The sequence below is a fragment of the Gopherus evgoodei genome, unplaced genomic scaffold (assembly GCF_007399415.2).
Source record: "Gopherus evgoodei ecotype Sinaloan lineage unplaced genomic scaffold, rGopEvg1_v1.p scaffold_48_arrow_ctg1, whole genome shotgun sequence".
NCBI lineage: Eukaryota > Metazoa > Chordata > Testudines > Testudinidae > Gopherus > Gopherus evgoodei.
Window position 1 is genome coordinate 1,059,209 of NW_022060069.1, and position 240,380 is coordinate 1,299,588.

The 240,380-nt window shown below is 62.3% G+C and overlaps 11 protein-coding genes across 19 annotated transcripts in view; 8 read left to right on the forward strand and 3 right to left on the reverse strand.

Moving 5' to 3' along the window:
* Positions 1 to 31,323, reverse strand: part of SPTBN4 (spectrin beta, non-erythrocytic 4) — a 40,282-nt gene extending 8,959 nt beyond the window's left edge. The window contains exons 1-16 of the mRNA XM_030546655.1: positions 31,261 to 31,323; positions 22,122 to 22,284; positions 21,644 to 21,795; positions 20,916 to 21,089; positions 20,253 to 20,344; positions 18,391 to 18,471; positions 17,427 to 17,542; positions 16,756 to 16,868; positions 13,843 to 14,030; positions 12,328 to 12,445; positions 11,653 to 11,811; positions 7,563 to 7,865; positions 6,146 to 6,296; positions 4,237 to 5,107; positions 3,685 to 3,822; positions 361 to 1,117 (exon numbers count right to left, since the gene is read on the reverse strand). Of these exons, the coding sequence (XP_030402515.1) occupies positions 361 to 1,117; positions 3,685 to 3,822; positions 4,237 to 5,107; positions 6,146 to 6,296; positions 7,563 to 7,865; positions 11,653 to 11,811; positions 12,328 to 12,445; positions 13,843 to 14,030; positions 16,756 to 16,868; positions 17,427 to 17,542; positions 18,391 to 18,471; positions 20,253 to 20,344; positions 20,916 to 21,089; positions 21,644 to 21,795; positions 22,122 to 22,269 (3,561 nt within the window). The 5' untranslated portion in view covers positions 22,270 to 22,284; positions 31,261 to 31,323. The remainder of the gene's footprint in view (positions 1 to 360; positions 1,118 to 3,684; positions 3,823 to 4,236; positions 5,108 to 6,145; positions 6,297 to 7,562; positions 7,866 to 11,652; positions 11,812 to 12,327; positions 12,446 to 13,842; positions 14,031 to 16,755; positions 16,869 to 17,426; positions 17,543 to 18,390; positions 18,472 to 20,252; positions 20,345 to 20,915; positions 21,090 to 21,643; positions 21,796 to 22,121; positions 22,285 to 31,260) is intronic.
* Positions 31,324 to 35,451: 4,128 nt separating this feature from the next.
* Positions 35,452 to 42,055, forward strand: BLVRB (biliverdin reductase B). Its single transcript, XM_030546682.1, has 5 exons — positions 35,452 to 35,584; positions 39,323 to 39,484; positions 39,786 to 39,875; positions 41,042 to 41,173; positions 41,444 to 42,055. Exons 1-5 carry the CDS (start codon positions 35,503 to 35,505, stop codon positions 41,605 to 41,607), a joined length of 630 nt encoding a protein of 209 aa, XP_030402542.1. The 5' UTR covers positions 35,452 to 35,502; the 3' UTR covers positions 41,608 to 42,055.
* Positions 42,056 to 57,899: 15,844 nt separating this feature from the next.
* Positions 57,900 to 63,308, forward strand: SERTAD1 (SERTA domain containing 1). Its single transcript, XM_030546731.1, has 2 exons — positions 57,900 to 58,031; positions 61,879 to 63,308. The coding sequence occupies exon 2, from the start codon at positions 61,883 to 61,885 to the stop codon at positions 62,624 to 62,626; it is 744 nt and encodes a 247-aa protein (XP_030402591.1). The 5' UTR covers positions 57,900 to 58,031; positions 61,879 to 61,882; the 3' UTR covers positions 62,627 to 63,308.
* A 15,026-nt stretch (positions 63,309 to 78,334) lies between these two features.
* Positions 78,335 to 103,511, forward strand: PRX (periaxin). Of its 3 annotated transcripts, none has more exons than XM_030546701.1 (7): positions 78,335 to 78,390; positions 90,693 to 90,748; positions 91,586 to 91,684; positions 92,676 to 92,804; positions 93,463 to 93,649; positions 94,859 to 95,052; positions 96,957 to 103,511. In XM_030546701.1, the coding sequence occupies exons 4-7, from the start codon at positions 92,778 to 92,780 to the stop codon at positions 103,194 to 103,196; spliced, it is 6,648 nt and encodes a 2,215-aa protein (XP_030402561.1). In that variant the 5' UTR covers positions 78,335 to 78,390; positions 90,693 to 90,748; positions 91,586 to 91,684; positions 92,676 to 92,777; the 3' UTR covers positions 103,197 to 103,511. The 3 variants fall into 3 exon arrangements, with proteins under 3 accessions (XP_030402561.1, XP_030402564.1, XP_030402562.1); XM_030546704.1 differs by having other exon boundaries at positions 93,490 to 93,649; XM_030546702.1 differs by having other exon boundaries at positions 91,590 to 91,684.
* A 93-nt stretch (positions 103,512 to 103,604) lies between these two features.
* HIPK4 (homeodomain interacting protein kinase 4) lies at positions 103,605 to 114,909 on the forward strand. Its single transcript, XM_030546705.1, has 3 exons — positions 103,605 to 108,727; positions 108,982 to 111,987; positions 114,376 to 114,909. The coding sequence occupies exons 2-3, from the start codon at positions 110,308 to 110,310 to the stop codon at positions 114,550 to 114,552; spliced, it is 1,857 nt and encodes a 618-aa protein (XP_030402565.1). The 5' UTR covers positions 103,605 to 108,727; positions 108,982 to 110,307; the 3' UTR covers positions 114,553 to 114,909.
* A 5,380-nt stretch (positions 114,910 to 120,289) lies between these two features.
* On the reverse strand, positions 120,290 to 136,314 carry PLD3 (phospholipase D family member 3). 3 transcript variants are annotated; one of them, XM_030546691.1, is made up of 12 exons: positions 136,234 to 136,314; positions 131,068 to 131,154; positions 129,330 to 129,395; positions 128,319 to 128,467; positions 127,790 to 127,973; positions 126,787 to 126,907; positions 125,897 to 126,024; positions 124,852 to 125,052; positions 124,462 to 124,601; positions 123,747 to 123,912; positions 122,967 to 123,066; positions 120,290 to 121,895 (listed from the first exon to the last, which is right to left on the reverse strand). In XM_030546691.1, the coding sequence occupies exons 2-12, from the start codon at positions 131,092 to 131,094 to the stop codon at positions 121,696 to 121,698; spliced, it is 1,482 nt and encodes a 493-aa protein (XP_030402551.1). In that variant the 5' UTR covers positions 131,095 to 131,154; positions 136,234 to 136,314; the 3' UTR covers positions 120,290 to 121,695. The 3 variants fall into 3 exon arrangements, with proteins under 3 accessions (XP_030402551.1, XP_030402552.1, XP_030402553.1); XM_030546692.1 differs by lacking the exon at positions 136,234 to 136,314 and adding an exon at positions 132,108 to 133,818; XM_030546693.1 differs by lacking the exon at positions 136,234 to 136,314 and adding an exon at positions 131,895 to 132,088.
* Positions 136,315 to 138,777: 2,463 nt separating this feature from the next.
* Positions 138,778 to 152,667, forward strand: CUNH19orf47 (chromosome unknown C19orf47 homolog). 3 transcript variants are annotated; one of them, XM_030546730.1, is made up of 10 exons: positions 138,778 to 138,880; positions 140,103 to 140,177; positions 141,453 to 141,540; positions 142,651 to 142,765; positions 143,819 to 143,900; positions 144,517 to 144,651; positions 146,720 to 146,875; positions 148,043 to 148,113; positions 149,315 to 149,719; positions 150,358 to 152,667. In XM_030546730.1, exons 2-10 carry the CDS (start codon positions 140,159 to 140,161, stop codon positions 150,373 to 150,375), a joined length of 1,089 nt encoding a protein of 362 aa, XP_030402590.1. In that variant the 5' UTR covers positions 138,778 to 138,880; positions 140,103 to 140,158; the 3' UTR covers positions 150,376 to 152,667. The 3 variants fall into 3 exon arrangements, with proteins under 3 accessions (XP_030402590.1, XP_030402588.1, XP_030402589.1); XM_030546728.1 differs by having other exon boundaries at positions 149,315 to 152,667; XM_030546729.1 differs by having other exon boundaries at positions 146,720 to 146,866; positions 149,315 to 152,667.
* Positions 152,668 to 154,616: 1,949 nt separating this feature from the next.
* Positions 154,617 to 187,400, forward strand: AKT2 (AKT serine/threonine kinase 2). Of its 3 annotated transcripts, none has more exons than XM_030546727.1 (14): positions 154,617 to 154,708; positions 169,470 to 169,610; positions 171,733 to 171,861; positions 172,471 to 172,582; positions 174,023 to 174,176; positions 174,852 to 174,983; positions 175,646 to 175,711; positions 177,957 to 178,025; positions 178,771 to 178,893; positions 179,502 to 179,630; positions 180,471 to 180,685; positions 181,762 to 181,849; positions 182,790 to 182,892; positions 183,521 to 187,400. In XM_030546727.1, exons 2-14 carry the CDS (start codon positions 169,565 to 169,567, stop codon positions 183,598 to 183,600), a joined length of 1,446 nt encoding a protein of 481 aa, XP_030402587.1. In that variant the 5' UTR covers positions 154,617 to 154,708; positions 169,470 to 169,564; the 3' UTR covers positions 183,601 to 187,400. The 3 variants fall into 3 exon arrangements, with proteins under 3 accessions (XP_030402587.1, XP_030402584.1, XP_030402585.1); XM_030546724.1 differs by lacking the exon at positions 154,617 to 154,708 and adding an exon at positions 162,390 to 162,442; XM_030546725.1 differs by lacking the exon at positions 154,617 to 154,708 and adding an exon at positions 164,444 to 164,713.
* CNTD2 (cyclin N-terminal domain containing 2) lies at positions 187,196 to 197,606 on the forward strand. The gene is made up of 10 exons (XM_030546657.1): positions 187,196 to 187,249; positions 187,468 to 187,554; positions 192,661 to 192,768; positions 193,607 to 193,700; positions 193,986 to 194,119; positions 194,587 to 194,685; positions 194,851 to 195,006; positions 195,861 to 196,019; positions 196,250 to 196,428; positions 196,841 to 197,606. The coding sequence occupies exons 1-10, from the start codon at positions 187,196 to 187,198 to the stop codon at positions 197,016 to 197,018; spliced, it is 1,248 nt and encodes a 415-aa protein (XP_030402517.1). The 3' UTR covers positions 197,019 to 197,606.
* A 639-nt stretch (positions 197,607 to 198,245) lies between these two features.
* TTC9B (tetratricopeptide repeat domain 9B) lies at positions 198,246 to 201,421 on the forward strand. The gene is made up of 3 exons (XM_030546712.1): positions 198,246 to 198,634; positions 200,619 to 200,801; positions 201,295 to 201,421. Exons 1-3 carry the CDS (start codon positions 198,325 to 198,327, stop codon positions 201,381 to 201,383), a joined length of 582 nt encoding a protein of 193 aa, XP_030402572.1. The 5' UTR covers positions 198,246 to 198,324; the 3' UTR covers positions 201,384 to 201,421.
* Positions 201,422 to 205,097: 3,676 nt separating this feature from the next.
* MAP3K10 (mitogen-activated protein kinase kinase kinase 10) lies at positions 205,098 to 216,536 on the reverse strand. The gene is made up of 10 exons (XM_030546711.1): positions 215,069 to 216,536; positions 213,751 to 213,931; positions 213,424 to 213,572; positions 213,146 to 213,321; positions 212,670 to 212,910; positions 208,785 to 208,907; positions 208,127 to 208,265; positions 207,370 to 207,482; positions 206,566 to 207,093; positions 205,098 to 205,791 (listed from the first exon to the last, which is right to left on the reverse strand). The coding sequence occupies exons 1-10, from the start codon at positions 215,772 to 215,774 to the stop codon at positions 205,421 to 205,423; spliced, it is 2,727 nt and encodes a 908-aa protein (XP_030402571.1). The 5' UTR covers positions 215,775 to 216,536; the 3' UTR covers positions 205,098 to 205,420.
* Between the last annotated feature and the right edge of the window lie 23,844 nt (positions 216,537 to 240,380).

Here is a 240,380-nt window from a genome sequence, read left to right on the forward strand (position 1 = left end):
TAACTGATACTAATAGCAAAGGCAATAGATGAGCAACTGACATAGTAATAACTAGCCAATCAGTGAATAATTAGCAAATACTCAATAAAGAACTTGGCTAACGGCAATAAGTGCAAATTAATTCTCAGCCAATGGCAATTTGTATGTAGCAAATCACTACCAAATATTAATAACCTTGCAGGATTAGCAGTAATTGGCCAATGATCTCAGTTAATAACAAGCCACTGATACTTAACGAATACCGTTAATCGTTCACAGATGTAATAGAAGTTCCCACTTGCCACTAGCAAGGAATTACCCACAATCCCGCAGTGCCCCGGCCAAGCCGGCCGCGTGCGAGGCGCGACCCTGGCCCGTTACCTGGTTGTAGAGACACGTCTCAGCCTGCTGCACGTCCCTCAGGAAAAGGTGGAAGATATGCGCCTGCACCAGCGCCTCCCGCCGGCTCTCCCACATCTGCAGCAGCTTGGTCCAGCCCACGTCCAGCTTCTGCAGCCACTGCTGGAGCGAGAGGCAGGGGACGTCGGCCTCCTCCGGGGCCAGCAGGTCGCTGGCCGCCTGGATCTTGGTGTAGTCCTCCTCGTAGCGGTCGATTTCCTCCTTGAGGGCCGCGTGCTGGCTCAGCAGCCGCTCGGCCCCCGCCAGGTTGCTGGGAAGCTCTTCCGAGGCCACGGCCGCCTGGGTCTTCACCAGCCAGGTCAGGAAGTTGTCCAGGTCCTGGATGAACTGCTGCAGCCGGCTGGCCACGGAGAGCGAGTCCTCGCAGCCCTGCAGGGTCCTCTTCAAGGCCTCCCACTCCTCACTGATCTCCTCGAAGTGCAGCAGGACGGTCAGTGCCTGGGCCGGGTGGGCGGTGGCCAAGGCCTCCCCCTCCTGCTGCAGCTCAAGGAGCTTGGGCTCCAGCACCACCAGGACAGCTTCCATGGCGGAGAGTTTGCGCTGCAAGGCCAGGACACCCCCCAGGTCGCCGCTGCTGTACTGGCTGGACTCCACAGCGCGGCGCTTCTCCCGGATCTGCGCCTTGATCTCGGTGCACTCCAGCAGGTAGTTCTGGATCCTCAGGACGGAGCTGAGATGCTCCTTCCTCTGCTCCACCAGCTCCACCACCCGGTTCCACCTGGGCTCGCCAGACAGAGAGAAGCCCATGAGCGGCTTGGGCTTTCCGAAAGCCAGGGACGCTCGGCTTCCAAACAAACCCCCCAGAGCCCAGGCCGGTTCTACCCCGGCCACTGTGGAGAAAAGCTGGGAAAGGCTAAAGACACCAGGTGGCAAACAAAACCCAACAGGAATTCACCTAAAAACGCCACATCCCATGAGCCGCAGGCCAGTCTGCTGACTTTTTCGAGCCTGACCCACTAGCTTTGCTTGCTGGGGGCTGGCAGGGTGACCAAAGCCCCTCGGAGAAGGCGCAGCCGGCTGGGGAAGGGGGCGAGGGCACTCGCCTGTGACCTGAGAGACCCGGGGGCAAGGCCCAAATGCTCAGAGGAGCTGGGCTGATGGGAGAGCGGAGCTAACCCGCCTCCCTAAGTGAGGAGCTGCGTCGTGGCAGCTACACGGTGCTGGCCAGCCCGGGGCTCGGGTCGGCAGAAGGCCCTGGCTCGGGGGCGAGTGAGTGGAAGTGTGCAGTGCAGCCCTGGCCTCTGTCATGCTGTGCCAGGGTGACAGCACCGCCGGCCTCCCCTGATGTCCAGGCTGGGCAGGTCGCAGGCAGGAAGCTGGTACATGCAGGTCATTGTCAAATGCCCAGGAACAGTGACCAGGACGGAGGCAGGTAACAGATGCTGATAAAAACGGGCAAAATTCCACTGCTCTGGTGATCGGCCAAGACCATTTCTCATTGAAACAGACAATTCTGGAGAAAACAACGGGTTGGTTGGTTTGTTTTTTAAACCCAGTTTGGGAACGAGGAATGTTTGTCCAGCTCTGCTCTGTGGCTTCATCTAGGTTTCCTGGACAGGGGGTGTGGGGGGCGGTGGATGGGGGGGGCAAGTGTGGGGGGGGGTGAGGGGGGTAGGGTTGTGGGGGGGGTTTCCATGGCTCTGTCTCCATCGAGGGCTGTGTCCCGGGCGAGGTTTACCAGTCACCTCTGCGGTACCAGAGCGGGGCCATTAGCCCAGCCAGAGAGGCTCCGGCGTTGAGGCCCAGAGCGGAGCCGGGGCTGTGGGCACCGTTCCACGTGCCTCAGACAAACGGCACGAGACGCAGCTCTGCGTTTTCCAGTGACCTCAACTTCTGCAGCCTCCGCGTCCAGCGCCAGCACTAGGGGCCGCGGGCTGACGTGCCAGGGATTCTGGGTACCCAGGGCACCATTCTCAGCGCCCAGCAATCTCTGCCAGGCATCCCCCTGAGGAGCCCAAAGCCACCGAGGAGCGATGGTCTCAAGTTGCAGGGGGGGAGGGTCTAGGTTGGATATTAGGAAACACTATTTCCCTAGGAGGGTGGTGAAGCACTGGAATGGGTTCCCTAGGGAGGTGGTGGAATCTCCTTCCTTAGAGGTTTTTAAGGTCAGGCTTGATTTAGTTGGGACTGGTCCTGCTTTGAGCAGGGGGCTGGACTAGAACCTCCCGACGTCCCTTCCAGCCCTAAGATTCTGTGGCTCTATGATTCTGTGGCACGCTCGGGTCCCACCCTGCTGCCCTCTGCACCAGCTTCCTTTAATCCCATTGGGCATCTCCACTCACTGCAGTGCCTGGGACCCCGAGCGACCCCCGCTGGGGATCTGCCCCGCAGGCGCCGACGGACAGCCGCATGCTGGCAGGGCCCCTGGCATGGAGGTATGGCTTGGGCGTGGACACTCCGGCAGGTGACTGCGTGGGGGGAGCATCGGGGATCCCTTCCTGCCAGCCAAGGGGCTGGGCCTTGCATGTCACAGCCTCCGGCTCTGGAACGGCAGCTTGTTCTGGAGGGGCGGCCGCGCGGCTCTTGGACAACTGGGCTCTGGAGAGTCCTGGACACACAAGGTTGAGGTGCCTGGGTGCAGCACGAGACGTTGGCAGGTTCTCAGCACCCCAGACTCGGAGCCAGGGGTGGGCAGGGGTTGCAGTGAGATGGAGCAGCAGCAGCTCGGCACATTCCAAAGCTGAATTTGCCATCTGCAGACCCCGTGCTCGCAGCTGTTCTGCCACCTCGTGCTGCTGGCATGAACCCCAAAGCAGGCCCCACTTCTGGGGGGGACGGTTCCCGATGCTGCTGGGACCCAGCCGCACGGCCCCGGTGAGTCCCATGGAGCAGGAGCCATGCCGGCCGGAGGCAGCCGTGCACCAGGGAGGGCGGCTGGAGGCATTCAATCCACCCGCAAAGCAGCACTGGCCCCAGCAGACAGACAGACCCCTGCTCAGCTGCCTGGGCATGGCGGGGGATGTGGAGCTCCCCTGCGGACGGGTGCCCACGTCTGTGTGCTGCACATGGGCCCTAGGCCTGCCCTGGCTCCTACCCACTGAGCCCTTGATCTCTGGGCCAGGGAACTGGGCACTGGGTTACCCAGCGAACAGAGTGGACGAGCCAAGAGCCCATCTATCTCCAAGCACAGACGGGGCCATTATCTGTGTGTTACCGACGCGGCCCTGACGCACGCAGGGACCTGGACAGCCGGGAATCGAACCCAGCCCCGCCTCTGATCCCGAGGGCCCCCCTTCTGAAGCCTCCCCCAGCCCCAGCCCCAGCCCCAGCCCCACGGGGAGGTACCTGCCGTTCAGGTGGTCCCGACAGGACTGCACCTCGGATGCGCTGGGGTGGTCCCCCTCCACCAGCTGCTGCACGGTCTCGTTCACGTCCAGGATGCGCCCCATGACGCTGTTCATCTCCTGGTCCAGGCTCTCAAACCTGCCCAAGGCACACAGGGGCTCGTGGATAGAACAGAATCGTACGGGGCGTTCACAACCCAGGTGTCCTGGCTCCCTGCCCTTCCCCCCAGAGCTGGGAATGGAACCCAGGTATCCTGGCTCCCAGCCCTTCCCTCTAGAGCTGGGAATGGAACCCAGGCATCCTGGCTCCCAGCCCTTCCCTCTAGAGCTGGGAATGGAACCCAGGCGTCCTGGCTCCCCGCCCTTCCCCTCAGAGCTGGGAATGAAACCCAGGAGTCCTGGCTCCCAGCCGTTCCCCCCAGAGCTGGGAATGAAACCCAGGAGTCCTGGCTCCCTGCCCTTCCCCCCAGAGCTGGGAATGGAACCCAGGCGTCCTGGCTCCCAGCCCCCCGGCTCTGGGTCCCAGCCAGGAACAGAACCGTGGGCGCCAGACCTGTGCTGCACCACTTCCACGTCCTCCAGCTCCTGTGGCACGTGCATCCCGGAGAGCCACTGCTCCTTCTCGTCCAGCCAGCCCTCGCAGGCACGGACCTCGCCGAACATGCGGTACACGGCCAGGGCGTCCTGCAGCCACTGGTGCCGCAGCACGGCCACCTCGGCCACCTCCCCGTAGAGCTGCTCCACCTCCACGATGCGGATCTGCACGTCCAGCACCTGGTGGTGCTGGGGGGCCAGCCGGGCCAGCTGGGCGCGCAGGGCCAGCACGGGCGCCCGGTGCCGCTCCAGCTCCTGCGCCATGGCCGCGTGCTTGCGGAGCAGCGCCTGGCTGGAGTACTCGTCGTGCCCGAAGTCGTCGCTGGAGGCCAGGCGGTAGGTGTCCTGCAGCCAGGCCAGCAGGTCGTCCGTCTCCGCGCTGAACTGGTAGAAGCTCAGAGCCTCCTGCAGCTTCTGCTGGTGCGTTCCCGTCACCTCCTCCAGCTTCTTCCAGCGCTGCCGCACCTCCCGCAGCTTCTCCTGCAGCTGGGCCGCGCCGGGGCGCTGGGTGGCCAGCAGCTGCTCCCCCTTCTTCACGGCCTGGTGCAGCAGGGCCCGGCGCCCGCCCAGCTCCCCCAGCATCAGCTTGTGCTGCCCGCTCAGCTGCAGCACGCTGCTCAGGTCCTTGCCGCACGGCTTGGAGGCCAGGATCTGCTCCTTCTCCCGCACCCAGGCCTCCGCCTCCTCCAGCTCCTGGAAGCAGGCCCACAGCTGGCGGGAGGCCTCCAGCTCCGTGCGCCGCTGGGCCGCCCGCTGGCACAGCTCCTCCAGGCACGTCTGCACGTGGGTCACACGGTTGCAGATGATCTGGGGGTCGCAGGGCTGGTAACCTGGGGCAGGGGATCAGGAGAGACACCGGGGCCATCTCTTAGCTGCTGATTGCTCCAGGGGGAAAGACCTGCACTGCCAGGGTCCTGGCTCCAGGCCCCCGATCTAACCACTAGCCCTCATTCCTCCCCCAGAGCTGGGAGAGAACCCAGGGGTCCTGGCTCCCAGCCCTCTGCTCTAACCACTAGACCCCACTCCTCCTCCAGAGCTGGGAGAGAACCCAGGGGTCCTGGCTCCAGCCCTCTGCTCTAACCACTAGACCCCACTCCTCCTCCAGAGCTGGGAGAGAAACCAGGGGTCCTGGCTCACAGCCCCCCCTGCTGTAACCACCAGCCCCCACTCCCCTCCCAGAGCCGGGGAGAGAACCCAGGAGTCCTGGCTCCCAGCCCACCTGCTCTAACCAGTAGCCCCCACTCCCCTCCCCAGTACAGCCCGCGTCTGTTCTGAAAATTGTCTGCTTGCCCCCAGACCTTGTTGGGAGCCGGGTGCCCATGGCTTTGCACAGGAATCTCTCCCATGGTGCCTTGTGCACTCAGTCCCTGGCCTGGCCTGTTGGCTACAGACCTGGAGAACCCAGGAGTCCTGGCTCCCAGCCCCCCTACAGCCCACCTGGGCCTGCACGTTCTCTGCAGAGGGCGTCTGTCCACAGATGTCTCACCTGGCTACAGGAGCCAAAGTCTGGGCACCACTGGTCAGGGGCGGCTCTAGGCATTTTGCCGCCCCAAGCACGACAGGCAGGCTGCCTTCGGCGCAGGAGGTCCCTCGTCCCGCGGATTCGGCGGCAGCCTGCGGGAGGTCTGACGAAGCCACGGGATCAGCGGACCCTCCACAGGCTGCGACCGGCAGAGCGCCCCCCGCGGCTTGCCGCCCCAGGCACATGCTTGGCGTGCTGGTGCCTGGAGCTGCCCCTGCCGCTGGCGATGGGACCAGTGGCTGGGATGAGCTGCCATCACTCAGACCCGGGCAAAGCGCAGCCCAGCCCCACCGATGCTCAGCCCCCACCGCAGGGGTCGGGAGACCCTGCCCCAGCCCGCACTTACCCTCCAGCTCGCAGAACTTCAGGGCGGCCTGGTTGAGCGCCTGCACCCGCTCGTTCTGGGCAGCCACGTCGGCCTCCAGCAGGGCGTGTTTCTGCAGCAGGTCCTCCACCTCCAGCAGGTGCTTCCCCACCTCCCTCGACAGCAGTGGGGCCTGGCGGGATGAAAGGCGGGCGAAGCCGTCACCATTGGGCTGGGATCCAGCTGCGAGCGACCCCAGGCAGGGGCTGCCTCTCTGTTACGTACAGCGCCTGGCACCACGGGGCCCCGCTCCTTGGCTCAGCCTCCGAGGCCCCTATCATAACCCTGCAGGAAGTTACCGGCCTGGCACAATTCTCCTCTCCCAAGGGCCTGATGGGGTGACTCTGGCTGGCAGCAACCAGGGGCAACTGGGGTTGGCTTGGCAGCCAGGGCATCAGGCCTGTGCTCAGGCTGGTGGCCAGGGGTTTGAGCCGGGAGTTAGGCCAGCCAGTGGCCTGGGACTAGGGGCAGACGGGGGCGGGCCAAGGCTGGGTCTCGGGGCAGTGGGGCTGGGCATGCTGGGGAGGTTCAGCCTGGACTCCTCTGGCCATGGGGGGCTTGGGGCTCCAGTGGGCAGGGCGGTTAGGGTTGCCAGGTGCCCAGTTTTCACTCAAACGCCTGGTTGAAAAGGGTTCCTGGTGGTTCCCGTCGGCACCGCTGCTAATAGTCCGGCCGGTGGCTCCAGGGCTAAGGCAGGTTCCCTGCCTGCTCTGGTTCCATGCGATGCCCGGCTGAGATCAGGGCGCCACTGGGCCGGGCGCTGCTCAGACCCCGACCGAGATCAGGGCCCTGTCGAGCCGGGCATTGCCCAGACCCCAGCCAAGACCAGGGCCCCATCGCGCAAGGCGCCGCCCAGACCCTGACCAAGATCAGGGCCCCGTTGCGCCAGGCACTGCACAGACACAGGGTGAGACAGCCCCTGCCTCCAGAAACTCACCGTCTGAGCAGACAGTGGGAGGAAACTGAGGCCCAGCAAGGGTGAGGGACGAGCCCAAGGTCCCCCCACAGGCAGCAGCAGTTCCCAGCCCAGTGCCCCAGCGCCGGCCCCCACTGCATTTCTGCCCACAGCAGCCTCTCCCCACCTCTCTGGACCAGGCCCCCGTGTCACGACAGAGCGAAGCCCCAGGGCCCCCTGGCCCAAGCTGAGACCTGCCAAGTGGGTGTCCATGGAGCAGACGGCACTAAACCCAGGCACAGCCAGGGAGACCAGCTGCGGATTGCAGCCGTCCTGCTGTGGCACTGGGACAGGCGCCAGCCCAAACCCGTCCCTCCCCCTTCCCCCAGGCCTCAGGCACCAGTTCACACCGGAGCCTTCGCTCCCCCAGGTTGTGGGCACTGGTTTAAACTGGGCCCAGCCTCCCCAGGCCGCAAGCAGGCTACCCACCCCCTCCCCGCCCACCTGCATCTCCTCCATCCAGTCGATCATGTAAACCATCTCCTGGAAGATGGTCTGCAGGGCCAGGCTCTGCTCCAGGCGGGCTCTCCGGGCAGCCACCAGCTCGGTCAGCAGCCCCCACTGGCGCAGGATGCTGCCCTTCTGGGCGCTGACGCGCCGCACGTCGTAGTAACCCTCGGCTTCCAGGGCCAGCGCCAGCTCCACCACCACCTGGATGCGCTCCTCGTAGGACGAGACGTCCGCCTCAATGGCCTCGTGCTTCTTCATGGCCGCCTCCACCGCCGGCAGGTCGTAGCCAAAGTTATCCTGGGGGCGGCGGGAGCGTGAAAGAGAACACAAGAGCGGCCAGACCGAGTCAGACCAAAGGTCCATCCAGCCCAGTGTCCTGTCCGCCGAGAGTGGCCAGTGCCAGGTGCCCCAGAGGGAATGAACAGAGCAGGGGATCAGCAAGCGACCCATCCCGTCGCCCATTCCCAGCTTCCAGCAAATAGAGGCTGGGGACACCGTCACTGCCAGCCTGACTAGTAGCCACTGAGGGGCCTGTCCTCCAGGAATCTATCTAGCTCCCCTCTGAACCCTGTCATGGTCTTGGCCTTCACAGCATCCCCTAGCAGGGAGTTCCACAGGCTGACTGTGCGCGGGGGGAAGAAATACTGCCTTTTGTATGTGTTATGCCTGCTGCCTGTTAACGTCATTGGGTGACCCCTAGTTCTTGTGTTACGAGGAGTAAATAACACTTCCTGATTTACTTTCTCTATGTCACGATTTTATAGCCCTCTATTCCATCCCCCCTTAGCCATCTCTTTTCCACACTGAACAGCCCGTCTGATTAATCTCTCCTCATATGGAAACTGTTCTATGCCCCTAATCATTTCTGTTGCCCTTTTCTGAACCTTTTCCAATTTCAGTAGATCTTTCTGAGATGGGGCGACCACATCTGCCCGTAGTATCAAGCTGTGGATGTACCACGGATTCATACAGAGGTAACATGATATTTTCTGTCCTATTATCTCTCCCTCTCTTAATGATTCCCAGCGTTGTGTTCGCTCCTTTGACGTCGCTGCACCTCGAGTGGCTGTTTGCAGAGACCTCTCCCCAGGGACTCCAAGATCTCTCCTGAGTGGGAACAGCTCACTCAGCCCCCATCATTGTATATGTAGGGTTGGGATTAGGGTTTCCAATGTGCATCACTTTGCACTTCCCCACACGGAATTTCCTCGGCCATTTTGTGGCCCAGTCACCCAGTCCTGTGAGATGCGTTTGTAGCTCTTCGCAGTCTGCCTGGGACTTAACTACCTTGAGCAGTTTTGTATCATCTGCAAATTTTGCCACCTCACTGTTTCCCCCTTGTGACAAAGTGGGGGGTTTTCTTGTTTTCTGTGTTTCCCAGTGGGTTGCGTGCCGAGGGGGTGGGACTCGGTGTCCCCGGGTGCTACTGGTTTAACGAGGGGAGGGGAGGGGAGTTTGTTGGGACATAGGACTAGGGAGGGAACTGGGGAGCCCGGCCGATGGCCTGGAGGATGGAGACCCCAGCGACCGGTGACCCACAGGCCCAGCTCAGGACTCACAGCCGGTTCTGGCCAGTGGGAGGACAATGGGCTGTGGGGAGAGACCCCAGTGACCTGACCAGCCGGCTCCAGCCAGAGGGGCCAGAGGGGGGCTGAGAGGGGAGGAGACCCAGGCCTGCCTGTTTACGACCCTGTTTCCCTGGAGAGAAGCCAATGGACAGGAGGGCTTGGGGCCGGGGATATCGGAGGCCCAGCTGGGAAGCAGGGGGGCTCGGGGCTGGAGAGGGGGAGCAGGAAGAGCCCCTCTGGATGCAGGAGGACTGGGATATGCTGGGCTGGGGGAGGCCAGGCCTGAGGCCGGAAAGTTTCCTGTGCTGGGTTCAGCTCTCAATAACCCCTCCTGTGTTACGCTGGCGAAGAGTCACTCTGGGCTAGAGAACAGGGGAGTGGAGACCCCGGGGGGGTCCAGAGCGAGGGGACTCCCTGGGGGGGGCCCACGGCAGAGACAGACGTGCTGAGGCTCACAAAGGTGCAGCTCCAGGAGGTGGAGGGGCCTGACCCCGAGAGAGAGTGGCCCCCCGAGAAGGGCTGTTGCACTGAAGGGGCACCCCCCACCATGGACCGCACGGGGCCATGATCTGAGTCCGTGACACCCCTTTTTCCAGATCACTTATGATTACGTTGAATAGGACTGGGCCCAGTACAGACCCCTAGGGGACACCACTATTTACCTCTCTCCATTCTGAAAACTGACCATTTATTCCTACCCTCTGTTTCCTGTCTTTTAACCAGTTACTGATCCATGAGAGGATCCTCTTATCCCATGAGGGGCCAGCGGAGGCATGAGAGGCATACCCGGGCTGCTGGATATGTGTGTGCATGAGAGAGGCCAACCACCAGCCCCACTCCCCTCCCAGAGCCAGGGAGAGAACCCAGGAGTCCTGGCTCCCAACTCCCTGCTCTAACCACCAGTCCCCACTCCCCTCCCAGAGCCATGACAGAACCCAAGAGTCCTGGCTCTCAACCCCCCTGTGCTCTAACTACTAGACCCCACTCCTGCTCCACCCAGGCCTAGCACTGCCCGAGGGGCAGTAAGGTCAGGGCTGCTTTGTGTCCTGTTTGTCTCCGGTGCCATTGGATTCAGCTGGACGGACGAGGTTCTGATGAGTTCAGCAAGAGTCCTGAGTCAGAGTCCTGCACTTAGGACGGAAGAATCCCAGGCACTGCTACAGTTAAGTCGATTGTTTTCTCGGGCCGAAAGGCTGCTGGAAATGTATAAAAACCCTGGGCCACGATCCTGCCTCATCTCAGATCTGCTTTGGGTTTCAAGAGGGGGAAACCTTAAGCCACAAGGATTGAGATCCCCAGTCACTGACTGGAGCCACCCTGAATAAGGACATTGGACTGTAACCTCTGGACGGTTTCTAAAAGGACTTTTGGCAACTACAAGCTCCTCTCTGCTGTGTCTGAACCTCAAGAATTGAATTCACGTCTGTCTGTTCATTGATCTTTTAACCAACTCTCTCTCTTTTCTTTTGTAATACATTTTAGCTTAGTTAATAAGAACTGGCTCTAAGCGTGTATTGTGGGTAAGATCTAAGTTATAATTGGATCTGGGTGAGTGGCTGATCCTTTGGGGTTGGAAGAACCTTTTCTTTTATATGATGAGATAAGATTTTCAGTAACCATCATCATATCTGACGTGTGTGTCTGGGCAGAGGCCTGAGGCTGGGCACTGGCAGGGAACTGCGGGGTTTGGATTCTGAGGAACCAGGGAAGTGCTACAGAAGCTGTTATGCGCTGGCTGGTAAATCTCAGTACTGGAAGATCCACCAGCGTTTGGGGTTTGTCTGCCCCGTTTTGTTTGCAGTTCACACTAATTGAGTGACCTCAGAGGGCTCCCACAGGCAGCACCGTCACAAAGGCTAATGGCGATTTGGGCTGTATAAGTAGGGGCATTGCCAGCAGATCGAGGGACGTGATCATTCCCCTCTATTCGGCACTGGTGAGGCCTCACCTGGAGTACTGTGTCCAGTTTTGGGTCCCATACTACAAGAAGGATGTGGAAAAATTGGAAAGAGTCCAGTGGAGGGCAACGAAAATGATTTGGGGGCTGGAGCCCATGACTTCTGAGGAGGGGCTGAGGGAACTGGGATTGTTTCGTTTTCAGAAGAGAAGAGTGAGGGGGGATTTGATAGCTGCTTTCAACTACCTGAAAGGGGGTTCCAAAGAGGATGGATCTAGACTGTTCTCAGTGGTAGCAGATGACAGAACAAGGAGCAATGGTCTCAAGTTACAGTGGGGGAGAGTTAGATTGGATATTAGGAAAAACTTTTTCCCTAGGAGGGTGGTGAAGCACTGGAATGGGTTCCCTAGGGAGGTGGTGGAATCTCCTTCCTTAGAGGTTTTTAAGGCCCAGCTTGACAAAGCCCTGGCTGGGATGATTTAGTTGGGCTTGGTCCTGCTTTGAGCAGGGGATTGGACTAGAACCTCCTGAGGTCCCTTCCACCCCGGAGATTCTAGGATCGCCCGCGGGCCCCAGGGGGCTGGGTGGGAGGCTGGGGAGAAGCCGGGTGGAACCTCACCTGCGCCACCAGCCGCTGGTTCTCGCCGAGCCAGGCCTCCCGCATGCCGGCCTTGTGGTCGAAGCGCTGGGCCAGCAGCTCCAGCTTCTCCTGCCGGATGAGCTCATTGTGCAGCGACACCTCCTGCTCGTGCTCCACCTTCTCCAGCCGGGTCCAGGCCTGGGGGCAGTGTGGGGCTCAGAGGGGCTGGGGCAGCGCTCCCTCGGGGGGCTGGGGGAAGTCCCTGGGTCCTGGGGGGCAGCCAGGGCCGGGTTCTCCACGCTCCGGGGGCCTGGACTGGCCTGGAGGCAGCTTGTGGGCACCATCCTGCCCAGACCTCACGAGGGGCCTCGCTCCCAGGCCCCGAAGTCCCAGTGGATGCAGACAAGCCTGGTGCAGGGCACCAGTGGGGCAGAGACCGCAGGGGGGTGGGTCTGTTTGAACCCCCTGACCCCTCTGCATGGCTCCATCCCCCCCAGCTCCCCTGTCTCCCCATGGCTCCTCACTCCCCATGGCTCCCCCATCCCCCCATGGCTCCTCACCCCCCATTCCCCCCCACATCTCCCCTGTCCCCCCATGGCTCCTCACCCCCCATTGCCCCCCCACATCTCCCCTGTCCCCCCACGGCTCCCGCACACCCCCTCAGCTCCCCTGCACAGCCCCATCCCCCCAGAGCTCCCTCCCCCACGGCTGCACCTTGTTGATGTCCGCGATGCCCCGGCCCTCGCTGGGCACGTAGAGTTTGCGGCCCTGGGCACGCAGCCTGCTCTGGACGCTGAACAGCAGGACCTCCAGGTTCCCCTTCTCCTGGAACCTGCCAAGGGAGCTGGGCTAAGCGTCACGCCCCCGGCCATCCCCTCCCACCCGCCATCGCTCCCCCCCCATGGTCACCTCCCGCCATCGCTACCCCCCGCCATCGCTCCCCCCCATGGTCACCCCCCAGCCATCCCCTCCCACTCACCATCGCTCCCACCCGCCATCGCTCCCCCCCGCCATTGGTCCCCCCCCATGGTCACCCCCCGGCCATCCCCTCCCACCCGCCATCGCTCCCCCCGCCATCGCTCCGCCCCCATGGTCACCCCCCGGCCATCCCCTCCCACCCGCCATCGCTCCCCCCCATGGTCACCCCCCACCATCGCTCCCCCCCGCCATCGCTCCCCCCCATGGTCACCCCCCGGCAATCCCCTCCCACCCGCCATCACTCCCCCCGCCATCACCTCCCACCCGCCATCGCTCCCCCCCCATGGTCACCCCCCACCATCGCTCCGCCCCCATGGTCACCCCCCGGCCATCCCCTCCCACTCGCCATCGCTCCCTCCCGCCATCACTCCCCCCCATGGTCACCCCCCACCATAGCTCCCCCCCATGGTCACCCCCCGGCCATCCCCTCCCACTCACCATCGCTCCCACCAGCCATCGCTCCCCCCCCATGGTCACCCCCCACCATTGCTCCCCCCCCATGGTCACCCCCCACCATCACCTCCCACCCGCCATTGCTTCCCCCCCGCCATCACCTCCCACCCATCGCTCCCCCCCATGGTCACCCCCCACCATCGCTCCCCCCGCCATCGCTCCCCCCCCCATGGTCACCCCCCGCCATCACCTCCCACCCGCCATCGCTCCCCCCCATGGTCACGCCCCGCCATCGCTCCCCCCCGCCATCACCTCCCACCCGCCATCGCTTCCCCCCCATGGTCACCCCTCGCCATCGCTCCCCCCCCACCATCACCTCCCACCCGCCATCGCTCCCCCCTCAGCCATGGTCACACACCCCCGGCCATCGCCAGAGCATCCCCTGGGGTCTCCGTGACACCCCCTCCGCCATTGCGCCCCTCCCAGCCATGGTCCCCCCCGCCATTGCTCCCCCCGCCCACAGCTTGTCATAGCCAGGCCCCCACCACCCTGGCCCTGACTGCACCCTTCCCCACCCCCCCAAGGGCACCAAGTGGGACAGGCTCTTCCCGGGGCCCGCTCTGCTCTGGGGGATTCCTGAGGGGGCCAAGGGGCAACTCGTGCCCAGACATCCCAGGAAACTCTCAGCCCAAGGACTCCTGCAGCCAGCTGGGTATAGAGACCCCACTTCCAAAGCCACGTCCCACCACAGCTCCAGACTGCCTGCACCCGCTGGAATCGGGGGGGAACACCCCCTGCGCAGCGCCCCCCTGCCCGGCTCCCACGCCATCGCCCCGCGCGTCGCAGGCAGCTGCTCACTTGACCGGCTTCTGCAGGGTGCAGAAGGTGGTGAAGGCCTGGAGCTGCTGCTGCACCCCGGCCAGGGAGTTGGCGAATTTCTGGTTGCTGATGATGCCGACGGTGTGCTCAATCCACGCCAGCAGCTCGGCCGCCAGCAGCTCGTACCGCTCCATGAGCTTCTCCATCTCCACCGCCTGGTCCAGCACCTGTGGGGAGGGCGTGGCGAGGTCATGGCAGGAGTAAACGGGCCCAGCAGCGGGCACCGGGGCGCCCCGTCTGCAGGGAACGCCGGCTCTGCATCCTGGTGCGGCCAGGCGAGTCAGGGTGGGACGGTCCCTCGGCTCTCCTGGGTTAACGGTGCTTTAGAACAGTGCAAGGGAAGGACTAGCCATGTCCCACTGCACCCGCAGAGCCCAAGGGGTGATCTAGTCTAGTCTCAGTCGGTTCTCCCACCCCCTTTGCCGGAGCAGCCAGGCCCTGGCACTGCCTCTGCGTGCGGGGGGTAACTCTGTGCAGTGCCTGGCATAGCGGGACCCTGGGCTATGGCTGGGGTGCAACGGCAACACGAATTAACAAAGCAAACGCATTTCTAGAACCCTCATGAGCACTGCCCAGACCCCGGCCGCCCGATCGGGTGGGACATGGACCCTGGCCGAGATCGGGGCCCCGTCACACCAGGCGCTATACAGACACAGAGTGCCCCAACAAACTCACACACCAGACAGGCAGAGTGGGGGGGGCGTATTTCCCAATGTTCATGGTTCCACTTTCTCTTCCCTTGTGCGTGGCTGAAGCTCCCTGTAAAAACCCACCAGGCCGCTCCACCCTCCTTGGAATCTCTCCATTCTTCGCCCCCAGCTGCAGGGCCTATGAAACAGGATGACGTGCCTGAGTCTGCAGAGAGCCTGTTGCTGGGAGCCCCCTCTTGAATCTGACCCCCCCTCCATCTGCCCTGAGTGTGAGTGACGCAGCGACGCTGCCTGGGTCTGCAGAGAGCCTGAGCCCGTCGCTGGGTGGGGGGAGCTGCCCCAAGTGTGAGTGACGCTGCCTGGGTCTGCAGAGAGCCTGAGCCCGTCGCTGGGTGGGGGGAGCTGCCCCGAGTGTGAGTGACGCTGCCTGGGTCTGCAGAGAGCCTGAGCCTGTCGCTGGGTGGGGAGAGCTGCCCCGAGTGTGAGTGACGCTGCCTGGGTCTGCAGAGAGCCTGAGCCCGTCGCTGGGTGGGGAGAGCTGCCCCGAGTGTGAGTGACGCTGCCTGGGTCTGCAGGGAGCCTGAGCCTGTCGCTGGGTGGGGGGAGCTGCCCCGAGTGTGAGTGACGCTGCCTGGGTCTGCAGGGAGCCTGAGCCTGTCGCTGGGTGGGGAGAGCTGCCCCGAGTGTGAGTGACGCTGCCTGGGTCTGCAGGGAGCCTGAGCCCATCGCTGGGTGGGGGGAGCTGCCCTGAGTGTGAGTGACACAGTGACGCTGCCTGCGTCTGCAGGGAGCCTGAGCCCATCGCTGGGTGGGGGGAGCTGCCCCGAGTGTGAGTGACGCTGCCTAGGTCTGCAGAGAGCCTGAGCCCATCGCTGGGTGGGGAGAGCTGCCCTGACCGTGGCTGGCAGATCTGGGGACAGGCCCAGTCTCCTGCGGCACAGCCCGTTGGCCATCCTGCTGCTCTGGGAGTGGCCGCTGTATGGAGGGATCCGCTGGCCATCCGGGACTAGAGGCACCAGGCGCTGGCTTCTCCTGGCCCCCCTGCTCCCTTGGCAGCTCAGACAGCCCGGGCACGGTGTGGTGCCCCCGCCAGCATCTCTCTGCAGCCTTGCGGCCCTTTGCCGTGGCAGCCCTGTGCAGGGGCAACTCGAGCCTGGGGCTGATGCCGATGCTGCAGAGGGACGGCTCAGATGGGCGTAGAAAAGCAGCTGGCAGGACCCAGCTGTCAGCAGCGATCTCATCAGCAAGGCGCCTGAGGGGAGTGGGGGAGACACGCGAGTGCTGCTCCCAGGCACCCGGCCACAGAGCAGCTGGCGTCTTCCCTGGGCACCACCCCGAGAGCGCCCCCCGCTGCCCACCACGAACCGAAGGCAAACGTTGCTCCTCAGGGGCTGTGCCTGCCTGGCTCACCCCTCAGCGTCGCTGGGCCAGCCACCAGAGCTCTTCCAGGGTCAGCTCGGACCCCCCGTTATACCCTCGCCAGGTACAACGCAGCCCCACCTTGGGACCCTGCCCCCTCCATGGTCATTGGCACTAGTGCCACATGCAGGGGGGGCCTCTCAGACTCATTTCACACTAGCTTTGCACTAGTGTGAATAGCCGCACGAGGGGAGCTGGGCCCATTATGGGCACCAGCAGCTCCTGGGTACGCTTGGGGTCAAGCCAAAGTAACTCAGCGGAAGGGAGCGTGGGGGCAGATAGAGGCCCAGGAAACTGAAACCCGCGTCTACAGACTCCAGTCCAATCAAAAATACGACCTCACCCACCTTGTCTCTTTTAAAAACCAGCAGGTTTCCAGCTCACAGTCGGGAAGAAAAGCTCAAAACATGACCCAAGTGTGAGCAACACAGCGACACTGCCAGAGTCTGCTGGGAGCCTGAGCCCATCGCTCTGGGGAGTGCAAACTGTCCCCTCCATCGCAACGTGCTGTTAACTCCCAGCCCCACTGCCCCGGGACACAGCAGGGCCCCGATCTCGGCTCTGCGCAGTGCCCGGCACAGGAGGGGGGTACCAGTCTCAGCTGTCTCTACACTCTGCCACGGTGCACCAGGCCCCGCACACGGCCGTACCCCTGTGCCAAACCGAGGGCGTTATTGCAGATTAGGGACTGGCCCTTGTTAACATCTGACAAGGAATCGTGGTCCCCCTGCATATGGGTCGGCGCCCTCTGTGGTTGCCCAGCAGGACCCATAAGTAACCGGCGAGCCCAGCGCCCCCTGGCAGCCACCCCCAAGGCACCCACCTTCCCAATCCTCTTCCCCTCCACTGCGAGGGCCTTCATTTTGGAGAAGTAGTGGTAGAAAGAGACCACATAGGTGATGATGGACTTCTCGTCTGGGCTCTCCATGTTCACGTCTGCCGGGGGAGGGACAGCACCGCTCAGCAGAGATGTCAGATCCGCCGGCCAAGCACCCGATATCAGCGCGAGGGACTTAGCTGGCACCTGTTCCCACAGCTCCGAGCACCTTGCCACCTGGACCATATTTACCCCCCAGGGAGGCCAGGCCAGGCCAATCTCCCTGGGTCACAGGTGGGGAACCAAGGCCCCAGGAGGCCACGTTACTATTATTATTAGGTGTATTATGGGCATGCCCAGATGTCCCAGCCATGAACTCGCTCCCCAGCGTGCTAGGTGCTGTACAACATACTCCCTTCACCCAGCGAGCCCCCAGTCTAGGTGTAAGACAAGTGACAACAGGCCAACAGGGGAGCACAGGGCACGACCCAGTGATATCGGCCAGCATGGAGAGTGGGGCTCTCAGCCTCCCGGCACCGGCTGCTGTACGGCTCAGAGTGTGCCCAGACCCAGGGCACAGGGGAAGGGAGTTGGCCACAGGCCTCCGCCGGTCAGGGGTCTCCGAGCCCCATGGCTGTTCCACCCAGAGGTAGCTGCACCAGGAGACGTGGAGTTACCTTCCGGGTCCAGCAGCTTGGTCACGCCCAGCTGCTGCTCGGCCACGTTGAAGGCCTGCTGCAGGTTGTAAGTAGCGTTGGATTTGCTGAGTTTGCTGAAGTCGATGATCTCTGGCCTGGGAATTCAACACAACACGAGAGAGACTTTCGGTGGGACGTGCGGGGCAGCCGGACGGACCCCCGGCTTAGAGCCATTTCTCCTGATCCCCCTCCCCTCCCAGAGCTGGGGATAGAACCCAGGAGTCCTGGCTCCTCCCCCCACCCCAGCTCTAACCACCAGACCTCCCTCTCCCTCCCAGAGCTGGGGATAGAACCCAGGAGTCCTGGCTCCCAGCCCCCCCAGCTCTAACCACCAGACCTCCATCTCCCTCCCAGAGCTGGGGATAGAACCCAGGAGTCCTGGCTCCCAGCCCCCCCAGCTCTAACCACCAGACCCCCCCTTCCCTCCCAGCTCTAACCACCAGACCCCCCCTCCCCTCCCAGAGGTGGGGATAGAACCCAGGAGTCCTGGCTCCTCCCCCCCACCCCAGCTCTAACCACCAGACCTCCATCTCCCTCCCAGAGCTGGGGAGAGAACCCAGGAGTCCTGGCTCCTCCCCCCACCCCAGCTCTAACCACCAGACCTCCATCTCCCTCTCAGAGCTGGGGATAGAACCCAGGAGTCCTGGCTCCCAGCCCCCCCAGCTCTAACCACCAGACCCCCCCTTCCCTCCCAGAGCCGGGGATAGAACCCAGGAGTCCTGTGTCCCAGACCCCCCACTCTAACCACTAGACCCCCCTGCCCTCCCAGAGCCAGGAACTCTTCAGTCCATTGCCCTGATGTATTCCAGAAAATCAGACCCGGGCTGGGAAGCTGCCAGCACATCAGAAACAACCCAAAAGACCTTGGAATCCGGACCCCACGCGGGGGGACCGGGGAGCGCCCAGCCCCCCACCGCCCAGCAGGAGGCAGCCGCCCGCACACCTGTGCCGGTGAATCAGGGCGTTGAAGGCCAGCCCGTCTCTCCAGCTGGTGGTGAAGTTCTGGATATTCACTTCCGGGTACCTGGAGAGGGGTCCGAAAGGAGGGGCAGGGAACGAGTCAATACAACCAGGCGCAGACCAACCATCCGACCGCTCCGTTCCACCTCGGCTCTGCTCGGGGACCAGACTCGCAGCAACCTTGGGACAGCCTCCATGTAGCCCAGATCCTGGCACCAGCTGCACCGGGGGATTCGGCCCGGGATCCCGGAACCAGCTGCACTGGGGGGATACGGCCCGGGATCCCGGCACCAGCTGCTCCGGGAGGATATGGCCCGGGATCCCGCACCAGCTGCACCGGGGGGATATGGCCCGGGATCCCGGCATCAGCTGCACCGGGGGAATACAGTGCAGGATCCCGGCATTAGCTGCACCAGGAGAATACGGCCTGAGATCCTGGCACCAGCTGCACCAGGGGAATACGGCCTGGGATCCCGGCACCAGCTGCACCGGGGGGATACAGCCCGGGATCCCGGCACCAGCTGCACCGGGGGGATACAGCCCGGGATCCCGGCACCAGCTGCACTGGGGGGATACAGCCTGGGATTCTGGCACCAGCTGCACCGCCCATCTGGTCCCTACGCCCGTCTGGTCCCTACGCCTGTCCAGTCCCTATGCTCACCTGGTCCCTACACCTGCCCGGTCCCCACACCCAGTCCCTACACCCACCTGGTCCCTATGTATGACAAAGTGGAAAAGTGCTGGCTGTGTTCTCTGAATGCTGAGTGGGGAGTACTGACCTGGGAAGGTGGCAGGGGGTTGTGCTGGGACGCCGGGACTGCCTTGGGGAAGGGAGGATACATGAGCAGGTAACCTGAGACCCCAGGAGGGGGGTTGGAGGCCAGGTGACACCTCTGCCAGGGACACTGGACAAAGGACACAAAGGCTGGGGGTGGAGCCAGGGGAGGCTGGGGGGAGTTTTCAGTTTGGAGCGGGCTGGGAAATGGAGAGGGGCCCCAATGGGTCTTGGGCTTCCCAACGGGGCTGTGGCCACCCTGGGGCCCCCAGATGGACCGAACTAAAGGGGGTCCTGTTGTCTGCACCGACAAGCTCTGGTCTGGACCGTGTTCCTGTCGTCTAAATAAACCTTCTGTGTTACTGGCTGGCTGAGAGTCACGTCTGACTGCGAAGTGGGGGGCAGGACACTGTGGCTTCCCCAGGACCCCGCTGGGGCGGGCTCGCTGTGGGAAGCGTCCGGAGGGGCAGAGGATGCTGAATGCTCCAAGGAGAGACCCAGGAGGTGAAGCCGTGGGAGCTTCTTGCCCTGAACAAGTCTGCTCCAAGGGAGAGGAGGCTCCCCAAAGTCCTGACTGGCTTGGTGGGGAGCAGCTCCAGAGCATCGCCCAGGGACTCTGTCACACTATGCCCGCCTGGTCCCTATGCCTGCCTGGTCCCTACACCCTCTCGGTCCCTATGCCTGCCCGGTCCCTACACCCTCCCAGTCCCTACGCCCGCCCGGTCCCTATGCCACTGTCCCTAAGCCCGCCCAGTCCCTACACCCTCCCGGTCCCTACACCAGGTTCCTCTGCCTGCCCCGTCCCTACGCCCATCCAGTCCCTATTCCTGCCCAGAGAACACCCGGTCCCTACGCCCACCCAGTCCCTACGCATGCTGATCTAGGGACCAGCAGGCAGAACCCACCCTGCCAGGGAGCAAAGCGAGGCCCAAGGCACAGCTCAGGACCGCGCCAGGAGGGAAGTGAGGAGTCACAGCCCAGGGCCTGTCAGGTGCCCCAGGAGGGAAGCCCCCTGAGAAGGCCAGCTGGGAGCCATGGGGGCACCTAGGCAGCTCCAGAGCCCCCCTCACCCTGCTGTCTTCATCTGGCACCAGAGCAGCAGCGCATCCTTGGCCGAGCGGGTCTCCCTGTTGTCTTCCGTCTCGATTTTAATCACCTGGATCTGGGCGAGGGGGGAGGATGATTGACACGTGCCATGGAAACGCTCAGCCCTTCCCCGCCGGACACCTGGGTTCCACTGGCCGCTCCCCTTCCCCTGCTGGGGAATCCCCCTAAGACAGCACCTTGGGAGAACAGAGTGAGCTGCAGCTCCTCTGCTCCAGCGCCCGGCCCGGGGGGGAGCTCTGCGTGGGGTTAGCGGGTGTAGCTGGCCCTATGCCACCCGCCTGGCTGGGCGGGTGTGGTGCTTTGTGATCGATATGGAGATCACTTCGCCGTTGGGATGCAGCCACCTCTGGGGGGGACAGCAGCAGCTGTGTAACAGGCAGGGAGAGGCAGAGCGGAGTCGCCTGCCTTGGGGCTGGGCCGTCCCAGGGATCTGTCACTACGGCACCCGGCACCGCCCTTATGCTCCTGGGCTGCAGCTCCCAGCACCGCTGGCAGGGCAGAGCGCCCCCGTTGACCCCCACGCCGCTCCCTGCAGAACAGCGTCCCCTAGCGCCACCCCCACTCCCCAGAGCACCTGATTTCCCCCGAGCACCCGCCCAGGCGCTGGCCTCGCCAGCCCCTCGCACCTGGAACCGCAGGATGATGGTCCAGATGAGCCCCAGCGTCAGGCGGTGGTTCCCATCCACGATGTCGTGCGAGCCGACGTTCTCCAGGTGCACCCGCTGCTCCTTCAGGAACTGCAGGGCTTTGTCCACGTTCTCCAGCGAGTGGATCCGCATACGCCCGCGCGTCGGCTTGGGCTGGGGGCGAAGGGCAGGGGCCTGAGCACTGCGCCTCCTGCTGCCCCTCGCCCCGGGGCCACGCAGGCTCCCCGCCCGCCCAGGAGAGCTCTCAGCTAATGCCCCATCCTCGCCCTGGGCCAGGCAAAGGGCCCTGAGACACCAGCCAGGCCTGGCCCACCCGTGCTCGGCACAGTCAGAGCTGGGCACGGGGACAGCCCGGTAATGGGGCAGGACAACCGCCCCAGGCAGAAGAGAGGGACCGGAAGGAGCTCCGGCAGACAGACAGACGGGGGGCTATCTATGGGGACGGACGGACGGACAGACAGGAGCCATGTCCATCCCAGATCCCCTTCGCAGAACCACCCCCCAACCCCACCCTCTGCTGCTGACTCCCGGAGGCTGTTTCTCTGTCCACGCCGGCTTGGGACACCGTGCCTGCGTCCTGCCACCCCAGCTGTGCCCTGCATCCCACCGTGGCACCCCAGCGCAGACTCTGACGGGGCAGCCCCCAGGGGCCCCCGGAGCTGGACGGAAAGGGCCCCGTAGCGCCGGGCTGGCCCAGGCGTTCTCACCAGTTGCTCCCCAGACAGCACCTCCAGCAGCTTGGTCAGCATGTAGCCGTCGCGGAGGTCGGCGTAGAGGTCGCTGATGCGGCAGGACACCTGGGCCAGGTGCGAGTTCACCCACTTGGTGAAGGTTTTCTTCTGCACGGCCTCGCGCTCATCTGCCGTGGTCAAAAGCAGCGTGGTCACTGCCCTGCCCACGCCCAGCCTGTGGAGATGGCTACAAGCCACACGTGCAGGGCCTCCCACAGCACGCCCTGCTCTAACCAACACAGTGCACTGCCCTGCCAGTGCCAGGAACAGAACCCAGGAGTCCTGGCTCCACCCCTGGCTCTAACCACTAGACCCCACTCCCCTCCCAGAGCCAGGGAGAGAACCCAGGAATCCTGGCTCCCAGCCCCCCCTGCTCTAACCACTAGATCCCCCTCCCCTCTCAGAGCTGGGGAGAGAACCCAGGCGCTCTGGCCCCCAGACTCCTGCAACGTACCAGCGAGTGCTTTGATGCGGGAGCACTCAAACAGCTTGGCGGTGGCCGTGGTGTCATCCCAGGCCTGGTTGTCCATGTTCTCCCAGCGGGTGTTGTTGTTCTGCAGCTGCACCTCCATGTTATCCAGCTCGGCTGCTCCGTTGGCCATTGGGGAGTTTAATGTCTACCAGAAATGACAGCAAGTGACAGGCTCTGGGCCAGGGTTGGCGGAGACCCTACTCCAGCCAGCAGCCCCAGGAACCTCCAGCTGGATTGGGGCCTGGCAGCCAGCCTGGCTGCTCTTTTCTAAGCAGTGTGAACAGTGCCAAGCACTTTCCAGCAACCAGAGCACGACAGTTACTGGTGCACGTACAATGCTACACGCTCAACGTTCCTGCATGCCTGCCCCTCCCCCCGCCCAGGAAGGGGTCTCACACGCCATCCCATCACTCATCGTGCAACTGACAATGCACCAAGTGTGTGCACGAGGGATCAGCATGGGGGAAAGCTGCACGCACGATTCACTGCCAACGTGCAGTCTGTGTATGCCATGCCTGGGCATGCCAGGGACAGAACCGGCACCTGCTGCACCCCAGGTTCATGCACTTGGGTTCTGCCCACATACCTGCCATCCCGTGTGTCTAAACATCAGACAAGCGATTGCAACGCGCAAAGCGGCGCCCTCAGTCGCCCGTGTGACAGTGCTGCTGCTCACACTCGTGTGTTCACACGCACGGAGCCCTGGGGGGGAAGCAGGCTCTGTGCTGCACACGCACGGCCCAGCATGCACAGGCCCCTGCTAGCTTGCCAAGGCTTTGCACATGTGCGAGTCACCCAGACGACGCGGCCCATGCTGAGCAGTGAATTCTCAGGGAAGGGACTGTCTGTCCACTGGGCCTGGCCAGCCCCCGGCACAAGGGATTCCTGAGCCCACCGGGGCTTTGGGGACTGCCATGGCCCTAACAGGTGAGCAAAACCCCGAGGAACCAACGATCTCCCAGCAAGAAGCTAAAATGCCGCAAGCAGAGGCCAAAAGCCCGGAGGAGACTTCAAGGGCAGCTAAATCCAGACGCCTAACAGCAACCAATGGCAATACCCGCCCGTCGCACCACAGAGCTCCCAGCAGGCTTTGCAAACAGGCCTTACGGCCTCCTCAGGCTAACAGATTTTCAGCCTAGAAGTTGCCTTTATGATCTAAGTTGCCCTCCGACATCAGAGAGTCGCCCAGAAATCCTGCACCCAGCCCAGCACGCGGGAACGGAGAGATTCCACCGACGTGTCTAGCCTGGCTCGCCCGGTTTGCCTCCTGCTCTCTAGCCCGCTCGGAGCTACGAGCGGACGAGGGACGGGACCCATTGTGACGTTGCACTCCATATGCTTTATGCAAATATGCTTGGAGTGTGAATACGACGTAACTAGAATACGCTTCATGCAAAAGGTCTCTTTTAAGGGATCATTACAAAGCTTATCATCTCCCGATTGTGGGCAGCCAGTTTGTATGAATGTACCAGTCTTGTATCTAAAACTAGGACTATGAAGTTAACTCTAAGGTCCTATTGTAATTGTGCAAAGTGTGGGCCATTAATGGTGGTTTAGAATCTTGAGGGCACCCACTGACTAGGACAATTGGTTGTAGATGGTTTATTCACCCACAAGCCTTCTTGTGGACATGGGGGCCAGCCTGTGGGTAATGAAGAATGAGGTCTTACAGTGACATGTGACCATGTCACCTAATACTGGAATTCACCTTAAACCTGGTGCTTTTCCATTTAGGAGAAGGAGTGGGAACCCAGAGAGACAAAGGTTTCACACCTTGGGCCAAAGCTATAAAAGGGGGCCAGTCATGAGAAATCCCCTAATTACCACCTGAGCTGTACCAGGGGAAAAGATTAGGCCCAGACTAGGAAGGAGTCTAGTCTGTGAAAGAAGCTTATTGGAACATCTCTGAGGGTGAGATTTACCTGTATTCAGTTTCTTAAATATATTGGGCTTAGACTTGCGTGTTTTTGCTTTATTTTGCTTAGTAACTTACTTTGTTCGGTCTGTTATTACTTGGAACCACTTGAATCCTACTGTTTATACTTCATAAAATCATTTTGGTTTATTGATAAACCCAGAATAAGTGATTAATACCTGGGGGAGCAAACATATCTCTCTACCGGTGTTACAGAAGGCGGACAGTTTATGAGTTTACCCTATATAAGCTTTATATAGAGTAAACCAGATTTATTTGAGGTTTGGATTCCATTGGGAGCTGGAGATAGGAAACGTGCTGAGCAATTTTGGTTAAAGTCTGCAGCTTTGGCCATGTGGTTCACACATGGGTCTGGGTTGCAGCAGGCTGGCGTGTCTGTCTCAACCAGGCAGGGTTCTGGAGTCCCAAGCTGGCAGGGAAAACAGGCTCAGAGGTAATTCCAGCACATCAGGTGATAGCCCTAAGTGGGGGGTCTCTGTGACTGAACCCGTCACACCCATCACACTGCATGTCAAGTTCCCCTGCCAACCTGCCCCCTGCCACCGATCAGGGCCCCTCCAGTTTGGAAGCCAGCGGAGGAGCTACCACTGCATCGTCCGCACAGTAACTATTCTGGCCCCCAGGGGCTCGCAGTGCAGCCAGGCCATGCGGGGCGCTACCTGGGCATGGCTACGGTGCTCAATTTCCACACGACAAGGCCTGAAAATAGCAATGGGGGGTCAGACTCCTGTCGCTTGCCCCCTCCACCTGGAAACCGGAGCCACCGACTCCCGCTGCGACGAGGGGCCGGAGGGTCAGGTATGAGGTTGGGAACATCTGCAGTGATACGCAGAGATGAGCAAATAACCGAACTTTCCGTTTGGTGGCTGAGATGGAAAATCTAGACAGAAAAATCGTTCATGGCCAACTCGAAACAACGATTATTGGTTTTATATTTGGAGAAATGAGAAAACCCCAAATATTTCAATGTGGGTCAAACGAAACATTTCGTTTTCTGGGGTTTTCTTCTCTCTTCTTTGATTTTGCAGGTCAGCTCCCTTGCCCCGGGAAAAGTCAAAGTGTGTCCTCTGGCCACCCCAGGATTCGCTGCATTTGCCCTGAATTAGCGCCTAGTTCAACCAAGAAATGCAGATTGTGGCAAATGAAGAGTTCCCCCGGCCCCTCTCCCCGCTGCAGGGCTGAGGTTCGCAGAGTGGCGCTGGAAAGCTGTGAGCTGTGCACATGCCAGGTTTGAACGACTCCCTCACCGGACGTTGCTCACTAGGAACACCCCGTGTGGGTGTCTGGGCGCCTGGCAAGCTGGACACAAACCATCGCACACACAGACACGTGCCCCCAGCCCTGGTCGGCAGCAAGGCGTGGGCTCTTCTCCATCACACAATCACACACACAGGGGAGCGAGAACCCCTGTGATCGGCAAAGGACTGGGGGGGTGTAATATTACAGCTTTGCAGCCGCAGATCTCACTTTCCCCAGGAGGCGGGCGCTTTCCTCCGCCAAGCAAAGGGGGGTTTCCTGGGCCCTGAAGGAGACGAACCAGGAGTTCTGAGAGGGCTTTGCCGACCCCTACAAAGGGGGCAGTAGAGACAGCAAAGGCTGCAGCTATTGTGTATAATTATCTCGGTTACAGCAGCACATGCAGGTTTCACCTGAGAACAGCGGCCCGTCGTGCCAGGCGCTGCGCAGACCCCGACCGAGATGGCATGGTGCCAGAAGTGATGGATAGATCAACAGAGCACCAGGTAGTGCTCCCCCCCCCATGGGGCCTGCAGGGACTTGGCACTTTGCTAACTGCCAGGATTGTTACCCCCACTGGACAGGCAGGGGAAACTGAGGCACAGTGACGGGATGGGACTTGTGCATGAACCTGGGCTCCCAGCCTTCCCACCGGCTCTAACCCACTAGGCCCTACTCTCCTCCCTAAGTCAGAAATAGAACCCAGGAGTCCTGGCTCCCAGCCCCCCTGCCCCCAACCACTAAAGCCCCACAGAGCTGGGGACAGAACTCGCTCTTGGAGCAGATCTGTTAGAACAGCCCCTCCGGATTTTGCCAGTGCTGGCAAATCGCCCCCGCCCCTGGAATTGTTCCCCTGGTTATTTGACGTCTCATTTCCAGCCTGGATGTGTCCAGCTTCAGCGTCCAGCCAGCGGCTCGCCCGATCTCCCTCTGCGAGCCTGACAAGCCTGCCAGGAAACGTGTGTTCCCCTGTGGGCAGCGCCAGGCTGGGACCCGGGCACCCCTGAACCGTCTCTGTGCTCATCTAGGCAGCTGGAGCTTCCGCTGTCTGTTGCCCCCAGGAGCTTTCAAACCCGTCGGTCGTTCTCCTGGCCGCCTCAATCAACCAGCGGGCCCCAGAACCGGCCCCAGGCTCCCAGCAGCGTTGCACCAGGGCCAAACACAGGGGGAATCACCTGCTCCTGCGGGAGAGTCCCCTGTTCCAGGGCCTCGTGCTGGGCGTTTCTGGGGGGCAGAGCTCCCCCCACCCCGATGCCCCAGCTCCCTCCATGGAGTTTGGGGGAGCCGCAAACTGAGGGGGGGTGCGGGGGCAGCTGTGCCAGGGAGACGTGTGAGGGGCTCTCCTCTGCTTCTAGCTGTGCACCCCCCTTTGCTCTGGCCCCCCCACTCCCCAGCGAGTAACAGACCAGCCTCAAGGAGCAACAGAGCCACTTGCCCTTGCTGATGGCTTCCCCCCCCCCCCGGGAAGGGGCACCCGGGCTCTGGCACAAGGACAGGCTGAACCCCCGCCAGGGCCTCAGCCAGCAGAATGAAAGCGCAGTGTCCCCGCCCTCAAGGGAGCTCTCCGGGCCAGGCCAGAGGTCAGCTCGGGGCCCCCACCCCAGGGGCTAAGGGGGGTCTGACAGAGCCCTGTGTGGTTAAGAGGAGGGGGCTCCCCGGTGGGCTGGGGGAAGGGTCCTGGATCCCACCCTTCGGCCGTGCAGACCCGGGCGCTCTCAGCAGGGCAGGATTGGTCCCGCTGTGCAGATCGGCAGTGACAGGCGCTCAGCTGGGGTCTGGGCAGCGCCCGGCCAGATGGGGCCCTGATCTCGGCTGGGGTCTGGGCGATACCTGGCCTGACGGGGCCCCAATCTCGGCCGGGGTCCAGGCAGAGCCCAGGGCTGCTTAAGGTATTTTGGCCACTTTCTGTCACCTTTACTCCCAGGGGACAGATGCTGGTTTCCCAAGCGCCTGTTCTCCACTCCCCAGTCTATTCTGTCTCCCCTGCCCGGCAGCTCTTTGGGGACAGGTTTGATACTTTCCTCCTTGGTGCCCCGGTAAAGGCCCTGGTGAGATGAGTGTGATGGGTTTGGTCACAGAGACCCCCTCGGGACTGTCACGTGAATTACCTCTGAGTCCGTTTTCCCGGCCAGCCTGGGACTCCAGAACCCTGCCTGGCTGAGCCAGACACGCCAGCCTGCTGCAACACAGACCCAGGGTCTGGCCTACGCCCCCAAAGCTGCAGACTTAACTGAAAACAGCGTAAGAAGTGCTCCTGTCTCCAGCACCCAGACACCCAGCTCCCAACGGGATCCAAACCCCAAAGGAATCCGTTGTACTCAGTATAAAGCTCATACAGGGTAAACTCATAAACTGTCCGCCCTCTATACCACTGGTAGAGAGATACGCACAGCTGTTTGCTCCCCCAGGAATTAATCACTTACTCTGGGTTAATTAATAAACAAAAGTGATTTTATGAAGTATAAGCAGTAGGATTCAAGTGGTTCCAAGTAATAACAGACAGAACAAAGTAAGTTACCAGCAAAATAAAACAAAACACGCAAGTCTCAGCCTAATACAGTAAGAAACTGAATCCAGGTAAATCTCCCCCTCAGAGATGCTCCAGTCAGCGTCTTTCACAGCCCAGCCTCCTCCCTAACCTGGCCCGATCCTTTCCCCGGTACAGCCCGTGTTAGCCCAGCTCAGGTGGTGCCTAGGGGGGTTCTCATGACTGCAGCCCCCATTGTCCTGCTCCACCCCCCCCATATACCTTTTGCCCAAGGAGGGAATCCTCTGTCTCTCTGGGTCCCCCTCCTCATCTCAATGGAAAAGCCCCAGGTTTAAGATGGATTCCAGCGCCAGGTGACACGTATCAGGGGGTGTTAGTCGGTATTCACAAAAACAACAAGGAGTCCGGTGACACCTTAAGGAGTAACAGATTTATTTGGGCAGAAGCTTTCCCAAGTAAAAAGCATCTGCCCAAATAAATGTGTTAGTCTTTAAGGTGCCACTGTACCAGGTGACATGATCACATGTCCCCGGCCTCCATTCTTCTGGCCTGACTCCCAGGTAAACAGAGCCATTTACACCCAATTGTCCCAGTCAATGGGAGCCGACAAGCTTCCAAGCCACCATTAATGTCCCGCACTTCGCATAATTACAGTAGGACTCGGAGTTAACTTCATATTCCTAGATACAAGACTGGTACATTCACACAAACAGGCTGCCCACACTCGGGAGATGATAAGCTTCGTAATACCACCTTACAAGAGACCTTTTGCATGAAGCATATTCCAGTTACATCATACTCACCCTCATCAGCACATTTCCATAAAACATTCTGCAGTGCAATGTCACAGCGAGACGAGCCTGAGAGCCAGGGCCAAACCCGCCAGGCTCAAACCCACCAGGCTCGCAGCGATCTCCGTGAGAGGCCACGCCAGGAGGAAAGTGGGGGCGGAACCACTGCTGGGGGCTCTTTGAGCAAGGACCCAGCTGGGCCAGCGCGTGGCAGGGAGCCAGGTAAACGGGCTCATCCTCGTGTTCCCAGCCGGGCAGGGATTGCGATCGCCTTGGCTGGAGGGGCCTCGTGCCTAGCGCAAGCTGGAGCCCCTCACCCCGGCGCCCGGCCTGCAGCCCAGAACTTCAGCTGTGCTGGAGCAGAGCCTGGGGAAGGAGATGCCCAGCCCCTCGCCGACAGCTCTGCACGTCATTTCTAGCCTGAGCTCGTCTTGCTCGAGTGTCTAGCTGCTGCCTTCGCCGGCTCCAAGCCCGGAGTTCGCACCCAAGCTGGGCCCGTTCTCCGTCCACTGCCCTGCAGTGTCCGAAGGCAAGGAGCACTGCCCCGAACCGGCTTGCTCAGCGCCGGGCCCAGACAGCGGGGCTCTCTCGCCTCACAGGTGCTCCCGTACCCAGAGCCGGAGGAGCTGAGGCCTGGTGAGGTGGCTGTGCGGCTGGCACCGTTAGCCACAGGGGCTGGTCACGCTGAGTCTCTGGCAGAGGGCGGGACGGGGTCCCCGCTGGAAAGGAGCCTGCCTGGCCTGAGAGCAGCACGTGAACCTGCCCAAGGTCCTGGCAGCATCATGGGTCTTTCCGTCTCCCTCGGAAGGGTCAGGATGCAGCAGAGCAAGGAGGTGGATGGCCTGATCCTCACCCTCACCCCCCCACCCCGCTCCGGTGCTGGGGCACAGCCCAACAGGGCAGGATCCTGGCACCATTTCGGAACTGAACGATTCCCTCTCATCCTGGGCAAAACAGGAGGCCTGGCGCCTGGATTCCCCTCGAGGGACCAACGCCAGCCAGGCAGAGCCTGCCGCAGACGCTCTGAGCTGGGCGATGCAGGAGTCCACCTGGCCCCTTCTGGCCTAGAAATGCCTGGAAAGAACGCACGGCCAGCCAGGCCCGCTGGGGTCTGCCAGCCAGCCAGGAGCAGCAAATCGACCATGTCTGGCCGGGCACCTGACCCAACCCAAGCCCCGGTGCAGCCGGAGGCCACAGGCAGGTAGGGAGCCGAGTCGCTCTGTCCCTCGCCTGCCCGCGCTCACACATACGTCCCCAGGCGCTCGTCCAGCTGGCGGCCTGGAAAACGCCAGCAAGCTGGGCAACTGCAATGGATGGCGGAGGACGCAGTCAGGGGGGGAGATGGAATCGCGTTGGGGGACAGAGAGAGGACACAGCTGGGGACAGATGGACAGAGGGGGACACACAGACAGGCTGCCAGGGGGTAGATACAGAGACGCACAGGTGGGACCCAGCCTCCGGCCCCACGCTCTCCCTATGCCACCGGCTTTGTTTTAGCCACAACCTCCAACCCGACCGGGAAAGCAACCCCCCCTGCCCCCCAGGGGCTGGAGGAATAAATTAAAACCCGGGCAAGGCTGGGATGGGACCTTCCCCGGCTGGCCGCAGTGTCTGCCCCCAGCCGGAGCTGTGCGAGCCAGCTGGCTCCTGGCCAGGCCCCAGGGTACAACAGCGGCTGGGGGGGCCACGCTCAGCTCACGGCAAGGAGCGTCTCTGCCCTGCCATTCACCTTCAGCAGCCACGGTGCGGGAGAGGGACAGATGCTGCTTGGGGCAGGGATGCAGGGGGGCCACAGGCTCTCCTCGTCCCATGGGCACCGACCAGGGCCACAAGGCAGAGAATAAATAACAGCCTCTGCCTGGGTCTGGCCAGGGCCGCCCCCTGCCTGGGCCCGGAGAGCCGGCGCGACACTCTTGGCAAAAGCCAGCCCGGCCAAAATCCCAACCTGCCCCCCAGGCACCAGCTCCCCCGGGGCCCAGAGACGCAGGGCAGCTCGGGGCTCAGCTGGCTGGGGGCAAAGGGACAAGTGCCCCCCCTTGGCACACACCCAGCTCCAGCTGGCGACCCCGACGGGCTGTGAGCACCCAGAGCCAGTGCTCGGCTGGCACCCTGGGGTGGTGCCCTCCACCCTCCCGCGAGGGGGGCTCCCCCCCATGCCCATGCCTCCCCTTCCCCCGCCACCTGCCCACGACCCCCCCATGCCCATACCTCCCCTTCCCCCGCCACCTGCCCACGCCTCCCTTTTTTCTGGCGGTCACCTGCCCACTCCTCCCCCATCCCTGCGCCCCCCCTTCCCCCGTCACCTGCCTGCGTCTCCCCTTCCCCCGCCACCTGCCCACGACCCCCCCATGCCCATACCTCCCCTTCCCCCGCCACCTGCCCACGCCTCCCTTTTTTCTGGCGGTCACCTGCCCACTCCTCCCCCATCCCTGCGCCCCCCCTTCCCCCGTCACCTGTCTGCGTCTCCCCTTCCCCCGCCACCTGCCCACGACCCCCCCGCGAGGTCTCCCCCCATGCCCGCGCCCCCCCCCGCGAGGGTTCCCTCCATCTCCCTCATCCCCCCATGCCTGCGCCCCCCCTTCCCCCGCCACCTGCCCACGCCCGCGCACCCCCACGCGAGTGGGGCTCCCCCCATCCCCGCGCCCCCCATGGCCGCGGCGCAGGACTCACCCCGGCGCCGGATCCCGCAGCATCCGGGCCCGGTGCGCGCCGCAGAGCGCCCGGCCAGGCAGCCCCGCCGTCACCGCCGCCCCCCGCGCCCGGCCAATCCCGCTCGGCGGCGCAGCCTCCCCCGTCCCCGCCCGGCTGCCGCGGCTTGGCCGGCCCGGAGCGCGGAGCGAGGCGCGGGGCTGGGGCGCGCCGGGGCAGAGGGGCGGGACGCGCTCGGGATGCAGCTGCAGGGCGCCTGGGTCCTATTCCTGCCGCAAGCCGCGAGCAACCCCCCTCCACTGGGGGCGAGTGTCACTGGGCTCTGCCAAGCGGGGTCTGGCCCTTGGGGGTCCGGGCAGCGCCCAGCCCGATGGGGCAGTGATCTCGGCTGGGGTCTGGGCAGCGCCAGGCCTGACGGGGCCCTGATCTCGGCTGGGGTCTGGGCAGTGCCCGGCCGGATGGGGCCCTGATCTCAGCCAGGGTCTGGGCAGCGCCAGCCCGATGGGGCCCTGATCTCAGCCAGGGTCTGGGCAGCGCCAGGCCTGACGGGGCCCTGATCTCAGCCAGGGTCTGGGCAACGCCCAGCCCGATGGGGCAGTGATCTCGGCTGGGGTCTGGGCAGTGCCCGGCCGGATGAGGCCCTGATCTCAGCCAGGGTCTGGGCAGCGCCAGCCCGATGGGGCCCTGATCTCGGCCGGGGTCTGGGCGGCGCCAGGCCCGAGGGGTCCCTGATCTCGGCCGGGGTCTGGGCAGCGCCAGGCCGGATGGGGCCCTGATCTCAGCCAGGGTCTGGGCAGTGCCAGGCCTGACGGGGCCCTGATCTCAGCCAGGGTCTGGGCAGCGCCCGGCCGGATGGGGCCCTGATCTCAGCCAGGGTCTGGGCAGTGCCCGGCCGGATGGGGCCCTGATCTCAGCCAGGGTCCAGGCAGCGCCCAGCCCGATGGGGCAGTGATCTCAGCCAGGGTCTGGGCAGCGCCAGGCCTGATGGGGCCCTGATCTCAGCCAGGGTCTGGGCAGCGCCAGGCCTGATGGGGCCCTGATCTCAGCCAGGGTCTGGGCAGTGCCAGGCCTGACGGGGCCCTGATCTCAGCCAGGGTCTGGGCAGCGCCCGGCCGGATGGGGCCCTGATCTCAGCCAGGGTCTGGGCAGTGCCCGGCCGGATGGGGCCCTGATCTCAGCCAGGGTCCGGGCAGCGCCCAGCCCGATGGGGCAGTGATCTCAGCCAGGGTCTGGGCAGCGCCCAGCCCGATGGGGCCCTGATCTCAGCCAGGGTCTGGGCAGCGCCAGGCCTGACGGGGCCCTGATCTCAGCCAGGGTCTGGGCAGCGCCCAGCCCGATGGGGCAGTGATCTCGGCTGGGGTCTGGGCAGCGCCCGGCCGGTTGTGGCCCTGATCTTGGCTGGGGTCTGGGCAGCGCCAGCCCAATGGGGCAGTGATCTCGGCTGGGGTCTGGGCAGCGCCAGGCCTGACGGGGCCCTGATCTCGGCTGGGGTCTGGGCAGTGCCCGGCGCGATGGGGCCCTGATCTCAGCTGGGGTCTGGGCAGCGCCCGGCCCGATGGGGCAGTGATCTCGGCCGGGGTCTGGGCAGCGCCCGGCCGGTTGGGGCCCTGATCTTGGCTGGGGTCTGGGCAGCGCCCGGCCGGTTGGGGCCCTGATCTCAGCTGGGGTCTGGGCAGCGCCCAGCCCAGTGCAGGACTTGATCTCAGTTGGGGCCTCCAAATTTGGATTTTTTACTTACAATTTTTTTAATAAAGAATTTTACCAGCCTGGTCTCCGTGGACTAAAGTCTCAGCAGGATAGGGGAGTTTGCCCCTTGTAGGTTTATGGGGCTGTTAAAATTGCTGCCCCGGGAACCTAGCTGAAGCCAGGAGCTGCAGGGAGCAGCGCCGGTGACTCTGGCCTTTTGACCTGTGCCTGGGTTTGGATTGTTTCCTTGGGTTCCCACTGGTTACCGTGAGCCAGCTGCAGGATCAGGGACATGGGGCTGAATGAAGATAATTGGGGTCACAAGGTCCATCCTACTGGGCCTCTCCGATCCTGTAGCCCTGTCTGGCCGTGGCCTCTGTCAGAGTTTTGAGAGCCGGAGCAGATCACCCCTCTTCCAGCTACTGTTGCAGGCTCTCTGCAGACTCAGGAAGGCACAGTGCACCTTGGTTGTGCGCCTAGCATAGGGGGTCTCAGACTGTCCTGTGGCCCCTTTCACACAGCAAGCCCCTGAGTGCCACCCCCCTTCCACATTACAAACCCTTGTTTATCTATGTAACACCATTAGAAATGCTGGAGGCAAAGCGGGGTTTGGGGTGGAGGCTGACAGCTCGTGACCCCCCACCTAGTAACCTGGTGAGCCCCTGAGGGGTCCCGACCCCCAGTTTGAGACCCCCTAATCCCGCCCAGGTGATGTGGGAGGCTGGACAGGATTGAGGGCAAAGAAAAGGACAGGGGCTCTGATTCCCCACCTCCCCTGGGGCCCCGGCCCAGAGAAGGGAGGCTGGGAGGCTGTGGGGAACGGCGTGCCAAGCGGGGGAGGAGGGATCGGTTTGCTCCCTGGAAATGCCTCCAGGGGAACCGCTCTAGCTCCAGACGAACTAGGCCGCAGCCCAGGGCCGCTGGGCCAGCCCTGAGCCCGCGGTGACGCAGGAGGCCAGGTGGCACCGACACTCCGGTTTGGCCTGGCCACACATGGCCTGGCTGGAGGGGCAGCCCTGCGGGCTCCCCGCACGCCCTGGGGAGGAACCTCGGTTCTAGGCGGCAGGAGGGGCTGCCACGGGAGGCAGAGCTGAGCAGCCTCTGGGGAGCGCGGCCGGAGCTAACGGGCAGCGTTGGCATCAGAAGAAATGGGGGGAGCCCGGCCAGGAGGCAGCACAGCTTGGAGGGGGGAGATGGTTTCCAATCTCAGGAGGAGGGAGGTTCATCCGCATAGGGGACAGGGCAGAAAACAGCCCGGCAGATTTGAAGATGGAGTTTGGTGAGTTTGAGTTATTGTGGCTGGTTCTCCGGAAACACCCAGGAGGTCAATGATCCGACCCACAGGCCGGATTCGGTGAATTCTGGTCATGTGCCACCCGAGGCATGAAGTGCATCTGCTAAGAAGTGGGCAGCCGTGGCCAGGAACACCACCAGTGCTGGGAACCAGGAGGGAAGGGAGAGAGAATACGACAGAAAATATCATGTTGCCTCTATATCAGTCCATGGGATGTCCACAGCTGCAATACTGCAGGCAGATGTGCTCGCCCCATCTCCAGCAGAGGTATTGGACTTGGAAAAGGTTCAGAAATGCTGAGGGCTCTGGAACAGCTGCTGTGTGTGGAGGGACCAATCAGGCTGGGGCTGTTCAGCGTGGAAAAGAGACGGCTAAGGGGGGATGGGATAGAGGGTGTGGAGGAAGTGACTAGGGACGTGTTATTTGCTCCTCATAAGGACAAGAACCAGGGGTCACCCAATGACATTAACAGGCAGCAGGTTTAAAACAAACGAGAGGAAGTATTTCTTCACCCAATGCACAATTAACCTGTGGAACTCCCTGCCAGGGGATGTTGTGAAGGCCAAAAGTATAACTGGGTTCAAAACAGAGTGAGATGAACTCCTGGAGCTGGGTCCATCAGTGGCCATTAGCCAGGATGCTGAGGGACACAGCCGTGCCCCGGGTGTCCCTAGATCTGTGATAGCCAGAACCTGGGACTGGATGCCAGGGGACGGATCACTGATAACCGCCCTCTTCTGCTCATTCCCTTGGGGCACCCGGCCCCGGCTGCTGTCAGAGACGGGCACTGGCCTGGAGGGGCCGTTGCTCTGACCGCTCCCCTGAACATGACAGGACACCGTGGCTAGTGCCGGACTCGATGCCCCAGGTGGGCTCCGGTCCTGAGTTCCGTTTGTGCCCCCGACACTTGGCACCAGCTCTGAACGGCCACGGGGCCCCCCTTTGCGCGGGGGCCTCTGAGCCCGGGGCTGGGCGGCCGCAGGCAGGTGGCATTCGGCGGGCGGCCGGCCTGGCAGGAGTCTCGGGTCTCAGCCGCGGGCACCGGGCAGTGCAGGACAAGGCCCTGGGGGCAGGGAGACGAAGCCTGTGGCTGTGGTGCGGGCAGACGGGCAGAGCCCCCAGAGACAGGCGGGGGACCCGGAGCTCGGCCATGGGGGCGGGCGGGGGAGCCCGGGGCAGCGGGCTGGCTCGCGCTGTGCCCGGCCCCCGGGGGTGGAGCTGCGAGGGGAGGGCTCTCCCCGCACGGGGAGTCGGGAGCCGGAGCCGGAGCGGAGCCGCCCAGCATGGCAGCCTGCAGGAACATTGTCATTTTCGGGGCCACCGGCATGACCGGCCTGGCCACCCTGGCGCAAGCCCTGCAGGCGGGTAAGCGGGGCGCGGGGCCCCCGGGGGGCCCGGGCACAGACAGGGGCTGCACGCGGGTGGCGGAGCCCGAGGGAGGCACCTGCCGCCGGTCCCAGTCCTGCCTCCGTCACTCGCTCCCTCTCGGGATCTCTGCTGGGGACCCACTTTCCCCTCCTCGAACATCGGGCAACGGATCCTCCCCGTGTCTGCTGCGACCGGGGGCGCTTCGGGAAAGGGGCTGCGTCTTGCTGTGTCTGTGCAGCGCCTGGCGCCACGGGGCCTGATCTCGGCTGGGGTCTGGGCAGCGCCCGGCCCGACGGGGCCCTGATCTTGGCTGGGGTCTGGTTGGTGCCTGGCCCGACGGGGCCCTGATCTCAGCCGGGGTCTGGGTGGTGCCCAGCCCGACGGGGCCCTGATCTCGGCCAGGGTCTGGGCAGCGCCCAGGCTCTACGTGACTTCTGGGTCTCTGGGTGGGGAAGGCACATGTGAGCTGGAGAGATAAGATGGGGGCGTTGGTATCAGGGCTGCCAGGGGCCAGAAACAGCTGAACAGAGCCAGCATAGAGGGGTGGGGTGTTTTTAGCCTGCGTTGCATTGAGCTGGCGCTAGCGTAGACTGTCCTGGTGCTGCGGGCACTCGAAAGGCTCACAGGGTGAGGGCCTTGGTGTCTGTGGGTCCTAGGCTCAGCTCTGCCACTGACTCTGCAGAAATGGGGCACAGCCTGGCACTGCGTGACTCAGTTTCCCCAGCTGCGGGATGGGGAGGGTGGAGCACTTTGCGGCCCCTCTGATGAAAGGGGCTACAAACCGGTGCCTGGGCTTTCTCTGCTCCAGCCCTGTTCGCTCTGGGAGGTCAAACGCTACCAGTGGCCCGACTTGGTGGCAGATTTCGTGGAGGGCCACCAGTCCCCAGCACAGATCTAGGCGTGGGAAGGGGACGCTTCCCTCACTCCCAGAGGCAGCACTTGCCTCCGTCCCCATCTCGGCACCACACGAGCCTGGTGCATTGAGCGATCGGCCCTGGTGTGGCCGCCGCACAAGGCACCCGAATGCTGTGCCCTGGGTCCCCGAGCCCCACCCCGAGCGGTGCAGGATCAGCGCTGGGTGAACCACGAGCAAGGTCTGTCCCAAGGAGCCAGCGGGTAGGCGCTCGGCTGCAGGACCCTCAGAGCGAGCAGCTGGGGCCAGGAACCCGGTACTCCCCTGGGAAACGCAGCTGCCATGAAGGTTGAGAGGGGCTGGATCGGGCTCACTGGGCACCAGAGACTCCAGGAGACAAAGGCAGAGCGGTTAGGTGTATTACGGCAGCACTAGGGAGCCACAGTCCTGGAGCCGGACCCTGCGGTGCCAGGTGCTGCATGGCCCACAACAGCCGGGCCCTGCCCCGCTAAGTGAGGAACGAGACCCAGCGGCTGGACGCTGCAGCGAGTAAATTCAGGCAGGTTGGTACCCAGGCGCTGGAGCAAACAACCTGGCAGACGGGGAACCCCAGCAGCCAGCGCCTGCAGATCCAGCCCGAGCGTCTCTTTCAACAGCCCCCCTCCAGCACGGCCACCAGCTCAGGCTGGGTGCGACCCTCCACCCTGTGTTACCACAATGGCAGATTGGGTGGGGTCCCTTGTGGCCTAAGGCTCCCTGAGGCTGCAATCGCTGGGGCCAGGGGCCAGGCCGAAGGAGAGCCCGGCCCTGCAGCACTGGCTCTGCCCGTGGGAGGCCCCGGCTTTGCCCCCATCCACCAGGACTGTGTGTGAAATGCCACCTAGCCGGGGAGGGCCAGTCCAGATGCCTGGGTTCTCTTCCCCGCTCCACCGGTGACCAGCTCGTGACTTGGGCAGGTCCCCCCGAGTCTCACTTCCTCAGTGAGGAGCATCCGGCAGCTTCTGTAGAGTTGTCAGCTAATGGGAAGTGCTGTGCTGGACCTGGAGTAGGATTAACCCAACAAAACCATTTATACTGCAGGAGCTGCCCAAGGCCTCTCATGCCGGGCGCCGCCCAGACCTCGGCCGAGAACAGGACCCTGTCGCACCGGGCACCACCCAGACCCTGGCTGAGATCGGGGCCCCGTCGTGCCGGGCGCCACCCAGACCCCGGCTGAGATTGGGGCCCCGTCGTGCCGGGCGCCGCCCAGACCCCAGCTGAGATTGGGGCCCCGTCGTGCCGGGCACCGCCCAGACCCTGGCTGAGATCGGGGCCCCATCACGCCGGGTGCCGCCCAGATCCCAGCTGAGATCGGGGCCCCATTGTGCCGGGCACCGCCCAGACCCTGGCTGAGATCGGGGCCCCGTCGTGCCGGGCGCCGCCCAGACCCCGGCTGAGATCGGGGCCCCGTGGTGCCGGGCACCGCCCAGACCTCGGCTGAGATTGGGGCCCCATCACGCCGGGTGCCGCCCAAGTGCCAGCCAAGATCAGGGCCCCTTTGGACCGGGCGCCACCCAGACCCCGGCCAAGCACCAGGCAGCATCTCACACCTAGTGTGCTCTGGTGTCAAATGCATTTCACAGCCGGTGTGCACTGGCATCTCACGTGCCAAGCGCCGGGCAGCATCTCACACCTGGTGTGCGCTGGTGTCATACAGGCCCAGAGAGACTCAACCTCTGTGTCAGAGCTGCCAGCGAGGGAGGGTCCGTCTGGTCCCGCAGCTCAGATGCCCCAACAAGGCAGAGCTCCCTGATCCTGCTGAGTCACAGGTTCCCCCCGCCCCCTGGTGCTCTCTTACCACCCCGTGGCGGGGAGCATAGGGGAGGGGAGAACAGCCTGCTCCTGCTGGCCCCAGGCCTGGGTCTCTGGTCCTCCGTGGGGGCCAGGGATGTGGGGTTAAAGCCGCTTTGCTGCCCCGTATCCTGGGCCCTGCCTGGCTTTGGAGTCGGTACAGCAGCCTCAGGGCTGCTCTAACTCCCACTCCGCCCCCATGGGCCCCGGGGGGCAGGGAATAGCCACAGCGCAGTGCACCCCGATCAGCGGAGTGGGGCACAGAGACCCTGGTGACAGGGACTCTCAGTAGGACCGGGGGGTTCTCCATGTACCGACCTCCTTGCAGCCCCAACCCACCCAGCCTAGTCACACTCCCCCCACCCCCAGGGCGGCCCCACGCCCCAGGATTGCTCTGGGGGAGACGCAGGGGGCTTGAGCTCCCCCTCTACTGGCTCAGAGCAGGTGCTGCAGGTGCGAGGTGTGCCCTGCGCAGTGCAGCGTGACCTTTGGGCATGGGACCGGGGGGCTGCTGGGTCTCTGGCCGAAGCTCCCACACCAGAGGGGTCCCACTACCCAGCCAGAGACTGACAGTAACTCCTGGCGCTTTGCAAACTGCCAAGAGATTGGTGTCAAAGGTGTTGTCCCCTGTGAATAGCCAGGGGAAACTGAGGCACAGGGACGTGGCAAGGCTGAGGCCACACAGTGAGTATCAGAGCCAGAAAGGGAACCCAGGAGTCCGGGCCCCAAAAACCCTCTCACCGCACTCTACCTACTAGCCCTCACTTCCCTCCCAGAGCCAGGGACAGAACCCAGGAGTCCTGGCTCCCCCCTACCCCCGGTCTAACCACCAGACCCCCCTCCCTTCCCAGAGCCAGGGATAGAACCCAGGCGTCCTGGCTCCCCCCTTCCCCCGGTCTAACCACCAGACCCCACTCCCCTCTCAGACCCGGGTATAGAACCCAGGCGTCCTGGCTCCCAGCCCCCTACTCTCACCACTAGACCCCACTCCCTCTGGCACCACCCAAGGCTCCCCCCTGCGCACACCCACTCGCTGTCTCTCCCACTGGCAGGGTACCAGGTGACGGTGCTGGTGCGGGACCCAGCACGGCTGCCCCCGGAGCACCGGCCGGCGCGGGTCGTGGTGGGCGACGTGCTGAACCCGGCGGACGTGGACAAGGCGATTGAGGGGCAGGACGCTGTCATCATCATCCTGGGCACCCGCAACGACCTCAGTACTACGCACCCCCCCAGGGACTGGGGCCCCTCCCTTGGCCCCTGCGCTGCTCTCTCCTCCTGCCCCCCGGGCCCCTCCCTCGGCCTCTGCGCTCCCCACTCCTCCCCCCTGGGGCCCCTCCTCCAGCCCCCGTGCTCCCTGCTCCTCCTGCCCAGCCCTGCACCCTCTGTCCCACCCCCTGCACCCCCCAAGCTCCCCCTGCCCCATCCCACACAGCCCCCATGCCCAACGAATCCCCCTACCTTTGGCACTGCCCCCCAATCCCTGGAGCCCCCTGACCCATCTGCTCTCCCATCCAGGCCCCACCACCATGATGTCTGAGGGCACCAGGAACATCGTGGCTGCCATGAAGGCCCACGGGATCCGGAAGGTGGTCGTGTGCCTGTCGGGTGAGTCCAGTGGCCCCCGCCCTGAGCTGTGGGGCACCAGCTGGGTGCATGCCCCTGCCAGCGGCTCCCTGGGCTCGTGGCCGGCCAGCGTGGGCCATGCGGGGGCCGGATTCCGGCTATGTCCTTCCACGAGCTGTGCAGCCCTTGGGCCCAGCTGCTCTCTGAGCACGGGGGGACCCTGCCCTGCACCCAGGCTATGGAGGAGGTTTCTTGTTCAGCCCCTCCCCGCGTTAGCGGCTCCGGTTTGCCAGGTTCTGGTGCCAGCTCTGGGATCAGCAGAACGATGGGGCAGATGGGAGCCCTGGGGGCCGGCCGGCCGCAAACTCGTAGGAGAAACCCCATGGAATTGGTTCAGCGGGCGCCGTTCCAAGCCCTCCGGCCTAGTGCTGGGGGGAGAGACCACAGAGGGAGCTGAGCAGCCGCATCCGGCAGAGCACCCTGGGGTGGGGGGTTATCGGCGTCTCCCTCGTCGCATGGTCCTGGACTGGCCCCGCCATGCAGCGATGCCTCGTGGGTCTTTGGGAGGGTTCCCCTCCTGGTCGTTCCTCCCCTGCCAGGGAGGGGCCTGCTCCCGCGGGCTCCTAAGCCCTTTGCCTCGGGTTCAGTAGCACGTCCGCCCCTTCGCTCCCCCTGGTGTCCTGGGGGCTGTGGGGCTGCCCCAAGCTGGGAGAAACGAGCCCCTTGCGGTAACCTGGCCGCAGGGTCGCCCGGCAGCTTCCTCACGTGCAACACTCCAGGGTTACCCGCTACTGTCTGACGGGCCTTGCAGGCGCCTCACGTCCCTGCCTTACCGGATACCCCCGTCTCCCTCCGTGGGCAGAGCACAGTCACCAGTGGCTTTATCCTCGCATCTCCCGGGGTAAGCCCCACCTCTCAGCTGGGGGACAAAAGGACTTGCCCAAGTCACACAGAAAATCAGTGGGAGAGAACCCAGGAGTCCTGGCTCCCACCCTCCTGTTCTAGCCACTAGAGCCCACTCCCCTCCCAGAGCTGGGGAGAGAACCCAGGAGTCCTGGCTCCCAGTCCCCCTGCTCTGACCACTAGCCCCTCCTCCCCTCCCCTCCCCTCCCCTCCCAGAGCTGAGGAGAGAACCCAGGAGTCCGGGCTTTGCCGCCACTGCCCTTCCTCCCCTGTTCTGACTCTCCCTTCATGCCCCTCCCCTGTAGCTTTCCTGATGTGGGACCTGAAGAAGGTGCCACCCAAGCTCCTGCCCGTGACGGAGGATCACATCCGCATGCACCAAATCCTGCTGGAGTCGGGGCTGGACTGCGTCTCCGTCATGCCGCCCCACATCGCCGGTGGGTAGGGGGCTCTGGCTGGGACCAGCTGGAGAGGGGGGCCGGGTGGGCTCCCCCCTGGGTCACGGAGGGCAATGTGGGGGCAGGATACCCCCTCCCAGTTGGAGGGCTGGGTGGGTGGGTGACTTGGAGCGGGGCCCCACGTCACGCACACACACATACACCCCCCAGACGGGCTCGCTGGCCGAGCAGGGGGCTGGCATGGGAAGAAGGGGCCGGTGACCCTCCGTGCCGGCTCTGTCCCAAGCTGTCCCTCCCTCTGCCCACCAGACGACCAGCCGCTGACCGGGGACTATACAGTGACGGTGAACACGTCCGGCGGCGCCCGGGTCATCTCCAAGCACGACCTCGGCCACTTCTTCCTGAAATGCCTCACCACCTCAGAGTACGACGGGCAGAGCGTCTACCTCTCCAGGAACTACCCCAAGGTGTGAGGGCGCCGTGCTGCCCCTGCCGCTTGGATCCAGCCGCCAGCTGCCACTTACCTGCAACCTCGCTGCCTGCTCCGGATCCGGGGGGCTCGGCCCAGCTCCTAGCCACTACCGCAGCGCAAGTGGGGCTGGCTGGGCCCCTGGATCGGGGGCCAAATGAGCTAATCTGAGTTCAGGTCTGTCCTGTCCTCCACGGCCCGTGACAGGAGAGAAAATTCAGCCTCCAGCTCCCCAGCGTCTTTCCGCAGGTCAGTTCGCGAAGCTCCTTCGGGGCCAGCGCTCCACCCCGGCTGGAGCTGCCCTGCTCACCCCATGGCGACCCCTTGCTGCCGAGCCCAGGCCTCGGGCTGCCTTTGCTATTCAGCTGTGGTTTGCTTCTCGCAGGCGGCAGGAGCCTCTGCCCACCTGCCACGCAGGGACGAGTAAAGATTTCCTATTTTCTCAGACTGCATCTCGCGAGTCTCTGTCATCTCTGAGCAGCCAGCTCCCCAGCGTGCGTGGGGGTCATTGCGGGATTAGCCTGTGCAACTCCTTGCCACTGGATTGCAATGGAGCGTTAAACAAGGCTCCGATGAGCAGGAATAGCCAGTGCTCCGGATGCAGGGATTAAAACTACAGTGGAGAATTTGGGACAGTGGGCACCCCCGGCTGCAGGGCAGCATCGTCATGTCACGCTCCAAGCACCTTTCCGCCCTGGATCTCAAAGCACTTCACACAGACGGGGCAGGACCATTATCCTCATGTTACAGCTGGGGAAATCAAGGCACAGAGCGGGAAAGTGACTTGCCCTAGCTGGGAACAGGCCCTAAGTGTCCCGTCTGCCCGGGCACCATTCTAACCCTCCAGCTAAGAGAGTTCACGTCTCCCTGGGGACGGCACTGCGGGGTCTCTGGAGCAGCTGCTGCTGGCCCATTGCAGACAGGATACCGGGCCAGATGGGCTCTGGTGTGATCCGAGGGGTGGGGTGGGGCGATTCCTCAGCCCCCAAACAGCTGTGCAGATATTAGCCAATTAGCCCCTGGTGCCCTGCGTGGCAGGCAGGAATCCCACGTGCCAGAGGGGCACCCAGCTGCTGAAGAGGGAAGGGCTAGTCCACTGAGGATCGCACTGGCCCCTGAGAACAATGGGCTCTGCTGGGGGCTGAGGGGCACCATGGCCTAGTGGTTAGACCACCGGCCTGGGGCACGTGGGAGACCTGGACCAATAACCATGTTTCTGAATCCTGTACAAGGTGCCAGGCCGAGCCACAGAGCCACAGTGTCCTCTGATGGGCTCTGCACCCCAGGGAGCACCTCAGCAGGGCTGCAGACTGTTTAAAGGGATAGCACCCAGGTCCCATTTGGGGAAACCGAGGCACGGAGCAATGCAGCGACTTGCCCAAGGCCATAGAAGGAGGCACTGGTAGAGCCAGGCATTGAAGCTATGTCCACAGTGGGAGAACAAGGTGCTGAATCCAGCTGAGCCGCTGTACCCAGCTTCCTGGAGATTAGGCAGGAAGGAAACCCTGGGGTCCTCTGGTCTGACCTGCTTAGCCCTGGCTTGAGGCTGGAGCACATCTCCCCGAGGGGCAGCCCGGGTGCGAGCCACGAAGGGCCGTAGGGTTTAGGTGCCACCGCGGGGCACCAGCCTGCAGCTCAGCCCATGGCATGCACAAGGCCACTTGGGTCCTGGCCTCTGGGCACCCGTCTCCCGCCGGAGCCCCCGAGCAATGCCCACGCCGGGGGAGACAGGGACTTCGCCTCAGGTCTCACGTCGGCGCCTGACCTGGACAGGGGCTTGGATGCTGCCTCTGGGATCGGGCCACCGGGCGCGTTCACAAAACACCAGCTGGGTTGGGGGGAGAAAGCTCTCCCTTGTGAGCTGTGCATGGGGCACCCCCCAGCAGGTGGGGGACACTTGGCTCCAGCCCCCCCTTGGGAAAATGAGGGGGAGGGAACAGGGATCTGGCAGCTCTCAGGTGAGAGCCCTTGTTCCATTGCTAGTCAAAGCTTCTCAGGGGAGGAAGGAAAATGGCAAGATTCTGGGCCTGGGGGCAGGACGATGCTTGGGAGACATGGTCTCATTCCCCAGACTCCCCACGCCCCCCCAGGGAACCACGCTGGAGGCTGACAGGGCGGGTGTCTTGTTCTGTGTCTGTGCAGCACCTAGCACTCTGGGCACCACGGCAACGCAAGTAATAAACCACCACCCAAGGGGGCAGATCCTGACCTGCCCCATCCCCTGCAGCTGGCAGCTCAGGAGCTGACCCCCCTGCAGCCCGGCAGAAACCAGCTGGTGCTGCACAAACAACCCACCAGTGCCGCAGGGCTTGTATCTGCAGCTTTCACTCACCCGTCAGTGGGCCAAGACTCCCTGGCTGCCCTGGGGTAACAGGGACGGGCAGCAACAGGCCACAGAGCCCAGGGGAGCTGCCACCAGCTCCCTGCCCCCACCCTGGGCATGCCAAGGCATTAACCATAGACTCCCTTGATCACAGAACTCCAGAGCCAGAGACAGAACCCAGGAGTCCTGGCTTTCCCCCTCCCCCCAGCCACCACTCCCCTCCCAGAGCTGGGGACAGAACCCAGGAGTCCTGGCCCCCAACCCCTCCCCTCCCTGAGCTGAGAAAGAACCCAGGAGTTCTGGCCCCCAGCCCCTCCCTGAGCTGAGCTGAGAAAGAACCCAGGAGTCCTGGCTCCCAGCCCCCCTGCTCTAACCCACCAGCCCCCACTCCCCTCCCAGAGCTGCGGATAGAACCCAGGAGTCCTGGCTCCCAGCCCCTCCCGCTCTGACCCACCAGACCCCACTCCCCTCTCACAGCCGGGGAGAGAACCCAGGAGTCCTGGCTCCCAGCCCCCCCTGCTCTAACCCACCAGCCCCCACTCCCCTCCCAGAGCCAGGGAGAGAACCCAGGAGTCCTGGCTCCCAGCCCCCCTGCTCTAACCCACCAGCCCCCACTCCCCTCCCAGAGCCGGGGAGAGAACCCAGGAGTCCTGGCTCCCAGCCCCCCTGCTCTGACCCACCAGCCCCCACTCCCCTCCCAGAGCCAGGGATAGAACCCAGGAGTCCTGGCTCCCAGCCCCCCTGCTCTAACCGCTAGACCCCACTCCCCTCCCAGAGCTGCGGATAGAACCCAGGAGTCCTGGCTCCCAGCCCTCAGGCAGTAACTTCCCTTGGACCCAGAAGTCGCGCTGCTCGCTCACCCCCGGGGCTGGACCTTTCAGTCCCGGGGCAGCGGGGTGCAGGACAGGAGGTGATCGCAGCCCCCCAAAGGGCGGGCCGGAGACACCTGGAGTGGCCAGGTGAGTCCCCGCCTGGCCAATCCCAGCCTCCCGAGGCACCCGAACCAGCCAATGGGGGCCGGGGTCTGCTGGGCCGGGAGGGGCCCGCGGGCGGCCCGTGCAGACCCCGGCCTAACTCCGGAGCAGCGGGCTGGGATGGGATTTTGCACTGGGGGCTGGACACCCCTCGGCACATCCCTTATCTGTGCCCCCCCCAGCAGCCCTGCAATAAGGGCTGCACCCACCCTGCTCACCCCTTACCTGTGCCCCCTGCGCCCCCCCAACAGCCCTGCAGTGAGGGCTGCACCCCTCCACTCACCCCTTACCTGTGCCCCCTGCAGCTCCCCCTAACAACCCTGCAATGGGGGCTGCACCCCCCGGTTCAGCCCTTACCTGTGCCCCCTGCACCCCCTCCAACAGCCCTGCAATGGGGGCTGCACCCTCCCGCTCACCCCTTATCTGTGCCCCCCGCACCTCTCCCCCGGCAGCCCTGCAATGGGTGCTGCACCCCCCCCTGCTCACCCCTTACCTGTGCCCCCTGCGCCCCCCCAACAGCCCTGCAGTGAGGGCTGCACCCCTCCACTCACCCCTTACCTGTGCCTCCTGCACCCCCTCCAACAGCCCTGCAATGGGGGCTGCACCCCTCCGCTCACCCCTTACCTGTGCCCCCTGCGGCTCCCCCTAACAACCCTGCAATGGGGGCTGCACCCCCCGGTTCAGCCCTTACCTGTGCCCCCTGCACCCCCTCCAACAGCCCTGCAATGGGGGCTGCACCCTTTCCGCTCACCTCTTATCTGTGCCCTCCTAACAGCCCTGAAATGGGGGCTGCACCCCCCAGTTCAGCCCTTACCTGTGCCCCCTGCACCCGCTCCAGCAGCCCTGCAATGGGGGCTGCACCCTCCCGCTCACCCCTTATCTGTGCCCCCCGCACCTCTCCCCCGGCAGCCCTGCAATCGGGGCTGCACCCCCAGCCAGGGCCGTCCTTAGGATTTATGGTGCCCTAGGTGGGATTATTAAACTGGTGCCCCTGTGCCTGTCTTGCTCTTAGCAACAGAAACATAAGCTTAGATATTGGAAAACTTGCCACATGCATGTTATTAAAACCAGTTTAAGGTAGTGAAGCCGCTGTAACGCTGATGGACTAGCACTAAGGAAGCAGCACTATAGAAAAAATTCTGATTTGACAGAATGATGCAAATAATATAATGGTTTTAATTTGTCAACATTTCATTGGAAATGTCTATGAAGAGGTATTGAAACAAGGATTAGTTTTTAATTAAAAGCAATCTTTCTGGCTTTCTGGGCTGCAAAATCAGTAATAACGTCACCGTATGACAAAGACAAAGTGATGTCTTGTTTGATTGCAAGAACAGCAAGACCAGTCAAGTGTTCCTGACTCCTTGTAGAGCGGAGATAGTTTTTAATGAGCTTTAGTTTTGAGAAAGTCCGTTCTCCTGATGCTGCTGTTACAGGAATTGTCAGTAGAATATGAGTGGCAATGTCCACACAGGATATGTCAACAAGTTTGCGGGTCTGAGTAAACTGTGCAATGTCCATCATTGATTTTGCACGTGGCACCAGAGGACAGTGTACTCAATTCTTCATACAGTTCAAGTCCATTTAAATCAACACGATCGCCGTGCTTCAGGAGGCTCTCTAGGTCAGGGATCCCCAATGCGGTGCCCGAGGGTGTCACGGCGCCCGCAGGGGCCTCTCGGTGCGCCTGCGCACTGGCTGGCAGAGGAGCATCTGCCAAAATGCCACTGAAATTTGGCAGCATTTCACCGGCGACACTTGATGACACTGCTTGCCGCCAACAAGTTTGTGTCATCCAGAGGCGTCGCCGCTGAAATGCTGCCGAATTTCAGCGGCATTTCGGCGGACGCTCGTCCACCGCCACGGTCCTTTGTCTGGCACCCGCCAGATGAAAAAGGTTGAGGACCACTGCTCTAGATTCTTGCACTTTGTCATTAGTTGCTCTTGTTTTCCTATTTCATTGAATTTAGTTCCACTCAGCCTGCTGCCAGCTGAGTGAATGGAACCCCAGGCCGACAGCGGGTTGAGTGGCTCAGCCGCCAGGTTGCTCAGCCTGCTGCCAGCCTGGGGTTCCTTGGGGGTCCCCAGGCCAGCAGTGGATGCTGAGTGGGGCCAGTGGCCAGGCCCCCGGGTGGCAGTGGGGCAGCAGTTGTTGGAGGGCTCTATTTAGCAGTAACAGGGCTATAGGAAAGTCAGTCAACATTTTTTGTTTCTCTGAAGAAAACTGGCCCACTCCCTTCCCCATACCAACCTTGTCACAAATAATTGTCAACAAATTAATTTTCTGGTTTTGGCTAAGATATTGGTTTAAAAAAATATTGAAATTGAAATTCAGGATTGTTAGCAAGCATTTTTCGCGAACGAATTTGTTAAATGACAATCTAAATGGCAACACAGTACTGCCTTCATACTTGGCTCACCCCCCAGCCTGCTGGTCCAACAGTTGCAGTAGAGGAGGAGATAGGTGGAAAACTGCAGGACCCCAAAAGCCACCTCTTGGGGTGCAGAGTGGCAACAGCAGCAGCAAACCCTCAGGTCTGATCACATGTCAATGGGCACCACCGCCAGCCCAACGGACCATGGTGAAGTTAGCACAGCATCTGATCTCAGGGACCAGGCACCCAGGGAGCCACAGCAGCTCATCCTGCCCTATGCAGCTCCCCGCGGATGAGATGGATCGCTGGCAGCCTGGGGGAGAGACGCGCTCCCCAGCTAGGGTGATAGATCCAGATGTCCTGATTTTATAGGGCCAGTCCCAATATTTGGGGCTTTGTCTTATATAGGCACCAATTACCCCCACCTAGGGTGACCAGACAGCAAGTGAAAAATCAGGAAGGGGGGTAGGGGGAGGAATAGGAGCCTATATAAGAAAAAGACCCCAAAATTGGGACTGTCCCTATAAAAGTGGGACATCTGCTCACCCTCCAGGTGAGTTCCTTCCCCCACCCCTTCCCAGAGACCCCAGCAGCCAACCCCCCCCCCCGACTGTGCTGCATTCGGCTCTCTAGGACCCAGCAGCCCTGCTCTCACATGCTCCATTGCTTCCCCTCTGGGGCTCGGTGCCCCCAGACCCAGTGGTGCCCCAGGCGGCTGCCTGTTCTGCCTATGGCTGACAGCCCTGCCCCCAGCTCACCCCTTATCTGTGCCCCCCCGCCCCGCTGCATCTCTCCTATCTCCCCCCACCATGAACTACATCTCCAGCAGCTGCATAACATTGAAGGAGGGGGTGGGGGCTGGGGAGGAGGGGCTCTGCCCAGCTGGGGGAGGGGGTGGGAGCTGGGCCCAGCTGGGAGAGGGAGGGGGTGGGAGCTGGGGGGGAGGGGGTGGGAGCTTGGCCTGGCTAGGAGAGGGAGGGGGAGGGGGCTGGAGAGGGGGTGGGCGCTGGGGGGGAGGGGCTCCGCCCAGCTGGGCCCAGCTGGGGGGGAGGGGCTCCGCCCAGCTCGGGGAGGGGGGTGGGAGCTGGGCCCGGCTGGGAGAGGGAGGGGGCGGGGGTGGGTGCTGGGGGGGAGGGGTTCTGCCCAGCTAGGGGAGGGGGTGGGAGCTGGGCCCGGCTGGGAGAGGGAGGGGGCGGGGGTGGGTGCTGGGGGGGAGGGGCTCCGCCCAGCTGGGGGAGGGGGTGGGAGCTTGGCCTGGCTGGGAGAGGGAGGGGGTGAGGGCTGGGGGGGAGGGGCTCCGCCCAGCTGGGGGAGGGGGTGGGAGCTTGGCCTGGCTGGGAGAGGGAGGGGGTGGGGGCTGGGGAGGAGGGGCTCCGCCCAGCTGGGGGAGGGGGTGGGAGCTTGGCCTGGCTAGGAGAGGGAGGGGGTGGAGGCTGGGGAGGAGGGGCTCTGCCCATCTGGGGGGAAGGGGAAGGAACAGCTTGGAGGAATGTGGGGGGTGGCAAAGGGGTGCATGGTGGTAGGTGTAAGGTGTTGGGGGAGGGTTTGGGGAGAGGCTGGGTTGTGGGGGGGGTCACCTGTCCTCTCTAGGAACTAGTGGAGAGAGGGGGCAATTGAGGGGGTGAGGGGAGCCTTGGAGGGGAGCTGGGAGTCAGGGTAGGGGGAGAGGCAGTGGGGTGCCATGCTGGTAGAAGGTTGTGGGGGTGGGGGAGCCTTGGAGGGGGCTGGGAATTGCAGTGGTGGGAGGGGTGGTGGGGTGCCATGTTGGTGGAAGGTTGCGGGGGTGGGGGGAGTCTTGGAGGGGGGCTGGGAGTCGGGGTGGGGGGAGGGGTGGGGGGTGAAGGTTGCAGGGGTGAGGGGAGCCTTGGAAGGGGCTGGGAGTCGGAGTGGGTGGAGGGGCAGTGGGGGGAGCCTTGGAGGGGGCTGAGAGTCGGGGGGGAGGGGCGGTGGGGTGGAAGGTTGCAGGGGTGGGGGGAGCCCTGGAGGGGGCTGGGAGTCGGGGTGAGGGGAGCCTTGGAGGGGGGTGAGAGTCGGGGGGGAGGGGCGGTGGGGTGGAAGGTTGCAGGCGTGGGGGGAGCCTTGGAGGGGGCTGGGAGTCAGGGTGGGGGAAGGGCCGGTGGGGGGAGCCTTGGAGGGGGCTGGGAGTCGGGGTGGGGGGAGCCTTGGAGGGGGCTGAGAGTCGGGGGGGAGGGCCGGTGGGGGGAGCCTTGGAGGGGGCTGAGAGTCGGGGGGAGGGGCGGTGGGGTGGAAGGTTGCAGGGGTGGGGGGAGCCTTGGAGGGGGCTGGGAGTCGGGGTGGGGGGAGGGCCGGTGGGGTGCCATGCTGGTGGAAGGTTGCAGGGTGGGGTATCAGGCGTGACTCAGGGTTTATAATGTCTGGGGCGGGGTGCTAGTTGCTGGGCTGGAGCCTGCATCCCACATGGGCCAGGAGATGAAGCAGCCGGCCGTCAGCCTGGGACCCCAGGGAAACGCCTCTTGGTCCAGCGTGTGGATCCTCGGCGGGGAGCGGGGGCACTGCCCAATAATGGGAACGTTTCTGGGCCAGGCCAGAAGCCGGGATTGCTGGCCCCGAATGGCTGGTGTCTCCCGTCGGCGCTTGCCAGGTTTGTCTGGAGCCGGAGCCGGAACCGGGAAAGAAGCGCTTAAATCCCCTGCGGATCAGGAGCGACCTCTGCCACCCTGGCCAGACTGGGCTTAATTCAGTGACGGGCGTTTGGACGCAAACAGCGTCTGCTGCTCCCCTTCCCAAGGCTGCCCCTCCCTGCCGGAGTCGCCCAGGCCGCTGGGAGGTCTGACTGAGCGGGTCACGTTCCAGGGCCAGGCCTGAGCTGAGCTGGGGCAGGTCCCCAGCTGCTTTCTCGGGGGCCCAGCTTGCGCCGCTCTCAGCACTACCCACCAGGCCCACACCTCCGTCTGAACTGCCTTCAGCCTTTGACAGCCATCGCCCCTCTGACCTGTCTCACATCAGCCTGCAGCTGCCAGGCCAGAGCCCCGGCTCGCCCCCCTCCACCACACCCTCGCCCCCAGGGCCTCGAAAGCATCTCTTTCACCCCCAGAACTCGGGCCAAGGAAAGGTCTCCCGTCTCTCCTCATCCCTCTAGTATCTCCAGAGCAGATGAGGCCCCCGGCTGCTCGCACCACTGTACGCCTAGGAGCACGCAGGCCCCATGGATGAGATGGGGAGGGACGGGGGGGCCAGAAGCACAGAGCAGCACAGAGACTTGCCCAGGCACCCGGGTTCGCCGGCAGACGCCGCAGCAAACCTGAGCCTGGGAACCGCCTTGGGGGAAGCGTGGCCGCAGGCTGAGCTGCTGCTGGCCAGCGCAGAGTTTGCTAAACCTGCCGATTCCTCCTTCGGAAGCTTTGAGATCCTGGACTCCGGCTATCTCAGCGACCTGGTCGGGGACGATCTGTTTTCCGACCTCGACACCTTGGGCTTCAAGAGCTTCGAGGCAGACGCGCCCAGCAGCTGGCAGCCCTCCCAGGCCAGCGGTGACCCGGCAGTGCCCTGCAACACGGCGGGGAGAGAGTGGCATTACCTCGAGCACCCGATGGAGATAGTCATGGGCTCCTAATGCCGTGCTTCTCCTGCCCGTCCTCCGCGTCCAGACACAGGCTGCTCAGGTTCCCTGCCGAAGCCGGGTCCTTGAACATCTCAGGCGATGAGGATAGTCGGTTACTTCTCTGGCGCTGCAGGATTGGGGCCTTCTGCTAGCACGAGTTGAAAACTCCTGTGTACCGCAGCCAATTGGCCTCTGACTTGCACCTGTTCCCACTCACTGCTGCCGAGCTACCTGTGCCATTGCCTCCTCCTCTCTCCGGATGGCGCGGAAGGCTCCTGCCGGAGGAGGTGGAAATTGGCATCGTGGCTTCCGTGAAGACAGATTTGGCTTGTGTTTTAATGCCGTAACGCTAGTGTCGAGAGAGAAAGCTACGAACCGGCCAGCTGCATCTCAGGTCATTGGCTGTTTTCCTCCATGAAGTGCCCGGCCAGCGTCTGTCTTGCTTCACGCCTAGAAAAATGGTTCTCGTCGGCCGGCCTGTAACTCGCGGACTCTGCACGTGGCAACTTGCCTCTTGCTTTACCGGCTGAGTCTACATCCAGGTACGGTGTCAGCTTCGGGAGCCAGCTTTGCTACTTCCAACCACAGGCTGGTCTCGCTGAAGTGGCCTTGGGGCGTATCTGATTGATGGAATTAATCCCTCTACCTCTGTGGGGCTGGGATTCTCTCTGGAGTCTCTCTGAGTAAGGGGCGTTAGCAGGATGTTGTCTTTTACCGACTCTCGACAGGGCTGCGGTGCGACCCCTCTCCTTCCACAAGGCTGCAGGAGCGCTGCACGGGATTAGTCCTGGGCAGACTCACGCTGTCAGAGTGACAGCAGCTGATCTCCGGAGAGCCCTCGCTGCTGGCCTGCAGCGTCCCCTCAGCCCGCAGGCACCTGTCTGAGGCCAGAAGGAGCCACGTTTGGCTGCCCCGAGACCACTGCTTGGTTTTTGCTCATGCATCCGGCTACCGGTCTTGCTGGGTTCAGGCAGCAAGCCAGCAAACAGCTGGGACTGGGGGGCTGTTCCCTGGATTCCTCTTCCGATGCTTCCCGTGCGATTTGTTGGCTGCAATACGTGATGCACGACATGTTGTTTTATGTGCACCCTAGTCAGTAAAAGTCTATCTCGTTGGGTCTGTTTCAAATAGCTTCCTGAGCGCCACAGAGCTCCGTGCTCTTTGCAGCAGGCTCTTGTCCGAAGTCTCGTCCGTGTTTCAGACCCAATCGTTGGCAGCGACGGGCCTGTTTTTTAAAATAGCGACGGACCTGTTTTCTCTCGCGGTGGGAGCCTCCGTGCTCTGCCCTCGGCCGATCCAGGCATGAACGCTGTCGCTGGAGAGCTGCAAAACTTCTTAAGAAGCCGTTGTGATTTTTAATGATTCCATCTTAGGCCTCTGAGCCTAGCAAGGCAGGCGCGATTCTTGTGTTCCGGGGCCAAGCCGAGACACCAGAGAGGGGAGACTCACCCAGTCTCTAATTAGATCCCTTTACAGGGTCTCAGGTTGGGCACACGCAAGTCACTGCTCCAAGTTGTGGTTTCAGTTCTCTTCTGGAAGCCTAGAATGTTTCCGTGGGTTGCTCTGGTCCTATACCCCTGAGATCTTTGCCTGGGTTGCACCAGGAAACCCATCCTGTGGTAACATGGCCCTACCTATTACAAGCTCCTCGGGGGTGTAAACTGGGGGCTGGCGGCTGGGAATGATTGAGAGGTCCAGCCTCCCTGAGTTTGGCCAGAGTCCTGTCTTCTCATCAGTCACAGCGTGGAAGATCACACCTGCCGTGCACAAGAGACTAGCCCTTGAGTCTGACTTTCAGACGTGCTCAGCCCCCTCCTGGTTTCAGCCATCGTCCCTGGGAGCTGCCAGGTGCTCAGGTGTTCGGCAGGTCTGGGCTGATCCTAGGGGTGCTGCACTCTTGGGCAGGGCTGCCGGGGGGGGGCAAGTGGGGCAATTTGCCCCAAGGCCTGGGGCCCTGTGAGCCCTGGCCTGGTGGCTGTCCAAGTCTTTGGTGGCGTTTCAGCGGTGGGGGGCCCTTCAGTGCTGCCGGAGATGCGGAGTGACTGAAGGGCCCCCCGCCGCCGAAATGCCGCCAAAGACCCAGACCACCGCCGGGTGAGTACAAGCACTGCAGCTCCCCTGCTCTGCCCCAGGGTCCTGCTCCTGGGAACCTGGCTTTAAGGGACCCAAAGACCTGGTGAGTGTTGACGTTTCATGAGAATACACAGAAATGTGAGATTTGTGCCAGGTGTACGTGCCTTGGAAGATAGAGCATTCCGGGGGGGGGTTGCCGTGTGTGTGAAGAGATGCCCATCTTGGTATGCTGCTCGGCCAGGGCTGGGGGGTCACGGTAGAACTGCACCTGTTCAGCGTTAGGATTATTATAAGCCACAGGCAGCGGACGCGCTCCATCCTGTTGGTGCCTGATGGTAACAGAACACAAAGCAGGCACCTTCTCCCAGAATACTTGGGCTGTACAGAGAGCAGCAGCCTGGCCATTGCAATCTCCAGCTGCGTTAGCAACGGCCCTGCAGGCTCTGGCCAAACTCCTGTTTCAGTCGCGTTCGGCCCAAGTGTGGAGCAGGGCTCGGTGTGGAGAAGTGGATGCACAAGGAGATCTAGCAGCTTTTCTTCTTAACCGAAATTACGTGACCTTTAACTAAATCCATGGTTAAGGAACGAGCTTAATTTATCTTACAGCCTTGTGTGCACGCATGTTTCAATCTGTAGTTTGCACCTTGCCAGTAATGGCAGGTTTTCATACCTGACAAGCTCAAATCCTGCTGTAATCTGGGTGTAAAGGATTCAGATATCAGTGTTAAATCACCCACGTGTGGCAAGTGCCCTGAATCTGCTGAGAAACTCTACAGCAAATGCTCCTTATGCAGATCTGCATCATTAAACTGTTCTGTAGCGTTGCTCTGCCTGAACTGTGAGTTTAAACTCAAGTCTCTTGCACGGATTGCACCTGTCTTGTTAAAGGTGATTGAATGAACTGTAGCTGGCTGCTCAGACACATGGGCACATGTTGACACAAGCTGCACTGGTGAAACTAGCGATGCCGGGTTACTTTACTTACTTCGCTTTGTGAGTAAAAGTATTGGCTCCAGGGATGAGGGAGCTTTCTTCCTTCCAGTGCGCCGATCCCCAGGAGTGTCTGCCAGGAGCTGCAGGGTGTCACCGGGGGTTAGGCTGGGGAGGATGGGGAAAAGGCTCCTTTTAATTCTCAGTGAAATCTCTAGGAAGGTTGATCTGGGGGCTGCAGGTAGGAATGGTTGGGCAGGATTCTCTGCTCGATATTCTGCAGATCAGACTTGGGCATACAAAACAAGTGACCTAGAAGTGAAAGACTATATCCCAGTGTAACCCCCAGTGCTCTCCACCCCCTTGACAGGCCTGGACTAACCGGGTCCTTTAAAAAAACAGCTGCCCTACGCTTTCTGGCCAGAGCAGAATTCCCTTCTTGCCTTTTGATCCCTGCTCTATCTCCTATTGGCCGAATCCCATGTAGGAAGCCAAGTGATAAGCGAATCCGTAGGCCTCCCATCCTCACATTTGCACACAAACTAGTGGCGCTGGCCACAGCCAGGACTTGTCCGTGAGATGTGGCGTGAAAAGACGAGGGAAGAAACTACCCGATTTGTGGGACTTCTTTCCAAATTCAGATTTTGCCCGTCTCGAAGCCGGTAGGAAACGGCTGGCTCCTAAGAACTGGTCTTTGCCTTTGCCGGCCCTGCGGCTGGTTTGCCGGCATCTGGAAGCTATCACTGGGCAGAGCGAGAAGTTCTCTCTGCTGCAGCTGGCCAGTGCAAACATCATAACTGCACGTCCAGCGAGCACCTGGGAACAGCCTGTCTGGGGCCAGAACATTCAGGCAGACGAGCTCCCGCTCAGCTAAAGTAAAGAGCGACTTGTGTGCCAGCCCTGCCTTGCCTCTGAGCCGGAGCTGGGCTGCCAGCACCCTTGGCACGGGGTCCAATACCCACGTCGCTGTTCATGCTAGACCAGCAGCTTGGTGAGTTAACCCTGAAGGTCCCTGGTCTGCTGGGAGCGGGGGGAGCTGGTGGGATCTGGCCTTGGGTCTGATCGTGTTTATAAAAGCCAGTGGAGATCGACTGGGGGGGAAGTGAGCTGTTTGGTGGGACCAGTGCGGGTGATGGAAGAGACGGGCGTTCCAGCTGCTGCAGCCCGCACGGAGGTGAAGGTAACAAGTGTCACTGCTCTGTCCATTGCTCACCAAGAGGGTTAGCACCTTGCAAGAAACCCCTTGAAATGAGGTGGGTAATTAACCCCTCTGCAGTCGCAGGCCAAGGGAGGGTTAGTAGGTTGCAGATGGTTTATAATGACCCATCAAAGCAGCGTCTGGCGAGACCATGGCTTTGAGTGTCCAGCAGAGATCTGAATTTAAGCTCCCAAGCTCACCTTTGGAGGGGGGCAGGTTTTCCCTGCGGGCTGAGCGATCGGACGTGGCGGGGTGGCTTGGGGTTGTGTCTCATCCTTTCTCTGCCAGAGCTCAGGTGAGCATGGGCTGACGGGGGCATTTGAAAAGGCGACAACGGCTGCCTGGGAATCTCTTCGGGTAGCAGGGGAGAGCTGGGCTCCCTGGAAGTGCATTTCTCCTTGCACCTGGGCTCAAGGCTCCCCTCAGTGTACCTGCTTCCACTCCCTGCCCCGGTGGCCTGGCCCTGCGGGCGAGCCTGCTGTCTGAGCGGCCTTTCCTTGCGGTGCCAGTTTCACCCGCCCAAAACACCTGGCCGCCCCTGCAGCTGCTCCCGGGTTCCAAACGCAGCAGGGCCAAGTGAATGGGGCCAATGGGCGGGGTACGGGGAAAGCGGGGTTCTAGGCACAGCGCCGGGTGCCTGGGCAAGTCTCTGTGCTGCTCTGTGCTTCTGGCCCCCCCGTCCCTCCCCATCTCATCCATGGGGCCTGCGTGCTCCTAGGCGTACAGTGGTGCGAGCAGCCGGGGGCCTCATCTGCTCTGGAGATACTAGAGGGATGAGGAGAGACGGGAGACCTTTCCTTGGCCCGAGTTCTGGGGGTGAAAGAGATGCTTTCGAGGCCCTGGGGGCGAGGGTGTGGTGGAGGGGGGCGAGCCGGGGCTCTGGCCTGGCAGCTGCAGGCTGATGTGAGACAGGTCAGAGGGGCGATGGCTGTCAAAGGCTGAAGGCAGTTCAGACGGAGGTGTGGGCCTGGTGGGTAGTGCTGAGAGCGGCGCAAGCTGGGCCCCCGAGAAAGCAGCTGGGGACCTGCCCCAGCTCAGCTCAGGCCTGGCCCTTGTGCAGTCGCAGGGCAACACCGGCCCTTTCGCTTTCACTTCTCAGCCTGACTGTTCTTTCACTTTTCTCTAAATCACATGAAGCCTGATGCTCTGCGGCTGCCCGGCCCCCCTGCCCCTGGCGTGCAGCATTCTGTGCGGCTTGACGGGGGCCACCCCTGCTGTGCTCTGCTAGGGGGGCTGCCCGGCCCCCCTGCCCCTGGTGTGCAGCATCCTGTGCGGCTTGACGGGGGCCACCCCTGCTGTGCTCTGCTAGGGGGGCTGCCCGGCCCCCCTGCCCCTGGCGTGCAGCACCCTGTGCAGCTCAATGGGGCCCACCCCCGCTGTGCTCTGCTGGGGGGGCTGCCTGGCCCCCCTGCCCCTGGCGTGCAGCACCCTGTGCAGCTCAATGGGGCCCACCCCCGCTGTGCTCTGCTGGGGGGGGCTGCCCGGCCCCCCTTCCCCTGGTGTGCAGCATCCTGTGCGGCTTGACGGGGGCCACCCCCGCTGTGGTCTGCTAGGGGGGCTGCCTGGCCCCCCTGCCCCTGGCGTGCAGCACCCTGTGCGGCTCAGCGGGGGCCCACCCCCGCTGTGCTCTGCTGGGGACAGGGTGTGACGAAGTGGGGCTGTTCTTAATGTTTCCTCTCAATACTGTGGGGAGGCCTCAGTTTCCCCTCTGTGTTTCTTAAGTCTCCAGTGTGCATAAATGGCCGACACTCTGTCTGCTGGCAACTAATGGCCGGGGCCCTTCCCCCTGCAAGGAGATGGCTAAAGGTGATGGAGACAGAGAGCTCAGGTGACCTCCTGGCCCGGGAGAGAGAGACAGCCCAGAGAGGAGGGGCTGGAGGGGGTGTCAGTCTGGAGCTGGCTGGGGACGAGGAGTGAAGTGCAGACGGGGGGGGGGGGGTCTGGCTCGGTCCGGTTCTCTGTATCTACAAGCTCTGTTTTAGACCCTGTTCCTGTCATAGAATAAACCTCTGTGTTACTGGCTGGCTGAGAGTCACGTCTGACTGCAAAGTGGGGGTGCAGGACCCGGTGGCTTCCCCAGGACCCCGCTGGGGTGGACTCGCTGTGGGAAGCGCATGGAGGGGCAGAGGATGCTGAATGCTCCAAGGAGAGACCCAGGAGGTGAAGCCATGGGAGCTTCTGGCCCTGAACAAGTCTGCTCCAAGGGAGAGGAGGCTCCCCAAAGTCCTGCCTGGCTTGGTGCGGAGCAGCTCCAGAGCATCGCCCGGGGACCCCGTGACAGGGGGAGCTGCCAGGCCGCCCTGCCCCTGCCGTGCAGCACCCTGCGCGGCTCGGCGGGGCCCACCCCCGCTGTGCTCTGCTGGGGGGAGGAGGGGCTGGAAGCGCCCTGCGTGGAACCCCAGCTCTGCTCTGGGGGCGGGAGGGTCCCGGGGTGGCTGGCTGGAGCAATGCTGGCTGCACTAAGGGGGCTGGGGAGTTCTAGGGGAGAGGAGGGGGCGGGGCATGCCCGGAGTCTCCTCCCTCTCCCCCCCCCCCCCCCGGGGCCCCCGGCTGCTGCGGGCTGAGCCCCGACAAACTCATCCCACCCCGCCCCCGGCGGGGCCTGCCACTCAAACCGCCCGCCCCGCCTCTCGCTTGAATCGCTCACGTCCGCTTTCTGTATGCAGATGAGCCGCTTGGTTCTGGCCAATCAGATGACAGTGGGGCCGGGCCTCTTGGTATTTCCTTTCACCCCGCCCCTCCCTCCAGCTGTGTTGATTCGGTCCCGTCCGCCCACTGTATGCAGATGAGGCGTGCGGCCGAGCCCCGCTATTGGCTGGCGCACTGCTCCTCCCTCCCCTGGACAATCGGAGGGGCGGGGCCTGGCGCGGCCGGGCAGATGTAGCAATTCCCGGTGGCCGAGTCGGTTTCGGAGCCGGAGGGGGGGAGATGCCGGCTGCTGATTGGCTGCGCGCCGCGTTCCAAACCCCGCTGATTGGGCCCTGAGGAGCCGGGTATGTAAATGAGGGTCTGGAGGGGTCCAGCGGCGGGGCTCGTGCTGCCCGGGACGGGACGGGACGGGACGGGGCGCGGGGGGAGCCGGGGGCCGGTGAGTCACCCGGGCCGGGCGGGGAAGGAGGCTCCGGCTGCTGCGTGACTCACCCGCCCCCGCCGCTGCTCCGCCCGCCGCGTGGGGCTGCCCCCCCCGAGCAACGGGGCCCCCCCGGGGCCAGGCAGGAGCAGGGGCGCCCCCCCCGCCATGCACCGAGCACTGGGGACCCCCGGCACGGGGCAGGCAGCAGGCGGCCCCCCAGTGCAGCGGGGCCGTGCCCGGGTTAGTGGGGTACCGGGGGTCCCTCTGGTGCGTGAGAGGGGTGCCGGGGGGCTCCAGCATGGGGGGTGTCTAGCGCCCATTCTGCCTGCGGGGCGGGGGAACAAGATCGCCCCGTTGGGAAACGAGCCTTTGGGCCCAGGAGGAAAGCCCAGGGGCTGGGAACAGAACCGGCCGTGGCCCCCCAGCCCAGCTCGGGACACAGTCCTGCTCCCCAGCAGCCTCCGGCCATGGAACGGGTTAAAACGCGCAGCGGGAGCTGGGGGCCGGCCCAGTCCAGCTTCCCAAGGGCGCCGAGACCAGGGGCAAATGGCTCTTCTGGCAGGCAACGGGCATAGGACCCTGCACTGGGACTCAGGGCGCCTGGCTTTGCTTTTGTGACCTTGGGCAAGTGACATTCCTGCCTGAGCCTCAGTTTCCCCATCTGTAGACATTGTGACGTCATGTGCAGGCTGCCCCTCTGAGTGCAAAGCCCTGAGTCGGAGCAAGGGCATTATAATGGGTAGGGTTCGTTCTCTCATCGGCTCTGGGACAGGACCAAGACATGCTGCCAGGGGGCTGGGTGTTGGGGAAGTGGGTCTTGCTGCTACTGCCTGGAGCTCTCAGTCTGGTGCCCTGGAACCACACATGCTTCAAACTTTCTGGGTCTGATTCTCTGTGTGCCTGGGTCACCTGCTTGCCCCCCTGCCAAGTGAGTGCCAGGTGCTGCTGGGTCAGTATGGCTGCAGCCATGGCCTGGAGGACAGAGCAGTTGTCTGGGACTTGGGTTCTAGCCCTGGCTCTCCCTGGCCTGCTGGGTGACCTTGGGCATGTTGTGGTGCTCTGTGCCTCAGTTTCCCCATCTCTACAATAGATTGGATATGATACTGGCCTCCTCTGTAAAGTGCTTTATGTAGCTGTAATTAGGTGTGTATGGCGGTAGCAGCCCCTAGGAAATCGTGGTCCTGTATCAGTTCATTGATTGTTAGTTCTTTGGGCATTTCTGGGCCTTGGAGAAGGGGGCACTGCTCTGAATACCGGTGGCTAACAACGATAATATGACATCCATGATTACTAATAATTTATATTAGGGTGACACCTGAGGGCTCCAAGCAGGCTGTGGGGCCCCCCTCACACCAGGTGCTGCACAGCCCCTGCCCAGGTAGGCAAGGCTGAGAGGGGAAAGTGAGGCCCAGAGCAGGGAGGGGGTGTGCTCAAGGCCACCTGGGGCAGAGCTGGGAGGGGAACCTGCTCACTGGTTTGAATGGTGCCTCGGGTCCCGGCTGGTGCCCAGCAGCTTGGTTCATATCAAGTCCTTAGGAGGCAGGTGCCTGGAAACCATGGGCTGTGATTCATCTGTACGACACTGTCGTGTTAGTCACGTTGTGTCATCTCTGTGACACACACGGGGGTGTCTCTGGCACAGCAGCTCTGCTGCATCCCATGGGCCTGGGGCAGGCGGCTGGGAGTGTCAGGAACCCCTTGTGTCCCTGGGGTAGGGGCTGGGGCAGTGTCATAGACTCATAGAAGATCAGGGTTGGAGGGGACCTCAGGAGGTATCTGGTCTAACCCCCTGCTCAAAGCAGGACCAATCCCCAGACAGATTTTTACCCCAGTTCCCTAAGTGGCCCCCTCAAGGATTGAACTCACAGCTTGGGGTTTAGCAGGCCACGGCTCAAACCACTGAGATATCCCTCCCCCAAGGGCTTTGGCCAGGGGGAGCCGGAAGTGCAGATCCTTGGCCCCGCTTGGGCTCTGTGCTCTGGAGGGTGTGGGCACCCCTCAGGGGAGGGGGACCCAGACTCCTTCCAGGAACCATATAGCCCAGTGCTAAAATCTGTACAGCCATGTCCCCTATGCAATGCCCACGCACAGGAACTGAACAAACACCCCCCCTTTAGGAAGGGCAGGCTCTATAGGTCAGAATAGACCCCCTCCCCCAGGCTGTAGTGTTCCGTATCGACTGATGCCCCCTCCCCCCCCGGCCAGCGGGGCCTGGTGTCTCTCTCCCCACGCCCCTCTCTGGAGCTTTCCAGGCTTGGCAGCTCCGGCAGGGGGAGGAACCGCGGGGAGGCCTCGGCTGGGGGCGGCTGAGCAGGATCCTGTCTACTCCCCCGCCGCCTGGGAAGAGAGCTCCAGAGGGAGGGTGTCGGTCTGCGGGAGAGGGGTGCCCCCCCTTTCTGCTGTAGGGAGCAGGTTTTTCCTGCCCGGAGGGGACTGGGGCTGTCAGACACAGGCCCCCTCTGGGAAGGGCTGCACCTCGCTGACAACAGCACAAGTGAGTCCCTTGGTGCTGCTGTCCTGGGGTGACGGGGGAAACTGAGGCACTGAAAGGGGGTGGGGCTTGTGCCCAAGGGCACACAGGGCAGCCATGGCAGAGCTGGGCTAGAAGCCAGGAGTTCTGACTCCCAGCCCCCCTGCATAGCATGGCATAAACGGAAATGGGGTCACCAGTCAGCCCTGGTTATGCTGGGGGTTAGCCGTGGGGCAGCGGCCAGGGCTTGGTGGACCTGAGTTCAGGTCCCCTGCTTTGCCACAGACTCTCTGCAGCCTTGGGCCAGCGTCTCTGGGCCTCAGCTCCCAGTCTACGCCGTGGGGCTCCCAGGGGGAAGACAGACCTGCGCGAGCCTGGTGCAGGCAGCCGTGCCCAGCCCACGGGGGGCGAGTGGCAGCAGGCGCCCGGATCTGCCGGGCGGGACGGAGAGCTGGTCTCAGAGGGGTGAGAGGAGTTAAACACCCTCCCCCAACTGGGGCTGCCCAATGGCTCCAGGGAGCTAATCCCCTGCTCATGGAGGTCCCCGCCACAGCTGCCTGGTCTTGTGTCCATTGGGACTGAATAACAACACTTGGGAGTAGGACCCAGGGGTCCTGGCTCCCTGCCCCTGCCCACCAGACCCCACTTCCTGCCAGAGCTGGGGAGAGATCCCAGGGGTCCTGGCTCTCAGCCTCCCTGCTCTAACCACTAGCCCCTACTCCTCTCCTAGAGCCGGGGAGAGAACCCAGGAGTCCTGGCTCCCAGCCCCCCCTGCTCTAACCACCAGACCCCACTCCCCTCCCAGAGCTGGGGAGAGAATCCAGGAGTCCTGGCTCCTAGCCCCTCCTGCTCTAACCACTAGACCCCCACTCCCCTCCCAGGGCTGGGGACAGAACCCAGGAGTCCTGGCTCCCAGCCCCCCCTGCTCTAACCACCAGACCCCACTCCCTTCCCAGAGCTGGGCAGAGAATCCAGGAGTCCTGGCTCCTAGCCCCTCCTGCTCTAACCACTAGACCCCCACTCCCCTCCCAGTGCTGGGGAGAGAACCCTGGAGTCCTGGCTCCCAGCCCCCCCTGCTCTAACCACTAGATGCAGCTCCACTCTCAGAGCTGGGGAGAGAACCCAGGAGTCCTGGCTCCGAGCCCCCCCCACTCTAACCACTGGACCCCATTCCCCTCCCAGTGCCAGGGAGAGAACCCAGGAGTCCTGTGCCCTGTGGTCAGACGGCTGTGCCTTGGGGCTGGCCGTGCTCGAGGCGGCGGGCCGGTGGGACTCATTGCTCCCGTCTCTGTTGCAGACCCATGCTGGCCAAAGGCGTGAAGCGCCCGCGCGGGGAGATGGAGGGCGGCGATCCGGAGCCCCGAGACCCCAGCGCCGCCCCGGCCAGCTCCTTGTTCAACATCTCCATGGTGAAGCTGCACCAGAGCCTGCGGCATGTGGAACCCAACCTGCGGCACTTGGTGCTGGTGGCCAACACCCTGCGCCGGATGCAGGACCAGATGCAGCGGGAGGCCGGAGGGCCGATGGCCCCGGACAGCCCTGAGGCCCCGTCCGTGGTGGATTCTCCTGCCCCTGTCTCAGACTCGAGGGACAGTGGCCTGGAGCCCTGCCGGCAGCCACCCTCCGACAGCCAGGGGGACGATCTCCTCCTCTCTGCCATGGACTCCTCCATCTCCACCATCCTGGAGGACCTGGGTCAGGTGGAGGTGCTGAGCCCCGCCCGGCCCGAAGAGGAGCAGCCGTTGGCCGGCGCGTCTGGAGCCAGGCAGGAGCCGGCTAGGACCTCAGCCCCTTGCTTGGGCCCCTTGGAGCTGCTCAGCTCGGCCAGCTACCTGCTGGAGGACAGCCTGGAGGACATCTTTGAGGACATCGACACCTCCATGTATGACTGCGACCTGTGGTCGCCCACCAGCCTCTCCGGCTTCAAGGCTTTCTCCGGTGCGGAGGACTCGGACAGCAAGGCGCTGGCCGGCGCCGAAGACCGGCTGGACATGAGTGACCTGGACTACCTGATGGATGTGCTCGTGGGGGGACATGCACTCTGAGGGGGGGGCAGACGGAGGGTGACAGTATTAAATACCCCTGCTCTAATTTATATGGGGCCTGATCCCCAGCTGTCAGTGGAGCCAGCTGATACCTGCTGCAGACCCAGCCCTCTGTGCCTTGGCCTGAATTCTCAGCCAGGCTCAGGACCCTCTGCCCTGCCCTGGGGTGGCGTTGGCCCCCGAGGATTCCCATGCCTAGAGGCCTACCTGGTCAGTGCGGAGCTAGTGTAATGGCCCTGCTCCCAGCCCCTGATGTGGGGGGTAGATCGGGGGTGTGGCTGGAGCACACTGTGCTGTGGCTTTTCTCAGCCCCCTGGGGCCCATAGGGGGAGAAGCATCAGTTAGAGCAGCCCTGAGGTTGCTCTCACTGACACCAGGGCTCAGAATATGGGGAGCGCAAAGGGGCCTTAAAGCCACCATAGCCCCCGGCCGAAGAGCAAGAGCTGAGAATGGCAACGTGTTCAGTGAGCCCCTCCCCACTGCTCTGCCCCCATCTCACCCCCAGCCCAGTTAGATGAGCCATGGAGAGGGAGGGTAAAAAGCCATTTCCGGGCCTGGGGAGGGTCCCAGGTTGGGCTCTGAACGGTTTGGAAGTAACTTATTGTCTGAGCGACGGGGAAAGTGTCAGACGCTCCCGAAAGCCGAACTGCTTTGAAAGGAAAATAAGAGCCCTGGCTCTGCACCCTGCTCCCGCTGCCGCCTTCCCCCGCAAGCCCTTCCAGCCGCGCCAGCCCCGAGTCCCAGCTGGCTGCATCTCACCCGCTCCTCTTACCTTGGGGCTGTTCCCTGGGTCGCTTGCCCGCGGGCTGCCCAGCATGCGCCCGGTGCCCCTGTTCGGGCCTGGACCGGAGCCCACGTGCCCGGCATGCGCCCCGTGCCCCTGCTCGGGCCTGGCCTGGAGCCCACATGCCTGGTGCAGCTGCTCGGGCCTGGACCAGAGCCCACGCGCCCAGTGCCCCCACTTGGGCCCGGCCTGGAGCCCACCCACCCAGCACGTGCCCTGTGCACCTGCTCAGGCCTGGACCGGAGCCCACCTGCCCGGCCCGGAGCCCAACCAACCGGCACGCACCCGGTGCCCCCGCTCGGGCTTGCCCTGGAGCCCACCTGCCCGGCCCAGAGCCCAACCAACTGGCACGCACCCGGTGAACCCACTCGCCCCCGGCCCGGAGCCCACTTGCCCGGCCTGGAGCCCACCCGCCTGGCACGCGCCCGGTGCTCCCGCTCGGGCTTGGCCTGGAGCCCACCTGCCCGGCCTGGAGCCCAACCAACTGGCAGGCGCCCGGTGAACCCACTCACCCCCGGCCCAGAGCCCACCCACCTGGCACGCGCCCGGTGCCCCTGCTCGGGCTTGGCCTGGAGCCCACCTGCCCGGCCTGGAGTCCAACCACCTGGCATGCACCCGGTGAACCCACTCGCCCCCGGCCCGGAGCCCACCTGCCCGGCCTGGAGCCCACCCGCCCGGCACGTGCCCGGTGCTCCCGCTCGGGCCTGGCCTGGAGCCCACCTGCCCGGCCCGGAGCCCAACCAACTGGCACGCACCCGGTGAACCCACTCGCCCCCGGCCCGGAGCCCACCTGCCCGGCCTGGAGCCCACCCGCCCGGCACGTGCCCGGTGCCCCCGCTCGGGCTTGGCCTGGAGCCCACCTGCCCGGCCCGGAGCCCAACCAACTGGCAGGCGCCCGGTGAACCCACTCACCCCCGGCCCAGAGCCCACCTGCCCGGCCTGGAGCCCACCCGCCCGGCACGTGCCCGGTGCTCCCGCTCGGGCCTGGCCTGGAGCCCACCGGCCCAGCCCGGAGCCCAACCAACTGGCACGCACCCGGTGAACCCACTCGCCCCCGGCCCGGAGCCCACCTGCCCGGCCTGGAGCCCACCCGCCCGGCACGTGCCCGGTGCCCCCGCTCGGGCTTGGCCTGGAGCCCACCTGCCCGGCCCGGAGCCCAACCAACTGGCAGGCGCCCGGTGAACCCACTCACCCCCGGCCCAGAGCCCACCCGCCTGGCACGCGCCCGGTGCCCCTGCTCGGGCTTGGCCTGGAGCCCACCTGCCCGGCCTGGAGCCCACCCGCCCGGCACGTGCCCGGTGCTCCTGCTCGGGCCTGGCCTGGAGCCCACCTGCCCAGCCTAGAGCCCAACCAACTGGCAGGCGCCCGGTGAACCCACTCACCCCCGGCCCGGAGCCCACCCACCTGGCACGCGCCTGGTGCCCCTGCTCACCCGTGTGAAGCTGGTTCTGGTTCCAGGGGAACCCTCAAGGCTTGTGGGGGAGGTTAGACGGCTGGGACCAGTCAAAACGGAGATAAAGAGCCTTGTTTGGAACCCATTCAATTGAGCCCATCAGTGCTTGACTGTAACAGCAGGACTCCTGGGTTCTATCCCTGGCTCTGGGAGGGGTGTGAGGTCCAGTGGTTAGAAGGTGGAGGGGGCTGGGAGCCAGGACTCCTGGGTTCTATCCCTGGCTCTGGGAGGGGAGTGAGGTCCAGTGGTTAGAGGGTGGGGGGGCTGGGAGCCAGGACTCCTGGGTTCTCTCCCTGGCTCTGAGAGGGGTGTGGGGGCTAGTGGTTAGAGCAGGGGGGGCTGGGAGCCAGGACTCCTGGGTTCTATCCCTGGCTCTGGGAGGGGAGTGAGGTCCAGTGGTTAGAGGGTGGGGGGGCTGGGAGCCAGGACTCCTGGGTTCTCTCCCTGGCTCTGAGAGGGGTGTGGGGGCTAGTGGTTAGAGCAGGGGGGGCTGGGAGCCAGGACTCCTGGGTTCTATCCCTGGCTCTGGGAGGGGAGTGGGGTCCAGTGGTTAGAGGGTGGGGGGGCTGGGAGCCAGGACTCCTGGGTTCTATCCCTGGCTCTGGGAGGGAAGTAGGGGCTGGTGGTTAGAGCGGGGGCGGGACTGGGAGCCCGAAGGCCTGGGTTCTCTTCCTGTCTCGGCCCCTGTCTCACTGTGTAACTGCCAGCAGTCACAGCCGCCTCTGGGCCCAGTGGGCGATGACTGTTCCCTTCCAGGGTGCTGGGACGTCTCCACTCTGGTCACACCCCTGCCCGGTGCCTCAAACCCAGGCGTCCTGCCTCCCACCCCTGCTGGCTGCACAGCCCTTTGGGGGCCTCAGAGGGAGGGGCTAGCTCAGAACGGGGGGGGTCTTGTCAGCACCCCTGGGCCCCCCGGACCCCCCTGCCCCCCATGGGGTAGCAGTTGCTTCATCTGGGCTCTGGCCGCAGCCCCTGGCAATGTGCAGTGGGCTGGGCTGGGGTCGGCGGGCGCCTGCACTCCGCAGCCCAGGGTCTGCCCCGGGCCCCTCCATGGGCTTCCCGGGCCTGGCGCACACCCAGGGCCGTGGCTCAGGCCACGGGCCCATCGCCGTTTGTATCCAGGGCCGCCGTGGCCTGAGCCAGGGTTAGAGTCTGGGCCCCCTCTGGCTGTGAACGGGGGCGGCTGCCGCTCCCCGGGGATGCCCACGTGCCCGCCTGCTCGGGGATTAGCAGCAGTGGGACTTTGCCGGTGGCCGGCAGCGAGGGAAGGAGGCTGGATCTGGCTGCCTGGCCCCAGCTGTAGGGCAGAGTTCACCCACGACTGCTGTTCCCGGGCAAAGCCGGGCAGATTTTGCCACCAGCCCTGAACTCTGCTCCCTGACGCTGAGCAGGTGGGGCCTGGCCTGCCGGCCCTCTGCACCAAGTGCAGTGCTTGGCCCCAGGGCCGTGGCCGCTCCGCTGTGTTTTGCCCTGGCGTTGAGCACAGGACAGTCCGAGGCACGAGTGTCTGGAGCCGGGGGCAGCTTTCCTGCCCTCCCCACTTCCCGGGGGTCCATCATTTGCCTGGGAGTTCAACTGCTGGGCCCCTGCCTAGATCCTTATTGTCTGTAGGACACTGACCCCCTCCCTGGAGCGAACCCCGCCCCAAAGTCCCATCTGGGCAGCTGCAGGCTCCACAGAGCCGCCCGCTTGGCCCCTCCTGGGTCCAGCTACTCGGTCAGGGTGAGGGGAGAGGAAACGTTCCCAGCGCCTGCTTCCTCCCGCTAGAGGGCAGGTTGTGCCCGGGCAGGGGGAGCCGTCTCAGACCAAGGGGGGTGGGGGGGCCATGGAGAAAGAAAATCACCAGAGACTTCTCCACATGGCAAACACGCCAGGTTTAGAAAGCTTTACCCATCATCGGGGAGCCCCGTCGTGCTGGGCACTACCCAGAACCCAGCTGAGATCGGGGCCCCGTCACGCCGGGCACCACCCAGACCCCAGCTGAGATCGGGGCCCCCTCGTGCCGGGCACCACCCAGACCCCAGCTGAGATCGGGGCCCCCTAGTGCCAGGCACCTCCCAGACCCCAGCTGAGATCGGGGCCCCATCACGCCGGGTACCACCCAGACCCCAGCTGAGATCGGGGCCCCATCACGCCGGGTACCACCCAGACCCCAGCTGAGATCGGGTCCCCGTCGTGCTGGGCACTACCCAGACCCCAGCTGAGATCGGGGCCCCCTCGTGCCAGGCACCTCCCAGTCCCCAGCCGAGATCGGGGCCCCGTCACGCCGGGCACCACCCAGACCCCAGCTGAGATCGGGGCCCCATCACGCCGGGTACCACCCAGACCCCAGCTGAGATCGGGGCCCCCTCATGCCGGGCACCACCCAGACCCCAGCTGAGATCAGGGCCCCATCACGCCAGGCACCACCCAGACCCCAGCTGAGATCGGGGCCCCATCACGCCGGGTATCACCCAGACCCCAGCTGAGATCGGGGCCCCCTCATGCCGGGCACCACCCAGACCCCAGCTGAGATCTGGGCCCTATCGCGCCGGGCACCACCCAGACCCCAGCTGAGATCGGGGCCCCCTCGCGCCGGGCACCACCCAGACCCCAGCTGAGATCGGGTCCCCGTCGCGCTGGGCACTACCCAGACCCCAGCTGAGATCGGGGCCCTATCGCACCGGGCACCACCCAGTCCCCAGCTGAGATCGGGGCCCCCTCATGCCGGGCACCACCCAGACCCCACCTGAGATCGGGGCCCCCTCGCGCCGGGCACCACCCAGACCCCAGCTGAGATCAGGGCCCCATCGCGCCAGGCACCACCCAGACCCCAGCTGAGATCTGGGCCCTATCGCGCCGGGCACCACCCAGACCCCAGCTGAGATCGGGGCCCCCTCGCGCCGGGCACCACCCAGACCCCAGCTGAGATCAGGGCCCCATTGCGCCAGGCACCACCCAGACCCCAGCTGAGATCTGGGCGCTGTCGCGCTGCCCAGACCCCGACCGAGCGCGTGTGACAGAGCCGGGGTCTGAGCCCAGCGCCCGGCTGTTTGATACACTCGAAGTGGCACCTTCCGTGACCAGGAAGCAGCAGCCCAGCAGGAAATGACAAACGCTCCAGAAATGATTGTCACCCATCCACTTCCCGGAGCGACCGACGGAGCCGGCTGCCTGGAGCTCCCTGAGCAGGGCCACGCCTGCTGCCCTTCCAGCAATAGCTCCAGGGGGCTGTGCCCTGGCAGCTCGGTCGGGAGCGGTTCCTTTCTGCAAAGTCGGGTGCCAGTTACCTCTGCCCTGCCCACACCCGTACTCCGAAGTTGGGTGTTTGCTGGATATGGGCGGGTGCTAGACCTGGGGCGCTGGAGACGGCTCTGTTCCCAGCTCCCTGGGTGACTGTGGCTGAGACGCTTTGGGGCAGTGTGGGCAGTGCTCAGCACCCACCGGGAGCCGGTCTCTATGGAAAATCAGCCCCTCCATTCGCTGGGCCTCAGTCCCCTCTGCCCTGGGGGTGACACCCGGCGCTCCCAGCACCCGCAGCCGTTGACCGTTTGCAAACAAAACTTCTGCCACGTACGTTCGCAGGGGAAAATAAACCATCATAATTCTATTGTGTGTGAGCTGGTCCCGCTCCCAAAGAGCTAACAGCGAGTGTGTGCAGCACCCGGCGCGACGGGCCCAATCTCGGCCGGGGTCTGGCCAGAGCCTGGCCTGACGGGTCCCTGATCTCAGCCGGGGTCTGGGCGGCGCCCGGCCCGACGGGTCCCTGATCTCGGCCGGGGTCTGGCCGGTGCCCGGCCCGACGGGTCCCTGATCTTGGCCGGGGTCTGGACGATGCCTGGCGCGACGGGTCCCTGATCTCGGCCGGGGTCTGGGCAGCGCCCGGCTCGACGGGGCCCTGATCTCGGCCGGGGTCTGGGCGGCGCCAGGCCCGACGGGTCCCTGATCTAGGCCGGGGTTTGGGCGGCGCCAGGCCCGACGGGTCCCTGATCTCAGCCGGGGTCTGGGCGGCGCCAGGCCCGACGGGTCCCTGATCTCGGCCGGGGTCTGGGCGGCGCCAGGCCCGACGGGTCCCTGATCTCGGCCGGGGTCTGGGCGGCGCCAGGCCCGACGGGTCCCTGATCTCGGCCGGGGTCTGGGTGGCGCCCGGCCCGACGGGTCCCTGATCTCGGCCGGGGTCTGGGCGGCGCCCGGCCAGATGGGTCCCTGATCTCGGCCGGGGTCTGGATGACGCCTGGCCCGACGGGTCCCTGATCTCGGCCGGGGTCTGGGCGGCGCCAGGCCCGACGGGTCCCTGATCTCGGCCGGGGTCTGGGCGGCGCCAGGCCCGACGGGTCCCTGATCTAGGCCGGGGTCTGGGCGGCGCCAGGCCCGACGGGTCCCTGATCTCGGCCGGGGTCTGGGCGGCGCCAGGCCCGACGGGTCCCTGATCTCGGCCGGGGTCTGGGCGGCGCCAGGCCCGACGGGTCCCTGATCTCGGCTGGGGTCTGGGCGGCGCCAGGCCCGACGGGTCCCTGATCTCAGCCGGAGTCTGGACGACGCCTGGCGCGACGGGTCCCTGATCTCGGCCGGGGTCTGGATGACGCCTGGCCCGACGGGTCCCTGATCTCGGCCGGGGTCTGGGCGGCGCCAGGCCCGACGGGTCCCTGATCTCGGCCGGGGTCTGGGCGGCGCCAGGCCCGACGGGTCCCTGATCTCGGCCGGGGTCTGGGCGGCGCCAGGCCCGACGGGTCCCTGATCTCGGCTGGGGTCTGGGCGGCGCCAGGCCCGACGGGTCCCTGATCTCGGCTGGGGTCTGGGCGGCGCCAGGCCCGACGGGTCCCTGATCTCAGCCGGAGTCTGGACGACGCCTGGCGCGACGGGTCCCTGATCTCGGCCGGGGTCTGGATGACGCCTGGCCCGACGGGTCCCTGATCTCGGCCGGGGTCTGGGCGGCGCCTGGCACAACAGGTCCCCCATCTCAGCGGGGGCCTGCAGACGCTACCCCATCCGCCTGGCCCCCGGGAGAAGGTGGGTCGCCCCCGGGGACGGGGGGGCAGGAGCGGCGCTGAGCGAAGGGTTAAAGGCTGCAGGGCAGCTGGCCAGGGGCCGGGCCGGGCTAACGAGGTGCTAATTTGGCTGGAGAAGGCGCCTGGCCGGCGGCGGGCGGGGCAGCAGGAAGCGGCTCCCCAAGGTAAGAGCGGCTTCCCCCGCCCCTGGGGAGGGGACCCCCCCCGGCGCTCCCCGCTGGGACCCGGCTCTGCTGGGGGGTGTCGCGCCGGGCACCGCGCGGACCGGGGGGCCCCGTCGTGCCAGGCGCTGCACGGACTCGGTCCCACAGCCTGTCCCTGCCCTGCAGAGCTCCCGGTCTGAGCAGCCCAAGGCTCATGCTCCCCACGTGACAGGAGGGGAAACTGAGGCCAAGGAGATGCCAGGACTCCCACAGGTGAGTGGCATGATTGGCCGTGTCTCCCGTGTCCCAGCCCGGAGCTTCGGCCGCAGGCCCCCCGCCCCCCGCAGGCTTTAGGGAAACCCCCCTTCTCTGTCCCTGGTCCTCGCCAGCCAGCCACCTCCCCCAGCCGTGAGCTCACATCCCCTGTGTCTCCTCGCGCTGCCTGCGCCCTAGTGCTGTGAGACCCCCGGAGCAATGTGCCAGTCTGACCAGGGGCTCCGCCTCTGCCGGCCTGGAGGGGCCTGGCGCGTAACCCAGCGAGGTGCCCATCCGGTGGGGCTCTGGTTCCTGCCGCGGGCAGCCAGACGTGTAACTCAGGGGCCTGGCACGTAACCCAGCGATGTGCCCATCCAGTGGGGCTCTGGTTCCTGCCACAGGCAGCCGGGCACGTAACCCAGCGAGGTGCCCATCCGGTGGGGCTCTGGTTCCTGCCACAGGCAGCTGGGCACGTAACCCAGCGAGGTGCCCATCCGGTGAGGCTCCGGTTCCTGCCGCGGGCAGCCAGACGTGTAACTCAGGGGCCTGGCACGTAACCCAGCGATGTGCCCATCCGGTGGGGCTCTGGTTCCTGCCACAGGCAGCCGGGCACGTAACCCAGCGAGGTGCCCATCCGGTGAGGCTCCAGTTCCTGCCGCGGGCAGCCAGACGTGTAACTCAGGGGCCTGGCACGTAACCCAGCGAGGTGCCCATCCGGTGGGGCTCTGGTTCCTGCCACAGGCAGCCGGGCACGTAACCCAGCGAGGTGCCTATCCGGTGAGGCTCCGGTTCCTGCCGCGGGCAGCCAGACGTGTAACTCAGGGGCCTGGCATGTAACCCAGCGAGGTGCCCGTCCAGTGGGGCTTTGGTTCCTGCCACGGGCAGCCGGGCGCATCTCTCTGGTGACTGCGAAGGGACTTTGCACAGGGGCACGGAAAGCGCCCGCTGCCCTTGGTGCATCAAAGCTGCCCTGGCTCGGTGGCTCCAGGGTTGGAGTGAGATGCTGTCTTAGGCCTTGCAGGAGGGGTGACGGTCACGGCCCTGGGCTCCTACCTGGCGCTGAGCCTGGCTTGGCCCCGGCATGCGCCTGTCTCCCAGCGCAGCGGGGCCGGCTGGGCGCAGCGGGTGGCATGACTGCGGCAGGCGCGCTGGCTTTGCCTCGGGGGCTGGCTGCAGTTGCTGTGCTGTGCCCACTCTCCCCATGCGTGCAAATTCCCCTGTGAACCCACACCATTCCTGGCCTGGCGGAGCTGAATGCCCCATTCTGTCTGCACCCAGCAGCTCTGGGCCTGCCCCCCAGGCTCATGTCTTAGAACCGTGGCTCTGGGCTCTGCCCGACAAGGCGCTTGGACTCGGCAGCTAACCCATGCGTCGGGGGCGCTTCTCCCGCAATCTGCGTGGCTGCAAAGCGGCAGAGCCCTGCAGGCCTGCCAGAGGCCTCCTCAGCCCCACCCAATCCCAGGCACTTAGTTGCTGCAGAGAGACCAGGGGTCCTGACTCCCAGCTCCGGGCTTCCTCTGCAGGGAGTCTGCTGGGCGCTAACCCCCCCTCTGCAGTGGGATGTTTGCCAGCTGCTCCCCCTTAGCTCTCCCCAGTCCCGGGGTGCGGCACGTGCTGTGATCCTGCCATGCTGGCCTGGGCCAACCAGCGCCAGGGTCTCAACAGCCTCCTGCCCGCCCCTGTGGCAAGACACCCGTCCCCTCGGACCGGCCTTGGCGGCAGGGCAGGGCAGGGCTCTGGGGGTGCCGGAAGGGGCTGAGGCTGCAGAGACCCTCACGAATGACTCCCTCCGCTGGGGGGGGGGGGGCTCTCGGTGCTGTGACGGGACACCTGGGCAGCTGCTCCACTGCCCTGGGCGGTGGCTTCCCGCAGACCGTGCCCAGTGGGAGCTGCAGTGTGTGGGGACAGGGCAGGGCCCTGTTTGGTTGTCAGGGTGCCCAGCCTAGTGGTGCTCGCGGGGGGTCTCTGCAGGGGCTGCCAGGCTGGCACGTGGCTGTAGCGTTAAACAGGGGGGTTGGGGCAGACCCAAGTGCCTGCTTCCTGTTTTCCCGTCTCTTGCTCATTACACACGCCTGGCGGGTGGGAACAGCTGCCCAGGGCGCATGGCGGCTTGGGGTTAGGGTTGGGGCCGGAGGGACTTACAAACTGGACCTGCACAAAGTGCTTCTCAAAGGAGTGAGGGAGGAGAGGTAGGGTCTCGGATGCCTGGGCTCCGTTCCCAGCTTGGCCGCTGTCCTGCGGGGGCATCGGGGGCAAGCTGCTTCCCCCCGCTGAGCCTCGCGGGTAAGGACCTGCCCTCTCTGCAAAGCACAAAGCCCAAGATGTGCCGCAGTCCGCTGCCTGGTGCTGGAGCGACATGGCACTTGCCTCTCGGCAGAAGGCCTGGCTCGAGGGCGTGGAGCACTAGGCATCACGTCCAGCGCTGAGCGGCACAGCTGGAACTGACCGTGCTGCGGGGAGCCTTCGGAAGAAGGACGGTGACTGAGTGTGTGCTGGGATCGCTGCCCATGGCAGGGGAAGGGCAGCAGAGTGTCTCTTCAGAGCAGGGCTGGCTTGCACGGCCCTGAGTGTGCTTGGTGTGTGGCACACAATGGTGCGAGATGTGTGTCCATTACTGGTGGTGGGACAGGTACCCGATGGACACCCGGGCTCCATGGAAATAGGTGCTGTACATAGATGGTGATCTGAATTGCGTTAAACTTAATTGAAACCCAGCGTAACAGCTGCCCTTCGTTACTGAGAAAGGTCAGAAATAAATAACTCCAAGTAGCTAAAACAATAGCAGCCTCTAGCCCAAGCACAGGCAAACCTGAGCAGAGGGGGTTTAGCAGCTGGTTATTTTTCCCGGCGGGGGGGCGGCGGTATCTGTGTGGGAGAAGCTGCGGCAAGCCCTTGAGAGCGCCTTTGGGCAGAGTGCTGGCTGGGAAGAGGCTTGAAGCTCTTTGCTCATGTCATCTCCTGGTGTTTTATTCTTGCTGTGTTAGGGAACAGGCGTTGCCAGAGCGTTGTTACCCGGCTCCTCCATCAGCTTCTCTTCTGAACCAAAATAACCTGCTCGCCCTTGAATGTGGGCGAACTGCCTGGGCTCGAACGGGGCACCAGTCCCGTACTGCCCTCGCCCGAAAAGCTTAGCACTGAAATAAAGACGACCCAGGGAGGCGCAACCCCGTGTTAGGGGGTGAACAGAGGCCCCAGGTGGGTACAGAGCCCGGACTATGAACCCAGATCTCAGGGCCGGAGGTTGGGTTCTGAGGCTGTGAAGAAGGGACGTTGCTGGAGCTGGGGAATTGAGGGAAGCGTCCGGTGCAGCTGGGCCCGGTCCTGGGGCTTTCCAGAGGCTGTCTCCTGGCGGAAGCCACTCCAGGAGGAGGATGTCCTGTGTTTACAATGGCTGGGCAGGGCCCCTCTCCCAGTGCTTGACCCGTTCCCAGAGAAAGGGCACAAACAACCTCTTACCTGCAGGGACCAGGGGTGGGGTGGGGTGGGCTGTGCTTCAAAGGGGGCTCCCCATCTAGCAGCCCTCGGAGCAGAACCGGGCACCGTCCGGGCACTATCTTGGGAAGTGCTGAGAACCCAGAGCCTGAGAACCTGCGTGGAGCAGCGTGGCCAGTCGAGGGCCAACAGCCCGGCCCTTGGGTGTAACTCAGCAGAGCCCAACCATCTCCCTTGTGAGCAGCCTGGTGCCTGGGGCAGGGCTGAGTCCCGGCTGGGGCGACCTGGGCACCTCGCACCTCCTCTCCAGAATCACTCGCCGCTTGGGAGAACTTTGGTCTTTAGTTCGTAGCTTCTCCCCTTTTGCAAACAGGGATCTCAGGCGGAGCCCCAGACCTGCTTTGCCTGCCGCTGCGGGGTCCCTTCCCCCTGTCTCAGTAGGATCGAAACCAGGTGCTCAGAGGAGGAGAGACCCTCCCGCCCCCAGGGGTTGCTGGCACCTGGGACTGCTGGCAGAGCTGGGAATGGAACCCAGGAGTCCTGATTCTCAGCGCACCCCCTCCCCCCAGCCTACATTCCCTCTCCGCCAGGGGTGCTGGGTTCAGGTCAAACTTCCTCTCTCAGCCCAATTCCAGTGCTAGTCACCGACAGTGCTGGGCCAACCCACCCAGTTCCTGCAGCCCGTGCGGGACCTTGTCTTCACGGTGACACTGGGTGCTGCTGGGAGACGAGGGGTGTTCTTCGCTCAGTGAGCCGAGGGACGTGGGCTTTGGGGGCCAGGGGCAGATCTCTAGTGGGGGCTGGGGGCCGATATCCACCAGGGGCCGGGGGGTCCCCACCAAGCCACACTCTGGTATCATGGGGCCAATCTCCACCAGGGGCCGGGGGGTCCCCACCAAGCCGCACTCTGGTATCGTGGGGCCAATCTCCAGCGAGGGCCAGGGGCTCCCCACCAAGCCGCACTCTGGTATCGTGGGGCCGATCTCCACCAGGGGCCGGGGGGTCCCCACCAAGCCGCACTCTGGTATCGTGGGGCCAATCTCCAGCGAGGGCCGGGGGGTCCCCACCAAGCCGCACTCTGGTATCGTGGGGCCAATCTCCAGCGAGGGCCAGGGGCTCCCCACCAAGCCGCACTCTGGTATCATGGGGCCAATCTCCAGCGAGGGCCAGGGGCTCCCCACCAAGCCGCACTCTGGTATCGTGGGGCCAATCTCCACCAGGGGCCGGGGGCTCCCCACCAAGCCGCACTCTGGTATCGTGGGGCCAATCTCCAGCGAGGGCCAGGGGCTCCCCACCAAGCCGCACTCTGGTATCGTGGGGCCAATCTCCAGCGAGGGCCAGGGGCTCCCCACCAAGCCGCACTCTGGTATCGTGGGGCCAATCTCCAGCGAGGGCCAGGGGCTCCCCACCAAGCCGCACTCTGGTATCATGGGGCCAATCTCCAGCGAGGGCCAGGGGCTCCCCACCAAGCCGCACTCTGGTATCATGGGGCCAATCTCCAGCGAGGGCCGGGGGGTCCCCACCAAGCCGCACTCTGGTATCGTGGGGCCGGGGCCAATCTCTAGTGGGGGCTGGGGGCTGATCTCTAGTCGGGGGCTAGGGGCCGGTCTCTTCCTTTCTGCTTCAGAATCAGACAAGTGGCCGCACAAGCCGTCCCCAGGCCCGATGCAGTGTCTCCGCCCTTCACGCCTCCTCCTGCCGCGGCGCAAAGCCTTCCCGCTGCAGGGCTGTTTGGTCCCCGATGGGCAGCTGCTGGGGCCTGGGCTCCCCTGCAGCTCCCGGGGTCCCTACACACCAGCACTGCTGCCACCCAGTCCTTCCGCCCGGCCGGGGAGCAGCCAATTGCACTTTAATTAACACCTTGCGAGACCTGCTGTTTGCATGGTGCTGACGAGGGTGCATAGATCAAGGTGCTGCTCGGACACGGCTCCGGGAGGCCATGCTGGGGCCAGCCGGGAAAAGCAGGACACCCCCCACACACACTCCCCCGAGACTGACCCTTGCTGCTGTCGGGGCGTATTGCACCAGAGGGGCAAAGAACGTCCTGTCCGGCTCCGCTGGCTTCTCCTTTGCACGTGGCCGGGGCTCTGCTGGTGCCCTGAGGTGGCCGAATGCTGCGCTTGCGTTGCCTAGTGGTTAGAGCTGGCTGGTTAGGGGGCGGGGGGTATTGCTGAGATGGGGAGCCAGGACTCCTGGGTTCTATTCTCAACAAAGCGAGTGCCTCCTCCAGCACCCGCCTGTAGCCCAGCTCAGCCTTCGGTGGCCTGGCGCTCGCCCTGCCTCCCTGTCCCCCCGCGCCACCCGGGCACCGAAGCCAGGGGCTTTAACTTGTCTCCCTCGTCAAATCCGCCCTGGGCAGGGAGGGGAGAACAATGGGCCGGTGCTGTGTGGAAGTGCTGACGGCGGGTTTGCGCTAATCTGCTGGGCCCGCGGCCCATTCACTGCTGCGTGCAGGGGGCTTTAGCCTCCGGGAGTTGGGTGCTGGGGAGAGGGGGCTGTGGCCAGGCTGGGGACAGAGCGGCGGGAAGATGTGCGACTGCTTCGGCAAGGCTCTCCGCACCGCCTGGGCCCTGGCTGCTCGGCGTGGTAAGCCAAGGCCTGGGGGGAGGGCAAGGACCTGGCCTGCAGCCATCTGGGGGCTCCTCCTGCCCCGCTGCCAGCAATGCTGAGCCCCAGGGCAGGGAAGGGGAGCCTGGCAGAGCTGGGAGTGCAGCCCCGAACTCCGGGTCCCAACCCTGCCTGGGGTTCAGCAGCTTCTGGCTCCTCACCTGGGAGCTTCCCCGAGGCTGCAGGTGTGGCTGGGGGTGGATTGCCTGGGACAGACCTTCTTTGTGCATTTACTGCCCCGCTCTGCTGCCGCTGGGGGGCCCAACACCTGCGGTCCCGGCCAAGGTGGCAGACCCCTCCTCCCTCTCCGTCTCTGCACCTGGGGCCCTCGGGCCCAGCGGTGCACAATGCTAACCAGTCGCCTCACTAGTGCTTTGCATGGGTGTGATGGAAATGGCACCGTCTTCCACCCCCCGTCACAGTAGGCAGGAGCGTGCTCCTGTGTCCTGACCCCTGCCTCAGTTTCCCCCACCCTGAGAACTGGGGAGTGGCGGGTTATAAAGCGCGTGGAGAGGCCCTGTGCTCGGACTGGTTCTGCCGGGCGGCTGAAGGCTTGACGTGGTGCTGCCAGCAGGGATCTCGGGAGCTGCCAAGCGAGGTTAGCCCAGTGCGGTGAGCAGCAGAAATTCCCTCGCACGGACGCTTGCCCCGGTGTGCAGCGCGGCTGGCCCGACTGGGTCGCACATTGCGCCATGGACACGGGGGCTGGGTAGGGGCAACCTGCAGCAGTGCAAACGAACTCCCTTGGCACTCAGCCAGAGGCTACTGTGCCCTGGAGCAGGGCCCTAAAAATACCAACCCCTGGCTGGGCTCGAGCCCAGGCGCCGTGGGTCATTGTCTCCCTGGCTGCAGGCTCTGGCTGGGCCCAGCTGCTGCCTCGCTGGAGGGGCTGCCCCCTGCCCATGTCGGATCTGGGGCAATGCTGGGCACGTCCTGGCTCCTAAAGGCAAACGTGGGGGGGGGTGAGGGGGGCCATCCGGGGCTACACCTGGTGAAAGAGACACCAAAGCTGGGAGCCAGGGAGGAGGTCTGGATGCTGGGAGAGCCCAGAGCAGATGGGGTTCAGCTGGCTTTGGGGTAACTGGGAATTTGGCGGGGGGCTTCTGTCAACTTTCTAATCACAAAACCAAACACCCTTGCCTGAGGCCCCGCCCCTGCTTGCTCCAGCCCCCCTCTCTTGCTCTCCCCCACCCTCACTCACTTTTGCTGGGCTGGGGCAGGGGATTGGGGTGCAGGGGGGTGAGGGCTCTGGGTGCATCTGGAGATGAGGGGTTTGGGGTACAGGGGTGGTGAGGGCTCTGGGTGGGGCTGGGGATGAGAGGTTTGGGGTGCAGGAGAGGGTTCAGGGCTGGGGATGGGGTTGGGGTGTGTGGGGGTGAGGGGGCTGGGATGAGGGGTATGGGGGGGCTCAGGGCTGGGGATAGGATTGATTGTGAGGGGGGTTGCAGGGTGTGGGCTCTGGGAGGGAGTTTGGGTATCAAAGGGGGCTCAGAGCTGGGGATGGAGTTGGAATGCGGGAGAGGACTCAGGGCTGGGGACAGGCTTGGGGTGCGGAAGGGGGTTCAGGGTGTGGGGTCCCGGCAGCCCTTACTGTGGCTGCCAGGTCCTTGCAGTCCCATGGTGCAGGGTGGCCAGGGGGTCTCCGTGCCCTGCCCTCATGCCTGCAGCTCAGCGGGGCTGGGCACTGGCATGGGGGAAGTTGCCCAGCCACCCCAAGCCCTGCCTCCCTGCAACCTGGCCGAGAAAGGAGCCTGCCTCTGGGCCAGAGCTGCCCCTGGCCCTTTAAGTGCAGAGCGTGGACAGTAAGTAATATCTGAATCCCGTAGGGGCTGTGAAAACACACACACACTCTCACACACACTCGCACAATCCCACGGACTCTGATGTCGGCCTGGCTGCAGCCAATGGCTGGGGAGCGCCTGCCCCTTTCTGCTCTGGGCTAGAACCTGGCTGTGTCTCCAGCCTCCTTTCCCCAGCCAGCTGCAGGGCTCGCTGGCCTGGGCCACTTCCCTCCGCTTGGCGGCGTTTGGCTCGGCGGGCTGGGGGTCCATCTCTCTGCCGGGGGGCGCAGAGAGCCGGGGCCAGGGGCTGCCAGCTCCCAGGTAAGGTGCTGCGTGGGGCTGCCCTGGCACTGCCCGTCTGTCGCCTCCGGCGAGTGGAAGAGCAGCAGCAAAACGTGCCAAGATCTCACAGGGGCTTCAAAACCCAGTTTCCTGCTACTGAATCCCAGCCCAGGGCGAACGAGCTCCCCACGCAGCGCTCCGGCCTTGGGGGTCAGTGCCGTGGGCAGGAGGGGACCCCGGTGCATTGCTGGTGGGATGGGCTGAGACCCGTCCGGCTCGTTTCATGCCAGGGTGGGGGGCTGTGAGCAGTGAGCTGTGCTTGCGGGCACCAGGGTCAGCTGGTGGCGAAGGCCCTGCACCGAGGGCGACATGCAGGGGTGCAGATGTGCCGCCTGCACCCCCGGGTGGCTCCGCAGGCCGGGTCGCTGCTGACGCTGATTGTTTGGGGAGCTGGGGCGAGCTCTGTGCCGTTGTGCGTTCTCGTGTTGGGAGGGGGGCTGGGCTGGGTTGGGGGGCTCTTTGTACTTGGCAGCTCAGGACTGGTGCTTGGCACGGGTGCGAGCGGCACCGAGCGAAGGGATGAGACCAGACCCCTGTGGCGGAGGTTAAGCCGTGTCACCTCAGGCCCGGCCAGCTCTGAGGTGCGCCAGTGAGGGGGGCAGGGGAGCCGAGGGGCAGCACTCTTGGGGGTGGTTTGAGTGATTGGCAGGGGGGTGCCCCGATCTCTGCTGGGGAATTGCCCTGGGAGAGGCTGACCCAGCCCGGTTGGATCTCTGGCACCGCCTGTTCCCTGGGAACTCGGGGTCTGTAGGAAGGAGGCTGGCGTGGGCAGGGATGTGGGGGTTGAGCTGGGTCTACATACACAGCGCCCGTGGCCGGGTCGGAGGGACTGTTCCATGGGGGGAGGGTGCACTCCCCAGCCTGGGAGGGGCCCGGTCTCAGGGTGGGGTTGGGGCCTGTGGGGCGGCCACCAGCAGGTTTCAAGGTTCAGCCACTGGCCAGCGGGGTTTGACCCCAGGGCTGCCTGGCCGCCCAGCTCGGTGTGGGTCATAGCAGGGCCCTGGTAGGCGTGAGGGGGATGAGCAGCCACCGCTCTGCAGTCTGGGCAGTTGCACCAGTGCAAGGCAGGCGTGCAAATGGTGACTGGCGCAAAGACCTGTTGGGGGCGGAGCAGCATGGGACTTGGGGGTGGGTGTTGTGTATGGCTGTACAGGGGGCCTGGTGGCGAATCCACCTGCCTCCGGCCCCGTGAGCTGAGCCTGCGGCTGGATTCTCTGCCCAGCCGCTCACTAGCACTGTGCCCCGTGGAGAGGGTCCCGGTGCCCCTGCTGGCTCCGCCAGTTCCAGGGGTGCAGGGTCAGGCTGGGCGGGAGCCAGTCCCGTGCGGTGCCGGTCTAGAGGGCAGGTCAGTCTGTGCTCCGATGCGCTGCCCCAGCACTGGAGTTGGAGCCTGGGCACCCTGGGGTGCACAGTCCCTGGCTGGTGTGGATGGGAGCCTGTGGAAATGCCCCAGCTCTGGGCTTGGTCCCTTGCAAAGAGCGAGTCCTTGTGCTGGGCCCCCCGAGCTCCCCTTGCTCTGTTACTCTAGGCAGTGACTCCCACTGCTCCCCCCACGCGTGGCCTGGCTGGCAGGGGCTGTTCTTGCCCAGCGCACGGTGCCCAGGGGCAGCCGGGGCTGGGCCGTTCCAAGCAAGGGATGGGTCTGCCCACTGCTGCACTCCTGCCCCAGCAGTGCCCAGGGCTCCAGCCTGAGCTCCTGGCCCTGCCGCGTTTGGAGCTGTGCAGATAGGGTTGGGAGCTGTATGGATAGTGGGACCAGGCTGCTGTAGCCAGGCTGGCGCGGGACGGGGCTCGTGGTTTACTCAGCTCAGCTGGGAAGAGATTTGAGTAAAGCAGCACGAGCTGCGGCTAGAGGGAAGTACCAGGGTCCGCTGGCCTGTGGTGGCCCCTGCCCGAGGACCCTGTGGGCTAGAGACCAGGGCCCTAGCTGGGTACATTGCACCTGCTACGTGCTCCTCAGGGGGACTGGATCAAACCGCGCCCTTGCCAGCAGGGCGGGTGCCCGCTCCCCTCCAGCGCGACAAGCCCTGGCGGTAGAAGTTCCCAGCCAGTGCTGGATTAAAGGGTCTGAGGGCGTTGTGGAAACTGGGGGAGGGGTGGCACGTTTGCTCATATTTGGCCCAGCCACCCCCACCCCCAGTCATGAAGGGGGCGGGGGGCTGGGCTCAGTCTGGGTGACATGCAACCTTCGATGCCACCCGTCCGAGTATGGTGGTCAGGGTCCCCCCTGCGCCGAGGGCTCCATGCGAGAGCACCCAATGCCTGCTGGTTACTCCAGGCCTTGGTGCGACCGTCTCTGAGCCAGCGCAGCCGTGCTGGCCGGGGATCACGCTGCCCGCCGGAGCTGGGCGGGCACGAGGTGGGAGCAGAGAGCTGGTTTCAGAGCCACCTCACGATGTCTCCTGGGACAGGAATGGTTACACTGGCCAGAGGGGGCAAGGCTTTGGCTGGCACAAAGTCACCCCAGAACCAGCACTGTCCTGCCAGGGCAAGCGGGCAGCCACTTCCCCTGCAAACTGGGCACGCTTGGTTGTTTGACCTGGGCTTCTCCCCCGGCCTCGCGGGGAGCCGGGCCTGGACCCGAGGGAACCAGGGGGTGGCTGCTCTGGGAACCCAGCCACTGCTGCCGCGTCAGTGGTTCTGCACTGGGAGCCAGGGGACCTTGGTGGGGCCGCGACCTGACCCCCTGCGGCCAGCGCCAGCCAGGCAGGATGCGTGCCGTGAGTCGCCACACAGGAAGCCACTTCTCAACCTCCTGCCGCTCAGATTCCCCAGCCCTGCTTCCTCCAGGAAGCCAATTGACAAGTTTGTTTTGCCTGCAGCCTCTTCTGCCATGAAGGAAACGCTCCCGGGGTGGGGAGGTGGGAGCTGGTGCTGAGCTGGGCGCCCGGCCTGGCGGAGCTGAGGTGCTGCTTGAGGGGGCTGAGAGCCGGGGATTTTAGGGCTGGATTTTCCGGTTCGGGGCAGCACCGTCTGACTGGTTGCAGCCAAGACCCCTGCCAAGGGCTGTCCGAGAAGCCGCCCCAAGCGAGCCCAAGGCCGGAGCGTTGGAAAACCAGGGTGGGAGAACAGCCCTAGACACGAGGCCGCGGCTTGAATTCAGTCGCTGGCTAATTAGATCCTCCGCGTAATCGGCTCAGACTCTTTGACCCCCCCTCATTTAATTCAAGCAGAATCGCTGGCACTAAACCGCCCCCGCTGGCTGGTGTCTCCTGCCACAGAGCTGCCGGGGCAAACGGGAACGTGCTGGGAAGTGGGGCCCTGGCGTGTGATGGGACCGGGCGGGATCGTCCTGGGCACTGGAGCCCAAGGCCGGGGCTGTGTCCCAGAACGAACTGCAGTGGGCAAGTGGGGGAAGGGGCAGCCTGAGCCTGGCGTGGGGGAGGAAGAGGGGGAGGAATGAACTTGAGGGGCCGGGCGGGCTGCCTGTCGGCTTGAGGCAGGGCTGGGCAGACGGGGGCCGGCCGCCGGGACAGAATTAGAAACGGGAAGCCGGAGCAGGGTGGAGCGCGGCCGAGGTGCTGGAGCCAGGGAACTGGAGCCTCTGGTGCCGCTCGGCCTCGGGCCAGATACCGTCCGAGAGCAGCCTGGGGCTGGCCAGCGAGTGCAGGGGGGGAAGAGGAGGCCTCGCCTGCCCCAGCTTGGAGCCATCCTCCCTTGTGGCTGCAGGTGGTTCTTCCGCGGACATCCCCTGGCCTGGCCTTGCTTCCAGCTCTCCTGTCTGCACCCCCATGCCCCCCTTTCCACCGCAGGGTTGATGTGCCCATTACTGCTGCCTCTGGGCCTGGGCCTTCATGCTGCCCCCACCCCAGCCCCTCGGGGGAGCTGGGCGCAGGGCAGGGGATGGGGATGGTCAGAACGGGCCCCAAGCTCAGCAGGGCCCCCCAAAGGGGAAGGGTCGGGGCCCCCTGGTTCTCTCACCAGGCCTGGCTGGGAGCCCGTGGTGCCCTGTCCCCCCACCCCGCTGGGGGATTGGCACTGCTGGGCAGGTGTGGGGCTGTGCCCGGAGAACATCACTGCCCCTCTGCATGAGCTTGGGGTACCCTGTCTCCCCACCCCGCTGGGGACTTGGCACTGCTGGGCAGGGGTGGGGCTGTGCCCGGAGAACGGCACTGCCCCTCCACGTGAGCTCAGGGTGCAGTGGACCAGGGCTGTGCCCGCTGGCTCAGGAGGGGGCCTGGCACCACTCCAGCATGGGGGGCCAGCTGCAGCTTGGGTCTGGGGCGGGTACAAACACACTGTATGGCCTCCAGGGCCCACATGCGCTGGTCAAACCGCTGCCCCTCCCCACCTGTGCAGTGGCTCACAGCCGTGTGCCCTCCTGTGTGTTTGTCCGCGCAGTGCACCAAGGCAGAGAGCCCCTGGGTTCTCTTCTCAGCTCTGCCATCGGCCCGGCCCCTCTCCATGCCGGGTTCCCCATCTGCCTGGTCTGGTCTGTGAGCTGTGTGGGGCAGGGCTGGGGCTCACTCCGCGGTTGTGCAGCGCCTAACGCAGAGCGGCTCCAGCCTAGATGTCACCACGCTGCAGTGGCGATGGCTCCTGACCAGGGCTGAGGCCGAGCTCACCAGGAAACATTTTTTTGTTCCCAGGAAAGATTTCAGCAGAAACAGAAGCTTTAGTGACATTTTTCTTTGTTGTTTTTATTTTTCCAGCTTTTCATCCCCAAAAAGAGAGATTTTGGGGGCTTGGCTGACATCAGGAATTTCTGCACTGCTGGGAAAAGTGGGTTTGTCCCAAAGCACGTTCCGAGGGAAACGCTTCTCCCCGCAAGCAGGGGGTTTGTTTGGCCTGCCAGCTCCGTGGGGCAGGGACCGTCCCGTTGGTCTGACTGCAGCGCCTAGCGCTGGGGGGCCCTGGGCCGGGGCTGCACACTCCAGCTCTGCGCCAGCTTTTGGGTGTCTGGGTTTGGTTTGCTTTGGGTTTTGTTGCTGGCAGAAAGAGCTAAAACTCGACACATTTTCATCCCTTTGCAGCACAGAAAGCTGGAGTCTCCTGAAATAGCCCCCGGGCCCCTCCTTTCCCACCCCCGGTTAATTTTTTTCTGCTGAGCCTATAAAATACTTGGCATTCCCCACTCCTTGCTCCCGCGGGGAGCAGCGGCAGAAGGAGCCGGAAAGGCGAACAAGCTGCCGGTTGTCCGGCTAGCGAGTGGGACGGATTCTCCGACTCTCGTTTGCTGACTTTCCCCAGGGGGCTTGGGCGCTTTAGGCAGGGAAAGCAGCGCAGGGGACGTGTCTCTGTGCGGCCCGGGGTGGGGGGCCTCTGCAGCCGGAAGGAATCTCGCCCTCTGCCCAGCATTTCTTCCCCCTGGGAGGAGGACTTGGGTTCGCCTCTCTTCCCACCTGCCCAGGGCTCATGGCTGGCTGCTGCTCCCATCTGCCCGGTTCCGTTCTGGGCGGCGTGGGGTTAACGGGAGCCCTGGTTTCCAGCCTCTGCAGAGCTGGGGAGACAGCGTCTCCCCAGGGTCACCCCTGAGGCCGGTCTCTGACCCCCAGGGTTGAGCTGTCCCCTGCTCCAGAGGAAAGGTGGCCTTGGAGTGGAGGCATCGGACAAGGCTATGGGAGGCTGCCCAGGCTCCTTGGGCAACATCATCTCTGGGCCTCAGTTTCCCCATGTGGATGGGAGACTGGGCGCTGGGTCAGGCTGTATGATGGGGCCACGTAGGCTGAAGGACAGGGAGTCAGGTCCTGGCTCTGTTACCTACTTATGGGCAAGTGACTTCCCCTCACTCTGCCGCGTCCCTGCTCCTGGGAGCTCCTGGCATCTCCCACGCGGGGTCTGGGCAGCGCCTGGCACCAGGGGGTCTCTGGGCACTATCCTGATGCATCTGGTAACAAGCGCCTCCGGCATGACACGCGGGATGGAGCTCAGTTCCCGACTGGCTTTTGACCCGGCTTGTCTCAGCGTCGCGTCAGGCGTGTGGGAGCTGGGGATCGTCTGCGCTCTCGTCCCCTGGTGCTCGGTCTCTGCCACAAGACCCGACTCCTGCAGCCCCTGGCGTTCGGCAGGGGACGTTTATCGCAAATACGCCTCTCCACTGCCGGGCTGTGCAGGCTGGTCGTGTAGACACTCCCCCCCGCAGCTCCTGCACCTCGACGAGAGCTGGCAGACCCCTTCCGCCCATCTCGCCGCATCTACCCCAGGGCTCGCTCAACACCCCTGGGCTAAACCAGGCCAGACCCGAGCTGCTCTGGTTTTAATCTCGGGGGTTAAACCAGGCTCAGGCTCGCTGGGGGCAGCGCACTCCTGATTTGTGAACATGGGGTAGGGGTGAAAGTCGAGTTGAGAGCGTGTGCCCGGGGGGGGTCGTGCCCTTTAACTGCACCACGTGAAATTCATGCCTGGAGTTAAGTCAGATGAACTCTCATAAGAGCGGCCAGACCAGGTCAGATGAAAGGTCCATCTGGGCCAGTGTCCTGTCCTGACAGTGTGTCACGGACTCGCAGTCGTGCCCACTCGTGGCCCTTGCAGTCCCTGGGGGATCCCCCTTCAGTGCGACAGCCCTTCTCGGGGGGCCACTCTCTCCGGGGGTAAGGCCCCTCCAGGAGTGGCACCAGGGTTTCTGGCCCCCTAGGCAGAATTCGGAGGTGGCATCTTGTGCGCTCCCCATGGGACGCGCAGGAGCTTCCGGTTCCACTCCCATCGCGCCGCCGAAGAAGGACCCTCCACCGAAATGCTGCAGGCGACAGCGGCCGTCATTGAGCTGCTCAATTGCCTGCTGCTGTTTTCCACGGCACGTCGGCAGAAGGTCCTTCTTCGGCGGCGCGACAGGAGCGGAACTGGAAGCTCCCTCGTGTCCTGTGGGAAGTGCACAAAATGCCGCCTCCGAATCCTGGCGCCCTAGGCGGTCGCCTAATGGAAGCGCCAGCCCTGGGCCCCTCCACCTCCTGGAGCCGCACCTCTCTGAGCCTCAGCACGTCTGTCTCTGCCGTGGGCCCCCACTCAGGGAGTCCACGTGCTCTGGGCCCCCGGGGCCTCCACCCCCAGAGGGAATAATGCCCCCACCCCTGTTCTCTAGCCCGGAGCGACTCTCAGCCAGCGTAACACAGGAGGGTTTACTGAGCATCCGAACCCAGCACAGGAAACTCTCAGGCCTGGCTCCCTCAGCCCAGCACATCCCAGTCCCCCTGCAGCCAGGGGGGGCTCTGCCTGCTCCCCCTCTCCAGCCCCGAGCCCCCCTCCCCAGCTGGGCCTCCGATATCCCCGGCCCCAAGCCCCCCCCCGTCCATTGGCTTCTCTCCAGGGAAACAGGGTCGTAAACTGGGTCCCCTGGGTCTCCTCTCCTCTCAGCCCCCCTCTGGCTGGAGCCGGCTGGTCAGGTCACCGGGGTCTCTCCCCACAGCCCATTGTCCTTCCACTGGCCAGAACCGGCTGTGAGTCCTGAGCTGGGCCTCCGGGTCACCAGGTCACCAGTCCCTGGGGTCTCCGTCCTCCAGGCCATCGTCTGGGCTCCCTAGTTCCCTCCCCGGTCCTGTGTCCCAACAAACTCCCTCTCCCCTCCCCTCGTTAAACCAGTAACACCTGGGGACACCGAGTCCCACCCCCTCTGCATGCAACCCCTGGGAAACCATGAAAAATTTTAAAAAATCCCCCACTTTGTCACACAGTGGCCAGTGCCAGGTGCCCCAGAGGGAATGAACAGGGGATCAGCAAGCGACCCATCCCCTGTCGTCCATTCCCAGCTTCTGGCAAACAGAGGCTGGGGACACCGTCCCTGCCAGCCTGGCTAGTAGCCACTGAGGGGCCTGTGCTCCAGGAATCTATCTACCTCCCCTTTGAACCCTGTTATGGTCTTGGCCTTCACAGCATCCCCTGGCAGGGAGTTCCACAGGCTGACTGTGCGCGGGGGGAAGAAATACTGCCTTTTGTATGTGTTATACCTGCTGCCTGTTAACGTCATTGGGTGACCCCTAGTTCTTGTGTTACGAGGAGTAAATAACACTTCCTGATTTACTTTCTCCACACCAGTCATGATTTTATAGCCCTCTATCCCATCCCCCCTTAGCCGTCTCTTTTCCACACTGAACAGCCCCAGCCTGATTGATCCCTCCTCCCACGGCAGCCGGTCTAACCCCCCTCAGCATTTCTGTTGCCCTTTTCTGAATTTTTTCCAAGTCCAGTAGATCTTCTGTGAGATGGGGCAACCCCATCTGCCCACGGGTTCAAGGTGTGGACGTCCCATGGATTTATACAGAGACAATTCAATATTTTCTGTCTTATTATCTCTCCCTTTCCTAATGATTCCCAGCGTTGTGTTCGCGCCTTTGACGTCGCTGCACCTCGAGTGGGTGTTTGCAGAGAACTAGCCACAGTGACGCCGAGATCTGTCTTGAGTGAGAACAGCTCGTTCAGCCCCCATCATGGTGCACGGCTAGTTGGGATGATGTTCTCCAACGTGCATCACTTTGTATTTATCAACACTGAATTTCATCTGCCCTGTTGTTGCCCAGACACCCAGTGTTGTGAGGTCCCTTTGTAGCGTGGTGAGTCCCTGGCCTGGAACCTGGGCCCGCGAGGGGGCAGGGGATATCTGGGCCTGTAGAGGTGTGTTTACAGTGGTCAAATGGCTCCTGTTTAACTAACCTGGGGCTGTTTGGGCAGGCCCCTGGGAATGGGGAATTACCACCACCCCTGGCCACGTGCCCTCTTCCACTCGAATTCTTGCAGCCAGATAAGCCAGCCGGCTCCTCCGTGGGGACCAGTCCCCAGGGCTGGGGGCACGTTGCGGGCAGCTTGCGCCCTGTGCTGGGGGGGAGCTGCCGAGTGTGTTACCTGCCAGGCTGAGTGGGGGGGCTGGAGAGGAAAGTGCTCACGGGCCCGAAGGCTGGGATGCTGGGCTTGTTGTGAGGTCTTTTACAGTAGCACTTACAGGCACACAGTGAGACGGGGGAGCACCTTACCCTTACCCCCCCCCCACTGAGAGCAGGGGGCCCCTTGGGGTTGGGCACTGCACAGACCCAGTAGATGGTTGCTGCCCCAAATTGTTCCCAGTCTGACCAGACAAAGGATGGACCTGGGTCCGCGACCTGCTGGGCCCCACTCCCCTCCCCAAGCTGGGACCAGCCCCCAGGGGTCACGGCTCCCCGACCCATTGGGCCCCCCTCCCCTCCCCTCCCCAAGCTGGGACCAGCCCCCAGGGGTCCCGGCTCCCCAACCTGCTGGGCCCCCCTCCCCTCCCCAAGCTGGGACCAGCCCCCAGGGGTCCCGGCTCCCCAACCTGCTGGGCCCCCCTCCCCTCCCCAAGCTGGGACCAGCCCCCAGGGGTCCCGGCTCCCCGACCCATTGGGCCCCCCTCCCCTCCCCAAGCTGGGACCAGCCCCCAGGGGTCCCGGCTCCCCGACCCATTGGGCCCCCCTCCCCTCCCCAAGCTGGGACCAGCCCCCAGGGGTCCCAGCTCCCCGACCCATTGGGCCCCCCTCCCCTCCCCAAGCTGGGACCAGCCCCCAGGGGTCCCGGCTCCCCGACCCATTGGGCCCCCCTCCCCTCCCCAAGCTGGGACCAGCCCCCAGGGGTCCCGGCTCCCCGACCCATTGGGCCCCCCTCCCCTCCCCTCCCTCCCCAAGCTGGGACCAGCCCCCAGGGGTCCCGGCTCCCCGACCCATTGGGCCCCCCTCCCCTCCCCTCCCCTCCCCAAGCTGGGACCAGCCCCCAGGGGTCCCGGCTCCCCGACCCATTGGGCCCCCTTCCCCTCCCCTCCCCGAGCTGGGCCCAGCCCCCAGGGATCCCGGCTCCCCAACCTGCTGGGCCCCCCTCCCCTCTCCGAGCTGGGACCAGCCCCCAGGGGTCCTGGCTCCCCAACCCACTGGGCCCCCCTCCCCTCCCCTCCCCAAGCTGGGACCAGACCCCAGGGGTCCCAGCTCCCCGACCTGTTGGGCCCCCCTCCCCTCCCCAAGCTGGGACCAGCCCCCAGGGGTCCTGGCTTCCCGACCCGCTGGGCCCCCTTCCCCTCCCCTCCCCTCCCCTCCCCAAGCTGGGCCCAGCCCCCAGGGATCCCGGCTCCCCAACCCGCTGGGCCCCCCTCCCCTCTCCGAGCTGGGACCAGCCCCCAGGGGTCCTGGCTCCCCAACCCACTGGGCCCCCCTCCCCTCTCCGAGCTGGGACCAGCCCCCATCTGAGAAAAAGAACCGGGTGGGGAGGGTGGCTGTGGAGCTGCTGCTGTTGCCTGCGGGTGGGAGGAGCCCGGGCTGTGCAGAGGCATTGTTTGGGGTCCCGGGAACTTTTGCCCAGAATTTCAGCTATGCCAGCGTGGCCCTGGGCAGGACGCAGGGACCCATTGTTTCCCGGGGGCTGGGAATGTGAGATGTCAGCCAGTGACCTTTCCAGGGACGGGCCCCGCTGGCACAGGCGTGGGAATGAAATGCCACCAGGCCCCGTGCAGAGATGGGCGCCCGATGCCAGTCTGCCCCCAGGCTGAGATGGGGGGGGCCCATGAGGGGTGCAGTGGGGAGAGGGGAGGTGCAGAAGGGAGAACCTCTTTGGGTCTGGGGCAAGGAGGCGTCAGGTGCAGGGAGCCTCAGGGAGAAGGGCACAGCCAGAGTCGCTGAGTAAGTCACTGTAGGGCTGGGAACCGGGAGCCAGGACTCCTGGGTTCTCTTCCTGGCTCTGGGGTGGATGTGGGGGTGACTGGCTTAGGGGAGCAGCCTATGAGGGGGCAGGGCATTGCCATTCAAAGCATTCTGCCCCCCCCACTGGTCTTGCCCCCCCAAGGCTGTCAGGGGAGTGAGATGAGCAGCATCTGTGCTGACCCCTGACCCCCATATGGATATTGCACAGTCTTGCCCATCCGTCTCCTCCCCACAGGAGCTAGTGCGTCTCGGTGAGGGGCAGGCTCTCTCCGTGGGGCACTAGTACTGGGATGCTCGAGCACGCGCCTGCAGCTCGTCAAACCTTCCCTTGGCTCCTGTGTTTATTGCTGTCGGGAACTCCACAGTCCACACAGCTCAGCTGCCGAGCTGCCCTTGGTGTATGTGCCTTGCACCCCCCGCCCCACACTTTGGGTGGTGGCTTCTATTCTTTCCAGCTATCATGCTCCACAAAAGGGTTAATTGCTGCTTCCATTTAGCCCAAAAGAAGGTCTGCAATCCACAGGCCAAAAGACCCATTTGTTGGCAGCAGTGAACGCCATCCTGCATACCAGCCGGACAAGGAAGTTGGCGGCTGAATGAAGTGGAACTGGGCTGGACGGGTTTGCTCTGAGGTGACACCTCGTGCTGTTCGGAGTATGGATTGTAAAGGGAGCGACACACTTGATACCCCGTTATGGAGCTGAGCGGGGGGCTGGCTCTCACACTACACCGAGGGCTGGGGTCCTGCCTGGGAAACTTGCCAGCCCTGCCCCAGCGAGATGAACGTGGCGGGTGGCTGAGTGAGCCCCTGTGACGGCCTGGGGATGGGTGCGTGGTCCAAGCCTCCCAACTCCCTGGGCAGACCTGCCTGCCTGGGGGCCCTGGGACCAGTGCACGGTGTAGCCCCCCCAAAGACAGCAGCAGGGGCGCTGGCCTGCGAGGGGCTGGAGGAGTGTTGAGGGCCAGGCTCCCCATCTGTGTTATCAGGTTGGGGGTTGGGCTGGTTTCCCTGCTGACCACTGGCTGGAATAAACAGGGCCCCGGGGACGCTGGTTCCTGACAGGGCCCTGGGGGGGCCATGTTTAGATCAGGTTCCTTTGACCTCGGGGGCTCTCCCCTCACCGCAGGGCCAAGTCCCAGCGGGGGAGGGAGAAAGTGGCCCCGTGCCGGGGCTTTCCCGGCAGTGACCCCGAGGTGCAGTTACGTGCCCTGGGGCACCTGGGGCTGGCCGGGAGCTCCCCCCGTCCTGCGCCGGCTGTGTTAAATTGCACTACGTTGTGTGGTGGTTTGGGGCACGGCTCGTGTGTGACGCCCAAACGCCCTTTGCTGTTCGGAGCCTGCCAGACGCGTCCACCCACTGCATGGCGAGGCTACGCATCCGGACAGGACGGGGCGATGGGAAACCAGGGAAACGGAGCCGTCTGGGATGCGAGATCCTCTGCTGGAATCTGGGACGCTGGACGGAAACCCCCCGGGGGCAGCAGCTCCCCTGAGATCAACGATCTCAGCAGCCTGTGGGCTGGGGTCACCGATGGGACCCCTCCTCCCCCCTGCATTGCCCTGGCCAGATCCCAGCAGTCCCTTGGCCTTCGGCCCCGAATCTGGTAGTGGAGCCGCAGCGTATTTCTAGGTAGGCTCCTGCGAGTGTTGTGTGACCCCCCTCGCGCCCTCTCCCCTTCAGGGCTCCTCAGCGGTGTTGTTTTCCCTGTCTGGCAGGCGTGGAGAGCGAGCGGCCGGGCGGCCATGCTGTCAGCGCAGGAAGCCAGTCTCCCGTAAGTAGCTGCACGGGGGGTTCACGCCGGCTCCCTGCTCCAATTCACAGGGAGTTGGGATCTGATCTGCAGGCCCAGGGCGAGGAAGGACCATGGACCAAGCTGCTCAGGGCAGCCTTGGATCAGACCCCCCAGCCCCTCCTGGATTTCCAGGCCACTGGGCACAAGCCTTGGCTCAGGGGTGCAGGCTGGTTACCGTGTGCAGCTGGGCACGCGGCCCTGCCCGAATGCGCTGCCAGGGAGACAGATGGACAGATGCTAGGCAAGAGCTGTGGAGAGGGATCTAAACCCTCCTGCTTTTACCGGCCAGGGCTCAGGAGCTGGGCCAGGGCTCTGGCAGACGGGAGACTGCACTAGATGGCCCCCAGTCTGATCCCATTCCCGATCCCTGCACCAAGCAGTGTGCGGTCCCCGAGTCGCCCCAGCCGGGACCCAGCCCAGCCTGTAGGGTGGGTTGCCCAGTTTTGTGGCTGTGTGGGGTCCTGGAGCGGCAGGGGCCTGCAGAGCAGGGATAGAGGTGGAGAAGAGGGTCCTGAACCTCGTCTGCTTCCTGCTGGGACCCTGTGGCTGGTGGGGCTCAGCTGCAGCTGACCTGCCGCCACCGAGCATTGGGGCCGTGGCTGGCCTGCAGCGAGGATAACAGCCTCCCACTGCTGCTGGCTGGGGGAGCGATTCCCATAGCTGACAAGGTAGGGTTTTGTGCTGCGGAGTGGCAGGCCCTAGGCCCCGCTGGTGCCTTGGGGGGCGGTCAGCACGTTAGCCTGGGTGTTTGTGGCTGAGAGGAGGTGGGAGTGGGATTGGCTCCAGGTGAGTCCTGTTTTCTCTCCCCTGCTCAAGACAGCAGAGGTAAAGGAGAAGTGGCCTGCACAGCCCCAGCCCTTGCCCGGGCCCCGGCCACGCCTGTCACCCGAGGAAGCCAACAACGCGCAACGAGCCGTAAGGCCGGATGGGGCAGGGGAAGGGCTAAGGGAGGCAGCAGGGAAAGTGGCTGGGATCGTGGCTCTGAAAGGCCTTTCTCTATTGCTGGGCTGGTCCACGAGTCAGCAGATCCCCGAGCTAATGGCTGGGAGGCAGCCTCTGAAAGCACACGAGTCCCAGGGATGTTTAGTGTAAATAGATAAGATGGGCACAGAGAGGGGGCTGGGACTTGCCCAGAGCCACAGAGCAGGTCAGTGGCAGAGCTGGGAGAGAACTCAGGAGTCCTGGCTCCCAGCCCCCTGCTCTAACCACTAGACCCCCCTCCCTTCCCCTCCCCTTCCAGAGCTGGGGATAGAACCCAGCCCCCCTGCTCTAATCACTAGACCCCATTCCCCTCCCAGGGCTGGGGGGAGAACCGAGGAGTCCGGGCTCCCAGCCCCTTCTGCTCTAACCACTAGCCCCCCTCCCCTCCCCTCCCAGAGCTGGGGATAGAACCCAGCCCCCCTGCTCTAATCACTAGACCCCATTCCCCTCCCAGGGCTGGGGGGAGAACCAAGGAGTCCGGGCTCCCAGCCCCCTCTGCTCTAACCACTAGCCCCCCTCCCCTCCCCTCCCCTCCCAGAGCTGGGGATAGAACCCAGCCCCCCTGCTCTAATCACTAGACCCCATTCCCCTCCCACAGCTGGGATAGAACCCAGGAGTCTGGGCTCCCAGCCCCTTCTGCTCTAACCACTAGCCCCCCTCCCCTCCCCTCCCAGAGCTGGGGATAGAACCCAGCCCCCCTGCTCTAACCACTAGACCCCATTCCCCTCCCACAGCTGGGATAGAACCCAGGAGTCTGGGCTCCCAGCCCCTTCTGCTCTAACCACTAGCCCCCCTCCCCTCCCCTCCCCTCCCAGAGCTGGGGATAGAACCCAGCCCCCCTGCTCTAACCACTAGACCCCCCTCCCCAAGCTCCCAACCCCTTTCCAAGGTCCCAGGGCTCACCCCACCTCTGCCCCCGTTGCAGGCCCAGAAGGAGAAGCTCCATGCAGAGCTGAAGTGGGTCTTGCAGCAGAAAGGCAAGAGCCAGCCCAGCGCCTCGGAGCCAGAGACACCCCCCGCCCCCGCCATGGAGACTCAGACCAGGATGATGGAGGTGAGGGATTAACTCTTCCTAGCCTGCCCACCTCTCTCCTTCACTCCCAGCACGGACCCTCCCTCCCCCCATTGAACACAACGCAGCGGCCCCAGGACTCACCGTCCAGCCCAGTGGCTTCCGGGTGCCGCCTGTCAGCCTAGGGCCTCCGGAGCCCAGCTGTGCCAGGCGCTGTGCAGCCCCCCACTGGAGAGATCCGCCCTGCCCCAGCCCCCGGGGCAACCCCCGTGGGTCTGTCACACGCGTGATCTCTTGGGGGATTTCTGCAGCCCACCAGTGCCGTGGCTCCAGGGCCAGCCGCTCCCTCTGGCCTCTGCCCTCACCCTCCCAGGGTGCAATCCCCAATGGGCCCTGGGCTGCTGCTTTCACGGACTCGCCCCGGCAGCCTGGGAGCAGCCACAGGCCCGTCTGTCCTGCCGTCCCTACGTGCCGGGCTGGCACTCGGTTATTCCCAGGGAACCGAGCCCAGCAGCAAATGGCTCCTGTCTTGTCCCGGATCCACCTTCTTCTCCCTGGGGCCGTTCAGCCTCACGGCACCCCGGTGAAGAGGCAGACCCAGTGGGGGGGTCATGGGTAGCCGGCACTGTGCCCGCCAGTCCTGTCTGAGCCCAGGGCCCAGCTCCTGGGAGCTCAGCTTAGTGCCAGCTTCCCCCTGCAGCTTCTCGCTGGGTCTCTCCCCCGCCAGGAGGCAGCGAAGATGTCGGAGCTGGTGGAGATCATCCTGGAGACAGAGGCCAGGGCCGGGGCCAGTGGGATCAGCGTGGCCGGTGGGGGAAAGGAGGGGCTCTTTGTCTCCCACGTGCTGAGGGAGTCCCCTGCGGCCAAGGCCCTGAGCCTGAAAGAAGGTGAGTGACACTCGGAGGGAGGGGAAGGTGAGTGGCCTCGTTCCTCAGGTGAGTGGTGAAGGAGTAAGCCAGGGACCCAGGTCTGCCACCAACTCCCTGTGGGACCCTGGGCACGGCCCTGGTGCTCTCTGGGCCCCAGCGCCCGGTCTGGGAACTGGGGAGAACCATCCTTCCCTGGTCTGTTGGCACTGGAAGTTTGTTGGGACGGGGGCTGAGCAGCGCTCGGCCTGATGGGAAGCACAAACCTGAGACAGGGTCTGTCTGTGCAGCGCCCGGCCCGACGGGGGGCCCCCGACCTTGGCAGGGATCTGTCTATGCAGCACCCAGTCGGCCGGGGGCCGAGCAGCGTAGCTGGGCTGAGGATCGCCCCAGCTTTGTTAAAGCTTGCTCTGTGGGTGATGGGAGGGGGGTGCCCCATAGCTGGCGGATCCCCAGTTCCACTCGCAAGGTAGCAGTGCTGGGCAGGTCCCCTGTCACTCAGAGTTCCCAGTGGGACGGGTGCCCCCTGCACAGCGGGCATGAAGTGGCCCCCTTGCTGACAGGCCCACGGCTAAAGGGGCACTCAGCTTCGTTGGTGCCTAGAGGGGCTGCCCAGGGTATCGCTTGCCCAGCTGGGTGGCCGAATTATAACCTCTGAGCAGCCAGAGTGAATATGCGATCGGTGTCTCTGGCTCCGGGCTTGGGGAGACATTAATGCCACAGAGTCGGCAGGAGGGAAGCGTCCGCAGCCGGCTGCTGCCAAGCAGCTGGCGTGGCCTTTGTCGCTGTTACGCCGCCAATGAGCGTAAACCCGTCCTGCCCATAGCAGTGTGGTAAGCTGGGAGCGGGGGCCGCAGGGGACGGCCCAGTGACTGCGGGGGGCTCTGCTTTTAAAATGCTGGGAGAGGAACGCTGGTCAATTTCCTGGCTTCTACATGGAGCAAGACTTTATCCAGGCACCTCCCACGGCCCCACTGCCAGAGCGTTTCGCGATCTCAGCAGGGAGCTGAACCCCAGCTGAGCTCCCGTGTCCCCGGCGCAGGCCCTAAACCACTTGTTTGGTTGGGGGGCTTCGAACCCTGGCCAACATCCCCGCATGGGTGACGTGCGCCTGCCGCGCTAGCCCTTGGCACTCCCAGCGATGGCTGCCCTGAGGGGAATCCAGCGCATGGCTTCTGTTTCTATTGCACTATTTGCTGCCCCTAAACTCCCCCCAACCCATCCCCGCAGGTGACCAGCTCCTGAGCGCCAGGGTTTACTTTGAGAATGTCCGATACGAAGACGCCCTCAGGATGCTGAAGTGCGCGGAGCCGTACAAGGTCTCCTTCTGCCTGAAACGCACCGTTCCCCGGTCAGACGTCCCCAGGAGCCCCACAGCTGGCGGCCTGGAAGTGAAGGGACCCCAGGCGAAGCTGGCCAAGCTGGTACGCAGTACCAGCCCCTCCTGCTGACCTGTAACTCAGACACGGGTTTGATTCAAATGACTCACAAAGGGAAATGGTAGTGATTGGGGGCGGGCTGGGGGGGTGTTTGTTCATTTATAACTGAGCTGACTTTGAGACTCAGCAACATCTCTTGGGCTGATTCTCAGTTACCCGCTTCCTGCAGGTGGGGGACTTCAAAGGCCCCTTTGTGTTCCCTGTATTCTGGGCCCCTGGTGTCAATGACTGCAGCCTCAGGGCGGCTCTAACTCATGCTTTAGCCCTTCTGGCCCTGGGGGGCAGGAATAGTCCCAGTGCAGTGCGCTCTGGCCACACACCCTGATCCGCCTCCTAAAATCAGAGGCTCGGAGCAGGGTCCTGCCAGCCACATGCTAGCCAGGGATGACCCTGCAGGGTGGCTGGGATTCCCTGATGGCTACTTTAGCCCCAGAAGGGCCTGGCATGACTGAGGATCAGGCCCCGGCGCTCTGAAACATAAGAGCTCCATGATGGGGACTGCTGGGCTGGGCCGGGCCCACTGGCAGGGACCCCATCTCGCTGGGGCAGGGGAAGGGACGGAGCAGAAGGTCTCTGATCCCAGCAGTATGGGATGGAAATGCCCCCTTACAGGGGCTCGCTCCGAATCAGCGCAGGACTGTCCTTGTTTGCTAGTGCCTCCCCTTGTCCCGTGTTGGACCCCCCCCCCCCCGCCACAGGACTCCAGTCCCCTTGTAGGACAGGAACTAACAGGCCCTTCGCCTCCGTACCCTGGCAGTGAGGAGCTATTTCCCTTCGTACTCACTGCTAGTCCCGTCCCCTGGTGCCATCCGCAATGATTCCTTTTCCTGTCGGTAACCTGCAGGAGGGGACACCAAGAGGGACGTCTAGGGGCCTAGGGCTCCATGGGCATGGGGTCTGGGGTGTTTGCATATTGCTCCATGGGTATGACAGTGAGGGAGCGGGTGTGACAGAGTTTTGGACTGGGGGCTCTCTCCCCAGCTCTGGGAGGGGAGTGGTGTCTAGTGGTTAGAGCAAGAGGGCTGGGAGCCAAGACTCCTGGGTTCTCTCCCCAGCTCTGGGAGGAGAATAGGGACTGGTGGGTTAGAGGCGGGGGGGCTGGTAGTCAGGCCTCCTGGGTTCTATCCCGGTTCTGGGAGCGGAGTGGGGGCTGGTTGGGGAGGAGGGGCTGGGAGTCAGAACTCCTGGGTTCTCTCTCTAGCTCTGCCACTGACTATTGTGACCCTCCCATCACATCACCTCTTGATGCCCGAGTTTCCAGGCCTGTTAGTGCAGGATCTAGGCCAGGTCTGCCCTGCAGGCTTACTTCAGTATAACTACATTGCTCTGGGGTATCCCCGCTCTGGGTGACCGTAATGCCCTGTGGAGACAGCGCTATGGACAGAGGTGGAGTTGAGCCGCCGGGACAGCTCTCTCCCCTTGGCTTAGAGCGGCTTCGCCAGAAGCACTCCAGCGGCACTGGCGCTGGTCTGGAGTGTAGACCTGCCCGAAGAAGTGGGAGTGGGCTGGCGTGTGGCTTGTCTAAGCCGTGGTTGTGAGGCAGGGAGAGCGCGTGGCTTGGTAGCTGCTATTATCCCGAATACATCCCAACATAAGTAAACACGCCATTAGCCTCGGAACATGGGCAGCCTCCTGGGAGCGACTGCTGAAGATGGGACAGGGACACGGAGAATGCTGTTCAGATGGCAGTCCAGGAATGTAGATTGCATGCCGCGAGCTGGGATCGCAGGGACAGAGCTGCAGTGTCAGTCCCAGGTTGCATGCTGCTAGTGCGGCGACAGAGGTGGAGGTAACGTTCCCACCCTGCACAGCCGCCAGGGGTGCTCGTTGGGGCGCAGAGGCTGGAACCTGATTGACAGGGCTGTGTTCTCCCTCTCCTCTCTCCCCAGAGCATAAAGAGCCTGGCGCCCACGAGAAAGCAGAAGGGGAAGGGCCTGGCAAAGGCCCCGGAGGAGGAGGTGGCCCTGACAGGCAGCGTGGAGCCGTCGGCAGGGAAGCTGGATGTGGCACCTGTGGACGTGGAATTCTCCTTGCCCAAGTTCGCCAAGCTAAGGAAGGCAAAGAGTGCGACCGAGGCGGGAGCAGCCGGGCCAAGCCCAGACATCTCTGTCGAGCTCTCCTCTTCGCACATCAAGGGGAGGAGGCTCAAATTTCCAAGGCTGAAGGTGAAGGAGGCGGCAGGCGCGCAGGTGCTGGCTGTGACGGGGACGCTGGAAGCAGCCCGGCCCAAGGGGAGCGTGGAAGGGGAGGCAGGTGTCCAGGGGAAGGCCCCCCAGTTTGCAGCCCCATGCCCCAAGGTGAAAAAGCCCAAGGAGGATGCTGGGCTTGTGGAGGTCGAACTCAAGGACCAAGTCAAGTTCAAGGCCCCCCAGGTTGAACTGGACATTCCCATCCCTGACCTCAAAGCCCCCAAAGTAGCGGCTGGCGTGGAGACTCCGGAGATCTCGGGCAGAGAGGAAGCTTTGCAGCTCAAGCTGCCGAAGTTCGGGGTGTCCGCTGGGCCTCCGGAGGGGGAAATGGAGGTAGAGCGGCTGGAGGGGAACCTGAAGGTGCCCAAAGTTGGGATTTTCCTGCCAATGGCAGACCGGGAAGCAGAAGGGCCAGAGGAAGAGCTCAGGGCTGGCATCAAACTCCCCTTGGTGGAAATAGCAGCCCCCAAAGTAGAGGTGGACTTGAGCCTTCCCAAAGTGGAAGGAGCCCTGGAACCACCAGACGTGAGCGCCAAAGGGGAAGGCTTGAAAATCGAAATGCCCAAGTTTGGCATCTCTGCAGGGGAAGTGGAAGGCACCCTGAAAACACCCGCCATCCCAGCCCCCAAGCTCGGCACTTCTCTGCCCAGCGACAAAGGGGATGCCGAGGGGGCAGCCGGGAGGTACAAAGCTGGCATGAAGCTCCCCTCCCTTAACATAGGGGTGCGGCAGGTGGATGTTGAGATCCCCCTTCCCAGGGGCAAGGCAGACACAGAATGGGAAGTGGAGCTCCCTGACGTGACTGTGAAGATCCCCAAGATCAGCCTGCCCCCGCATGGGGGCAGAGCCAAAGAGGAGGAGGTGGAGAGGGAGCTCAAGGTGCCCCAGGTGGAAGTGAAAGTGGGGAAGGCAGAGGGGGAGAGCCCTGAGTTAAAGGCAAAAGGTCCCAAGATTAAGATGCCAAGCTTTGGGATCTCCCTGCGGGAACACAAGCCCGATGCAGACACTAAAGCGAAAGAGCCTGCTGCCGAAGGGAAGATGAAATTCCCTGTCGTGAAGATGCCGTCCATCGACATCTCTGTCCCCAAAGCTGCCGACGTGCAACTGCCCAAAACGAAAATGGAACCAGCTGGGCTAGCCGGTGAGGGGAGGGTGAAAGCCCCTGATGGGGATGGTGCTGAGGGTCCCGAGTTCAAATTCAAAATGCCACAGGTGTCGCTTCCGAAATTCGACCTCTCTGGCATGGCCGGGAAAGCTGAGAGCAAGGCCCACGTGCCTTCACCCAAAGCCCCGCAGCTGGAGGCCGACACCGGGGGCCTGGAGATTGTGGCTGGGAAGATAAGTGTGCCCACACTGGGTATCTCTGTGCGGGGGATTAAGCCGGTCGATGTGGAGCTGTCGGAGGCCTCTATGCGAAAGCCCAAGCTTGAGATAGCTGTCGAGAAGCCGAAGATTGAGGTGAGGCTGCCTTCAGGAAAAGCTGATGGGAGGAGGCTGGAGTCTGAGGTGGAAACGGCCCAAGCCAGGCTGAGTTTCCCGTCAGTGAAGATGCCATCGCTGGACATCGACATGCCCAAGGTAGGCGTTGATCTGGATCTGCCAAAGGCAGAGCCTGGCTTCGAGGGAGAGCTGAGGGCAGTGGCAGACCTGAAGGAACGCAACCTCCAGCTGCAAAAGCCCCAGGAGCCTCTCCCAAATTTCGGGGCTGTCTGCAAAGACTTGGAGGTGGAGATCGATGTGCCAGTTCCCAAGGCCAAGGCTGACCGCCCCACACCACGAGCAGAGGTTGAGCTCCAGGGTGCAGCCTTTGAAGGCCCGGATCTAAGTGGGATGGTGGCGAAGATCCCCAAGGTGGATATTTCATTTGGGAAAGAGAAGCTGGAGGCTGAGGAACTGGACAGAGCAGGGCTGGAAGGGAAGGGCAAAGCGGATACGAAGTTCCCAAAGGTTGGCCTAGAACTGAAAAGCCCCGAAGTGAAGCCTGGGATCCTGGAGGCCACAGTGAAGCTGCCCTCCGTTGAAATTTCAACGCCTAAGCTCCCCGATGTGGCCATCGAGGTCCCGCTGGGGGGCACAGCTGCCGTTGACATCAGTGGAAAACTGCCGGAGACCGATACCAAGCTGAAATCGCCCAAATTCTCTTTCCCCAAATTTGGCATCTCTGGCCCAAAGGTTAAGAAAGGAGGCCTGGAGGCTGTGGCACTGCAAGCTGAGCTGGAGGCAGAAACCCTGGAAGCAAGTACCAAAGGGCCTAAGCTGAAGATGCCAAAATTTGGGCTCTCATTCTCCAGGTCGAAACAGGGGGCCGACTTGGATGGGCCCAGGCTCTCTGCGGAGGGAGAGGGGAAGGCTCCCAAGGCGAAGGTGGAGATCTCAGGGCCTCACGTCGATATGGACTCCCCCGAAGCCAAAATGAAGCTGCCTTCAGTGAAACTTCCCACAGTTGACATCTCCAGCCCCAGAGTGGATGTGGATATTGACTTGCCCAAGGGAAAGGGGGACGTCTCAGACCAAGGGGTCACACAGGCTGGGGAAATATCGCCTAACATCAGCATGGAGGTCCCAGACATTAAGCTGAAGATGCCAAAATTTTCACTGCCAAAATTTGGGGGCCAGGACAGGGAGAAGCAGCTGGAACTGGAGCAAGAGACACTCAAGGGAGAAGTGAAAGGGAGCGTCGAGGCCTTGTCCGGAGAGCTAGACGGGAAATCAAAGGGCAAGGAGGCCAAGATGAAGATGCCCAGGTTCAAAATGCCATCATTTGGCATTGCCAGGAAGGATGTAGAAGTGTCTGGGCCCAGTGTGACAGCTCCTGAGATTGATGTGAAAGGCAAGAAAGGGAAAGCAGCTGCCAAAGAGCCCGACGTGGCTGCTGGGAGCCCCAAGGAGAAGCTAAAAGGCCCCTTCATGAAGATGCCAAAACTGACGATCTCTTCTCCCAAGGCTGACCTAAAAGTAGAAGCCGACATGAGAGGCTCCAAAGATGAAAGTTACATCCAAGGCCCCGACATAGAAATTAAAATGCCCCAGGTTGAGCTGCCAAAGTTTGGAGCCAAAGAGGAGAGAGCCAACATGGAGATGTCTGAGAGACCGGAAAGCCCTGGCACCAAGTTAAAAGTGGGCACGGTTAAGATGCCATCACTAGACATCTCTGTACCTGACCAAGTTCCTTCATTGCAGATCTCCGTTCCCGGTGTAAGAGCGGAAGGCGAGCCATTGGTGAGAAAGCCGGTCATGGACGTCTCTGAGGCTGATATCAAGGGGTATGAAGGAAACTTGAAAATCCCCAAGGCGCCTTCCATTGACATCTCTGCACCAAAGCTAGACTTGGATATCAGCTTGCCAAAAGCCAGTGTGGAGATGCTGGGCCAGCATGAGCCTGGGCTGAAAATAGAGGGGGATGCCGCCTTTAAGAAAGCAGACACCAAAATTAAGATGCCCAAGGTGGAACTGCCCAAATATGGGCTGGAGGGTTTCTTGGGGAAAGACTTGGATAGAGAGATAAGTGGTGCCGAGGCAGAAATGCACCTCCTCAAAGGACAAAAGCTGAAAGGGCCTTCCATAAAGGACCAGAAAATAACCCTGGAGATGGAAGGGGGCAAATATGCAGCTGATGCTACCGAAGCCTCCCTGCTGGGTTCTAAGATCCGGGTACCCAAACTGGATATTTCCTTGCCCAAAGCCAGGCTGTCAGACGTAGAGGTACCTCTGACCGAGGGGGAGATCACCATCAAGGGACTGGAGGAAGCCGAGGGGAAATTTAAGCTGCCATCAGTTGGGCTACCTAAATTTTCTACCCCGAAGGTGAAAGCTCCAGAGGTGGGATTTGATGTTGGCTTAAGCAGAGATCAAGACTTTGCTCTGGACACGTCTGGGCTGCATGGGAAGGTGCCCAAAGTCGAAGTGAGTGGCCCAAAGATTAAGCTGCCTAAATCCGGGGGAGCTAGTTCTGATGACCAATGGGAGGCAGATATAAACTCATCCAAGACCCCCAAGGTGGAGCTTAAACCCCCTAAATTCCAGGGGAGCCTCGAGACCCCAGGCAGCGAAGTGGGGGTGAAAGAGGCTAAACTCAAAATGCCATCGGTTCCCATCGGCTTCACTGTGGGCAAGGGAGAGGGGGAGAGTTCCCCCAGGACAAAGGACTCTGAGACAGAGGGTTACGACAGCAAGTTCAAACTGAAGATGCCCTCGTTCGGGATTTCCAAAGTTGGCACAGAGGCCAAGGGGGACGAGTCCAGGATGGACACCCAGCCCCTCTGCCCCACAGCAGAGGGAACGGACTTCTTTAAAATGCCTCAGCTTGCCATTCCAGACGTGGGGTTCTCAGCAGGCCCAAGGGAAGCTCCAGCTTTGGAGGGGGGGAAAGCCGAGATGGGTGGAGACACCAGGGTCAGTGTTGAGAAACTGGCAGGTGCTGAAGATCTGGAGCAAGACGTGGGAGGGTTAGAGGTCAGGCTCAAGATGCCCAAAATCAAGATGTCACCATTCGGGATTTCAGGATCCAAAGGGGACGAGGGGAATATGACGGCATCTCTCCACAGCCACAAGGGTTCAGACAGTGAACAGAGGGGGGGGAAGAAATCCCTGCTCAAAATGCCAGACCTGGAGCTCTCTGCCCCAAGTATCAAGGCGCATGCAGAATATGAAGTTGAGGGGGCTCAGCTTCACCACAGTGGCTCCACAGAGCTGCCGAGAACTGGTGCCACTGGCATCCAAGGTGAGGATCGTAGTGTCAAGGCTCCAGGAGGGAAGGGGGACACTTCTGAAGCCGAGGCAGGGAAGAAGTATAAAATGAAACTGCCCAAGTTTGGGATCGTCCTGCCCAAAGCCATCCAGGAAGGAGGAGAAGGGCACCTTTCTAGGGGGGAAAGCAAGGCCCAGGAGGCTGAAACCAAGGTGAAAATGGCCAAGGTGAAGAAGGCGGTCTTTGTGCTGGTGAAGCCCAAGGGGAAGGGGGCAGAAGCAACCTCTGGGCTCTTGGAAGGAGATGGCGAAGCTACTGCTGGCTCCTTGGAAAGGGATGGGGATGGCAAGGCAAAGGTGCCCAAAATAAAGCTGAAGCCCAGCTTTGGGCTCTCCCTCTCCAAACCCAAAGCTGGAGTGGAAGTCAACGGGGAGCTAGAGCCCTCAGCCAAGGAGGAAGGGGATCTGGAGAAAGGCTCCAAGCTGAAGCTGCCCAAGCTGGGCTTCTCCAAGACCGAGGTCACGGACCTGGGCACCAGCGGGAAGGGATCAGCATCTCAGCTCAACGGGGAGGAGGGAGAACTTTCTCTGCAGAATGGCTCCCAGGACAGTAAGGCAAAGCTGGCCAAGATCAAGCTGCCCCAGGTTGAATTCTCCTCCCCGTATAAGGCAGCAGAGATGGACCCTGAAATGAACCTCAAGCTGGTGAGGGCGGAGGAGGCCAAGGATGAGGCTCACATCAGCACCTTCATGGCTCTCAAGGCGGCCAAGCTGAAGTCCCCCAAGATCACGTTCTCAGGTTTCAAGAAGAAAGAAGGGGAACACGCCGGGAATGTGGTCTCTTCGGCTGCCAGGACAGAGATGGCCTTGTTGGAAAAGGGGGAGAGGGATCAAGATGCCAAGCCAGAAACATCCAAGGTCTCACTGGGCTTCACCTCCAAGTCGAAGGGGGAATACAATGTGGAGAGAGGCGAGCTGGATGGCAGAGAGAAATCCCCTAAGTTCAAGTTCCCTAAGCTGGCCTTCAGCCCCAAAATCAGAGGAGTGCTAGAAGTCACTTCTGAGCAGCAGGAGAGAGGGGGCTCCTCCCAGGGGGAAGGAGAGAAGGGGCCGGGAGCACTGGAGGGATTCAAGATTCGGACGCCCAAGCTGGGTTTCTCCACTCAGCTGGAGGAGCAGATCCCAGAGGAGGGAGGGGGCCAAGTGAAGCCAATCAAGGGCGAGGTGATGGTGGGGAAATCGTCCCCCATATGAGGTTGGACTGGGGCAGGGAAAGCAGAGACTTGAACAGCCCCCAGCCCCTCGCGTTGGGAGCTCGGCAGGCTGGTATCTGTACAGTGCTGTGATAGATGCACTAACCACAAGACGAGCTTTCAAACCACAGCGTGGGACGGGGGTGGAAATGGGGGTGGGGGGAACCCAGCTGTTCTAATAACCAGCCCGTGTGGGCTCCCCCCTGCTCTGACTCCTCCCTGATGGGGGCCAAGTGAATCTTCTTGGGGCAAGACTTTTTTTTTTTTTCTTAATTTTTATTGAAAATAATGTGAATAAATAACCAAGCTACACTTAGTATTTTTTACAGTTTTACCAGTTTAATAAACAGCCCCTTGGACCTGGTGCCAGCCCGTTCCCCCAAGGTCCTGCCTTGCAGGGGGACATGGCGGCTCTGAATGCACTAAGGGGCTCTAAATGATTTTTTTTTTTAACTTAGGCTTAACTCTGTTTCTCGCGGGGTGGCTGTTCCATTTATACTTTTAAATTAAGATGCTTGCAAACTAACGGTCAGTAAGGGAATGGTAGGAGAATAAAGCAGTCGGTGCTTTCCACCCAGAGACCAGTGCCTTCTTACTAGCGTAACACGAAGCTTGGAGAAAGGAATCGATTGGAAGAAGGATAACATGAATTAGGGGATATTTAAAACGCAGCTTGCTCTGGACTGCGCAGCTTGTTCATATTCTAGTAACGGGTAAGGAATTTCCAAGAAAGGAGCAAGAAAATGGCAGGGGGTGACTGTTGCACTGCTCCAGCGGTAGGAAAGGGTCTTCGTGGAAAGTGGGCTCCTGCTTTTTAATGAGGGATTCTAGGTGTGGGGAAAGCAGGGGGTTGATCCCATGAGTTCTGAAAAGCCTGGCCCGGCCAGCTCCACTCTGTTTACCCTGAAATTCCTAACCTCTGGCTGCACTTTCCTCAACACAAATAGCAGCTGAGTCCAAAAGGTTCCTCCTTGGAAGGCGCTTTAAAAATAACTAGCGTGTTCTCTCCCAGCGTGGGACCAAAGAGGAGCCTTCTCAGGCAGAGCAGGGCTGGTGACTGCTGTCGGGCTGTGGATTTACCATCGCTCCCCTCACCCAGCGCCCCCGACCCCACGCTGGGGTTGTGTTAAAGCAAAGAGGAGTCATTTCCTTTAGGCTGGGGAAGGTCAGGATCACAACAGGGCCATAGTCCCAACCCCTTCCAGCCAGGAAAGAGACCAGGAACCTCAGCTGATGACTGGAAAGGCCTCCACAAGATGTGGTTAGAGCCAAAGGCCAATGAGCCATCACCCTCCTGTTGTCTGTAGTCCCCTCTTAGCCACTGCTGCATGTGTGACCTCCAGAGAGCCCCTGCCTGGCATTATTACTGGGGAGATCAGGACTGTCCCACCCTAAGGAGCTTGCAATTTACATGGATGAGAGAGGCTAATTATCCCCACTTCTGGCCCAGAGAGATGCAGTGACTTGCCCATGGTATCACAGGGAGTCAGTGGCACAGCTGTGAAATGAACCCAGGTGTCCTGAGTCCTAGAACAGTGCCTTACTCACACAAGTGTGCCCTTCCCCTACAGCACAATCCCACCCCAGTGCCTCAGTTAGCCCAGGAGAGCAAACTGGGAGATCACTAAACACCACCGTGCTTTGAATGTTCCTGAGTATTTACATTTTCCCCAAAAGAAAGGATGGAATATGCCCCCACTGATAGTTTGATTTCTAGCCATTGTCTTTGTGGGGGTGGGAGTCTGTCCAGAAATCCCTCTGCTTGCTTCTGGGGGTAAATGTGTACATAAAGTAGAACCTAAATGTTATGAACACCCCAGGAATGGAGGTTGTTCGTAATGCTAAACAAAACATGACAGTGGTTCTTTCAAAACTTTACAACTGAATGTTGCCTTAATACAGCTCTGAAACTTTACTATGCAGAAGAACAGAGGGTTAAAAGCAGCATTTAATTTAAATGGACCAAGCCCAGAAACAGTTTCCTTGTCAAATCTTTTTGTAAACTTTCCCTTTATTTGTTAGTAGTTTACATTTAGCACAGTACTGTACTGCACAGTATTTGCTGGTGTGCTGTCTCTGCTGCCTGACTCCATACGTCTGGTTCCCCCTGAGGTGTGTGGCTGACCAGTCAGTGTGTAACTCTGGAGTTTCTAATGCTGAGGTTCCACTGTAGATGCTATTGCTTAAGAAAGCCATAACCTAGCTGAGCCTCGGTGTTGGGAGCGATTGCACTCCATGGGTGTGTTAAGCACGCCAGACACCGTTGCCATGGACTGGAGGGCTAGCTTGGCTTTCCTTATGATAAAGGCAGGATAGAAGTAACAGGGCAGAGGAGAGGCCCTTGTTCGCAGTCACGTCGTATTTCCTGCCTTGTATCTAATGTGTAACTGTGTGATAAGGGGACTAAGGGGTGGGAGTTCGGGTGCCTTTCCATAGCTAGTAGTGTATTAGCGCATACACAGCATACCTGCCAAGAGATAAACCTGGATCTTACTTAATGAGCTGTGTTGCTTTGGCCACTTTTACTGACAATCTGTGTATTATTATTGGCATTTTGTTTTCAAGATTGTCCGATCTGATGACTGGAAAATATTGTTTTTAACAAAAGATTGATGACTCAGACCCCCCAGCCCACGCTTCTGTCGGGTTCCTGAGGGTGGGGACGGCTCGCTAAGCTAGCCCCAGGGGGAACCAGGACTGCAGAGCCAGCTCCCCACCCCTGTTGCCTGTGACAGCTGTGGGGCACTGGGAAATGTGGCCAGAAGTGTTGGCCTAGGAGGTCTTGAGCACTTTTGGATCCCGGCAGCCTGGACTCTGTAGTCTGACTGACTATACCCCCATAGGCTCCCTTGGGGCGAGATCCACCCTGCTGCCAAGAAGCCAGCACAAGGCCCGGGTACTACTTAACTCCCTCCTTTTCAGCCCAAAGGCTGAAAGCAGGATGTAAGTGGAACCTAGGCCTTGTGGGCATGGCATCTCACTCCACCCACGCCACTTTCAGTGATCTCTGCTGTGTCCAGACCAACACAGACACCAGAACCAGGCTCGAACTACCTTCCTCCCAAACACATGCTAGTGGGTTCCTTCCCCTTTCTCTCTGCCTGGGAGACACACAAGCAGCCCTGCTGGGACATTCATTGGGTCCGATTCTCTGCTGCCCTGGCTTCAAATGGATGTAAAACGCTATTCAGTGAAGCCAGTAACAATTCATTCCCACTTTGCATTGGTACAAATAACTGCAAGGGGCAGGGGTAATGGGGCCCACTCTCTTTAAACTTGTCCTCAGCAGCAAGTGGACAAGTAGGAGTTAGCAGGTGTGTGTGTGTCAGCTTCCCTTTGCAGGGGCTTTCTTTAGCCAAAACCATTGACATTTGGAGCAGACGGGATGGCGTTTGGAGCAGGGGCAGTACCTGCAGCTAAGCGAGGAAGCAGCTCTCTTTTCCCACTCTGGTTTGTCAGGGCTGTTTCAAAAGCATTGCCCTTAGATGCGGGGGGATTTTTTTATTCCCATTAACGCCAAATGCCTCTTTACCCAGAGTCCTGCAGAGCTGGGGAGGGTGCCTTGTTCTCCAAGCTTGCCTTGCCCAGAGCAATGCTCAGATCCAGTAACCCTGGGTTCACTTTGTTACCTTGTCTCAGAGTCACTGTGCTGCTGCTTTTTCTTTCTATTTTGGGTTTGTCTGAATAAAATTAATCTGTGAGCGAGTGGAGTCCTGGGTGGTGTCTTTCTTCGGACCTCTGGCAGATGAGATCTCGGACCGCAGGGCTCCGCGCTGTAGGTGGAAGTGAAACATAAGGGTCCTGGCTCCTGTCTGTAGCCCCTCCAGTCTCCCAGGCCATGTGTCAGCTCCCACTGGCCAGAGAACAGACACACGGTACTGCTGCTCTCCCTGCATGGCTCCATTCTGCTGGGTGCTGCACCCCACTCCTGCTGCTGGACAGCGGCTGCCCTGGGCAGCTCCCTCTCCCAAGATGCATTTCCGTGGTACAGGTGGGGAATTGGGCACTCCACCTCCTGGTCCCCCAGTGAGTCAGTGCCAGCGCCAGAACTGAACCCAGTTCTCCTGAGGCCCAGACAAGTCCATCCCTTCATCATAAAAATCTCCAGGCCTTCCAAAGGCAGCAGGCTAGGAAGCAGGCCCCCTTGAGGCCGGGTATCTACCCAGCTTCCTGCTGCAGGGAATGGGGCTTCCAAGGTGTGACGCAGTAGGGAGTGGGGCGGACTGACCTGGGAATGTCACGGTCTGCATGGGGGATGAGAGAGCAGGGGATGACTCCACTTCAATGAGGATACCTGAGCTGGGAGGGGGTTGGACCCAGGTGACACCTTTGCCCAGGAAACTGGTGGGGGGAGGAGCCGGGGGGGAGGAGGAGTGAGACTGCTGCAGTGGAGTTTCAGTCTTGTGCAGGCTGGGGAATCGTAGGCAACCCCAAGGTTGGGGTCTAAGCTAGGATAACCAGATGTCCCGATTTTATGGGGATAGTCCCGATTTTTGGGTCTTTTTCTCATATAGGCTCCTATTACCTCCACCCCCATCCCGATTTTTCACATTTGTTGTCTGGTCACCCCAGTCTAAGCTCCCTACCCCCCAGAAGAACCTGACTGAGGAGTCCTGTTTATGCCTACAAGCTCTGGTTTGGACTGTGTTCCTGTTGTCTAACAAACCTTCTGTTCTAGTGCCTGGCTGAGAGTCACAGTGAATCGCAGGAAGCCGGGAGGCACAGGGCCTTGTCTCCCCCACAACTCCATGACACAAGGTTATTAATTGATTTCAGGAAGAGCTTAATCTAGAATGGCACGGGGGCTCTGGAGTCACTCAGGCCTCTGATGCTGCAGCCATAACTTGTCAGCTGCTTAAAAATCTCCCTGGTTGGGGGACACCATTGGGGAGCCCCATTAGTACAGGAGCCCTCTCCCCCCTCTGCTGCACGCCTGCCAGATCTCAAGTGCAGTCAGGGCTGGGCTGGGGCACTTACCTGTCCTACCTCTTAGCCTTTTTCCCCAGTACGGCAGTTCAGGAGGGGGGTGAGAAGGGAGCCTGATGCTGAAATGTTGCAAGCAGGGGAAGAAGGATAGGAGCCCTGGAGTAGGCTAGGGCCAGCCCTAGATAACACAAAATAAACTGCCAGTGTCCAGGTTTCCATGCCACTTACCAATGCTCGGGGCACCCTCTGGTGGCCAAAAGGCAGGGACAGAGGGGTTTGAAACTTGACTCTCCTCCCCCGGCACCGGCTGCACTGCTCAGAGGGAGGCTCAGTGTGTGGAGAAGCAGGCCCCACATATGGCGAAGTGCAAGGGGCACGACAGGATGAGCCAGGGCCTACCTCAGCATCCACTGGGCACTGACGAAGAGGCCGTTTTGAGACCAGCTGAGACATTTGGAAACGTGGGGCCCACTCGTTGGAGCTGTAGCTTGGAAATCTGGCCCTGAGCTCCCGGGGGATCTCGTGCAGTCACTTACACCAGGGCCGCAGGAGCCAGACTGGGTGCAGGAAAGTCTGGCTCAGTAAGGCCTAGGCTAGGATGTGAAGGTATGACATGACCACGCTGGCTAACAACCGGTACCACCTCAGTGCCGCTAACACATCTTAACCTCACGCCCAAAAGCCTCAGCTAGCCCAGGTCTCAACCGCGCGGCTAAGCAGTGCTGGGCAGTGCAGAACCGGAGGCGGAGGAGCAGTATACACACAGCTCGAATGCCAGAGACATACATGCTGCTTAGGCAAGTGCAAGGGACTGGGGGATGAAAACCCCAAATGACAGTTTTTTAATGCCTGTTTTTCAGATGTAAAGGGCCAGCATCCACATGCAACCATTGTGTTTCTGCCTGCCTAGCAGGTCTGCGTAGCACCCAGAGCTGCAGGAGCAGAGCGGTGCCTGGGGTGGTGCAGCAGGGAGCTGGTCTGGAGGCTCTGCATGCTGAGGAGGTGGCTGGTAAGTGAGTACAGCTTTTCTCTTCATTCTTAGGGAGTCTCTGCTTCCCACGTCCCAGGCAGGTTGTGGGGGAGGGGAGAGGAGGAAGAAAGGGTAACTTGGGGGGATGGGATGAAGGCTTGGGGCATGGTGGGATGGACTCAGCATTCCAATGGAAAGTAAAACCCCAGATCCCAGCACCCTGGGGCACGGGGCATTCAGAACTGAGCAGTGGAGTTGGCACCCTGGCTGTATGGGTTAAACTGTGGGGCTGTGATACAAACTGAGCTAAGGGGCTGTCACAAATTTCTTGCTGCGAGGGTCAGCCCCACCCCAGGGGCTGCAGCACACTGGGTGTCTCATGGGTCTTTGCTGCTTCCCACCAAGGCAGCTGGCAGAAACAAGCTGCTGGACTCAGGCAATGTGAACTGGGGTAGCAGGAGGCAAGATGCCAGCAAGCTAACCCAGGTAGGGCAACTGTCTGCTCCGCAGTGAGACCTGAGCGCAGTGGTTCTGATCTAGTATTGCTGGGGTGGGACAAAGGAGTCACTGGACCAGTGGTTTTGAGCTGCTCTGTGGGAAATCCTCTGTTCCAGATACTATCGGAGAGCCTTTCACATATGACCTGAAAGGCCAGCCACGCTCACGCCCCAGTGCTGGCTTGCGTGGAAGGATTTGCCCACAGGTTGGGCTTTGCTCTTCTGTCCATGTTCATGGCACATGCAGCCTGGACCTACAATACAGCACAAGAGTTACTGGGTAATCAGGCTGAAAACCCCCATTCTAGGATGGCCCTTGGATGGAGAAACACAGGCCTCCTGATTTTCCCTATAAGGTAATTTACATCCACTTGCAAGGCTCCTTTGCACTGCCAGAGTGGTGCAAAGGGGACTCAGTGTAAATAAGTTTTTTCTGGGCAACGTGTGCCAGATTTCCCAGTGCACTACTCCAGTTTTACACTGGCATAATGGTGTTCTGCGGGTGTAAAACTAGAGTAACTTCTTCTCCCCCACAATAGAACTTTCTTGGCCTGGCAACTTTGGAATGATGGGCACTGTTGCATCAGCCCCAGTTCCGCAAAAAGGACAGCAGAGGATTCTCTTTGCTCCAAGGAGGTGGAACATTCTTTTGCAAGAGGCCAGTTGCCCCCGTGTTTCTGAGCTCGGCCCAACGGAAAGGGGGCAGTTAAGAACAGAACATGGTAACAATCGAGTCAGGCAGTGAATGTTTTGACGTCATAGAGATTTTGGGGAAAGGCACCTTCGGGGAAGTGGTGAAGAGCTGGCGGAGGACCACGGGGGAGATGGTGGCTGTCAAAATTCTGAAGAATGATGCCTATCGGCGCAGGATCATTAAAAATGAACTAAAGCTGCTGCAGACCATGGCAGGGGTGGACTCAGAGGAGTCACACATTATCCATTTCCACACGTTCTTCCATGATGAGATGAAGTTCTACTTGGTCTTTGAGCTCTTGGAACAAAATCTATTTGACTTTCAGAAGGAGAACAATTTCTCTCCTCTGCCAGTCAAGCACATCCGGACAGTGACCGCCCAGGTGCTCAAAGCCCTGGCCAAGCTGAAGGAGCTTTCCATCATCCACACAGATCTGAAACCTGAGAACATAATGCTGGTTGACCAAATGAGGTACCCTTTCCGAGTCAAAGTTATTGACTTTGGGTCAGCCAGCATCTTCAATGAGGTGCGCTACGTCAAGGAGCCATACATCCAATCCCGTTTCTACCGGGCACCAGAGATCTTGCTGGGGCTACCTTTCTGTGAGAAGGTGGACGTGTGGTCTCTGGGCTGCATTATGGCAGAGCTGCACTTAGGCTGGCCCCTTTACCCTGGGAACAATGAGTATGACCAGATCAGGTACATCTGCGAGACCCAAGGGATGCCTAAGCACAGCCTGCTCAATGTAGCCAGGAAAGCTCACCACTTCTTCAAGAGAAACCCGCATGCTGAACTGGTAACCGAGTGGCAGCTGAAATCCTCATCCGAGTACTTGGCAGAGACCAAGATGAAATCTGTGGAGAGGAGGAAGTATGTTCTCAAGTCCCTGGAACAGATGGAGTCGGTGAACATCCAAAAGATGATCTACCCAGACAATGAAGCCCTGGCTGAGAACTTCGACCTGAGAAGCATGGTGGAGTTGATCAAGAGGATGCTGACCTGGGACTCGCATGAGAGGATCACGCCAAGTGCAGCCCTGAAGCACCCTTTTATCTCCATGCAGCTGCTTAGACTGAGCTATGAGCTCACCCAATACTACCAGCTCTGCCTGCGGGGCTTCCAGGAGTCCATCAAGTGGGAGAGCAAGGACAAGCAGAAAACGGCCTTTTGCAGTGCCATGGAAGAGGACACCTTCTACCCGGCACAAGAGTATTTCAAGGAGAAGGAGGAGGAGCATGTGCATGGCATCTCTGGCCTCTCCAGCGTCCAGAGGACCATCGACCAGATGGACGATCTGAGCATCGCCGAGTCAGGCAGAGAGACTGCCATGAACTTGTTAGGGGAAGGTGCCAGGATGGGAGCGTCTGAGTCCTCCATTCCTGCTGAAGTGGCCGACATGACCCTGGGCCACATGGGAGTTCACAAAGCCACTTACCAGAACCCCCGGTTAAACCACGAGCAGCATCAGGAGCCAATCCAGGCCTATTACGGAAGCCGGCATGGTAGCTCCAAACACCGCAAGCACCCTCGTCACACCAAGTCTGACCCCACTTTTGGGAACTTGATCCTACTGGGACAGCAGTCTCCTGGGGATACCGTCACCTGGGAAAATGAGAGCAATGCCGGCATCTCCCCTGTTGCCTCCTCCCTCCCTGAGCCAAGCAGCCTGGATGATCAGAGACATCCACTTTCTCCCACCACTAAGGTACCAGGGACAGGTCCATTTTGGCTGGGCAGGAGCTGTGTTGTTTCATTATTAGGAATCACCTTTCTTGGGGTCAGCTGAGATAGGGTTTGCACCAGTGCTTTACAGATAAACCAGAGATCTACAAGAATATACCTGGACCTATAAGGAAGATCTACAAGGCAGATCCCTGAGCACAGTAGATACAGGAATCTACCTTGATATTCCCACAATGAAACAAGGGATGGGCCAAGACCCAGCTCCTCAAAGGTAGACACCTAACTCCCTTTGATTACATGGGAGTGAAGCGCCTAATACAGTACCTTTGAGGATCTGACCCTAAATGACCACAAGCTGTCCTTCCCCATTGTGGTGATTGATCTATCCAACCCCATATAAACCCCCTCTATCTATGTATCTATCCTCATCCACCCCCTCTATCTATCTATCTAACCCCAACCACCCCATCTATCTATCTAACCCCAACCACCTCATCTATCATCTATCTATCCCCACACACACTCTCTATCTAACCCCATACACCCCCTCTATGTATTCACATACATCCCTTCTATCTAATCTATCTAACCCCAACCACCCCCTCTATCTTATCTATCTATCCCCATACACCCCTTCTAGCTATCTAACTAACCCCATCCACCCCTTCCATTTATCTATCGATCTACACTGATCACCTAGCTGCCAGTAGATCTCTCATTCGTCTTATTCATCGTTTAGATACCATCCCAATTATTAATTATCATCATATAGTGCCAAGAAGTGTCAACAATGAAGCCCCATTGTGTTAGACATTGCACCTACTTGAAGAGGAAGGCAGATCTGCGCTACAAACAGCTGATGATCTGACAGGCCAACAGGCAGACAAACTCAACCTCAACCCAATTCTGTGTGCAACCAAAGATCAGACATTCACTGGAGGGTGGAGGGAAGCAGTTTCTCGGAAAGCTGGTTAGTTTTGATTGGAATTTTGGGGTGAAAGCATGTTCAGTGATTGCTCTGGGTCAGACTGAGGCCAGCAGATGGAGCAATCCGTTCTGGAGACATGGTGTACCTCTAAAGCATAGGAGTATTTAAGCCTTGGCTTCTGCCCTAAAACAGAAGTCTTATTATTTGTGATGTGCACTGTGGTAGTGTCTAGGGCCTCAGCCAAGTTCAGGACCCCATGATTGTTGATATTATTTATTCTACAGTGCCCACAAGTGGCATGCACTTAACACAGAAAAGACACTGAAGATAGGAACTTACAATCTAACGGCCCAGTTCTGCAAAGACTTGGGCACATGCTTAACTTCATGCTTCAGTGGAACCCCCCCCATACGTGAAGCGAAGCACAAGTGTCTTTGCAGGATCAGTGCCAAATAAAACCGGATCCTGGAATGGGATTAGCCTTGGCAGAGCTTGCATGGAGCCCCTCTGACTCAACTAGGTTGGTGTCAACCTGTTTGGACTTGGTGCAGGATCAGAATCTAAGGACTTGGTGCAGGATCAAACTCTGCCCCGAGACGGACTGTGATGGTAACTCATCAGCACGCCAGGGTCTGCGGCTAATGTATGATTATTTATTGATTGATGGATTGGCTGTTTGTGTACAAAACCAACTGCAGCCTCCCTGCCTGATCTTTGATGGTTATGACTGGTCCCATCAGCCAAAGATCTGCTTCCCTATCAAAAAAGTCAGTGGCCATGAGTCATGCTGTAGAAAACCCATCTTCAGTGCTGTGGTTACCTCTGCACTAGCACAGTGCCCCTGCAGTTTCTGATGTCAGTTGGGTTGTTCATTATTAGTATTTAAGGACAGCTGAACCATAGCCAGAGATGCGACAACAACAGGGAGGCTGGGAAAAGCTTCATTTAACACAAAATGTTATTTCAAAGCTTACCCTGCGGATGAGACGCTCTTGAGAGTCTTGAGTGGCTCAGCAGGGACTACCTCCTTCCCTCCTCTTTGTCCTGATTGGTGGCCTGGCTGAAGCTTTCCTTGTCCCTACTGGAGATACAGATGCTAATTAATGTCCATTCAAATGGGGCTGTTGGGTGCTATATGGCCTCATGTGAAACGAAACTATTCTGACCCTGGGAAACAGCTGAGTCAGAGACCTCTGGGCTGCCCTGACCCTGAGACAATGTGCTTGTCTACCTTTGTGTTTGCCTGGCTGTGTCAGCGTCCAAATTCTCAGTGTATGTGAACAGGCAGAGCTGTACTGCACTCACTGGAGCTCTGAGGATCTAGGGGTTTAGTGCTGCTACACCAGGAGCTGGAGCGCCCTGTTTAGACAAGGCCGGAGCCCCAAGCAGCAGCCTTGCTCTCCAGTCTCAGCCGCGAGGTCAGTTTTTTGGCCTGGTGTCCCTCTCAAGGCTCTATTTCTCATGCCCTTCTCTCGCCCACAGAGAGCCCAGCTGGAGCTGCCCGACCCCGAGCCGCAGCTGCCTAGCGCCAGCACATGGCTGAGCGGTGATGACTGGCTGATTGAGAGGACCGGGGAGAGAGTCCACATCAAGAGCACGCTCCACCACACGCAGAACAGGCACCAGCCCTACCTGCAGCACATCGCGAGCCACCACTGAGCCCGGGGCAGCCCGCAGGAGGGCCAGGCCAGGCAGAGGCACCCCCCCCACCCCTTTGCAGAGTCATTTGTAGCCATTAAATTATAGACCGTTCCCGCCTCAATGCCGTTTACTCATGAAACCCAGCGCTACCTCCCTACTACGGAGCAGTATGAAACCCGGACTGCCCCGTGGCCGCTGGGCTGGGCTGCGGTGCCATACCAGGGCAGGAAGTCCATCCAAGGGACGGCCAAGGCCAGTCCTGCATGGGAATAGCAGCCAGCCGGGGGCATGTGGGCGTCACCCTGGGGCCGGCTCATTTCTGTCTCAATAAATGATTGATCAGTGGCAGACAGTTGAATGTATATTGTTATGGGATGGAAACCAGCCCCCTAATCTCACTTCTCTCCCCACACCCCACCCCCAGCAAGGACAGCCCAGGGGCCAGCACTCATCCACCCCGCCCCGCCCCCAGGCGAGGCCGGCCCAGGGACCAGCCCCCCACACCCACCCCGCCCTGCCCCCAGGCGAGGCCGGCCCAGGGACCAGCCCCCCACACCCACCCCGCCCCGCCCCCAGGCGAGGCCGGCCCAGGGACCAGCCCCCCACACCCACCCCGCCCTGCCCCCAGGCGAGGCCGGCCCAGGGACCAGCCCCCCACACCCACCCCGCCCCCAGGCGAGGCCAGCCCAGGGACCAGCCCCCCACGCCCACCCCGCCCCGACCCCAGGCGAGGCCGGCCCAGGGACCAGCCCCCCACACCCACCCCGCCCTGCCCCCAGGCAAGGCCAGCCCAGGGACCAGCCCCCCACACCCACCCCGCCCCGCCCCCAGGCGAGGCCGGCCCAGGGACCAGCCCCCCACACCCACCCCGCCCCGCCCCCAGGCGAGGCCGGCCCAGGGACCAGCCCCCCACACCCACCCTGCCCCGCCCCCAGGCGAGGCCGGCCCAGGGACCAGCCCCCCACACCCACCCCGCCCTGCCCCCAGGCAAGGCCAGCCCAGGGACCAGCCCCCCACACCCACCCCGCCCCGCCCCCAGGCGAGGCCGGCCCAGCGACCAGCCCCCCACACCCACCCCGCCCCGCCCCCAGGCGAGGCCGGCCCAGGGACCAGCCCCCCACACCCACCCCGCCCCGCCCCCAGGCGAGGCCGGCCCAGGGACCAGCCTACCACACCCACCCCGCCCCGCCCCCAGGCGAGGCCGGCCCAGGGACCAGCCCCCCACACCCACCCCGCCCCCAGGCGAGGCCGGCCCAGGGACCAGCCCCCCACACCCACCCCGCCCTGCCCCCAGGCGAGGCCGGCCCAGGGACCAGCCCCCCACACCCACCCCGCCCCGCCCCCAGGCGAGGCCGGCCCAGGGACCAGCCCCCCACACCCACCCCGCCCCCAGGCGAGGCCGGCCCAGGGACCAGCCCCCCACACCCACCCCGCCCCGCCCCCAGGCAAGGCCGGCCCAGGGACCAGCCCCCCACACCCACCCCGCCCCGCCCCGCCCCCAGGCGAGGCCGGCCCAGGGACCAGCCCTCCCACACCCGCCCCGCCCTGCCCCAGGCGAGGCCGGCCCAGGGACCAGCCTACCACACCCACCCCGCCCCGCCCCCAGGCGAGGCCGGCCCAGGGACCAGCCCCCCACACCCACCCCGCCCTGCCCCCAGGCGAGGCCGGCCCAGGGACCAGCCCCCCACACCCACCCCGCCCCGCCCCGCCCCCAGGCGAGGCCGGCCCAGGGACCAGCCCTCCCACACCCGCCCCGCCCCGCCCCCAGGCGAGGCCGGCCCAGGGACCAGCCCTCCCACACCCGCCCCGCCCTGCCCCCAGGCGAGGCCGGCCCAGGGACCAGCCCCCCACACCCACCCCGCCCCGCCCCCAGGCGAGGCCGGCCCAGGGACCAGCCCCCCACACCCACCCCGCCCCGCCCCCAGGCGAGGCCGGCCCAGGGACCAGCCCCCCACACCCACCCCGCCCTGCCCCCAGGCGAGGCCGGCCCAGGGACCAGCCCCCCACACCCACCCCGCCCTGCCCCCAGGCAAGGCCGGCCCAGGGACCAGCCCCCCACACCCACCCCGCCCCGCCCCCAGGCGAGGCCGGCCCAGCGACCAGCCCCCCACACCCACCCCGCCCCGCCCCCAGGCGAGGCCGGCCCAGGGACCAGCCCCCCACACCCACCCCGCCCCGCCCCCAGGCGAGGCCGGCCCAGGGACCAGCCTACCACACCCACCCCGCCCCGCCCCCAGGCGAGGCCGGCCCAGGGACCAGCCCCCCACACCCACCCCGCCCCCAGGCGAGGCCGGCCCAGGGACCAGCCCCCCACACCCACCCCGCCCTGCCCCCAGGCGAGGCCGGCCCAGGGACCAGCCCCCCACACCCACCCCGCCCCGCCCACAGGCGAGGCCGGCCCAGGGACCAGCCCCCCACACCCACCCCGCCCCAGGCGAGGCCGGCCCAGGGACCAGCCCCCCACACCCACCCCGCCCCGCCCCAAGGCAAGGCCGGCCCAGGGACCAGCCCCCCACACCCACCCCGCCCCGCCCCCAGGCGAGGCCGGCCCAGGGACCAGCCCTCCCACACCCGCCCCGCCCTGCCCCCAGGCGAGGCCGGCCCAGGGACCAGCCTACCACACCCACCCCGCCCCGCCCCCAGGCGAGGCCGGCCCAGGGACCAGCCCCCCACACCCACCCCGCCCTGCCCCCAGGCGAGGCCGGCCCAGGGACCAGCCCCCCACACCCACCCCGCCCCGCCCCGCCCCCAGGCGAGGCCAGCCCAGGGACCAGCCCTCCCACACCCGCCCCGCCCCGCCCCCAGGCGAGGCCGGCCCAGGGACCAGCCCTCCCACACCCGCCCCGCCCTGCCCCCAGGCGAGGCCGGCCCAGGGACCAGCCTACCACACCCACCCCGCCCCGCCCCCAGGCGAGGCCGGCCCAGGGACCAGCCCCCCACACCCGCCCTGCCCCCAGGCAAGGCCAGCCCAGGGACCAGCCCCCCACACCCGCCCCGCCCCCAGGCGAGGCCGGCCCAGGGACCAGCCCCACACACCCACCCCGCCCCCAGGCGAGGCCGGCCCAGGGACCAGCCCCCCACACCCACCCTGCCCCGCCCCCAGGCGAGGCCGGCCGAGGGACCAGCCCCCCACACCCACCCTGCCCCGCCCCCAGGCGAGGCCGGCCCAGGGACCAGCCCCCCACGCCCACCCCGCCCCCAGGCGAGGCCGGCCCAGGGACCAGCCCTCCCACACCCGCCCCGCCCTGCCCCCAGGCGAGGCCGGCCCAGGGACCAGCCTACCACACCCACCCCGCCCCGCCCCCAGGCGAGGCCGGCCCAGGGACCAGCCCCCCACACCCGCCCTGCCCCCAGGCAAGGCCAGCCCAGGGACCAGCCCCCCACACCCACCCCGCCCTGCCCCCAGGCAAGGCCAGCCCAGGGACCAGCCCCCCACACCCGCCCCGCCCCGCCCCGCCCCCAGGCGAGGCCGGCCCAGGGACCAGCCCCCCACACCCACCCCGCCCCGCCCCCAGGCGAGGCCGGCCCAGGGACCAGCCCCCCACACCCACCCTGCCCCGCCCCCAGGCGAGGCCGGCCGAGGGACCAGCCCCCCACACCCACCCCGCCCCGCCCCCAGGCGAGGCCGGCCCAGGGACCAGCCCCCCACGCCCACCCCGCCCCCAGGCGAGGCCGGCCCAGGGACCAGCCCCCCACACCCACCCCGCCCCGCCCCCAGGGGAGGCCGGCCCAGGGACCAGCCCCCCACACCCACCCCGCCCCGCCCCCAGGCGAGGCCGGCCCAGGGACCAGCCCCCCACGCCCACCCCGCCCCGCCCCCAGGCGAGGCCGGCCCAGCCCCCCACCCCCACAGCTGCCCCTCCCCCGCCCCATCTGAGGGGAGCAGAAACTGGTAAACAACCAACTGCCACTTGGGGCTGGGCTGTACCATTCTCAGCCTGGATGGGGGTGCGCAAACCCGCAGGCTCATTACCACCCTGATTAGAAAAGTCACCGCAGCAGGGGCGCTGAGGAAAGGGTCTGCGCTTTGTGTTCTCTCCGGGAAATGACCTAGGGAGTTTCATTGCCCGCTCCCCCCGTCAGTGAAATGGTTCCTTCCGAGGAGTGAGTGCCCGCCCCAGCATCAAACTGCTGGAGTGAACCATTGCATTGGTGGGGGCGATAGGAGCAGCTGGCCAGGACTGATCACCGAGTGGAAATTATTATTGGTATTATTTTATTATTTACCCAAGCTGTTTACTTGGTCTGCACCATGTGCTTAGGGTGATTTTTAAATCTGGATATTTTGGGGAGGAGGCACCTTTCTCCCTCCCCTTTTCCAGAGGAATGGTACCTTCCCAGTGCTATTTAATTCAGTGGCTGGGCCTCAGGATGGGGTCAGGCAGCCCCCCCCTCAGAGTAGGGGTCATGTCAGGCTGGGTTTTGGGGGCCAGCCTCTGTCCTGTAATGTAATCACAGGGATGAACCAGGCCATTGTGATGTCATCAAGGCAGTGATGTCATCCCAGTGACACATCAGGACATGGTGATGTCACAGTGATGTCACTGGGGGCAGTGACGGGATCACAGTGAGCCCCACTAGCTAATGCTTCAGGACTCCTGGAGGACTTCGTTTAGCTCTTAGAAGGGGCAGGGCCACAGGCTGCTTTGCATGTTGGGCTCTGGCACACCCTGCATTAACTGCCTTTTCTCCAGATCTTGAGGGTCATTTGGGGTTGAATTCACCACAAAGCCACAGCTTGTTGCCCCAGGCCCTGCTGCCCCAAGCTCAGACTCTCTCCTGGGCAGTCTGGAATTGCTCTGGCTCAGCTTGGTGAGGTTGTTCCATGTTTCCTTAGTGAGCCCAGCAAGCCCTGGGGAAAGCAGCCGAGTACCAAGGTGAGAAGCAAACGACAGAATGGCTTGTACCCAACCATCTCACATGGCAGAACTTCGCAGTTACCCAGGGCTGCCTGGTTTCCTCTGCCCTGTGCCCTGGTAAATCCTTTACAACCTCTGCAAGGTGGTTACAAAACGCTGAGCAAATGGAGTGCTCTGATGAGATGGTGTTTTACACCTGCTCCCTCTGGTGTTCCTGACTTCACATGTGCAGGGCAAGTCCAGTGAACCTAAACTCAGCCAGCAAAACTATTTAAACAGGATTTGCTGAGGCTCAGCAGCAGCCATCCAAGGATTTGGCAAGTAGCGTAGTGCAAGCCCCACCCCAGGTCAGTCTAGAGCAGCCCTGATTTTCTGTACCTTGTGTCACTGTCTACACCCATGCAAAGCGGATGCAGCCTGATGTGAGTGGGGAATTCTGTTTCTAGTGACACTGTGCAATAGCCCCATGATTCGGATTAAGACATTTTATCATTTGTGCACCCAGATTACATTAAACTGACACACGAGGGGATTTTTTTGCAGATTATTTTTCCCTCCTGATATCACTGCAGGGCAGAGTGAAGGTCGTGGGGGTGCCTTAATGGTGTATTTCTTATGCACATAGGTTTGGCTTTCTGTGGAGTGTAACATGAGCTGTGAATTGCCAGGGTTCATAATGCTGGGTTTGCGGAGAATTGCAACATCTTTGTGTCCCAATATGTCTATGCTGTTGCCTACGTGTGCAACAGACCCTTCCAAGCACCGATGCCAAAGCCAGAAGGCAGCTACAGACGCTTCAAAGAGCAGTGACCACTGGGCCAAGGAATCAGACAGTGAGAACTCTGCATGCAGGGATGTGGTAGCTGGGTCAGTCCCAGAATACGAGACAGACAAGGTGGGTGAGAAAATAGTTTTTATTGGACCAACTTGTGTTGTTCTTGGCACTTCTCCAGCCTCCCAATGGCACTGAGTCTCTCATAGACTCATGGCTGCAAACTAGCTGGACAGGATAGGCGAGGTTCTCTCTGTCACACTGGGCCCAGCTAAGAGTTACCTGAACTTCTCTCTAACCTCTCCATTCACAATACTGAATCATGTTGCTTTATTACAAACTATTGCTTCCGACAGAGCCTCGGCACCAGAGTTCCATTAATGTTAACCTTATGGAAAGTTTGAAATAGCTACATTATTCTGTTCAGCTCATTTGGGACAAAGAAAAGAGTGACATAGGCTAATTTTTTAGAAGAACCAGTTGTGTATTAATTTGAATGTGTGAATTAACAAATGGATTTACATGGAAATTCTCAGAAGAATCATTCTGCGTTGAGAGAGGAAATGCAGTATGCTCGAGGAGGGCACACTACATTTTTCTTACAATATAAAGATGCTGAATCCCTGCTTTGAGTACAAAATGGAACTCAGCCTTTACCTGAATGCGCCTCCATAACTGGTGACTTTATTCAAACCTATTTGCTGTTCTCCTCAAGTTTTCAGCTACTGAGTTAATGCTTCCCTTGTTCCTTGCGAGACCTGCTACAGGTCCCAGCCTTGGAGTGAATTTTCGGAAGATCGTATCAATTCATGGAGAGTAAATGATCCATTGGTGAAATTCACCCCCGGGCAGAGGGGCAGCACAAGACCTAGGCATCGGTTCAGTTACTGCATAAGTATTTAAACTAGGGCTGCAGTAGGACATCAATGGTTCCCTGGCCATGCCTTGTCCCTCTGAACGTTGATGAATTCCGTCCTGTGTCCGTGTATATGTTCTTTGTATAGCCCCCCCTGTGTAACTCGCTGTATCTTCCTTCCGAATGGATTGAAAATAAAGACACAAATTAGACTTTTCTAGCACCTCCCATCTCCTGGCACCTGTATACAAACCCTTTGATGGGGATCTGGACAATTACATATCAGACGCTATGGAAGCTCATTCCACTGGCCTACACATGAAAGTCCTGCTCAGTTCAGCATAGAGGGAAAGCAGCAGCGGGGATGTGGTAGAAAAAAGGATGAACTCTCCCTGGCCTGGCTCAGCTGTTAGTGTTTGAAGATGGGGTGTCCTTGTGATCCAGAGAGAGACAGGGCTCAAAAAATGACTAATGCCATTGCAGAGAAACCAAAGGGGCTAACAAGAAACCAGGTGACACCGGATTTTTCAGGCCCTAGAAGGGACATGTCAACCCCACCATGTTTGCAGTGCTGGGGTAGCCATGCCGCCCTGATGTGTATCCTTGACATGCTGTAGCCAGCTTGTTCTATGATGCCAGGATTTCCTTCCGTCAGTCCTCAGTGGCGTAGCCTCCTAGTAACCTCTGCAGATGTCTTCCCACTGGCCCAAGGTGCTGATGTCGCTGCTGTATTGGGAGTTCCAGTCCCGTTCGAACACAGCCTGGAGTTGTTCCCGCACTGAGAGCTCGCCCTGGGCATTCGTGTCACTCTGGTTTACCACAAGCGCAGATCCTGCTGTTCTGACAAAATAGTCTCCTGACCAGTTGGAGGTACCTTCGGGGAGAAGGAGGGGAGAGCTTATCGCACCTGCCGGCCCAATTGCCATCATGACGCTGGCAGCCCTGGGCTCTCCCATATCGCACAAGTCTGTTCTACCAACCCAGGCATGTCCAAAGACAAGAGTCTCTGCTGCCAGCATTTCCTGGGTATGCCACCAGCCTGCAATTCTCAGCCAGGTCCTCCTCTCCACTTGTCCTAACTAGGAATGTGCCCTCCCCCCCGCGTCCAGCACCACAGCACGCAGCTGCTGTTCTCTCTTGTGCACTGATGGGGAGCACGGACCGGCCATGTGCAGGCCCCTCCACTGGCTCCCTGTGTGTTTCAGGCTTGAGTTCAAAGCTGCCCACTTCATAGTTAAACAACTTCATGGCCTTGCCCCTCTCCTGACCCTACAGCCCCCGGGCCCAAGTCTCACCCACAAGAAGGACCCTTTATACCATTCTGGCAGTGTGTAAAAGGGCCTTAAAGTGAGTAGGAATGGCCCCTGAGCAGCCCCATCTGTGGGTGCCGCCCCAGCTGGGGGGGGCTGGTGTAAGGCGTCCACCCCCGCCGGTCTCAGCCCCTGGCCTTGGGGTGCGGCCTAGCACTAGTCTCTGCTCCCAGAGGCTACAGGAAGCACAAGGTAAATCAGAGCAGACTTAGGCCCCTGCATACTGACACCATTGTAAGGATCGCCCCTCGCACACAGGAGTGAGGAGCTGAGAATCGTACCACTGGCGGGCCTCTCGCTCTGCCGCCCTCCTCGTTCCCCGGGGCCAGCTACTTTCACCTTCCTCCCCCCACCGTCCATGCAAGGGTGTCTCCTGCGCCGGCAGTCGGAGTCTGTGCCGTGCCGCCTCGCCATCTCCTGTCAAATCTTGGCTGGACACAGCACAGCCTTTGCTCGCCTAGAGCTCTGGCGCTCTCCCGGGCTCTGGGTTATTTAGTATGTAACCCTGAACTATATTATCCTGTGTGCGGCGAGATGGTTGTCAGTGTGACAGGGAGGAAGGATACAGGACGTATTTAATAGTGGCGGTAGGGAGGCGTCAGCAGTGGCGGTTCGATCCTTCGGGGTCTACTCACCAATATAGGCCACCTTGTCGGTGACCATGTACTTATTGTGGTTGACTCTTGCGTAGGGGATCTCGGCTTGTGTCTCATTGACTGGAATGGTGAAGAGCCTCTTCAGATGGAAGGGAGGAAAGCAAAGACGCCACAGGATGAGTGTCCTAACGCATCAGTGCACCGTAGATACCGGCCGTGAAAGAGCCGCTTTGAACCCATGGCCAGCTTACCCGAGAATCCAGCTGCTACGGACCAGACTGTGCAGATCTACCCCAAACCGACTCCTAGCCACAGCACTGGCCGGGGCTTGCCACCGCCAGTTTCGCTGCTGTGCTCCCCTCACAGCTGATTCCAGGACACGCGCTCCCTGCTGGGCGTGTAGAGCCCATTTCCCCAGAGAACCCTGCTCAGAGGCAGCACTGCGTGATCAGCGAGGTTCCTAGTTTGATATGGCTAGGTTGATTTCACAACTTGGGGAATGAGGGACAATGGTCCCTTTAGCCTCAGCGAGGCCCTTTGGATCCAGCTGGTCTCCTATCACAAATACGACCCTGGAGAAATCTTTTGGGCAAATGCTCCAGCATTCTAAGGATGAGGAAACCAGTCCAGAGAGGAGCAGTCTCAATGGAGGTCAGGACTACGCGTGCTTAGCTTTAACTGTGGGCTTAAGTGCTTTGCTGGATCAGGGCTTTAGGGACTTGCCAAAAGCCTCAAGAAGGGGAATGAGTGTAAGAGGCAAGATCCGAACTCCAGGATTCCTGACCCCTGCTGCTGCGCTGAGCTCAGAGCATTACTCACCACTTCCACACTGTAGTGCGTCCTATTGTCCTGCATGGCAGCCAGAGATTTCAGGAAAGGAAACATGGCTGGCTTGGAGTGCTCCCAGCAGCTAATCAGCAGTCGAATGTGGACTTGCCTTTCGTAGGCTGCTTTCCTGAGATGATTGTCAATAGTTGGCCAATACCTGGGGAAACAAACAAGGCTTGGCCTGGCGCCTCTCCGAGTTACTAGCTCCTGGGGTCCTTTTCAAGTAACTTTTTCAAATATATTGGCCTGAATTTTCAGAATGGACTAGCAATTTTAGGATGCCCCATGTGCAATGCCTGAAAGAAAGGACATCTGATGAAGATCGGGTCCCTTAGGGCATCTCAATTTGGGCTGCTAAAATCACAGGCCCCTTTTGAAAACAGGGCCCATGGGTTTTACTCTGCGCAATCCTGGCGGTTCCCAAGAGAGGGTGTGGTGTGAAAAAGGCAGGGAGGGGATTGGCAGCGGCACAGGAGTGTTAAAGGGAGATGTCTGAGCAGCATATAGGGCCCAGGAGGAAACACAGGCAGTGGAGACGGGTGAACCCTTAAAGGACGAGGATTACAACCCCCTGCCCTTGTTACCGAGTTCAACTCAGACACAGCTCATGCCTGAAAATTTCCAGCGGCACACACTGCACTGCGAACTCAGCATAGCTGCGTGCTCGGGCCGAGAGCTGCTTCGCAAAGGGCTGCTGAGGCTTTACCTCCTTGGGTGCGAGAACTCCATGGTTGGCAGGTAGCTCATCACGGCGATGTGCACGAACTGGCTGGCATTGTCGATGACACTGAGCAGTGCATGGAGGTCCTCCGTCCGTCCCTCGGCACACAAGGCTGGCGGGGAGCTCTGGGCACAGTACAGAGGGGTCAAGCTGACGGCTGCATGGTCGGGAAGGAAATTGTCCTTCCATGTGCAGCACGGCCTGACTGGTCAGGTGCACCACAGGGGGCTTGAACTCACTTTGAAGCAGCAAGTATTGGCCACTGCAGGAGGCGAGGTGACTGACTAGAACAAGGCTCTGTTTGATTACGGCAACTCCTACATGAAACCAATAAGAAGGGGCAGAAGAGGGTTACCCTGAGGTGCCTCAACTTACAGAAAGGTACACATCGGCATCTGTCCCGTTCAGCTGCACCTCCAGAGGCGTCTCCTTGTTGTACGTGGTGGAGTAATTGGCTGGCCAGGGCGATGGAATGGAGGCATCTGGCACTCCCAGAACCCAATAGGCTTCAAACATCTTCCCTAAGTCCTTGGCCAAGCAGCTGCAATTGTAGACAGCCACGCCCAGCTCCTTCACCTGTGGTACAAGCAGCACTGAACTCTCCGTCACGTGCAGCTGGCTGGCGTGAGGAATTCCCAGCGCTGTGGTTGTGTAAGCTGCGTATTTCAGAGCCTCGGGGGTCTCCTTCCTCACCCCCCCTCTAGCTAATCTCTCTAGGGTCTCATATCAGCACCACAGTACCTGGGTGCCCCAAAGAATCAGAGCGACAGTGCTGGCCTTGCCGGTGTCTCTGCTGGGCTCATTCTGACAGCCCCAGATGAACAGCCACTCAAAGTGGTGCTTGAGCTAGTCCAAACTGCTCCTGGCACCAGGCATGGAATAACGTTTCCAGCAGGCCACACGGCCTCCCTCCGAGGGGCCATACACAGCAGCTCTGACCTTGAGCCCTGGGCACTTTGCTACAGAGATGCTTTGATTTTCCTGAGGAAGGGTCTTTAGCAGCCCCCAGGATTCCCATCCCCTGCAGGCTTGGGCATGAAGAATCCTAGATGTTAGAGACCAGTGCCCCAGTTCCACAGCGAGGTCCATGTGGCTGGCTCCTCTCCTGCCATTGACCTCAGTGGGGTCCGGATGGGTCAGGCTCCATGCCCTCATGCTAGACGGGGCCCCAGGTCAGTAGCAGAGCTGGGACCACGGCCCAGAAGTCCTGGCTTCCAGTTCCTACTCTTGGCACTAAGCAACACTCCCTCAGTTTTCCCTACACCCCAGCCTGGCCCTGCCTCTCAGAGCCCGCCCAGCGCCTGCCCCTCAAGCAGGGCTCCTTCTGACAACCCCAGACGAAGAACAGCCCATCAAAGGCACAAGCCTATGTGGCACCCCAGCTCGGGCGAAGACCCTCTTGCCCCTAGGAGGTGTTTACCTGGGTCAGGGAGCGCCAGTCCATGTTAGCGCTGCCAAGATAGATGTGGGTCTTGTCAATGATCCAGAACTTGGTGTGCAGCACCCCATCAGTCAGCCTGCGCATGTTGACTTTGCGGACAGCAGCCCCTAGGGTATGTAAAGGACAGGGAGCTCTTTCACAGCCAGGTCCCGGAATTGGAACGGTCCCTTCAGAGAGCCGCAGAGGCACCAAGTGGATCGAACTGGGAGAAACCGGCCAGAGGGAGCCCTGGGGAGCCGTTTCCTGATTTCCTCGGGTGTCTTCTTGCAGAGCCTCTAATGACATCACCAGCCAGTGCCCAGTGGTTCGTTATCAGAGGGCTGCTCTTGAGTGCTGATTGTAAGGACTCAGGGACTAGAACCTGGGTCTCCAATGCTGCAGGAAGTACCGCCCAAAGAGACCCCAAGTGACAGTACCCTGTGGCCCTCAGATTGGCCATGTGCCCCTACTTAATCCCAGGGGCTCACCTAGGAACTTGTCTGGGCAAACACACGGACCATGGCTGCTGCAGTGCCAGACTTCCCCTGATCTCCAGTCTTTGACCCCGGCCTGACTCTGACCCTAGGATCCAGCCTTGTGATTCCTCCAACTCCTGCCCCGTGACGCCTGTCCCTGGTGGGCAGACCTCAGCCCAGCTGTAACCACTAGGCAAGACTGCCTATGCCCCAGTCACTTACACTGATGGGGCTATGCAGGCTGCTTTAGTGTTAGAACACCCAAGATAGTCCAAAGTGCCTAGTGAATTTTGGGTCCCCAAAGTGTAATACCACGAAAGGGCTGATTTTCAGAGGGCAGATGCTCAGCTCTTTCTGGAAATCAGGCCCCATCAGGGGGTCTCAGGTTGGGCCCCCGGTACTCAGGAATCTTACCGCTCTGCTCCAGTGCTTGCAGGTCATCCAGGGGCTGCTTTGAGGATGGGCTGCTGACTGCGATTCTCAGCGAGACACCTCGCTGGGGTAACTGCAGCAGTTCTGCCAGGATTTCTTCACCCTGTTTTTAAAAGAGGGGTTAAAAACACCAGTAAGTCCAGACGAGGGGCTCTCTGCCAATGCTGCCTCCTCACCAGGTCAAAGTGGGCACGATTCATACGGCTATGTGCATGTGCCTATACACGCAGCCCCACGGGCATCACACCGACTCGGGGAAATTCACCCCGACTCGTGCTGGTCTCTCTGCGTGAGGCAGGGGCTGTGCATTGGACCTGCTTCAGCTAATTTTGCCCTCACAGCTCACAGTGCTCCCTGCATGGGCAGGGCGGACTCACCACATCTCCTTCCAGTCTGGCCCTGTCTCTTTTCTCTGCCAGGATGCGAGCCAGCATGCCCCGCTCTGATCTAACCACAGCCATGAAAGAGGCTTTGCAAAAGGAGGCTCAGCCTTTGGCGAATCAATGTTCCACTCAACAGCCTTCCCTAACTGGCTCCCTTGATGGCCTGGGACGAGGAAGCCGTCACTGGCTTGGTAATTAGACGCTAATTTGGGGGTGGATTCAGCTGGTTCCACTGCAATTTTCTGCCCCAGCCGAGGGACAGCTGGCCCCTGTGCGTTTCATTCACACTGACACAGTGGTGGCAGAGTGAATGAACGAATCCAGCGGTACCAAGAGGAGTCTCGGCACTTTTCTACACACAGGTTTGGAAGTGATGCAGTTAGATCAGTACAGCTTCCTCCTGTACGTTACAATACAACGTAGTCACATTGGTGGCAGCCCTGGGAGCGCCAGCCTGCAGGCTCAGGAGCGTTCTGGCCCCATCCAGCAAAGCTTGTGAGCACACGCCGAGCAGGGGAGCAGTTCCACTGACTTTAGCAGGTCGACTCCCTGGCTTGAGCCCGAGGCAGGATCCAGCCCCTAATTACACTTTTGCTATTTACTTGGTCAGCTGTGGCTTCCTGAGTGTGTGTGTCATCGTTTGTCAGGGTCCAATAGAAAGATGCGATGTCCAAGCTGTTCCTAGCACCTCCGAGCAGGCTCCTCCAGGCCTGAAAAGTGGACGGGTTCACTGTGCTGTTGTCTTCATACACCATTCCCTCGGGGATGCTTTCCACCAGCACAATCCTAACAGGGACGACAACACTGATAACCTCTGAGCTGTCACCCGTCAGGCCCAGCTCATCACAGCCTCTTGCTGTCACTTACGCCGTGCAAAGTGGGGTGAGGCCCAAGGGTGGAGTGTTGCACTGCTGTGTACATGACTGTGCATGGTACAGGACAGCAGTGAACTGAGCCTGTTCTGAGATCATTAATACTTGGGTGCAAAGGATACTGGGCTAGGCTGCCTGGTATTCTGGCAGAGCGCGCCGTGGGAGAAACTGAGCAGATGGCTGGGGATTGCTAGTGAGCAAAGGCCAAGACGCCCTGACATACAATAATTAAAAACCCATGCTCAGAATAGTCACTCACCTGCAAGGGTCACTACACGTGTTGTCTGGATCCTGCCCCACTTTCCCTCTTCCCAAAGGGGAACTGAACAGAAAAACTAAGAGATGAGTGAGAATCCCGGCCAAGAGCACGCCCACCAGGATCACAGCCAGCAGGGCACGGCGGGGATACTGGGGGCAGAAACAGAGAATGAAATGGAGACTGGCAGGCAGCCGCACACACAGGATTGAGACATTCCGCTGAAAAGCCAAAGCCTGGGCCTGATTTGCCACTGCCCTGCGCCTGTGCAGTCATTTACACTAGTGCAAAATGGGTGTGAAATGCTACTGAATCAGATAGCATTTTGCACCCCCCTCTGCACTCTTTGCACTGGTGTAAATGACCGCACAAGGAGAAGACAATGATTAGAGTTCAGGTCTCACACCAGTGTAAAACTGGTGTATTTCTACTGTCTTTAGTAAAGCTACTCCTGGTTTACCCTGGTGTAAGTAAGAGAAGAATCAGGACCTCTGATCCCAGCCACTCCTCTGCCTGCATGCCCAGGTGTAGCCAAGTCTGACTGGCACAAGACATCTTCCCAGCGGGTCATAACAGGTGCAACGGAATCCACAGAACATACTGGGCGTGATTCTGTGCTCACTTCCGCAGCTGTAAATTGGGAGCAAGTCCCTGAAGCCAAGGGGGCCTGATTCACTGAAGCCAATGGAACTATGCTGATCTACCCCAGCTGAGGATCTGGCTCAAGAGAGTCGCTCCAGTGCAAATCCAGTGTGAATGGCAAACGGGGGCTGTTGACTTGGGGCTAGTCCTGGAGTGGAGCTGTAAGCGTCCCCTGCTCTGCCACTTCTCAGCAAACACAAGCTGTAAACTTCACGCCTCTTAAAACCACCCCCGGGGGCGTGATGCAAACATAAGCAGAACCAGCCCAGCATGACAAGGGGAATGCAGAACAAGAGTCTCCTTTATGGAGCTGTTCCGCTCTGCTGACTCCCTGGTTTTCTGGCTGAGCTCAGCCCATTGGCGACAACTTACCTTCTGGGAAAGCCGGTTCGGCTGCCCAGGCAGCAGGAGCTCTTCCTGGCTCTCTAGAGCGTTCAGCTGTGAGGGGACAAGAAAAGACAGCTGTACGCTGTATCTGAAACAGCCGGGACTGTTGAAGTCTCACCTGCAGACTGGATGCAGCTTGTGCACTGGGAGCATGCAGGGGGTGGCGACAGGCCCCGATGAACACAAGTAGTTGAGTTCCTAGCTTTCAGTGAATGTTCAGAGCCTAAATCCTTCTGTGCATCTGGGCCGTAACTCCTCCCAAGCTGCCGTGCGTTATTAGACCATATCCTGCAGCCCTTGGGGTCCTTGGGGTTTTGCCTGATGCTTGGAAAGTGGCTGGACCACAGAGGACAACAGCCTCCTGCTGCTGCTGGCTAAAGAAGCCAGTTCTTTAGCTCCAGCGGAGAGGTGTGTCCTTTGGTGCAGATGGCGAGTTGCTCTGTAAAGACTGCACAGTACAGCTGTTAGGTGCACTCCTTGTAAAGCAAACCCGAGCAGTGGTTCGATTTGCACCAATCTCACTCTGCTCTCGCTCATTTCACTGCCAGCAGACTGTGAGGTGTAAAATGATGGGGAAACGGAAGAGTCTGTTTTGGGTCCAAGGGAAAAGAGACCCGGTTCTGGGATTCAAAGGATCTCAGGCACCAATGACTGCTATGGAAACAGCCCACTTGCTTCGGGGACTAAATGCAGTCACAAGCCTGGCCTGGCAGTGGCGTTCACATTTTGCCTTGTAATCTTTGGCTTCCTCTGTGGGTTTTTTTCACTGTTGGATTTCAGTGTCCCACATGTTCTAGGGGACGGGCTCTCGGGGAGAACCTAACCCAGGGGCTTTGTGCAGGTTCAGCTGAGGGGAGATTCCAGAGCGAGGCCTCCTGGGGCTCTGAGTTAGCATTTTACTATCACACATGAAGGGTATCTGGCAAAATTCTCTCCTCAGCTCAAATCTCAATGTTGGGCATTTGGCCACTGGTCCTGGTTGTAAGGATGCGGGGGTGTAGAACCTAGGCTTGTGGGATCCTGGATAACTGATGCACCACATTGCCTCTGGGGAGCTCAGCAAAGTGACACCCACCAGTTACTGGAGGATGAGGCACTGCAGGAAGTCCTGGCCGAAGAGACCAGAGCGACGGAATCCTCTGGCTGCACAATTCAGCCGTGTAAACCAGAAGTTCCCAAGCAGCAAAGCAGACCCTGGCTTGTGCCCTGCCTTGCTCCTGCCTCTTCCCTTTGACCCTGGTCCAGGCCCAGCCGCCTCCGTCCCAGCCACTGCCCCTGGCTGGAGAACGCACCACACCCCTTTGAATGCATGTGGACATCCCTGTTTTACAGAGGGCTGACTGCAATGTAGATTCAGACCATGTAAACGCTTCTACTCCATGACCCCTGGCTGCTCCTCAGAGCTGTCTCTGGCCAGAGCACCAACCGACTCCCGTTTACTCGGGCACTGCAGTAAAATACTGAAGCAAGTTAATGTTGCTGCACAATCCCAGGGCACAGCAGCACCTCGTGCATCTGTCAGGCTCCTGCCTGGTTAAGCACAGACCGAGACGTATGTTGGGGCTCAGCATCTTACAAACCTCAAGCGTGTATCCAAAGACCAGGGTAGTGAGACCCTGGGACATTCTCACCGCAGCCCACACAGACTGGGACCTTAACTAGAGCAGCCAGTGGCAGGATCTGAGAAGGAGATGTAGCGTTCGTGTCCGTTTCTAAGGCATACCTTATTGGGGGTTACAGAGGGCTTCATTTTTCCAGAACCTCGTAGGCCCAGTGTTGAGTTACACAGCAGGAGAACGAACCAGCAAACCTGGAAAAGGCCAGATGGGAGCAGAACATGATTTCACTGGAGTTACACCTCATTTAAGCCAACGGAAGTGAGATCAGAATCGGGTCCCGCTAAATTATACTCTAGAAGGCGACTGGCTGTAAGTCACCCTGTGACTGCCACATTAATTGCCTCTGTGATTCCAGGGCAAACGTGATCTGCTCAGCAGCGGGAGGCGGCGTGCGCTAACAGCTGGGACATGGGATCCAAAACCACAGCTGGTTTCTTTCTACCTTCACATCCTCATTACTGCTACGGATTCTGCACTCTGCCCTGGGCTGGCATTTCTGTGGCTGCTCCGTGAGCAGAACTCAGCCCAGCGCACGCTCTGGTAGCTGGGAACGGGGGGGAAATGGGGCACAGCTGCCCTGGGGCCCCCTTACAAATATCTGCCATTGGGGTGAAATGGGATGTCACCCCAGCGAACAGGGCTTGGCTGCCAGCGCTGGGCAGTAACCTGGGTCTGTGTCTATGACAGCAGCTCTCCCAGCAAAGGCCCTGAGCAGAACCGTGGGCAGTTCCTAGCTGTGCTGGGATCCTTTCTTCCTGTCCGTGAAGCCCCCGGCCTGCTTTCCTTTGCCTCGGGTGAGGCACTCAGTAACACATGCACGTTGTCCTAGCCCCAACCTCGGAGCCCCCGAGCCAGCTGGGATGGCCTGAGCAGGCACCCGCTAGCACACTGCCAGGGCGAGTTATTCACACACAGAACCCAAACCCAGGACCTGCAATGTTCGAACTGGGCTTTAAATCCATAGGCCCACAGCTCGAGTTCAGCAGCTCCGCTCCTGTGAAGTTAAGACGCCCCAGCGGAGGCTGTGGCCTATAATGTCTGAGTGCGCCTGAAATTAGGAAAAAGTCATTGGACAAACCATCCATCCATCCATCGACCTGTCTAGCCCTTCCCTGCACCCCCATCTGTTCAGCCCGACACATACTGCTTCTCTCGCTAGTTCGCGGCCCCTTCTCTCCCGGCTGCCTCTCTCCGGGTTCTTCTTTCCTCAGCACACCCAGCGTAAGCAGCAGGATGGGGGTTTCTGGCCCAGCCACTCATGCAGCGCAGCGCTCTCACAGCTGCAACGGGGGTGCAGTACATGCCTGCTGAGCGCCTCCCCCATCTCTCTGGTTCCACTGCGGACGCAGTCGCTGTGCCATGAATTGCACGGTGCTGAATTCACTCCCGGGCATCGCCCTCCCTGCCCCAGGCCTCCTTGCTGGGGTGGGGGATGGGGACACTGGCTTCTGGGCTGGATTTCACAAGGGCAAGTGTTGTGGGTCACAAGGCTGGAGCCACCAGGCACGGGGGAGGCTGTCATGTGTCTTGGGCAATCCAAAAGAAGGAAGTTTCGCTGCAGGAGGGTCAGTTAGCACATTCAGGGCTGTGACCGCTCGCCTGCAGAGGTCAGGAAGGACATTCCCCAACCCCATGCAAAGTCTCTAATGAGCCCTTACTAGCCCAGCTCAGACCCAGTGCTCCATCCTCGTGGTCCTCGCCTTTCACGCCATCAGCCCTGCTCTTCTGAAGCCAAGGGAGGATAAGATTTCCCGAGACTCTGTCCCCTCTTGAATTGCTCTTTCAGGGTGTCCTTCAAAGGATCCTGTGGGGTTTCCACAGAGCTCTGTCTTGGGTTTCTGTTTCTTCTCCCTTTACACCTTATCTCTGGGCCATCTCATCTACACACATCAGTTCAGCTACTGTCTCCTTGACTTACCTCTCACCTTCTGTCCAAACTGAAATCTCAGCCTGTCTCTGTGACGTCTCCTCAGGGAGGTCCAGCTGTCAGATCAAGCTCCGCATGGCTAAAACAGCTCTTCATCTTCCTCCCTGCTACCCCCGTTCTTCATCGGTGGACCCCACCACCATGCTGCCTGTCCAGGGGAGCCCAGGAGAGCCGCGGAGGCTGGCAAAGGCAGCCTTTGAGCGTAAGGCCATGGGAGCCCCATGCAAAGGCCTTTGGAGCCTGGCAAATGCAGAGCCTGGCGCCCTTCCCTGGTGCCTGTTCCCGGTAGGCCTGGAGGGGACTTGGCCTGCAGAATGGCACTTTAGATCCTGCTGAACCTGTTTTTGTGCAAAACTTCCTACAGAACCATTGAGAGGGACAGCCTGGCACCTCACCGACCCGCTGTACAGCTGTCCCTAACGTGCCCTCCTGGCCCCCGGCTCCCCTTGCCGGCACCTCACCAACCCGCCGTCCCGAACGCGCCCTCCTGGCCCCCGGCTCCCCTCGCCAGCACCTCACTGACCCGCCGTCCCGAACGCTCCCTCCCAGCCCCCGGCTCCCCTTGCCAGCACCTCACTGACCCGCCGTACCATTCGTCCATAACGCGCCCTCCTGGCCCCCGGCTCCCCTCGCCAGCAACTCACTGACCCGCCGTACCATTTGTCCCTAATGCGCCCTCCTGGCCCCCGGCTCCCCTCGCCGGTACCTCACCGACCCGCCATCCCGAACGCGCCCTCCCGGCCCCCGGCTCCCCTCGCCAGCAACTCACTGACCCGCCGTACCATTCGTCCATAACGCGCCCTCCTGGCCCCTGGCTCCCCTCGCCGATACCTCACCGACCCACCATCCCGAACGCGCCCTCCCGGCCCCCGGCTCCCCTTGCCAGCAACTCACTGACCCGCCGTACCATTCGTCCATAACGCGCCCTCCTGGCCCCCGGCTCCCCTCGCCGGTACCTCATCGACCCGCCATCCCGAACGCGCCCTCCCGGCCCCCGGCTCCCCTCGCCAGCAACTCACTGACCCGCCGTACCATTCGTCCATAACGCGCCCTCCTGGCCCCTGGCTCCCCTCGCCGATACCTCACCGACCCACCATCCCGAACGCGCCCTCCCGGCCCCCGGCTCCCCTTGCCAGCAACTCACTGACCCGCCGTACCATTCGTCCATAACGCGCCCTCCTGGCCCCCGGCTCCCCTTGCCGGCACCTCACCAACCCGCCGTCCCGAACGCGCCCTCCTGGCCCCCGGCTCCCCTCGCCAGCACCTCACTGACCCGCTGTCCCGAACGCTCCCTCCCAGCCCCCGGCTCCCCTTGCCAGCACCTCACTGACCCGCCGTACCATTCGTCCATAACGCGCCCTCCTGGCCCCCGGCTCCCCTCGCCGATACCTCACTGACCCGCCGTCCCGAACGCTCCCTCCCAGCCCCCGGCTCCCCTTGCCAGCACCTCACTGACCCGCCGTACCATTCGTCCATAACGCGCCCTCCTGGCCCCCGGCTCCCCTCGCCAGCAACTCACTGACCCGCCGTACCATTTGTCCCTAATGCGCCCTCCTGGCCCCCAGCTCCCCTCGCCGGTACCTCACCGACCCGCCATCCCGAACGCGCCCTCCCGGCCCCCGGCTCCCCTCGCCAGCAACTCACTGACCCGCCGTACCATTCGTCCATAACGCGCCCTCCTGGCCCCCAGCTCCCCTCGCCGATACCTCACCGACCCACCATCCCGAACGCGCCCTCCCGGCCCCCGGCTCCCCTTGCCAGCAACTCACTGACCCGCCGTACCATTCGTCCATAACGCGCCCTCCTGGCCCCCGGCTCCCCTCGCCGGTACCTCACCGACCCGCCATCCCGAACGCGCCCTCCCGGCCCCCGGCTCCCCTTGCCAGCAACTCACTGACCCGCCATACTATTCGTCCATAACGCGCCCTCCTGGCCCCGGCTCCCCTCGCCAGCGCCTCACTGACCCGCCATACTATTCGTCCATAACGTGCCCTCCCGGCCCCCGGCTCCCCTCGCTGTGTGGGTCCCAGGATATTACAGAGACAAGGTGGGGGAGGTAATAGCTTTTATTGGACCAACTTCTGGATGGTTTGAAAGCTCGTCTCTTTCGCCAACTGAAGTTGGTCCAATCAATGGTTTTACCTCACCCACCGGGTCTCTCTGGATTAGCTGAAGTGAGTTATCCAAGGTGAAGTGGCGGCCAAGACTAGAACCCAGGTATCCTGCCGGCCCCCCGTCTGACTTCCTAAGCACTGGAGCACCCTTCCCTCCAGAGCTAGGAGCAGAGCCCGCAGTTCCTGGCTCCCTGGGCACGCTCTAGCCACGAGAGAGCCCTACCTCTCCAAACCAGCACTGAGCGAATAGCCAGTGACTTTCCCCAAGGGGCACCAGCTGGTTCATAAGAACAATTCACACTGGGAGCCAGAGCCTCAGCTGGCACCAACTGGGGTCGCTCCATTGACTTCAGCGGAGCGCTGCCGAGTTACACGGCTGAGGATCTGTTTTCACTTCTCTAACTCAGGTCCTGAAGAAACACACAAGCACCAGAGCCTATTGCAAGATTTCCCTGTCCCTAAAATGCCATGTCAGGGTGAGTTCAGAGCAAGACAACGTGTCTGCTTGACATGCACATGCCCCACACACCGGGCGCTGCTGGGCCTGATTCAGTTCTCACAGACATCAAGGAGTCTCTCCATTGACTCTAGGAGCAGGTCCCAGAACAGTCAGACAGGATTTACCACTCCAGATGGGTCAGTTTCTCTACAAAGTCTGCAACTTCCAGGATTCAGGGTCTCTTCCGTCGGGGCTGCAGAGGGCCAGACTGAAAGCCCAAGTGGCTTTGCTGTACTTTCTGCTGCTCTGGTTCATTGTTTATCCAGGGCAGGAGAGCAGTGTCCAGTCCTCGCCTTGGTCGCCAGCACCAGGGCAGGTGTGTCTCTGCCAGGTTAGGCATTCCCTTGGGGTTCACCTGTCTTCCCGTCCCACATCACAGTGATGGGGGTCAGGGGGCAGGATTCCAGCTGCGTGCTCCCTGGAGGAGCAGTAACTCCAGGGTTTCGATGCCCGAGCTGTGCCACGGAGACGCAGCCAGAGCGGGCATCGTGCCGGGCTCCTGCTCTGGGTGGGCTGCCCCACATGCCCCTCTGTGCCTAGCAGTGCAGTGCACGGGCGTAAATGATGGCACAAGGTGCAGGGCACCAGTGACTCAGGTCCGGGGGGGGTTCCTCCTGAGCGCCCCCCGCCTTACCCACAATGCCCCTCTCTGCCCAGGTCCTGCTGCCCCGGCCCCCCAGCAGGCAGCCGGCTGGCAGGGCCCGGTCCCCCGGCTCCCCTCCCCGCCTACCTGCAGCAGCAGCAGCAGTTCCCACGCTCCCTCCGCCTGCGTCCCCGGGCCCTGGCCCCGGCCCCGCCAGCCGCGCACCCAGCCCAGGCCGTGGGGAGGAGACAGCAGCCTTCGCCCTCCCAGGGGTGGAGCCGGGCCCTCCCTCCAGCCTGCCCACCTCTGGGCCGGGCTGCACGGCCGGGAGCTGTGTCCTCGGGACCCAGCAGCCCCCGAAGCCCCCCGAGCCGGAGCTAATGCACCGGGGGCGGAGCGGGCCCGCTTTGCGTTCCTGCCCCATTGCATGCCTGGCCTGGCTAGATGGATGCTGGGCTGCCACCGGACTCAGCCAGTCTGGTTCAATGCCTGCCTCTGCCCCTGGCACCGCATCTCCCTGGGCCTCAGTTTCCCCATCTGTAGGAGAGGGAATCATCCTTCCGTTCTCCCACCCTTGGGCTGCCTGGGCTGGTTAGACCATCTCCCACTGAGCCGGGTTCAGGCCTGACCATTCCGCTGGCATTCCACCAGTAACGATCTGCATAGACCACTGCTCTCTCGGCCTTCGTTGGGTGTATTACTCGGACCGAGGCGCCCATCGCGCCCGGTGCTGCTCTACACACCCAGGACAAAAGGACACTTTTGAGTATTAGACGAGAGATGGCAGCGGGATCCCGGCAGGCGGGAGGGCACGAGGCGATGCTGGCCAGTGCCGCAGGCAGGGCTCTCAGCCCACCAGCCACCTAGCCTCTGTCAAGTTTTTTCTGGTCAAAGGAGAGTTTTCAGGAGGGACGCGAAGGAGGCCGCTTTGCAAAGGTTTACAGGGAGCTCTGGAGAAAGCACGAAGGGGCTTGTTTGAACTTTTGACAGGCAGGCGATGGAGGCTGGTGTCATGGGCCGATGGGAGGGTGCTGGATGGAGCTCTGTTACGTTGTGGCCAGGACCTGAGAGAACTGCCTCTCTGGATGGGTCGGCTGGCCCCCGACCCAAACGGACAGAGCGAGCTCTTTGCCATTCTTATTAGCATGTAGGGGTCTCTAGTGGGGATCATGGCCTCAGCACGTAGGCCCTGTCTCCCAGGCAGGAACACGCAGCCGGTCCCACCTGCTCTGTGCTGTTTGACCCAACTGAAGTGATGACTGGGCTTGCTTCATAATTTCAGCATCTGAGGGTTAGTACTAGCTCAGGAAGCACTCACCCAAATCCGCTCTGGGTTTGGACTGAGCAGTGATGTTAGCACTGGGGACTAGGCAACACCTGGTGAGTCAGGATTTGAACCAGCAGCTCCTGGATACACCTGTAGCAAGCCAGGTTGTTGGAGAGAGATCTTTGATAAGTGCACAAAGGCCAGTGCCTGTGTGTGTCTGGTAGCCACATGGCCCAGCTTGCAGTCCTTCCTGGGCCCTTGGGTGTCACACCAACGTAGCCAGGTCTCCCTTGAAACTGGCCTCTCTTTTCCCAGCCCCACCCATCACATGGCACTCCCACCCCCCATGTGTGCATGTTACATGCCTTCACAAACCCTGCCTCCCCACCAGAGCCCCCTGAGCAGAGCGGGTGAGGGCTGGATGAACCATGGGGGAACCCCAGCCCCTGCAAGCTTGTGGTATCCAGGCATGACATGGGAACTGAAGTGAGCTGCACAGCAGGAATAATTTACAGTTTGCATTCAAACCAGCACCCTTGAGGTGAACAGACCCAGCCAGGGCCATCCTATCAGACAGAAGTAGGGAGGATTTCTGTATCCCCAACTTTCCTCACAGGTCAGAGGCCAGGTCCTCAGCTGGGATCAAACAATATGGTTCCATTGTGGCCAACAGAGTCCCCGGCTACGTGTGAACTGCACGGTCACAGATTTGAAGCCGGACGGGATGGGACCATTACAGTTTCCTAATCTGCCCTTCTCCTGTGATTCCCGGGCCGCCCTACGGAGCTCTGTAGCCTGGCTTGCAGGTGTTTTCTTGTGCGGTTGCTCCCTCTTATGGAGAGATCTGGGACAGGGCAAGGAGAGACCCAGGAGGTGAAGCCATGTGAGCGTCTTGCCCTGAACAAGTCTGCTCCAAGGGAGAGGAGGCTCCCCAAAGTCCTGACTGGCTTGGTGGGGAGCAGTTCCAGAGCATCGCCCAGGGACCTCATGAAACCCCCTCCCCTCCCAGGAGTCCTGACTCCAAGTCCCCCCTGCTCTTACCAGTAGACCCCAATCCCCTCCCAGAGCTGGGGAGAGAACCCAGGAGTCCTGGCTCCCAGCCCCACCCCCTCGCTCTAACCACTAGTCCCCACTCCCCTCCCAGAGCCGAGGAGAGAACCCAGGAGTCCTGGCTCCCAGCCCCACCCCCTCGCTCTAACCACTAGACACCACTCCCCTCCCAGAGCCGAGGAGAGAACCCAGGAGTCCTGGCTCCCAGCCCCACCCCCTCGCTCTAACCACTAGACCCCACGCCCCTCCCAGAGCAGGGAGAACCCAGGGAGCGGGCTCAGTCCGCGCAGGCGCGGGGCGGGAGGAGGGAGGTGCCGAGGCTGCCCCGCTCTCTATGGTTTCCCGGCCGCCTAGAGCGGTTCTGCGCGGGCCGGAAGGGGAGGCCGCTTCCTGTTCTCGCTGGTCGCTGCTTCCGGCTGGGCCTGGCCCCGGGGAGAGGCGGAGGGGCCGGGCCGGGCCGGCCTGGGGAGCGCAGCGGTGAGGGGGCGGGGGCTCTATGGGGCGGGGCCCGTGGGGATGGGGCTCTATGGGGAGGGGGAGTTTGGGGGGCGGGGCCCGTGGGGACGGGGCTCTATGGGGAGGGGGAGTTTTGGGGGCGGGGGCCGTGGGGACGGGGCTCTATGGGGGAGCTGATGTCTGAGGGGGAGTTTGGGGGGCAGATACTGGGACTGTGGGGTGTCTGGGGGGACTGTCGGGGATGAACTCACTCGGCACGTGGAAGGGGAGATGGCCACTGAGGATTTTAGGGGAGAAATTCCTGGGGATTTGAGGAGAGTTGTGGGGCACAGAGCGTGGGATCCGGCTCTACTGTGTTAGACTGAGCAGTTTGTGTCCCTAGTACAGAGGGTTGAACCCGGGCACTGGCCCCACCACACCAACAGGTGTTGCTGGCCAAGCTGGAATCCTGGTGGGCCCCGGCAGCAGGGATTGCTGAACTCGAGCCCTCCTGCCTTGAGCTCCCTAGGCCCCTTCCAGGCCTAGGATTCCAGCCTCAGGAAGCTCTGTGGGCGGATTCTAGTTATTGATTCCTGGGGCCGCAGCCCAGCCATTTTGTAACTGTCCTTCGCTGGCCCAGGCACGGCAATTGCTGTCCCCTTCTCTAAGAGGGAAATAGTTCTTCAGTCCCAGCCAGGTGAGCGAGCGTGCTCCCCAAGCACCTGCTCAAGTCATCCTGTGCTGTTCCAGAGCAGCAGGCACCTGTCTGAAGCCCCTGGCAGCGCTGGTCCCAAGCAGGCTTTCATGATAACAAGACCCTGGTGGGATAATGACCGAGAACCATGACCTCGAGGGGGAAACCAGCTGCAGGAGAGAAGGAAACCTTAGCAACCAGATCATGATTCTAAAAATGCCCGTAAGTGATGAGCCAACGACAGGATCTGCAGAAAGCTGACTAGCATTGTCACCATTTGCATCTGCATGCTCTCCAGGCGCTGTGTCTGCCCTCTGCAGTTGCCTCTTTAAGAAGCACTGAAGTATTTGTAGCCCTGGGCAAAGGACAGGAGCCTAATGTGGTCTAGTCGAAAATCCCTTTGCGTCATAAGAGCCGTCATTGTAGAACCAGACCGGGGTTGTTGTGCTTTAAACTCCTGGGCTGGGAGTGGGTAACGGGCTATTCTTGTTCCATGAATGCCAGCACTGGAATTCTGCCTGCGTCATCCATGAAGTGCAGTTGCTGTAATGAGATGTTGTTTCATTGCAGGCTTTTCAGCACCGTGAGAGCCAGGCCCCACTGGGGGTCTTTCTGGATTTCCCACAATGGTGTCAGTTACAATGGGTAAGTCTGAAATGATGATATTTTGATTTTGGAAGGTATCCCCCTTCTTGTGTAAACGGACGTTTCGGGAAGACAATAGCCCTGGCGTAAAGGCGCTCAGAAGAGCAGATTTTATCGGTAAGTTTTGTGGCATATTCAAATGGCAGAGGAATTCCGTGGCTGGTGCGTGAGCAGCCAGGCTGATGTGTGACAGCAGCTGTGAATGCTTAGCATGTGGTGCAGGGATCTGTGCCCTGAACCGCAGGAGAGATACAGAAGTGACATTGTGATCATGACTGAAAGCTCCCAAGGCCAGGAAATCCAGAGCTAAAGCCTATGACTCTGCTGCCGGTTGCAGCACTTAGAGGATGATGTCCTGCTGTTATTTAGAGTCCTCTGCAGTTCTGATAACCTCTAGGGTGGCTTATGAAGAGTTCCTACTTTAATTCTGAATTTTGTTGCATTCTCAATTTACTTCATGAAGTCTGATCTTAGAATATATTCCAGGCTTTCCGCTGGAATGTACCGGCTGGCGATGATATGCCGCTTTAATTTAGGTGTCTCTCTCCTCTCTGTGTTTCCAAATGACTATGAATTTGATGGATAAGGAAGCTGCCGTGAATCATTTTCAGTAACTGCTATGGGATAATTTGTGGCTGGTAAAAATTTAACCAACCACTGATTCTTTTCCTCCCCCCGGAGAAGTAACACCAACATCTTCATGAAAGAATAATGTTGAAGCTAGTTGAAACTGACTAAAGGGAGGGAAGGAAGGCATCTGCTTGCTACTGATTGACTCTGCTGCTGTGTGGGTGTCTCAGGACTCTCCAAGCAGCACTGGGGGACTCAAAGTTTTGCCTGAGGGCCAGGGTAGCAACTTGCCAGGAGCCCAAGGGATGCATCGAAGTGACCGGCCATGCAGCAGATTGTGGTAGGCACTGTACGGCCACAGCAAAGCGAAGGTACCTGCCCCAATGAGTAAACAGTGCAAGTGTCAGACGAGAGGGCAGCCGGCCAGGGAGCACCAGGCAGCGATGAGCCCATGTTGGCCAGCATGATAGGCAGCGTTTTCATGATCGTCCCCCGGCGATCGCGTTATGGGGATTTATGATTTCTGTTTTTCCTCTCTCTCTCTCTCCATGTCTCAAGCAGTTGTCACTGCCATTGCATGTATTGGCTGGCAGGATGACGACTCCAGGGCATGCAGCTCCTGTCGCATCTCTGCCTGGTTAGAGGGCATCACAGCAGACTGCTGGTAGTTTAATCACATTCTGTTTTGTGTCTTGCATCATTCAGCTACATCCGAGTGGATTCAGTTTTTTAAGGAAGCTGGGATTCCTCCAGGCCCTGCTGTCAACTATGCAGTTATGTTTGTGGATAACAGGTGAGGCTGCTGTGAGACACGGGCAACAATTTTCCATCACTTGAAAAAAAAAATACTAGGCACAAACGTACGGAACTAAAAACGCTTCGCAGTCTCAGTTACAGACTTACGTCTTCATTAGAATACCCGAAAGGAGGGGGGTATATTCTAAACATGGGATGCCCTCTGTGCTTGTGAACAACTCACTTCCTGGCCCCCTGCCTTAGTTCCCCTCTTTACAGAGGTGCTGGTGAGAAGACAGGCTGCTTTTAAAATACCTTTCAGGTGTAAATTGCCCTGTGTGTGTTAAGTATTAATTGTCTCAGGGACTTCCTTTCTGGGTGGGAGGAACAAGATTGCCACTAAAGAGTCTCTTGGGTAATTAATTGTTGGAGAATAATTGCCCATTGGAACTTCTTATGGGGATATGAGGGATTCTCCATCACTGCCAGTTTAAATCAGGACTGGATGTTTTTCTAAAAGCTCTGCTCTAGGAATTAATGTGGGGCAGGTCTCTGGCCTGTGCTCTATAGGTGGTCAGACTAGTGTTCAATGGTCCCGTCTGGCCTTGGAACCTTGCTCCTAGCCGTTCTAGTCCCCATAGTTCTGTGCAGAGTCCCGGGCCCCTCACCTGCATCCCCAGGGAGGGTACAGCTCACATTGCACCAGTTGGCTTTTGCTGGGAGGAATGGACGTAGCTCTTCACTCCAGCCTGTCAGCAGCGCTCCTTGATCACCCAGCAGGGGTGACACATGAGACTTCTGTCACATCTGACCCTGAGCTTCCCAGCACTTGTGGGCATGAAGATCCCATGATATATTTTGCAGGAGAAAGAAAGGGAATTAGCCCTGGTGTCCTGGCCAAATTCCAGTCTGCTTAATTGGTTACATTAACTATTAATCGGACACCTGATTCTCTTCCACTTCCAGCACTGTGAAGCCTTGCTGCATTCTGTTACCAGCTGCTGCCCTCCATCACCGAGCTGGGATATGAGCTTTTCATACTTCACTTATCTTGTATGGGGTTCCTGAGGGTCAGTTAACTTGTAAATGCGTTGAGATCTTCCAGTGTAGGCCATGGAAAGTCGCTACCCATTGATGAAGTCTTTGCTCCATGCTTTGTTCTCTACAGAATCCAGAAGAACATGCTGCTGGACCTGAACAAGGAGATCATGAATGAGCTAGGGATCACGGTGGTGGGGGATATTATCGCTATCCTCAAGCACGCTAAAGTTGTTTACAGACAGGTAATCTGTCTGTCGGTGTGTTGCTTTGCACTGATCACGGCAGGGACATGCTTCCTTGTCAGTGTGAGCTCAAATAGGCTATTTCTGTGTGGACAACCTGAGCTCCGTGCCAGGCCTGTGAACCACAGGATGTAAAATATTCTATGAATCACATATTCTAAACTTTAGTGACTTCTGCCCTTTGGGAATGCCTCTGGATTTCCCCAGGAGCCAGGCTCACATTGGAAAGTGAGGGTAATTAACCATTGGGACAGCTTTCCAAAGGGCATGGTGGATTCTCCAGGATTTGGGGACTTCAGCTCAAGGCTGGATTCTTCTTTCTTTCAGTTGCCAACTTCCGAGGTAAATCCAGGACTCACTGGGGGAAACCCTCTGGCCTGTGTAGTGCAGGAGGCCAGACTGGATGACAGTGGTCCGTTCTGGCCTTAATAGCTATGAATTTCAAAGATGTGGCAGCCCATGAAACCTTTCCTAGTGTCCTAACGCATTCCCGTAACACCTTCTGTGTAAAGCTCTCCACCGGCTCTGAACCCACACGGCCAGGCTGAACGACAGTCTGGCAGCGTAGGAGGGGAGCCTATGCCCCCCTTTTGTCTATGAGGTAAAGCGAGGCAGCAACGTGAGGCTACCCAGCTGCAGTCGCATAGCAAGTTACTGGCAGAGTTTGGAATAGAACCCAGGAGTTCTGACTCCGGCCCCTTTCTCTGAGTGCTAGACACTGCTCATTCCTCAGTGAATGCTGAACTCATGAGAGGTGAGGGGAAGACTTGAAAGTGCTAGACATTAGTTCATGCCTATGCCAAATCTCTGGGCAGAAAGCAGCTCTTACGCTGTATTGGCTATTTGGAGCCGTCCCCTCCATCTGAGGTAGCCGGGTCTCCATGCTGCTTCAGCCCTAAGAACTGTCCCAAGGGGAGTCCGAGAACCATTCGGGTGTTCACTGTGCTTGAATGGAGCCTTCATGTCGCGTTGGGACTTTGCCGCCACGCTATCAGTGAGAGCAACGCTGACCTGAAAGCCTGTCTGACGAGAAATTGCCTTGGTCTCTTTTAGGAGATGTGCAAGGCCGCTACTGAATCGGTGTCCTCCAACCAGCCCAGTATGCAGTCAGAGCTCCGCAGGAACGCCACTAGCGGTAAGTATGGGCCCGTGGGACCGACCCTGAGCTTCGGCCCTCTCTGTAAATCAGGTCTCTTCCCCATTTCCGCTCCGGAACACCTGAGCTTAGCCTCCGTCTCCTCCGAAACGGAGCGTCACACCTAATCGACATACGCTGGAGCACCTGGCAGCTGTCTGCAACTCCAGTACTGATGTGTAGCCCATGGGGACCACAGGCCCCAGCAGTAGATGTGCTCGCTTGAGTCTGGCTAGCTGGTGATTCCCACTAGGCCTGATGTTGCCTCTGGGCTGCTCTTCTGTATTCAAAGGAGGTGCCATTGTCTGGGCTCCTCTTTGACAACTCCCAAGACGCAGTCTCTTGTCTTTATGAATATGGTACTAGAATTGCGTGGCAAATGACCTCATTGCTGGCTGTCCTGCGTTACTGGGGTGTAGGCCGCAGTTGTAATACCCATCGTCCTCTGCTCCACTCCATTGTTTAACGGGGCAGGGCTAGCCCCTTCTCAGCCTGAGCAAGCCCCTGGGGTTTGGGGAGCTAGGAAGCAGAACAGGAGCCCTGCTCCATCTTGTACGCTGGAAATAGGTCACTGGTGCCTGATTCTGCTTCGTCACCAGCTATTCTTGCCTTCCAGCCGCCACCCGTATGATCGCTAACAGCTTAAGCCGAGATTCGCCACCTGCCACCCCTGTCCGAAGACCTGACACCAGTACGTCCAAAATCTCTGTTACTGTGTCCAACAAAACGGCTGTGAAGAAGGCAAAAGCAGGTATGAGGGAAACCTGTGAAATGCAGCATTGGGAGCTCTTTTTTCCCTCATTATTCTAAAATGTTATGTGCTGTTGCTGTGAGCTACTTACCAGCTGCTGTGTTCCACCCCAGAGCTGGTTGGGTTTCTGTGGTGCACAAGGTGATTTCTGTCTAGTTGTGTGATTACTGATTTCATTTTGTGATATGGAGCTCTAAGGTGCTGTGTAAATGTAAATTACTGCTCTAAATGACTGGAGGGGGGAATCTCAAGATTGCCATTATATCCACAACCTCCCACTTCCAGGTCGCCAGTTCAGAGCCAGTCTAGCCTAGAGGTGCTGCCATCTAGTGGCTGTTGGTGGGTGTCATGGTTTGGGGGATTTCTGTCCCCTCTTGTAGTCTCTTCCAAGGGCACCTACTCCCTCAAGAGACTCCCACTCTCAGGCTGGGATACGAGGCTGCGGCACTGTGCTTCTGCCCAGTAGGTGCTACTGACCTCAGTAGCCGCAGGCCTGTTCCTCGGGGGGCTTGTGACCAGCACTGAGCATTGTTTGATCTCAGGAGAGGGAACCCAGCCTCACAAGAGAATAGAGCTTAAAACAGCAAAAAACTGACCTGGCTAGAGGCTCGTCTTCCCTTGGCAGAGATCCTAGCAGACTCAGCTTCCTCGTCAGCCTCAGCCTCGGGAAGTCGAGGGGCAGTTTCTCCCCGTTAACTGTCTCCCCTCCAGGGAGTTTGTTTCTTTAAATCCACCTCAGGCTTTTGAGTTGGGTGTCGCAGTCCTGGGAAAGCTGGGCTTGGCAGGGTAGCAGCATATCACAGTTAATTGTCAGGGGTGTTTGCTATGGGGCTCGTATTTGGGCTGTTGTCTGTTTTCCTGCCCCCTCGGTTACTGAATTAGTGCAGTGTGTGCATAACAGTAAACATCTTTGCAATACTCAGACAAACGTATGGAGCATATAAAATTCATAGATTGTCACAGGCAACTCCAAATCCGTCAAAGGGGGTCTCAGTCCAGGGCCTAGAGGACAGATATTCCCCTCACTGAAATCCACCCCCAGCACTAACAGCAGGTGGTTGTCAGTATTCCTGGCAGAGAAGCCAAGGACTGCATGGTCAGCACAGAGCGAGCCGGCTGGGGAGGGGGGGCTCCCTCCAGGGCTGCCCCCGTATGGTACCTGGTTGGACAGAGGATGTCAGTCCCACGGCTGGCAGGCCTGCTAATGCTATAGCTGGGTCACAGGGGAGCTGCACTGCACGGCGACGTGGGGGAGGGGGAGGATTCTTGCTAGTTGTTCTGATCCGAAGTCCAGCACTGGAATGTACTTAGTGACCTGGTTTTGTATTAGCTGGGTCCTGTAAGAAAGGAATATGGGAGAAAAACAGGGCCACAGAACTAAACCCAACGTGTTCTTAAATCGCTGCGTAAAGGCCTCTGGGCAGGAGTGGTGACCAGGGAACCTTCTGGGCCATGTATTGATCTCCCCAAAGCTCTTTGGATGGACGAGGGAGCTCAGACTAGTTCTTGGGGAGACCAGCTGGAACGGAGCAAACGACCGAGCTCCAGTTCCGCACAGATAGCTGAACTGGCACACCTGGAGCAGCCTGCAGCCCTGCCCTGATTCTGCAGATTAAGCCGTAGAGGGGGAGCTCTGGAGTGAGGTCTCCTTGTGGAGACTTCAGTTAGTTCTACCAGATCCACTCCTGAGCAGTGCAGCGTGGTCACCAGTGACTCTACGGCTAAAGAAAGGACCCAAGTCCAGCATGGTTTGCAGTATCCAGAGTGGGCTTTGATTGGTCCCTTTCCCCGATCTGTTCATCTGCAGTGGATCTGCCAGTCCCTGAGGCCAAGCAGCTGCCTCCTCTGCAGGCTTCCTGGAGAGAAGAGAGTGCATCACAGCAGCTCTAGGACACACAGTGACTGTTGGGCTGCCGTACCTTAATCCATCCCTAAATATTGACTCCTCTGCCACCGAGCCTCTGGAAGGAAAATGCTTTATCCAGTGGGATCCCTAGAGCGTGGGAGCTGAGGGGTAAAGCTGGAGTTACCAGAGTCTGATCTCTTCTCCCCTTCGGCTTTTCCCCAGCGTTATGCGATCCAGCGGACGAGAGCCTGGTGAGCCCGGTGAAACGACGGCGAGTTACAGCGGAGATGGAAGGGAAGTACATCATCAACATGCCAAAAGGTACCACGCCCAGGACTAAGAAAATCCTGGAACAGCAGGCAGCAAAAGGTACCCCTGGTATGTTCTTAGCCCCTTGGCAAATTGTCTGTCTGTCTTCCCCAGAGCCAGCTGGCACACTGATGAGAACCCCGCGTCAAGAGAGATCAGGTGGAGGAGGCCGTACCTTTTATTGAACCAACTTCTGCTGGTGAGAGAGAGCAGCTTTCGAGCCGCACAGAGCCCTCCATCTGTCCGGGAAAGGAACTCTCAGCGTCCCAGCAAAGTGCAGGGTGGAACAGTGTTTAGCACATTCAGTCTTACGATCTGTGCTAGCAACTTATGCTAACCAAGCTGTTCCACCCTGTGGTTAGCTGTGCCGCTCTGGGTACCTTCCCAGCCCCGAAGAAGGGCTCTGTGCTTCTCTCTCACCCCCCTGGTCTCTAGTATCATGGCAGTGACATGGCTACAGCTGCACTGCCTGCACCCTGGTGGCTTGCAGTGAATGTAGCTGCTGGTGGTTAGCAGAGACCAGGTGCTTAAGACCCGCTTTTACAATGGCAGATGAACAGTACTTCCTTCTCCACGCCCGCTCAGCGAGCACGTGGGACTAGCAAGGGGGGCGAGCTGCACCCAACCAGCCCCGTGAGGCTGACACGCTGGGTCTGATCTAGAGATGGGTTTGTGCCAGCGGGTGTGATATCATTAACAGTGTGGTAATGCTGGTACAACCCCATGGGCACTGCGTCCACATGATGGGGTGCGCTGGTACAGTTAAAGGGGGGCACTAGACAAGGCCTTCATGTACGTGGGACTTTCAAGGGAGGCATGAAAGCCAAGGTCCTGTTGAGAGTCGCGCAGAGAGCCCGAGAGCACCTGGCTGGTTTCTGAGAGAATCCTGGCCAAGTGCTCCTTTCCCACAGAGTCAAGCAGCATGTTGTACCCTGGCCGCTGTGCTCCACTCCAGAGGTGGCTGCATGTCCGGAGGGCTGTGCAGCTCTTTGTGAGCCTTTGGAAGGAAGAGTGGGAGAGGCATGTCGAATATTCTCCGTCGGATGTCAGTGGGGGTACCATCTGCAGCAGGGCTTGCAGCATGTGCTGCTAAGGGGCAGGGGAGGGCAAGGTGACCATTTCTTGCTGAACCGTGCTCACAGCCCACAGGATGCCCCTTGGGGTTTTCGTAAAACCTTCCCCAGTTTCCTTCTTGTGGAAGCCTGAAAGCACTTCTCTCGTCTTGGCTGCTGCCAGGTGTGCCCAGGACGTCTGTGTTTGACCGGCTGGGAGCTGAGATGAAGGCAGACACAACCACGGGGAATAAGGTGAGAGGAAAGGGGGTTTCCATAGCGGTGGAACCTGACTAGCTTGTGAGAGAGGGCCCTGCATCCTGGCCAGAAGTCCCTTGCGTGCTCTGTGTCCCATTGAAATCCCGGGATGGCTCACCATGAGGGTGGGACAGTCTGGCTCCTGGTGTCATAGGCAGGCATGTGTGCTTTGCACAGGCAGGATTGAAATGCGGTTTGCGGGGGCTCCCAGAGCGCCTTCTCATCCTGCTCGGTGTTAGCACTCTGGGCCCATGGCTGCTGTGCCTGTTCTCACAGCCACGTTCATTGAGATGGTCATTCAGGATCCGCAGCCACGGTCGAAAGGCTGAGAAGGGGTCATTGGTCACTTCTGCTACAGCCGGTGTTCTTTAAAGCCAAGAGAATGAGCCCTCTGCTCCCGGGCTGTTTGCGGCCTTGGTGAAAAGAATCAGGTCTGAGATCCGTTCCTAGTGGACAAGTGCTCGCGTCACAGAAATAACCACGATACGTTGCATCCCTGTTGGCAGCCTTAACCAAGAGAGGGTGTTAAATAGGTCCCCTCTGAGCCATGGGGTGCATGTTGGGGGGAGGGGAGGGGAAGCACTTGCCCTGATGCTTCTCTGCCTGTTCTGGAGGTGGAGGACCTGGGTCTCTATGGTTGACACTTCATGCCTGTCTAAAACCTGAGACACACCTGAAACAGAGAGTGGGGCTGGGCCGGGATTGGGGAATCCTGGGATCTGTTCCCAGCTCTGCCACCAACCTCTGAGTGACCTGGGGCGAATCATGCCCCTCTGTTCCTCGGTTTCCCCATCTCTGCTCTGAGCTAGATACTGATCTCGTGCTCTACGTCAGAGCGAGGTGCTTGTGTGACTGTTAACCCGCTGGAATTGTGTGGCTCTCGCCAGTGAACACGAAGTGGAAGAATATTACCCAGTGTGCTCTGTTTTAGGAGAAGAATAATCCTTTGCTCTGATCTAGCACTTTTTGTCAGTGCATCTTGGAGCACATCACAGTAGAGGGCTATAATATGTTCCCCAGCTGGGGAAACTGAGGCACAGCGCAGGAAGGGGACTTGCCCCAGGTCACCCAGCAGGCAGGTAGCAGAGCTGGGAACAGAACCTGTGCCCCAGTCCAGTGCTCCGTCCACTAGGCCGCACTGGCACCCCATTTTTATTCCTTTTGGCCATGTGTTACTAATGCCTGTGATGCATTGCAGCCTACAGGGGTCTTCAGCCGACTGGGGGACGCACTGGAGGCAGAGGAGGACAAAGCCGCGGAGAGTGACGACGACTGCTCCGTCCTGCAGTATGCTGGGGTCCTGAAGAAGCTCTCCAAGCCTTTACACAAGGAACATGCCGAACCAGGAGTAACCATCAAAGCAAAAGCCACGAGCTCGGAGGCAAAACCAGCTGTGACGACCATTCGGCGACTTGGCAACAAGAGCTCCAGCCTGGCAGTGAAGGAAAAGAAGCTGGAATCAACTTCCAAAGTCAGCATCATCCAGAGACTGGGCAAGCCCTCCCTGCCCACGGAGGCCCAGGACAGCAGCATCACCAGCACGAAGAACAAAGCTGCACCACAGTTCAGGGTCACTCTAAAGAGGACTTTGGGTAGCGCTAAGGTAAGCAGCACCAGCGAAATCTATAGCGCTCAGATGGACAATACAGGGACTGTTAGTGTCTTTAAAAGACTGGGCAAGAAGGCAAACTGATCAGTGAACAGCGCCTGGAAGGTTTGGTTCTGTAGCTGCTAGTACCCGAACCACTTGGTCCTTTGTCTGCGTTGTTACCTCTCTCTTTATGTGCATGAAACTCTGTGTGGGGGATCCCCAGAGACCCATCTCTGTCTCCTTCGGCAGGATCGGGGCACCTGGCCCAGACCCAACTTGGCTTGAGTGGAGTGTGCGTTTGCTCTGCTCCTGGCTCATTCCTTACCATTAAACTCAAAAGGCACAAGCTGCTGTGTGAAATGAGTTGGGATCCTTGCAGGGTGGCTGCCTACATCAAAACAGAACCATCGCAATTGGTGTGAGTTGTGCTCCCCCTTGCCTGGAGGCCCCAGCAGAGAAGACCAGGCGAGAATGGGTCATGGAGACAACGCCTCTCCTGCCCGCAGTGGGTCCGCAGCACGGCAGCAGCCTGGGCTCTGGCTAATGGAGGGTTTTCCTCTCCCAGGCTGTCGGCCAAGCGCCTTTCACCAGCGCTAAAGTTCACTGAAAGCTTTTTTCTATTCTTTTTTTCTATCTTTTTCCCTCTGCAGGTTCTTGCCTGTATCTAGGAAGTAGCATCTCGAGGTCTCCGTACAGAGATAATACGGAGCGGGGACACTGTGCTGGAACTCTTGAGTCTAAGAGGGTTTCCTAGCAACCTATAAAACCAAACGTAAGGGCTCCAGGACACTGTGCAGGTGCCTGTTTGAATGCTGTCAGTCCAAGAGTATTAATCTGAGACCCACGGGAGATGTCTCTTCTCCTTCCATCTTCACACCTGCTCTTATGCAAACATTTCTTAGTCCCTGTGCTAGCATCACTTCATCTGCCTCGGCCAGTACAGCATTACGCTTGTATTCCAGGCATGGGGTTCCCCCCGGATCTGTGCAGATCTTGCACTCTGAGAGTGCGGCATGGATTCAGACAGGTCCATGGGCAGCTCCAGAGTCTGCCAGGAACATGCTAAGAGTATGCGTGGCCTGGATTTGTTTGGCCAGTTCAAGAAGAAATATTTTGTTTGTGGGGGATGGGGAGATATTTTGTTCAGACTTCAGTGGCCAGTTGCCCTCAAATGTAAAGGTAGCACAGTTCTGCACAGGGCCGGCTTTCTCTTCGGATTTCCCAGCTCAGAGTCAATTGGCCTCGTCCCCAGAGGCTAGATACTGGCGTTGCTTTCCAGGAGACAGCATAACTGCCCTCTTTATGGGATTTCAGCCTCCTCGTGCTGAGAGGTTTGGTTTTGAGTGGCACAGAGATTCAGCAGTGAAGTAATTTTGCACATGTGGAAATACAAAGGCAGATGTTTGGCTTTGATTACTTCTCAGCTTCTCTGCCCCCAGGGGAGGCAACAGGCCTTGCTCCCCTTCCTAAAAGGCAGAACTCTTGTACATTATTTTGTGTAGGGAGACTAGCCCATTATCAGCCTGGGACAGGAGCCAGGGTCACTCCCATGCTGTGTGGTGGCCCCCGTGCGAAGCCCCATTCCGAGTGGACACGTGTCTATCAAAGAGCCATCGGTGCAGTTGGTGCTGTCACTCCTGGGGGACACCTGTGCAGAGAGGCTGAGGGCTGAGTCCTGGACAGCATGCTCCTCTCTCTGCTCTAGGGCAGAATATAGCATACGGCAGGGGCAGCTTGTCCTGTTTCGTAGGGAGTCGGGGGCTGTCAGGCTGTGGGCTGGCTGGTTCAGAGGGCTTTGTTTGTGCTCCCCCCTTTCCCTCACGAAAAGGGATTGCTCCTCCCAAGTACTTACGGGGGGAGGGTGGTTAATGCCTGTCAGGCTGGCTGGGCAGCTGTGAGCAGTTCCCAGACAAAGCTTGGCGGTGTGCCGAGAGGGATCCCTGCGGGACCACCAGACTAAGGTGGTCACGTGCAGCCCACAGACCTGGAGCGTGGCATGCAGCTGCACTCCTCCACTCTCTGCTGGTGAGTGCTGCACGATATTCGGATAAGGAGCCCTAGGTCCGTGCTAAGTGGGTTATCTTGCTAAAGAGAGTGGACTGGCCCCAGCATCTTGGCTGGGAGCGTCTGCGGGATGTGGCAGCGGAGCAAAGATGAGTGGCTGCCGTTGGCCTCCTTACCAATTGATTAAATGCGGTGGTCGCTGTGGACCACCTGTGCCCTAAAACCAGGGCTGTGTTAGCTTGCCACGTCGGGCGGCTTCAGGTCTCTGTGTGTTGGTGCTGAGCTGAGGCGCTGGCCTGAAGGACTGACTGTTAATCCAAACAACAATTCTTCCTTCTTTATCTACTGTTCTTTATTAAGCCAAACCAGAGGTTTAATGTCTCTGGTTTAGGCCGCCTCCTCAGGAGATCCTGTCCCTTTTGCTGTGGGTTTACTGCATCCCTTTAGCTTCTCTATTTTAGAATCGGTTTTTAAGTGGTTGCCTGTATTGGCCTTTGTTTGTTCTGAAGCGCTGACTTGTCTTGTGACGCCCGCTTTGCCGGTGCAGTCGGCTTTATACCAGGTTAAAACCCAAGTGTTCTGCTGGGGGACAGAGAGGAGGGGGAGACTCTGCTGCAGGCTGTTTCTGAGGGGAGGGGATGGGGTCATTGGATCCAAGAAAGGGAAGTTTGGGTGTGTGTCTGCCCCCCCTCCCCCGCGCAAGACAAAATAGGAAAGTTGGCATAACCCATTTCTGCGGGTTTACATCGTGCTTTCGAAAGGAGGGGTCCATTACACTGGTTTTAGACTGTTCGAGGCAAAACACTTTTAAGTAGGAGAATGAAATCTGCGCACAGGCTACGTTGTGCAGTTGGCCGCCGGGAGGTGGTAGAGATTTGTGTAATGCACTCAGGGCATGTGCCGTGATTCTTCAAGGATTTGACGTGCTGTTGCAATAAAGCATAAAAAAAGCCATACTTCTCTCACCCCTCCTTGGGCTTTAATGGATCTCTGCTGCTCGGAAATCCCTCTGGTTGCATTTAAAGCAAGATTCCCTCTGCAGATAGGGATAGTACTGTCGACCTACTCAGCACCTCCAGAGCCTCAGTGTGAAAAGGGCTGCACAGCGGTGGATGTTACTCCCCTCCCTCGCAGATAAACTACTACCCAGAGTGCAGCGGTGACCTGCCCAAGGAAGGGTCCTGGCAAATCCGGGGGCGAGGGCAGGGAGCGGAGTCCTAGGCCCAGGTTGAGATGTCCAGCTCTTGTTCCTAGAGACTAACCCGCCCCCTCCTGCCCAGGATGCTCAACGTTTTACCCCTAGCAGTTATGCGGGGGGTCGGGAGGTTGTGCTTTATTGAACAGCTTTTCCATTGACTGTGCTCCCTGGGGCAAAACTACCACAATGTTGCCAACAGCGTGCGTGAGACTTGTCTCTCCTCCATCACCTGGCAAAAGAAAATCCGAGGGTTTTAATTAACGCTGGTCTTCCTGGTCCTGCTCTTCACCAGATCCCCCAGCCAGAAGGAGCTTTCTGAGCAGCTGGTGTGACCTGTCTAACCCACCTGCCCTCACAGCTGTTGCTCCATCCTTCGCACCCTGTGCTGCTTTCACTCTGTGAGCTCTTTACTGAGGATGTTGCTGAGTTCTGCCCCCCTCTTCCCTGCGGGGGATGCTGCCTTCTCTGCTTCCTGTGCCAAGGGGTAGGGGACCAGTGCTGGTAAGCAACTGCTGTGTTCCACCCGGCCCTGGGGCGAGGAAGGGCTGTAGGGAATAGATACACTGTGAAGTGTGTAGGACGCTACCCAAGAATTGTTGCAACTGCACTGTAGCAAACACTCCTACACGGAACTCCTAGGCTGATTTCAGTGCTAACTTCTCTTTCTGGGTGTCTGCACAGCGGGGGGCGGGGGGTCAGCCTCCCCACAACCTCATGCAGTGGGGCTGATGCAGCTTAGGCTCTCGTGCTCCCACCTCCCTGAGATTGACAGCCCAAGTGGCAACATCCACACAGTTACTGTTAGCACACCACCATGAGACCTGCCGGCACCAGTCTGCTGGGCTCACCCTGCTGCAGTGTGGATGTGTGTCAGGGCGTGGGGCTAGTGCCTGGTGGGGCTTGGGCTCCAGGCTTCTGCTGGCAGCTGGCTGGGGGGCCGGGCCCTGCCCCCCCCAGATGCTGGGGTTCTGCTGGCAACTGGCTGGGGGGCTAGGCCCTGCTCTCCCCCCCCCCCCGGATGCTGGGGTTCTGCTGGCAGCTGGCTGGGGGGCTGGGCCCTGCTCCTCCCCCGGACGCTGGGGTTCTGCTGGCAGCTGGCTGGGGGGCTGGGCCCTGCTCCCCTCCCCGGACGCTGGGGTTCTGCTGGCAGCTGGCTGGGGGGCTGGGCCCTGCTCCCCCCCGGACGCTGGGGTTCTGCTGGCAGCTGGCTGGGGGGCTGGGCCCTGCTCCCCCCCCCCCCCCCGGACACTGGGGTTCTGCTGGCAGGTGGCTGGGGGGCTGGGCCCTGCTCCTCCCCCGGACGCTGGGGTTCTGCTGGCAGCTGGCTGGGGGGCTGGGCCCTGCCCCCCCCCCCCGGGGGTTCCTGTTCCCACCCCTCTTTGCTGCTCCAAAATCAGTTCTGCGCTATGGAAATTTATGCAAATCTATGGCGAGGGGCGGGGCTCTCGGGGTCCCGCCCACCAGGGGTGCTGCGCTGCCCGCGTGCGGACGTGGTAGACTGAGCTGCGCGGAGCAGGCGCACTGGGCCTCAAGTTCGCGCAGGCGCAGTGCGGCGGCGCCGGCCAATGCGGCTTGGACGCATGCGCAGCGCGCGCTGTCCCGCCGTTCCTGCGCACTGCGGCCCCTGGGCGGGTCCCGTAGCGCCCCCCGCTTCCGGTGCGCTGGAGCCCGGCGGGAGGGGTTTCCGGGAGCGCGGGGGCTGCGGGGCCTGACGCGGCGGTGGAGCTGGGCCCCGCGGGGAGGGAGGCGGCACCGGGATGAGCAGCGGCCGCCGAGGGAGCCCGGGGCGCCCGTGACAGGTGGGGAGCCGGGCCCGGAACGAGCCTCGCGATGGTACCGCCCGCGCCCCCTCCCCGCCGCGATGGTACCGCCCGCCCCCCCCCCCCGCGATGGTACCGCCCGGGGTCCCCTCCCCTCTTCTCCCTGGGGGTACCGCCGGGACCCCCCGCCCGCGCCCCCTCCCCGCCGCGATGGTACCGCCCGGCCCCCCCCGCGATGGTACCGCCGGGACCCCCTGCCCGCGCCCCCTCCCCGCCGCGATGGTACCGCCCGGCCCCCCCCCCGCGATGGTACCGCCCCGGACCCCCTGCCCGCGCCCCCTCCCTGCCGCGATGGTACCGCCCGCGCCCCCCCGCGATGGTACCGCCCGGGGTCCCCTCTCCTCTTCTCCCTGGGGGTACCGCCGGGACCCCCCGCCCGCGCCCCCCTCCCCGCCGCGATGGTACCGCCCGGGCCCCCCCGCCGCGATGGTACCGCCCGGGCCGCCTGACCGACCGCTCCGCCCCCCCCACGGTGCTTCGCAGACTCCCCCGGCTCGGTCCCAGCTGGGATCTCCCTGGCCGCCCTGCGATGGTACCGCCGGAGCCCCCCCCCGGTGGAACCGGCCAGCCCCCTGGGGCACCGGTCCCCGGAGTGCAGGGGGGGCCGGGCCGGGGGGGTCTGTCCCCCGGGGCCGGGCCGGGCCGGGGGGGTCTGTCCCCCGGGGCGCGGGGGGGGCCGGGCCGGGGTGGGGGGGTTTGTCCCCCGGGGCCGGGCCGGGCCGGGGGGGTCTGTCCCCCGGGGCGCGGGGGGGGCCGGGCCGGGGTGGGGGGGTTTGTCCCCCGGGGCCGGGCCGGGCCGGGGGGGTCTGTCCCCCGGGGCGCGGGGGGGGCCGGGCCGGGGTGGGGGCGTCTCTCCCCCGGGGCGCTGGGGGGTCCGGGCCGGGCCGGGGGGGGTCTCTCCCCCGGGGCGCTGGGGGGCCGGGCTGGAGTTTCTCCCTGGAAGGTTTAGCAGGGAGCTTGGCTTGGGATTTCTCTCTCCCGGGGGAGGATTTGGGGGCGGGGGCTCCAGCATGTGATTCCGCTCTCCAGGGCACCTCGAGGCTCTGCGCCGTCACCCTGCTGCAGCACCTGCTGCCTGCCCGGTTCCCCTTGGCAGCACCTTCCCCTTCCCAAGGCGCCTGGACGCCGCTTTCTCTTGTGCTGCTGGATGCCCTGCTAGATCAGGGCTAGAGGTACCTTCCTGCCTCCCCAGGTCTCCGTTGAAAATCTCCTTGGTTGTTACAAGCGTGGGGGCCCTGGAGGGGAATGTGTGTTATGGAGCTGTCCCTAGCGCTTTCACCCTTTGTGCTTTACGAACAGTGCTGAGACCCAGAACGGTGTCGTCTCCTCGTGGAGAATCCCCGGGTTGTGTAACCCTCCGACACGCCAAGAGAAAGTCTTTCCTATTTGTCACTAAAACTTCTTTGAAAGCATCTGCTCCTTGCCGTTTTATCCACAGGACAGGATGTAGGACGTGGTAAAGATGCAAATCTTTGAAACTAGTGTTTGGTTTCTGTTTTTCATTGCCACTTGGAAACCATAAACACTTAAAAATACACCCAAACTGGGCAAGTTGTAAGGCTGTATTTTTATCTCTGCCTGCCAGTGACAGGGCTGAAAACCACTTGCTCTTCACTCTTGTGGCTTCTTTCTTGTCATCAGAATCCCTCGATAGCAAATATGGTTTGCTGTCAATGTGGCAATGCTGTGTAATAAATGCGGCAATATACTAAAAATAACTCAGAATCCCGTTCAGGGCTTTGAGAACACGTTTGTCCGCCTGCTGGCAGGCAAGTTAAAATTGGCAAGTGGGCAGTTGATGTTCTCCTGGTTGTTCCCATCTTACGTGTGTGCTTTGGGCAGCAGGGGCAGTCATGCTCTGCACTGTACATAAGGCTGAATTAGAAATCCCAGCTTGTCGCATTGAAAAATATAGAAAAGCAGATTTCCATAGGCCTTAAAATATGAAGCGGGTTAAGGTAATACTGAGCTTTTAGTCTTAGCTTCCTGGAACTTGGCTGCTTGGATGTTTTAACGCTATCCCTTTTTGTAGGCGCCATGATTTGGTTATAGCTGAGGTCAGAGTTCCATTGTGTGGACAGGCCCTGCCCCAAAGAGCTGACACGCCAAGACAAGATAGAGTCAGGGCACAAGTGGTGGCTGAGGCCCTGAAGGGTGAAATAACTTCTCAGCCGAGGTTGCAGCGGGTCAGTGGCAGATCTGGAAACAGGAGCCAGCGAGGTTCTGTGAATGCAGCTCCAGGGTTGCCACCAGTGAACTGCACTGTGTCCAGCTGGCCGCTCTGAAGGCAGTGACTGCAGGGGAGCTTTTGAGCAAAACGCTTGTGTTTCAGTGTTTGCAGCGTGGTAAAAACACCGCTCTCCGGGTAATTATTCAGCCTTCGGCTTGGCAGGCTGGAGTTGCAAGGGGGGAAGGAGGTGCAGTGCGATCATGTGGAGGCGAATTGGGGCTGTTTGTGTGGGGAAGAGGCTCTCCTTTGCCAGATGCAGTGTCTGCCCCAAACTTAGTCAAGTGTCAGTTGTAAGCAATGAAGGTTGTTTGCTTTTCACTGGAGACTGTCCTCTTCCAGTGGGAGCTGAGTGTGTAACCAGAGCTGGCTTGGTGAGAAACAGGCAGGAATGTGAGAGAGGATTCTCGGCTTTCCACTGGAACAGGTAAAGCTGTTGGAATATGTACAGCTTCTTCATGGTCCTTTTACTAATGCTCACTTCCTCGCGCTCCTCCTGAAGCATGGCAGCCATCCGGAAATTGAGTCTGGACTGGAAAATCAGGACTCCTGGGTTCTAGCCCCACTCTGGGAGAGGTGTGAAGTCTAATGGTTAGACCGGGAGGGCTGGGGACCAGGACTCCTGGATTCTGGAGCTTGGGGAGGGGAGTGGGGTCTAGTGGTTAGAGCAGGGGGGCTGGGAGCCAGGACTCCTGGGTTCTCTCCCCAGCTCTGGGAAGGGAGTGAAGTCTAATGGTTAGATGGTGAAGTCTAATGGCCAGGACTCCTTGGTTCTGTTTCAGTGGCACAGCCAGATTTGATTTGCCCACAGTCACACAGCTTGTCCCATCTTAATTTTACCATTGGGGGTTATCACCTGCCTCCCAAGGAGAGGTGCATGGCTTGCTTAGTGTGTGGAAAGCTGTGAGATCCTCTGACACCAGGGCTGTAGAAAGGCCATGTGCTGTGATTACTTATTACCATTAAATAGCGGCTCACCGGGGAACCTGCCGAGAAGCCATGGTCTTGGGCAGAAAGAGCACTGAGCCAAAGGAAGATTTGTAGTGACAGATGTTTCTGTCTGGAGAACAGAAATGTGCTTTAATCAGAGAACAGGTTCAAGGTCAGATTACGACATTTTCCAGAAAGGTTCCCTGTTGCAGCGCAGAAGCACTTGTGATCAGTTTGGGGCCAGAGCTGCTCAGCAGACCTGGCGATTAGGGTGGGTGAATTTTCAGGACAAGGAGTAAATGGGAAAACAGACCCTCCCTTTATAAATGAGGCATTTTGTTCATAGGAACTTGGTCTGTGCACAGGATCTTTTCCAAATACCTGTCCTGCCCTGCATTCTGCCTCCCAGCCTGTGCATGCTGTGTGCTCTGAGCCAGCTGGTTACTGAGGCCCTGTAGGAGCATTGTCTTTCCAGAGGAATGTAAACCATGGCGTCTACTTGTGTGGTATGACTTGTACCTACCGTTCTGTGTCAGCGGGATACCCAGCCAGTGCCCGTGAGGCATCCCCATCTCCATGGCTCTGGATGTGATCAGGAAGTGAGCTTGGAAGGGAGGTGCAGAGATGTGCGGTGATGCCAGCGGATCTGAAGTAATGGGTTGGTGGGGCACGTCAGTGATCGCTCTGTTCGAAGGGAGGACAGGGGCTGGAAGTCCCTGTATCTGATGGGCTGGTGCAGGAGGAGGCAGTCTGTTAATGGTCCTGAGAACCTAGCTTAGAAAACAAACTTGTCGCCACTCAGAAGTGACGTGTGGCGCTTGTCTAGACTTGACACCCTACGGCAGCACAGCGGCAACACGTAGACACTTGCTCTGGTGGCGGGAGAGCTTCTCCCATGGTCATAGAAGTCCAGCTCCCCGCCAGCTGGTCGTTGTGTCAGTAGAAGAATTCTTCCTTTGGCCTCGTGCTGGCTATGTGGGGGGGTAGGTTGGCTTTCCGACACCGTCGTGGGGTGTGGACTTTTCATACCCCCCAAGCAACAGCCAAACACAGACCTGGCCCAAGTTGGGTCCCTGTCATTGCTTGGGTTCTTAGCTCATCGGTATTAACAAGTGGGCAGGTGCAGTAGGAGGAGATGGGAACCGCGTGTTTACCTGTGTTGAATGCTTGTAATGGACAAGCTGAGTAATGCCATGGGGGTGTTTATCCTAGCGCAGCTCCGAGACTAGTCAGTAACTCCCCGGCATGGGGCGCATTGCTCTTTGCAGCTAAAAGAGCCACTCAAGAGGGTGGGGAAAGTGAGGCACAGTGAGGGGAAATGACTACCCAGGACATCACAGAATCCACAAATCTTGCCTCTTGTTGGTGACGTGACTCGTAGCCCACACGCCCTCCCAGCTGTGAGTTGGACAGGGTAGCCCTGGCTCCCAGCCTCACGCTTTAACTAGCCTCGAGTAACACTTGGACTGTTTAACATCAAAGCTGTTCGCAGATCTAGGCATGTGGGTCCACAGGCCTCTGAATCCCGTGGAATTTGCTTGTGGAATTGCAGTTTGCTGCTGGCCAGGGGAGGCTGCCCGCCTGTGGGATTGAGTTCCCGCGTTCTCGGCCTTTAGGGTGAAATGTGCTGACGCAGTCTGTCTGGGGCAAGAAAGCGAACCACGCTCTGCAGCGTGTCCAGCTGCCTTGGGCTGCGGAAAGTGACTCTTTGCAGACTTTGAGAAAGCCACGAAGCAGTGTCCTCTGCTTCCCAGGGCCGCCGAGCGGGGAGGCGCTGCTCACCAAAGTGCTCTCTTAGCACCTCTCAGTTCTGCCCCCGAACTGCTGCCTATTGTAAGTCTCCTGTTGTGAGTTGTAGGGCAGCTCTCATTCATGCCCCTAGCAGATGACTCAGCCGATGCTGCAGCTGTGACCTCCAGTCAGTTGCTTCTCGCTAGTGAGAATTTACCCCTTTATTCTGAGCATCTTCCCCCGCTGTAAAGTTCGTGCCAGGCTTTGCAACTGCCTGAAAGTGAGCATGGGCCGGCTGCGATGATTTATCTTATCCCTCTGCAGCATGTGCCGCTCTGAAAACCCAACCAAGGAAAGGCCGACTCCCGCAGCCGAGCTGGCGTGTAGCATCTGGGGCTGCAGCTGGGGGGCAAGCTTCTGTATCCAAAAGAAAGCAGCCATGTTGCGTGAGGTCTGTTCCATACTGAGCGTTCTTTCTTACTCGTAGCCAGAAATCCTCACGGGCTCCGATGGACGGCTTGACATGGATTCCGTCGGGCCTTTGCACATGTCTGCACGCATCCCTGCAAGCTGTCGAGAGGCAGATTGATATATTTTCCTTAATTAGCTGCATGATGTGGTGAAGCAAACCCAGAACCAAGAGCTGTGAACTCCCTAAGTTCAAAGACTGGCTTTGACTCTGCAGCCTTGTCTGGTATCAGTGTTGCCTCACTTTGACTTTGAACTGGGGTGCAGACCCCTCTGTGCACACTCTTAAACTCTACTTGTATCGATTTTAGGAATAGAGTTAAGCAAAATCTACATAAACCGGGTTGAAATCTAATTAAGAATGTCCGCACTGGAATTCACACCAATTTAACGGGGCCAGTTTAAAATCATGCTTTTAAACTGAAGCGACTTTAAACATACAAGGCCTAACTCTCCCTATGAATTTGTCAGGTCTCTTGATCTCTGCCTCAGTTATCCCATGCATAGAAATGGGGTGATTAATACTTATGTCTAAAGTGCTTTTTCAGTCTGCCCTTTGTCTGTAGCTCTGATTTCTGCTGGCAAAGGAGCGTGTGTACTTGCTGGAGGTGTGCTGCAGGCATTGTTTTGTCTCTAAGTCATGCTGCTGCTGCTCTGATTCGTGACAGAGGAAGGGGAAGCGTGCACGTCCTGGGCTCGTTTGAAGCTGCTGTTAATGATCACGCTCAGTGTCCAGACAAGCCATCAGTCACTGTGCGTTAAGATTGTCAGTGTGGTTTTCCTTTCTGCAAGGTGTTAATTGGGGCCGCAGGTGAACCTGGAGTGTGGCCTGTTACCTTTCTTCTCTTTGGTTACTCTGTGGTTTTCCTTTCTGCAAGGTGTTAATTGGGGCCGCACGTGAACCTGGAGTGTGGCCTGTTACCTTTCTTCTCTTTGGTTACTCTGTGGTTTTCCTTTCTGCAAGGTGTTAATTGGGGCCGCAGGTGAACCTGGAGTGTGGCCTGTTACCTTTCTTCTCTTTGGTTACTCTGTGGTTTTTCAGGGGGTGACAGCATGAAAGATTTTTGTTTCAGGCTTCCAGGAAGTGATGTTGGCTGGAGCTCAGTGAGGGAATGGAAGGCTCAGATTCTCTTTGTCCTGGGCCATGTGCTGTCGTTTACCTCGATTTCATGTTGACTGTATTACCATGGACAGCAGGTGGTGCCCATAACACAGCCCCATTCGGTGCCCAGGAGTAGTGAACGCTCCATAAGAAGTGGATTTCTCAACTCTTGTGAGGTTTGCCATGTTCCATCAATCCCCAGCTCCTGGAATCAAGATCTGGTGATATCTTGGCCTTCATTTAAACTAAAATAAGTTCCTAGCCCTTTTGGCTGTGGAGAAGCACTTGAAAACCTGACCCAGAAAGCAAATCAAAAGAACCCAGTGTCTATTATTTTGTATACTCGTGTGACTTAAACCAATTCCGTGACTTTTGGTGGGCCTTTCCCAGCGTTTCTGAATGCTTTGTGCTGCCAGGGCTTTTCTCTTACTGTTGTTAAAAAGAATCCTCTGAGCTCATGACTTTGGTACAATTCAAGTATTAAGTCAGGCAACCCAGCAGTTAATCTTTCCTTTGCACCTTTCCTATCAGAAGCTTGATGCTTTTGAGATATTGAAGGCCACGATCCTGCACTTTGTTCCAGGCCAGCGTAAGACTTTGTAATCCCTCGGAGGTAGGTACATTGCTATCCCCATTGTACAGCTGGAGAAAGAGAGGCATGGAGGATAGTGACTTGCCAAGGCCAGTAGCAGGTTTAGAAATAGAACGCAGGAGCCCTGGCTCAGATCAGACGTGGGCCCTAGATAAAACATGGTTTGCTTTTTTTAAACTTTGCTACAGAGTTGCACGCAGCAGAGCGGTATTGTGGTGACGGCACTGCTAGAGTAAAAGTCACGAGATCTGGGTTTATCCATCACTCTGCCACGCTCTTCCCATGTCACTTAAACCTCTGGGCCTCAGTCCTCCCTCTGGCAACTTGGGGGGATCAGGATCTTGCCTCTGTTTTGTGTGTTTGGATTGTAGGTGCTTTGGGGCAGGGACCGTTCCCTTCTCCGTGCGTACAGCGCCTCTCTGTGACTTGGCTGCGCTGTTGCAGTGTGGGTCAGACACCCCGACTGAACTGTGCAAAGCCCAAGTGCCAAAGTCATGCTAATAAGCTACATTCTCCGGGAAATCACAGCCTGACCGCCCCGGTGTGGGGGGAGCCTCCGAGTTCAGTGGAGATGCTATAAATGTGTGTTATTTTCTAACTTGTTTTCCAGAAATGAGTCACTGGGAACCCCCTCATCCCCCCACCAGGCATCTTTTGACACAGGTGAGCGCGGCCCGTTTCAGGGTATCTCAGGTCAGGCTGGAGCTCTGTCACTCGGCACGTGTGGTTTTCTCTTTCTGCTGGGGCCTCCTTTTCTCTTGTTGACGTTTGACCAGCCAAAATACTAGACTCGGCAGAAATACAGGATGTGGTGACGTGTGGCGAACAGAGCCTCTCGTGCGCAGACATGGTAAAGCTCATCCCTCGCCATGTGGAATGGCTGAGGTCTTTGGGGAGGTTGCACCCCAGTGTACGTGGCTAGCGCAGCCCTTGTGAGTCTTCCAGATGATCTCCCTGCTCCCCGGGATGTCGGTGTGGCCCAGCAGGCCAGAGCCACGGCGTTTTGTGGTAGTTTGTGATTTGATTGCTTGTTTGCAGTGCAGGAGCCTCTGGAGAGGGTTGCCAAAGGGTGTCAGATGTCAGACAACCAAGTGGAAGAACTAATGTTTATTGAGCCTTTTGTTCCAGTGACTGTCACACACCAAGAAGGGGAGGGGCTGTGCCCGTCCGCAGACAGGCTGGCTGGGTGCCCGAGAAGAGGAGGGGCCTTGTTTCCCAGGCACCTCCAGGGCGGTTCGGCTCCGCTGGCATGGGATTGCCCCCCCCCCCCTTCTGCAGGGAGCCTGGGGCCGACGTGTTAGGACTCTTCTCTGCCCCGGGAGCTTTGCTTTAGACACTTCCATCCTAGCAGCGCACAAGCCACTCCTCTGCCTCTTCCCGTTCTGCACATCCTGAAAGGGGTAAACAGCCTAGTGTGTACTTAGCTGAGTCACACAGCCAGCTAGTCAACAGGCTTGGTGGGAGCGGGGAGCAGGGCCAGCAGGCCTGAGCAGCCCCGCTGCTCCCTGCACTCACTGGTGGGTGCCCCATGGGATGAGGGCCAGCAGGTGGGAGCTTCTGTCTGCATCCGAGCCGCTCAGCTGCCCCTCTCTGTAGACCTCTGCATTTCACTCTCTCTTTGAGATCTCTCCTTGCACCACAGAATATGAACCCTTGGCTGCTGGGAGCTGATTCCCGCCCCACACCTCTGACATTAAAGCCACCAATCAGTCCAGTGCCAGATGCTTCGGAGGGAATGAACAGAACAGGGCAGTTATCGAGTGATCAGTCCCAGCTTCTGGCCATCAGAGCTTGAGGGACGCCCAGAGTATGGGGTTGTCACCCTCTTGGTTCGTAGCCATGGAGGGACTTGTCCTCCATGAATATGGAAAATATTTCACTTCTAGATAAGGATCTTAGAGCACTTTGCAAGTATTTAACCCTTCCACTGCTGCTCAGGGAGGTTAGGTCCCTAACATCAGTTCCATTTGACAGAAACTGAGGCCCCCAGTGAAGAGCCAACCTCCCCGAGGGGATGATGCTCTGGTCTCCTGGGCCTTAGCTAGGAAACTGCACAGAGGCACTATCGAAAATCCTCCTTGTTCAGATCTGCTCCCGCTCAGCCAGCTGGAAGCAGGAATGCCTGGCCTGTGCTGTGCGGGAGGTCAGACTACTCAGTGTCATGGTCCCGCCAGCCTCAGAGTCACTGAACCAAAGACCCCAGCTTTCTGTGGGAGTGCCCGCAAGGCCTGGTGCCCCAGCCCCCACCGCGTGCTGTTTGCGTTTCAGTCCTGTGCAGAATCCCTGCTGGAGACAGGCGCTGTCCATGCACACTGACCCGGGCACCTGTGACCTGCCGGCTGAGCGTTCAGAACAAGGGTCTAAAGTACTGCCGGCTCGGTCAGAGAATCGATCAGCCAGTCCCTGCAGCATCTATCTGGCTGCTGTCCCTTGCCTCTCTCTGGCCTTCTCACATGGCCCCGGGGCCACAGGAGGGCTGCCCGTCTCCATCTTTAATGTACATTTTTCTCCCACCGTGCCTGGAAGCCACTGAGGGAGGAGACCCTCGTGTGCTGAGGTCAGACGGGAAGACAGTATCAGAGCAGGGACTCGAACCTGGCTCTCCCAAGGCCCTGGCTAGCATGCTCACCACTGGGCACTCCTTCCTTCACAGAACCGCAGGGAAACTTCTCAGAAGAGCCGTCGTTTCACCCCTGGCACGTTCATGTCTCCAGGCCAGCAGAGACCCTTGCAATCACCCAGAACACAGGCCCCGAACATCCCACGCTGGTTGTGACGAGCGCCAGCCTGGCTTTCTCAGGGATCGGTTGGGATCAGTTTCTGAAGGTCGCAGGGTCAGTCTCGTTGGCGTGCGTGATCGGGGAACTGCCTGCTGGGATATCACTTTGCTCTCTCCCTGCACACAGCTGCCCAGTGAAGCCACAGAATCCCAGGGTGAGTTTCAAACGCCCCGCGCATCGCTTGTGCAAAGGGGCGTAATGTTCCCCAGGGTTAAACTGATCAGCTCAGCTCTCAGGAATGTAAACAGTTTCCACTGGCTTGTTCTGTACCTGAGGAGCGTGTGTGGGACCCCAGGCTCTGATGCCGCTGTGTGCGGAGCTGGTGAGGGCGGGTCGATCCGAACCGCTCTTAGATTGCAAACTCCTCAGGGCAGAGACTTTGGGGGAGACGTTTCAGAAGCATCTAAACGAGTGAGGAGCCAGCAGGAAGGTCAGTGGGGCTTTGGCTCACGAGTGATTTAGATTCATCTGAGAAGGCTACTCTGTGTCATCTGCTGGAGGCCGAGTGCGTGGAGGCGTTCCCAGAGCCCACGGCCGCACACCGAAAACAGGTGCGTAGCTTTCTCCCTGTGGGTCAGACCAGCCAGGGTTCTGCTGCAAAGGTCTGGTCTGGCTCTGCTGTTCTCTCGGCTCCAGCTCGGTGTGAGCGTGTGGCAGTCAGAAATGCAGGTGAGCTCGTCGCTCTCAAAGGTGCCTGATATTCGCCGTTGCTCTGTGTCCCGCAGTGCTGGCTCAGAATAGCTCCCAACTCCACAGAATTGTTAGCATTCCCCAGTGGCTTCTCTTCGCGGGCGTACCCGCACCAGCCGGCACTTTGCAGGCTTCGTGGCCGGGCCAAGGACCTGCAGGACCCTAAGGCAGTGTCGGAAATTCCAGCCCTTGATAATCTCCTTGTTAGTCTGCTAAGATTAGCATTTACGCTGGGGCAGCATCTTGTCTCTAGCTAGAGCCACGGCATTTGCTCGGTCTCGGGTTCTAGTCTCTTATCGGCGGTGCGTTGCCTTGGCCTGCAGCTCTGTAGGATGGGGGTAATGTTACCTCCTGCGCTTGGAGATAGCCAGGTGAAGAGCGTGTTACTGGTAGGTGAGGGTCCACGTTTGCTGTTTGTCTGGTGCTGCTAGTGGCATTTAAGAGGAGGACTGTGGGGAGCACTGGACTGGGACTCAGCTGACCTGGGTTCTATTCCTAGCTCTGCCACTGGCCTGCTGGGTCACTGTGGATGAGCCACTTCCTGTCCCTGTGCCTCAGTTTCCCCTCTGTGAACAGGGATGATGCTACTTTCCTCCTTTGTAAAGTGCTTTGAGCTTTGGATGAAAGCTAGGGGTTAGTGAGCCCAGCTGGGCTGTGGGCTGGACGCCGCCCCTCTGCCTCGCTGCCTGGTGGGGAAAACGAGTCACGAATGGCCACTTCCCGGAAGTCAGTCTGTCTGCCAAGTCTCAGGTGTCTGCACCGGTCTGTTGGTCTGGCCTGTTTCACCCACACGTTGTTCCTGGGGCGTTTCTTGGCTGGCAGACGGACAGACGCCTCTAACGAGGTCGCTCATGGGAAAGCGTTACGTTCTGGGGCCAACAGGATCCTTTGAAGCCTGGCTGGATGGTTCCTTCTCGAAATCAAGCAGCTCCACGTGCCACCAGTTTCATTGGGTCTTACCCCTTGGTTTGCTCCCCCTTAATTGCATGGCTCTGTCTCTGCAGCCGCCATCCATTCACCTGCGTTCTAGCCTACTGCAAATACCTTTTGTCGTGTGGGGTTTGTGTTCGCAGCCTCGGACTCGCGCCATGCAGGAGCGTCTGGGGCAGCGCTGCCGTGGCTTCTCCAGCCTGTCTCCCGCCAAGGCAGGGCCCTCTGCACTGCAGTTCCCAAGACAGGAGGATGGCACTGTTGCAGGCTTTCTGTTGAACCTTTAGCACTGTCTGTAAATGAGTGAAATCCAGTGGCAGCCCCGGCTTTGTTTGGTAGCCAGGATTGCAGTAGTGGTTCTGTATAAACTTGTCTGCTGGGATCAGAGTGACGGCGTCTTTCTCCCCCTCTTCCTTCTGGTCAGTTTTGCCAATGAAAATACGTGTGGATTAAATCTCCTTATTTGTGCAGGGTTCATTTAGCTCAGCCGTGGAGCTTGCGGGGAGAAGTTTGGCAGTTCTGGGGCTGCATGCAGCCTGCACCCTGTCTGCTGGTGTGTGGGTCATAATTCTCTGATGTTTCGTTTTGTAAAACGGGGGGCACAATCTAGAAGCTCAGAGCGCTGGAGTCCTCCGGCCCTTTCGCCGCTACCCGCTCAGGCCTTAGGCCAGTCCCTTCCCAAACGCGCCGGCCGGCACGTCTCCCGCTCTCTTTGCCGTCGGTTTCCCACACTCAGGAGTTCTGCAGATCTGTTGGAAAAGCACCTGTGATTGCCAAGAGCTAAATATGGCCAATGCACCTGTGGGGTATTTCCAGCTCAACGCAGCCCCCCGCTCTGTGCATGCCCACAGGCTGGCCTGGCACTGGGTGGCAACATTACACATCGCCTCTTCGGCATTTGCCACTTTGAGCTTTGGTCCCCCGGTCTCCAAGCTCAGTTACCCCAATGGCCAACCAGCTTTTCCCTTGGAGCTCCTGGACTAGTCCAGATGTTTGGGCAAAGTTCTCCGAGCCCTCCAGCAGGACAGGCTGCAGAGATGTGAGTGGAGAGGAGCTGTGGGCTGGTCAGACAATCTCTGAAGAAAACAGGACAAGTAAGGAAAGTCTCCCTTCCTCACAGTGGCCAGCCTAGAGTGGGCGAAGCAAGTCTGTGACTGGGCACCGGGGAGGAGAACCTAGTTCCCCAAAGGGGTGTGCACGGGAGAGCACACGAGTTCAATAGGAGAGCTGGCGAGGGGGCAGGGTGGTCGAGCTCCAGTAGGCCTCGGATGCCAAGGAATTCTTGACAGGCGATCTGACCTCTTCCGCTGAATGGACTGGAGCTTTCTGGGGAACTGTCCCAGCACCACTTCCTCCTATTCAGGCAGCCCTGGAGCCAGAGCAGACAGCTTCGCCCGTTGCTTCTCCCCATGAACTTCCTCTGCAGCAGGAGCGTGGGGGAAGTAGAGCGAAGAGCTGCTCGGTGAGTCCTGCCTGAGGCCATGTGGGTTGTAAGGAAGGGGAGTGTCCCAGAGAAGGTGAGCAGCACAGAGATGCTGCAGATTAGCAGGGGGTTCTCTGATTTGCCGCTCCTGAGTTGGTTCCGCGAAGGTGTCCGAGGTGGATCTTCAGCCGTAGCCTGGGCTAGGCAGGGGATCTTTACACCCTGCAAAGCTGGGACCAGCTGTCTTTCTAGTGACATGAGGTTTTATTTCTGCCCTTGTCTCTGTTCATTATAGTCCTGTCATTCTGATTACCATCTTGCTTAGTTTTCCTGCTGTTTGTGGTGGCTGCCGGCTTGGCTGTAGTTAGGACTCTGAAGCGCCGGCTCCGGTGGCTCACACACTGTGGTCACTGACTCGAAGTAGCTAGTCTGGGACAAGTGTTCCTGTCACGCTTCGATCGCTGATGTGCGGGGAGAGGGACCCCTCTGCTCCGCCAGCCCCATGTCGTGGGCCAGCATGAGGCAGGTCCGAGGCCTGGCATGTGGAGGAGGGGACCAGGCCACAGTGGCTGGAGAGCCGGGAGCCGGTGGGGCTGTGGCTGGGCTGTGGAATCCCGGCGTTGGGCCTGGATGGTTTTTACCTTCCTGCGCGTCTCGTGGCTCTGTGCCGCGCCGGCTCCTGCCTGGCCTAGGACAGCGTCCTTCCTCGGCTTCGAGGGGAGCCGCCGACTTTCCCTGCCTTGCCGCGCCGTGCTGTCCTGGAACGGCCGAGTGGCTCCCCGTAGCCGAGCTCCTGCAGTGCAAGGAGCCAGGTTCAGGCAGGCACTGGCAGGCTCCCGGGTTTGCTGGAATGAAAATAGATCCAGCAGAAGTTCTGAGCGGCCTGGCAGCTCCCGGCACTCTGTACCCGCGCGCCATTGCTAGTGATCCGTTCCTCGAGCCAGGCTGCGCTCGAGCGGGAGAGGGCTCTGCACAGGGGCACCGCTGGCAGACGTCTCTAGCCCTGTGCTGGGGTGAGCCCCGAACGCCATCCTTTGGGGTGGCAGCGCAGCTGCCTGGACCTGGAGCCAGAGCTGGGGTGGTTCAGCCTGGTGGCTAGCAGGAGTTTTCCCTGACGAGCCTGGACAACAGCCGCTTCTCAGAGGCGATGGCGAGCGTCGGCGGGCAGCAATCCTGGCTCCATGCCAGCCCCGTGGCCGGGGTTCCAAGACAATCCCCGGCCCATCAGGTGGCTCGGATTAATTTTTCTCCAGCTGTTTGTTTTGTAAGGGCTCTGCCTGTGTTTTCCCCGCCAGTGTCTTTGATCTGACCATGTGCCATTAGTGCCTCTTATCTCCAAGGCTTTTTATCATCAGTTGGTAGCACATGGTGCTGCAGGAGATAAGGGCTGTAAACACCTCGCTGGGTGCCTGAGCAGGTAGCTGGGCTCGCCCTGCAGCTCCGGGGAGTTTGCAAGCAGGGCTCTGATTCCCTGGATCCTGTGTTTATGGAGGCTGCATCGATGCAGTGGGGGAGTTTTTAATGATACCCTGTGTGGGGGCGGTTTCCAACTGATGCTGCCTTTCTGTCTTCAGCGGGAGAGCTGCGTCTCGGAGGCGTCCCCGTGCAGCGCATGCAGTGGGCACGGGGGTGCAGAGGCTGATCACCTCTCTGTGTCCCCCCCAACTCTATCTGCCTTGGTTTGGTTTGTAAGCTCAGGGGGCAGGCGCTGGTGCGTGCTCAATGCTCTGGGCGGAGGGGGCGGATTCGGACCCCATGGCGAGCGATGCTGGATCTTTGGTGGCGGCATTTGTGGGAGCTCAGTCCGCGGCTTTGTCTGGACGTCCAGTGAATTCTGTGATGGCAAATGGCTTCTTTTCTCCCACAGACACTCACTGCGCCCGCAGCGCGTCCTGCAGCTGGCAGCGTTACCCTGGTTCCTTGTCCTGCCCAGCAGAGGTGGCCGGGAGCTGGGGCACCAACATGAACGAGGTGTCAGTCGTCAAAGAGGGCTGGCTGCACAAGAGAGGTAAGGAGCCCAGCCGGCGGTCACAGTCACAGCAGCCTAACTAAAGGTGGGATTTTAAACCGGTGCAGCTGTGTGTGTGGACATGCTGATAAGGTTTAGACTGACCTGTGCTGCTTTAGTTTGCACTGTGTGTTTCTAGGCATGAGTTAAACCATGGAGCCTGTTTTAACCCGGTGTAAGTGTGTCCACACAGGTGTTTGCACTTGCTGAACTAATCTGGTTTTTGAATTGCTGCAAGTTGTGTGTGAACCTGGGCCCTAGATGTTTGCATTGCTGCAGCAGCAGGTCTTTGCTGAGCCCTGCGGCTAAGCTTTACTCCTGGAAGAGGAGAATGCTGAGCCTGCTGGCCCAGGGTGGCAGAGTGCGTGCAGCTCCTTCTGACCTGCTGACTCCACCCGCAGGTAGATTGTCCCCCTTGCTGTCCGAGCACAGCCCTACGGGACTGCCAGCGCTCTGAAAGCCAAGCTGTGCTCTGCTGGCCCCTCTGGCGTTCCTGGAAAATCCCCTTCCGGGGCAGATCCAGGGCGATGCCCTGCCGTGCTGTGCTGAGTGGAAGGTGCAGCCTTCTGCTGCAATCAGGCGGCTTTGGGCAGAGGCTCTGTGTTCCCTGGCGGAGAAGGGGAGGCTGTTTGAGGGCTGTGCCTGGCTTAGGAACACAACGGGGAATTGCTCCTTGCAGCTGCCCGGGAAAGGAAGGCTCTGGTTTTCAGTTACCCAGCTGAGCCCGGAGTGTGGGATGGAAGGGAGCCCAGGCCGAGACGGGAGCCCTGTCCCTGAGCTGGGCATAGGCTGTGCTACATTTTCTGCAGCTAGGGCCTGAGCCGAAGTGAACAGGAGTCTTTCCATTGGCTTCGGAGCCGGCCCTCGGCTCGGTCGGACTGCAGCCTGCGTGGGAGAGCTCTGCCCGGGCCCTGCTCGCAGCACGGTTAGATCTGCGCTGCCGGTGCTCAGGCTGGGCTGTTCGCCCATTGCCCTGGCCAGTGCGGACAACAGATTATTTCTGAGACCCACGTTAAGCAGCTCAGCATGTGGCTGGAGCAGGGCTTAGTCCCCCTTGCCGCAGTAAACGGCCCCGGGAACGGGGGCTGGGAAGCGGTGCCAGCAACACCAATGCTAGAAACCCGGGTGTGGCCGGCCTGGCCTCGTCCTGCAGCTGCCAGGCTGCCCGCAGGGACACAGGGCATGTCCCCCCGGGCGGCTCTGCGCTAGGCGCCCGTGCCCCCATGCATGTATTGTCAGCGTTGATGGGCTCTTGGAAGGGGGCTTTGCAGCAGCTGCACTGGGGGTTATTTATAGCGATGCTGGAGGTGGCCCTGTTCTTCTCTCGCTTGCCAAGCAGGCGCTGGCAGCCCTGCAGCGTGGACAGATCCTGCTTGGCTCCCTTTACTCCAGGGCTCTGGGTCCAGCCGGGGACAGAGCAGGGTCAGGATCCAGTGCGATTTCTGTCCTCGGCAGGGTGTGCTGGGACCTGGGGCTGAGGCTGCGGTCAGGCTGCTTTTGGTGCTGCCAGCGTACGCGTCAGCGGGGGGAGAGGTGCTAACTGAGCGACACCGCCGAGCCAGCTGCTTCAGCTAATGTCAGGGCAGGGACCTGGGAGCCAGGACTCCTGGGTCGGGTCCCAGCTTTGCCACTCTCCCTCTGTGTGCCTTGGGCAAGTCACTTCACCTGCCTGGCCTTGGGTGGCTGTTTCCCTGCCTTACTGGACTTACCCGGGGGCCCCAAAGGAACCGCCAAACACCTGCCTTTTCCCCAAAGGTTACCCCGAAATACCTTCAAGGACCCCCCATTACATTGCTGAGGATCTGTTTCAAGTGTTGGGCAGTGTGGAACCACTCCCACTCTTGGATGTCCTTGGCTCTGTCTCACCCCCAAGTGGCTGTGGGGAGCTGAGAGCGCTGTGGGCCTTGGAGTTGGTCAGCGGGAGTCCCAGGCTCTGGCGCGTCTCCGATGAAATTTGGTTGTTTGTCCCTTCGCTGGCTCCTTGCCGAGAGCAGGGCAGCGGCTCAGCATTCCCTTTCTGCGGTGCCGGTGTCGGGGTGGGAGCTGGTTTGAAGTGGGCCCTGTAGCGAAGGGACGGAGCGAGGCATGAAGTAACGCCAGACGCAATGCGGTTTTGTTCCAGGGGAGTACATTAAAACATGGCGACCCAGGTACTTCCTTCTGAAAAGCGACGGCTCTTTCATCGGCTACAAGGAGCGGCCCGAGACATCTGATCACAGCTTGCCACCTCTGAACAACTTCTCGGTCGCAGGTCCGTCTGCCGGTTACGTCCGGAGGTGCAGGGACACCCAAGGGACACGTCTGTATCTCTCCCCAGCAGATGCACGGCCCCTTGGGAAAGCAGGCAGCCCCCTTCTCCCACAGCCCAGGTCCCCTCTGAAGTCAGTCTCCAGGGTCCTTGTGCCATGGTGCTGTTTAGGGCCGGATGTGGTGGCAGTGAGGGCTCGTCCAGCAGCTGCGTTCCCCTCTCACGCTGCGATGCTCTGACGTCACGCCCCTCTTCTCCCCCCGCCCCCCAGCGCTGTCGCGGGGCGGGAGAATAGCAGCCAGCTCTGCAGCGTTTGCAAGCGGGGGACTGGTACAGGGTTACTCTCAGTACTGCTGGCCCCTCTGAGAGCCCTGGTGTAGACAGGCGGCCGGCTGCCATCTTTGAAAGGAAGCTGGCAGACCACAGAGGTGGTACCCGGGTGTGGGCTGGGTGCTGTAGGTGTGGCCGGCGGGAGGCATTCCAAGACGCAGGGTTGTTATTTTAATGGGGTCCTGCGATGAACAGGGAGCCAGTGCAGGAGATTGGGGGTTAGCAAAGGGGACCTGGTCTCAGAAATCACTGGTGGCCTGCACTGCCCCCCTCTGCTCCCAGAATGCCAGCTGATGAAGACCGAGCGGCCTCGGCCAAACACGTTTGTCATTCGGTGCTTGCAGTGGACGACTGTCATCGAAAGAACCTTTCACGTGGACTCTCCTGACGAACGGTATGTGCAGCTCCACATGCCCTGGGTGCGTCCCCCAGGCCCATCACGCAAGGTGGGGCCAGGCTCTCCGGGAGCTTAGCTCTTTGCTTGGCAGCCACTGGCCAGCCAGTGCTCCCAGCCCTGCAGAGAGGCAGATGTTCTCCCCACATCAAGCGGGAGATGGGGACAGAGGGAGAAGGGTGTGTCCACCCCCCTAGACAAGGATCGGGAGCCCCCCAGTGTTCCAAGTGCTGCATCTCTTCCCCCCCCACCCCCGACCGAGCTCAGGGCTCCCCACGTGCCGAGCTGACCAGAGGGTGGGAGCGCGGAAGTGAAGCGAAGTATTTCTGTGGCAGGGCAGGAATGTTGGCGTGACCCGCTGTTGGAAGGCCAAGCTAGGGACCTGCAACTCCAGCTGGCCTGTGCCTGGCCCTTAGCAGGGAGGCAGATGGAACCTGTTTGGCTCCCTGGCCCCCAGGCTGGAATTCCCGCGAGTCCCAGCTCTGTGCTGCCGCGTGCTGCACGCTACCTACCAGAGCTCCTTGTCCCGCAGCCTCTGCTGCCCTGGGAGCCCTGGTGAGGTCAGGCACCACTAGCTGCTGGCAGAGTGGGCACCCGTAGCTGCTTTGGCCTGCACTGCCCTGTGTGGCTTCCCAGCTCCCCGCTGAGCCGTGCGAGCGACACCGGGCTCTGGCGGGGGCTGTGCCGCAAGGCAGGCGTGTGGTGCATTGCGTTCACCGCTCGAGTTCTCCTCAGCTAGTTGCCAGGGGCTCCCTGGCCTTCCCCTCGGGACCCTGGGGTCTCTGGGCAGCAGTGCAAAGAACTGCTTGCTCTGAGCCCAGCACGTCCTCACGCAACCAGAGCAAGTGGGAGAGTTCTGTTGCTGGCGCTAACTGCAAAGCAAAGGGCCGCTCTGACGTGGGGGTGATGGGCTGTGCTGTCAGAGTGTGAGTCCAGGGGTGGGGAGTTCTGGGCTGGTGCTAACTGCAAAGCAAAGGGCCGCTCTGACGTGGGGGTGATGGGCTGTGCTGTCAGAGTGTGAGTCCAGGGGTGGGGAGTCCTGGGCTGGCGCTAACTGCAAAGCAGAGGGCCGCTCTGACGTGGGGGTGATGGGCTGTGCTGTCAGAGTGTGAGTCCAGGGGTGGGGAGTCCTGGGCTGGTGCTAACTGCAAAGCAAAGGGCCGCTCTGACGTGGGGGTGATGGCTGTGCTGTCAGAGCTAACTGCAAAGCAAAGGGCCGCTCTGACGTGGGGGTGATGGGCTGTGCTGTCAGAGTGTGAGTCCAGGGGTGGGGAGTCCTGGGCTGAAATCGGTCAGGACAGGCTGGGACCCAGGGTCGCTGCTGTGGGAAAGGGAAGCACAGAAGGCTCGTCGGGGTGCTGACGCACCGGTCCGTCCCTCTCCTCCCTCTGAAACCGGCAGCCATGCTGTGGCATGTGCTGACCCCTGTGTTCACCGCAGGGAGGAGTGGATGCACGCCATCCAGACCGTCGCCAACAGCCTGAAGAACCAGGAGCCCGAAGAAGACCCGATGGATTACAAGTGCGGCTCCCCCAGCGACACCACCGGGGCTGAGGAGATGGAAGTGGCCGTGAGCAAGACCCGGGCGAAAGCAGTAAGATGCCTACCGGGCTGAGGTTTCTCAGCGGGGGGACCCCAGACCTTGTTCTGGCTGGACTATGAGGTCAGGGTCTGGGGAAGGTCAGAACCCCCTGCGGGGGCGCAGTGGTGGCGCTGGGTCTGTTCCTCGCTCCAAGCTGCTAACGTCCCACGGCCAGGTTCTCCTGCGTGCTCGCTGAGAAGGGGAGTCACTCCACCTATGTCCCTCACAGGTGCTGACCGCTCAGGAACCCCGTCTCCTGCTACAAAAACGCATTGTGTGTTCTTTGCCCTGTCTGCAACACGGTTCCCTTTCGCCAGTCATCTTCTGTCAGCTTGGGGGGGACAATTGACTTGGCCCCGTGATTTCTGCCAGCCCCTCCCCTAGCAGCTACAGGAAATATTTATCTGGAGCAAGAGGCTGCTCCGCGGGGACCTGGGAGTCATGTTGGTTGAGGTTGGCCGGTTGGCACGAAAGCACACGAGACCTTGGTTTAACCGGCAAGGGTGGAACTGCCCCCGGGGGGCTGGAGTGGGGCAGAGCTGGGTGTCCTGACCACGCGCTGTTCTACCCAGGCTGGAACTAGCTACCCCGGTGGGGGAACCCCTCGGTTTTCGATTGGCTCGTTGGTCAGCGTTTCCCCATGTCGCAGCACGTTAACCTTCCCCCACCGTCTGCCTTTCTTCCTAGACCATGAACGATTTTGACTACCTGAAACTCTTGGGGAAAGGCACCTTTGGCAAAGTGATCCTGGTGCGGGAGAAGGCCACTGGGCGCTATTACGCCATGAAGATCCTGCGGAAAGAAGTCATCATCGCAAAGGTACGACCTGGGCAGCGGAGGGTCAGTGCCGGGGGGGCTCGGGGGCAGCTCGCTGAAGGCAGATGCCAAGTGAGAGGAAACCAGGCGTATTCCACACCCACAGGTGTGTGCTGTACGTCGCTGGGTAACCGCCTCCTCTGCAGTTCGTGGCTGGCTACGCTCGCTGTCCGTCTCTCTCCTGTGTGCATGCGTGTGCGCGCTCTGGGAGCAAGGGCAGAAATACTCACCAGGGCTTCAAAGACTTAGAAATTAACACGTTCGCCTGTCACCATCTGCCTTCGGCTGGAAGCTGCTTGGGGCAGGGCTGTGTCTGTGTGGTGCTTGTACAGCACCTGGCGCCATGGGGGCTGCTACATGGCTGGGGTTCCTCGGGGCTAGAGCAATAAATGGGGGCGGGGGGGCTGTGGGCGCTGAGTCAGCGACACACTTAAGCACCCACTTCCCTTCAAGTTCAGTGGACTCGAGCGTGTTCTCCCGTGCTCTGCTGGCCAGCGAGGAGCGTTGTGCCTTGGCAGCTGTTCCCCTCTGGTGCAAATGCTGCCCTCCCGGGCTGGATTCCGGTCCTCACCTGCCAGCTCGAAGTCCTGCGGCTCTGGGGCTGGGTGGCACGGCTGGCTGTGAGCGCACGACTGATTTCCTGCCGTGTCTGTCTCTCCCCGCAGGACGAGGTGGCGCACACAGTTACAGAGAGCAGAGTGCTGCAGAACAGTAGGCATCCCTTCCTGACGGTAAATCCCGCCGTGGGGTCTCCGGGCAGGCAGGGCGGGCGTGCCAGCCGGGGAAGTTCCCACAGGGTCTCCGGGCAGGCAGGGCGGGCGTGCCAGCCGGGGAAGTTCCCACAGGGTCTCCGGGCAGGCAGGGCGGGCGTGCCAGCCGGGGAAGTTCCCACAGGGTCTCCGGGCGGGCAACGCGGGTGTGCCAGCCGAGCAAGTTCCCCCAGGTCTTCGGGCGGGCAGGGCGGGGCGGGCGTGCCAGCCGGGGAAGTTCCAGTGGGGTCTCGGGGCGGGCATGCCAGCTGGGGATGTTCCAGTGGGGTCTCCGGGCAAGCGGGGCGGCCGTGCCAGCCGGGGATGTTCCAGTGGGGTCGCTGGGCAAGCGGGGCGGCCGTGCCAGCCGGGGAAGTTCCAGTGGGGTCTCGGGGCGGGCGGGGCGGGGCAGGCGTGCCATCCGGGGAAGTTCCACTGGGGTCTCGGGGCGGGCGTGCCAGCCGGGGAAGTTCCAGTGGGGTCTCTGGGCAGGCAGGGCGGGTGTGCCAGTGGGGTCTCCGGGCAGGCGGGGTGGGTGTGCCAGCCGGGGAAGTTCCAGTGGGGTCTCGGGGCGGGCGTGCCAGCCGGGGATGTTCCAGTGAGGTCTCCAGGCAGGCGGGGTGGGTGTGCCAGCCGGGGAAGTTCCAGTGGGGTCTCCGGGCAGGCGGGGTGGGCGTGCCAGCCGGGGATGTTCCAGTGGGGTCTCGGGGCAGGCGGGCCAGCCGGGGATGTTCCAGTGAGGTCTCCAGGCAGGCGGGGTGGGCGTGCCAGCCGGGGATGTTCCAGCGGGGTCTCCGGGAAGGCGGGTTGGGCGTGCCAGCCGGGGATGTTCCAGTGGGGTCTCGGGGCGGGCGTGCCAGCCGGGGAAGTTCCAGTGAGGTCTCCGGGCAGGCGGGGTGGGTGTGCCAGCGGGGTCTCCGGGCAGGCGGGGTGGGTGTGCCAGCGGGGTCTCCGGGCAGGCGGGGTGGGTGTGCCAGCCGGGGAAGTTCCAGTGGGGTCTCCGGGCAGGCGGGGTGGGCGTGCCAGCCGGGGATGTTCCAGTGGGGTCTCGGGGCAGGCGGGCCAGCCGGGGATGTTCCAGTGAGGTCTCCAGGCAGGCGGGGTGGGCGTGCCAGCCGGGGATGTTCCAGTGGGGTCTCCGGGAAGGCGGGTTGGGCGTGCCAGCCGGGGATGTTCCAGTGGGGTCTCGGGGCGGGCGTGCCAGCCGGGGAAGTTCCAGTGAGGTCTCCGGGCAGGCGGGGTGGGTGTGCCAGCGGGGTCTCCGGGCAGGCGGGGTGGGTGTGCCAGCCGGGGAAGTTCCAGTGAGGTCTCCGGCAGGCGGGGTGGGTGTGCCAGCCGGGGATGTTCCAGTGAGGTCTCCAGGCAGGCGGGGCGGGTGTGCCAGCCGGGGAAGTTCCAGTGGGGTCTCCAGGCAGGCGGGGCGGGCATGCCAGCCGGGGAAGTTCCAGTGGGGTCTCCGGGCAGGCGGGGTGGGTGTGCCAGCCGGGGAAGTTCCAGTGGGGTCTCCGGGCAGGCGGGGTGGGCATGCCAGCTGGGGATGTTCCAGTGGGGTCTCCGGCAGGCGGGGTGGGTGTGCCAGCCGGGGATGTTCCAGTGAGGTCTCCAGGCAGGCGGGGCGGGTGTGCCAGCCGGGGAAGTTCCAGTGGGGTCTCCAGGCAGGCGGGGCGGGCATGCCAGCCGGGGAAGTTCCAGTGGGGTCTCCGGGCAGGCGGGGTGGGTGTGCCAGCCGGGGAAGTTCCAGTGGGGTCTCCGGGCAGGCGGGGTGGGCATGCCAGCTGGGGATGTTCCAGTGGGGTCTCCAGGCAGGTGGGGCGGGCGTGCCAACGGGGGAAGTGGGCTGCTTACCTGCTAGTCTAAACCTGAAAGATCCTTCGGCCTTCCAGTGTCACCTCCTTCAGCAGCGCAGCAAGCGTCCCCTGTCTTTAAACGCTGCCCCGAGCTGGGTGTCTGGGTGCAGAGCGTTCATCTCTCGCTTGCCGGCTCCTGGGCAGCCGAGCCTGGGAGGGAGCACGAGCCAGGGCTGCCCAGGGCCACTGGGAAATGAATGTGCCGGTGCCCAGCTCCTGCCGTTGGCCCCAGGCTGGCGCTGGCGGCTGAGAGGCCCTGCGCTGGGTGTGGCGCCGGAGTGGGAGCCGGGATTCTAGCACCGCTGTTCCTCTGTGGTCCTGGGGAACGCCGAGCCGTGCAGCTGGCAGCTGCCTCTTCTCAACCACTCCCTCTGTTGCAGGCGCTGAAATACGCCTTTCAGACCAACGACCGGCTGTGCTTCGTGATGGAGTACGCCAACGGCGGAGAGGTGGGTCCGCTGTGTGCAGCCTGGCACCTCAAACAGCGGCACGGGCTAGGGAGGGGAAATGCGAAGGGGAGAGATTCGGGAGCCGTTCTGCCCCCTTCACTGGTCAGGGGGCCTGTGGGCCTGGCCAAGACCATGGCGGGGTGCAGAGGAGTCAGCGTGAGGGGGGCCCATGTCTGAGACTGACCCCCCCAGCCCTCTCTGCAGCAGGGCAGAATTTCAACTCGTCCATCGTCTCGCTCGGGGGCTCTCAGGTCTTACAGCAGCTCGTGCCGGCCCCGGCCCCTGGCAGTGGTCTGGTAGCTCTGCCGTAAGGAGCTGGGACACAGGAAAATCCGTGTCAGGACTCCTGGGGTCCCTGCCCAGCCGTCGCTGATTGGCCATAGGAGGGTCATTCTCCCAGCTATGGGGGGGATTGTTACCCACCTCCCGCAGGGCGGGCAGCAGGTGTGGCTAATGCCATGTCCTGCTGGCAGCACTGACCAGCCTCTCCCAGCCAGCGTTCCCGCTCCGCACGGTGCCACTTCCTCCAGCATTGTGTGCTGGGCTTGGTGAGGGAGACACAAGTGTGTGAGGGAACCTGTGAATCGCATGGCTCGGGGCACGTTCTCCCGCCTTGGGAGTGCTCAGGGCAATGGCGTCGGACACACCCGCCGGCGTTATCGCCGGCTCAGGGCTGCCAGAGCCATCGGCCCTGGGTTGGCTGCTTTCACACTCACGGCCCCCGCTCGGTTTTCCTTCCCTCCAGCTGTTTTTCCACCTTTCGAGAGAGCGCGTGTTCACAGAGGACCGGGCCCGTTTCTATGGTGCTGAGATCGTGTCGGCGCTGGAGTACCTGCACTCCAGGGACGTGGTCTACAGGGACATCAAGGTAATGTCGGGGGAAACGGCCGTCTTCGGGGGCGCTGAGCGCCTGTGGCTGCAGCTGGAGTCGGTGCTCAGAGCCACTGGAAACCAGGCTCCTGGATTTTAAAAAATGAACCAGGATTCTATGCCGTTGGGTCCCTTTCCCCACGTTGCTCGGCTCGGCAGCGCCGCGCCCTGGCTGGATTTCGTCGCTGCAGCAGGGCGTCTGGAGAACAGGTGGCAAGGACCCTTCTCTCCCGTCCCTGCTTCTGAGGGCACCGTCCTACCCCCAGGACGACCTGGCAAGCACTTGATTCGTGTGGCGGGTGGTTCAACCACCCCCCTGTCCTGGGTGATCTGCCCTTGGCTCGCTGGCCTGTCCGGACGCTGGGTTTCTGGCTGGGATTCTGGGCTGCTCCTGAAGGCAGCCAGACTGCCCGCGTCTGGCGTAGTGATCTTGCTGGGGCTGACGAGGACTGAGTTGCTGTGATCGTTACCCAGGCCTGAGGATGGTGGTGGCGTCTGTGCGGACTAGCCACCGCGCCCCATCGAGCTCACGGTCTCAGCTCCGTGTGGACGAGTGAGCGGAATTAACAAGAGCTCTGACTCCCTCGCTCCCTCTCTGCCTTTCAGCTGGAGAACCTGATGCTGGATAAAGACGGCCACATCAAGATCACAGACTTCGGGCTTTGTAAGGAAGGCATAACGGACGGCGCCACCATGAAAACCTTTTGCGGGACACCGGAGTACCTGGCCCCAGAGGTATTGATCCCTCACTATTAGGTGTATTACGGTAACACTGCCCCGACCTAGGTCAGGGCGGATTGGGAGCCAGGACTCCTGGGTTCTCTCCCGGCTCTGGGAGGGGGGGGGTCTTGTGGTTAGAGCCGGGGGGGCTGGGAGCCAGGACTCCTGGGTTCTGTCCCAGCTCTGGGAAGGCAGCGGGGTCTAGTGGTTAGAGTGGGGGGGGCTCGGAGCCAGGACTTCTGGGTTCTCTCCCCAGCTCTGGGAGGGGAGGGGGGGCTGGTGGCTAGAGCAGGGGGGGCTGGGAGCCAGGACTCCTGGGTTCTCTCCCACCGCTGGGGGTGGGGGGTCTAGTGGTTAGACCAGAGGGGGCTGGGAACCAGGACTCCTGGGTTCTATCCTGGCTCTGGGAGGGAGGGGTCTAGTGGTTAGAGCAGGGGAGGCTGGGAGCCAGGACTCCTGGGTTCTATCCTGGCTCTGGGAGGTGTGTGTGTTTGGGGGGGGGGGGACTGGTGGCTAGAGCAGGGGAGGTTAGGAGCCAGGACTCCTGGGTTCTGTCCTGGCTCTGGGAGGGGTGTTGGGGTCTAGTGGTTAGAGCAGGTGGGGGCTGGGAGCCAGGACTCCTGGATTCTGTCCTAGCTCTGGGAGGGGAGGGGGGCTAGTGGTTAGAGCAGGGGGCTGGGAGCCAGGACCTCCTGGGTTCTATCCTGGCTCTGGAAGGGGAGTGGGGGCTAGTGGTTAGAGCAGGTGGGGCTGGGAGCCGGGACTCCTGGGTTCTGTCCCGGCTCGGGGAGGGGAGGGGGGCTAGTGGCCGGATTCCTCTCTGCAGCTCACGAGCTCCCCGCTTTCCCTGCACAGGTGCTGGAGGACAACGACTATGGGCGGGCTGTGGACTGGTGGGGGCTGGGCGTCGTCATGTACGAGATGATGTGTGGCCGCCTCCCCTTCTACAACCAGGACCATGAGCGGCTCTTCGAGCTGATCCTCATGGAGGAGATCCGCTTCCCCCGGACCCTCAGCCCCGAGGCCAAGGCCCTGCTGGCCGGGCTGCTCAAGAAGGACCCCAAGCAGAGGTGGGTGGGTGCTGGGCACTCTCACGGGGTCCCCGGGCGGTGCTCTGGGGCTGCTCCGCAAAGCCAGGCAGGACTCTGGGGAGCCTCCTCTCCCTTGGAGCAGACTTGTTCAGGGCAAGAAGCTCCCACGGCTTCACCTCCTGGGTCTCTCCTTGGAGCATTCAGCATCCTCTGCCCCTCCGTGCACTTCCCACAGCGAGTCCACCCCAGCGGGGTTCTGGGGGGGCCACAGGGTCCTGCCCCCCCACTTTGCAGTCAGATGTGACTCTCAGCCAGCCAGTAAAACAGAGGTTTATTCGATGACAGGAACAGGGTCTAAAACAGAGCTTGTAGATACAGCGAACCGGACCCCTCGGCTGGGTCCATTCTGGGGGGCAGTGAGCCAGACCCCCAGGTCTCCCTTCCACCCTTGACCCCAGCCAGCTCCAGACTGACACCCCCTCCAGCCCCTCCTCTCTGGCCTTTGTCTCTCTCCCGGGCCAGGAGGTCACCTGATCTTTGTTCTCCTTTAGCTATCCCCTTGCAGGGGGGAAGGGCCCGGCCATTAGTTGCCAGGAGACAGAGGGTGGCCAGAGCTGAGGCCCCCCCAGTATTCAGAGGGAACATTAAGAACAGCCCCACTTCCCCACAGGCACATGGCGCCGGCTCTCGCTGGCTGCTGCCCGGGGCTGGCAGCAGGTGCGTCGGTCGCCGTGTGACGGTCAGGGCTGGGATAGCACCGGGAGATCCCCCATGGCAGGTGTCCTCGGTTCCTGCCCAGGAGAACCTGGCTTACAGCTCCCAGGCTCCTTCCTGGGCAGCCCCTGGCCTGGCTTGGGCAGAGCTCAGAGCAGCTGGCACCGGACCCAAGGGGTCTAGACGCAGACGGTCCAGCGGGGCCAGGCCGAGAGCCTAGGGAGCCGCGCTGGTTTCCAAGTTGCTGAGGGCCACAGGCCGGGGTCCTGGTGCTTCACAAGGGGCTTCTCCACCTTTGGCGCCATCTGACTACGTGGATTTCAAAGCGCCCCTGGAAAGCAGTGCAGGTGGCCCAGGCCCCAGAGCACGGGCCAGGGAGTAAGACTGCTCTGTGTCCCCAGGCTAGGCGGAGGGCCCACCGACGCCAAGGAGGTGATGGAGCACCGCTTCTTCACGGCCATCAACTGGCAAGATGTGGTTCAGAAGAAGGTAAGAGGGGGGAACCCTCTTTGCTGTGGGGAAGTTGGGGGTTTTCTCATCCCCTGAACCACTTATCTGAAGAGTTCTCGGAACAGCCGCTGCCACCGAGTGTGTGTGAGGCTGGGCAGAACCCGCCCGCTAGCACGGAGCAGAGCTCACTGTCCCACCTGCTGGGACGGACAGGACGGGAAGTCCTGGCGCTCCCTTCCCTACATTTAACAGCTCCATGAGGAAGCTCTGGCTGCTCACAGCGCAGCACCTTTGGTTTGAATTGGGAGACGCCAGTGCTGTAAAGTGATACTGTCCCATCAGAATCATCCTTCTGAAAAAGTGATCCCAGGCAGGGTTGGGTGAGGCTGCAGAACTGCTGGCCGTCGTCGGGGCTGATTTCCGCCTGGCGTGCGTGGTACAATAGAGCCAGTTGCACAGGAATAGCGGGGCCAGGGGACGTAAACACAGACCTGGCCAACAGCTTACAATACAGCCCCGCGTCGGTGCCGGGCGAGGGCCGGTCCCATGGCAGACGCGCCCCCGCGTCGGTGCCGGGCAAGGGCCGGTCCCGTGGCAGACGTGGCTTCTCATGCTTGGCTCAGAGCTGCGGGGGCTGGAGCTGTGTCTAAAGCCAGGCCTGCTTTTCGCGGGAACCTCCCTTCCCATGGCAGCAGGCGTCACTGCTCGGCGAGCGTCTGGGTGGGGCGCTGCGGATTAGCTCACGAGGTGAGTGGAAATCGGCGCAGGTCTCAGGGCCCCGGGCTGGTTTCAGGTGGCTAGCGGCGTCGCTTGGTGTAACGGGGGCTGACGCTGCTCTCAGCAGCCATGGGAGCTGAGGTGGAGCCAGGCCCTGGGATGGTTTGCTGGCAGGCACAGACCCAGCCGCGCTGTCGTGCTGGGGCCGGTGGGAGCCAGTGGACGTTCCCTTTTACCGATCGCAGCCTCTCTTGCTCTGCAGCTCGTCCCACCGTTTAAGCCCCAAGTGACATCTGAGATTGACACGCGATACTTTGACGACGAGTTCACGGCGCAGTCGATCACCATCACGCCCCCTGACCGATGTGAGTATGGCCGGGCCGGGCTCTGGGGAGGGGCTGAAATGGAGGGAGCCCCGCTCCGCCCCGCCCAGCACAGAAACAGGGCAGGCCTGGCTGCTGTCGCTGCGTAAGCACAGGACCGGGAGCCCTAAGCACTGTCATGGCACCGCATTGTGTAGTGAGGACGTCAGTGGGGCAGGGAGTGCGTGGGGCTGCACGCCGAGTGGCTGATACCTGTGCAGGGATGTGGCTGAAAGATCCCAAGACGCAGGGCTTGATCACGTCCCCTGGGAGAAATCTCAAGGACCGGCGCAGGTTGGGGCCTTGTGTTGCTGGGTGCTGCTCAGACACGCAGCGAGAGCCACTCGTGGAGGGAGAAGGGAACGGTGGTCCCCAGTGTAGCCTGGGACCAAGCTGGGAGCAGGCCTCCGCGGTTCCAGCCCACCGGCTCCCGGCTTTCTCTTGGTGGGAAGGAGGCAGAGATAACACCACGTAGCCCGACTCCTGGCGTTCTGGAGTGATTTGCGGAAGCACCCAAGGGGTTTAGGAGCATGAGTCCTGTTGAAGGCCACCTGGGTGCTGTGCTCCCAACTCCCTGTGGTGCTTGGAGACACCCCCCCTCCCCATAAGCCACTTCTCTCTCTGGCTGCAGATGACAGCATGGACTCCCTGGAGGCCGATCAGCGGACGCACTTCCCCCAGTTCTCCTACTCCGCCAGCATCCGAGAATAGGCGGCAGCAGGCAGAGACTTGGGCTCCGAGCATGGGAGAACTTGGTTTTGTTCCTGGGATTTCTCTCCAGCAATCTGGTCACACACTGGCCCGGCTCCCGGAGGTGCAGGGGTAGCCCCAGCTGTTTGAAACGCCGCCAGCCTGGCATCGCACCGCCGGACGGAGCCGCTGTGAAAGGAAGGAAGTGCTCCTGCTCTGTTGCTCTGAGCAGCTCCGAGCCCTGCTGGTTCAGCACCATGGGGTTGCTTTGATTTTTAAACTCCTAGAAGTGCTTACAGCTTTTAGAGACAGCCCACCCCACGAGTGAGCCTTCCTCCAGCGTCCGAGGGCCCCTTGCGCCCTGCGGGCCGGGATGTCAGCTAGCCATAACCTAAACCCAGACCCGGAGAGAAGTTCGTGGAGAGGAATCCTGTGGAATTGAAACTGACTCGCCAGGAATGCCGAGCTTTCTGGTGGTTATGGAGAGCGCCACCGAGTGGATAGGATGGGACGGAACGGGACTCTCCGCTGGGATGCACAGTAAACCCTCGGAGCAGGCCGACAGCCCGGCGGGTTGGCCCTCAGTCCTGAGGGCTGTTTACTTCATTGCTCCGTTAGCTCGGCTCCGGTGCGGTGAGGGACGCTGGCTCCCAGCCCCAGGGTTGGGTTCGTGGGTCCTGTTTTCTCTTCTGCCTGTTACATCTTTACACCCTTCCTGCACCTGACGGGAAAGGGGCACAACCGAGCCGGTGGAAGCCAGAGCCGCGTGGACCTTGGCGGGCGGGCAGGAGGGAGGGACGGGAGCACTTGGAGACTCAGCAAGGCTCCCATGGCACAATAGCACGAAGGAAGAAGCCGGCTCTTTCCACAGGACGTGACGTGTCAGGAAGGTCGGGGGAAAGCCGACCCCAGGCAATGGCTGTACCTGTGTATGACGCACACAGCTGTAAAAGCAATAACGTTTTTTCTTCAAAGCTGCCTTAAAGCCAGAAGTCGGCGCTGCGATTAGTTCACACCTGGCGTGCGGCAGGATTATCTACAGAACAACCGGGCGGCTAATAAACTCTGCAGCGCTCGGCCGGAGACGCTCCTTCCTCCACAGCTCCTGTGAGCCTCTCGCTCCCCAGCTGAGCCCCCCGTCTGGGCTAAGCTTTTCCCACAGCACACGCCAAAGGCCCCGTTTGCCCATCAGGACGCCCCCTGCGCTGTCACTGACGCTGCCGAGGGGCTGGGGAGCGCGGCACAGTCCCACCCAGCGCCAGTGGCTGGGCAGAGTGCATCGGGCGCCAGAGACCATTGTGAGTCGCAGGCGCTGAGCACTCTTCCCCCTTGTCACTAGGCTGCCGGCTCCTGGACCCTGCATGTCAGACTCAGACGGTCTGAAGCCATCTGCAGCTTTGAGGGGCGGTGGGGAGCAGCTGCCTTCTGCTCCTCCCGGCGTCGTGGAGCCACAGCGTGTCTCCCTGCCCAGCGGCTCTGAGCTACGCCTGGGCTGTCAATTGCATGGCCCTGGGTGGCTGCCATTGTGCCTGGGGTGCCGGTTACACCCACAGTGTAGGGCATTTGTCGGGGGACCCGGACGCCGGGGCTTGCTGCAGCTGCTCAGACAGAGAACCTGGCCCCCGTGGTGTTTGTCAGACACGTTTTGATGGAACATTCTCACCTGCTCTGGTGCCTGGGCCAAGCTGCGTCCTGGCATGCGGGGTCTGTTTCCCCAAGATTTCCACTTAAGTCAGCCAGTTGGCCATGAATTCCGGGGGTGGGTTCCCCGTGGGGCGGTTCCCTTGCAGGCAAGGGACGCACCGATGAACGGCTGACGCCCAGGACACCGCGTGGCCTCGTGGTTTGGGAAATAGACGATTAGGTTTGGTCTGAGGGGTGGGGGGCCAGGGCTCTCGGTACAGACGCCCAAAGTGCTCGGCTCCTGCTCTGCAGTCAGGCCCCGGGGTTGCTGCACTGGGGCTTGGCATACTTGCCAGCTCTTTGTTGTTAAGCTCTTGAGTATTTCTGCTGCTTTTACCAGTGTCAGAGCCGGCGCTGCTCTGGGTCCCGGCTGCTCCTCGCCAAAGCCTCTGAATTTCTCAGGGAGGGCGAGAGCCTTGTCCCAAATGCGGGAGCCAGCCGTGCAGTCTGGCTGCGACGTGGGGGAGATGTACCACTGCTCGGCTGCCCCCCGGAAAGGCGCCCGCGGTTCTGAGCTGCGGGCCGGACCGCAGGGCTGAGCCCGGGCTGGGCCCCGTTTGCTGCAGGATCTGGGGCTACTCAGCGAGGGGTCCCCGTGACCCTTCCATCCCCAGATATGGCTCCAGCGTCACTCGCACGCGGTGACTTGGCCTGAATTTGAGGCTCAGGGACTTGGCACTCGGATGGGGATGGTTCTTGGGACGTGCCCCTGGCAGTACTGGCACAGGGGGCTGGGGTGGTTTCCCCTGCTCGTTCAGAGCACGCCGGAGAGTCCTGGCAGCGCCGGTCTGTCTCCTCCCGCAGCCCAGGGCTCTGGCGTGGGACCCACGGAACGGCAGGTGTCCCCGAGCTGCTGGAGTCCATCTGGGAACGGCCCTGCATGGGCAGCCCCAGGCTGAACTGAGGAGCCGGATTTGTCCCCTGCCTCTATTGGAGAGAAGCTCGTCTCCCCCCTGCGATGGGGTCTGCTCCTGGCCGCAGCTGGGCCTGGGGAGGGGTCCCCGCCAGGCTCGGTGCTGCCCCAAGGGTCTCATCAGAAGGTTTATCCCCATTGCTCCCCCAGGGAACGCCCCCAGGGTTACACAGCTGGGGAGGAAACCCCCGTCTCCCAGTCCGGTGCCTTCAACCTCCCTGGGCTTCCCCAAGCTCTGCGGCAGGCCTGTGCGTCAGCGGCCGAGGCCAGTTCTGAATGTGCAGAACTCATCTGGCGGCTTCAGCGTCCGGCGAGCAGCGCGTCCCCCCCGTGCCTGGGCTGCCGGCTGCTGCCGGGGTGGAGAAGCATCATTGCTCGGCCTGTGTATTTCACGCTGCGTGTCAGGGAGCCAGGTGGGACCTTGGCAAAGCTTTAATTTAAAACCCATGTGGCCACCTGGGTTGCCTGTCTGTGACCAGGTCACCCCCCCCCCCCGCCCGGGCACGGTGCTTTGGGCAGGTGCCCCCCTGTGCGGTGCTCTGGCTGTTTCTCGCTGAACCTTAATGCCCGTTTGGCCTTTCGCTTGCTGCGTGTCGCCGGAATTTCATGTTGATTCACCTGGCTCAGGTGCTGGGCTGCCAAGACCTCCCCTCCCACCAGCACTACAGGCTTTGCTGCCCATCCAGTGCCCTTCTGTGCCTCACCAAGGGGCGAGGGCTGCCCCCCAGCTGGCAGGAGCTATCCCAGGCACAGTTCCCATTGAGACCTTCTACTCTGCCCTGGTGTGCGGCCCAGCCCAGCAGCCACCTAGCTTTGAGAGTGGACGAGCAGCCAGCGGGGCAGGAGCTTTCTCCCCTCGGGGGGTGGGAGGTTTTGCTTTGTGGCATGTCTGAGCTCTGCTGTGGGGCTGGGGTGTGCCAGGAGCCGTCAGCGGCCCCCTTGGCGCAGGGCAGGGCGGCGTCCGGACACCCCCGCTGCGGAGTTGCACCAGCTGAAGTGCGTCTCCCACAGCGATGGGGGATGAACGTCTCCAAAGCTGGATTTGGACTGCACGCGGCCCGGCTGAGTCGCTCTGTAAGATAAGGTTCGTGAGTTCGGGATATTCTGCTTTGCCTAGGACCGGGCAGGTGAGGTTCCTGGAGTGTTTGGTTCTGTAAATCTGTCCACGCTGCGCTCACCTGCGCCCTTGGATTTGTACGGTACAAGCAATAAAATGGTTTTTGGAGCTTTGGGTCCCACATGTTGTATCCCCCCCTCGCCCTCCCAATCCCGGCGCTGGGGTTTGCCCCCAGGAACTGCCCTCGCTCCAACCCCGGATCCTGTCGGGCGTGTCCGGCCTGCTGCGGCAGAGAGAGGCCCCAGAGACCCGCAACGCTGGGGTGAGAACCTGGCCCCTGCCCAGCGTCCGCCCACCTGCACCCTGCAGGGCTGGGCAGTGGCCTCCTTTCCCAGGCCGGCACCTGCTCGCAGTGTTTCACTAGGAAATCCAGGCTCCAGGGCCCGGTTCTGAGGGGGGCCGAGCCTCAGCCAACCGGGCCTGGCACCCCCTGTTCCCTTGGGGAGCCCCCCAGGTCTGCAGGAAACTCCCTGTGTCCTCTGGAGTCTGCAGGGACCTGGCCTGGGGGCATCCAGGCCCACGTGCACCCCCACAGGCCTGTGTCCACACAGCGACTCGCCAGGTCCGAAGGGAGCCCAGCAGCCAAGGCATGGGGTGGGGCTGGCTCTGGGTGGGGGTTCAGGAGCTGCTCCCCAAGGAACACACGTTCCTGTGAGCATCTCCTGGCCCTGTGGGGCCAGCGCTGCCCAGCCCCTGGCCCAGAGCAGGGCCCCCTTGCGCCAGGCACTGCTCAGACACAGATACGCTCTGGGTCCCTCAGAGGATCCTTTCCCCCCATATTACCGAGGGGGAGCTGAGGCCGAGAGAGGGAGGGACCTGCCTCGCATTGTCTGGGGAGACTGTTCCCAGCCCCTGTGCTCCTTGCTTGACTGCCGCTTCCCGCCCCCTTCGCACAGCAGTGTGGCTGCAGCGTGGCCCTTTCATTCCCTTTCTCTGGGCCCCAACCCAGCGGGACCCGATCCCCTTCACAAACCAAATACTCATGACACAAGGTCGCTGCCTCGAGGAAAACAGCTGTGTCTGGCGTGAGACCTGGGGCAGGGACCTGTTGTGCTGTGCTGAGATGCTATGCAGCCACCTCTGGGGTGAAACCAACTGTTCAACAGCAGCAGCGAACGGCTGCAAGGAAGGATCCTGCATCCATCTGAAGCTGCAGGGAGATTTAGGGAGGCCGAAGGGGATTATTACCCAGGTTGGATTTTCGCTTGGACATCAGGGTTTAAACCCTTCCCCCCCCCCCCCCCCCCATACACACCTTTTGCAAAACAGGCTGTGGGATGGGGGGGCAGAAGCAGGGGGATTTTGCAGCCACCCCCCCTTGCCCTCAGTTCTCCCCTGAGGCCCCATACGCCCGGCAGGCACAGCCCCATGTGTCCCACGGTCGCCCAGCCACGGCTGTACCATGGCACCAGCCTGCTGCAATCACGTCACAATCGCTGGGCCTCAGCCCGGCTCCCCTGGGTCAGGCACCTTTCCAGGCTAAAACGTCGCACAATAATCCCGCTTGGCGAGGTGTCCGAGCCCGTGGAAGTGCACAGGCACCGCCAAGCAGAGAGCTGCACGAGGCAGTGAAGGAGACAGTTCACGATGTGCACTAGAGCCAGGGGGACCAGACAGCAAATGTGAACAATTGGGATGGGGTAGGGGGTAATAGGAGCCTCGATAAGAAGTTGTTTCAGAGCAGTGGTGTCCGCGAAAAGAACAGGATCCTGGTGGCACCTTAGAGACTAACGCGTTTATTTCAGCATAAGCTTTCGTGGGCTACAGCCCACTTCATCGGAGGCACAAGTCCTGGACCGACTCCGAAAGGCTGGGTTAACAGTAAAGGCTGAGAAGTGCAAGGTGGGGATGGCTGAAGTATCTTACCTGGGCCATTGGGTGGGGAGCGGCTGCCTGAAGCCGGAACCAGCCAAGGTGGAGGTGATCAGAGACTGGCCTGCTCCCCAAACCAAAAAGCAGGTCCAGGCCTTTATTGGGATGGCGGGGTACTATCGAAGGTTCGTGCCCCACTTTAGTGCCATAGCCGCCCCCATCACTGAACTGTGCAAGAAGGGGAAGCCAGACAAGGTGATCTGGACTGAGCAGTGCCAGGAGGCTTTCCGGGCGCTGAAGGAGGCTCTGGTTAGTGGCCCAGTTCTGGCAAACCCAGATTTTGACAAACCCTTTATGGTGTTCACCGACGCCTCAGACACGGGACTGGGGGCGGTGTTAATGCAGGAGGATGAAAAGGGGGAGAGACACCCCATCGTGTACCTGAGTAAGAAGCTGCTACCCCGGGAACAAAGCTACGCGGCCATCGAGAGGAATGTCTGGCCATGGTATGGGCCCTTAAGAAGCTAGAGCCATATCTCTTTGGGCGACACTTCACCGTGTACACCGACCACTCTCCCCTGACCTGGCTGCACCAGATGAAAGGAGCCAACGCCAAGCTCCTGAGGTGGAGCCTGCTCCTGCAGGACTATGACATGGACGTGGTCCATGGGAAGGGAAGTGCCAACCTGACAGCGGACGCGTTGTCCTGGAGAGGGGACCCTGAACTTCCCCAGGTCACTGGGCAGAGTGACCCCGCTCAGTTCAGTCTCGAAGGGGGGAGAGATGTGATGGAGTAGGGACTGTCTGTGTGGGGAGTGGGAGAGCAGGGGAGGACTTTAGGGGATGGACGATGCCAGGGCCTGTAACCTGAGCTAGGTAAGGGAGGGGAAAGGTCAACACCTTTGCCCGGGAAGGGGACAAAGGAAGGGAGTGGCAGGAGGGAAGCAGTTTGAGTTTGGGCTTGGGGCTGTGTGGGCGGAATTCAGGGGATCCTAGCTAGGATCCAAGCACCCTGAAAGCCCAGAAGGACTCGGTGGAGGGGTCCTGACTGTGCCTGCAAGCTCTGCTGTAACCTGTGTTCCTGTTGTCCAATAAACCTTCTGTTTTACTGGCTGGCTAAGAGTCACTGTGGGTCCCAGGAAGAGGGGTGCAGGGCCAGACTCCCCACACTCTGTGACAGACTGATCACAAAAAACTCCTCCAGCTGCTCTTTCCCCTCCCCCTGCTCCTCCTCCCTTTGTTTAGTCTCCAGGGCAGAAGGTGTCACTTCGCCCCCCCCCAGTGTAACCCCCCTGCGTCATTCCCAGGGCAAATCCACCTGCTCCCTGCTCCATCACAGAACCCCCTTCAGTGCCACAGCCCTTCTTGGGGGGGCCACTCTCTCTGGGGGTCAGGCCCCTCCACCTCCTGGAGCCGCACCTCTCCGAGCCTCAGTACGTCTGTCTCTGCTGTGGGCCCCCCCAGGGAGTCCCCTCGCTCTGGGCCCCTGGGGCCTCCAGCCCCTGAAGGGGATGATCCCCCCTGTTCTCTAGCCCGGAGCGACTCTCCCCCAGCGTAACACAGGAGGGTTAATTGAGCATCCGAACCCAGCACAGGAAACTCTCCGGCCTCAGGCCTGGCCTCCCTCAGCCCAGCACATCCCAGTCCCCCTGCAGCCAGGGGGGCTCTGCCTGCTCCCCCTCTCCAGCCCCGAGCCCCCCTGCTTCCCCCCCCCCCCCCCGTTGATTGGCTTCTCTCCAGGGAAACGGTCGTGTGGTAAACAGGATGGCCTGGGTCTCCTCCCCTCTCAGCCCCCCTCTGGCTGGAGCCGGCTGGTCAGGTGGCCAGAACCGGCTATGACTCCTGAGCTGGGCCACCAGGTCACCAGTCTCTGGGGTCTCCATCCTCCAGGCCATCGGCTGGGCTCCCCAGTTCTCTCCCCGGTCCTGTGTCCCAACAAACTCCCTCTCCCCTCCCCTCGTTAAACCAGTAACACCCGGGGACACCGAGTCCCACTCCCTCTGCATGCAACACCCTGGGAAAACAAGGAAACCCAAGAACCCCCCCCACTTCATCTCAGCCACAAATATTCTCAAGAATTTCTGCCCCTCACTCCTGACTTGCAGCCCCTGCTAGCCCAGCCCCGCTCTGCCAGTGCCCCTCACTCCCGACCCGCAGCCCCCTGCCAGCCCAGTCCTGCCCCTCACAGCTCTGCCGGTGCCCCTCACTCCCGACCCGCAGCCCCCTGCCAGCCCAGTCCTGCCCCTCACAGCTCTGCCGGTGCCCCTCACTCCCGACCCGCAGCCCCCTGCCAGCCCAGTCCTGCCCCTCACAGCTCTGCCAGTGCCCCTCACTCCCGACCCGCAGCCCCCTGCCAGCCCAGTCCTGCCCCTCACAGCTCTGCCAGTGCCCCTCACTCCCGACCCGCAGCCCCCTGCCAGCCCAGTCCTGCCCCTCACAGCTCTGCCAGTGCCCCTCACTCCCGACCCGCAGCCCCCTGCCAGCCCAGTCCTGCCCCTCACAGCTCTGCCGGTGCCCCTCACTCCCGACCCGCAGCCCCTCATTTTATTCATGGGTCTGCCTGTGTTCAGGCTGGAACCGCCGGGTGCTTTGATGACTCCGCAAAGGGGAGAAACGTGCCCCACTCCCCCCACTCGACTGTGCTGGGCCAGGCCAGGGGCTTTTCCCAACCCTGCTGCGTCCTGGGACCTCGTGCCCCCCAGGGCTCGATGAAGTGACTCAGCACCTGGGAACAGACCCTTCCCCCCCACATCCCCCTCCCTTCATGCGCCTGGTGGGGGGAGCTCTGATGGGCCCAGCCCCTCCCCACCCCCGGCCTGAGCCAATGGCTGGGCACTAATCTGGGCTGAGCTGCACCAATAGCGCACGGGGCCCCCACCTGGCCCCTAACGAAGCATTAATTAGCAGGGCCAGGGCCACAGCCCTCAGCTGGTGCCTGTCCCTGGGGCCTCTTGCCGGTAGCATGATGCAGGCTGCACTGGGCCAACCCCCCAAGTACCATGAGCTGAGAGCCTGGCCCCCCCAGCAGAGAATGGTACCAGCCTGGGCCTGGGGGCTGCTAAAGGCCCCTGAGCATCAGCTGCCCCCTGGGAACCCCAGGACCTGCCCCTGGGAGATTCCCCCTCCAGTAGCCAGGTGGGGGCTGGAATCTGGGGGAGGGGGTCTCCCTGCCCCACCCCCAGTGAATCAGGCTGGGCTCTGGGCCCAGCCCCACAGAAAGCAAGTCCCACCCCTCCTTGCCCAGTCCATGTTCTCTGGGTCTGGATGCCTGGGTCTTGAGCACTTGCTGGGGTGGGGGCATCCTGTGCCCATAACAAGCTCCCCCCCCCCAAAGGCTGGGGCTGGAATCCAGGAGTCCTGGGGCTGCACTGTGGGGTGCTGGTGCGTGTGTGGGGCTCCCTTCTGGGGGACAGGGCCCAGGTTAGGGTTCCCCAGCCCCAGGAGGCAGCTCAGCCTGGGGCCAGCGACCTCCAGGCCAAACTCTGTCTCGCAGGCCCCATGGCGCTCCCCTAGGGGGTGTTGTGGGGTCCAGGAATCCCCCCTGCCCCCATGATGGGGTCACCCCCCTGACCCCCAGGTCTCTCAGCAGCTGCAGGCAGAAGAGAAACGGGAGCCGCTGAAAAGCAAGAACAAAGGCCCTGGAGGGGACAAGGGGGCCAGGAAGGTGAGTTCGGAGCCCTGGGGCGGGGGCGGGGGGAGCACGTTTGCTGTCTGTGCAGCACCCAACACCCACCGCCCCAGGGGCTGCAGCCTCGAGAGCAGCCGGATGGGCCCTGAGGCGACCAAACGCAGCTTCCAGCTCTGCTACTGCTGCCCCGGACCTGCCCCACATCTGTGCCTCGGTTTCCCCACCTGTCCATGGGGAGAAGGACCCTTCTTCTGCCTGTGCAGGCCGGGAGCTCTGTGGGCAGGGCCCTGATCTCGGTCGGGGTCTGGGCAGAGCCTGGCACAATGGGAAGGGTGGGTGCTACCGTAACACACCTAATAGGCATTCTCAAAGCTCGGACTGTGCGGGGACGGGTCACAGCGGCTTGGAGGGGTCCCCCATGGGGGGCAGGAGGAAGTATCTAAGGAGGCCCCCAGTTGGGCGGGCCAGCCCAGCCTTAGGGGGCAGCAGGGGCTGGGGGCGCGTGCCTCTGGCCAGTTGCTGCACTCCTGGGGGGCAGATATCAAGGCCTGGGCCGCTCTTGGGCGGTGAATCCCGGCAGTGTCTCAGGTTGTCGGCCAGGATGCCGGGGTCTTTCTCCCAAACGCCCCTGGGGCTGAGGGGCCGCCAGGCGGGAGTGGGGGTGCCAGGCTCTGGGGGGCTCAGGGTCCCAGACCTGTCGTCCTAGGGTGGCTGGTTCCCACCATGGCAGCTGGGCACTGATGGTCACAGGGGTGTTCTCAGCTGCCCGCCTAGGCCCTGCTGTCCCTGGGGGCCCCTGCAGCACTCCCCCGGTGGGCTGTTTGGGGGTGCGGGGCTGGTGGCGGCTCCCCGCCCACGCCCCTCTCTCTTGCAGAAGAAGCCGCAGGGCAGCCGGGTCCGAGAGGCGGCGCCAGAGAAAGCAGCAGCTGTTTGCCCCAGGGTCCCGGCGACCCCCGTCCTGCAGAGAGGTAGGGGCCTGGCTGGAGGGCTTGGGCTGTGGGGTGGGAGGCTGGGGGCCCAGGGTGCAACCATCTCAGCATCCCTCCCCCGCAGGGCCCCACAGCGGCAGGAGCTGCACACCAGGCAGCCCACAATGCACCTGCCTCTGGGGTGGGGCGGACGTTGGGGAGGACCCCTGAGGGAGGCCAGGACCCCTGAGGGAAGGTGCCTAGGGGCTGAGGAGCCATGAATGAAAAGTTCGTTAGTCCCGTGCCCGGTTCTGTCCGTGGCTGGTGACCCGTCTCTCCCCGCAGGGGGGCCGCCCGGGGGGGCCCAGGCGCTGCTTTGCGTGCCCGAGGCGCTGGCCGAGGAGCTGAGCCAGGCGCTGGTCAGTCTGGGTATGGCCCTGGAGCAGGACTACGCCTGGGACATCTTCACCAGCATGATGGTGTGTGCGGGGGGGGCTTGGGGCAGCGGGGCCAGTGGGGTGGGGTTAAAGGTCACATGACAGCGGCTCCCCGGCTCTCCCATGGCTGATGTCCCTGGGTGGGGGGAGCAGCTTTCTGGGGGGTTGGACAGGTCAGGACCAGCCCCCCCACACCCCCACGGCTACCCGCATGATGAAAAATGGGGATTTCCCCCAGGAGCAACCCAAAGGCCCCAGCTGACTTCTGGGTCCCATCCCCGGTCTGGGGGAGGAGTGGGGTCTAGTGGTTAGAGCAGGGGGGCTGGGAGCCAGGACTCCTGGGGTCTATCCCGGCTCTGGGAGGGGAGTGGGGTCTAGTGGTTAGAGCAGGGGGGCTGGGAGCCAGGACTCCTGGGTTCTCTCCCCGGTCTGGTCCAGCTCCGTGGCGTGTCCCTTGTGGGCCTGGGCTCGGTGGCTGCCCCATCCCCACATGTGGCTCCCATCCCCAGAGAAAACAATCCAGCTACGTCTTCCGGAGCTGGGAGGTGCCGCGCGCCCTGACGGCCGAGATGCGGGCGCTGATCGTCGACTGGCTCGTACAGGTGCACGTAGGTATCGGTGAGACCCCTCCCCCGCGCCTGGCACCTTGGGGTGCCTCAGTTTCCCCTGTATAAAATGGGCAATAATCCCCCTCCTCAGCACTCGGTGCCCCCCCAGTTGCCTTGGTGACCGGTGGCTCTGCTGACGGTTGCCCCGGTGACCCGGTCCCCCAGGAGTACCTGGGCCTGGCGGACGAGACGCTGTACCTGGCCGTGTACCTGATGAACGCCTACATGAAGGTGGCGCGAGTGAGGGTCCCAGCCCTGCAGCTGCTGAGCGTCACCTGCCTCTTCCTGGCCTGCAAAGTGGAGGAGTGCACCGTCCCCGAGGTAAGGCAGGGTGTCCGGACGCCTGGGTTCCTCCCCGGCTCACGGGGGGCTGGCTAGTGGGTAGAGCGGGGGGTGGGGGCTGGGTGCCCGGATGCCTGGGTTCCTCCCTGGCTCGCCGAGGGGAGTGGGGGCTAGTGATTAGAGCGGGGTGGGGGCTGGGCGCCCAGATGCCTGGGTTCTGTTGTTTCTAGGAAGGGCTGGGGGAAGCTGGCCAGGAGGAGAGAGTCGGGGGGGTGGGGGGTGACAGTTGGGGGGTGGCATCGGGGGGCTGGGAGGGGAGAGTCAAGGGGGTGGGGGGTGACAGTCAGGGGGCTGGGGGGTGACTCCCGCCCCCCCCTGCAGCCGGCCGAGCTGTGTTGGGGCTGGGGGGTGACTCCCGCCCCCCCCTGCAGCCGGCCGAGCTGTGTTGGGGCTGGGGGGTGACTCCCGCCCCCCCCCTGCAGCCGGCCGAGCTGTGTTGGGGCTGGGGGGTGACTCCCGCCCCCCCCCGGCAGCCGGCCGAGCTGTGTTGGGGCTGGGGGGTGACTCCCGCCCCCCCCCGCAGCCGGCCGAGCTGTGTTGGGGCTGGGGGGTGACTCCCGCCCCCCCCTGCAGCCGGCCGAGCTGTGTTGGGGCTGGGGGGGTGACTCCCGGCCCCCCCCCGCAGCCGGCCGAGCTGTGTTGGGGCTGGGGGGGTGACTCCCGGCCCCCCCCCGCAGCCGGCCGAGCTGTGTTGGGGCTGGGAGGTGACTCCCGCCCCCCCCCCCGCAGCCAGCCGAGCTGTGTTGGGGCTGGGGGGTGACTCCCGCCTCCCCCCCCGCAGCCGGCCGAGCTGTGTTGGGGCTGGGGGGTGACTCCCGCCTCCCCCCCCGCAGCCGGCCGAGCTGTGTTTCATGACCGAGGACTCGTTCAGCCGCCGGGAGCTGCTGCACATGGAGCGCAAGGTGCTGTCCCGCCTCAACTTCCAGCTGTACTACACCAGCCCCCTGCACCTGCTGCGGCTGCTGGGCGCCCTGGGCCGCTGGGCCCCAGAGGTGAGTGCCCGGGGGCTGGGCTGGGAGCCAGGACTCCTGGGTTCACTCCCCGGTGCTGGGGGGGAGTGGGGTCTAGTGGTTAGAGCAGGGGGAGCTGGAGCCAGGACTCCTGGGTTCACTCCCCGGTGCTGGGGGGGAGTGGGGTCTAGGGATGGGTGAGGGGTGCTGGGTTTCCTGGCAGTGGGAGGGGGGGGTCTGTGAATCAGTCTGACCCGTGGTCACCCTGCCAGGTCCATCACCTGGCCATGTACTTCCTGGAGCTGTGTCTGATGGAGGCAGACTGTGCGGCGTTCGAGCCGGCCCAGCTGGCCGCGGCTGCCCTGGGCCTGGCGCAGCGGGTGCAGCAGGAGGCGGGTGCCGGGGGCTCGGGCGCCGGGCCGGAGGGCTCCACGCAGCTCTGCCTGTACAGGTGGGTGAGACGGGAGCAGGTGGCACTGCTGTCCAGGGGTCTCGCTCTGGCGAGCTGGGGCCTGAGTGGGCCACAGAGCCACAGCCCCCGCACCGGGCAGTGGGGTGGGGGGGTCACCATGCCAGGCATTGGGGGTACAGGGGTCACCCGGTGGTGGTGGGGGTCCCTGTGCCAGGCAGTGGGGAGTATGGGGGTAACCAGGTGGTTGGGGGGTGGTTCCCACGCCAGGCAATGGGGAGTACAGGGGTCCCCGAGTGGTGGTGGGGATCCCCGTGCCGAGCAGTGGGGAGTGTGGGGGTAACCGGGTGGTTGGGGGGGTTCCCACACCGGGCATTGAGGAGTATGGGGGTCACCCAGTAGTGGGGGGGGGGGTTCCTGCGCCGGTGACACCCTGCCCCCACTCTCATTGCAGCGAAGAGGCGCTAGGTGCTGTACATCGCCCCATGGCCAGGGCCGCGCTCCGGGCCAGTGGCTCCACCCTCCAGGCCGTTTTCCTGAAATACTCGCGGCCCCAGAAGCTGGGGGCCAGCACCAGTCCGGCCATCGCCAGCTCTGACTACCTCGCCCACTGCCGGAGCCCGGCGCCCTGAGCCCAGCAGGAATGGGCCTGGGCATCTCCACGGCAGCCCTGCTCGGGGGGGCGCTGTGTGTCCCCCCCGCCTGTGAGTGGCGATTGCCCCCCCACTAGGGAAGGGGACTGGGCAGGCCAGGGGCCGTCGCACAGCTGGGGGGCTGATCGATAGGGATGGGGAAAGGGGGGCGCAGAGGGATGGGGATTTTCTCTAAGCCTGTTGCTGCCCCTGGGTGCAGAGGGCTGGGCCATGGGCCTGCGGCGGCCCTGAAGGGCTGGGATTGGGGGGGGAGACTCCCGGCCCCCCCGCACAGGCCTTAAAAAAAAAAAAAAAAAAAAAGCAAGTGTGATCAGGAACAGGCCGTGCACGTGTGTCAAATAAAGTGTTTTAATCACTCTGGAGCTAGCTGCTTGCGGGGTGTGACCGGGGAGATGCCCTGGAGGGCCCCCCCCAGCTCTAGCTGCTCAGCCCTTGGCCCAGGCCGCCAGCAGCAGGCAGGTTTCTGGTGGTTTCCCCAGGTAGGGGGACTCATTCCCTGGGGGGCAGGTTGGGTCATCACTGGCGGTGGCTTAGACCATGGTGGGGTCTGGCCTGAGGTCCGGGGGTGCCAGGTGCTGCAGGTCAGGAGTGAGGGGCACCAGCAGAGCTGGGGGGAGGCAGGGATGTGCTAGCAGGGGCTGCGGGTCGGGAGTGAGGGGCACCGGCAGAACTGGGGGGAGCTCAGGGCCGGGCCAGCAGGGGCTGCGGGTCGGGAGTGAGGGGCACCGGTGGAACCGGGGGGGAGCCCAGGGCCAGGCTAGCAGGGGCTGCGGGTCGGGAGTGAGGGGCACCAGTAGAGCTGGGGGGCTGGTGGTGAAGTGGAGGGGTGGATGCACATGCACACAGGGCCCCATTGTGCAAGGTGCCCCCCCCCCCACATGCTCTCTCTGCTGTCTGCCTCCCTCCCCTGCCCCACAGCCCTAGTGGTGCTTTGAGGGAGGCCAGAGAGGCTGCAGCCTGTGACTCAGGTGTCCTGGGAACAATTCCTGGCAGGGGAGGGTTTGCAAAGGGGGGGCCCAGATTAATTCCCTGATCACCGCCCCTCCCCAAAAAAAGGGACTCCTGGCTTTTTAACACGGAGCCATCTCAGGTCAGTGCTGCTGCGATGCGGCGGGATATTCCCACAATGCATTGGGGGAAGCTTTCCCGGCACTGTTGCTGCAGAGCCAGGCAGCGCGTCCTCCTCGCTGCTCCCCCACCCCCAGGCCCCCCCCCAGCGCCCCGACCGCTCTATGCGCAGCTCGGCCCGAGGCCCCCGCATGGCTCCCTGCCCCTGAGCAGGGCCATGGAGGAGCAGGAGCGGGGCCAGTGCTGCCCGGGGGCTGGCGGGGGGCACCGGGCCCGCGCCCCCGAGAGCGAGATCCAGGAGGCCGTGCAGTTCAAGGTGGACGGAAACCGCTGCTACAAGGAGAGGAAGTTCCGGGAGGCCATCGGGAAATACCACCGGGCCCTGCTGCAGCTCAAGGGGGTGCAGGGCCGGGCCGGGGCGGCCAGCCTGGAGCAGAACCTGCTGGACCCACCGTGCTGCCCACTCACCGAGGAGCAACTGCGGCTGGTGGAGAGCACCGAGGTGGAGTGTTACGACAGCTTGACGGGTAGGTGCCGGCCAGGGGGCTGCGGGGGGTGCGGAGACACCTCATTCCCTCGCCTGACACTTGATGGAGACGCCATCCGGGGGGGAACATGGGGCTGGATTCGGAGTCAATCAGGAGTCAGTCCTGCCTGCGATGGGTCGGGGCTGGTTCTGATCCCAGCCACCCCTGCCCGCGCTGAGGTCAATCTGGAGTCACTTCTGCCTGCGATGGGTCGGGGCTGATTCTGATCCCAGCCACCCCTGCCCGCGCTGAGGTCAATCTGGAGTCACTCCTGCCTGTGATGGGTCGGGGCTGATTCTGATCCCAGCCCCCCACCCCGCCACTGAGGTCAATCAGGAGTCACTCCTGCCTGCGATGGGTCGGGGCTGGTTCTGATCCCAGCCCCCCACCCCGCCACTGAGGTCAATCCGGAGTCACTCCTGCCTGCGATGGGTCGGGGCTGATTCTGATCCCAGCCACCCCTGCCCGCGCTGAGGTCAATCCGGAGTCACTCCTGCCTGCGATGGGTCGGGGCTGATTCTGATCCCAGCCACCCCTGCCCGCGCTGAGGTCAATCCGGAGTCACTCCTGCCTGCGATGGGTCGGGGCTGATTCTGATCCCAGCCACCCCTGCCCGCGCTGAGGTCAGTCCGGAGTCACTCCTGCCTGCGATGGGTCAGGGCTGGTTCTGATCCCAGCCCCCCACCCCGCCACTGAGGTCAATCCGGAGTCTCTCCTGCCTGTGATGGGTCAGGGCTGGTTCTGATCCCAGCCACCCACCCCGCCACTGAGGTCAATCCGGAGTCACTCCTGCCTGCGATGGGGCTGCTCAGTGGGGCTGGCGGGGCCCTGCTGTCCCACTGGGGTCAGTCCGAAAGTGGTGCTGGAGCCGGGCTGAGGATTGGGCCCGTGTGACACAGGGTCTTGCCCCATGCACAGCTGTTGACACTGTTGCTCTGTGCAGCCTGGCACTTCGCACGAGGGTTTCGCTTGTGCTTTGCACCAGAAAACACTGGTGGGAGCAGCCAGGCTCCGGGCTTCTAGCGTCTCTCCACTGGCGTGTGGGGCGCCCCCTGCGGTGCCCTACCAGCTGGTGGGGGGGGCAGAGCCCCTTGCAGCCAGGGGGCAGACCACAGGTTCTGCTGCTCCCCACAACGTGTGCAGCCCTGTGAGACAGGTCAAGGGCAGCCCAGGGCCCAGCAGGGGGATGGGAGACCTGGGGTCCCACAGTTTGCAGCTCCTGAGCCTCTGGCTCGGCCCAGGGACCCGTTTCCTTCCATGGCCGGGGGAGCTGCCTCCTCCAGCCCCCACGCAGGGGGCTGAGGCGACACGAGCTCCAGAGAGCAGGGCCCTGTGCCCCTGCTGGGACCCACGGGCGGGGGGTCAGCTGCCTAGGAAACTTTTGTTTTCAAACGCCTTTTAAATAAAGATATTTTAATCGCCATATCCTCTGGCCCAGCCCCTCACCTGGGACACTAGGGGCTGCGGATCGAGAGTGAGGGGCTCTGGCAGGCCTGTGGCGGGGAGCCCAGGGCGGGGGAAGAAGGGGGCTGCAGGTTGGGGGTTAGGGGCTGGTCTTGGCCTGGGTCTGGGCAGCGCCTGGCATGTGCTGCTGGGATGGAAGCTGAACGCCAAAGGCAGCACATCTTTCTGCACACATGGGGGGCCGAGCTGTGGGGCCAAGGGGGGGATCTCAAAGCGCAGCGCTGGCCCCTTTAACTCTCTGCCCTCCTGGGAGCCGGGGGGGAGTGAGCCCAGCTCTCCTGGGTCCCGGCCGCGCGGCGGGCGAGGGGGCGGGCGTCGCCCCCAGCTCTCCCGGGTCCGGGCCGGGCGAGGGGGCGGGCGTCGCCCCCCGGCTCTCCTGGGTCCCCGGCGGGCGAGGGGGCGGGCGTCGCGCCCCGGCTCTCCTGGGTCCCGGGGGGGCGGGCGTCGCGCCCCAGCTCTCCTGGGTCCCGGGGGGGCGGGCGTCGCGCCCCGGCTCCTCTGACGGCCCCTGTGCCCCCAGCCTGCCTGCTGCAGTCCGAGCTGGTGAACTACGAGCGGGTGCGCGAATACTGCCTGAAAGTGCTGGAGAAACAGCGCAGCAACTTCAAAGCCACGTACCGGGCGGGCGTCGCCTGCTACCACCTGGGGGACTTCGGCCGCGCCCTCCGCTACCTGCGGGAGGCCCAGAGCCGCGAGCCCGCCGGTGAGCCCGAGCGAGCGCCCTGCGCGGCCTGGGTCCTGCTTCGGCGGCAGGGGGCGCTGTGGGGCGGGGCAGCGGGGCAGCGAGTGGCGGGGCGGCAGCTCAGCAGGGGGCGCTGTGGGGCGGGGCAGCGGGGCAGGGGGCGCTGTGGGGCAGAGGGCGGGGCAGCGGGTGGTGGGGCGGGGGCGCGGTGGGGCAGAGGGCGGGGTAGCGGGTGGTGGGGCAGGGGGCCTCAGCAGGGGGCGAGGTGGGGCAGAGGCGGGGTAGCGGGTGGTGGGGCGGGGGCGCGGTGGGGCAGAGGGGCGGGGTAGCGGTGGTGGGGCAGGGGGCGCTGTGGGGCAGAGGGCGGGGTAGCGGGTGGTGGGGCAGGGGGCGCTGTGGGGCAGAGGCGGGGTAGCGGGTGGTGGGGCAGGGGGCGCTGTGGGGCGGGGGCGCGGTGGGGCAGGCGGGGGCGCGGGGGGCTCGGGGCGGGTTTCACCCTCTCCCCTCTCCCCAGACACCAACGTGCTGCGCTACATCCAGCTGACGGAGCTGAAGATGCTGCGGGGGGGCCAGCGGCCCGGCTACCAGGAGCTGATCGCGTAGGGCCGGGGCTCCCCCCCCGGCCGGCCGAGCCCCCAGCCCCCCCCCGGCCGGCCGAGCCCCCAGCCCCCCCCCCAGGCCGGACACCGGCCCCCAGCCCCCCCAGGCCTGCCGAGCCCCCCCCCCCGCAGGCCGGACACCGGCCCCCAGCCCCCCCAGGCCGGACACCGGCCCCCGGCCCCCCCCGGCCGGCCGAGTCCCCCCGGACAGACGCTCAATGTCCCGCTTTCTGCTTTCAGCCCCTTTCCTTCCCCCTCCGCGGAGGTGGCTGGGGGGGCCCTGGGGGAGTGAGACCTACACACACAACGCCCTGGCCCCCACAGACCTGCCCAGTTCTGACCCCCACAATGGGGGGCAGGGGGGCTTCCTGCCCCCGCTGCTGGACTGACCCCCCCCCCGGCCCGTGGCAGCAGCCTGTGGGCTGCTCCAGTCAGCGCCTGGGGGGGGGAGGTTCTCTCACCCCCGCCCTCCAAGTCCCCGTAAATTGACCCCGTAGCATCAGGCAAATTGTCCCCTGTGGTTTGGGGGGGGCATGTCTGTGGGATGGGGGGACCCCCCCCCTAGAACACACAAGCAGCCTGCCTGGGGCTGGTGGCAGTACCTGGTCTGCGGGCACCCCCCCCCCAGCCCCACAGTGGAGTTTGGTGGGGTGGGACCTACCTTCCCCCAGGGTTATCATGGTATCAGGAGGAGTGGGGGGATGGGGGCATCTGCAGGGCCAGGGCCCCCACAGGGCCCCAACTCCCCCTGCCCCTGTAAACCCCAAGGGGCCTGGGGCTTGGCAACCCCCCAGACCTCCAGGTACCCATGGGGGTGGGCTGGCACGGAGCCCCTCCTGTCTCCCCCACATGCCCCCCAAGGCAGGGGGCAGAACCCACAGAGTGGCTGTGTGCACCCCACTGCCAGCTACTGCCCCCCTCCATGGGGCTGAGGGCAACACCCCCATTTCACAGCATGCCATGGGGGCACTGGGCTCACTGCCTTCCTGTACCCTCCGCCCCACTGCCTGCCAGGGAACCAGCTCCATGCCAGGGCTGCAGCCTGCCCCCAGCACGGGCTGCGTGGGACCCCAGGGCCCAGCCTGGAGGGGGGGGCTACACCCCCACCCCCAGCAGACCCACCACCAGCTGGACGCTGTGGGAGGGGCGCACTGAGGTGGGGCCTGTGGCTGGGGGGAGCATGGGCTCTGGCACCATGGGGGCTGCTGTGATTTCTTGTTGAAGGTTTATTTACCCGCCCCCTACCCCCCAAGGAAGATGCTATAAAAACCATGTTGATTTTCTCCTGTCCATTTATTTCTGGGGGAGGGGGGAGCCTCCTGCAGCATAAGGGCTGGGGTGGGGGCCACTGGGTTGGGGGCTGCCCGGCTGGTGCTGCGGAGAGGCGGGGGGGGGTGAAGATGCCCCTGCCCAGGCCGACAGCATCTCGGCTTTTCCTTAAAGTTTCGTGGGCCTTGGCCCCAGGGGCCAGCGGAGCCGGAAACCGGCCTGGGGTTTGCCTGAGCTGGCCAGGGTGGGGTGGGGGCTTCTTTCAGGGGGCAGGCGGAGCTGGAAACCGGCCCGGGGTTTGCCTGAGTCTGCTGAGAGCCTGCTGGGCTGGGCCGGGCCGGGTGGGGGTACGTGGGGGCTGCTCCCAGGGGCCAGCGGAGCTGGAAACCGGCCTGGGGTTTGCCTGAGTCTGCTGAGAGCCTGCTGGGCTGGGCTGGGCCAGGCCGGGTGGGGGTACGTGGGGGCTGCTCCCAGGGGCCAGCGGAGCTGGAAACCGGCCTGGGGTTTGCCTGAATCTGCTGAGAGCCTGCTGGGCTGGACCGGGCTGGGCCGGGTGGGGGGACGTGAGGGCTGCTCCCAGGGGCCAGTGAAGCTGGAAACCGGCCAGGGTGGGGTGGGGGCAGCTCCCAGGGGCAGGGTGTGTGTGGGTCACACCTCAGCCCTGTGATTATTTCACCCACCCCCACGTGTGGGGTCAGCAGCCCTGGGGTGCTCCAGCCCAGCTGGCGGTGACCCCACCCTGGGGATGGGGGATTCGGCTCCCAGTCGTACCCGTGGGAACCGAAAAGGCTGCAGGGCCCCCTGTGGGGCTGGGCGCTACCCAGCCAGGCCGGCCCGGGGCAGCAGGGCCAAGCCGGGCATTGGACCCAGGAGTCCTGGCTCCTGGCCCCTCCGCCCCCCGGCCGCCCCACAGAAGGGAGGGGTCGGGCCCTGAGTGCGGAGGGGGAGATGCTGCATTTCCCAGCAGGGCCCAGCCTGGGGCGAGACCCGGGGGGGGGGTGGACGCGGGGGGGGAGCTATTCTGCCTCCAGCCAATCAGCAGTGATCTATGGTAACCATGGCAACACAGCTGCAATGGAATCTAAAGCACCTCCCAGGTACAAGCCTCGGTGGGGAGTGGGGTCTAGTGGTTAAAGCGTGGGGGGGGACTGGGAGCCCGGACGCCTGGGATCTCTGGGAGGGGAGTGGGGTCTAGAGGTTAAAGCGTGGGGGGGGGCTGGGGGGGGCTGGGAGCCCGGACGCCTGGGTTCTCTGGGAGGGGAGTGGGGTCTAGTGGTTAAAGTGTGTGGGGGGGGGGCTGAGAGCCCGGACGCCTGGGTTCTCGCCCTGGCTCTGGGAGGAGAGTGGGGTCTAGCAGTTAAAGTGTGGGGGGTGGGCTGGGAGCTCGGATGCCTGGGTTCTCTGGGAGGGGAGTGGGATCTAGTGGTTAAAGCGCAGGGGGGGAGGGCTGGGACCCTGGACACCTGGGTTCTCTCCCTGATCTGGGAGGGGAGTGGGTTCTAGTGGTCAAAGCGCGGGGGGCAGGGGGCAGGGAGCCCGGACGCCTGGGTTCTCTGGGTGGGAGGGGAGTGGGAGGCAGGACTCACGGGGAGGTGGGATTGCGAGGGCCCTGCCTGCCCCCTCGAGGCCCTGGGCAGTACTGCAGCAGGCGCAGAGGCTGGGAATTGTTGGGGTCAGGGGGCAGGACTTGGGGTGATTCCTCGGCAATCAGGACACCGCACAAGTGCCCAGAGAGGGGGCTGCTCTCCTGGCCGATCCCATGGGGCCATGTGGCACTGGGGCTTTGGGGTCACAGCTGGGCTGGCCCAGCCCCAGCCCCAGCGCCGTCAGGATTTAGCCAGGCCCCACGCTGTGCAGGATCAGGGCTGTAGCACGGGGGCTGGTGCAGGATGCGCAGGGGCAGCGCTGGGCACTGAACCCAGGAGTCCTGCATCCCAGCCCAGCCCATGGGGGGAAGTCGTCAAACTCTGTCCCCGCCCTCCCCCTGGACCAGGGTGAGGGGCAGCAGCAGCAACCTGTGTGCGAACCAGCCTCTGAACACCATGTGCAAAGTTGAGGGGGCCATAATCCCTCCCTCAGCCCACGTCCCCGGACTCCTGGGTTCCAGGCCCAGCGCTGGGAGGAGCTGGGGGCCAACAGGTAGAGAAGGGGAGAATGGGACAGCTGGGTCACTGTCTGAACAGGCCCCATGCCCCACCCCAGAGGTGGCTGCAGCTTAGTGTCCAGTTGGGGTGCCTGGATAAACAGCTCTCAAGTCCCACCCCAGAGGTGGCTGCAGCTCAGTGCCCGGTGAGGGAGGGGCCCTGCAAGCATTTGGGGGCTCAGCTTCATGCACGGCTGGCGTGGAAATGCCACGTTAGTGACGGCGTTCATGGGGGACAAGCACCCCCTGCTGGCTCAGAACAGTTCTTTGGGTTTTTTTAACCTTTTTTTTTTTAACAAACACCACATGGAATTTAAATAGGGGTGGGGGTCCTTGACCCCCATCAATAAATACACATGCTCCCCTCCCCCACAATTCCCTTCCCGACCCCGCTCCTCGGGGGCAGCAGCCTCTCCCACAGCAGAGCCTTTGGAGCCGTTGGTGGATGCCGTGGGATCTCAGCCTGCTGAGGGTGGGGAATGGGGTTGGCAGCAGGGTGGGGGATGGTGGTGCAGGCCCACAGAAGGAGGTTGGTCCATCCAAGAGGGCCCCCCACAGGTAGGTCTGGTGCCCCACGCCGGCTGTGGGGCAGGTGTACATTCATGGGAGGTGCCCCGGACTCTAGGGGGTCAATGGGACACGTCGGCATCCAGGCTGTCAGAGTGCAGTGCCCTCCCGCAGAGCGGCACCGTGCTGTCCTTGCTCTGCCCTTCCATGTCTATGTCCAGCAGCGTCTGGCGGGCACGGGGGGGGTCCGGCTGCTCCCCTCTGCCTCTGCCCAGCTCCCCCTGAGTCTTGCACCCGCTGCCCGGGGACGAGCGGTGAGTCCTTCTGAAGGAGACGAGTTTCCAGGGGTCGATGCGGGAGCGGGCGGGCGAGGGCCGGGGCCGGGGCGCGAACTCCAGGGTCTTGGGGCGCTCCACGGCCGGGTCTGTCTCGGGGGGCCTGTGCCACGATGGGGGCGGGAAGAGTGCGGGGGGGTCCAGGATCTCCTGGGAGCCTGTGGGGAGGGGGGAGCAAACCAGCTTAGATGGCCTGGGTGACTGCAGCCCATAACCCCCCCCAGGATCCCCCACAAAGCTCCCCTGAACTATGGCCCCCCCCACCTCACAGCCCCAACTTGTCACACAGCTGCCACCCACACCCCCCCGCACCACTCCCCAGACACCCCCCAGGCCCTCTATGGGGAGCGGGGAGCCCCGACTCCTGGGGTCGAGCCCTGGCTCTGGCAGGGGGAGTGGGGCCCAGGGGGTTGGGGGGGAGCATGAGAAATGAGGGCCCAGGGACCCCAGAACAGCCCCAGGACCTGGGAGGTGGGGTCTCCGACAGGCTGGTGAGGTGGGGTGGGCTGTGCTGCGGGGATTGGGTGTAATAGATAAAGGAATGGGGGGGCAGGAAGGGGCTGAGGGGTGAGGAGGGGGGCCAAGTGGGTGGGGGGCCGTGGGGGAGGAGGGGGGGTTGGGTGGGCCCAGGGAGGGGTGAGTAGAGGGGCCAAATGGGCTGGGGGGCCGTGGGGGAAGAGGGTGGGTGGCTGGGTTGGAGGAGTCAGGGAGGGGGGTGAGGAGAGGGTTGGATAGGGCCGAGGTGGGCTGCAGGGGAGGTGGGTGGCTTGGAGGGGTCAGGGAGGGGCTGGGGGGCCGGGGGGGCCACAGGGGAGGAGGGGGGTTGGGTGGGCGCAGGCAGAGGTTGGGGGGGAGGGGGCCACGTGGGCTGGGGACAGGACCACACCGGTGTTATTCTGTGCCGGGGGGGGCGGCGCGGGCCCCCCACTCACCTGCCCCGGGTGCCCCCTGCTGGCCAGGTGTGGGTGGGCGCAGGGCCCCGTCCGAGGGCGTTCGCCGGTGCCCACGGGTCAGCGCCCGGGCGGCCGTAACGTGGGTGGGTGTCAGCGACTGGCGCGGGTCCCTCTTGAAGCTCTCGGCCCGGAGGTCTAGCAGTGGGTTGTGGGCGGAGGGGGCACCGAGGGCTGGGGCCAGGGGCCCGGGGGGCAGCTCCTCGTCCGAGGGCAGCAAGGACTTGGTGGAGTTGCAGTCGGAGAGGGAGGAGAGCGACAGCAGTGTGACGGAGCTGGGGGGCCCCTGGTGCTCCCGGGCGCGGTGCCCCCACGGGCACAACCCCCCCATCGGCCCCTGGCCCAGCTCCAGCAGGTCGCTGCCCAACGCCACCGCGGCCAGGACGGAGGCGCAGCCCAGGAGAGCCACGGCACTGCGCTTGTGGGGCCTGGCCAGCCGCAGGCCCTCGGTGCTGGGGGGCAGCTCGGCCGGGGACTGGGGGGCGCTGCCCTCCGCCTCCGCGTACTCCTCTGGGGAGAGACAGACAGACAGGGGTCAGGTTGGGGGGCACAGCGACCCCCAGCCCTTGCCCAGGGGCCCCTCCCGCCTGGCCTTGCCCCCCACCATTTCAGGGCTCCTCCCGCCAGGCCTTGCCCCCCACCCCTCCCTGCTTCCAGGGTGCTGGGCTCGGGGGGTGGCTAACACGGACTCTCGCTGGAGACACCAAGCCCCCCTTCCGCTACCCTGCCAGGACCTGCCCCCCCACTCCAGGGCCTGGCCCCCCCATAGGCACAGGCAGCACGTACCCATCTCTGTCAGGCTGGCGAAACCCCCTGTCATGGGGGCGCGTTTCGGGGACTTGCCGAGGTTGGGGGCGCTGGACGACCGCTGCTTGCTGCCCTCACCCAGAGCCTTCAGCCTGTGCCAGGGAGATGGTGAGACCCCCCCCACCAGTGCCCCTCACTCCCGACCCGCAGCCCCTGCTAGTCCAGCCCTGCTGGTGCCCCTCACTCCCAACCCGCAGCCCCCACCCTGACCTCCCCTCAGCTCTGCTGGTACCCCTCACTCGCGACCCGCAGCCCCTGCTAGCCCAGCCCTGGGGTCCCCTCCAGCCCTGCCGGTGCCCCTCACTCGCGACCCGCAGCCCCTGCTAGCCCAGCCCTGGGCTCCCCCCCAGCCCTGCCGGTGCCCCTCACTCCCGACCCGCAGCCCCTGCTAGCCCAGCCCTGGGGTCCCCTCCAGCCCTGCCGGTGCCCCTCACTCCCGACCCACAGCCCCTGCTAGCCCAGCCCTGCCGGTGCCCCTCACTCCCGACCCGCAGCCCCTGCTAGCCCAGCCCTTCCAGTGCCCCTCACTCCTGACCCGCAGCCCCTGCTAGCCCAGCCCTGCCGGTGCCCCTCACTCCCGACCCACAGCCCCTGCTAGCCCAGCCCTGCCGGTGCCCCTCACTCCCGACCCGCAGCCCCTGCTAGCCCACCCCAGTGCCTGTGGACATGCAGTTACCCGAATTGGGCCCAGAACCCCCACCCCCGGTCCCCCAGCCTGGCACCCCTGGCCCCGTACCGCTCCTCCCCACCGAGCCGCTCCTTCTGCAGTGTGGAGCTGGGCCCCCACGTGCGCCCCTTCTTCTGGTTCCCCACCAGCTCCTCCTTCATCAGCCCCGCGCTGCGGCCCCACGTCTGGCTGCCGTCCACGGGCATCACTGCAACAAGGGGGTTAGCGGGACCCCCTGCGTCCTGGCCCAGCCTCCCACATTGCAGGCCAGCGGGACGGGACAATTCTGGGCTCAGTGCCCCTTCCGGTAGGAGCTACGGATGGGGGAGGGAGATGGACGGGGGGGGCATCTCCCCAGCGGGGCGACATTGGCTCATAATATGCCAGTTCTGGTCCTGGATCCAGGGCAGGAGCCACAACCACTCCCCGGCCCGGCGGGGCCCAGCCCCCCTTCCCCCCCGGAGCCTGCCTCTGGGGCAGCCCCACAGGGGGCCTGGCCTGGCCTGAGACTGGGCAGCAGAGACCCAGCAAGGGAAGGAGGAATCATGGCAGAGCTGGGGGGAAAATTCACACAGGTGGCCTAGAGGGGTGCTGGGGGGCTCTGGGGGCTGGGAGGACTATAGGTTACTCATGGCAGATGCCCCGAAGGCAGAAGCTGGGCAGGTGATGGGGGGCTATGGGGGTGATGGGGGGCTCCGAGGGCTGTGGGGGGCTATAGGGTACTCACGGCGGATGGCCCGCAGGCGGGGGATGATGATGGGGCTCACGGGGGGGCTGGTGCCGTTGGCTCCTGGGCCTTTCTGCTTGTCCAGGGTGGGCGACGCCTGCACCGTGATCTTGTGTTGGAAGCCTGGGGGGAGAGAGGCCGGATCAGTCCCGGAGCCCAGCCCCCCGGAGCTCAGCCCCTCAGAGCCCCCTCAAGGCAGCCGCGGGCGCCCTGCACTGCCGCAGATCTCCCCGACCTGGCAGCCTGACGCAGTTGCTAAGATGCAGTGGGGGCAGGGTGGGTGTTATGGGGCATATGGGGGGATATGGGGCATAAGGGGGAGATATGGGGCATATGGGGGAGTTGTGGAGCATACGGGGAATTGTGGGGCATACGGGGAGATATGGGGGGTACTGGGGAGATATGGGGCGTACGGGGGAGTTGTGGGGTGTACAGGGGGATATGGGGCATAGGGGGGAGATATGGGGCATAAGGGGGAGTTATGGGGTGTACGGGGGTGATATGGGGCGTACGGGGGGATATGGGATATACTGGGGAGATATGGGGCATACGGGGGAGTTGTGGGGCATGGGGGGGATATAGGGCATACGGGGGAGTTATGAGGTGTACGGGGGAGTTATGGGGTGTACGGGGGGATATGGGGCATATGGGGGAGATATGGGGCACACGGGGGAGTTATGGGGTGTACGGGGGAGATGGGGCATAAGGGGGAGTTGTGGGGCATACAGGAGAGTTATGAGGCGTACGGGGGAGTTATGGTGTGTACGGGGGATATGGGGTGTACGGGGGAGATATGGGGCGTACGGGGGAGTTATGGTGTGTACGGGGATATGGGGTGTTTGGGGGGATATGGGACATACAGGGGAGATGGGGTGTACAGGGGAGTTATGGGGCGTACAGGGGAGTTATGGGTGTACGGGGGAGTTATGGGGCGTACGATGGATATCAGGTGTACGGGGGAGATATGGGGCATACGGGGGAGTTATGGTGTGTATGGGGATATGGGGCATACGGGCGAGTTTTGGGGCATACGGGGGGATATAGGGCATACGGGGGGGTCGGTGGCGGTACAGGGAGTTGCTGAGATAACCAGGCCTATGAATGGACCCAACTGAAGCGCCGCTGGAGGAGAGCCGGCAAAGGTGGGCAAAGGCTCCCGCTGCTCCGTTCTGTGAAACGGTCGAACAAAGCGGTGAGGAGGCGCCAGCCCGGGAGTGACGGATTCCGCCCAAGGCTGGGCGAAGCCTGTGCCGGGCACCCGCGGCGCAGAAAACAAGGGACCAAACGAGTGTGTCAGGAATTGGGTCTAACCGGTGGACAAACAGAGGAGGCTGGATTGTTTCACCGGTCGCTGGTTTGGGGCCCAGGACAGAGGGCTGGGGCAGAACACAAGAGCTTTTGCTCTTGGGGCGGCTGTGGTGGGAGCGTTGTGGCTGCAACACCAGCTCCCTGCTCCTCCCACCGAGCCCCCCTGGGACTCAGGGGAGATCCCAAAGAGAGTGGGGAGACGAGGGCCTGGACTGAGCAGGATCTGTGCAGGAGGGGACCTGACCACGCCAGCCAGGCAGCGTCCCTATGCAAGGTTGTGACGAAGTGGGACTGTTCTTAGTGTTTCCTCTGAATACTGTGCGGGTGCCTCAGTTTCCCCTCTGCATCTCTTAAGTCTCCAGTGTGCATAAATGGCCGACACTCTGTCTCCTGGCAACGAATGGCCTGGGCCCTTCCCCCTGCAAGGGGATAGCTAAAGGAGAACAAAGAGCTCAGGTGACCTCCTGGCCCAGGAAAGAGACACAGGCCAGAGAGGAGGGGCTGGAGGGGGTTTCAGTCTGGAGCTGGCTGGGGACGAGGAGTGAGGGCAGAGATGGGGGTCTGATTCACTGCCCCCCAGAATGGACCCAGCTGAGGGATCCCATTCTCTGTACCTACAAGCTCTGTGTTAGACCCTGTTCTTGTCATCGAATAAACCTCTGTGTTACTGGCTGGCTGAGAGTCACGTCTGACTGCACAGTGGGGGGGCAGGACCCTGTGGCCCCCCAGGACCCCGCCGGGGCAGGCTCACTGTGGGAAGCGCATGGAGGGGCACATGCTGAATGCTCCAAGGAGAGACCCAGGAGGTGAAGCCGTGGGAGCTTCTTGCCCTGAACAAGTCTGCTCCAAGGGAGAGGAGGCTCCCCAAAGTCTTGACTGGCTTGGTGGGGAGCAGCTCCAGAGCATCGCCCGGGGACTCCGTGACATGGGTCCAGAGCAACACTGGTATGGCCAACCCGCCTGCCCAGAGCATCCCCAGTGGCTGAGCTGCCCCGGATCCTGAGCCCCATCTCTCCTCCCGCCCCGCGTCAGGCTGGTGACCGTCAGTGCCGGGGGCGTAGCTGGGCTAGTCCCTGGATGTTAGAGACGAGTGGGGAGGAGACGTCAGGAGCAGAGCTCTGCCAAGCTGGCCAGCTTGTGTCTCTCACCAACAGGAGCTGGTCCCTCCCTCCAATCTCTCTTGCCCCTGATTTGGAACCGAACGAGAGAACTAACCCCCCAGCAAGAAACATGCACTGTGATGGGGCGCTGGCCCCACCCTGGCCTCTAAGGGGTTAATAGCGCCCTAGGGAGCTTGTGCAGAAGGTAGCCAATTAGAATGGGGCTGAGAGAAACAGCCAATCAGGGCCCAGCAGGTCCATATAAAAAGAGCTGCAGGCCTGAGTAGGGTCAGTTACTCTTTGGTGCTGCAGGAGGGAGGCCTGGCCGGGGCCGGGGCCGGGGGAGCTCCTGCCTGGCTGCTGGGATTTGCAGGCTGAGAAAGGGCGAAGAGGGTGCTGGGGCCATGGGGAAGTGGCTGGTGTCACAGAGTGTCGGGGCCTCAGGGCCCTGCACCCCTCTTCCTGGGACTCCCAGTGACTCTCAGCCAGCCAGTAAGCACAGCCCCAAGCAGGGCTTGTAGGTACAACCAGGACCCCTCAATCGAGTCCTTCTGGGGGTTCAGGGAGCTTAGACCCCAGCTTGGGGTTCCCTGCATTGAACCCCCAGCCCAAACTGAAACTAAAAAGTTCCTCTAGCTGCTTTCTCCCAGCTCCTCCTCCCTTTTCAGTCTCCCGGGCAGAAGGTGTCACTTCTCCCCACTCCTGGCACTTGCCCCTGGAAAGTGGGGTGTGGCTCACGGCAGGGCTGGGGGGCTGTGACAGAGGATGCCGAGGTCCTTGGGGTGATGTGGGCCAGGAGCAGATGTGACAGTGGGTGGGGCACCATTGGGTGACAATGTGCCAACCTGTGGAGCTAATCCCATGGCAGTGCGGGGTACCTGAGGGCAGGCTGATGTGGTTACGGGGTGCAGGGGATGTGGGGCACAGGGGGGTGGCAGGAGGTGTTGAGGGCAGAGGGCTTGCAGGGGGGTACCTCAGGGCAGGCTGATGTGGATGTGGGGTGCAGGGGGATCAGGGGGGCTGGCAGGGGGCAGCAGGGGGGTACCTGAGGGCAGGCTGATGCGGATGTGGGGCACAGGGGGATCAGGGGGCCTGCAGGGAGGTACCTGAGGGCAGGCTGATGCGGTTGTGGGGTGCAGGGGGATCAGGGGGGCTGGCAGGAGGGCAGCAGGGGGGTACCTGAAGGCAGGTGATGCGGTTGGGGGGCACAGGGGGGCTGCAGGGGGGTACCTGAGGGCAGGCTGATGCGGTTGTGGGGAGCAGGGGGATCAGGGGGGCCGGCGGGGGGCCTGAGGGCAGGTGATGTGGTTGTGTGGCACAGGGGAGCCGGCGGGGGACCTGCAGGGGGGTACCTGAGGGCAGGCTGATGCAGTTGTGGGGAATGGGGGGCTGGCGGGGGGCCTGCAGGGGGTACCTGAGGGCAGGTGATGCAGTTGTGGGGCGCATGGGGGCCGGCGGGGGGCCTGCAGGGGGGTACCTGAGGGCAGGCTGATGCGGTTCCCGTCACGCAGCTTAAGGCGGCTGCGTTTGAAGTGGCCCTTGCGCCCCTTGACCCGGGGCCGCTCCTGGCCCAGCTGGTCCATGAGCAGGTGCAGCTCGCGCTGGACGATGTCTATCTCGCGGGCGGCCAGCTCCTGCTCGCGCCGCCGCAGCTGCTCCTCCTGTGTCTTCTGCTCCTGCGCCGCCCGCAGCAGCTCCTCCTCCCGGCTCCGCAGCTCCTGGGGCACAGGGGGCACAGCGTGGGGCGCGGGCCTGCACCCGGACAGGGGGCTAGGGGTGCTGTGCCATGCATGGGCAGTACAGAGAGTCCCAGGAGGGATCGGGGGCTGTGGGAGGCCAAGGGGGGCCTCTGCCAGGCATGGATGCTATGGAGGGATCAGGGGCCGGGGGACCTGTGGGAGGGTCGGGGTGGCCCCCAAAGGGGGGGCTGCAATGGGGGGGTGTCCCACTCACCTTCTCCTTGGCACGCAGCTCACAGAACATCTGCTGGATCTCCAGCTTCCAGTCGTCCTGCAGCGAGTGGAAGGCGTCCAGGGCCATGGAGAACATGGCCGAGTGCTCGACGGCCACCAGCCGCCCCAGGATGCTCCCGAAGGGCGGCCGGGCGTGGGGGTCGGGGTCCCAGCACTCTGTGGGGGGAGAGAGAGTCAGCCGGGCCCAGGGGCACCCCTGGAGCCCTCACCTCCTGGGGAGAGCTCCCCCAGGCACACCCCAGCCCCCCGGGCACTCACCTGCCAGCAGGCGGGCGAAGGGCTCGGGGCAGGTGGAGGGAATGGGCAGCGTCAGCTTGTTCATGGCCACGCCATAGGCCACGGCCAGTGCGTCGATCTCCCGGTACGGCACCTCCCCGGTCAGCAGCTCCCACAGCAGCACCCCGAAACTGCAGCACAGGGACAGGCTGGGCTGGGGGGGAGGGCTGAGCATGGAGCCGGGGGTCAGGGTGACCCGCCATCCCGTGACGCCTCCCCCCAGGTCGCCCAGCCCCGTGGGATCCAGCCCCCTCCCTCATACCGATCCCCCCTCCCCTGGATGCCCCTCGCTCTGCCCGGCCCCGGCACCTCCAGACGTCGCTGCTCTTGGAGAAGAGCGAGAGCCGGATGACTTCGGGTGCCATCCAGGCGTAGGTGCCGGCCGCACTCATCTTGGTCGTCTTGTGCCACTCACGCGCCAGCCCGAAGTCCGTGATCTTCAGCGTGCGGCCGCCCAGCTCCCCGGCCTCCATCTTCTCCAGGATCAGGACTGGGGGGGCAAGTAAGTGAGGGGGCGTGAGGGGGTACTCAAGGGGAGGGGCCCAGGGTACCCCCCAGGCTGCCCTGTCCCTTGACCATTGCTCCCTTTGCCTGGTCAGGGGCTGGAGGGGGTCTCCGCCCCCCCCCCCCCCAGCAGCACCCCTGCTGGGACCCAGGCCACAAGATGGGGGGGGTGCACCAGGGCTCATGCGTCTCCATGGCAACCATGCAGCCCCTGCTCAGGCCTGGGGTTGGAGGGGGGAGTCAGTGTCCATGGGCTGTGGGGGGCAGAGAACTGGGGCTCAGTGCTGGGGCGCAGCCACCTCCTCTGCCCCATGAACCTGAGCTAGAGGGAGGGACTGACTGCTATGGGGCAGGGGGCACCGGCTCCCATCCGGCCCCAGGGCGGGGACTGGCTGGCTCGTGGGGGGTGGGAATGGGGCAGGGGCCTGTCCGGCCCCAGGGCAGGGACTGGCTGGCTCGTGGGGGGTGGGAATGGGGCAGGGGCCTGTCCGGCCCCAGGGCAGGGACTGGCTGGCTCGTGGGGGGTGGGAATGGGGCAGGGGCCTGTCCGGCCCCAGGGCGGGGACTGGCTGGCTCGTGGGGGGTGGGAATGGGGCAGGGACTGGCTGGCTCGTGGGGGGGTGGGAATGGGGCAGGGGCCTGTCCGGCCCCAGGGCAGGGACTGGCTGGCTCGTGGGGGGTGGGAATGGGGCAGGGGCCTGTCCGGCCCCAGGGCAGGGACTGGCTGGCTCGTGGGGGGTGGGAATGGGGCAGGGGCCTGTCCGGCCCCAGGGCAGGGACTGGCTGGCAGCAGGGAATGGTCAGGGGCCTGGCCCCTCAGCGGACACAGGTTCCGATCCCACCCCAGGGCGGGGACTGGCTGGCTCGGGGGTGGGGAATGGGGCACAGGGCCTGTGCCCTCTAGGATGCCAGTCCCATCCTGGAACACCTGTTTTCCTGCCAACAGCTGTTCAACGTGTGAAGTGAGCTTGGCAGGTCTCAGTGTTTCCCAGTGGCGTGGCCCCCAATTGCACCCCAGGGGCACCCACATGCCTGGGGGAGTCAATCCTCAGGGGGGTGGGGTGCCAGTCGGGCCCTTTGTCCTGGCGCTGCCCCCCTGCTCCCCCCCGGCCCCGGCACTGACTGTTGATAGATTTCAGGTCGCGGTGTATGATGGGCACCACAGCCTCGTTGTGCAGGTAGTTCATGCCGCGGGCGATCTGCACGGCCCAGTTCACCAGCACGTGGGGTGGCACCTTCCTGCCGGCCAGTGCTCGGTTGAGGGCACCGCCCCGGGCGTACTCCATCACCAGGCACAGGTTGGGGGACTGGAGGCACACGGCCTTCAGGGCGATGATGTTGGGATGGTGCAGCATGCAGAACAGCCGGGCCTCCTGCCGGACGCTCTCGGCCGTGGTGCTGATGTCCTTGTCGGGGTCCTGGCGTGCCGCCTTCACCGCCACCTCCTCCCCTCGCCACACGCCCTTGTAGACCTTCCCGAAGCCCCCCACCCCGATGATCTCGTCCAGCAGCAGCTCCTGGAAGGAGATCTCCAGCGGCAGAGGGTAGGGACCACCCAGGGGGCCGCTGGCCACGTAGTCACAGGGGAAGACGCCCACCCTGTCCTCGATTTTCCCCGTCCACCAGCCCTCATCTCCCGACACGGTGGAGTCCTGGGAGAGAACCTCCACCAGGTCGCCGCGCCGCAGCGTCAGCTCCTCTTCCGCCGCAGCCTCGTAGTCGAAGACAGCCGTCCAGAAGGGGTTGGCTTTGTTGTTCCACCGCTGGCTGCCGTCCTCCAGCCCATCCCCGGCCTCCTCGCTGGGCAGCGCCTTGTGCCCAGCTTCCATCCTGAGCCCTCCGCCGTGCCGGCCAGCCTAGGTGGCTGCGTGCTGCTGGGACATGCTTCCGTGCTCTGAGCGGGGACAGCCGCCCACCTTCGCTGGCCCAGGGACTGGCCCCCGGTGCCTGCTCCCACCACGGCAGCAACATCCAGAGCTCCCAACGCGTCGCCTCTCGGTTGCAGCCCAGCAGGCGTGGGCCGCAGGTGGGTGGCTGGCGCTGAGGACTAACCCCTGCAGCACAAGGCACAGCTGAGAGCAGGGGCCTTCCCCGGCCAGCAAGTCCGACCCCCCAGGAGCCTGGCTGGGGCCCCCCTGCACCTCTCAATTGCGTTGCTTCCCTTTGAAGCAAGGGGCCCACACGTCCAGCCTTTGCATCTCTGGGCGCCGGCTCTGCCCGGCCGTGGCGCTGAGCGTCGGCCGTGGATTCGCTCAGAGGAAGGGAGGCTTTATGCTTTCTTTGAGGACAGATAAATAGCCAAGGAGCCGCCCCGCGTGGACGGGGATCGAGGGCCCGGGGCCCGGAGCCACGGCTCTACCACAGCTGCCCTGGCTACACCAGGGACCAGATTGGAGCCTCGTCTCTCCCTGGCTTGGGTCCGGCTCCGTGAGGCTGGAGGTGCCCACCAGCCCGCGGGCGCTTGCGACGGTGCCCCGGGGTGCAGGGCACGAGGGCTCCAGCCGGCCAGGTGGCAGGACGGGACCCGGCGCCAGCTGGGACACGTCCACTTCCTGCCACCCAGCAGCTGGCAGAGCGTTTGCCTCACCTGTTCCTGGCGGGCACCGGTGCGCCCGCGCCCTGCCCCGGCCCCGGCCCCGGCCCGGCCCCGGCCCCGGCGGCCTCTGCAGGGAGTCCAGCCCCGCGGCACCCCACGGCTGGAGGCGGAGGGGGCACCCCACGCAGAGCTCAGCTCGCCTCGGTCGTTCCCGCAGCCTCAGCGCCGCCGGGAGCCGCCACCTCCGGGCCCGCCCCGGGCATCTTCCTCTGCCGCACCGGGGGCGGCGGGGTCCCCCCCCCAGCTGGTTCTGCAGCGGCCGCAGCCGCCTCCCCCCTGGGCTTGCAGCAGCCGCTCGCCCCGCCGCAGATGGGGTGCGGGGGGGTCCTGGCCGCGGGGCGCAGCCCCCCCCCTCAGTGCATCTCCCGCGCCTCCCCCCGCGCCCCTCCCCGGCTCCTCTAATGGTGCCCGGGCCCCGCCGGGGCCGTCAGCTGGTCTAGGGGTGTGCAGGGACCCGGCGAGCCGCCCCGGTGCAGGCTGGGACTTGTAGTTCTCCGGGCCAGGCTCCCTGCCTCTGGCAGGGGGTGATGTGGGGGGAGCCCAGGCCCGGCGGTGCCCGCTGCCGCCTCCTGGCCCCAGCCGGCGGGCAGAGAAGCTGGGCCAGGTGGAGCAAAGTGCCCTGCTCTGGGCTGGGAGGGCCCCCAGCGTGCGCCCCCACTGCCGCGGGGACGGGCAAGCTCCCAGCCAGTCGCCCCTTGGCGGTGGCCCAGCCCACGGAGCAGCCCCCATGCCACAGCGGTGCAGCTGAGGCCAGGGCCTTCCCCGCAGCCGCCAGCGTCGAAGCCTTTTTCCCTGGCGCCGAGTGCCAGTCAGCACGAGGGCAGCAAGGCCCCGGCGGCGGGAGGCCGAGATCACGAGAGTTGGGATAAAAGCGAGCGAGCGAGCTGGCAAGGGTGTGACTGGAGGGCAATCCCACGGACCAGTCTGCGCCCAGCCGGCCTCCCCTGGCCCCAGCCGGCTTCCTCAGACGTCGGCCACTAAGCGACGTCATGTGTGTATCTGGGCTGTGGAGGTTCGCTCGGCTCAGCAACAGCCCTGCAAATGAACAACCAGTAAACAGCAGTCCCGGCCCACCCCAGAGGTGGCTGCATCTTGATGCTGGGCAAGTGATCCCTGTTTAAACAGCTGCTTCACGCCAACTCAGAGGCAGCTGCAGTTCAGCCCTAGGTAAGTGCTGCCTGTGCCCTGTCGCTGAGCAGCTGCCATGTTCTACCCCAGAGGTGGCTGCATTGCAGTGAATGAAAAAAGTGCTGTATTGTTTAATCATGAAAGTTGTTACTACTTATGGGCATGACGGTGGCACCCAGAGGTCCCGACTGAGAGAGGGGTGCCCCCGTTGGGCTGGTTGGTGCACAGGGTGAGAGATGGTCCCTGCCTTGAACAGCTCAGCTTGTTGGTATCCCGTGTGCTAGAGAAACATGAGTCCACGGTAGATTTTCTGGCATTTTAGCAGCAACGAGGCAGAGCAACGTGCTGATTACAGGATTATTGTTCTCAGCAGGTGGAGGTTACCACAGCCACAAGCGCACAGACCACACGGGCATCCCATGTCCTGCTGTCCTGGCCCCCAATCTGTTCCCAGCCCACATGCGACAGAGCCGAGGAGAGCACTTTACACCGGTGCCTTCTGGTCCTGTCTCCCTAGCCCCCCAGTGGTACCCCTGGCTCTCCCGCGGCGCTCTGGGAAATGTAGTCCCAGGGAGATGAACACAGCAACCTGCCTGGGCCAGAGCCAGCCCGGCCTAGAGATGCAGATGATGATGTTGGGGGGTGGGGAGAGGCCTGGGGCTTCTCTGGAGGAAGCAGGCACTGGGCATGCCCACGGGAGGGGCAGCTCGCTGAGCCCAGCTGGTGTGGGAGCCTGGCAGGGCACTGGGCCGGAACCCAGGAGATCTGGGGGCTGGTCCCAGCAAAGCATTGGGGTGGGAGACTGGAGTGGGGCATCAGCAGCAGAACCAGGGATGGAACCCAGGCGTCCTGAGTCCCAGGCCTCCCCTTGTTCCACCTGGCAGGTCTTTGGGGCAGGCCCTGGGCCCCCTGGCCCATCCCAGCTGGGGCTACCACAACCCAGGGTGTCTCAGGGGGAGCCCCCTCCGCCAGGGCTGCCCCCTGGGGCTGGTGGCACCCGAGACAGGTCACTGCAGGGGCACTGAGTGCACGGCAGGCAGGTGTGACTGTGGAGCTGTCCCTCACTCCCACCCAACTCTCCCCCCGCAGTTTCCCTGTCAGCCACCGCCCATGGCAAACCAGCCCGACGGGTCCAGCAGCTGGCTGGGTCCCAGCACCCAGCAATGGGGGTGAGGCTGTGCCCAGCTGTGGCACTGTGAGTGCAGAAGCTATGGGGAACCCGAGGGCAGCAACTGGGGGTGTCTGGGGCTGGAGGGACAGACAGAGGGGAGCCCAGACACACATAATGTGGGGGGCTAGAGAAGGAATCAGCTTCCTGCCCCTGGGCTCCAGCTGTACCCTGGGGAGAATGGGGAGATGGCCATGCTGAGCCATGCGGGGGCTGCTAATGGGACCTTGCGGAGTGGGGGTGGGGGAACCCATGCTGAGTTGGAGCCCTGGGCCAACCACAGCCACAGGCACCCACCAGCCCAGAGCCAGCGATCCAACCTCAATATTCAAAGAAGGGTCCAGGGAGAAAACTCGTCTATCTACCCATGCTTCCCCAGAGTCCAGCCCCCGTCACCCAGCGCCAGTGTCCATCCATCCCCAGAGTCCAGCCCCCGTCACCCAGCACCAGTGTCCATCCATCCCCAGAGTCCAGCCCCTGTCACCCAGCACCAGTGTCCATCCTTCCCCAGAGTCCAGCCCCCGTCACCCAGCGCCAGTGTCCATCCATCCCCAGAGTCCAGCCCCCGTCACCCAGCGCCAGTGTCCATCCATCCCCAGAGTCCAGCCCCTGTCACCCAGCACCAGTGTCCATCCTTCCCCAGAGTCCAGCCCCCGTCACCCAGCGCCAGTGTCCATCCATCCCCAGAGTCCAGCCCCCGTCACCCAGCGCCAGTGTCCATCCTTCCCCAGAGTCCAGCCCCCGTCACCCAGCGCCAGTGTCCATCCATCCCCATCTCCAGCCGTCCTCACCCAGCGCCAGTGTCCATCCATCCCCAGAGTCCAGCCCCCGTCACCCAGCGCCAGTGTCCGTCCATCCCCATCTCCAGCTGCCCTCACCCAGTGCCAGTGTCCATCCTTCCCCAGAGTCCAGCCCCCGTCACCCAGCGCCAGTGTCCACCCTTCCCCAGAGTCCAGCCCCCGTCACCCAGCGCCAGTGTCCATCCATCCCCATCTCCAGCCGTCCTCACCCAGCGCCAGTGTCCATCCTTCCCCAGAGTCCAGCCCCCGTCACCCAGCGCCAGTGTCCATCCATCCCAAGAGTCCAGCCCCCGTCACCCAGCGCCAGTGTCCATCCATCCCCAGAGTCCAGCCCCCGTCACCCAGCGCCAGTGTCCATCCATCCCCAGAGTCCAGCCCCCGTCACCCAGCGCCAGTGTCCATCCATCCCCAGAGTCCAGCCCCCGTCACCCAGCGCCAGTGTCCATCCATCCCCAGAGTCCAGCCCCCGTCACCCAGCGCCAGTGTCCATCCTTCCCCAGAGTCCAGCCCCCGTCACCCAGCGCCAGTGTCCATCCATCCCCATCTCCAGCCGTCCTCACCCAGCGCCAGTGTCCATCCATCCCCAGAGTCCAGCCCCCGTCACCCAGCGCCAGTGTCCGTCCATCCCCATCTCCAGCTGCCCTCACCCAGTGCCAGTGTCCATCCATCTCCAGAGTCCAGCCACCCCATCACCCAGCACCAGTGTCCATCCATCTCCAGAGTCCAGCCACCCCATCACCCAGCACCAGTGTCCATCCATCCCCATCCTTCCCCAGTGTCCAGCCGCCAGTGTCCGTCCATCTCCAGCCACCCTCACCCAGTACCAGTGTCCATCCATCCTGAGTCCACCCATCCTGTCACCCAGCGCCAGTGTCCATCCATCCCCAGAGTCCAGCCACTCTGTCAGCCAGCGCCAGTATCCATCCATCCCCAGAGTCCAGCTGCCGTCACCCAGCGCCAATATCCATCCATCCCCATCCATCCCGAGTCCAGCCGCTGTCACCCAGCACCAGTGTCCATCCTTCCCCAGAGTCCAGCCGCCCTCACCCAGTGCCAGTGTCCATCCATCCCCAGAGTCCAGCCACCCCATCACCCAGTGCCAGTGTCCATCCATCCCCATCCTTCCCCAGTGTCCAGCCGCCAGTGTCCGTCCATCCCCATCTCCAGCCGCCCTCACCCAGCGCCAGTGTCCATCCATCTCCAGAGTCCAGCAACGCCCTCACCCAGCGCCAGTGTCCATCCATCCCCATCCTTCCCCAGTGTCCAGCCGCCAGTGTCCGTCCATCCCCATCCTTCCCCAGTGTCCAGCCGCCAGTGTCCGTCCATCCCCATCTCCAGCCGCCCTCACCCAGCGCCAGTGTCCATCCATCCCAAGTCCACCCATCCTGTCACCCAGCGCCAGTGTCCATCCATCCCCAGAGTCCAGCCACCCTCACCCAGCGCCAGTGTCCATCCATCCCCAGAGTCCAGCCACCCTCACCCAGCGCCAGTGTCCATCCTTCCCCAGTGTCCAGCCGCCATCAGCCAGCACCAGTGTCCGTCCATCCCCATCTCCAGCCACCCCATCACCCATCACCAGTGTCCATCCATCGCCAGAGTCCAGCCACCCCATCACCCAGCACCAGTGTCCATCCATCCCCAGAGTCCAGCCACCCCATCACCCAGCACCAGTGTCCATCCATCCCCATCCTTCCCCAGTGTCCAGCCACCAGTGTCCGTCCATCCCCATCTCCAGCTGCCCTCACCCAGCGCCAGTGTCCATCCATCCCCATCCATCCCGAGTCCACCCATCCTGTCACCCAGCGCCAGTGTCCATCCATCCCCAGAGTCCAGCCACCCTCACCCAGCGCCAGTATCCATCTATCCCCAGAGTCCAGCCCCCGTCACCCAGCGCCAGTGTCCATCCATCCTCAGAGTCCAGCCCCCGTCACCCAGCGCCAGTGTCCATCCATCCCCAGAGTCCAGCCCCCGTCACCCAGCGCCAGTGTCCATCCATCCCCAGAGTCCAGCCCCCGTCACCCAGCGCCAGTGTCCATCCATCCCCAGAGTCCAGCCCCCGTCACCCAGCGCCAGTGTCCATCCTTCCCCAGAGTCCAGCCCCCGTCACCCAGCGCCAGTGTCCATCCATCCCCAGAGTCCAGCCCCCGTCACCCAGCGCCAGTGTCCATCCATCCCCAGAGTCCAGCCCCCGTCACCCAGCGCCAGTGTCCATCCTTCCCCAGAGTCCGGCCCCCGTCACCCAGCGCCAGTGTCCATCCATCCCCAGAGTCCAGCCCCCGTCACCCAGCGCCAGTGTCCATCCTTCCCCAGAGTCCGGCCCCTGTCACCCAGCGCCAGTGTCCATCCTTCCCCAGAGCCTGGACAGCTCCAGTCATGGGCTCTACCTGTGTCTCTGGGCACTGCCAGCCTCACGGCCGGGGTACCCGCACCCAGAAGAGAAGGGAGCTGTGATGCCCCGGCGGCCCCTGGCCCCCGTTCCTGGCTGTGGGAGGCAGCGGATCTACTCAGGCTGGGCACCGCACGTATCTAACACGAGAGTCAAACAGCAGCAGCGTCTCCTGGGGCTGTGACTGGGGCCAGCTTTATTACAGCCTGGGCTCCGAACACAGGGCAGGGGTGGCTGGAGCTGGCCCTCCGGGCAGGGATTGAGGCCACCTTGTGCCATCTGTGGTGCTGGGGGAGCAGCGCGGGGCTGACGCTGAAGAGAGAGCCGGGAGCTCACCAGAAGAGCTCTGCTGTGGCTCAGAGCCGTGCCCTTCTGCTCCTCATCCCATCCCCAAGTGCAGCTTGGGCTGCTGGCCCCGGCTGTCCTGCTGCGCCGTCCTCCAGGCCAGGCCCATGGCCCCGTACCGGGCCTCTCCCTGCGGCTGCAGCACGTGCACGTTGTTCTGGTAGCTCAGGGGGATGACGCTGCAGAAGCTGGGCGGCTTCTGGGGGGCCCGATGCAGGATCTGGTAGAGGATCCGCTGGCCCAGGGTGGCCTCGCTCTGCTCCTGCGCCTCCCGCCTGGCCTGGGCCACGCCTGGGAGGGACTTGCTGCTGCGCTGGTCAGCCGCCCCCAGCTGCTGGATCAAGGCGCGGCTCAGGGGCCGCCGGAGGCCGTAGAGCTTGGTGAGCCGGTGGAACTGCTCCCACCAGGCCGGGGAGAAGGGCCCGTGGCGCTGCTGGAGGGTGACCAGCACCTGGTAGAGCGCCAGGAACTTGTCCTCGCCCGGCAGTCGACGCGCTCCCACCTCGGCCCAGCCGGCGCCGGCGGTCGGCAGCCGATCCGGCAGGTACAAGTCAACCTTCTCCCGCTGGCTGTCCACGGGCACCACCCCCGCCTGCTCCCTGCACCCGCTGGCCCTGGGCTCACGCTGCTGGAGCCTTCGCGGCTGGGCCCGGGCTCTGCCCCGCCACAAAGGCACAGGCTGCGTCTTCCGCGGGGCCGCCTTGTCCTCCCTGGGTGCGGCCAGCTCTAGGCTGGACTGCCCCGGCCGGGCCACCTGCTCCCACCACGCCCACTCCTGCCCCATCCTCTCGGCACTGGCCTGCAGCCGGGCCTGGGCAGACACCAGCAGCTGCTTGGCCAGGCTGGGCTCGGGGCCGGGCTGGCCCTGGAGCAGCTCCGTGGAGATGGTGGCCTCAGGCAGGTGCTGCCTGGGGCGGGCCAGGAGGGCACAAAGCGACACTGCCCTGCCCAGGCCAGCGTCCTCCTCTCCCAGCACCTGGGCCGCCATGGCCAGCGTGGACTCCAGCGCCACCCTGTGCTCCACGGAGGGGCACCGCCCGAGGGCTTGGAGCCGGCCCAGCAGCTCGGCGGTGTCGGTGCTCTCCAGCCGGGCCGGGTCGGCCAGGATCTCCAGCAGCGGCTGGATTCTCTGCCAGACCTGCCTCTCGACCCCCCCAGCAACCGCCCCCGGGCTGCCCCTGGCCAGCGCTTCTGGCCATGCCGCAGGGGCCTTGGACGCCCAGCCACTCAGCACTTGCTCTGCCCCCTCGGCCAGGCCCCCTTCGGCTGGGACCCCTTCATCTGGGACCCTCTCAGCCAGGTCCCCCTTGGCCAGGCCTCTGACTGCCCCCTCGGCCAGGCCCCTTTCATCTGGGGCCCCCTCAGCCAGGCTCCCCTCGGCCAAGCCCTCTTCGGCTGGGGACCCCTCGGCCAGGCCGCCCTCGGTCAGGCCCCCTTCATCTGGGACCCCCTCGGCCAGGCCTCCCTCGGCCAGGCCCCTTTCTGCCCTTTTGGCCCAGGCCTCCTGGGCCAGGCACGTGCCCAGCTTGGCCACCAGCTCCTCGGCAACCGTGTCTCTCTCGTGCGGGCCCTGGCCAACGGTGCTGCTGGACTTGCCGAGGCTCCAGGAGCTGCTGCGCTGGCCCAAGGCCAGGCGGGTGGACGCCACCAGCTCTTCCAGGGCGCTGCGGTCGTCGGCCGAGGGGGCGACACGCAGGTTGAGCAGCCTACAGAGGTCGTCCCGCCAGCGGGCGCTGTCGGCGCCGTACCGGTGACTGGGGTCAATGAGGAAGGGGTCGGAGGATTCAGGGCGCATGGCCTGGGCCGAGGGCTGGCTGGGCTGCCAGGACAGGGGCTCGTCTGGCTGCCTTGTCTTCAGCATCTGCCTCTTCAGCGTCTCCTGGTAGCGTTTGGTGCGTGGGTCCTGGCGCGGGCCCAGGGGAGGCTGCCCCACCTTGGGCAGCGTCACCTTGGGCACCTCGGAGGAGAGGCTGCCTGGGGCGCCGGCTGGGCCTTGCCATCTCTCCGCCTCGGAGCTGGCGCCCTGCTGTCTCTCCACCTCGGAGCCGGGGCCCAGCCGCTCGCCGCTCCGCACCATAATGGGGGCTGCGAGGTGCTGGGCCCCCAGCTGGATCTGGGGCAGCTTATCCCGTGGGTGTCTCTGTTTCTTCGTGCCAGGATCGTCTTTGGCTGCACCTGGGCAGGGTGGAGATGGGGTCAGGCTTGCAGTGAGGGGGAGCACCCTCACACTCAGCACCCCCCAAGGCAGGGGGTGCCCGCCCCAGGGCCTGCCCGGGCCCACACAGCTGTCCTGCCCTGGGGAACAGTGCCCCCCTCCCCGCTTGGGCTGGTGGTGAGTGTGAGGGAGTGTCCCTTTGTCCCCCTGGGACTCCAGTGGGGGGAGAGAGGGGAATTGTCCCCCCCCCCCCGGCTCCAGCTGGACGTACCAGAGCTCCTGGGCAGCTGGGTCTGTCCAAAGAGCTGCTGCCTCTTGGCCTGGCCCTGGGTTGGCTCCGTCCTGGCCGCCCCCGCACTCAGCACCTCTGACACCTTGGGCCATTTGATGCGGGTCCCCGGGCCCCTGGCCCTGGGCTCCAGGTGCTCCTCCACCAGGTACAGGTTGTCCGTCAGCCTGGTCTGCACTTCAGCCAGGAGGATCTCCAGTTCTGTGACGCCGAGCAGGGCTGGTGCCCACCCTGGCTTCTTTGCCTCAGGCCCTGCTGGCCCCAGCCCGTACGGCACAAATGTCCCGCTGATGGTGACACTCCTAGGGCGGGCAGAGCAGAGAAAGCGGGTGAGGGGCATGGCGGGGGGAGACAGCGCCCGCTGGCGTCTGATGTCACTCAATGGTGGGTCTAGCCCATTGGAGCCCCAGCCCCTGCCCGGGTCAGTGCGGAGTCACAGCCGCTGACAGCAGGAGCTGGGCTAGGAAAGCCAACCCGTCCTTGCACGGTTTGTCTGGAGTTGCTCGGCCGCTTTCGCAGGCCCAGGCACCATCCTGCAGCAGCCATTGGCTCCCCTCACCCTGCGCGTGGGCTTAAGGTGCCTTTCTGCTCCATTTCTGCTTCCCATCTTCCAGGCTCTGTCCTGCCCCCGTGAGCATTTAGAGCAGCCTCAGGGCTGCTCTAACTCACATTCACCCCATCGGACCTGGAGAGGGCAGAGACTCACCACAGTGCAGCATGACCCAGCTATGGCCCTGATCCACCCCCTGTGAGCCTGGGCAGGGGCAGGGACACAGAGAATAGCCACAGTGCAGCACGCTCCAGCTGCGTCCCCAACCCACCCCCTCCGCTGGGTCCTGGGAGCAGGGCCCCCATGCCAGACCCACACCGCCTGGGGAGGCTGCTCTGCAGGGGGTGTCCCACAGGGCTGGTCCCGCCAGCGCTTGGCACAGCGGGGCCTGAGTGTGAGTGAGAACCGGGGGGGCGGAGAGAGAAGGACTGGGCATGTGGGGCACTCACGGCTGCTCCTTGGTGGGCATGACCTGCCTCTTGATTGCCTTCTGGAGGGCGAACTTGTCGGTGATGCCGGCAACGGAGGTGATGAGCGAGCGGGCCTGGTCCCGCACCTGCCAGTCTGCGTCCAGCAGGGCCCGGGCCAGCGGCACCACATCCCTGTGACTCAGTAGCGCCATCTCGCCCAGGGTCTCCCAGGCCACCTGCCGGGTCCGGCCGTTCTCGCTGGCAGTGCCCTGGTAGAGGCAGGCAGCGGCCTCGGCCTGCAGCTGGGGTGGCAGCACGAAGGCCTGGCAGATCTGCACCAGGGCGGTGGTGCACAGGCTGTATGTGGAGAGCGGCCCGTCTTCTAGCTGGCTCAGCACGGACCGCAGGACGGACTCCAGCGTCACCTCGCTGGGCCGGTGCCTCAGCCAATTCTTGGCCACGATCTCGGCCAGCACGTCCCAGGGCAGCTCTGGGTCCACAAAGGAAGTGGGCTGGTCCTGCGGCTTCCGCTTGGCCTTCCCCTTCTCTGCCGGCTCCTCCCACCACCGGGACGCCGCCGGCTCCTGGACCGGGGCTGGCTTCCGCGGTGGCAGCCGCCGGCGCGGAGTCACCTGGAGGGAGCACTGGAGGTGCGGGGGCGTGCCCAGTGGCCAGAGCTGGGCCCTGATGACGGAGTTGGGAATGTAGCCGTCCGGCCCGATGAGCCACGGCCGCCCTGGGAGGAGATGCTTCTGGAGCAGCGGCACTGGCTCCCTGGGCGCCTGGGGCTCCTCGCCGCCTGGCGCCTCCACGGGAGAGCACAGGGGCCTCTTGGTGAGTGTCCGAGCAGGCCGGAAATCCACAGTGAGCTCTGGCACCCCGGCGGGGGCCTCTGGGCCAGGAGAGGGGCCTGTCTCTGTCTTGGCACTGGCCACCACCCTGGCCACTCTCTTGACCAGTATAATCTCCCGGTGGCTGGTGAGGGCCTCCATGCCTTGGTAGCAGTTGGACTTCTCGCCTGCCCAGAGGTACCTGGGCACGAAGACCGTGTCGAAGGACAGGAGGAAGTTGGGGAGGAAGGGCAGGGGGTGTTCGACCACGTCGTCCTCCACCTGCCAGGCAGCCAGCGCCTTGAGGTGCCTGCTGGGCAGGTACTCGAGGCAGGAGATGAAGTAGATGTTGGTGCTGCAGCCAAGCAGCAGGTCGCCCCGGAGGCTGGCGAAGCAAACCCGGCTGAACTGCAGGCTGGTGTCGAAGTCCACCAGCAGGACGCCCGTCAGGGACCACACCCTCACTGAGCCATCTGCGCCCCCCGTCAGCAGCAGCTGCAGTGGGTGGCAGTAGTCCAGGGAGGTGACGGAGCAGGAGTGCAGGGGGCAGGTCTCCAGCCAGTACGGGTTGATCTTCCTGGGCACCAGGGTGGCCTGTCTCCAGAGCCGGAGCCGGTTCTGCTCGGTCAGGGCGCAGAGGTAGCCTGGCACCAGCAGGAGGCTCTGGATCTGGCAGCCGGTGCTGGGGATGACGACCAGGGGCCGGAGCTCCAGTTCGCTGCCCGTCAGGCCCACATCGGACAGCACGATCCGCTCGTCCGTGCCATAGGAGCAGAGGAAGTTGGACTCCGGGGAGTGGTAGGACAGGTCCCCGCAGGCCGACAGGCTACACAGGGCGCCCACCCCCCCTTTGTGGATCTGCCGCTCCGCCAGGCTGTGGGCGTGCTGGGAGACCAGGCGCACATGCCCGCTCCGGTGCCCGCTGAACACGAAGCCGGAGGGCTGGGTGCCCAGGCCCAGGCGGCAGAAGGCCAAGCACAGCACCTTGTCGTCTCTGTTCTCTGTGGTGCACACGACGTACTTGGCCGGGCTGGGGCAGATGGTGGTGTCCAGAACGTAGACATCGGCCGTCCCCACGGTCACCACCAGTTCCTCCCGCTCTGGGTCATAGGCGTAGTCCAGGGCCTTCTCCAGCCTGTGGAAGGGCCAAGTTAGGAGGAGCAGCTCCCCGGTGACAGACGAGAGGAAGCGGGTCACCCCGTCCTCCGTCGTGGCCAGGATGCGGGCTCTGCCAGGGCCGCACGGCACCCGGGCCAACCTGCGCAGGCCAGAGCCGGGGGCGCTGAAGAGCTGGTAGAAGTTGTGCAGGGTGCGGAGGGAGAAGCCGTGCTGCGAGCGGCAGTAGAACATCCGCTCAGTGACGAAGCGCAGCTGGAAGACCGGCTCACCCACGTCCAGCCGGCGCAGCAGCTCACAGGTGCCCAGGCCCCACTCCTTGAGCAGCCCATCCAGCGACGCCGTCAGCAGGGTGTGCACGGCCGGGCGGCAAACCACGCTGGTCACGGCGCTCAGGTGGGCCTTGAACTGCTGCTCCTGGCGTCCCGTCTCCAGGCTCCACAGCTTGACGTGCCCGGCCAGGTCGCCCACGTAGAGGTGGCCCTGGGGCCCGTGGGTGGAGCAGCAGGTGAGGGAGATGCCCGGGCTAAGCTGGAAGGCCTGGATCTCGGCCCGGCGCTGGCAGTCGTAAAGCCGGATAGTGTTCTCGCACAGGGCCACCAGCGCCCGCACGTCCCGCTCCACGCTCAGGCAGTGCACAAACTCTCCGCCAGCCACGCTCACTGCCCACGAGATGCCCAGGCCTGGCACAGGCCCCGGGCTGAAGGCCCAGAAGCTAATGGCGCCGATGGCCCCCGTGACCAGCTCACCTGTCTCTGGGTTGTAGCACATGCTGGTGACGGAGTGCGGGCAGCGGACGGCCGTGAGGAGCGGCAGGCCCTGGCTGTGGTCCCCGAAGAGCCGCAGGTGCAGGTCGTCGCAGTAGGTGGCCAGCAGGCGCAGGCTAGGCACATAGGACAGCTGCAGCACCTTCACCCGCTGGGCCATGGGGAAGTCCTTCTCCACCACCATGCTCTCATCCTCCACGTGCTGCAGCCAGACCCGGGCCTGCAGGGGCATGCTTCATCAGGGCAGGGGAGCAGAGTGGGTAGGGCATGTGTGCGTGCACACGTGTGTGTGTGTACAGGGCCTCGCACGACGGGGCCCTGCGCGTGTACGTGTGTACAGGGCCTTGCACGACAGGGCCCTGCGTGTGTACATGTGTGTACAGGGCCTCACACGATGAGGCCCTGCGTGTGTACATGTGTGTACAGGGCCTCGCACGACAGAGCCCTGCATGTGTACATGTGTGTACAGCACCTTGCACGACAGAGCCCTGCACGTGTACATGTGTGTACAGCACCTTGCACGACAGAGCCCTGCACGTGTACATGTGTGTACAGCACCTCGCACGACAGGGCCGAGCTTGTGTGTGCGCAGAGGAGGGGCCCCAACCCCGCCCCGAGGCCCAAGCACGGCTGTCCCGATAAGCAATCATCAACCACCAGCATCACTGAAGGGCTTTGCACCCCCAGTCGGCCCGTGAACCGCGGAAATGCCATCTGTGCTGGCTGACGGGTGCCCAGCCATTGCCAATTGCATGTCGATAAGGGCAGGTGGCTGCTGTTGATCAGTTCTCAGCGCTGCGCCACTGGCCCGTGGCAGCTGGGTGCCATTGCTGGCGAGTGCCGCGAGGCCCGTTGAGTGGCCCAGTTCCTAGCCAAGACTTGGTGCTTTCATAGCAATATTTGATGCAGCTGCTTGAAATTCTCCACCCAAAGTTTTAGGTTTTTTTAACCAAACCGGCTTTTTTCCAAACATGAAACTTTGGGGTGAGTGGGGGGGAATGAACGGGATTGGTGACATTTTCTCTTTTTTTGTTCCATTTTCTGCATTTATTTTCCCCCATCGCAATCGGTAACGCTGGTGTCTCTGTGTCGTGTGCCCCACCGTGTTCGTACTGGAGGGGGGCGGTTTCCGCGAAGGAAACGGTTCTAAAATGATTTGGGGTGAGCAGGGCAGACGAAGGTTTGATGGAAAATGCGCCTGGTTCAAAATCCTTTCCCCTGCTTCTCCAGCAGCTCCCCTAACACAGAGCCAGAGACGGGGAAATGAAAGAGAGAGACAAACTATGCATCTGCTCCTCTGAGGACAGGGCCGGTGGGGAAACTGAGGCACAGGGGAAGTGCCTTCCTGACAGTCAGTGCAGATTGTCTGACTCCCAGTGTGGGCTGAGCAGGGGGGTCAGGACTCCTGGGTTCTGCTCCTGGCTGGGGACAGGGAGAGGAGTCGTGGGGTTAGAACAGGGGGCCTGGGAGCAGGGGTCCTTTCCCAGAGCATCAGGCTCCACCAGCCGCTCTCCCGGGGGCAGGGGGAAGAGGTGGAGGACGCAGCCCCCCAGTGCGGCAGACCATGGTGGAGGGCATGAGGGGCACCAGTCCCGGGGGGGGGGTCTCACCTGGTCCTGTTTCACCCCTGGGCCTCTCCAGGAGAAGCAGACGAAGACATTGGTGGCGGCAGTCGGGTAGAAGCCAATGCAGGGCATGAGGTGAGGGTGGCAGCTGGCCCAGTACACGAGGGAGGGTCTGTCGCTCAGCAGCACTGGTGTCCCTGGCCCCACCTCGGGCAGCTCCTGCACAGGAAGGAGGGACAGTGAGGGCCATTTGCCCTGGTGCCTGCGACCGCAGGTGCTGCTGGCTCTGACCAGAGGGGGCTGCCACCTTGGGGGCTGAGGGTGCAGGTTATTGCCAGCGGTGGAGCCCCAGAGGAGGGTGGAGCAGCACCTGCCCCCTCCAGCTCCCGGCAGACCCCGGCAACGTCTGTCACGCTCAGGGCAGCTCCCCCTTCTCTGAGTGATGGGCTCAGGCTCCCTGCAGACCCAGGCAGCGTCGCTGCATCACTCACACTCGGGGCAGCTCTCCCCACCCAGCGACGGGCTCAGGCTCTCTGCAGACCCAGGCAGTGTCACTCACACTCAGGGCAGCTCCCCGCACCCAGCGACGGGCGCAGGCTCCCTGCAGACCCAGGCAGCGTCGCTTCGTCACTCACACTCGGGGCAGCTCCCCCCACCCAGCAACAGGCTCAGGCTCTCTGCAGACCCAGGCAGCGTCGCTGCGTCACTCACACTCGGGGCAGCTCCCCCCACCCAGCGACAGGCTCAGGCTCTCTGCAGACCCAGGCAGCGTCACTCACACTCGGGGCAGCTCCCCCCACCCAGCAACGGGCTCAGGCTCTCTGCAGACCCAGGCAGTGTCGCTGCATCACTCACACTCGGGGCAGCTCCCCCCACCCAGCGACAGGCTCAGGCTCTCTGCAGACCCAGGCAGCGTCACTCACACTCGGGGCAGCTCCCCCCACCCAGCAACGGGCTCAGGCTCTCTGCAGACCCAGGCAGTGTCGCTGCATCACTCACACTCGGGGCAGCTCCCCCCACCCAGCGACGGCCTCAGGCTCTCTGCAGACCCAGGCAGCATCGCTGCGTCACTCACACTCGGGGCAGTTCCCCCACCCAGCGACAGGCTCAGGCTCTCTGCAGACCCAGGCAGCGTCGCTGGACCCAAGGCCCAAACCTCACTGGAAGGAGAGTGCAGTGTCTGTACATCGGCCAGCCCCGCCTGGTTCTATGGGTGCATCTCTACAGGAGAGTGGCAGTTTGCAGCAGTCAATGGGCCCCTGCTTCTCCCAGCCTCACCCCGTTACCTGTGACCTCTGCAGCTTTTGGCAGATCTGAGATTTCAAGTTCTTCCATTCGGGGACGATCCTGGCAGCTCCCGGCATTGCAGCGCTGGCGACGGGCAGCTTGTCCCGTGCGGGTGAGAAGCAGCAGCTCCAAGCAGCCTGGGCGCCGGTGCGAATTCCCTGCTGGGGGAAGGGGAGGGTCCCAGGGGCTGGATTCTCTAGCTGGAGAGCAGGTGCTGCCCAGAGAGCTTCCATGTTCAGGATGCCCGAGTGGGGACAGGCCCGTGCCCCATTCCCCGCCCCCGAGCCAGCGGGGCCCTGGGCGCGCTCAGCGTGGGACGTTTATTCTGATCTCTCAGGGGCACAGAGCTCTTTGTGGGTGATGCTGTCGGGGGAGGAGTGCGGCTTGGGGGGTGAAAGCCCCTCCCAGCAGGAGAGGACAGCGCACTCTGGGGGGTCAGCGGCATCTGCCCCCTGGCTTGTGACCTTTGGGGTCAGGTTCCCGCATGCCTGGGGCTGCCCGCCTGGCGCCCCCCTTTCCCGCCTGCTGCGGGGGGCCCCCGGCCTCGCTGCCGAAGTGCAGCCCAGCACCCCGGATGTGGGGGCGGGCTCGTCTCACTCCCGCGGCCCCCCGGGGCGCCATGGGCGGCCGCGCAAGGGGAGCCTGGTTCGGGGGGCACCAGCGTTACCTGCCCACGCCAGCAGCAGCATTGTGACATCACCCAGCTCCAGCCACAGCGCCCGTGGCCGTGTCCATCCATAGGAGAAAATAGTCCCTCTCCCCTCCCCCACCCACCCGAAACCAGTGAACAACATCATCGTGTAATGCAATAGCAGCCCCACCCTGTGCTAATTAGCACTTAGTTGGGATCACTGGGCAAGGGCGAGACTGTCAGGTTCCTGGCGTGTGTCTGTCCAGGGCCTGGGCAGTGGGGGGGCCTGGCCCTGGACTGAGGTGGCGTTACCATAATACACCTAATAGCAATAGCAATGTACAGCGCCTGGCGGAGTGGGAAGCCTGGGATTCCTAGGCACCAAGATACTACACCCATTAATAATTATTACTAATGAATGTAGTTATGTGTAAGTACAATAGTTTATCCCTCCCCCCCCCCCCCACAGCTCCCTGTTCCTGCCAGCGCCAGGACGGAGACTCCGGTTCATTTCCTGGCACCTGGGTCTCCCGAGCCTCGCTCTGAGGTGATGGAAATGGCCCTGCATGGGGCAGGGCATCAGAGAACCAGGCGTTGATGCTCTGCCCAGCCTGGCCCTGCACACACCCCTCTGTTAGGCCAGGGGCTGCCCCCTGCACTGGGGGTCACGTCCCGTAGCTGGCCCCTCGCCCCCAGGATACCTGGCCTGATGGATCAATGTGGGTTCAGACGCTGACATCTCGCTCTTGCCCCCAATTCCCGATCCCGTCCCATCTCTGGGCCCAACCCCCAGCAAGTCTCACCCCCTCCCCCCTGCTCCTCTGCTCCCCAGACAGATCTGCTCACTGAGCACTCAGGCATCTCCTGTCCGGGCATCTTCCTGGCCACACTTTGGGTACCACTGGCTGTCCAGCCACGCTGTGATAAAGCAGATTAACCGCAGGAGGCACTGCACCCCTCTTCACCCACAGCCAGGCCCCTGGGGTAGCTGCAGGGGCAGGAATCCAGGATCTACCTCCCCTGGGGTTTGCACTGGCAGTGGTGCCAAGCCCTAGTGTAGGCACAGTTTGCACCAGGGCACGGTGATTTGCACTGTCACAGTTTACACAGCCATGATTTACACCTGTGGGAGGTGGGAGGCTGGGAGCCAGGACTCCTGGGTTCTCTCCCGGCTCTGGGAGGAGAGTGCGGGCTGGTGGGTTAGAACAGCAAGGAGGCTGCGGGATAGAGACATTTCCTGAACACTCCAGTAGCTGCTGTTGCGTTTGGGGGCATCGGGCAGGCGGGGAAGGAAGCGTGAACACGGACAGGCAGAGGGAGGCAATTAACCCAGTGTCAGGTGCCGGAGCCCCCTTCGTCTCCCGGCTGCTCTGACATCCCCCTTGTGAGGTTATTGATATAATCTGGGACCATACAGAACATGGTTGCAACCAAGGTCCTGTAGTGGCACCAAATCTTATGAAAAGGGGGTCATATAAGCTGTCTAAGACCAGGTTCTGGGTTGCTGGTTATGACTGTGCTGTCTGGGTGCATGTGTCATTTTGTAGTTGAAGTTATGAGTATTGGCTCTATACTGTCTGTATTTCAAACTTGTGCTGGGCTTCTGGGAGACACCCCAGACAAGTTGGTGTTAGCTCTGCCTAGCCTGCTTGATGGCCCATTAAGGACCATCAGCTACACAACTGACCCATGGAGAGGAGGCAGATACGCCTTGTAACTCAGCAAAGTGCAGGGACTTGCCCATGTGACTGCAAACTCCATTTTGCTGTAATTTTCCACAGTAAGAACAAAAAGGTTCTTACACCTGGAAAAGCCTATATAAGACAAATGCCTCATCTCCATCTTGTCTCCAATCCTGCTTCCTACCTCTGGAGGGACTTTGCTACAAGCTGAAGCTCTACACAAGGGACTGATGACCCATCCCAGCGGGGGATGTTCCAGAGACTTGATTTGAACCTGCAGTTTACTCCATCCCTGCTACAAGCCTGAACTAAGAACTTTGCCATCACTGTATGGAATTGATTCCATTTAACCAGTTCTAGCTCTCATCTCTCTCTTTTTCCCTTTATGAATAAACCTTTAGAGTTTAGATTCTAAAGGATTGGCAGCAGCGTGATTTGTGGGTAAGATCTGATGTGTATATTGACCTGGGTCTGGGGCTTGGTCTTTTGGGATCGAGAGAACCGTTTTCTTTTACTGGGGTTTTGGTTTTCATAACCATTCATCCCCAGGATGGGTGGCACTGGTGGTGATACTGGGAGACTGGAGTGTCGAAGGGTATTGCTTGTGTGAGTTGTGGTTAGCCAGTGGGATGAGACCAGAGTCCTCTTTGTCTGGCTGGTTTGGTTTGGGTACAAAAACCCCAGCCTAGGGCTGTAACTGCCCTGCTTAAGCAATTGGTCCTGAATTGGCACCTCAGTTGGGTCCCGCCAGAACCGCATTGTCACCACCCCCCCCAGGCACTCGCTCCAGACAGCCTGCCTGCTCGTGTTTGTGCAGCGTGCCGTCAGACAGCAGAGCCGGGCGCGGCGTGCCATCAGACAGCAGAGCCGGGCGCGGCATGCCGTCAGACAGCAGAGCCGGGCGCGGCGTGCCATCAGACAGCAGAGCCGGGCGCGGCATGCCGTCAGACAGCAGAGCCGGGCGCGGTGTGCCGTCAGACAGCAGAGCCGGGCGCGGCGTGCCGTCAGACAGCAGAGCCAGGCACGGGGCCGTCGGACAGCAGAGCCGGGCACGGCGTGCCGTCGGACAGCAGAGCCAGGCACGGCGTGCCGTCGGACAGCAGAGCTGGGCACGGGGCCGTCGGACAGCAGAGCCGGGCACGGCGTGCTGTCGGACAGCAGAGCCGGGCACGGCGTGCCGTCGGACAGCAGAGCTGGGCACGGGGCCGTCGGACAGCAGAGCCGGGCACGGCGTGCCGTCAGACAGCAGAGCCAGGCACGGCGTGCCGTCGGACAGCAGAGCTGGGCACGGGGCCGTCGGACAGCAGAGCCGGGCACGGGGCCGTCAGACAGCAGAGCCAGGCATGGCGTGCCGTCGGACAGCAGAGCCAATCACGGCGTGCCGTCGGACAGCAGAGCTGGGCACGGGGCCGTCGGACAGCAGAGCCGGGCACGGCGTGCCGTCGGACAGCAGAGCCGGGCACGGCGTGCCGTCGGACAGCAGAGCCGGGCACGGCGTGCCGTCGGACAGCAGAGCCAGGCATGGCGTGCCGTCGGACAGCAGAGCCGGGCACGGGGCCGTCGGACAGCAGAGCCGGGCACGGGGCCGTCGGACAGCAGAGCTGGGCACGGGGCCGTCGGACAGCAGAGCCGGGCACGGCGTGCCGTCAGACAGCAGAGCCGGGCACGGCGTGCCGTCGGACAGCAGAGCCAGGCACGGCGTGCCGTCGGACAGCAGAGCCGGGCACGGGGCCGTCGGACAGCAGAGCCGGGCACGGCGTGCCGTCGGACAGCAGAGCCGGGCACGGGGCCGTCGGACAGCAGAGCCGGGCACGGCGTGCCGTCGGACAGCAGAGCCGGGCATGGCGTGCCGTCGGACAGCAGAGCCGGGCACGGGGCCGTCGGACAGCAGAGCCGGGCACGGGGCCGTCGGACAGCAGAGCTGGGCACGGGGCCGTCGGACAGCAGAGCCGGGCACGGCGTGCCGTCGGACAGCAGAGCCGGGCACGGCGTGCCGTCGGACAGCAGAGCCGGGCACGGCGTGCCGTCGGACAGCAGAGCTGGGCACGGGGCCGTCGGACAGCAGAGCCGGGCACGGCGTGCCGTCGGACAGCAGAGCCGGGCGCGGCGTGCCATCAGACAGCAGAGCCGGGCGCGGCGTGCCGTCAGACAGCAGAGCCGGGCGCGGCGTGCCATCAGACAGCAGAGCCGGGCGCGGCGTGCCGTCAGACAGCAGAGCCGGGCACGGCGTGCCGTCGGACAGCAGAGCCAGGCACGGCGTGCCGTCGGACAGCAGAGCTGGGCACGGGGCCGTCGGACAGCAGAGCCGGGCACGGCGTGCTGTCGGACAGCAGAGCCGGGCATGGGGCCGTCGGACAGCAGAGCCGGGCACGGCGTGCCGTCGGACAGCAGAGCTGGGCACGGGGCCGTCAGACAGCAGAGCCGGGCACGGCGTGCCGTCAGACAGCAGAGCCAGGCACGGCGTGCCGTCGGACAGCAGAGCTGGGCACGGGGCCGTCGGACAGCAGAGCCAGGCACGGGGCCGTCAGACAGCAGAGCCAGGCACGGCGTGCCGTCGGACAGCAGAGCCAGTCACGGCGTGCCGTTGGACAGCAGAGCTGGGCACGGGGCCGTCGGACAGCAGAGCCGGGCACGGCGTGCCGTCGGACAGCAGAGCCGGGCACGGCGTGCCGTCGGACAGCAGAGCCAGGCATGGCGTGCCGTCGGACAGCAGAGCCGGGCACGGGGCCGTCGGACTGCAGAGCCGGGCACGGGGCCGTCGGACAGCAGAGCTGGGCACGGGGCCGTCGGACAGCAGAGCCGGGCACGGCGTGCCGTCAGACAGCAGAGCCAGGCACGGCGTGCCGTTGGACAGCAGAGCCAGGCACGGCGTGCCGTCGGACAGCAGAGCTGGGCACGGGGCCGTCGGACAGCAGAGCCGGGCACGGCGTGCCGTCGGACAGCAGAGCCGGGCACGGGGCCGTCGGACAGCAGAGCCGGGCACGGCGTGCCGTCGGACAGCAGAGCCAGGCATGGCGTGCCGTCGGACAGCAGAGCCGGGCACGGGGCCGTCGGACAGCAGAGCCGGGCACGGGGCCGTCGGACAGCAGAGCCGGGCACGGCGTGCCGTCAGACAGCAGAGCTGGGCACGGGGCCGTCCTGCTCTGCCCTGTTTGGCCTCCCAGAGGTTGCCCCCCCCCGCCCACACGTTGGGGTAAATTAGGGATTTTTCTTCTAGCGGATCGATTACTGCTGGGCAGCCCCCAGATGGCTCCTTTCTTAGTCTAATCACTGATTAGGCTCAGGGTAAAGGCATAAGTGGGAGGGGAGGGCGGGCAGGACTGAGCTGTTTGTCTCTGGCAGTGTGTGTGTGTGGCGGGGGGGTAGCACCAAAATCTCTCCTTAGGCTGGATCGGGTCAGAGCAGCCAGACTCCCCCCGTCCCCCAAATTCTCCCCCCACACCCCCCAACTTCCCCCCCGGCACCACGGGGAGTGGGAGCAGGGCACCCCATGCTGCTCAGGCCTGTGCTGCATGCCTCAGATGGCCAGATGAGCCAGACCCGGATTTACCGGGTCATGCCGATTACTAACAGCACAGACTCCCCTCTGCAATCCTTTAATGGGGGGATCCATCAGCTTCTCAGCGCCGGAGCTGAGACCCCGCTGGGGGCTGGGCACTGGCACAAACCTCACTGGTGACGCTCTGACCCCGGCCCCGGGGTTGCACAATGGGTTAATAACGGGTTGTGTGGCTGCAAAGTGCTGGACAAACGCTTCCCGAGCAGCCAAAGGGAGTTAGGTGCTGAGGATGGTCCATGGGCTTTGGGTGCATCGTCCCCTTCAGCCACTTGGACAAACCCCAGCCTGTTTGCACTTTCACTTCATTTGACAAATGGGCTTTTCACACTTGGGGGATGGGGACAGAGCATTTTTGCTGAAACCTTGTGTTAATTTACATATTAATCCAGTCGGACTGCAAGACACCCCTGCCCCCAAGATCAGGACCCCCCATTGTGCCAGGCGCGGCACCGACCCTGACCAAGATCTGGGCCCTCACAGTGCCGGGGGCCGCCCAGACGCAGGCCTGGCGCCAAAGAGCTTGCAAATTCATCATTTATCTTCAGCCTGCTTTCAAAGCCGGCAATCCCCTGCCCTCTTCCCAAGCTCGTGAACGCTGCTGCGCGCATCTTCCGGCTCATCCCAAGAACAGAACCAGGGCAGCTGACGCAGGAGCCTCAAAACGCTTTCCAGGCTCCCCCCCCCCCCCTCCAGAGGATGCACAGAGAGGGTTTAAACCATGTCTTTCTGTAGGGGGTGTGAACAGGTGACAGGACCGGTTTTGCAGGGGTGTCATCGTGGGATCTCTGCTTAGCAGAGTGTCGCCAGGTCACAGAGTGAGCACCTTTACCCACCCCAGGACAGAGCATTTCTACTGGTTTTATTAGACTCGCTGCTCACTCATTTAACAAGCCAGGTGTGTTGAGACACCTACAGGGGAGCTGGGTTAGTTGCAGGTGCGTGTGCTTTGGGTACTGAATTAACGGTAACCAAATCTCTACGTATCTGTTCCCTGTCTGCTTTGTTGGGTATGTCACCGGGGCTCATTTTTCCAGGACAGCCCCCTCCCCTATTTGGGGAACCGTTCATCTGCAGTCGGATTTGTTATCGGTCCCCAGCGAGGGGCAGGCAGTAGCCCTGCAGCTACAAGCAGCTGAGAGATTAATTCTTCATCTCCATTTCTGCTAGGAAGCCCCAGGAGGATTACCAAAGATTCGCTGGGTCACAACAATCCACTCATTTGTGACAGCCGGCTATGAACCGCATCCCAGGGTCTTTCAGGCCTGGCCACATTCACCTGAGGTGCATAAAACCTCCTCTTTCTGCACGATTTCACCAACATTTCTCCCTGGCCAATTGCTCGATGGTGTCTCACCCCAGGGCTATTTTTTGAGGGACATCAGAGAGGGCAAGGGACAATTTTCAAATCGCTCAAGCCAAATGACGTGGGTGGTGACTGTTAAGCAGTTGAGTAGGAGGCTGTGGCCAGGGACAGCTGGTAATGGGTAAACTCTTCCCTTGGCATTAAATGAGGTGCAGGAAAATCCAGGGGACACTGGTGATGTTATTAGCCCCAAGGGAGGCACCAGCCATGCGGCTCAGACAGCATGAAGTGGCCTGGACCGTCCACTGGAGACTCCCTGGATGTGGGCCTGTTGCCACCTCTGAGGTACAAAAACCTGGGGTGAGCACTGAGTGCATCCACCTGGCAGCTAGCAGTGTGCACGGGGCACCCCAACAGGCTCCCAGGACAGCTGCCTCCACATAGAGGCAATCCTAGGAAAACCTGGCCAGCTGGCAGCCCTGCTCCCAGGAGCCAGGGCAGATCAGAGTGTGATGAAGTGGTGGGTTTTCTTGGTTTTCCCAGTGGGTTGCATGCAGAGGGGGTGGGACTCAGTGTCCCTGGGTGTTACTGGTTTAACGAGGAGAGGGGAGAGGGAGTTTGTTGGGACACAGGACCGGGGAGGGAAGTTTGGACCCCAGCCAATGGCCTGGAGAATGGAGACCCCAGTGACTTGTGACCTGGTGACCGGGTGGCCCAGCTCAGGAGTCGCAGCTGGTTCTGGCCAGTGGGAGGACAATGGGCTGTGGGGAGAGACCCCGGTGACCTGACCAGCCCGTTCCAGCCTGAGGAGGGAGGAGAGGAGGCCCAGGTGACCCTGTGTCCCTGGAGAGAAGACAATGGACAGAGGTGGCTTGGGGCCGGTGATCTCAGATGCCCAGCTGGGAAGCAGGGGGGCTCGGGGCTGGAGAGGGGGAGCAGCAAAGCCTTCCTGGATGCAAGGAGACTGGGATGTGCTGGGCAGAGGGAGCCAGGCCTGAGGCCCTGAGAGTTTCCTCTGCTGGGTTCGGATGCTCAATTAACCCTCCCGTTTTACGCTGGCTGAGAGTTGCTCCGGGCTAGAGAAAAGGGCCGGGGCGGGAGCATTATTCCCTCTGGGGATGGAGGCCCCAGGGGCCCAGAGCGAGGGGACTCCCTGAGGGGGCCCACGGCACAGACAGACGTGCTGAGGCTCAGAGAGGTGCGGCTCCAGGAGGTGGAGGGGCCTGACCCCCAGAGAGAGTGGCCCCCCGAGAAGGGCTGTCGCACTGAAAGGGGCACCCCCAGGGACCTCACGGGGCCAAGAGTGGGCACGACCTGGGAGTCCGTGACAATGTGGTAGCAGAGGATGGTTGGCGGATGCCCCCTGTAGACGTGTGGCTGCGGGCGCAGGCGCTTCGCAGTGAGTGGCTGCCAGCGATAGAACGAGGGCATTGAAGGGAGCCAGCTGGAAATGGCCTAGAGCCGGCTCCGTAAGAGTGACCTGGCACGTCTGTGCAGGGAGAGGGGGCTGCGTGTGGGGAGGCTCCCTAAGGAGTGGCTGATTGCTCAGCTTGTAGAGAATTACCAGTCTGAGGAACAGGCTCCAGACCCCAGGGGCGCTCCCGGGGTGCCCGGAGAGCTGGGGAGTAGCGTGGAGACAGTCTGTGTATCAGCCGGGAGTGTATCAGACCCGACCCCCCCACTCAGCACAGGGGAACCCCAGTCAGGTTTCTCCCTGGAGGAGCTGTGAAGGCTGGAGCTGGAGCTGAAAGCGAAGGAGCTGGAGCAGCGGAGGCTGGTGGACCATGCAGAACAGCGGAAGCACGAGTTGGAGTTGCAGGAGCGGTGGGCCAAGGGGGCGTGCTGGGGGAAAGTGGGGAAGAGCCCTG

What these genes read in the sequence shown, in the direction of transcription:
- BLVRB (XM_030546682.1), top strand. Translation starts at nt 35,503, where the DNA reads ATGGCAGCCTGCAGGAACATTGTCATTTTCGGGGCCACCGGCATGACC. An exon ending in GGCGCAAGCCCTGCAGGCGG is followed by an intron (nt 35,585 to 39,322) that starts GTAAGCGGGGCG and finishes TCCCACTGGCAG; the next exon opens with GGTACCAGGTGACGGTGCTG. An exon ending in GGGCACCCGCAACGACCTCA is followed by an intron (nt 39,485 to 39,785) that starts GTACTACGCACC and finishes TCTCCCATCCAG; the next exon opens with GCCCCACCACCATGATGTCT.
- SERTAD1 (XM_030546731.1), top strand. Translation starts at nt 61,883, where the DNA reads ATGCTGGCCAAAGGCGTGAAGCGCCCGCGCGGGGAGATGGAGGGCGGC.
- PRX (XM_030546701.1), top strand. Translation starts at nt 92,778, where the DNA reads ATGGAGACTCAGACCAGGATGATGGAG. An exon ending in GGCCCTGAGCCTGAAAGAAG is followed by an intron (nt 93,650 to 94,858) that starts GTGAGTGACACT and finishes CCATCCCCGCAG; the next exon opens with GTGACCAGCTCCTGAGCGCC. An exon ending in AGGCGAAGCTGGCCAAGCTG is followed by an intron (nt 95,053 to 96,956) that starts GTACGCAGTACC and finishes CTCTCTCCCCAG; the next exon opens with AGCATAAAGAGCCTGGCGCC.
- HIPK4 (XM_030546705.1), top strand. Translation starts at nt 110,308, where the DNA reads ATGGTAACAATCGAGTCAGGCAGTGAATGTTTTGACGTCATAGAGATT. An exon ending in CACTTTCTCCCACCACTAAG is followed by an intron (nt 111,988 to 114,375) that starts GTACCAGGGACA and finishes TCTCGCCCACAG; the next exon opens with AGAGCCCAGCTGGAGCTGCC.
- PLD3 (XM_030546691.1), bottom strand. Translation starts at nt 131,094, where the DNA reads ATGAAGCCCTCTGTAACCCCCAATAAG. An exon ending in CCTCTGTAACCCCCAATAAG is followed by an intron (nt 129,396 to 131,067) that starts GTATGCCTTAGA and finishes GTCCCCTCACAG; the next exon opens with CTGAACGCTCTAGAGAGCCA. An exon ending in AGGAAGCCACAGCTGACCAA is followed by an intron (nt 126,908 to 127,789) that starts GTAAATAGCAAA and finishes TTTTAAAAACAG; the next exon opens with GGTGAAGAAATCCTGGCAGA.
- CUNH19orf47 (XM_030546728.1), top strand. An exon ending in CTAAAGTTGTTTACAGACAG is followed by an intron (nt 142,766 to 143,818) that starts GTAATCTGTCTG and finishes GGTCTCTTTTAG; the next exon opens with GAGATGTGCAAGGCCGCTAC. An exon ending in CCGCAGGAACGCCACTAGCG is followed by an intron (nt 143,901 to 144,516) that starts GTAAGTATGGGC and finishes CTTGCCTTCCAG; the next exon opens with CCGCCACCCGTATGATCGCT.
- AKT2 (XM_030546727.1), top strand. Translation starts at nt 169,565, where the DNA reads ATGAACGAGGTGTCAGTCGTCAAAGAGGGCTGGCTGCACAAGAGAG. An exon ending in AAGAAGTCATCATCGCAAAG is followed by an intron (nt 174,984 to 175,645) that starts GTACGACCTGGG and finishes CTCTCCCCGCAG; the next exon opens with GACGAGGTGGCGCACACAGT. An exon ending in TGGTCTACAGGGACATCAAG is followed by an intron (nt 178,894 to 179,501) that starts GTAATGTCGGGG and finishes TCTGCCTTTCAG; the next exon opens with CTGGAGAACCTGATGCTGGA.
- CNTD2 (XM_030546657.1), top strand. Translation starts at nt 187,196, where the DNA reads ATGAACGTCTCCAAAGCTGGATTTGGACTGCACGCGGCCCGGCTGAGT. An exon ending in CGGCCCGGCTGAGTCGCTCT is followed by an intron (nt 187,250 to 187,467) that starts GTAAGATAAGGT and finishes GTTTGCCCCCAG; the next exon opens with GAACTGCCCTCGCTCCAACC. An exon ending in ACATCTTCACCAGCATGATG is followed by an intron (nt 194,120 to 194,586) that starts GTGTGTGCGGGG and finishes TCCCATCCCCAG; the next exon opens with AGAAAACAATCCAGCTACGT.
- TTC9B (XM_030546712.1), top strand. Translation starts at nt 198,325, where the DNA reads ATGGAGGAGCAGGAGCGGGGCCAGTGCTGCCCGGGGGCTGGCGGGGGG. An exon ending in GTGTTACGACAGCTTGACGG is followed by an intron (nt 198,635 to 200,618) that starts GTAGGTGCCGGC and finishes CTGTGCCCCCAG; the next exon opens with CCTGCCTGCTGCAGTCCGAG. An exon ending in CCAGAGCCGCGAGCCCGCCG is followed by an intron (nt 200,802 to 201,294) that starts GTGAGCCCGAGC and finishes CCCTCTCCCCAG; the next exon opens with ACACCAACGTGCTGCGCTAC.
- MAP3K10 (XM_030546711.1), bottom strand. Translation starts at nt 215,774, where the DNA reads ATGGAAGCTGGGCACAAGGCGCTGCCCAGCGAGGAGGCCGGGGATGGG. An exon ending in CCGCCTGCGGGCCATCCGCC is followed by an intron (nt 208,266 to 208,784) that starts GTGAGTACCCTA and finishes CCCTTGTTGCAG; the next exon opens with TGATGCCCGTGGACGGCAGC. An exon ending in CGGCTCGGTGGGGAGGAGCG is followed by an intron (nt 207,483 to 208,126) that starts GTACGGGGCCAG and finishes TCCCTGGCACAG; the next exon opens with GCTGAAGGCTCTGGGTGAGG.